The sequence below is a fragment of the Symphalangus syndactylus genome, chromosome 2, assembly GCF_028878055.3.
Source record: "Symphalangus syndactylus isolate Jambi chromosome 2, NHGRI_mSymSyn1-v2.1_pri, whole genome shotgun sequence".
Classification (NCBI taxonomy): domain Eukaryota; kingdom Metazoa; phylum Chordata; class Mammalia; order Primates; family Hylobatidae; genus Symphalangus; species Symphalangus syndactylus.
The window spans coordinates 112632591-112920948 of record NC_072424.2 but is presented as its reverse complement, the minus strand read 5'-3'; the positions used below and the strand labels follow the sequence as shown (position 1 = coordinate 112920948).

The window sequence follows — 288358 nt, the reverse complement described above, 5'->3', positions numbered from 1 at the left end:
ACCAACATGGTGAAACCCCGTCCTACTAAAAATACAAAACATTAGTCAGACATGGTGGTGAGCACCTGTAATCCCAGCTACTTGAGAGGCTGAGGCAGGAGAATAGCTTGAACCCGGGAGGTGGAGGTTGCAGTGAGGTGAGATCATGCCACTGCACTCCAGCCTGGGTGACAAGAGCAAAAAACTCCATCCCCCCTACCCTGCCCAGAAAAAAAAAAAAAGGAAAGGATCTTCTCCTATTAAATGATTAACAGTGTATTTAAAATGTATTACTAGCTAGGACTTTATCATTATCAGTAGAAATTCTACTCTCTACAAAAGCTGTCAAATGGTATTTATCATTGTAACTTCTCTCTCCATTTCTACCTCCAACTTAGTGCTGTATCTGTAAGAACAGAGGTAGATATCCATGCAGGTGGAGACTATTAATCACCTATGTGTGTTATAACTTCAGTTTCTAAACAAGAAGTTATGCTTGCAGTCTCAGAGTGATCTTCAGTTTGATCTTCCATTGGAATCTCAACTTGAGAACTAGACTTGTTGGACTGCTTTCTGTACAAAACAGAAAGTTGACTAAAGTTAGCAAAACCAGAGAGATTACAACCTAGGAAAAATACATCAAGTTTGCGGTTCTGAATAAAATTAAGAAAAATAAGAGGAGATTCTATTGATTAATATTTTTTCGTGATGAAACTATGGGCCTACACCTTTTAGTAGCGAACGAAGATTTTGAGGAGGAGCAAAGGAAGCATCATTGTCCTTCTATTAACTTGGTGACTTGTTGGCTCTCTTTCCTAGCAAGCCTTGATATTCAATCCAACTAGGAATCCTTGGGCCAGGTGCAGTGGCTCACGTCTGTAATCCCAGCACTTTCGGAGGCTGAGGTGGGCAGACTGCCTAAGGTCAGGAGTTCGAGACCAGCCTGGCCAACATGGTGAAAACTTGTGTCTACTAAAAATACAAAAATTGGCCCAATGTGGTGGGCTAAATATGTAATAAACGATGGGTGCCTGTAATCCCAGCTACTCGGGAAGTTGAGGCAGGAGAATCGCTTGAACCCAGGAGGCAGAGGTTGCAGTGAGCCGAGATCACGCCACGTCACTCAAGCCTGCATGACAGAGTGAGACTCCGTCTCAAAACTCCTTAGTTATTCCAGGCAGAGGGTAATTTTATCTTAATCCTGCATCTTGCAAACTACTAAAGAGAGTGCTGTCCCTCAAATATCTCCCTCTGCAAATCCTAGACAATAGTCTGACAAGGTCTCCTACCCTCACTGCTGCTCCTTTTACCCTCAACTCCACAACTTACTCCCTTCAATCTAAGCCTGGGAACGGCCCTGTGAGGTCCGCTGGCTTCCTGTTGTTAGATCCCAGCCAGGGCAGCTGCCGAGCATCCCAGACATGGCGTGACCACGAAGCTTTCTGGGGCTTCTCTTTTCCCCTTCACCAGAACTGCTGCCCCGAGGCCCATCTTTGCGATGGACAAAATTGCCCTTTGTCATTGTCACAATGGGTGCTCTTTTCCAGAGATGTAGAGATGACTCCTCTGCTTTCCTGCTTTTAGTCGGATGACAGAGAACAGAAAAGAAAAATCCATCTCAAGGTCACACACTTTAAACTTCTCTGCTGTCTTCTCACAGATGGAATAGAGAATTGAAGTCGGTTTTTTCTTTTATTCCACTCTGCACCACGAAAACTTAACGTTTTCAGGATGTAGCTCTCCTGGTGGAAATGCTTCTTGTTCTTCCTGGAACAAGGAATTGAATTGAAAAGGTGTCTATAGAACATTCTACAGATACCTTTCAATGCAATAGGGGGAAACCTCAACTCTGTCTCCTGATTCCTCGCCCCCATTTTCAACAAGCACAATAGTCCAACCTCCTAGCATAAGAGGAATAAACTTTCACCATGGTGATCCCTGGCCTATGGTCGTAGCCTCCCAGGGCACAAGTAAATCCCCTGTGTGATTGTTTGGTTTAACCTGTGTATCTTCTGCTGCTTATGTTAATGTGCATTTTATGTCATTACTGGTCTTTTTTTTAAAACCCTGCACCAGTTACATGCCATAAATTAACACAGATTTTAGGAGTTCATTAATATTTCTTGAACATTTTCTGTCTGTCAAGAACTATAGTGTCACCTTCTGATGTGAAGAACTATGTGTAGTTCTTTAAGGTAGAGATTCAAAGAAAAGAAATGAAAAGGAAAGAAAAAGAAAAAAAAAAGAAGAGTGGTGATCATTGGGTTGGCCAACATTGTTCATCTTTGTTTCTCATTCTGCCTGTGCTTCTTCATATGAGCTACCTCCCAGTTATTACCTCCCTACAGCAGCTTGTACCAGATGGCAGTAGCAGAAAGGGAGCCGGAATTACTCAACTCTGAAAGGCTTTCTCAATGTATGGATGAATGGATGGGTGATCATGTGTTTGCTTTACTATTTTTGGTGTTTTAGAGTGAAGAACAGAAACAATATGGCAATCACCAATTTTGACTGGCAACACCACAGATCAAATTGCTTCTCTGCTCAAAAGCCTCCACTTTCTTTCTATCTAGCAATATAAGATAACACCATAATACAATAAAACAATATGTTCTTACTGTGGTCTACAAAGCCCTACAGGATCTCACTGCTACCCAACATTCTGACTTCACCTGCTGCCATTTTTTTCTTTCTCCCTATAATCTAGCCAGTAACATTAGCCTCCTTACTCTTTTCTAAACATGCTGGGACACTCTTATCTGAGGACCTTTGAACTTACTCTTCCCTCTGCCTGGATCTCCCTGTCCCCAGATACTTACTAGGTTATCTCCCTCACCTACTCAGTTCTCTGCTCATGTATCGCCTTACAAAGAGCCTTTCCCCAGCCACGCCTTCTAAACTGGTTTCTTTCTTACCCCCATCACTCTCTATTCCCATAACCAGCTTTACTTTTTTATAGTACTTACCATATTTTGTTGTATGTTTGTTTATCATTTGTCTCCCCCAGCCAGAATATATAGACTTCATGAGCTTGGATTTTTGTCTATGGCCTATATCCTAACACTTCGAATAATACCTGGGACAAAGTAGGTATTCAAACATAGCAGATGCTGTCATATCCTCCTAGGTTCCTTGGATTCTATCATTCAAGTGTGCTCTGGCCAACTTCAAACTGCCTGTATCTGCATCTCCAAGCTCCAGGACGCTTTCTAGAAATGATATATAAGACCATTCTACCTATTCTATGCAACACGCTTGAGGATTTACAACCATCACTACCACAGAGCAGCCCTCAGTCAATGATTCTCATCATTTGATGCGTAAATACTACAGCTGCCTTGCTCTTCAACGGAGGAGAATGGGAGTAAGGAAAAGAGGGGAGGGGAATTGTTCTGAGACTTTGGTAGCCGTCTTAATAATACACCTTTGTTGGCTGCCTTCTTTCCCTGCATCATTTCCCCCTCCCCTGCTGGTTTTTACTTCTCAAGTAAATAATTCACTCTCAAATTCTTTTTTTTTTTTTTTTTTTGAGACGGAGTCTCGCTCTGTCGCCCAGGCTGGAGTGCAGTGGCGCAATCTCGGCTCACTGCAAGCTCCGCCTCCCGGGTTCACGCCATTCTCCTGCCTCAGCCTCTCCTAGTAGCTGGGACTACAGGCGCCCGCCACTACGCCCGGCTAATTTTTTTGTATTTTTAGTAGAGACGGGGTTTCACCGTGGTCTTGATCTCCTGACCTCGTGATCCGCCCACCTCGGCCTCCCAAAGTGCACTCTCAAATTCTTATCTCAAGGTCCATTTGGGGCAATTAGAAAATAAATATTTGTTATTGTTGAATGAAATATTCATAGCAGATCCTGGATACATGTGTAGCAAATAGCTGGATGGGGGCAGTTAGGGCGTAGTTTCACAGATGGCGGAAAGCTGGCTGAGCAGCAAGGGGAAGGAGCTATCACCAATCAGGAGGGGACAAGTTGGTTGCATTAATAGGACTTCCAAGATGATGTTGGAAGAAAACGGAAAAAAAAAAGATACATTAAGGTGAAAATGAAAATGAGTCCTTGGCAGCATCTGAGAATCAGTATCTGCAGTTGAGTCCTAGAAAGGGATGAACACAGAAACAAGCACACAAAATGCCAACTTCATGGGTGTGAAACCTGTGCAGCTGCACAGACTGCACGCTCAAAATGACCCTGTGTTTGCCTTAATGCTCTGCTGTTGCCATCTTGAAATTCTTAATAATTTTTGAACAAGGGGCCCCACATTTTCATTTTGTACTGGGCCTCACAGATTATGTAAGCAAGCCTAAGTTCATTCCATAGTTTCTCACTGCAGTTTAGGAAAAGTCAAGAACTATAGTTTAGGAAGAATAATAGAATATTAAGAATTTAGAATGAGATAAATAAGACTTAAAGAGCTGGCTCACTAAGTAATTCTCAGGGTCTTCCCACAGTCTACTTTAGTTAAGAGTGCTCATTTCCTGTCTCACATGCAGCCACATTGGAAACAGAAATAAGTTATTTAGTAATATTTCATGGTACTAATTATTTAGTACAAATATGAAAACATTTGATATATATGTGTATGTGTGTGTATACATATGTATAAACTATATAGTTTATAGTTTGTTTTGTTCAGAGGAAAAAATACAGTTGATGCTAACTAGAAAAACACTGATGAATGGCAGGGCGGGGTGGCTCCCACCTGTAATCCCAGCACTTTGGGGGGTTGAGGCGGGGGGAAAATCTGAGGTTAGGAGCTCGAGACCAGTCTGGCCAACATGGTGAAACCCCCTGTCTCTACTAGAAGTACAAAAATTAGACGGGCGTGGTGGTGTGCACCCGTAATCCCAGCTACTCGGGAGGCTGAGGCAAGAGAATCGCTAGAACCCAGGAGGTGGAGGTTGCAGTGAGCTGAGATTGCGCCACTGCACTCCAGCTTGGGCAATAAGAGTGAAACTCCATCTCAAAAAAAAAAAAAAGAACAAAAACAGAAAAACACTGATGGAATGCTAGCCAAAAAGTCATATTTGTCATCATAGTCGACCTGTAATGTTCTGTTTTTGTGGTATGTGCCCTGTTAGCTGCTAGTGGCTTTTTAATTGATCATTCATCTGGCTGTATAATTGGGAGGCTGCCAGGAATTTTTGATGTTTCCTGTCTGAAAAAATGGCATATAAAATGCTATTTTAAAATATACCATTCTATTTATTTCCACTTAAAATAGAGGAGATTGAAAACAGTACATGTAAATACCAAAAAGATGTCTTCTGATATTAAAAAATAAAAAAAAAGTATTTGAGAAAAAAATTAATGATCCCCCTTGTGGGAAATTTTGAAATTTGTGGATTTTTAAGCAGGGAGCAAATAAGTAAAGCATTGCAGCATTTTTCACTAACTAAAAACAGATGTCATGTGATAATGGGTGTTACATCTGCAGCTGACACCCACTTCAAAGAACAGGTGCCTCTAGTTTAAAAAAAAAGAGTGAGAGAGGGGGCAGCTCTTACAGCAGTCTACAGCAGCCTTCAGGAAGTGATGAGGGGGAGCCATGGAAAGACCAGCCCCTTGGACGCTCTGGGTCACTACGTCATGGTGGTACACCTGCGCACTTAGGTCCTCAGTGACATTTCTCCCAGGTAAGCCTTCAATGTCAGAGGTTAAACTGCCAGATGATTACATTTATTTAAAAGTTATTACTTTAAATGCAGTAGAATGAAGTGAGGGCCTTCCTTTACATCATATACAAAAATTAACTCAAAATGGATGAAAGATCTAAACACAAGAGCTAGAACTATAAAATTCTTAGATGCATTCATAGGGGGAAAAACTTCATGACATTGAATTTGGGAGTGGTTTTAAGATATGACACTAAAAGTACAGTCAAAAAAATAGATAAATTGGATTTCACCAAGATTAAAAATTTTTGTGCATCAATGAATACAATCAGCAGAGTGAAAAGGCAACCCACACAATGCAGGAAACATTTGCAAATCATATCTCATATAAGAGATTAACATCCAGAATATAAAAAAAAAACTACAACTCAACAACAACAACAAAACCAACTCGATTCAAAAATAGGCAAAGGACTTGAATAGATATGTCTAAAAGGAAGATATACAAAGGACAATAAACATATGAAAAGAGGCTCAATACTGCTAATCACCAGATAAATGCAAATCAAAACCACAATAAGATATTATGTCACACCTATTAGAATGCTCATTGTATATATTTTGTAAAGTGTTGGAGAAGAAGTGGAGGAATTGAAACTCTCGTGCATTGCTTATGGAAATGTAAAAGGGTGTAGCTGCTTTGGAAAAATGGTGTGACAATTTCTCAAAAAAATTAAATATAGAATTACCATATGATCCAGCAATTCCACTTCTAGATCTATATCCAAAAGAATTGAAAGCAGGAACTAGAACAGATATTTGTACACCAATATTCAGAGTAATCAAAAGGTGTAAATAAACCAAGTGTTCATTGACAAATGGATAAACATATGGATAAACAAAATGTATATACATACAGTGAAAAATTATTCCATCTTAAAAAGAAATAAAATTAATACATGCTACAACATGGACAAACCTTGAAAACATTGTGCTAAGTGAAATAAGCCAGATGCAAAAGGGCAAATATTGAATGATTCCATTTATATGAAGGATCTAGAACACGCAAATCCAGAGACAAAAAGAATAGCAGTTAATAAGGGCTACAGGAGGGGATCTGGGGAGTTACTGTTTAATAGATACAGAGTTTCATTTTGGGAAACTGATGAAAAAGTTCTGAGATAGATAATGATCATGGCTGCAAATTGTGAATGTACTTAATGCCACAGAAGTGTACACTTAATCGAGACCAGCCTGGCCAACATGGTGAAACCCCATCTCTACTAAAAATACAAAAATTAGCTGGGTGTGGTGGCGCATGCCTGTAGTCCCAGCTACTTGGGAGGCTGAGGCAGGAGAATCGCTTGAACCTGGGAGGCAGAGGTTTCAGTGAGCCGAGATCGCGCCACTGTACTCCAGCCTGGTGACAGAGTGAGACGCCATCTCAAAAAAACAAGGTTAAAAATGGTAAATTTAGTCTTTTCCTCTTGTTTATATTGAATTTAACTGGAAATTGAATTAAAGCTAGGTTCAAAATTCTGCCTTCTATAACACAGTGTGGCTTGTTCTCCCTAACTCTATTTTAACTTACCTCTGAGACATACTCGTTCTTTCCCTTATGAGCTAATGTTTGAGGATAGTTTCATTCTTTCAATCCACTTTTCTGTGGTGTAGTGACAAAGAAATTAAGGAAGAGAAAGAGAGTGAGCTTAATCTGGGCTGGTGCAGTCCTGGCTGAGAAATCTTGTTCTTCAGGGTCCTTTGGGGATGTTAAATGTCCTGTCCTATGGCCTACCCCAATCAGCCAGAGGTAGATCCCATCCATGGGCTCACACTGCGAGACAGCCTGGCAATCTGTGAGATGGCAAGTCCTTGCAGCCTTTTCTCTCAATCTGGGTTCTAAGATAATTTTAGGAGCTGCTACTCTTGAGGAATTTTTCATGACTTTTCCCACCGCTATCAAGAGACACCCTTGGCCCGGTGCGGTGGCTCACGCTTGTAATCCCAGCACTTTGGAAGGCCAAAGTGGGCGGATCACCTGAGGTCAGGAGCTCAAGACCAGCCTGGCCAACATGGTGAAACCCCACCTCTACTAATAATACAAAATTAGCCAGGTGTGGCAGCAGCCGCCTGTAATCATAGCTACTCAGGAGGCTGAGGCAGGAAAATCGCTTGAACCCGGGAGGTGGAGGTTGCAGTGAGCCAAGATCACCCCATTGCCCTCCAGCCTTGCCAAAAAGAGCAAAACTCTGTCTCAAAAAAACAAAACAAAACAAAAAACAAAAACCAAAGAGAGACACCTGTACTTAGCACACTCCACAAAATTTTTAGCTCATCTTTTTTTACTCCTCTCTGTTTATGTCTGGGAAGAATTAGAAGCTGTGCAATGCCATGCTGTGCCCCATTAAAATCTTTTTTTCTCTCCTATTCACCACTTAATCTAATTTTTATGGTCCAAATTTATCCACTCTTCCTAGTTTTGTTGCTTGGAAGGGAGATTCTGTGATCCTGCTTTATTCCACAAATTTTCCCCCAGAAGTCTTTTTAAAAAAATATCGCCACAGTAAAGATTCCTAGATGATCTATACCGACATGATTCAATCGGTCTTGATTAATTATAAAAGTGTTGATATTTTAAATTGAACAAGTGTTGCGATAATTAAAGACCGATGCCAGACTACAAAGAAATTATGACTACAGTTAAATAGGTAGCATAGGCTGGGCATGGTGGCTCACACCTGTAATCCCAGCACTTTTGGAGGCCGAGGCGGGTGGATCACTTGAGGTCAGGGATTCAAGACCAGCCTGGTCAATATGGTGAAACTCTGTCTCTACTAGAAATACAAAAATTAACCAGGCATGGTGGTGCACACCTGTAATCCCAGCTACTTGGGAGGCTGAGGCAGGAGAATCGCTTGAACTTGGCAGGCAGAGGTTGCAGTGAGCCGAGATCACGCCACTGTACTCCAGCCTGGGTGACAGAGGGAGACTCCATCTCCAAAAAAAAAAAGGTAGCATAATCTTGGAGGAAACAAAACAAAAACCTAGAATCACAGGATTGGAAATGACCATTTAAGGACATATGTTGATGATATACTGTCTCCAGGTGGACACTGGGCTGGTAGGTTGTTTATAATTTGCCCTTGAGAGATTGGATATATATATAACACCAAACACACACACACACACGCACGCACACACACACACACACAATCTCAACAATAAAAGCAATATATACCAAGGGACAGTCTAATCTCAGTTCTCAGTGAAAAAGAGAACTCCAATGTCTGAAGGGAATAGCCTTTCTGTCATGGAGGGAACGTTAGCAGCACCTTGAATGTTATCTGGACACAACTTGTATGTCTCTTTCATGATTTTTGAATTAAAAAAATTATTCTTGCTTCACTAACTGCACTATTTTAAATACAGCATGATTTGGGGACAACATAGGTCACACTTTCAGAAATATTGTGTGGGAAAATTAATGAAACTTTATGACTAACAAGGAATGCATCCAATGCCTTGTTTTCACGTCCTTCTTCATCTAAATGACTCTATCCTAGAATTAAAGACATGGAGAAAACAATCCCTGGCTGTCTCTAGTATCATGTTCTGTAATTTACAACCTTGTTTCCTTTTACCAGTCACAATTATTGCAAGTTTAAGCATCTTTATGGAAGAAGAATCTCTATTTAAGTTACTAATGGACAAACAGTGGATTTTAGCTATTAAAGTGTATGTCAAAATGACTGTTAAATTTACTTGGAAGAAAAACAGTGAAACTTGCTAAGAAAATGAAAAGCAATGGGAGACATTGTCCTATAAATTTTTAGAAAGGAATATAAAGCCATCATAATTAAAACACTGTGAAACTGGTACAAGTATGAACAGAGCAATAGTACAAAAAGCCCATAAACAGACATGACTAGAAAGAAGAATGAAGTATATGAACAAAATGGCATTTCTAATCAATGGGGAAAGGATAGTTATTCGATAGTGTTTTGATAAATGGCTAATCATTTGAGGGCAAAATATAAAATATATTATTTAATCCTATATAGGTGTCTCTCTAACTCTAACAATGCCCCAAAACAGATTCCAGAGATATCATGTTCTCAAATGTTAAAACTAAAACCTTTAAGTACCAGAGAATAATTGTTAATATTTTTACAACATTCAGGTAGAGTGAGAATTTCTAAGTTTGGTGCCAAAGGTAGCAGATTAGCTTACATAAAGCTTAAAACTTTGAAAGTTGTTTTATGTTAAAACATGAGAAATTAAGAATCGGCCCGGGCGTAGTAGCTCACACCTGTAATCCTGCTTTGGGAGACTGAGGCAGGTGGATTGCCTGAGCTCAGGAGTTCGAGAGCAGCCTGAGCAACATGGTGAAACATCGTATCTACTAAAACACAAAAAATTAGTCAGGTGTGGTTGCATGCGCCTGTAATCTCAGCTACCCAAGAGGCTGAGGCACGAGAATTGCTTGAACCCTGGAAGCGGAGGTTGCAGTGAGATGAGATTGTGCCACTGCACTCCAGCCTGGGTGACAGAGCAAGACTCTGTCTCCAAAAAAAAAAAAAAAAGCAAAAACAAACAAAAATAAATTAGTAAAAAATAAAAATCAAAAGAAAAAAGACTGATAAAGATATTGCTACATGTGTAACAAAGGAGTACTACATAACAAGTCCACAGAAATGAATAGTGAAAAATGCCCAGTATAAAAATGATGAAGTATATGAAAAAGCATTTCACAAAAGAAGGTAAAATAAAAGATAAATATATTTTAAAATTGAATACCATTAGTAACAAAAGAAATACAGAGTTTTAAAAACCTGGCAAGATACCCTTTAAAGCAAAACAATAACAAATGGACTAAGATTGTTTTTAGTAATACTATTTATTGTTACAAGGTTAATTCACTGCCAGAAGCACTTTGGCAAGCATTAAAAATATTTATTCAAGTGATTCCACTTTCAGAATTTATCCCAAGATTTTAACTATATCTGTGCACAGAAATACTCACAGCAGGGTTGCTTGTGAAAATACTGTAAATAACCATATGTTCAGTTAATTACATTATTGTATATCCATACAATACAGCCTTTTAAGTTGATGTTGTACAAAATATCTAATGACATGAAAAATGTCTATTGTAGAAGCAGAACACAAATTACAAATATTGCATATAATGCAATATAATTCCATTATTTCTTCTCCCATCCCAAACCCACCCCAGGCTTATGCTTTTCTCAGAGATGGTATTTCTGGAGACTTCTATTTTACTCTTTTTTTCTTTGTATTTTCTGAATTTTCTACCATAAACTCTTGTAAGAGAAAAATGTTAACTTTTTCAATAGTAAATGCCAGAAGTTTTTGCCAGTAAGTGTCTTCTGAGGGAACCGCCCTGATAACATTTTGTGGTTTTGATATAATAACATCTGCTGTCCAGAGTGAATTTAATCCTGATGTTGTGTCAGTAGAGTTTCTTAATCGGGAAAACCAAATTGCTTTGTTCTTCTGCAACATCACAAAATTATTTTCACAACTGGGCCTAAAACCAGAACTTAAAAATGATATGCACGGAAAATATGATGGTGCCATTAGATGGATGTAAAAGTTATTCAGTTTGCTCCGGTTACCATAGAGGAGAAGAATAACAATGAGTGTCTGGACGGGCTAGATTAGAAATCTGGAGAACTAGGTTGCAGTTCCATTTGTTCCATCAGTTAGAGGTGTGCTTTGGGGCTAATGAGAATCATCATCATAAAAATAATCGCATGCATTATTATTATTAATCGTGTGGTTACTATATATTACTTTCTGCAGTTCTTTGTTTTATTATCCCGAATCTTCACAACTTCTTTCTCAGGCTATTTAATATCCCTATTTTACTGACAAAGAACTGGGCTTCAGAGAGCTTGTTGACTTACTCAAGATTACCCAGCTTCTAAGTTGCAGAGCAAGGTGTGATGACATTTTCAGTTTGTATAGTTCACTAAAGCTCTGATTGCCCCAGTAAACATCAATGAAAGGCAGCGGCTTTTGTTTACTTTGGAAGCATTGGTCTAATGGTGTGGCTCACAAAGAAATGCTCACTATTCTGACCAAAAATTTTTCACTGCTGCCATAATTCTATTCAGGAAATAATTAATAAATGCCTCTAAATACAACATATTATGTTAGTTATGGCAAGATGCACCATTGTTGAAAATAGTCCACTCTTTAGAAGCTTAAAATCCAGAATTCTGGATATGAATCCTAAGTGCTTCACATACTAGCTGTGTGGACCTTGGCTTTAACTTCACTGCGCCCCAGCTTCCTCATCTGTAAAATGGGAAAAGGAATAATAACCATCTCAAAACTTACTACAAGGATTAAAAGAATTATATGTATGGTGCTGAGAAGACTGATATTTGATGTTCTTAAGTACTGATATGTGCTAATGAAACAATATATAAATATATAACCAATCTAGTGGCTAATTAGATAATGTTGACAGCATTCGCTGATAGAACTACTAGTCTACTTCAAAGTTTATACATGTATAATTTCTTTTAGCCACATTTCTCATAAGCAATGGCCCTGTGTATATATTGAACTAACTTATGCCTTTTATTACCTGGTCCTCCTCTTGGTTAGATTATCTGAAAAATGCAATCAGTAACATTTCTAAACTCACTACTTCATTGGCTAGGTTAAATGATACAAGACATTTAAAAGCATTTTATATGAAAAAATATATAAATATATGTATATTATTAGTAGTAAATCATTTAATTGTCTACTCAGTAGCTTTCTGTAGGCACAGAGATTGAAGAGGAAAGAAAAGGACTAAAATCATAATTAGGTTCAAATCTAGAATTAACTTTTAATAACACAATAGCATCCTCAGTGTGTGAGACACTGTTTCTTTTAAGTATGGTCCAGACACGCAAGATGGTGTGAATAGATGTTTTACTAAATTTTACAGAATTCTGAGTAATTATTGTTTTAGCACTTTCATATGCACGAACACTAGCCTTTCAATGACTTTGTAACATCACACAAAGTTCTGATTATGTGTCCCTGTCTAGGTTGGCAAATACAAAGAATATATTGAGACATTTGTAAAGGCAGAAAAGACAGTCCTATTTCATAAATAAAAAAGAGAATTATTAAACAAATATTAAAAAAAGAGAGGTAAGCCACTTGGTCAAGCACATGGTGTAAATTAGCAGCAATGCTAATTAAATAATGAAATTCTTGGCGAAGTACAGTTTTGTGCCAAGTCAGATGAGATTGTTAAAATATATATGCACAAACACATACTTAATCTCTTAATTTCACTCATTTTATGTGACTTCATTGTAATTTGAAAGTAGCTCATTGAACAGCAAGCTGTGTGTGCCAAGTACTGTGCTAGAAGCCTAGAATTACAAAAGAGCAAGGACCAGGCAAGGGAAGCAATCTGGTGTTTGGAGGCTATGCTTTTGCTATTCTTTAGAGTATATTACATTATTTCCTAATTCAGAAATTGTTAGGATTTTAAAACATAAACCCAATTATTTAATGGAGAGTTCAGTTGCATCCAACCTACCTATCACATGAATTCACTCATTAAAGAACAGGTATAGTAGTGAGAATAGCTGAAGTGGTTAGTGTCTCAGGAGATTCTCAGCCCCAGGCCAGGCCATTTTCACTTATATATAACCATAATCATGCACATGTCAAAACTCATTTACTGTAAAATTGATATTGGTTTTGAAATCAGTTAATACTCATTTAAGTAAAGGCAGTGAAAAAATCTCAAAGACTTTTCCCTCCCACCTTCTGCTTCTCTCTCTTCCTTTGCTTACCTTCACGGGCTCAGTGTTGGAAAAACATTGAAATAGCATTGTTTAGCAATATTTTTTACAATTCTACTTTGCAGTTGATGAGAAATTTAAAAAATCTTATTCTTTCAAAAAGTGATCTAGAATGGAAACTCAAAAGACATCCTGTATTACAAAAATGTAACCAAGTCTAATGTTAGACTTGAAAAGCTCAGAGTATTTAATCTTATTTAAACAATGGAATAAAAATCCAACAAAGCCTCAAGGGTTTTAAAAAATTGTTTTTGGAAATAAGAAAAGCTTAATTTAAGCAGTAAAGATAATTATCATGCTTAAAAAAAATAAGTAGCAGTGAATCACCAAGACCCATTTTACTATGAGTCATAATGATATGTGGTCAGAGTCTTCAGTAGGTATACCTTTTTTTCTTTCTTCTTCTTCTTCTTCTCCTTCTTTTTTTTTTTTTTTTTTTTTTAAGAATACCCTTTGGTGGTTTTCTTCTTCCTCCAGATTTTTCATAATTTGACATTGCTTTCTGGGGCTGAGACTTTTCATCTCTAGAAGATTCAGCACCCTATAAATAAAGTTCTTGTGGTTCACATGGTACAATAGGGCTGATCATATAGATGAGTTCCCTTCGGTGTCACCTACTCAGCTTCTTTCCCCACCCCATCCTGTCTCATGTGCAGACACATAAAATGTTCAGTTGATAAACAGGATGGCTTAAGGTAAAAGGTGAGAAGGAAAAAAAGGATAATATGAAGCGTTTTGAGGGTACAGGTATTATATCTGTTTTTTTTTTTTGAGAAAGGTGTCACTCTGTTGCTCAGGCTGGAGTGTAGTGGCACGATCATGGCTCGCTGCAGCCTTCAACTCCTAGGTTCAATCAATCCTCCCGCCTCAGCCTCCCAAAGTGTGGGATTACAGGCATGACCCACTGCACCCGGCTGAGATATTACATCTTCGTATGCCCCTCTTGTGACTAACACATTTACTCTGTCTCTTATAGGAGATCAGTAAAGATCTGTCAACAATGAGAATGAATGAATGAATGAATGAATGAATGAGGGGTCCTTGAGAATGGTTTGCAGCCTCTTTTATTGCATCTGGGAAAGCAACTGAATTGAAAGAAAGTTATATATAAGGACATTGGAATAATAATAACATCTGTTATAGTACTTTATAATAGCTATAAAACACTTTCACATGGTTTATCTCATTTGAACCTCACAAAACCCTTGTTAAGGAGGCAGATGTTATTATACATGGAAAAGATGACAATGTTTTCCTTCAATATATCACTTACAAAGCACCAGCCTGTGGGAGTGTTTGTCCCCTGGATAGCATATAATTAGTTGTGGTCATTGTGGTGAGTAACAAACCATTTTAAAGATTAGAACTGCACCAGTCTAAGGATGAAATAATTAATGCAATGAGTAGTCTTTATGTACACATGGACAGACTGGCGAGGAATGGGATGGGATAGAAGCTTATAAACTATTATGTAAATAACAAACATTTAATGAGAACTTACTATATGCCAGGCACTTTGATAGGTCTCTTTTTGTACATTTTCCCCATTTAACGAATGAGGAAATTGAGACTCTTAGAGATTGAGTGACTTTCCCAAGGCCACAGAGTAAGTATATGCCAGGGGTAGAATTCTAATATCCAAAAAGTATAATAAAAGTTCCTTTGTTGGCCAGGTGTGGTCACGCCTGTGATCCCAGCACTTTGAGAGGCTGAGGTGGGAGGATTGCTTGAGCCCAGGAGTTTGAGACCAGCCTGGGCAACAGAGTGAGACCTTGTCTCTAAAAAAAAAAAGTTCCTATCTTAAAGAGCTTGAAGGAAAAATCATGAATAACACACATCAGCAGATAAATATAGATGTGGCACAGAACAAACTCAATTGTTCAAATTAAAAATTTGAGCAGTACACACTGCATGAGCTAGTGGTTGTTAAGTTCTTGAGAGAGGTCAAAAACTTGAACTGACCCTTGAAAGGTGAATAGGATTTGGACAGGTTGCGTGGAAGGGGAAGGTGTTTCAGGTAAAGTGAAATGCATCAGCAATTTGCAATACAAGTATGAGCATAACATAGTCAAGGGAAAATATAAAGGCTGTTTCCATGGTCATTCACAACCACAATCTTGTATGATTTAGGGCATGGAGTTAGATATGTCAAAAAATTCAGAGAGATATTAGACATGTCCTACAGGGAGTTAGAGGGGGATCAGTGGGGGCCATTGAAAACTGAGTATGTTGATAAAAGTTCCATGGAGGATCTAAATCTAGAGCTCAATTCGAATGAAATTTTAGACCTTACATGTGCATAGAAGGGAAAGAGAGACTGGGAGAATGCTCTTGGTAAAGTACGCTGGGTTTATGGTGTGTTTTGTAGAAAACAACATTGCTATGGGCCTTGGATACCAGGCTAAGGAGTTTGTACTTTTTCACCCAAAATTTAGAAGCTTGGGGTTGCCTGTCATGGAGGACAGACATAGGTAAGTCTTTATTCTAGAAAAATTAGCCATGTGGCTCTCGATAAGGCTGACTGAAGGAGAGGACAAGCAGCAGCCAGAGTTAGAACCATCAGGAGGCTATTAAGATAATTGAGCATTAGCATGTGGAATGGGCTCTGGAAAAGAAAAAGAGAGACAGAAAAGTGTGGGCTGGGCGTGGTGGCTCATGCCTGTAATCCCAGCACTTTGGGAAGCTAAGGCAGGTGGATCACTTGAGGTCAGGTGTTCGAGACCAGCCTGGCCAACATGGTGAAACCCCATCTCTACTAAAAATACAAATACAAAAATTAGCCAGGCATGGTGGCACATGCCTATAATCCCAGCTACTCAGGAGGCTGAGGCAGGAGAATTGCTTGAACCCAGGAAGCAGAGGCTACAGTGAGCCAAGATCGTGCCACTGTACTCCAGCCTGGGCGACGGAGCAAGACTCCATCTCAAAAAATAAAAATATAAATATAAAAATAAAGGAAAGTGTGGGGACCTACTGATGTGGATTGAGGAGGAAAGAGCAAAGACAAAGAGGGCACCAAGGTTCTAGTCTGTTGACAAGATGCCTAAGGACAGCTGGGCCACCTGCCTAATACTCTGCAGTGTTCAAAGCTCTCTGTTTTTATGATACGATTTCACCCTTCACTCTTTTTTGCTTTTTTTTTTTGAGACGAGTCTTGCTCTGTCGCCCAGGCTGGAGTGCAGTGGCGCAATGTCGGCTCACTGCAAGCTCCGCCTCCCGGGTTCATGCCATTCTCCTGCCTCAGCCTCTCCAAGTAGCTGGGACTACAGGCACCTGCCACCACGCCCGGCTAATTTTTTGTATTTTTAGTAGAGACGGGGTTTCACCGTGGTCTCGATCTCCTGACCTCGTGATCCGCCCGCCTCAGCCTCCCAAAGTGCTGGGATTACAAGCGTGAGCCACCGCGCCCGGCCCCCTTCACTCTTATGATGATGGACCTGTAGGCTGGCTATCATTCCTCCTGTTGATGAAAGAAGAAACTGAGAGGTCAAGCCAGAGCTCCTAAACACCTGGCATGAAAAGGCAGTGAGCACAGGGAGTTGGTAGGGAGTGGTATGGGGATTGCTGTGAACTGGAGAGCCTAATTCTTATCTTCCATTTTTCATAGATTCTATTGTTCACGTTTTAATTAATTAATTAGAGATGTGGCCTCACTATGTTGTCCAGGCTGGTCTCGAATTCCTGGGCTCCAGTGATCCTCCTGCCTCAGCCTTTGTTCACATTTTAATTTTTTTGCAATTGGGGTGCATCTTATAATCCTATAGTCATTGCCAGTGAGGTGGCAGTCATAATGAAGTTATTATCATAGCTGTTTGTATTATGGTTGATTCAATTTAATGGCATGCATTATTGACACTACATGTGATGATTTACTTGCCATATAGGATGTCTTTTAAAAGAGTATGCATTGAAAGTAAAGGTAAGGGTGTACAAAGAAAGGCATGTAAACAAACCTGTGGGATATACATTTGATATTTAACCACATTCATTTTCTATCGCCTCTTTATAATAAATTTATACAAATGTAGTGGCTTAAAATAGCATAAATGTATTATCTTACAGTTTCATAGGTCAGAAGTCTGATGGAGGTTTCACTGGGCTAAAATAAAGATGTTGGTGGGCTGTGTTCCTTTCTGGAGGCCCTAGGGGAGCATATGTTTTCTTGCTGTTTTCAGCTTCTAGAGGCTGCCCACATTCCATGGCCCCTTTCCTCCATCTTCAAAGCCAGCAACAGCAGGTAGAAGACTCACATCGCATCTGTGTAACCCTTCTGCTGTCTACACATCTCCCTCTGACTCTGACCTGGGGAAGGTTCTCAAGTTTAATGACTCACGTGAGTGGGATGGGTCTACCTAGATAATCCAGGATAATCTTGCCATCTCCAGGTCCTTAACCTTAATTACATCTGCAAACTCCCTTTTCCCATGTAAATTAACACATTTCCAGGTTCCAGGGATTATGAATCGGTCACCTATTGAGGCTATTATTCTGCTCACCACAGTGTTAAAACAAAAATTCATCTTTTGAGCAAAGACCACAGCAAAGCAACAATTGATATTCTATGGGTCCCCAAAAAGGAGGTTATTACAGAGTAGGCATGAAATGTCTCACTGAGATGTATGTGGAGGATTTTACCAAAAACCAACCAGTGCAACTAAAGTGAAGGGGATTTTGCCCAGTCCCTCAGAATGGATATATTTCCAGTCAAAGAGGATTTACTGATGGAGACTTAGAATATGAGAGGGATAATGATTTTCTAGACTGCTTAAAATCCAAGCTACATAACTTCTATTTTATTGTCTGAATTAGTTCAGCCTAGTTAAGTACTGATGTTTTTCAACTTGGCTTTGTTAGAACTAGAATCTGTCCTCTTTTTGCCCCTTGACCTCTTTCTATGATAAAAGTGAAAGAATAAGACAAGCGTTACGAGTCAGAGTATGTGTTATTCCTGAGCAAGAGTATGTTAGTGACAATTTCCAGTGTGGGTGGATTTGAGGTTCTGGAGGACGAATGAATATTTTCCAGTTTGCTTTTCTATCAACATCAAAGACTCTATTGTCACATCTGCCCCATCTACTGCTTCAGTCTTGTGCCCGTTACATAGTATGTTCTCGACCTTAAGATTTTTTACAGAGGTTTTGTTTCATATATCTAAGTTTATAGTTAATTAAATGAAGGCTTTTTGAGTAACTACTTATGCCAAAACAGTGCTAGAGGCTTTAGTGTGTGTCAGCGCATGGAATTTAATCCTCAGAGTGCATCCAGAAGGCACATATCCCATTACTGGGAGCTGGGCCTCATTTGTTCCTGGCAGTGTCCCCCAGGCTAACACTCAGCTAGGCTTAGCTTCATATCCAACAACATCACCTCCTCTTCATGTTAGCCCAAGATTTGCTAACATGGAGGCTCTGGGAAGCCCCAAACGCTCTGGTGGATGTTTTTAGGTTGGTGCAAAAGTAATTGCCTCCCAAGGCAAATGCTTTTAAGAAAACAAGTCACGTAGATAACAGGTTTTTGGTACTTTTATTTAGCAAAAATCAATAATGTTAATTTTTAGTTATGTTTGCATGAAAGTTGTGACAAAAGCTAATCATCTTTTATATCTAAATCCCCAGCCCCTTTGGATTTTATCAGCAGTTGTAATTGTTCAATAAATATTAGAACAAATACATGACTTAAAAATAAAATACCAGGCATGGCAAAAAACCTAAAGAGAAGTGACTGGCTAGATTTGGCATAAATCAATAAATATCATGAAGCAGAACTTGTTTATGCAAATTTCCAATTCCCCTTCCAGTGCCTCTGCTCCCATCCACTGGGGCCCACCAAGCCTATTTCTGCTGGTTTTTATTCTCACTTATAGTGACAGTGTTAGCTATAAAAGATTAAAGTGGCAGCTGTCAATGGAGAATATTTACTTTCACAGTGGCTTTAATGTCCTGATAAGGTTTAGAAAAATCAAAGAATAGCACCCCTAATGGTAGAATCTCAGGAGTAGACACTAGGGCAAAAAAATTCCTATTTGAAGCCTTCAGGTCTTCATTTTGTGGTGACTTTTAGGCTGATTTTTTTTGCTACCCGTTCAGGTCAAGACAATAGTTTAGAGAGTAAACGTTATCATTTCACTTATCAATAAGATTCTAAAAGGAGAACCCATGTCCCCAGGTTACTTTTTCTCCAGAGTTCAAATGTGAAACCATGTTCCATCAAACAGGATCTTAACTGTAATTGCAATCTTATGCAGATTAAAAAATTAACATTCCATTCCCAATGATGTTGCCTTTTCCTTGTGAATCATTTGTATGTGACTTTATTTCATGGGGTTTCTAATTACATGCCACCAGAAGACAAAAGGTATCGTAGGCTGCTCTTGTGGCTACAGTTATGATAAATCATGGGAGTGATGCAATAGTTCAGAATATCTGTGGGTGTGAGGCAGTGTATGCTAGTGCTGCTTCGAATTGGCTCATGAGAGCTGATTGTGTGCATTTCTTCCCAGCTCAGGTCCAATAACTTCATACCGGTAGTCTGAAATTGGATATGGGGGGAGTATTTGCACCAAGGAATTTGGCAAACAATACTAGTCAGGGTTATTGATCGATTGACTGACTAATTTCAAGAGAGCTGGCTTACCAGTTCACCACGGGTGTGGGTAATCTATGTCTCCAAAGGAAAGAAATATGCACTTTATTCCCAATTAATATTTACTCATTTTATCCTAGCTGACCCTAAATCAGGTCAGCTGAACTATTACCTCAGGAGCATGTAAGATTGCAGACAACATAAAGACCTGCATTTGTTAATAAATACATGAGTGCCTTCTAGGTGCTGTGGATACAGTACTGACTTAAGTCAGACACAGTACTTGCCCTCATGGTGCTTACAGCTTGCTGGAGGAGACAAATGTTAATAAAAGAATGCCACAAATAATGTAAAATTCAGCCATGGTTAAGAGCCGTGAAAGACAGAGATGTCATATTACCAGAGTGTGTAAAAGGAGGATCTGATTCAGGGAAGGAAGGGAAGGCTTTTGTAAGAAAGTGATGTTTGCCTGAGATTTAAAGGAACAGCAGGACTAAAATAGACAAAGCTAGCAGGTGCCTAGTACCTGGCACACAGTAGGTGCTCATTAAAGATAAATGGTGGGTAAATTACGTTCTGCTCGTGCACTGGAATCTCTGTTGAACTTTGATAGCAATTTCCTGGGAAACATGGGTTTCTTTCTATTAAAGCATATCACTCTGGGATGACAGCTACGATCTCTTACAAACTGGTTTTCAGGGACCGTTAACACCTGCTCACTGGAAGAACTCCAGCGCTGTGTGAGATCATGTGATAGGAGAGCCGTGGCCTTTAGCTACACATCAACCACACAAGTAGCTGTGGTTTGCAGAGTTAAAAAAAAAAAAAAAGTTATTTTCCTTTTGAAGCCCAGAAACTGCCAGCCTCTGGAGTTGTTGTGACGCTGTCTGCCTTCATGTCTGGATGTTTGTTCCCTTGCGTACGGTGACTCATGTTCCATCTTGTCCCTTTGCCATATGGTTTACAGAGGTAACATTCCCTCAAGGAAACAAAAACACAACCACTTGATCATTTCTAAGATAGTGGAACTTAGGTTTTGAATGCAATTGTATGTAGAATATGAGAACATTTTGCTTAGAGAAATCAAACATATCTGTAATATACAGTAAAGGTGCTTCTTTGGGGGTGGTGAGAGTGCAGGCGGATGTGGAAAGGAAGGCGGGACACAAGTGTGATTTGGTGAGAGCCGTTGGTGGATATGCCAACTGGGACCTGTGGTGGGAGAACCTCACTGCCTCAAGCACAAATGCACAAAGCTCACACTAGGGGGCTCGGAGTTCTAGGATTTATGGGTTGGGAAGGGGAAGGGGAAGGGTGTCTGCCACCATCTGGCACTCTGTGGTCCAGCTGTGTTAATCCAACCATTACTGTCCTAATGTTTAGCCCACAGCCTCAACAGCTCTTTCTTTTTCATTGAATTTCATAAAGGGATATGAAAGTTTTTAATGTCAAAGTTTTGATTCTTGTAACCATGTCATCCCCATAGAAGCCAAAGTCTTTCCACATAGTCGTCATAAATACCCTGGCCTGGTACTTTTCCTCTGTCCACGTAATGAGCAGAAAGGGGTCCTCCTAATGTATATTGAATGTATACTATGTACCAAGTATTACAGTTCACCCATCATCCTGTAATCCTTCAGCAAAGCGATGAAGGAGGTGTCATCTCTATTTTATAAATAAGGAAACTGAATTGTAGTGATATTAAGTAGCTCAACAAAATCGTACTTACCCAGTAAGTGGAGAGCTTGGGGATTTGTGTCTATGTGTATCTGCTTTCTTTCTACTGTGCTGAAGTGTGTTTTTGTCTGAAGTGTGTTTTTGCCTCTCTGGGTTTTTTGTTTGTTTGTGTTTTATTTTTTTTCTTTTGTTTTCTTTCTTTCTTTCTTTCTTTTGCCATGGTCTAGTCATGGTGGATAAGAATTTGGAAAAAAAATTGTTTAGTTGCTTTTTTGAAATCTCAGACTAATTTTCCCTAGTTTCAACAATGAAGCAAACTCAGTAATAGTGAGTGATGGAGTTCAGAATAAACTTTCTTATCTTCTTCCAAATGTGACTGAAATTAAGTAAAAAGAGGTGGCATTGTTTTTAACACATCATTTAAATGTAAAGGATTCTGAGAGTCTGGAATGTTTAAGTGAAAGTTACCCCTGCTGAGTTTCTACTGATGGAATCTTCTAAACAGAGCTGCTAAAAATGACTTATGGTGATTATCATTGAGACTTTAAAATCCCGAGTGTATAACCACAACAGTAGTAACAGACACAAGGTGTGTAATATAGAAACACAAAGTTCAGAGGCTTTACCAAATTCATAATAAATTTAGAACCCAGTCAATCTAGAGGAAATTAGTATATAAACAAAAATAGAAAACACGCAAGAGAACAACCTTGTATGAAAGCAAAGTGAAAGCTGTTGAATTTGTCTTTCTATGGTATGCTTAAATACACAGAAACACTTTAATGCATCTGCCCAAATTAGTTGATCTTGATCTGTTCATCCCTAAAGTCAATCCATGGCAGCACATCAGTCTCTCTGTCAGCAGCCATGGGTAACTTTGGCAAGAGGTGTGCTGGGGATGTCAAGTGGCCATCCCAGACACCCTTGCCAAAGGGCTTTCCTGCTGACCTCAAGGAAAGATACAGTACATTTCCTGGAATTGGTTAGAGACCCCTAGGCCAAAGCCAAGAACTTAATTTTTAAAATATTCCAGACATTGAAATAAACACAAACCTACTGTTGTTGCTTTTTTTCCCCCAATATTTGACTGCAGATTTGGTTGGCGCATGTCTTGTTACGTAGATGATCTACCTAAAAAATTCTTCTAAGAGCTTACCTTCACAGGCAATTTGATTTAATTTTTACAGTAATTTTAAAGCCTAACTTGTCTAGGTGAGAGGGAGGGGGAGTTCCAAGCTTGACTCAGATATGCACCAATGTCGCTATTTTAATAAATGAGCTGTAATCACTATCCTCTGCCTGTTATTTATCCTGGATAGACTTTGCTTTGATAACCCGAAGTCAATCACATAAACTCTTTTCTTTCTTAGGATTTTCTTGGTGAATTATTTCCAATATATACAATTTTTAGGAAAAAAGTGCCTTTAAGGCACCCTGCATACACGATTTCATTCTCAACAAGGTTGGGTAAAGCCAAAGTTGAGTTTCAGAATCTATCCACTTATCTGTCAATCTATATTTATTTATTTTTGTTATTCTTCACTAAATTATGGTTTCCTATCTGTGACTAATACTGTAAATGCTACTTCTAATTTGATTGTTTTTATGGCTGTGATATCATACACAAAATATATTGACTTTTGGTAAATATTTGAGACTATTCTTTATGGATAAGGGTTGAGTTATAAATAAAACCTATAATGCAGGTTAAACAACATTAAGGAAATGTTCATTTTAAGTCTTCATACTTATTGAAATTATTTGGTTATACTAATCAAATGTATGAAAACACTCAATATAATTATTATCGTAGATTTCCTTCACAGCAGAAACAAGCTAATATCTTTGGTGATTAGACCGAAGGATTACTTTGAGAGAGTGAGGTGGGAGGATTGCTTGAGGCCAGGAGTTTGAGACCAGCTGGCCAACATGGTGAAACCTTGTTTCTACCAAAAATACAAAAATTACCTGGGTGTGGTGCCTCATGCCTGTAGTCCCAGCTACTCAGAAGACTGAGGTGGGAGGATGATTTGAGCCCAGGAGGTGGAGGTTGCAGTGAGCCAAGCTCCAGCCTGGGCAACAGAGCCAGACCCTGTCTCAAAAAAAAAAAAAAAAAAAAAAAGACATTTCAGGCAAGGGGATATTAGGAAAATAAATTAAAAAGGGTTTTACTATAATTATAGAGATTTTTTTAATAAAAAAGAACTAAATAATCAGCCTGTTTTCCCCATTACATGAGGTGAGTTCCCAAGTCTGCAATACAAGCTCAAAGGTCTCATTCAAAGACTTCTTACTGCTCTGCCTTCCCTCTTCATCTGATGCTTCAAACGATTCTTTGTAAGAGCATAAGTCATATAATCTGCAGTTAATGACTATGCAAAAGTGGCTTATGTTTTGAGTTCTTTTATGTCTTTGTATTTTTTTCTCTCTCCTAGGTCCTACAGATAGTAGTTGTTCCAAGAATTTGCTATAAATCGTTCCTCTCGTATGTCAAGTCATGCTTGGTTCACGGTATGCTGTTAATGGCCTTGCAGAAGATCTGACCATTATACCCCTTTACTTTATTTCTTTACTTTTACTACAAATGTATTTGTGCATTTCTCCAAAGGGCAATAAAGTCTTTATAGCAGTAAAATAGGTACTTACTGTGATACACAGTGATACAATGAAAAATTTCAGATCACATCCAATGTTAAAAGTATTTATGAAAATAATGTGGTACAAATAGGCAGAAATCATGGTAATCTCATGATTTGTCAGAATAATGTTTTCTTTGTGTTTGTTTTTTCAAAGAGATAACAATGGCAGAGACATAGCCATCAGAGTTTTAAAAAGATAAGTAGAAGGATAAATAAAAATTGCTGTATTTGAGTGAGTTCTATTGAATAAGTTATGGAAATCCTCTGGCAATTGAAGAAAAAAAATTGAGCAGCTGTAACTGCATGCACATTATGCAAATTTGAAAGGAGCAAAGGCTTGTTTTGCAGACTGTGCATACCTTTCTCACAGCAAGACAAAGCTTTAGAAGGAATAAAGAAAGTTCCACTGAACAGTAATAGATCTTTAAACCTTTTTAGTTTTCAGCAATACATAACCACATCTAAAAATGAAATATTATTTTTGTACTATATAGTCCTTTGTTGAAAAGGGTTATTTCTACTAGTCTGAGAAACCCATTCAGGCCAGCTGTAAACCAAGGGTGGCTGTACCACCACTTAAGCACTCACCTGTTGTTGATCATTCACTTCATTTCCAGGTTTCTGCTATTACAAATGAAGACTGCAATCAACATCTTTGCACAAAAATCCTTATGCTGGCTATAAAATAGATTCCCAGCAGTGAGATTGCTGAGCTGAAACTAAATGTATTTTTTCACTTAAATTTTAATAGATGCTATCAAAATGCTTTCTAAAAAGATTGTTGGCCGGGCGCGGTGGCTCATGCTTGTAATCCCAGCACTTTGGGAGGCCGAGGCGGGCGGATCACGAGGTCAGGAGATCGAGACCACAGTGAAACCCTGTCTCTACTAAAAAATACAAAAAATTAGCCAGGCTTGGTGGCGGGCGCCTGTAGTCCCAGCTACTCGGAGAGGCTGAGGCAGGAGCATGGCATGAACCCGGGAGGCGGAGCTTGCAGTGAGCAGAGATTGTGCCACTGCACTCCAGCCTGGGCGACAGAGCAAGACTCCATCTCCAAAAAAAAAAAAAAAGATTGTTAATATTTCACATTTCCAAATACTATGTCTCTGCCTCCCACCAGTAGAAGCATCCATACTTTCACATTTTCATCTTACCTGACAGGGTAAAATGAAATCTAGGGGAAAAAATGCTAGAATTAATAAGCAAATGTATCAAGGTTGCAGGATATAAGGTTAATATACAAAAATCAATTCTGTCTTTACATTAGCAATACACAAGTAGAAAATAAACCGATTATAATAGCATAAATAGTATGAGATATTTGGAGATAAACTTAACAGTATATATGTAAGGCCTGTATAATGAAATGAAAACTACAAAAAAATTTTCCTCAGATCAATCTATAGAACCAATACAATCCCAAACACAGTATTTACTTGATGATAGTGACCAGATTTAAATCGTTGAAAACAATTTCTCATAATCAGATTGTACCAGAATGTTAAAACATAGTGCTTAATTTGCCCTACAAGTTAGTAGCCAAATATGAATACTAAACAGTGTTTGATACAATGCAAAGTTGATTGTTCAAAATACCTAAACTTAAAAGTAGGGCAGTCTTATATCAAAGTTGGCCAGGGACAGTTTATGTCATCTGTCCTGATATAAATAATGTCCTCAAACTACTTTGATTTGAATGATGAACTATATGGTCACCTTAGCTAATAGGAACTCAGTGCTTAGTTTCATAACCTTAAACCAGAAAGTCAAATGGAATTTAATAACTACCTGCTTTTGTGTTTAATTGGTATATTCTTGTGTAACATTATAATCCTTCTGTTTTTTTTTGTTATATATTTTTATTTTCTTAATGGTTGCCTTGGGGATTATAATTAGCATATAAATTTAAATAATTTATTTAAATTACTAGTGATTTATTTAAATGGATACAAAAATTTTGCTCCAATATATCTTTGTTCCTCCCCCCTCCATTGTGCTATTATTGTCATACAAATTACATCTTTTTTTTTTTTTCTGTGATGGAGTCTCACTCTGTTGCCCAGGCAGGAGGGCAGTGGCATGATCTCGGCTCACTGTAAGCTCCACCTCCTGGGTTCAAGCCATTCTCCTGCCTCAGCCTCCCGAGTAGCTGGGATTACAGGCATGCGCCACCATGCCCAGCTAATTTTTGTATTTTCAGTAGAGATGGGGTTTTACCGTGTTGGCCAGGCTGGTCTTGAATTCCTGACCCCAGGTGATCCACCCACCTCGGCCTCTCAAAATGTTGGGATTACAGGCGTGAGTCACCCCGCGTGGCTACAAATTACATCTTTATAGATTATAAGAGCATCAGCACAGTATAAAATTGTTGCTTTATACAATTGTCTTTTAAATCCAATAGAAGAAAAGAGTTACCCTCAAAATGCATATATACTGTCTTTCATATTAATCTATGTAGTTTCCTTCTTGTGGATTTTCTTCATGTGGATTTGAGTTACTATCTAGTGTTCTTTCATTTCAATTTACATGTCTACCTTTAGTATTTTTTGTATTTTGTTTATGTTGTAATGTCTTCATTTCTTCATTTTTAAAGGATAGTTTGACTGGATATGAAATTCTTGGTTGACAATTTTTTTCTTTCAGTGTTTTGAATATGGCATCATACCATCCTCTGGTCTTCATGATTTCTGATGAGAAATCAAAATACTACTGTTTTTAGGGATCTCTTGTACATGTTGAGTCATTTGTCTCTTGTGTTTTCAAGACTGTGTCTTTGTCTTTTGACTTTATGACAGTGTATATGTAGGTGTTGATCTCTTTGAATTTATCCTAGAGCTTAAGCTTCTTGAATGTGCAGATTAATGTTTTTCACCAAATTTTGAAATTTTTTGACAATTATTTTTTCAAATATTTTTTCAGCTTCTTTCTGTCTCCTCTCCCACTGATATTTCCATTATGTTTACTTAGTATAATTGATACTCAGTTGTACTAAGTACAATTAAGGTTATTGGGGCTCTGTTGATTTTTCTTCATTCTTTTTTCTTTTTGTTTCTTAGGTTGGATACTCTCAATTGACCTATCTTTGAGTTTACTGATTCTTTTTTTGCCAGTTTAAATCTGCTAGAGCCCCTCTCATGAAATGTTCATTGTACTTATAGTACTTTATAACTCTAGAGTTTCTATTTGGTTCATTTAAAAATAATTTCTACCATTTAATTGATTTTTAAAAATTTGATGAAACATAATTCTCAGCCGGGAGCAGTGGCTCATGCCTATAATCCCAGCACTTTGGAAGGCTGAGGTGGGCAGATCACTTGAGCCCAGGAGTTTGAGACCAGCCTGGGCAACATAGTGAGACTGTCTCCACTAAAAATACAAAAATTAGCTGGACATGGTGGCATGCACCTGTAGTGCCAGCTACTCAGGAGACTGAGGTGGGAGGATTGTTTGAGCCTGGGAAGTGGAGGCTGCAGTGAGCCAAGATTGTTCCACTGCACTCCAGCCTTGGTGACAGAGCAAGACCTTGTCTCAAAAAAAACAAAGAAAGAGAGAGAGGGAGAGAGAGAAAGACAGAAAGAGAGAGAGAGAGAAAGAAAGAAAGAAATGGAAAGAAAGAAACATTATTCTCATATTTTCCCTTAATTTTTTACCTATGGTTTCCTTTAGTCCTTTGAACATATTTGAAATAGCTGATTTAAAGTCTTTATTTAGGTAGTCTACTGTCTGTGTTTCCTCAGAGATAGTTTTCATTGACTACTATTTTCCTGTGTATTAACCATGTTTTCCTGTTTGTGTGTCTTGCGATATTTTTTGGTCAAAACTGGGCATTTAAAATATTACATTGTGGCAACTCTGGTAATCAGAGTCCCTCCCTTCTAAGGGTTTGCTGTTGTTGCTGCTGTTTCTTTGTTTAATGACTTTCTAAACTAATTCTGTAAAGTCTTTTGTTGTTGTGTGTGGCCACTAAACTCTGCATGTTTAGCTTAGTGGTCAGCTAGTGATTAATCCAGGATTTCCTTAATGCCTTGAATAGTATATCTACTACACTTTGCTGAAAAGCTATGTGTGTGTGTGCAGGCATGTGTGTATGCACACATCTGTGTGTGTGTTGAGGCTCACTTTCGACTCTAATAGAGAATTTTTATTATGTAAAAAAGGAATTCTTTTTTTTATATACCACATATCTTCTGTTTCTTAAATTAAAAGCAATGTAAAAATCCCTAAAACATCTTTAAACAACAAAACCCAACACTGGTTCCCTCAAGTCTTTGCATTGTGTTTGTTTTCCAATTTTAAAAAATGACTATCTTGCTGTGCTCAGACATTCTAAGAACCATGTGGCAATGCTTACAAACAACTTCTTTTCACAGTAAAATACTGCTGTTCACAGAAATAAATGTGTTAAGCTTACATTGGATTTAGAGTGTAAATAATTGAGCAGGCAGAAGTCTTGAACAGACTGCTTAAATATCATTGTTATTATAAAAAGTGTTACAGTGAGTCCACACTTTCAACAATTCATTATAACACTGCAATGTGCACTCCAGCATATGGAGTGGCAGTGTCTCAGAACATTTTGAAATATTCTGTTGTTTTCTATGTCTTTTTGTGTATACCCCCCCAAAGCATGATTAAACATTTAATGATCTTTAGAATTAAACTTCTAAAGATACAAACTATGAAAAGCATTCATAAAGGAGTATTTAATCTAATTTAAGATTTTAAGGTTTTAAGGGGAATTCATGGTTAGAATTTGGTGGCATAGCTTCTATGTTTCTTTTCAGAGATCTTAGCACACCACTTTTCATAGCAGAACACATGATTAGTGTATGAAAGCTGCTGACTTTTGGGGTTCCCTAACTGAGAAAGTAAGTGGGAGAACAGCCTCCCAAAAAATAGGAGATATTGTGAATACAAGCACAATATTAAATTGAATATTAAATTAGTATTATTATATTAAATTAAATATTAAATTCATCTCAATACTTGTGACTTGTATTTCCCTTATTTCACATAATCTGCAATATTTTATTTAGCACATATTTTAGCAGAATCAAAATTTCGTCCTAGGATTATGTATTGTTATTATTATGTGTGTGGTTTTTGTTTGTTTGTTTGTTTGTTTGTTTTTTGAGATGGAGTCTCGCTCTGTCACCCAGGCTGGAGTGCAGTAGTGCAATCTCAGCTCACTGTGACCTCCACCACCCAGGTTCAAGTGATTCTTGTGCTTTGGCCTCCAGAGTAGCTGGGAAATACAGGTGTGTACCACCACACCCAGCTAATTTTTGTATTTTTAGTGGAGTCATAACTGAGACTGGTTAATTTACGAAGAAAAGAGGTTTCATTGACCCACAGTTCTGCATGGCTGGGGAAGCTCAGGAAACTCATAATCATGGGGGAAGGGGAAGCAAGCACCTTCTTCACAAGGCGGCAGGAGGGAGTGAGTGCGAGAGTGCAGGAAAAACTACCATTTATAAAACCATCAGATCTCGTGAGAACTCACTATCACGAGAACAGCATGGGGGAAACACCCCCATGATCCAATCACCTCCCACTAGGTTCCTCCCTCAACACGTGATGATTGCAGGGATTACAATTCAAGATGAGATTTGGGTGGGGACACAGCCAAACCATGTGGCACAGCATATCACATGCTATGCTCTTTATTCTCCAATCTTTCTCCCTATGCACTTGGTCACCTATTTCCTCCCCCTTGAGTCACTAAAATCTATTTCCTCATCTTTGAGCTGAAACAAAGAAACAAGCAGATAGATAACCAATCAAAATAGATAAATATATCAACTTATACAAATTGACTTCTCTTAGGCTCTCTTACAGCCTCAGTAAATGTGCTTAGATATTCCTGAACCACAGTAGTGGACATAGTCTAGGCTCACACAGACTTCCTGTATACATAGTGCACCAGTCAGGCAGCACGCCCACCTTAAGGTCTGAGTCTCAGGTCCATGAACCTCTCCCTCTGATCTTCCAGGCATCAGCACCAGCCCTGCGGTGGTTCTTCTTCAGAGGCCTGAATCCTGGCTATGCTTGGTCCTTCTTCTGGGCTTCTATGTTCTGACAAGACCCATGTCTTTCTTTTTGCCCTAGAGTGGTAGCTTCTTCCTGGGGTGACTTATCTCTGTGTTACCTTAGTGTTCCCTTTTTGCTTTAGTTCTCTAACACCTGATCAGTCTTTCATTCATTACATTAAATGGTCTCATTATATTAAATGATCAATCTTTCATTCATTATACTAAATTCATTGTATTTCATTCATTATATTAAACTAGTGTGGTTTCTATTTTCCTGACTGGGTCCTGGTGGTATCATTGTAGTGGCACCATGAGGATGCCTCTGGGAGTGCTGAGAAAGGCAGAAGACATGGCCTCTGCCAGGCTGAGACTTTTGCTGAAATAACACTGTGGAACAAACAGGAAGATGCAAATCCTTTCTTCAACCTGGCTTTCCTGCCTGCCTCCAGCATTTTTTTTTTTTTTTTTTTTTTTTAGAGACGGAGTCTCACTCTGTCGCTCACACTGGAGTGCAGTGGTGCTATCTCGGCTCACTGCAAGCTTCCCCTCCTGGGTTCACGCCCTTCTCCTGCCTCAGCCTCCTGAGTAGCTGGGACTACAGGCGCCTGCCACCATGCCTGGCTAATTTTTGTATTTTCAGTAGAGACGGGGTTTCGCAGTGTTAGACAGGGTGGTCTCAATCTCCTGACCTCGTGATCCGCCTGCCTCAGCCTCCCAAAGTGCTGGGATTACAGGTGTGAGCCACTGCACCTGGCACCTCCAGCATATTCTATTGGCCATGCCTAACAGGGAGTTGGAGGACAAAAGAGAAAAGCTCTTTACAGAGGCTCAGCCCCAGCATCACAAAACAGAGTAGAAAGGGTGGGTTTGGACACACACAGTCTTGATCACGGCTTTTAATTATTAGTGATCCCAACTGAACTTTTGACTAATCTTGAGGATTCAATGATATGATGTTAGGTGCTAGGAAGAGAGGCATTTCACAGTATCCAAAGTATGCATTGTTTTCGTCTTGAATATGTATATGGAGATGTACTTTGTTATTTCTTGACTAATAGTGAAAAAGAAAGTTTGAACATATGCCCATAGTTTTCAAATTAACTTGATGGTTATATAATCTGAAACTAGGAATCTAAAACTAGCTATCAGAAATTAATAAAGATGGAGTTATAGAACTTAGTTGTAAGATATAGTGGAAAGAGGCTTGAAAGTGCATATGGACTGTAAACAGCAGGCACAAAATTGTAACACTGGAGTCACAATACTACCATTTTTTTCCTTTGCTTTAATAAGTATATTCTTCTCCGGAGACTCAGGAATTAAAACACAAACAAACAAACAAACAAAGGATATTCTATTTTACTCTACCAATTTATTAAAGTATTTAATTTTTTCTTTGTATACTATATATTAAGACATAATATACTTATAGATATTAAACAACATATTTTCATTCATTTATTCACTCATTAAATATTGACTGATCATGTACTATGGGCCCAGGAATGTGCAAGGTATTCGAGTTATGGTAGCAAACAAAAGCAAGATGGTTCCTGTCTTTAAATCTCCAAAGATAGACATTAAGCAAGTAATGTACTGAAATTGTGGGTGCTATGATACGGAAAAATGGCCACTTTATAGCTAGTATATTTATCCAAGTCTACGGAGTTGGAAAATGCCTTCCTGAAGGAGTGAGGTTTCAGCTGAAACCTGAAGGAGGGATAGGAGTTAAGCAGGTGATGGAAAGCAAGATGGAGGAGTGATGAGGGACGTGGGACAGTTGTGAGTAAAGGAGGAGTTAGGAAAAGGAAGAGTGAAGAAGAGTATTCCAGGTACAGCATAGGCCATATTCAATGATAACATTATTTTCCCTAGACTGTAGGCTCCTTTTGCATTATTATATTTTTCCTTTCCATTATTTTTATATTATTTTTCCTTTTGCAGTTTTGTGTCTCTGGTTTCCAATGAAAGGCTTGTCACATAGCAGGTGTTCAATAAATATATAAAAACTGTATGAGTGAATGTGTTTTTCCTTTTCCTAAAATATTGAAACTCATTGATTTTCTTGGCAACAGTGATTCCATCTAGTAGGTATTCATACCAGTAGGTCTAGATATTTTGGTTTTAGGAAGCTCAGTTTAAAATCTAAAGATCTGGCCAGGCATAGTGGCTTACACCTGTAATCCCAGCACTTTAGGAGACCAAGGCTGGCAGATCACTTGAGGGCGGGAGTTTGAGACCAGCCTTGCTAACATAGTGAAACCCATCTCTACTAAAAATACAAAGAACTATTAGCTGGGTGTGGTGGCATGTGCCTGTAGTCCCAGCTACTGGGGAGGCTGAGGCAGGAAGATCCCTTGAACCTGGAGGCAGAGGCTACAGTAAGCTGAGATCTCACCACTGCACTCCAGCACTCCAGCCTGGGTGACAGAGCGAGACTCTGCCTCCAAAAAAAAAAAAAGCCAATAATATGCCTATAATCTCAGCACTTTGAGAGGCCATGGGAGGAGCCCAGGAGTTCAAGGTTACAGTGAGCCATGGTCATGCCACTGCACTCCAGCCTGGGTGACAGAGCAAGACCTCAGCTAAAAAAAAGAACAAAAGGCCAGGCGCAGTGGCTCATGCCTGTAATCCCAGCACTCTGGGAGGCTGAGGCAGGCAGACCACGAGGTCTGGATTCAAGACAAGCCTGGCCAACATGGCAAAACCCCGTCTCTACTAAAAACACAAAAATTAGCCAGGCATGGTGGCAGGTGCCTGTAATCCCAGCTACTCAGGAGGCTGAGGCAGGAGAATCGCTTGAATCCAGGAGGCGGAAGTTGCAGTGAGCCGAGATTGTGCCATTGCACTCCAGCCTGGGCAACAAGAGCAAGACTCTGACTCAAAAACAAACAAACAAACAAACGAAATGAACAACAACAAAAATACACCAAAGATTCTACCCCCAAAAAGAAATATTGCATAGAGTCATATTTAGTCAATAATAGAACATTTTGAGACAACACTAACATGTGAAGTTTCACCGAGCCAGGTCCAGGACTTCTAAAGGAGAAATCAGATGTTGTCATGTTTTAGCTTTGCCTAAAACACTCAAATATAAAATATCAATATTGTTTGCTCAGTTCTCTAAAATGGAAGTAGAAAGCACTCATTTAATTCATTTAATATTTTTATGTTCATATTTTAAGTGGCCATAAGGAAAGGAAAGCTATTTACTGATCTGTACATGAAGTTTTCTAACAAAATTCTTAAAAACATGAGATATGAAAGGTTATTCCATGAATATAATAATAAAATAGCATATGAGTTATTTCACTGTTCCATAGTCAAATTCCTAACTAAACAAATAAGCACAAACATGTAATAATCAATAATCAATGAAACAAAAAGCACTAAAAAGCAAAACAAAATAAGGGCTTTAGATAAATTCCTAACTTCTTAACTAGAGTACATAGTGCAAAGGAAGGAAGAAACGAAGGGAGGGAAGGCGGAGGTAAGGAAGAGAAAGGAGGAGGAAGGAAGGGAGGAAGGGAAGGAAGGAAACTTCTATTCCTGCCACCTAGTGTCACGAAAAAGTCATGCCAAGGTCAAGCACAAGTGAGAAAAGTCAGGTGAAGAGCAATTAATTATCCATTTACAAAGTAAGAATAGAGATCCTAATTTAGTATTCAGTAATTTTTTAAAAAATTAGGTCCTGGGAATAGTAGGAATACCCTAACCAATGTATAATTGAATACTCTTGTTTAATTATATATACATGGATCTGGTCTCTGAGATAAGGAGGAGCTGGTTAAGTTAATTAGGAAAATGTGGCCTTTTAGGGCCAGACTTTCAAATTTTTAAAAATGTTTCTACCTTAGAATTGTTTAATTAGATTTCAAAGGAACAGTTTCTCATGTTTGAAATTGAACATAGTTAAATTAAAATACCCTAATAAAGCATTAAAGAGTTTATAAAAATAAACCTTTACTTTCAATTACAGGCTATTGAACTTAGCCAGTGGTTTCTATAAGTAAAGCCATATTATAAATTTACTCACAAATAACTAAATATAGTCTCTGAGGCAAAAAAAAATAAGAGAAAACTAGGAAATGATGGGGAGCTAGAACACAACTTCTGTAAGTAAAGAGACAGCCCTCCCTTCTCACTGGTGTACAAAAATGCGTCTAATATTTAAAATAAATAAGGGGTATAGTCCCAATTTCAAGAGTTATATTCCCAATTTCATTTGAGAATGAGCCAGGATGATATGTATAATCTTAGTTTTAAAATAATGATAACAGCCAAAGTAAATACATTTTTTTAAAGATTTACTACTTTCTCAGGCAAATCGGCAGTTTGTCTCTTTGTACTCATGTCATAAAGTCTAAAAAAACTCATTAGACCTTTTTTTCCTGTAACTTAAAAAAAAAAGTTTCTTCTTTTCATTTTGTGGCTAATGTTGTCTGATTATCAAGACTTTGCATACTTTTAACACCCAGCAGCCCCATCATATTATTTTTCTCTGGCTGACGTCTGAGTGACAAGTACATTGATACAACTGAATCATCCTTCTGCAGGCATGTCTTTGTTATCAGATTAGTTTTCAAGTAGATTTATGCATTTAAAGTGTATGTCCGTTTGAACAAGATTAGTCTTTGCAAGATACGACATTTATCCTAGCAATAGGTGCTAGATTTCTATACTTTAGACATGTGAACCAAACTAGATAGTAAGCTGACATATTGCTAAGTAGTTCTTTTCTTCTTGGCTATCAGATCAAGTCACCAAAATGAAGCTGAAAGAGTGTTGTCATGAAAGTTTATTGGATTAGGGCCAAATTTCCACCCTCTTATGATGCCAGGTGATGCCAGGATTTTCCAACAACCATACCAAGTTAAGTCTTGCCTTAATATAAAGAGAATTCAGAAAAACTGACAAAGGAGAGGTGAAGTAAAGAAGCAAGCAAAAGTTGACATTTTCTTGGATTTCTGTGGTGAGCCTAAAAAGCACTCCAAAGAGAACCATGTAAAATACAAGAAAAGTTGAAAAGATGCGTCCCATCAATGTAATTTTAGAGAAGATGCTATATTGCTGTATAAAAATAATCCTATTATATTCCTTAATCATGATCTTTCATAAATATATATTAATAATATAATAAAGATCTAAAGTGTACCAAAAGTTAAAGAACCTTTTTTGAGGGATATAAAGAGTTTGTAGACATTTAAAAATCTAAGAATCACATTATACCACATAGTATAATAGTGTAAACAACTCCAGACATGTTTTATTAGTTTTTAAGGAAGTGGAGTGAAGTATGACTTCCTTCAATTAAACAGCAGAGGATTTAGGTAGGTAGAATGAAACTATTTGACTTGGAGTTTAACCAAAATGTAGGGATATTAGCACACCTTCCCACTGAAGTACTGTATGATCTTTTAAAGTACAGGTGTGTAAAGGGCCTCGGTTTTATTTTATTTTCCAGAAAAGGATTCCCTTTTTCTTGATGGAGAAGTAACATTGTACAAAAACATGATGTGTAAACTCTGCAGGGCTTTTTGTTTGTTTGTTTGTTTGTTTGTTTTTGAGACGGAGTCTCGCTGTTGCCCAGGCTGGAGTGCAGTGGCGCGATCTCGGCTCACTGCATGCTCCGCCCCCCGGAGTTCACGCCATTCTCCTGCCTCAGCCTCCCGAGTAGCTGGGACTACAGGCGCCCGTCACGTCGCCCGGCTAATTTTTGGTATTTTTAGTAGAGACGGGGTTTCACCGTGTTAGCCAGGATGGTCTCGATCTCCTGACCTCGTGATTTGGAAAGCTCTCCTTTACCTTCACAACAGCTTCTCACATCTCCCTTTCCACCCATTTTTCCCGACTTCTTGTCTTCCTCTCTCTCCCCCACCACATATCTCATTGGCATAAATTACACAGAAACAAACGGTCAGGGATTTAGCCCACATCCTTGTCATTTCCCACCTCAATTGCTTCAAAGTCATTGGATGCTGTCTACCGTTAGCAAGGGCACTTTTAACAGTCATGAACCACAATCCTCTAGGAGGACGTACCAACTTTCTATTTGTACTTTTCTGGTTAATCTGTCAACTTCCTGTTGCATTTTGGATCAAGCCCCTTGACTCAATATATGAAAAGGGAGAAATTTGGAGCATGGCTATGACCTCTTTTAGTGGTTGACATTTTTTTCTCACTTGGCTTACGGACATTCTTGAGAGACCTAACCCTCATCCTGAAGGTCAAAATGCTTTACTATGCCTGGCTAAATTTCTTTACTGATCTTGTCTTTTCCTATTTCATATTCTCTTTTCTGTTTAATTTCCTATTTATATCCTATTATTTTCCCAGAGCTGAGTTTTCTTTCACTCTCTGTTTTATGCTTAAGATATTTTCCTGCCTTAACTTACTATTTAATTAAAAATAGAATCACAGGCTAGAGATGAATGAGCTCTTAAAAGACCATCTGGTCCAATGTCTTTTCAAATAAAAAAAAATATTAAAATTTTCTCAACAGGATGTTTCTCATAATGGGAAATTCATTGAAACACTTCTTTCCATTGCTGAAAAGCTTTCTGTATGCCGGGCGTGGTGGCTCAGGCCTGTAATCCCAGCACTTTGGGAGGCCAAGGCAGGCAGATCACGAGGTGAGAAATTCGAGACCATCCTGGCTAACACGGTGAAACCCCATCTCTACTAAAAAATACAAAAAAATAGCCGGGCATGGTGGCGGGCGCCTGTAGTCCCAGCTACTTGGGAGCCTGAGGCAGGAGAATGGCGTGAACCTGGGAGGCAGAGCTTGCATTGAGCCGAGATCACGCCACTGCACTCCAGCCTGGGCAACAGAGCGAGACTCCGTCTCAAAAAAAAAAGCTTTGTGTGCATGTCCCTCTTATTCAACTGAGACTTTTGTCTTTATAAATCCCTCTCTTCTAGGACAACACAAAATAAAGTTATTCTAAAATCTATAGAACAGTTCTTAGAATTGCCATGTGATGGCTTAGACTGCTATTTGATGATAGCAGTCACGTCATCCTTTAGCCTTCTACTCTCTAATCTAATTAGCTCCAAGATATTCAATTTTTTTCTATAGTATGGTATTCATCATCTTACATCATCTTTGTCCTTAACTGTCAGTCTTCATGCCACTGTGTATAAGCATCTGATTCTCATGGTTCTCCGTCTTAGTCCATTTGGGTTGCTAAAAACAAAAATACCACAGACTGGATGACCTAAACAACAGGCATTTATTTCTCATAGTTGTGGAGGCTGAAGGAGTACAATATCATGATGCCAGCAGTTTGGTATCTCATGAGGGCTCACTTCCTAGTTCATCTCTCTGTGTCTTGATATGTCAGAAAGAGGGCCAGAGAGCTTTCTGGGATCTCTTTGGTAATGATATCAATCCCATTTATGAGGGCTCCAGACAAATGAATTAATTACTTTCCAAAGGCTCCACTTTCTAATGCCATCACTTTAGGGATTAGGATTTTAACATGAATTTTTGGGTGACAAACTCAATCTATAACATTTCCTTTCATCTATTTTCCAGTACACATTTATTTCACCTTTAACATTTATTTGGTTATGGCTATGGTTTGAATGTACCCCCCAAAAGTTCATGTGTTGGAAATCTAATTTCTCTCTTCATGAATGGATTAATGAATTAATGTCACTATCATGGGAGTGGGTTTCTTATACAAGTGAGCTCTCTGGCTCTCTTGCTCTTGCCCTCTTACCAAGCGTGTCCTCCATCATGTTATGATGCAGCAAGAAGGCCCTCACCAAATGCTGGTGCTATGCTCTTGGACTTCCTAGTCTCTAGAACCATGAGCTAAACAAACTTATTTTGTTTATAAATTACCCAGTCTATGGTATTCTGTTATAGCAACAGAAAGTGGACTAAGATAGTTATTTAAAGTAACTGTTGCATTTTATCTAATGTCCAAATTTGAACATATTGCTTATAAACAACTTTGAAATGGATACTGTGTTGTCATTTACATTTCGTTTGTATAACATATATTAAAAGACAGAGAAAAATGGGCAACATTTTCAATTCTAAAATAATTATTAAAATAAATATGAAGATAAGAAATGTTTCAAACACCTTTTTACACGTGGAAATCAGAATGTATGATATAGTTTATTATTTGCTGCAATCTATAAAAATTTCCTTATAAAGAGGTGATGCAAGCATTTTGTCGGCCTTGGAAGAATTATGTATCTTTAAGAATTAAAGCTAGAGGCTGGGTATAGTGGCTGACACCTGTAATCTCAGCACTTTGGTAGGCCTAAGCAGGTGGATCGCTTGAGTGCGGAAATTTGAGATCAGCCATGGGCACCATAGCAAAACCCCATCTCTACAAAACAAAAAACAAAAATTAGCTGGGTGTGGCGGTGTGTGCCTGTAGTCCTAGCTACTCAGGAGGCTGAGGTGGGAAGGTTGCTTGAGCCCAGGAGGTGGAGGTTGCAGTGAGCCAGGATTGCACCACCACACTCCAGCCTGGGAGACAGAGCAAGACCCTGTCTCAAAAAAAAAAAAAAGAAAAAAAAAGAAAACTAGAAATTTGCTCATATTTTCTGACTTTGTAAGAACCTAAGCACACCAAGACTTAGTGTGCTTTCTGCTTTTACATTAAAAAATGATAGATGCTATAAATGCTGTGATTCAAGTATCATTTACATTTTAAACTGGAGGCCAGGCATGGTGGCTCACGCCTATAATCCCAGCACTTTGGGAGGCCAAGGTGGGCAGATCACTTGAGGTCAGGAGTTCTAGACCAGCCTGGTCAACATAGTGAAACCCGTCTCTACTAAAAATACAAAAATTAGCCAGGCATGGTGGCACATGCCTGTAGTCCCTGCTACTTGGGAGACTGAGGCAGGAGAATCGCTTGAACCTGGGAGGCGGAGGTTGTAGTAAGTCAAGATCACACCACTGCATTCCAGCCTGGGCAACAAAGCAAGATTCCGTCTCAAAAAAAAAAAAAAAAAAAAAAATTAAACTGAAAGAAACTTAGAGGTCCTGTGGTAAAACCTGTTTAAAAGCAAACAAACAAACAAACAGAGGCTGGCAAAGTGAGTTGCCTTGACACAGTTAGTTGATTGCTAACCTGAAGCATTCCTAAATTATAGATAGATATTCTTTGCCTTGCACCAAGTTGCTTTTTGATAGGAGGCAAAACAAAGGAGCCTTTCTATGCATTTCTTCATGACAAAGTTTTCTGCAGCCACTGCTTATATTGGTAAATGAAGTACTCTTCTTAGGTTCTTTGGGACACATGCTAAATACTGGAAATTTGCCATGACATGAAGAATACCAGAAATCAGTCCTACTGATAGGCTTACCATGATACAGGTTATTTCCAAATTCCTGATTTACCCCTTATTCTAGAGTGCCTATGTTAAGGCACATAAAGAATTTAAAAATCTCTCTCCTTGTGGGAAACTCCCTCCCTAAATATCAGTGTGCCCCTGAAAGTTTCTTTTCCCTAAGTAGAATGAGTAAATCAGAAGGCAACAGCTCTATACAAGGAGTTCAGAATTCACCAAGCCAATACTCCTAGGTCCAGGGCTGAGAAGAAGAAAGAGGGGCCAATATAAAGGCCAGTCTATGTTTGGCTCTTCCTATTGGTCTCGTTAACCAAATTGTGATTTTAAAAAAATTTCTAGTATATTTTTCCTCTAAAGCTGTTTATTGTTTTTTCTTCTTTTTCATTGCCTGTCAATAGGCTATGACTAGTGGATAAAGCAATAATGACCTATATATTAAGACAGATTTATGTACACTAGTATGTCTGAGTATAGGAACAAAATTATCTCAGCTTTTGTCTGGCCTAAAACTCTTGGAATGGAATAATTAATTCTTAAGCATTTTACTGAAGGTTTGCAAACATCTTTATAGAGAATTTTCTATGTTTAATGGATTAGGACTATCCTAATAACATGACAGTGTACTTCACTGCACGCTGCTTAATTTCCTGTCCTCTTTTTCATTCACTAATAAAAGCACAACTTAAGGAATAAACTGTCCTTGGGACACATCTGAATCAATTATCAGTGCAAGTGAAATTTAATATCCCTGTAGTAATTTTTTTTTTTTGACAGAGTCTCGCACTGTCGCCTGGACTGGAGTACAATGGCACGATCTCGGCTCACTGCAACCTCCGCCTCCCGGGTTCAAGCGATTCTCCTGCCTCAACCTCCCAAGTAGCTGGGATTACAGGTGCCCTACACCTCACTCAGCTAATTTTTTGTATTTTTAGTAGAGACAGGGTTTCACTATGTTGGACAGGCTGGTCTCGAACTCTTGACCTCATGATCCGCCTGCCTCAGCCCCCCAGAGTGCTGGGATTACAGGTGTGAGCCACCACACCCAGCCGTAATTTTTTTTTTGAGACAGTTTCACCCTGTTGCCCAGGCTGGAGTGCAATGGTGCGATCTCAGTTCACGGCAACCTCCGCCTCCTGGGTTCAAGCAATTATCCTGCCTCAGCCTCCTGGGTAGCTGGGATTACAGGCACGTGCCACCATGCCAGGCTAATTTTTTGTATCTTTAGTAGACAGGGGGTTTCACCATGTTGGTCAGGCTGGTTTCGAACTCCTGAACTCATGATCCATCCACCTCAGCCTCCCAAAGTGCTGGGATTACAGGTGTGAGCCACCGCACCTGGCCAACCCTGTAGTAATTAAAAAAATAATAATAAATGACCCACATTAATATTACTTGGGAAGACGATATTTTATCAAAAGTTTCCTTGTTCAGCTGTCATTTTTTTAAAGGGCATCAACCTTTGAATAAAATATTTGTTCCTTAAAACTTCTCAGGCAATTAATATGTTGGGTAACAAGTGAAAGAATGGAGACTACAGAATTTCATAACATAAATTTTCCACACAGAAAATCAAGTCCTTGTTACACTAGCTTTCTTGATTCGTTTTAGTGTAACATTTCAATGGGGTAGAATAAAAAGATCTTTTATGATTATTTATGGTATAGCTGGGAGGCAGTTTTCAGAATTGTGACTAGTGACCAAAGAAAATCTCACTTAAAGCAGACTCTCTAAACTTGTATTCTTTGTCATATAAATAATCCAAATCAATAGTACTTATAATTAACTTTATATAACTACCATTAGCATTTTCATGAATTATGAGAGTCTATGGACATGTAACATGGCAGTATTTACTACTGTCTCTGTGAGATCTTTTTTGGGTTGATAATTATTCTCTGGTTATCTATTGCTAAACAACAACCCCAAAACTTAGTGGCTTAAAATAAACATTTATATTTGTTCACAATTCTGCAACTTGGGTAGAATCAGTGAGGACAGATGATCTCTATTCCACTCAGCATCTGCTGGAGTATCTGAAAGGCTGGATACTGGGATCATCTGAAGCCTCATTCACATACATGTCTGGTCATGAAGGCTGGTTGTCATCTGGAATCTCAGCAAAGGCACTACTGGGCACCTACATATGGCCTTTCCAAATGGCTGTTTGCCTTCCTCATAATATGGCGACTGGGTTCTGAGGGTGAGCATCCAAAGAGGACCAAGTGAAAGCTGTATCACCTTTTATGGCTCAGCTTTAGTAGGTACATAATGTGGCTTCCAATGTAGTCATAGGTCCACCCAGTTTTATGGGGAGGAAAGATCTCTCAATGGAAAAGTATGTCTTAAAGGCAGAGTCTCCCAATCTCTCAATGGAGAAGACTCAGTGTATTAGCCTGTTCTCACACTGCCATAAAGAACTGCCTGAGATTGGGTAATTTATGAAGAAAAGAGGTTTAATTGACTCACAATTTCACAGGCTGTACAGGCAGCATGGCTGGGAGGCCTCAGGAAATTTACAATCATGGTGGAGGGATGAAGGGGAAGCAAACATATCTTCAGGTGGCTGCAGGAGAGAGAAAGCAAAGAGTGAAGTGCTACACACTTTCAGACAACCAGATCTCATGAGAACTCACTCACTATCATGAGAACAGCAAGGGGGAAAGGGGGAAATCTGACCCTATGATCTAATCACCTCCCACCAGGCCCCTCCCCCAACATTGGGGATTACAATTCAACATGAGATTTGGGTGGGGACACATAGCCAAACCATATCAGTCAGTATTACATGGAAAGAAGATCATGTTAGATAGAATGTACTGGTGTGGACATCTTAGGAAAATATAATCTACCACAATACCACAGTCATAATGGGAAACCTAAACGACTAATTTTTGCCCAGTGTTCTACTTGAAAAGGATTAATAGCTATTCTGTTTATCTAAATGCAAACATGGCTTTAAAAACTTCTAATTATATCATTGTGATTATGTGTATCTCAACTACAGTCAAAAGCAACTCTTGCCTAATAAAACCATCACAAGTCAGGAAATAAGGAAATATGAACAAATATGAAGAAAATGACTAATCATATTGAACCATTTCCTGAGAGAAACAGAAATTAGGAACCAAAGTCTTCTAAATGACCCGTGGTAAAATTACACAGGCAATCAGTATCAAGTGGCCTCTTCTCAGTGTGAAAGTTTTTTGGAGCTTCTAATGAATTTTACGGGATAGTTTGCAAAATCTATGGCCCAATATACAGGAACACTGTTGTGTGACTGTCCCATATCCAAGTTTTTCAAGATGAGCAATGGCTCAACCCTATACACATATTGAGGTGAGAAGGAAAACAAGTGCTTCCCTTTGGCCTTTCCCATTTTCCAGCTTGTCTTTCTGAAGAAAATCTAGTAAGAACCATATCCAGTGGCTGAAAGGGTTTTGATTTAAATTATTTTACTCCTTTCTTCTCAGAGTTTTTCTAGATACAGGTTTCTAAATAACACATTGACACTATATCCCATTTTCTGCCTTTTCAAAGAAAACAGAGCATGACAGGGCAAGGAAGGGAAATTCCTCAAACAGTTCAGTGTTTTAAATGACTTTTAATGAGAGCCGCTTTTACCTTTTAAAACCCTACCTTTTATGTGTATGCTTTTTTTCTGGTTTAAATTTGATTTGCAAATTTTCTTTGCTTTGAATTTTCCCCTAGGATTTAAAGATGCTTCGTCCTTTGATTTGTCATTAACATTCCGTTGGTGCCTTGGAGCATTTTATACTGCGGACACACCTCTTTCCCATGGCTGAAAAGCTGTATGTGTCCCTACATCATACATACACTTGGAGCGCTAAGATGATACCCAGAGGTAGACAGTCTATAAATCCTGGAGGAAGTTGTGCATACACTAAGACGGTATATTGGCAAGTCTGGATTCAGACTAGGATGAATCTAGAAAATAAGTATTTCATCTTTGAAATTTTCCCACCCAACTTTCTTTCTTAAAGAATACTATACTCAAAAGGGACAGTTCTCTTCAACCTGTGTAGAAGCTGTTGTATTAAAGATTTCCAGATGTACTGGATATATCCAGCAATATTGGGAGCTATGCTAATTTCTTTTTTTTCTTTTGTTTTCTTTTTTTTTTGAGACAGTATTGCTCTGTTGCCCAGGTGCAATGGCACAATCTTTGCTCACTGCAACCTCCGCCTCATGGGTTCAAGCGATTTTCCTGCCTGAGACTCCCGAGTAGCTGGGATTACAGGCGCCCACCACCACACCCAGCTAATTTTTGTATTTTTAGTAGAGACAGGGTTTCACCCTGTTGGCCAGCTGGTCTCGCACTCCTGACCTCAGGTGATCCGCCCACCTCGGCCTCCTAAAGTGCTGGGATTACAGGCGTGAGACACCGTGCCCGGCCAAGCTGTGTTAATTTCTTGAGAACATAACCTGGAAAGGCTGAAAGTCCCTCAAAAAAACCTCCTACTTGGCATGGTGCAGTGTTGAGAGTTGGGCAGGAGGGTAGTGATATTACCTGGCTAGGAACTGAAAGGAGTGACCAAGGGCAGACTCACTGAGTGTTGCATGCCGCAGCATAGAGCTGAGAAAACACTTGACAATCATGAGCCCTACCAAGGGGCAAGAAAATGCTAAATGTTTTGTTGGACCAATAGGTGTGACATAAAGACAGGGAGGCCTCCTGAGGGCCTCATCACCGGATGCAGTGATAAAGTTCAAGGGCAACAGTAGTGATGTCAGCACCCAGACAACCAAACCAGACCAACCTCATCTCATAATTTTCAAGACCCAAATGGAATCTGTCCTGTGCAGTGGAAGTCAGTGGGGCCAAAGAAGAATACAAGCATTGTTGGAGTACTTTCTATGTGCCTAGAGTTGCTCTAGATGCTTTAATGAATTAAGCCATTCAAATCTTCATGACTGTTTAGAGTAGTTCAGTTTTTATCCTCTATCTTACAGTGTGACAACTAAGGCCCTGAGAGGAGAAGCATTTGGCCCAAGTTTATGCAGTGGCTCATGCCTGTAATCCCAGCACTTCGAGAGGCTAGGCAGGAGGATCCCTTGAGCCCAGGAGTATGAGGCCAGCCTGGGCAAGATAGCAAGACCTCGTCTCAACGAAACATAAAAAAAATTAGCAGGGTGTGATGGAGCGTGCCTGCAGTCCCAGCGTGAACCCAAAAGTATCTGAGACAAGTCTCAATTTAGAAAGTTTATTTTGCCAAGGTTAAGAATGCACTCGTAACACAGCCTCAGGAGGTACTGAAGACACGTGCCCAAGGTGTTCGGGGTACAGCTTGCTTTTATACGTTTTAGGGAGATATAACACATCAATTAATGCATGTAAGATTTACATTGCTTCTATCTGGAAGGGCGGGACAATGTGAAGTTGAGGGGGGGGCTTCCAGGTCATAGGTAGATTAAAAAATTTTCTAATTAGCAATTGGTTGAAAAAGTTATTGTCAGTAGTAAGGAATGTCTGGGTCACAATAAGGGATTGTGGAGACCAAGATTTTGTCATGCAGATGAAGCCTCCAGGGAGCAGGCTTCAAAGAGGGCAGACTATAAATATTTCTTGTCACACTTAAGGTCTGTGTTGATGTTAATGCTGGAGGAGTATAATGAGGCATATCCAACCCCCTCTTCCATCACGGCCTGAATTAGATTTTCATGTTAACTCTGTAATGCCATTGGCCAAGAGAAAGGTCCATTTAGATGACTGAGGGGCCTTAGAAATTTATATTTGGTTTATACCAGCTACGCTGAGAGGTTGAGGAAGGAGGAGCACTTGAGCCTGGGAGATTGAGGCTGCAGTGAGCTGAGACTGTGCCACTGCACTCCAGCCTGGGCATCAAGAGTGAGACCTTGTCTCAAAAAAAAAAATTACACATTTGGTAAATTGCAGAACAGAGCTTTTTGCCCAAGTGGCTTATAATCACTACAGAAATTGCCATTGTACCAGACCTTTCTCCTTCTCTGCCTCCAAGTTACGGAAGTTACGGAAGCTTCTCATTGCACCCATGTTTCTCAGGTGGCTCTCTGCTTTCAAATTGACTGAATACTGCACAGGTGCAGTGGCTCACACCTGTAATCCCAGCACTTTGGGAGGCAGAGGTGGGTGGATCACTTGAGGTCAAGAGTTTGAGACCACCCTGGCCAACATGGTGAAACCCCGTCTCTACTAAAACTACAAAAATTAGATGGGGGTGGTGGCATGCGCCTGTAGTCCCAGCTACTCTGGAGGCTGAGGCAGCAGAATTGCTTGAACCCGGGAGGCAGAGGTTGCAGTGAGCCGAGATCGGCCACTGCATTCCAGCCTGTGTGACAGAGTGAGACTCCATCTCAAAAAAAAAAAAAAAAAGATTGACCGAATATCTAAAACAGATTGTTTCACTGAAGGAAACTCTTTTAAAAAAAAATAGAGCTATACTGATATATAATTAACACCACAGAATTGAAGCAGCTACCTTGTCTGGGGTAAACACCTGGGGTTCATCATCTCGTGCCACGAAAATTTGGGACACGGACACACCTGAGGAGTTTAGGAGTGGAGGTTTAATAGGCAAAGGAAAGATAAAGGAAACCAGCTCTCTCTAGTGAGAGAGAGGGGACTTCTGAGAGGAAAGAACCAGCTGGTGGATGCACCAGATTTTATAGTCAGGCTGGAGGGAGTGGTGTCGGATGTACATAGGGCTCACAGATTGGTTGAATCAGGTACTAGGTTTACATAGCTCAGGAGAAGGCTGGCCGCCCCACCCTAATCTTATTATGCAAATGAACTTTCCCGTTGTAGTGCCATCCTGTTTGCTCCTTCCAGTACACCTGGCTGGCAGAGAAGGGAAGATGGAGTCGCCATTTTGAACACAATTGACACAACTGCCAGCATGTATGTCTGCAGCTTGATTTTACAGGCTGCTCTTTGTTAGTAAGCAAAATGACTTGGGGCTGCTTTTCATTTAAAGGAAAACCTTAGCGAGGTCTTCTATACCCTCACTATCTAAGTAATTTTTTTTTTTTTTTTTTTGAGAAGGAGTCTGGCTCTGTCACCCAGGCTGGAGTGCAGTGGCGTGATCTTGGTTCACTGCAATCCCCACCTCGCAGGTTCAAGCAATTCTCCTGCCTCAGTCTCCCGAGTAGCTGGGATTACAGACGCGTGCCACCATTCCCAGCTAATTTTTGTATTTTTAATAGAGACGGGGTTTCTCAAACTCCTGACCTAAGGTGATCTACTCTCCTCAGCCTCCCAAAGTGCTGGGACTTTACAGGCATGAGCCACTGCACCTGGCCCAGTAATTTCTTCTTAACTCCTATATCAGAATTTACCCATTTAGGCCGGGCACGGAGGCTCATGCCTGTAATCCCAGCACTTTGGGAGGCTGAGGCAGGTGGATTGCTTGAGCTCAGGTGTTTGAGACCAGTCTGGGCAACATGGCAAAACCCCATTACTACAAAAATAAAAAAAATTAGCCGGGCATGGCGGCATGACAGAGTGGGTGACAGAATGAAACCCTGTCTTAAAAAAAATTACCCATTTAAAGTGTACAGTTTTTTAAGTGTTTTTTTTTTGTATATTTACAGAGTTGTACAACCATCAATACCCCCAATCTTAGACCATTTTCATCACCCCATAAGGAAACGCCCCTGTCCACTAGCAGTCACTCCCCATTTCCCCCAACCTCCCCATCCCTAAGCAACTACTAACCTACTTTCTGACTCTATAGACTTGCCTGTGCTGGAAATTTCAAGTAAATAGAATCATGAAACGTGTATTTCTTTTGGTTGTGCATACATTAACAAGGTATATTTGGCAAGCCTGGATTCAGACCAGGATGAATCAAAAAAATAAATATCTCATTTTTCACTGAAGTATCCCCAGCCAACTCAGAAGAGGGGCTTCTTTCACTTCATGTAATGTTTTCAAGTTCATCTATGTTATAGTTTATTATCAGTACTTCACTTCTTTTTATTGTTGAATAATAGTGTACTCTGTGAATAGCCCACATTTTATTTTTCTATTCATCTGTTAATGGACATTTCAGTTGTTTCTACTTTTGACTCCTATGAATATGCTGTTGTGAAAATTCATGTACAAGTCTGTATGTGGACATAAGTTTTCATTTTTGGGGGGTATATACAACAGATACCTTTAAATCTAGAAATTTCTACTTACAGCCCTCACTGCCATATTACCCACTCTCTTGCACTCTCTCATTCCTTGCAGATGGTGTCCTTCTCCAGAATATTACTGACATTGGTCTCCAAAGTAATGAACTTCTTACAAATATATTTATTTTTCATGTTATAACTTTGTTCAACAATAATTCAATAACATTTGTTTTATTTATTCTAGTTTTGTACCAGCCACTATACTGGATGCTAGAGATACAAAACAAACTAGAGTGTCCCTGCCTTTAAGGAACTTACATCTAACTGGGGAAGTGGAGAAGGGTAGAAGCAAACATAAATTAGAATATTATTAATGTGTGTTGTAGCAGAAACAAATACTGTGCTTTAAGGCACACAGGAGGGACACTTATTCTGCAGCGTCAAGGAAGGTGTCACAGAATGTGTGATGGAAGCTGGGTTCTGCTGAGCAATAAAGAGGGAATGGGGATAGATGGGCATTCTAAGTAGAAGAATTAGTATGTGTGAATGTCCCGAGTCAGGAAGAGCATGGCTGGACCTGGAACCATAAAAGTAGGAGCTGAGACATAGAGTGCCCCACGTCTGGTGGTGGAGAGGTGGCAGGTGAGGTGGGAAACCAGGCAGCATTGACATCATACATCATAGTGGAACTCCTATGTTCTTCTAAGGATTTGGACTTAGTTTGTAAATAATGTGCTTCCACTGAAAGATGTTTAACCTGGAGAACTGATTATTATTAGAGAGTTTAGAACAATATGAACTTTTGAAAAAGTATCATAAGGAACTCCTGAAACATCTTTATTATTATATTTCATGATTAAGTGCTTGACAGCTGGAAAGCCTAGGGTTGGTGGTTGAAAGAAACTATCTGTGCAGGAAGAAGATTTCACCCAGGTGGTGTTAATTTGCTGGTATTCCCCATTTAGTGGTTCATGGCTCAGTGTAGAACTCTTTGACTTTTATTTTGTTGTTGCAGGGCATTACTCTGCCTTATGAAATGCATGACCCTATCATTACCTCTCCAAGGTTTTGGTATATTCTGCATTAAGCTTTATAATACCACAGGGAAATTAAAAATCACCCACTGAGCCTTCTTTGAAGATCCGTTTCAGCGTCCCTGAATACCTTCTTGTTTGCTTGGTTATGCTGTCAGCGCTTCTGTCAAACATGGAATTCCCAGAGGGCCTCAAGTCCTTTGGGGGCAAAGCTTTGTCTTGATCACAGGATCTTGTCACAGGATCTTGCCAATTTTTACTTAGCTGGATTTCTGTCAAGAAACAAAGGGGCAGGGAGTGGGGGGGAGAGAGAGAGAACGACAGAACAATATGTGAGGAAAGTAGTCAGGGGGAATTGCAAATAGGAAGGTAAGAATATCATTCGTCCAGACAGAGGGTTATAGAAGTAATTCGGGATATCAACAGAAAAATAATCTGTTTATAAATTTTACAGATATTCGGTAACAATAATCAAGATGAGCAGATTTACATTATTAACATATAATAACAAGTATAATTCACAAGTCCTCAAAACAATCGCAAAACTGCAAAGGACCCCAAAGCATCTTCCCACACGCCTATGACATTTTCTAGTTTGTAGCATAGGCCCTACTTTCCTAGACACTTAACTAGAAAATTCTAGAACTTTTCTTATATACCATGTCTAATGTCACAATTATAACTATCCTCCATCCCTCCCATTCTTTTTTTTTTTTTTTTTTTTTGAGATGATGTCTTGCTCTGTCACCTAAGCTGGAGTACAGTAGCACGATCTCGGCTCACTGCAACCCCTGCCTCCTAGGTTCAAGTGATTCTCCTGCCTCAGCCTCCTAAGTAGCTGGGATTACAGGCTCCCGGCACCACACCTGGCTAGTTTTTGTATTTTTAGTAGAGACATGGTTTCACCATGTTGGCCACGCTGGTCTTGAACTCCTGACCTCTAGTGATCTGCCCGCCTTAGCCTTCCCAAGTGCTGGGATTACAGGCGTGAGCCACCGAGCCTGGCCTCATTCTTCCTTTCTTAATGACTAAGATCAATTCCTTCATTTCTTTTTAATAGTTATGGAGTAGAAGCGTCACTATAATTTATTTACCAAACCTCATATGAGTATTTAAGTAGCTAACAAGGACAGTGTTATTTCAGGAACAACAGAAAATTTTAAGTGTAAATGGATCAGTAATTGTTTAGTTTCGAATACAGGGGGAAGAACAGACTATACTCTGAGAAATACTGATATATTGTTAAGTAAATTCTAACTCAGATGTATCACAGTGCTTAGTTTTTATTTGTATCTTTAAAATGGGACACTATATGCTGGGCATGGTGGCTCATGCTTGTAATCCCAGCACTTTGGGAGGTGGAGGTGGGAGGATGGCTTGAGCTCAGGAGTTTGAGACCAGCCTGGGGAACATAGTGAGAACTTGTCAATACAAATAAAATAAAATAAATAAATAAAACAACACTATGAGGCATAAAGGAAACATCTGACATATATGTATATATTAAAGATAGGAATGAAAATTCCATTTAATAAATTTTTGCATTTTTTAATTTGGTTTTTAAATTGAGGTATAACTTATTACTGGAAGGTGCATAAATTCTAAATGTACAGTACAATAAAATTGTACACATGTATAAAACCTTATAATCCTAACCCAGATCAATATATAGAACATCTCCAGTACCTCTGAAAGCTACCTTTAATTCTCTTTCCTGACTCCATTAATATCTACTTCAAAAGTAACTATCATTTTGACTTCTAAAATTTTTTTTTTTTTACACAGAGTTTTGCTCTGTCACCCAGGCTGGAGTGCAGTGGCAATCTTGGCTCACTGTAGCCTCCGCTGCCCAGGTTCAGGCAATTCTCCTGCCTTGGCCTCCTGAATAGCTGGGATTACAGGCACATGCCTGGCTAATTTTTGTGTTTTTAGTAGGGACAGGTTTTCGCCATGTTGACCAGGATGGTCTCGAATGCCTGACCTCAGGTGATCCACTCACCTCGGCCTCCCAAAGTACTGGGATTACAGGCATGAGCTATAGCACCCGGCCTAATTTTTCTTTTTCTGCACTGGTAAGTATGTAGAGCAATCATTTTGACTTCTATCACTATAGCATGGTTTTGTCTGTTCTAGAATTTCACATAAATAGAATCAAACAGCACATACTCTTTAGGTCTGGCTTCTTTTGGCTCGCTGCAGCCTTGACCTCTCAGGTTCAAGTGATCCTCCCACCTCAGACTCCCGAGTAGCCAAAACTACAGGCGCTGGAACTGCAGGCACGTGCCACCATGCCTGGCTAATTTTTTTACTTTTTGTAGAGACGATGTTTCGTCATATTGCCTAGGCTCGTCTTGAACTCCTGGGCTCAAACATTCCTCCTGCCTCAGCTTCCCAAAGTGCTGGGATCACAGGCAAGAGCCACTGTGCCCAGCCTTGGTGCCTTTATCAGATTATTTTAGCCATTCTAGGATCTTTGCATCTCCATTTAAATGACAGGATCTGACTGACAATTTCCACAAAAAAAAAAAACCTGCTAGGATTTTGTTGAGATAGCACTGAATATAGATTAATTTGGGAGGAATTGACATCTCTCCCATTTAACATAATAATAGTGACTTTTCCTATCTATGAACTTGGAATATCTCGCCATTTAATGTCATTTCCTTTATTTCTCTTAGCAAAGTCTTCTAGTTTCCCAAGATTAAAAAATTTATTTATTTATTTATTTTTTTGAAATAGGGTCTTACTCTGTTGCTCAGGCTGGAGTGCAATGGTGCAATCAGGGCTTAATGCAGCCTTGACCTCCCTGGCTCAAGCAATTCTCCCACCTCAGCCTCCCAAGTAGCTGAAATCGCAGGCATACACCACCATACCTGGATACTTTCTGTATTTTGTGTAGAGACAGGCTCTCCCTACATTGCCCAGGCTGGCCTCGAACTCCTGGGCTCAAGCTCTCCTCTAGGTTTGGCCTCCCAAAGTGTTGGGATTACAAGCATGAGCACTGCACCTGGATGGATGATATTTCTATGCTAATGTGGCTAATTAATTTTTAATTTTTATTTTTCTATTGTTTCTATTGTATATAAATAATAGTTTCATGATTATATATAAAATTTTATAATTTTATCCAATTATCTATCAATTATATACCTTCTATATAAATTATACATATAGTTGTATATATAATTTATACAACTATATTCACAATTGTAAACAAATTATACAGTGTATAAAATATACAATTTTGTGTATTGTAGTGCCAATTAATTTATTAATTTTAATAGTTTAATTGCACAACTTTACCTTGAAATTAAAAAAAAATTACATAACATCAAAAATATATGGACTACTTGGCCAGGTGTGGTGGCCCATGCCTGTAATCCTACCACTTTGGGAGGCTGAGGTGGGCGGATCACCTGAGGTCAGGACTTCAAGACCAGCCTGGCCAACATGGCAAAACCCTGTCTCTACTAAAAATTAGCCAGGCCTGGTGGCGCACGCCTGTAGTCCTAGCTACTCATGAAGCTAAGGCAGGAGAATTACTTGAACCTGGTAGATGGAGGTTGCAGTGAGCCGAGATTGCCACTGCACTCCAGCCTGGGCGACGGAGTGAGACTGTGTCTCAAGAAAAACAAAAAAAACAAAACAAAACAAAACACACGCACACACACACACACGCACACGCACACACAAACATGGAGTACTTAGAATTAAATCTTCAAAAATTGTGCAAGACCAGTCACTGAAAAACAAAAAGCATTATTGAGAGAAATCAAAGGAGACCTATATAAATGGAGAGACATACGTTGTTCCTGTGTTGAAAGACTTAATGCTAAAGTGTCAATTTCCCCCAAATTGATCTATCAAGTAAGAAAAATACAAGTTAAATTAAGAAGGAACACATGTAGTAATTGAAAAACCTCATTTTAACATGCCTATGGAAATATCAAGAACCTAATATAACTAAGAAAACTTTGAAAAAATAGAACAAAGTTGGAGGATTAACATTACTAGATTTTCAGATTTATGAAGCTGCATTATCATGACAGCATGGTAGTAGTGTTAAGGTAGATCAATAGATCAGTAGTATATCAATGGTCCAGAGATAGACTGACAGCAGCAACTGATTTTGCATAAAGATGTTGATGCAATTCAGTGGAGAAAGGACCTTCTTTTCAACAAATGGTGCCGGAACAACTGAATGTCCATAATAAGCAAGAAATAAATCTTTTTTTTTTTTTGAAGCAGGGTCTTGCTCTGTTGCCCGGCTCATTGCAACCTCTGTATCTCTGTCTCTTGGGTTCAAGTGATTCTCACACCTCAGCCTCCTGTAGCTGGGACTACAGGTGCTTGCTACTATGCCTGGGTACTTTTTGTATTTTTTAGTGGAGATGGGCTTTCACCACGTTTGCCAGGCTGGTCTCCAACTCCTGACCTCAAGTGATCTGCTCACCTCAGCCTCCCAAAGCACTGGGATTACAGACATGAGTCACCACATTCGGCCAAGAAATGAACTTTGATCCAAACCTTTCGTTATATACAAAAGTCAACTGAAAATCAACCATAAACCTACATGTAAAATCCCAAATTGTAAAACTTATTTTAAAACGGAGAAAATTTTGGCTGGGCACAGTGGCTCACGCCTGTAATCCCAGCACTTTGGGAGGCTGAGGTGGGTGGATCACGAGGTCAGGAGATTGAGACCATCCTGCCTAACACAGTGAAACCCCGTCTTTACTAAAAAAATACAAAAAAATTAGCTGGGTGTGGTGGTGGGCACCTGTAGTCCCAGCTACTTGGGAGGCTGAGGCAGGAGAATGGCGTGAACCTGGGAGGCGGAGCTTGCAGTGAGCTGAGATCAGGGGCCACTGCACTCCAGCCTGGGCGACAGAGTGAGACTCCGTCTCAAAAAAAAAAAAAAAAAAAAAAAAGGAGAAAATTTTTGTAAACTTAGATTAGGCAAAGATTTTCTTAGATACAAAATCAATAGCATACTCTATTAAAGAAAAATTTGATAAACTGGACTTTATAAAAATGAAAAACTTCTATTCAAAAGACACTGTTAACAGCATAAACAGATGAGCCATGTACTGGAAGAAATATTTCCAAATTTTATATCAGATAAAGAAATTGTATCCAGAATATAGAAAGAACTCTCTACTACAAATACCCTATTAAAAATTGACCAAAGATTCAAAGACTTCACCAAAGCTGATATACAGAACTGTCAAATAAGCTTAACATCTTTTTATTTTTTTTTCTCAAGACACAGTCTCATTCTGTCGCCCAGGCTGGAGTGCAGTGGCGTGATCTTGGCTCACTGAGACCTCCACCTCCTGGGTTCAAGCAATTCTCCTGCCTTAGCCTCCCAAGTAGCTGGGATTACAGGTGTGTGCCACCACACCCAGCTAATTTTTTGTACTTTTAATAGAGATGGGGTTTCACCATGTTGGCCAGGCTGGTGTCAAACTCCTAACCTTGTGCTCTGCCCATCTCGGCTTCCCAAAGTGCTGGGATTACATGCATGAGCCACTGTGCCTGGCCATAAGCTTAACATCTTTAGACCACATGAAGCGTTGGCAATGATGTGGAGAAAATAGAGAAAATGGAACTACATTGCTGGTGGAAACATAAAATGTTACAACTGTTTTGGAAAACAGTTTGACAGTTTCTTTAAAAAGCTAAAGATAACCTATTATATCATTCTGCTCCTAGGTATTTACCCAGGAAAAATGAGTTTATGTTTATATGAAGATTTGTACACAGATATTCACAGAAGCCTTATTTATAGTCGTCGAAATGGAAAACAAACCAAATATCTCTCAATGGGTGAATGGAAAAACAAATTGTGGTATATCCACACAGTGGAATCCTCCTCTAATAAAAAGGAATGAACTGGTGATTCAAGCAACTACACACGTGAGTCTCAAAATAATTATGCTGAGTGGATTAAGACAGATAAAAAAGAAAACATACTATATGATTTCACCTGTATACAATTTTTAAAAATGCAAACAACTCATAGTGACAGAAAGACGATCAGTTATTGTGAGGGGCCATGGTGAGGAGGCCTTGACGGGCAGGAAGTATCCTGGGATATTCTGGAATTTTTATGCTGGATATAAAGGTACTTTAGGAAACTTTTGAAAGTCTGGATATGTTCATTATCTTGATGGGGTTGATGGCTTCACTGGTGTATACATATGTCAAAATGTATCAAAATTACACATTATGTGCAGTTTATTGTCAATGATGTCTCAATTAACTTGTTAAAATTTTTTTCAGTAATGTAGTTTTACTTCTCTGATTCATAATTTTTTTCACAAATCAATATAAAATGATTTGTATTGTTGTTTATGACATTTAACAATTCCATAGCAAGAGAAATGTCATTTTATTTCTCTTCTTTTACTCATTAATTCATTCAGCAAACATTTAAAGTGCCAGACATTAGGGTGCCGGAGAAACAAAGATAAAGCTTTGAAATTAGTGGGGGTAGAGAACTGGCATTTATTGAGTAGCCACTCTGCAACACCTACTGTTTTTACATATATCATTTACTTTTCACAAAACAGAAGACATACATTTTCAGATATTCGATTTTACAGATGAAGAAATTAAATCCGAAGTGGTTAACAGCAACAAAACTGGGACTGAAATCCAGGTTCGTGGTACTCCGAAGTCATAGTACTTTCCGTCAAAACACAATACCAGAGTCTTTTATTTTTTATTTTTTTGAGTCGGAGTTTTGCCCTTGTTGGGCGCCCAGCCTGGAGTGCAGTGGCACGATCTTAGCTCACTGCAACTTCTGCCTCCTGGGTTCAAGCGATTCTCCTGCCTCAGCCTCCCGAGTAGCTGGGATTACAGTCACCCACTACCACGCACAGCTAATTTTTTTTTATTTTTAGTAGAAGATGGGGGTTTCACCATGGTGGCCAGGCTGGTCTGGAACTCTTGACCTCAGGTGATCCACCCGCCTCAGTGTCCCAAAGTGCTGGGATTACAGGCGTGAGCCACGGTGCCCTGTCCACACCTACAGAGTCCTGAGGGGAGTGGAACAATCCTAACTTTTTCTGAAGAAGTCAGTGAAGGCTTTGCCATCATTGAGGCTCTATTGTTTGAGATGCAGTAGATGCTGTGCAATATTCAGAATTTTAAAGGACTGCGTTATTGACGACCTAAGGGCAAATTATATATTATCTGACAGAAGTAACTTTTTCTTATTCATTGTTCCCGTAGTACTTTGCTTATGTGGTCTATAACTCATTCACTTCATACCTCAGTGAGTTGTAGTTAAGCTTGTAATTGACAATTACAGTGGAGTGGAAGCTGCCATTTGTATTTTAATAACATAATTTTTTTGGGGGCGGGGGCAGAGTATCGCTCTGTCGCCAGGCTGGAGTGCAGTGGCACAATCTTAGCTCACTGCAACCTCTGCCTCCCGGGTTCAAGCGATTCTCCTGCCTCAGCCTCCTGAGTAGCTAGGACTATAGGCACGTGCCACCACGCCCAGCTAATTTTTGTATTTTTAGGAGACAGGGAGTTTCACCATGTTGGCCGGAATGGTCTTGATCTCTTGACCTCATGATCCACCTGCTTCAGCCTCCCAAAGTGTTGGGATCACAGGAGTGAGCCACCATGCCCAGCCAATAACACAATATTTTTAAGCACCTACTATGATCTGTGATAAATCCTCTTACGTGGATAAATTATTCACAGTTTGTGAGTTAGTGTCTCTATCTCCATTTTACAAAGAAACAGGCTGCAAAATAAAAATTACCTAAGGGTGTAAAATAATAAAAACACTTAAGCCATGTAACATTAGCAACTATCTCTATTTTTCTGTAAAATTTTATCTTGGAGCTACATTAAACAACTATTTTTGTAGTCAAACACATTCAAATGCATGAATAAATTACGTTCCAAGCCACTTACAAATATAAACTAAATTTGGATTACTCTTGTTTCTATTGTGCATAGCAAAAAGCTGAGTAAGCTTTTAATTATCTCTAGAATTTGACATTTGCCTTTGATGTGAAGTATCATCATTTCAAAAACACAAGCTAAAACTGAAGTTGTTTGTTCAGTATAATGAGGTTGGTTTCTTATATAGCATTATTAACTTTATGTTCTAAGAAATGAGGACATTTAATAGTAGGTTATAGATTCATGCATCAACAACATTCAGCATTACCACCTAAGGCCAGTGCTATGTCTAAAAAGCTATATTTAATACTCGCAATGTTACACACAATTATGTGTTCAATGAATGTTCAGTGAATCCTTCTTTATGATACTGATAAATATCGTTTATATAGCTAAAATCGTTTACATAGCTAAGGGCAAATCCCTGTTTACTAGAGATAGTAATGCCAAACGGAGTGAATACATGAAGTCGTAAATTATATGAAAGCAGGGTGATCTATTATAGCCAGGGTCTCAATTTAATCATATATACCCGTTTAAAAATAGCCTTATTTCCTCCTCTAAAGCTTGGACTCTTTTTTTTTTTTTTTTTTTTGAGATAAAGTCTCACTTTGTCGCCCAGGCTGGAATGGAGAGGCCCGATCTCAGCTCACTGCAGCCTCGACCGCCCGGGCTCAGGGGATCCTCCCACCTCAGCCTCTTCAGTAGCTGGGACTACAGGTCTGCACCACGGGGCCGGCTAGTGTTTGTATTTTTTGTAGAGATGGAGCCTCGCTATGTTGCTCAGGCTGGTCTCGAACACCTGGGTTCAAGCGATCCGCCCTCCTGGGCTTCCCAAAGTGCTGGGATTACAGGCAGGAGCCACCGCACCGGCCTGGGCTAAATCTGATTCCAAGTTTACACAAGTTTGTTGAATGCCCACTGTGTGCCTAATGAAAGATCAAAGTTTGATAAAACAAGGTCCCTGCTCTTACTGAGCACATAGCTTTCTCAGATTATCAGAAACCAAATTTGGAAAATAATCCAGAACGCTGGTTTAGGTAGCTCAAGGTTCCCAGCTTGCAACATTTAGTCCAAACCAGTCAATTCTAGGCGGCGGGATTTCTCCATCCCCCTCCGTCGCCCAACCTTTGGGTGGGGCCATTCCCAAACCCTCCCCCCAATCGTCCCGCCATGCGCAGCAGTGCGCATGCGCCCTCAGGGAGGCGGCCAGCGACCCTGAGGCATTGCCGTCGCGCGGTGCACAGATAAGACGTCGCGTTTGCGCAGGCGCTCGGCGCAGAGGCCTGCGGGAAGCCAAAATGGCGTGTACGTGTTCTCCAGGCCGCAGTTGGCGCCTTATCAGTATCTAAGCGGAGTGTTTTGGAAGGAGTTAAAGGGCTGTGGCAAACGCCCTCTCCGCCGTCATGGCCCGGCATCGGAATGTTCGAGGCTATAACTACGATGAAGGTAGGTGGCAGGGTCATGCCGGGAAGTTCTTTTCCCGGTTACAGCTGGGATCCTAGCCCGTTGGCATCCACTTCAATCTGTGAGTTTCTCGTCAGTGTTGCCCTGTCGGGATTGGGAGAGCCCCAGTTGGGGAATATAACAGGCCTCCTAGTGCCGCCAAATGCCGTCGTTTTTAAGTCATGATTTCTGCGCTCTGGGGTTGATTTTATTTGGGGAGGGGGAGGTGCTGTATAGCGTCATATGGGTAGGACATTGGGGAGGTTGGGATCCGGTGATATATAGGCACGTAAGCATTATCACCTCTTCGATTGTTTCCTCCCATGTCGGGCACTCACGTGCCTGCTTCTAGCTTCTCTCTCCCAGATCCCCTTTGAGAAATGTCCATGAAACGTTGCTTATTTGTAAAACACAGATTGACTTAATACCTACATTCAACGGACCTGTACCTGTGTTAGATTTACATTATAAACCTTTTGTGTATGTCTATACATACTTAGTGCAGAACCAATTCGCGCTAATTTATTTTTCAACGAATTTCAAAGTGGAAACTTAGGAGACAGTAGAAAAGACACATGTTAAAAAGGCCCAAAGAATGAGTCGATCAGATGGATCGTGAAGTTTATACTTAGTTCTTGGCTGGTAATGCTTGATATAAATGTATTTTGAAATTAAATAAACGGCAGTACTAGAGGAAAGAGTGTATGGGAAAGGACTTTTTGATATTAAAAAATGAAATAAAAGAAAAATGTCTATATGAATGTTCTGTAGGAGTTAACAGGAGTTAGAATTATTTTTAGGAGGAGCACATCCCTCTTCATGCAGTAGATAACTATAGGCATCACCAAGCATCACATAAACTAAAAATATAAACAAAAATGAACTAATGCAGGAGAAGAATAAAGAACTATGCTTTGCGAAGTGCAGAACATGTAGTGCTTAATATGTTGGTGATTGTCATTGGCACCCCAGTAGATTATTATAGAACATCAGTATGCTTTAACTAGAGTGAGGGCAGCTAACACCCTGTTCTCCATTTGGAACCTGTGACCTCAGTCCGTCTAGAACATGTGAATTTTCTGGTGGTTACTTTAGAATGGAGGCCCTTTTAAATAAATGTTGCAATGGATGGTATTGCATGTGGACCATTGTCACCTAAGAAATGACTTTAGACTGAGAGATATTTTTGCAAATATAAAGTACATGAATAGGTCTAATTATTATTCATTAATTTCTTGGATAGTTGTTTATCATTTCCTCAACCACCATTAAGTTAGTGCTTAGAGTACTGTTCTAAGCTTTGAGGACTGACAGTAAGATATTTGAGGGTGGTCTAAAAGGAGAAGATTATACGAGTTACAGATTATTAGAGTATGAAAAATGCTACAAAAGGTACTGAGAAAACGCTATGGGAGGGATACACAGATGAGAACACTTAATTCAGAATGGATTGGGGGGAATTTAAGCAGGATTTCTATGTGAAGGAATGCTTCATGGAGGAGAGGTGGTTGGCCTCAGGGAGCACCTTGGCTTCTTGAGGTCAGGTTGTCATATTGTCATGTTTCTTTGGAACAATTGGTGACATCATAACTAAGCTGTTCCTGTAACATTAAGGAGGTTCATCCCCTTTTCTTGTTTATAAAAGTTGTGCTGATCAAGGTCCAGTTTATTTCTCTTCTTCCCGGTTAGGCTTTCTCTTGAATTCTCAGAATAATAATTTCAAAATTCTCTTAAGTAATATAACCTCATTAGAGAGAGTTTGTGTTCTAAAACCTACTGGTTCTGCTACTTAACTCCCACTTTGTTTTTCTCTGTAATTTATGTAATACTTTACATGACTGCCTCAGTCACTGTTTTAAAAGTCTCAGGAAGGCAAAATCCATACATTAAGTAGCTGGCACAATGTTCTTTACATGTAGTAAATATTCCATAATTTTGTTGATTGAGGAAACAAACTATGAAGATTGCAGGAAAGAATTCTCTTCATCTTTTTATGTTGTGGCACTTCAGGGTCAACTTCAGCATTGACAAACTGACCTAGTAAAAAAGAGTCTTACTTTTTTTTTTAAGAGACAGGATCTCACTTTGTTGGTTGGCCAAGCTGGAGTGTGAGTGCAGTGGCATGATCATAGCTCTCTGTAACCTCCAACTCCCGGGCTCAAGCAATCCTCCTGCCTCAGCCTCCCGAGTAGCTAGGTCTACAGGCATGTGCCCCCATGCCCAGTTAATTTTTTATTTTAGTAGAGACAGCATCTGGCTATGTTGCCCAGGCTGGACTCAAACTCCTGGGCCCAAGCGAGATCCTCTCTCCTCGTCTTCTCAAAGTGCTGGAATTACAAGTGTGAGCCACGATGCCTGGCCTGTTGTTGTCTTCAGTATCTAAAAATATTTTGTTTGTGACTGGCCCCTTGTTTATTTGCAAATGAATTTTTATTAACTCGGGATTGTGATCTAATAATTTATTTAATCATATACATTTTTGCCCAATAGTAGCACTTATCTAATTTTTCTTTGCTGTAAGCATTTGGTCTCAGCCTTTGAGCATGCTGTTCCTGCTGCATGAATACCCTCAGAAACTAGCTAACTCTATCCTTTGGAATTGGTTTGGATATTATATTCATGGGGATCTTTCCCTAGCTACCCCACTCCCAGTTCTAGTTTTGTCATTCATGTGTGTGTTCCCAAATTGCTCTGTGTTTCTCATGTCAGGTACTTGTCACATGGTTTTGTAATTGCCGATTATCTTGTGTGTATTCCTTGTCAGATTTTAGGTGCGGTGATAACTGGAAATGTGTTCACTGTTATACCACAGTTGTCTCAGCTACTCCCTGGCATGGTGTTAGTGTTTGTCAAATGAAATTTATGTAAATATATTTATGTTCTTTGTGGATTTTTAGTTGTAATTAGTTTGATTCATTAATTTATAATAAAACAAATATTAATCTAGTGCTCCATATGTGCCAAGTAGTTGGCTAAACCAAGTCTTGCCCAGAAGAAGCTGATAGTCTCATGTAGTGAACAGGCGTAGTGCTCTGTAAATTGGGTAAGCGTGCTGGAGGGTAACAGTAGCAGAGGGGCTTACTGCTTTACCCAGAGTGGTCAGGGAAGACTTGTGCAAAGAGGAGACATTTGAGCTGGAACCTTAACTAGCAGAAAGAAATGGCCTAGGAAAATCTAGGCAAAGAGCATATCCCAGGAAGCAGAAAAAAAGGCAGTTAGCAATCAGCGGGTGGGCATAGGGAGTTTAAGGTAAGTTGGTTTGTATAGATGTTACCTAGCTCTCCATAAAGAAATACTACTTTCATGATCTATTGTATACCCCCATGTTCTGTGGAAGAGAAGTGCTTTGGTTATAGAGGGAACTTGGTGAAAAAAATGGTTTATTTCAGATTTTTGTCAACACTGGAGAGACTAAGTTTTTTTTTTTCTTTTTTTCTTTTCTTTTTTTTTTTTTTTTGAGACAGAGTCTTGCTCTGTTGCCCCGGCTAAGTGCAGTGGCACGGTCTTGGCTCACTGAGACCTCGCCTCCTGAGTTCAAGTGATTCTCCTGCCTCAGCCTCCAGAGTAGCTGGGATTACAGGTGCATGCCACTATGCCCAGCTAATTTTTGTATTTTTAGTAGAGGCGGGGTTTCACCATAATTGGTCAGGCGAGTCTCAAACTCCTGACCTCATGATCCGCCTACCTCGGCCTCCCAAAGTGCTGAGATTACAGGCATGAGCCACCGTGCCTGGCCTCAAGTATATTTTTTATAGGATTATTATATTTGATCCTATGAGGTGAAAACTTGGGACCTGGGTAAACCCAATTAATTTAACAACCGAAGAACTCTGTATGTCTTTATAAATATAGAGTTAGTAAATAACCTATTTTGTGGGTGAAATTCTTAGAGTTTTTTTGAAAATAGACATTCTAGGTTCCTTAAATTTTGATAAAGTTTATTTTGGAGAGGATTCAGATGCTTCCTCACTAGTAACTAAGAATATAAAAAGAACTTTGTAAATGAATTTATCTCTTTTGTCTTTATTTTAGATTTTGAAGATGATGATCTCTATGGCCAGTCTGTAGAGGATGATTATTGTATTTCGCCATCAACAGGTGAATTTTTAAAAATAATTTGATTCCTTGGATTTGGTGTTTAAAAACATAAAGTAAATGTTAGTCGTTCAAGGACTGGAGTGTTCTGTGAGACTGTAATATATAACATTTAAGAAGTTAATTATATATTAATTTTTAAAGGCATATAAAATAATTTCTTTTCCTGTGAGTAGAATTTAAACTTGTGATTCTATTATTTAGTTTTAAGTAATATGAAAAAGACTGTGGCTTTTTTTCCAACCTACTTTGCATCATGCGGTTAATCTAAATATACTAAAATGGTAATTTAGTTAATAATGAAATTCTGAAGCCTCTGGAGGCAGGCAGCCATTACATCCTCGAAGATCTTTTGAGTATTAGAAACATGGAGGTGTTATGCCTAGACTTTCCTTTATACAGTACTTTATCTGTTCTTAAACAGTTTGGTAAATAAACCAATACATGTAGTTCAGACTTCTTTTGGAGCCACAGAGGAATTTGGCATTCATATTTCTGTATGATTCCACGTCAGAGCTGCATCTTCTAGATTATCAGCCCAAAGATTTCTTCTCTGCCACCATATAAGGAAAACATTCATATATTCTTCCCAGCAAAGGCTGAGTCATTAATCCTGATCCTCCTGTCACTTATTTCCCTAACACTACATTTGTCTCCAAATTTCAGCCTACTATCTACACAGGTTAAAATGCCCTGCCAAATTTTAGTATGGTATAGGCTGGGTACGATGGCTCACACCTGTAATCCCAGCACTCTGGGAGGCTGAGGCAAGTGGATCACCTGAGGTCAGGAGTTCGAGACCAGCCTGGCCAACATGGTGAAACCCCGCCTCTACTAAAAATACAAAAGGTAGCCAGGCATGATGGTGAGTGCCTGTAATCCCAGCTACTCAGGAGGCTGAGGCAGGAGAATCGCTTGAACCTGGGAGGCAGAGGTTGCAGTGAGCTGAGATCACGCCATTGTACTCTAGCCTGGGCAACAAAAGCTAAACTCCATCTCAAAAAATGGAAAAAAAAATTAGTATGGTATAAAAAGAGAGTATAATAGTATATTTACCTATAGTTGGGTATAGCATAAATATAATTTATAAAACTCATTTTTCACAAGTTTAAAGGTTTGATATAACTAACATTTCTTTCAGAGTCTTCTGCCATGGTCTGAATGTTTGTGTTTCCCCCAGATTCACATATTGAAATTCTAACCCCCAAAGTGATGGTATTAGGAGGTGGGGCCCTTGGGAGGGGAGGTGATTAGGCCATGAGGGTAGAGCCCTCATAAATGGGATTAGTGCCTTAATAAAAGAGGTCCCAAGGAGAACTCTTGCCCTTCTGTCATGTTAGGACATAGCAAGTAGGTGCTGTCTGTGAGCCAGAAAGCGGGTGTTCACCGCACACAGACTGCCTTGATCTTGGACTTCCTAGCCTTTGAACTGTCAGAAATTTCTGTTTATAAGCTACCTAGTTTATGGCATTTTGTTATAGCAGCCTGAATGGACTAATACATCCTTCTTGTCTTAATTACCCTCTAGCCTGCTGGGCTGTCTTATAAACTGTACCTGCCTTCATCCCATTTTTAGCCTCTGCAGACCAAATATGCCCCTTCTGACTTTTATAATTTCTTTTTCTTTATAAAGGCATAGATATGCTAGAAGTTGTCTTTATCATATCTACTCTGTCATCCTTTTCCTGTTAACTGGTTATTCTGAAATGCATCTAGCTCTTTATTTACAGGCCTGCTCTTCTGGTCAAGTACTTTTCTCATTTAGCTTAATTGTGGCTTTTCCTCTCATCTTTTAATGTTTCACTGTTATCAGTCCATATTCTGTTAGGAGATAAAAATTGCACCAGTTATTTTATCAGAGAACATTTAACATAAAAAGTTGTTAACCAGGTATTATAGAACAAATAATGCAAAAAGTGCAACCAGAATATCAAGAAGGTAGTAAATTCAGGAAGCACTTTACTGTCCCTAATTCTTAGGGGAACAAAAGGCAAGGTTGAAACCACCATTTAGAAGCTGGTGGAGGCTCCTTGGAGCTGTGACTTAGACCTTAAGGAGAGGGTTCTTTGCTGCTTTACCTCTGAAGTTCACAAGAGGGACTGTGGGGCCAGGACTTAGACCTCTGGGCAGGGAGACACTGCGTGGCTGATGCTGGTGCCTCAGAAGGTCCCTGAATCTTAGAGCTGGGATTCAGCCTTTTAAAGAGGGGATTCCAACCTACTGGCTGGTTGTGTTGTCTGAGGAGTGAAGAGGCAAATTGAAGTTGGTTCTGGGAGTTTTGGAAAAACTGAAAACAGATATTAATTGCAGTTACTGGAAGAAACTGCTTCTGGAAGGTGAAGTGAGTATTGCTGGGGTGATACTGGAACAAGAAGCAAAAGGAAAGGAACATGTGCCTGCCTTCTCTGGCTTTCCAGTGTCCCTTTAATATCTCCTTATTGGATGATCCTAAAAGGGAGCTGGGTATCAAAGAAGAAATGTGCTTTGCAGTGACTTCAATCCAGCATCACAGAGCTGAGTAAAGGATGGTAGGTTAGAAGCTGAGAGATGGCTTAATAAGCAGCATTCCTTTATAGCTCCTTATTCAGGGATTCAAAAGAGAAGACATTTTATAGTGACTTAGGAATAAAACAATTTCACATTTTTCTAGGACCCTCCTAGGCATTTGCCCTTGGGGGCTCCTATAATTCAGCATCACAGTTGACTAGGTAACTGAAATATTAGAGGTGACAAAGTGATGTCTGGTAGTGCTGTCCTCATCACTCACGTTCTAAGCATGTTAGAGAGCATGGCATATTCATAGAACTGAGAAGATGATATGGTTATATTAGATTTGAGTTAAAAAAATCTCTAATAAATAGATAATGGATTAAAGGTGGTATATGGGTGGATGTAAGTTGACTCGTTAGGAGACTGTTATATGTATTTATCTAGAGGAGATGAGGCTATTTTAGGACAGTGTTCTCAAAGTGAACCGTCAGCATCACTTGAGAGTTTGTTAGAAATGCAACGTTGGGGAATCCACCCAAGAGTCAGAAACTGGGAGTGAGGCATAGCAGATGTTTTAACAAGCCCACTGGGGTATGCTCTTGGTATGCATTGAGAACCATTTGTTTAGGGCAAGAGTGGTAGCATTGGATTTGGAAATACATTCAAGAGAAAATTTACAGGAGTTGAGGTCTACAGGACTTGGAAGTTGGTTGAATATGGCTTTGTATAAGCGTGGAATCTTTCAGGGGGGATTACTGAAAGACACCTTAATATTGCAGGTTAACACAGTCGTTGATCTAGGCTTCTCTGGATAAATGTTATGTTATCTTGAATAATAACGTAATAGTACACAAAGACCTTCAAAGGGTGTTTCTCTGAGATTTGCATTTATGGCCTAGCTTTCTTGAGGACAGAGTCAGAGTTTATCCATGTGTCTCTCATAGCTTTTGATGTGGCTCTTACCTGTGGTTTGTATTCAGGACAGTCTGACTCTGAGAGTTACTTTTCGAACACACCAAGAAGCCAGCTGATCTTAGCAAAGCAGGAGATAGTTAAATGTTTTTGGTTTCTTCTGTGACAAACTGATATTTTTAACAAAAGCATATGACTTTGGATTTTTAAATTTTTCAAAACATTTAAAAAATAGCAGTGACATCAGATAAGAAACTTACTTTCCTCTATAGTGGTATATTTTCCAAGTAATTTTCAATAAAAAATGAATGGTTTTAGAAGAATATTTTCTATTCTTAAGCAGCTAATGTCATTGAAAAGCTGATTGTATTCATGTTGTAATGAAGTCTGATAATTGAATGACTTTATCAATTAATTGGAATTTCTCTCTAAAATTCATCAGCACTTGTATATTTTTTTGAATTCTATTAAGCCCAATTTTCCTGGTCTCACTACCCTGTCCAGGCTTTTCTCAAATTCCTGAGCTCCAGTGATCCTCCTGCGTCGGCCTCCCAAAGTGCCAGGATTATAGGTGTGAACCACCATGCCCAGCCTAGGATGGTGATTTTTAAATGTTAACTTTTCTTTCTTTTAGAAAGATTGATACTGAGTATTGAACCTATGTCAAAGAGTGGGGGGTAGCAAAAGGAGTTTGTACATAAAACTTTATTTGAATGGTGATGTATTTTGTTTCAGCTAATATGATTAGAAGTAATCTTTATTTGCTCCATTCTAATTTCACACCTTTATTGTATATTCTTTTTTTTTTTGTAAGAAAAACGCTGTTCTAATACATTTATAAATTAGTTTGGTATAAGGAAGCTTGTTTAAAGTCTTGTTCAAATAACTTGCTACAACAGTATTGTGGGTAAAGAAAATAACCCTGACTGAAGGAGTCTGGGAAGGCTTCTAGAAGGAGGTGGGATTGAAGCTAGTAAATTTGGGAGTAAGAATGGCATCCCAGCTAGAGGAAACAACGTTCCTTAAGCAATGGCCTCTAAGTGAGGCTTGTTTCATCAGACTACCAGGATTAATGCAAGTGGCAGGAGGAAAGAGGGCTAGGAAAGAAAATAGGAATGAAATTGTGAAAGACAGTTTCTAATTTTGTGTTTTTAGTGTCAACTTATTGGAGTTTTTTGAGTAAGGGAGCTAGTATTTTGTGCAGATAACTGATCATGGTGCACAAAGTGGTGTATAGGTGGGCCAGAATAAAGGGGAGACTTGTAGGACACCAGTGTTTCTTAATCTTACCTTGTGATATGAATCTGCTGGGAGTAATTATTTTATTTTATTTTTTTTTTTGAGACGGAGTCTCATTCTGTAGCCTAGGCTGGAGTGCAGTGGCACGATCTCAGCTCACCTCAACCTCCACTTGGCTCCCAGGTTCAAGCAGTTCTCTAGCCTCAGCCTCTCAAGTAGCTGGGATTGCAGGTGCCCGCCACCGCGCCTAGCTAATTTTGTATTTTTAATAGGCATGGGGTTTTGCCATGTTGGCCAGGCTGGTCTTGAACTCCTGACCTCACGTGATCCACCTGCCTGGGCCTCCCAAAGTGCTGGGATTACAGGCATGAGCCACTGTGCCTGGCCAGAATAATTCTTAAGAATACAAATTTCCTGCTTCATTCCAGCACCACTGAATCATAATCTCCAGGGGAAGAAGCCTAGAAATCTGTATTTTTAATGAATGCCTCATGTGATTTTTATTTTAAGATGTTTAGGAAACCATTGTAGGAAATTTCAGGTGTTAGGTTTTGAATTCTTTGCACTTTTATGTTTGTCAAAATGCCTTAAATTTTAAAAATTATAGGTGTCCATTTTTTCAGAAAGCACTTCCATCAGAGTTTGTGATTTAAAATTTTAGAGAATAGCATTTTGTATTTACCATTTTCTCATCATTACTTTCTCTCACTCCTTTATTTGTTGTATTTGTTGCTTTTGGGGCTCTCAGTACAACTTCAGAGGTTTGGACCGCTTCCCGCCTCACCCACCCACCCTTTGAAAGTAATGGAAAGACCTGCGGTTACTTTTGCACCGACCCAATACTTCTCCTGGGGGAGTTTTCTTACTCTTCCCCCCACCCACCCTTTGCAAATCCAACCATTACTACTTCCAAAATAGTGGCCACAGTATAGGTTTTTGAATTGGAGTTATGTGTTGGGTGTGTGTGGTGGTATAGGACCACCCCCGACCCCACCGCAGAAAAAATAGCTCCTGGCAGGCAGAGGAGAAACCTGTACATTGAAAACTTCCTCTTCCCTGTCAGTATTTCCTGACTGAAACTTGTTGAGGGAAACATCTGATTTCATGCCTCACTTAATTTTTTAATTTGTCTTAGGTTTCTCCCTCCTAGTTCATGGGTAGGAGGAGAAGTTGGAGGAAGTATGTTTGTTACTTTTAGACGAAACTGAATACAGTTTATTAAAGCCGGGAAAGCACCAGGGACCAAAGGGCCTCATTTATACCACATTTTATTAAATCTAAAATGCCATGAATTGTAAGGTGTATCATTATTTTCAGGACCACTTTAAAACAAAAGGCTATCAGTCTAAGTATTATGTAATGCTAAGATGTCATTTGATTGAAAGACACATCTCTAATTCTGAGATTTGTAATGTGAAAAAAAGTTGTCCTCTTAAGAGAATTTATGAAATAGGATGTCTGTTCTCCTATTTAGCCATGCTGACCTTATACCAGTGTTGTTATCTACTTGCACGAGAGGGGGAAAATAGGGATATCTATATCCCTACACATACATACATACACAACATAACGTGCATTCTTAAAAAACTTTGTGGTCTTCAGAATTATATACTAAAATTAACAACTTACGGAAAAAAAAGATCAGGACAAACCACTCCATCTATAGAGTGCAAACAGAAATAATTATCTTAAAAAAAATGCTTGCACATTTGAAAAGATACATTAATTTCCTAATAAGTACTCCAGTAAATATAGGATTTTACACTTTTAAAAAAGGTGAAAGCTTGATAGGAGATGTAAGAAAGGGTTGAAACTAAAGGATAATATTGTAAAGGCACAATGCTCACAGACCTTGGAGAGCCAAGCAGTGAGGGCTCTCCAAACAGGGCACACGTCCAAACTGAGCCAAGGAGAAGAATGTGGAGCTATGTGGCATTACGATACAATTATCTTACAGCATAATATTTCTCTGTGGTTGGTGTTATCAGACTTTATATGTGTTGTTATTATGCAGTGATGCAAAACTTTGAAGTTTTGGGAGAAAAATTTCATAAACTAAAGCATCCTCAATGTTACACTTTCATAGCCCATTGACAAGAGGTAATTTGTTTTAAGGAAACATGCATTATAGTAGAACGGATTGAATTCTCTCAACTGCTCTTTATTAATATTTCTCTTACTCTGTTCTCCTTGTTCAGGATCTCTTCCACCTCTTCAATTTTCCCTATATTCCTACCTCCTTTATTATAATGCTCCAGTCTTCATTGGTTACTTCTGTGCTTCCACAGTGCTTGTTGTCTGGTATTACTCATTTGGCTTTTAAAATAAATCATTACGTTTTTCTTCTTTGCCCTCCCTCCTAATTTGTAAGGCCATTGACTTTTACAATGAATAGAGAGTGCTTATGCTTTAACCTTCTGAGTATAGGTGTTACACATACACTGCAGCTTTATGTTCTATGCATTATCTATACATTTTGATGTCTTTTTCTCTACCCCCAATGTGATTGTATATCTATAAATTTTGAATGTAGCTTCCCTTTAATAAATAATATCTTCCTGATAACCTATACACAAGTCAATGAACTTAACATGTTTTGTGCTCTTATAGAAAGCTAGATAATACCTCTAATAATACCTTGCCTTTTGAATATTATATCTATATTTCTGTCCTTCTTAACATATTTAATTTTGTTCCTTTACAGTTGAGCACAGTGTCCAGGATTCAGTTCAGTGGCCATCCAGTAGAGCTGGAAGCATTAGTACTGTGGATATGCCTGTGATTTTCTCCTTTGCTCACTTGTGTTTCATTTATGATACTCAGGCGTTTATTGGCATTTAGATAATCTGCCTTTCCTTTCCTTAATGAGATATATATGAATACCCAGTTATATATTGAGTGATGATGTTTGGCAGTATTGCAGAGTAGCACAGATGTCTGAAACTTAAAGTTAGGTATATGACACTAGTTTACAGTGTCAGTGTATGATTGAAAGTGTGTGATTGAAAGCATGAGTTGTTTAAAGATTAAAGTCTGTATTTTCCATGAACTCTTAGATTCAGGCAAACTTAGCACTTCTTGTGTTTTCCTTTCTGTTTTTTTTGAGACGGAATTTTGTTCTTGTCACCCCGGCTGGAGTGCAATGGCGTGATCCCGGCTCACTGCAACCTCTGCCTCCTGGGTTCAAACGGTTCCCCTGCCTCAGCCTCCTGAGTAGCTGGGATTACAGGTGCCTGCTACCATGCCCAGCTAATTTTTATATTTTTAGTAGAGATGGGGTTTCACTGTATTTGCTAGGCTGGTCTCGAACTCCTGACCTCAGGTGATCTACCTGCCTTGGTCTCCCAAAGTGCTGGGATTGCAGGGGTGAGCCACCGCGCTTGGCCACCTTGTGTTTTCTTAATTATGTAAATTAGAAGTTTGATATTTGGTTTGAAATATTTGTATAGAAGAGAAAATTTCAGGGAACACAGGATAGTATACAAAGAAGAGATATTAGGAAAGGTAGATTTTGGAAACCAGGGAGAAAGTAGGCTGAGTGGAATGGTTTCAGTGATTGGGGGAAAGAAGGAAGAATATTATAAGAGAATAATAAGTTGTAAGCACCTTCGAGTAGGATTTTAGATATATGTTTTGGTATGATATTGTTTTTGTTTTCATCCCTTATTATGAAATATGGGTAACTATAGGTGATTGATTAGAATTTTTAATTTTTACTTTAACTTTTGTAAAAAAAAGTTATAGGAAATGGCTGTACCATAGCATTCTTTGATCATTTTATATTCTAGCTGCTCAGTTTATTTATTCACGGCGTGACAAACCTTCCGTTGAGCCTGTGGAAGAATATGATTATGAAGATCTGAAAGAATCTTCCAATTCTGTTTCGAACCATCAGCTCAGTGGATTTGATCAAGGTATAGCAAAAAGTAGTGTATCTGTTATCTGAAAGTGATTAATAACCAAATACACCAGAATTTATCAGTTTTATTGTGTTTATAACAGTGACTATGAACAGTAATGATGTAAACTTATCTTTCATATTCAGGGACAGTTTATGTTTTATTAAGTATGTTTTGTGAGGAGTGTATTTAACTGTATGATTGAAAAATTGTATGGCTATTGTTTAGTAACTGGAATTTTAATTGAACTATCCCATTTAAAATTTTTTTCCGTGGGAGAGAAACTCCAGTGATTTGTTAAGAAGAACTTTTTCAGACGATTTAATTGTTTCATAAGCTGCATGTGGAGCTTATGATTAGAATACATAAACTCCTTTACTTACAAAGATGTTAAGTTCAAGAGGTTTGAAAAAAAACCAGTTGAAGTCTAAAGTGACACTGTATAAGTGTCCTCAGGATTTACATCTGTGTGAATTAAGTTTCGAGATAGAACTTGGTAATGACATCGGTTCTGAGTTTTTGCATATTTTCAACTCTCTTAAACATTTTAATGAAGATATTTATATTTTAGCTTTCTTCTTTTATAAATAAGTTCCAAACATGACATGGCTTCAAACATCACTCAAGCCATAGATTTGATAGCAGAACTGAAATGACCAGGTATAACAATAATGCCATTTGTTGATAGCACGAAGATTTGATCTTTCTCTGGAGTGTGGCTTTGTTCTATAATTTTTTTTTTTTTTTTTTTTTTTGAGACAGAGTTTCATTTTGTCACCCAGGCTGGAGTGCAGTGGCACAGTCTCGGCTCACTGCAGCCTCCGCTTCCCAGTTTAAAGGGATTCTCCTGCCTCAGCCTCCTGAGTAGCTGGGATTATGGGTGCCTGCCACCACAGATGGGTAATTTTTGTATTTTTAGTAGAGATGGGGTTTCACCATGTTGGCCTGGTCTCGGACTCCTGAGCTCAAGTGATCCACCCGCCTCAGCCTCCCAAAGGGCTGGGATTACAGGCGTGAGCCACCGTGTCCGACATAATTGTTTTTACGTTGAAAATTTGTAATAATTTTAAAACAAGAAATGTATGAATCTGGGAGTTGATCTTTGAATTAATAAATAAAATATATACTGGCTGCTAACCAACTCAAGAAAAATGGAGAGAAAGCATGAATATACAAAAGTAGAGAGCAGAAAGGGAAACAACAGATAAAGGAGAAATAAAAGGGATTTACCAACTCTGAAAATGCATTGGAAAATCTGGATAAAAGTCTAGCTGTAGTATGAACTCACTTTTTAATTGTATTTTTAAAGAGTATTATTGTTAAGATTGTAAGGAGAGAGGATAGGAATAGGATGGAAGTTCTGTCCTGCTATGCCTCAGTGAACAATGATTAAGGAGTTAGGAAATTCAGAGTTATTTTTGAGAAAAAGTTAATCATTCCAACCTGACTTATATGTAAGTGATAACAGTAATAATGATCATAGCTGATTTTTGCTAATGCTCTTTAGGTACTTTCTATGTACTGTTCAGGTGTTAGCATCTTTAATCTTTACAACAACCTTATGAAGTAGGACAGTTGCCCTCATTTTACAAGAGAGGAAAATGAGACACTGAGAAGTAACTTGCTTGAGGTTGTACCTGCTAGTAAGTGGCATTAGGATATGAACCAAGCTAGCCTAACTCTGTAACCTCTACTTTTAACCCTCTCACTATACTGTCTCTTTGGGTGGGTACAGAAAATAGTTTTTATAATTAGAAGAGGCCTGGCGGGTGTGGTGGCTCACGCCTGTAATCCCAGCACTTTGGGAGGCCGAGGCGGGCGGATCACCTGAGGTCAGGAGTTTGAGACCTGCTTGACCAACATGGAGAAACCCCGTTTCTACTAAATACAAATTTAGCTGGGTGTGGTGGCACATGCCTATAATCCCAGCTATTCTGGAGGCTGAGGCAGGAGAATCGCTTGAACCTGGGAGGTGGAGGGTGCTGTGAGCCGAGATCACGCCATTGCACTCCAGCCTGGGCAATAACAGCGAAACTCTGTCTCAAAAAAAAAAAAAAAAAAAAAAAAAAAAAAAAAAAAAAAAGAGGAGGCCCTGATGCTAGCTAGCTATACTAAGTATTTTGTTACAGTTTCAATAATTGATGTATTTATCAAAGAGATAATATTATCCCATAGCTTATTAGCCTTTAAAAGTTAATCTTAGATTGAAGCAAAGCAGAATTGCCCAAATATTTCAGGAATGTATTTTTAATAATTAATGGGCCAATGAAAGAAGTATCAAATACTTTTTTTTTTTTAAAGGAAGTGTATTGCCAGTAGATTACTTGTTCAGCATATAAGCATATACAATTAAATATAAATTGCATTCTGTGAAATGGTTTTGTGGAATAGGGAGTTTGAAAACATCTATTCTATTTTGATTATTGCTAACTTAGTAGTGCCATGATTTTCAATCTTATCTTTATTAAGTTAGAATTTGCTTGATATATCTAGCTCATAGACTTATTATGAGGATTACAAAAGAAATATACATAAAAGTATTGTGAAAATTGTCAAGTGCTATACAAAAATATGAAGGAATATATCATTCATTTTTATTCATTGGCCCCCTAGTTACCTGGTACTAGAGATGAAAAGGGTTCTAGGGATACAAAGCCTCTCTGCTCTTACGGATTTTACATCATTAATAAGTATTATTAATAATTACTTTTAATACTAATGTCATCAGAAAATTAAAATTCATAAACAGCTTAGATAATTCCAGATTTAAATTTTTTTCTTTTAAAAGTGAGTGCTGGCTGGGCGCAGTGGCTCATGCTTGTAATCCCAGCACTTAGGCAGGCCGAGGCAGGTGGAAACCTGAGGTCAGGAGTTTGAGGCCAGCCTGGCCAACATGGTGAAACCCATCTCTACTAAAAATAGAAAAATCAGCCAGGCATGGTGGCGGGCGTCCATAATCCCAGCTACTCAGGAGGCTGAGGTGGGAGAATTGCTTGAATCTGGGAGACGGAGGTTGCAGTGAGCTGAGATCATGCCACTGCATTCCAGCCTGGGCAACAGAGTGAGACTCTGTCTCAGAAAAAAAAAAAAGAATGCCTATCCTCCCCTTAATCTCCTGGACTTTCTTATTTTTATGGCATTTTTATATTATGTTATCTTGCTGTTTTTTAAAGAGTCATTAAGGATTGTTTTAGTTAGCTGGGAAGAACTGAAGTTAGCCAAAAAGGAAACTTAAGGTAGCAGCTTGAGAAATATAAGAAATATACTTCGTGAGTAACTGGGTTCACTAACAAATTAGAAATAGTTCCACACTCACCCCTTCCTTTCTGTACATGCAAAAAATGATCAATGCAGATACCATCATCATTGGTGACTGAAAATAGATATTAGTGTATACTGTGCAATGTACACTTTTTTGAAACATTAGTCACTGTTATTCAGGAGACATTTTATTATAGTGATTTTTAAATTAACGAAATCGTTCCCCTTATGAGGGAAGATAGGTATATTGTAGATAAAAATACGATCATTAGAAATAATTTTTGCCAAAGAGAAAGGAGAGTTGAATATTCTAATACAGCTGTAAATTTTAAAATCAGTTTTGAAGATTAAAAGTTCTTCCATTGCACCATTTAGTATAGCTTTTGACCATTGTTGTCTTTTCTAGCTCGTCTTTATTCATGCCTTGATCACATGAGAGAGGTACTTGGAGATTCTGTGCCAGATGAAATATTAATTGAAGCAGTTCTGAAGAACAAGTTTGATGTGCAGAAGGCCTTGTCAGGGGTTCTGGAACAAGATAGAGTGCAGAGTTTGAAGGACAAGAATGAGGGAACAGTATCTACAGGAAAGATAGCAAAAGGTATGCCTTTACTTGTTCTTTTTCACTTGTTTTTCATAGTTAATGCCTAAAGAGAGGCTTTCATTTGCTTGAGCTTTTAAGAAAATATTTAATTTGCTTGAGCTATTAAGAAAATCTTGCATGTTATTGTTAACTTTTGATTATCAGTTGATCTAGTTGTGAATTTTTAGGATGAGTACTGCGTTTCTTTTCTTCTGTTGTAGCCTGTTTTTGTGGTTATTTTACTGCTTGATTTTTTTTGTTTGTTTTTTGAGACAGAGTCTCACTCTGTCACCCAGGCTGGAGTGCAGTGGCATGATCTTGTTCACAGCAGCCTCCACCTCCTGGGTTCAAGTGATTGTCCTTCCTCAGCCTCCCAAGTAACTGGGATTACAGGTGCGTGCCACCATGCCTGGCTTTTTTTTTCTTTGTATTTTTAGTAGAGATAGCGTTTCACCATGTTGGTCAGGTTGTTCTCGAACTGCTGGCCTCAAGTGATCTGCCCGCCTTGGCGTCCCAAAGTTCTTGGATTACAGGCGTGAGCCACTGCACCCGGCCTTACTACTTGATTTTATAACAACATAGTGGAAATAAAATTAGATAAGACAAGACATCTTTTTCTTCTTGTTAGTAGCTTATAGAACTTTTTAATTGTTTTTTTTTTTTAACTCTAATGAGATAGGAAAAGGAAATTAACAGCCAGCTAATTAATGTTAAAAAAAATCCCTTTATGCTTTTATTATGTATAATTTTATTTTATTTAAAAATAATTAGGTATAAGTATCATAATTATACTACTTTGCATTTTATAGCCAGAGATTTAATTTTAAATTTGTAAAATTTGGGGTTAAATTTGGAATTCAGTGGACATAAGAGGGGAACTGAGGTGGTAGCATTATATTAATTGGCATGCTATCTCTCAGTATGAGTATGGTGATTTGTTTACTATGTCAGTGTTTATTGTAACCTCTGGGCTAAATTTTTTCTACAACAAAGCTGCGTACAGCCTGTTACCAAGAAATAAGAGTGTGTTTTCTGGGGATGCTGGGCACATAGATGGGCACTTTTAACTGGCTGTGATGGGAATGAGTCTGTAATATGTCATCTTGTATTGATAGTGTATCCCAGATTGTGGTAGAAATTACCGGGGGTTGTTTGCTTATTTGTTTCTAATACATTGAAATACAGAATAAAATGAACCTAGTTTTTTTCGTTTTTTTAAAGAAGTTTTTGAATTTGAGACAATCCTGACTATAATTTAATTATGGTTAAGACCTCACGTTTTTAAATTCATGAAAATTAGAACATTGACTGACTTACATTGTATGTATCAGTGAACAGAGTATAAAGGTTACTTTAAATTGGTAAAGGAAGGTAATACTCCCTTATTGTTTTGTAGAGTATTCATGTTAAGTAATGATCAAGTATCACTTTATTCATGTCATAATCAAAAGAAGCATTTAGTAATTAAATGCCTCATTTCATGTTTCCTTTTGGTTGCTGTGACTGTCTTCTGCGTATATCAACCTATTCATCTGAAAATTAATGGCTCTTGTAAGGTAAGGAGTCTTATTTTCTTCTTCTGAAGTTTCAGCTGATAATGTTCAAAGTTCTTATCCTCAGTCAGCAAATCATTTGGATTATAGTAGCAAACCCTTTGATTTTTCTAGCTCAGTAGGAAAATATGGATTATCTCATAATTCTTCAGTTCCAAGTCACTGTTTACTCCATAGAAAAAAGAAACTTGACACACTTAAAAGTGAAAAGAAACTAGAATCATGTAAGTTAACAAAAGAACTTTCACTAGCTGACCTAATTCATGATATGTCAAGAGATTCCTGTGAAAGTCAGCCATCAGTCAGATTATCATCTACAGACAGTCTGGAAAGTCTACTTTCAAAGAACCTAGATGCTGATTTGTTGAGACCTCATGCATCTGAATGCGTTTCCAAAGATGATTCTGCATTCAAAGAAATACCAGATTTAAAGACCATAATCATAAAGAGCACAACACCAAATAATTCTTTATATATTCAAAATAATTCACTGTCCGATTTTCAAAACATTCTAGTACAGGACAGTTTAGGAAGTTCAAATAATCCTTTGTACTTAACTAGCTCGTTGGAAAATATGACTGTTGATAATTTAAATGCTAGTAAAGAAACTGAAGTTGGAAGTGTTTCTTTAGTTGAACAAAGTGCCAAGAATCACACTTTTAAAAATGATAATTTGCAGTTTTCTCAGTGTGAAAGTCCATCCCTAACTGAACTGTTTCAGGAACACAAAGAAAACAATATAAGCCAGTGCTTTACTTTATCTGACCTTTGTAACCAGTCATCTGCCAGTTTCACAGATCTAAGTTTGGGATCCTTTCCCCTGTCACAATTAGCAAATCGCTGTCAGTCTTCACCCGGAATATCAGAATTAACAGGATCTCTGTCATCATTGGCATTTCATAAAGCTTCTCCCACAAGAGACCTTGAGAATTTGTCACTTTCTGAATTGATTGCAGAAACAATTGATGTAGACAACTCTCAGATTAAGAAAGAGTCCTTTGAGGTCAGTTTATCTGAAGCGAGGTCTCCTGGAATAGATTCAAATATTGATCTTAGTGTCCTTATAAAAAACCCAGATTTTGTTCCAAAGCCTATAGTAGACCAATCCATTGCCCCGTCATCACGAACTAAAGTTCTAAGTTCAAAGCTAGGGAAGAATTCCAATTTTGCTAAAGATGATAAGAAAAACAATAAAGGCTTTCTGACTAGGAAACCACCTTTTTCTCTGTCTTGGACCAAGGCCCTTGCTGCTAGACCTTCAGCTTTTGCCTCAACACTGTGTCTTCGTTACCCACTGAAAAGCTGCAAGCGACGCACCCTTGACCTCTATAAGACTTTTCTTTATAGTAGACAAGTTCAAGATGTAAATGACAAAGAAATAAGTCCACTTGTAGCGATAACACCATTTGACTTCAAATCGGCATCACCTGATGACATTGTAAAAGCTAATCAAAAAAAAGCATTTACTAGAGAATAGTAACAAAAGGAAAACTTGATTGCTGTTGTAGAGCTTTTTATTTTTAATTAGTCTTCAGAGGATCACTTTATATTATGGGATTCAAATTCTGATTTTTATGAAAATTGTCGTAGGTCAGGTGATTAGTTGATACGTATTTTTGCACTGAATTTTTTTTTTTAACTATGTCTTCTTTCAGTGATAACTGGCTTTATTTAAGTTGGTAACCTATACTGAGTATATGTTTACAAAGAGGATATGGAAACTTGATGTTGTGAAATCAGACCTCAGATATTTTTGTTTGAAGCATTCAACTTTCTATGTTTTTTATGATGAAATATTTTTTTCTATGAAATATTTTTGTGCTTTGTTCTTAAACGAAAATGCCAGCACTTGGGATTATTATAGTTTAGTGTGAAGACTATTCTTATGTGGCACAGCATAGCTGAGACAATATATTTTAAAATATGATATAATTCCTAGTTTCATTATTTTTCTGTAGATAAATACTAAAATTTTTCTATTAGAAAATCTTAAAATTCCTGACTTTTGAGAGTACTGTGGAGATTGTTGAAATACATTTTTGATAATAATAAAATGAAAATCTTTTAAGGGACCATGTAAATGTAGAAGTTGGATTAATATGTGAATTATTTTTATACATTTTTAAAAACCATTTGTCCTAAGTATACACTTTAAAATAAATATATAAAAAATGTTTTCAAGTATGGTTGCATGTTCTTTGAACGGAGAATTTTACCAGATCTCTTTAGCTTCTTCTTCTTCTTCTTCTTTTTTTTTTGAGATGGAGTCTCGCTCTGTTGCCCAGGCTGGAGTTCAGTGGCGTGATCTCGGCTCACTGCAACCTCCGCCTCCCGGGTTCACGCCATTCTCCTGCCTCAGTCTCCCGAGTAGCTGGGACTACTGGTGCCCACCACCACGTCCGGCTAATTTTTTTTTTTTTTTGCATTTTTTTTAGTAGAGATAGGGTTTCACCGTGTTGGCCAGGATGGTCTTGATCTCCTGACCTCATGATCCGCCTGCCTTGGCCTCCCAAAGTGCTGAGATTACAGGCGTGAGCCACTGCACCTGGCCTGTTCTTATTATTTTTTTTAAGACGGAGTCTCTCTGTTGCCAGGCTGGAGTGCAGTGACGCTCACTGCAGCCTCTGCCTCCCGGGTTCAAGTGATTCTCCTGACTCAGCCTCCTGAGTAGCTGGGACTACAGGTGCGTGTCACCACGCCCAGCTAATTTGTATTTTTAGTAGAGACAGGGTTTCACCATGTTGGCCAGGATAGTCTTGATCTCTTGACCTCTTGATCCACCGCCTAGGCCTCCCAAAGTGCAGGGATTATAGGCGTGAGCCACCATGCCTGGCCTAACTTGTTCTTTACAGTAAGTAATGGAATGTGGAGCTTTCCTTTTTGCTACTGACAGTTGTGTGCCCTACAGCGACAAAGTTTCAGCAATGGAGGATCAATAAAAGCTTTTCTAATCAGTAGAATAATTATGTAATTCATCCCTTAAAGCAGTGGTTCTCAACTAGCAATCAGAATCACTGGAGGAATTACTTCAGAACACAGATACTGTGGCTTCACTCCATATATGCTGAAGCAGTCTCTGAGGAATGGCACTTGGGAATGTGTATTTTCAAAATTATTCCCCAAAATGTATATTTCTGTTCGAGAACCATTGCCTTAAAGAGAGAAATCAGTAGAATGAGTTATCAATGCCAAGAATAACATCTGACCAACTCGAATGAATAATTTCTAGGAATCAGGAATACCAAGGAAAAATGCTACTTAGGAATTATGGCCTTTTGCATAAAATGATGGAGATATTATTAGTATTCCTTGCAAAAATATAATGCAGTAGAATCTAAAATGTTATTTTATTAGTTTTTTTGAGATGGAGTCTCACTCTGTTCCCCAGGCTGGAGTGCAGTGGCATGATCTTGGCTCACTGCAACCTCCACCTCTCGGGTTCAAGCGATTCTCATGTCTCAGCCCCCTGAGTAGCTGGGATTACAGGTGCGTGTCACCGCACCTGGCTAATTTTTGTATTTTTAGTAGAGACGGGGTTTCACCACATTGGCCAGGCTGGTCTCGAACTCCTGACCTCAGGTGATCCGCTCACCTCGGCTTCCCAAAGTGCTGGGATTATAAGCGTGAGCCACCACGCCTGGCCAAATATTTTTTTTTTAATGAAAATAAAAAGGCTGGTCTTTTCCCAGTAAATATTTTTTCTCTGGCAGCTACTTTACTGTGCATTTGATAATTTTTTGTATTACTTTTGTTTCTGTTTATTTTCAGAATGACATTCCAAAATTTTAATCTCTGTGTGATGTTTTTATATTCAGTATTTTGATGGTAAAAGTTAAGATGGCATTATGTCTTTTTTTTTTTTTAAACCAAACACTTCTTGATTTCTTGTGGTGTCTTCAGGTTTTTGTTTTTAATTGAATGTATCAGTGCACCATAATACTAATGCTTAGGAGATCATTTAGATCACAAGCTATATTTTGTGATTGATTTTAAAATTTGAATTATCCCAATGGTTGAGATTGTTTTCCTAGTCTCGAACCTTGATCAAACATTTTAGTAACTTTGAATTAGTATATGACTGAACTAGATGTATATATTGGCAGTCTCCAACTTAGGAGTGAATTAATTGAATTGTAAGAGTTTGTTTGTAACTGATGATAATTACTGATAGGTTAAGTGCTGCACAAGTGGTCCACATTGCACATGAATCCCCAAATACTTATGTAATCTACACTGTAGTTGAATATTGAATAGCAGCACTATTGTGTTACCTTCTTTTATAACAAAGTAATTTTCAAGTGGAAATGCAATACTTTTAAAGCCATGTAGTAGACCTTCTAGGGTGAACTAGGTCTCCATTTGTTGGCTGATTAGGGTTGTAACTACCAGGTATGAGATTCTTTTGGTGGGGAAAAAATTATATATTATAGGGTGGTAAGAGAAGGCAACAATATCTTAAATAGGTTTCCAGGCTTCCTATTTTCCTTGGCTTGGCTGCTGGTCTGTCAGGCATGTACATGACAAGTACTTGCCCTGTTGACTAAGGGAATGTCACAGTCTCTTTGAGACTGCGAAGGTGGAACTGAGCAGAGCTTTCCACCTTCCACCCTTGGCCATCGATCCTTGGTAAAAAGTCAAGTGTCTGCTTGTTCGTGAATACACTCCTTGTGATGACTGTTGGTACTAAGTGTATATTCTGTACCAGCTGCTGTTTATTGATTGCTGTCTTAGTAGCTCAGGTATGCTACGTGTTTTAGTTGACTTTATTTTCCAGTTCAGCTATAAATTTTAAGATGCAAAGCTGTTTTTATTTGCATTATGATCAAGGGCATTAATAATTTACTTTAGGAATAGAAATAATATTGTAATTATATTCTAAATGATATAAAATACATTATAAACAATTTTTGCTCTTCACTCTTTTTGGTTTCTTAAAAGATCTGATGTTGTTCATGGATGGATGTTTTGTCCTTTTGCATTCTAAAGTCTTTAGGTGGCTCTTTTGGATATGATTCTTTTTGCAATAAATTGCCAAGAACCAGGGTTTCATTTCTGTACAGAGCACTTTTAAAAACTTTTCCTTTTTAAAACCTTTCCTAGTTACTAAACTGGCATTGTAACCTCTTTTTCTCCTTTTAGCTTTGAATCTGTCTTTCTTAAACTTGTCTTTTACTCTTTTTCTTCTCATATGTATTAATAACCATAGTCAGTGTTTTATATTTAGTTTTTAGTACTCGGGGGGGGTCATGTAACTAATTGTCATACCAGGGATAAAACTAATAAGGTGCTCATTTTTTGTAAGTAAAAGGAACCACTGAAGATAAAATACGGTTATAGAGAAGAATAATGAGTTCTCATATGATTACTTACCTTTTTAAATTGACCCTGAATCTGTATGTGGAGCATTGCAAATAAACAAGTATACATTGTATGTTGAGTATCAACATGTTTTTTGTGTTCATGCAGGTATATATTTGGTTATAAAGTCAGTTTTATAATAGTTCAGAAATTGTTTTATATATAAACAGATTATATATAAAGTGGACTAGACAGGGAGGGATTAATATGAATTTCTATACTAGTTTTCCTTTACCTATATATTTATAATGACAAAGCTCAGCTTATGCAGTTATACAGTTTTAATTTTTAGATTGTCAAAAATTTGTCACATTTTGAATATATATATTTTGTAAAAGCTACATTGAAAGAAATTAAAATTCTGAGATTTTCCTAAATCAAATGTAAAAACATACAATCTATCCATTAGGATTTTCTATATAAACTTGATATTTCTGAATGGTCTTTTAATCATTTGTGCTGAAAGTACTGTTTTATTTCTATAAACAAAAAAACAAACTACCTGGTTGTGAAAATTTTAAGGTATTTAGCATTTAGAATTCTTGCCTTGCATGGGGTAAAATTTTATATATTCTTTTTACTTTTTAGGACTCACATAGAAACACTCTTTAAGTATAGGTTGTGATGAATATTGGTGATGTAATTGCAGAGATGACAGTGCAAGGCAAAGGAAATGATAAGCTGGGTATGGTGGCATGTACCTGTAGTCTGAGCTGTTTGGGAGGCTGAGGCAGGAGGATTACCACTTGAGCCCAGGAGTTCAGGTTCAGCCTGGGCAGTGTGGTGAGACCCCATCTCAAAAAAAAAAAAAAAAAAAAAGAACTGATAAAATGCATTTATTTCCGACATTGACATGCCTAATTTATATTGGATGAGAGAAGGAAAGCAGTTTAGATATAACCCAAGATGAACAAAGATATGATTCTTACATCAAAGGGGAGGGGGATAGATGCACACTTCAACACATGATTATCTTTATTACAGTGTGCTGTATTATACCCTTCAAAGCTGACACCTTTGTCTTCGTCATCCAAGGTGCCACCTTCTCTTCTGTTTCCCGTCTTTGTTACTACTATCACCATCTAGTTAACCAAAACCAGGAGCTTAGTATCATCCTTGGTTCATCTCTCTTCGCCTGCTACTCATAATTGATTACCATTCCTGTTATTCTCACCTTATAAATAAGTAAATATATGTGTGTGTGCACATAATATGCATACATATATAGTTGACTTTTGTTATTTGCAGTAGTTATGTTTTATAGTTGCTACGAACACTGAATTAATGAATACTGAACCATTGCTTCTACAAGAAATACAGAGGTAGGTTCCTGTGAGCCTCTCGTAACATTTTCATCAATCAATGAATACATAACATTGTTTTATATGTGTCTCTGTTTAAAGACACCTTATTTAATGGATGTGTGTAGCATGGATTCATTAACACCGAACTCATGGCCAACAGCACTGGAATTCATGCCTTATCTAACATCTTTTATTTGTTAGGCACATCCTAGCCTTCTTGTGTTTAGAATACTAAGCACTACACTTACAGGCCATTTTAAAAATTACCAACAAAAAGTACAAAACTGGAAAAAATGCAACACTAAGTAGACCATGAAAAGGACATTTGTTTACAGTATGAGAGCTGTATCAAAAAGGCCGACTGTCACCTTCCATGAAATTGCATGTTGGATGACTCAAACTTTTCGCTGCTCTGCACATGTCCACAAGTGAGTGCAAAAGTGAGTAGTGATTTTGGGATTACAAGTAAATTGTGATTAGGTGAATTCACAAATGTGGAACCTGTGAATAATGAGAATCAACTGTACATTTTTTGGCCCACTACTCTTTATTGTTATTTTTCCTCTTTATTATTTTCTTTATTGTTACTTTCCTCTTTATTGTTACATCTTTATTGTTACTTTTATTTTCATTATTTTATTTACTGTTACTTTTCCTCTTAAAGGCCATTAGCTTTTAGCAGAATTACCTAAACATCTGACTAGTTTCTTGACTTTTCAGTTTATTTCAGCCAGAAAAAGTTTTCTAAACTAAAGATCTAATTTTCTGTCTCCCTATCTAAATCCTTTTATTTCCTGAGCCCCTTTATGAACTCATTTCTGTTTTGTACCTGCTTACCCAAACCTACCCAAGAACACCTACCTGAGTTTCCTCTCCTTCTATAGTGCTTGCCTTTTTTCTCTCCCCCTTCCCTCCTGGCTAATTGCTGTTTGAATTGTAGTTTTGATATCACTTTACTCTCAATCATGGGGTAGGGGAACTTTCATATGCACCCATAGTTCACTGTTCTCCCTTTATTACCATCCCATGTGAAGTCATAATTCCTCTCCCACACATACATAGACTTCTGTTGTAACTCTGCTTTATTCTTCACAGCACTTGTATCCTCTGACACTGTGTTTGTTGTATATACACTTGTTTTTGTTATGTTTTCTCTCTCCTCTCCCTCCACCCCTCTTCCATGTAAGTTCTACAAATACAGGAATTTTCTGTATTCACTGCTGTATTCCCAACTCAGAATATGTCTGGCACATAAACGTAGGCAAGGGTTTTAAGTAAAAATTGAGCCTGTCTCCTAATATGGTCCCACAATCTTGTTCCTTAGAGGAATGCCACTGTAAATACACTGTTTCTTCTTTATTCTTCCAAAGGTTTCTCTAGCATGTTACACATATGTGAATGTACGTATACATTTTTATACAAATGGAGAATATACTCTAACACTTATATATGTATCACTTAATAAAGCATTTTGCAGAACTTCACTGCCATATACAGATCAATCTCATTCTTTCTTAACAGCTACCTAGAATTCTGTAATGTGATTGTACCATAATTTATTAAACAGCCTCTATTGATGAACATTTTAAGTGTTCCATTTGTTATTGCTAATAATAAATAAGCATCCTGCATTTCTAGAAATTGAGTTTATATACTTGAAAGTTTTGGATAGATATTGCCTAATTGCCCTTAATAGAATTGATTTCCCTCCCACTAGTTTATGAGCATTTCTGCCCAAATTCTTATAGATAGGGGTATTATTCCTTTTGGTATTATACCAACCTGATAATTGGAAAATTTTTTTTCATTTATTTATATTTCTTATATATAAAGCTGTATTTTTCTCCCTGTCTACTCTTAATCTGCCCATTTTACTGCTGGTTTATCTCATTTCATGATTTTTTTAAGGTGTGTGTGTCTGTGTATGTGTGTGTGTATGTGTATGTATATGTGTGGATCCATATACACACGTATGCGTATTTATATACTAAGGAAATTAGTCATAAAATTGTTATATGCATGGAAAACACTTTCTGATTTCTAGTGTGTCAGGTCATTTGTTAGAAGATAGATTTTGAAATTGTATATATTCAGATTTATCAGCCTTTTTTCTTAAGGGTTTTGGAAAATTATGCTCCACTACAATATATATATTTTTAAAAAATATTCATTGTTTTTTCTAATACCTTTGTCAGATTCATTATTTTACATTTGTATCTTTGATTTAGCTGATATTAAGGGCTAACATAGGAATCCCATTTCTCCACCATCTTTTCTCTATGGAAAGACGGATTTATCGTGGTACCTTTTTAAATTACTTAGCTTTTTAGTACCTATTTTTTTGGTGGGCTGTCTTATTTTTTTCACTCCTTTTTGTAGTTTTTCTGAGTTATCTCACATGCCTCTTTTTCCCATATGAGCTTTAGAAACAGCTTGTCTCGTTACTAAAAAAAGAAGAAATTCCAGCTATAATTTTTATTGTTGTATTTAATGCTAGCAAGAGATTTTTGAAGGAAAAAAATACTGTCTCCAGAGATGCCAAAGGCTTTAGATAACGTTAGACATTATTATTATCTTAGCAGATTTTCTAGTATTGTTCTAGTCTTATGATGAAGAACCATCTCCAGCTGGTCATGGTGGATTATTATTTTAATGTGATGGATTTTATTTGCTAACATTTTATTTAAGATGGTTTCATCTATTCATAAAATTACTTGCATTCGTGTGTGTGTATGCTCTTTGGATTTTGGTTTTTCTTGTGATGGTTTTACAAAAAATTTAGAATGATTTTATATTCAAATAATTCAGTAGCATTGAAATGATTTATAATAGGATTTATCTTTTTGAAGATTCTGGGGTCAAATTTGAAAGTTTTAATTTTCTTAGAAAAACGTCCATTTCATCCAAGGTGACAAATGTATTTGTTGTGCGTTGTACCAAACATTGTCTTATTCTTTTAGATTTTTCTGTGTCTGTAGTTACTTCTCCATTCTCATTTTCAGTATGGTTTTCTCTCCTCTAGTCTTCCCTTTCTCTCTGCCCCGCATTTTTTTTTTTTATTACCTTGCAATTTGTTTTTTTCTTCCCTAAATTTTGGTTCCAAGATCTGTAATTAGTTCTCCTGATTTAATTCATTACTTTAGGTATGACTTAATGTATTTTCCTTATGTTTTTTGCTTTTCATTTCCTACCCTTCTGAGTAGAATATTTAACATACATGCATTTTTAATTCATCTTAAAAGATTTTATGGCCAGGCGCAGTGGCTCATGCCTGTATTCCCAGCACTTAGGAGGCCGAGGCAGGTGGATTGCTTGAGCTCAGGAGTTTAAGACCAGACTGGGCAACATAGTGAAACCCCATCTCTACCAAAAATAAAAAAAAAATTAGTCAGGTATGGTGGCACGCATCTTTGATCCCAGCTACTTGGGAGGCTGAGGTGGGAAGATTGCTTGAGCATGGGGACAGGTTGCAGTGAGCCAACATTGTGCTAATGCACTCCAGCCCGGGCAACAGCGTGAGACTGTCTCAAAAAAAAAAAAAAAAAAATTAGTTTTTATTTATGGAATTTCCAACAGAAAAATGCAGAAAATAATGTAATTAACACTCATGGAACTAGCACTTGGTTTTAATAAGCTAACATTTTGCCATGTAAATTTCAGATCTCTGTTTAAATAAACTGTTAGATTGGAATCTGGCCTCATCCTTTGCTTGTTCCTTCCTAATATTTTAAAGTTGATATGCATCATTCCCACTTTCTTCTTAATTATATCTTATTTTCCTATGAATACTACTTTTGCGGTGGCTGATGGGTTCTTTTAGAATTACTGTTATTTTCTGGATAATCCACAATTTTAATTTTCATTTCGTTTTTAAGCCAAGAATCCAAGAGAGTTTTAGAATTTTGGTTGCTGGGGAGTTTTGTTATTTTTGTTATGATTACTGGTTTTATTATACTGTTTATCAGAGTATCTGGTCTGTACTCTGTTTATTGAGTTTGTGGCCCAATGTAGTTCTCTGTAGTTTCATAGGCATTTGTCAACAATACTGTTCTGTTTGCAGAATACAAAATACAATACTTTTATGTTAGCTATTTTTTTTTTTTTTTTTTTGAGATAGAGTCTCACTCTGTCGCCCAGGCTGGAGTGCAGTGGCGCAATCTCGGCTCACTGCAACCTCCGCCTCCTGGGTTCAAGCTGTTCTCTGGCCTCAGTCTCCGAATATCTGGAATTACAGGTGCTTGCAATCACACCTGGCTACTTTTTGTAATTTTAGTAGAGATGGGGTCTTGCCACGTTACCTATGCTGGTCTCGAACTCCTGGGCTCAAGCAATCTACCCGTCTTGGCCTCCCAAAGTGCTAGGATTATAGGTGTGAGCCACCGCACCCGACCTGTTCATTATTCTTATAATCTGTTTTTTTTTTTGTTTGTTTTTGATTGGCGATAGGCTGAGTGTGGTAAGTTAATATATAACACTCCTGCATTTTTATTTCATATTGCCTGGAGAGTTTACTCTCTAAAATTTGATATATTAAGATACATGATCTTTCTATGCATTTCAATTTTTCATTAAATTTCTCTTTTTGCTAGTTTTTCAATTTTTGCCTTAAATTCAGTTTAGCATTAATATCATGATTTCTGCTTTCTCTAAGTTTTATTCATCCCTTCTTTTGCTTTCAATGTTTTGAGTCACTTTGGTTTAGTTGTATTTCCTGTACTTGTATATACTTGGGTTTGGATAGAGAGTCTTTAATAGATGGGTTTTTCTCATTTATGTTATTAATAGACCAGATAATAATGTCTGTCATTTTTTAAAAAGTTGTCTTTTATATTTACATATTTTGATACGATTTGTGTTTGTTTTTATCTTTGTGTATTCTTTGATAACTTGGAAATTTTATAGTTTACTTTTATCATGTAATAACATACTTTAACTTTTTTAATTCACCGACTTTAAACAATGTATATTGATCTCTCACTGTTAAAAATGGAGATGTGTACATTTACAATTTACCCCTTTTCTATTTCTCATTAATTTTAATATTTTAAATTCTTAGGTAAGGTGTTCACCTTTACACCTTTGATAGTGTATTTAAACTTCTGTTAACTGAATTTATTAGCTTTTAAACAATTATTTTTTTAAACAATTTATTAAACAGTTTTTAAAAACAGTTTATTAGTTATTTTAAAAGTGATTTTGTGGCCTGTATTTGCATGACAAATTGAAAAGAATAGTTTAGCCTTACTCTTTCTTTCCTGGAGGACTTTGCAGCTGTTGCTCTACTGTTTTTTATTGTTGCGTGTTGCTAACTAGCTAACCTCGATTCTGCCACCTCCAGTGTGGCTTTTATTTCTACAGGAGTTTCCCACTCTCCCTCTGTTCTTCTCCTGAGCCCTGCTGGCTTACTTTTCAATTTTTCCTCCTATTTGTTTTTATCATCTTTATTTTATCCTCTGTCTTTCTTTTAAGCTCTTCTGTCGAGACTGTATTTTCTTTGCTATATTTGATATCATAAAACTTTAAAAACCCTGTCTCTTTCTTTTTACATTCAACTGTTACATATTCTTCATCTACCTTGTATTCCTCCATATTTATTCTTAGAGTATCTACCTGTAGATTCTATGTCATGCCCTCTTTGAATATTTGAAAAGGGAGGGATTTATTTTTTGACAGCATTTTATAAAGAATAATGGGAGGGGTGTGGTGACTGAGCTCGGACCACCTTGTACTCTTGAACTTGCTGTTTATCCTTAGGTCATGTTGCAGCAGTTTTCTCAGCATTGTCAATTTTGTCTCTTTGAGGCAAAACAGAAGCAGTGAAAGGCTAAGTGAAATTCTCTTTAGAAGGTTTTTATGATTTCCTTGCTTGGTGTGGATGGGTTCTGAGATTCTTCCTTAGCCTTCACTGTTGCTATTTTCTTGATGACTCTTTTGTTGGGTCCTTCAGAGGTCACGCTTCCAACTTTGGAGAACTCTGGCTTCTGGACAGAATCTGGAGTCCTATGTTTCTCATGTGCTCTCAGTTTGATCCACATTTCTGTTTGGTAAGATGTTCTTCGTAGTTTGTGCTTTGGTGTTATGACTGTTTCCTACTTTTTTGAAAGTACAGTTTTCTGTTTTTCTTGCTCTCGGGAAAATGGGATGGGTGTTGTTTGGAAGAAGAATGGGATAGAAACATCTTTGCTTTGGCTCTTAAACTGGATGTATTTTTCCAAGGGCACTTGTTAGATTAGATACCCCCTTTACAACTGTGAAACTAGACTGATCTAAGAGGCTTGTGATAATTTCTTTCTTAGTATGTGATACAGCAGGCCTTGTCCTAAAGATTTAGGAGCTTACGTATAATGGTTCCAGTATCATGTCAACTTGATACCACTAAACATTCCAGAAGATTTCTCTTTTTCCCCCATTCAGAGAAATTTTCAGTATTTTAATATATTTATAGTTTTAGAATGTGAACTTCTTAGTATTTACATAAAATTAGCCTCTTCTGGTAATAAATTAGAACTAACTTCTAAAATAATACATTAAATGTTAACATATCTTAATTTAGGCAACATTTTAGTTCATTCCTTTGTTAACAGCAAATACATATAACCTTAAAATGTTATTTTATAATTATGTTATACATTCCCATGAATGAACTGCTAAAAAGGCGCATATTTGGGGAATAAAATTGTGGAATAATCTTAGTTTTCTGATGTTATTTCCCTTGCCACCTTAAACCTACCAAGAAAAAAAAATCCCCAAGAATATAAAACTGAGTAACACATACTCTTCCACAGGAAAATTCAGAAATTAAAATTCATACATCGTTCTTGTTTTTTTGTTTGTTTGTTTGTTTTGAGACGGAGTCTCACTCTGTCACCGAGGCTTGACTGTAGTAGTGTGATCTCGGCTCACTGCAAGCTCTGCCTCCTGGGTTCACGCCATTCTCCTGCCTCAGCCTCCGGTGTAGCTGGGACTACAGGCACCTGCCACCACGCCTGGCTAATTTTTTGTATTTTTAGTAGAGACGGAGTTTCACCGTGTTAGCCAGGATGGTCTCGATCTCCTGACCTCGTGATCCGCCCGCCTCGGCCTCCCAAAGTGCTGGGATTACAGGCGTGAGCCACTGTGCCTGGCCCATCATTATTGTTTTAAGGGACCCTCTTCTCAGAAAAATATTATTTATGGATTAAAATTTTATAATTAGTCAACTGGAAGATAGCTTTCAACAGAGTATATATTATGTGGAGCGAGATTTCACTCTTATGATTCCTATTGAGGCATTTTCTACCACTGGATTAATTTTATTTCATTGAAAAAATAGTTAATGTTAAAAAAAAGCATTGAGAAAAATAGTTGGTCTAAAAATCTGGAAAAAGTATCATGTATAATTTAAATTGAACATTTTTTACAGTTTTCAAAATTGATATTTCCATTGCCTCACAAATAAAGTAGCTGATAAATGTTTATACTAATCAGATCATTAAGGGAATTGATTGTTTAAAAGTATTGCTTGGTTTGAAGAAGTAAATTTATAATTGAGCTCCTATTTTTGACAAGGTGTGCTTTAAGTAATAGTGGTCTACCTGTACTGGTTAGAAACCTATTATATATCATTTTCCTTTTCTTTTGAATTTTATCTAGTTTTCCCTTCAAGTAAAGCTTTTATTTAGAAAGTAAAGCCTAATTTTATATGATGAGGTAATATTCTTTCTAGCATTGTTTTGCCATTTCATAGTGTTAATCTGTTAAACTTTACGTAGTATATCTGTATGTGAATATCTAATATTATTTATAACTCAGGTGATGATTATCATACTTTTGGTTCTTTTTGTTGTTGTTGTTGTTGTTGTTGTTGTTGTTTTTGAGATGGAGTCTTGCTCTGTTGCCCAGGCTAGAGTGCAGTGGTGCGAAATCGGCTCACTGCAAGCTCCGCCTCTGGGGTTCATGCCATTCTCCTGCCTCAGCCTCCCGAGTAGCTGGGACTACAGGCGCCTGCCACCACGCCTGGCTAAGTTTTTGTGTTTTTAGAAGAGACGGGGTTTCACCATGTTAGCCAGGATAGTCTCGATCTCCTGACCTTGTAATCTGCCCGCCTCGGCCTCCCAAAGTGCTGGGATTACAGGTGTGAGCCAGTGTGCCTGGCCACTTTTGGTTCTTAATGGCAGGTTGTTCCCTATTCTTCAGTAGGGAACTTCAAGAAGTTTAAAAAAAAAAAAAGATAAAGAAGAGCCATAAACAATTTCCGTAAGATTTTTTTTTTTACTTGTTTATTTTGCTGTATTTGTCTTTCTCTTAGACATCATCACTATGTATCTCATCAGTAAATGGGAAACATAGTAACATTTGATTTTTATGAGGAGATGCAACCTCTTTTTTTTTTTTTTTCCTGCTTAGGTCAAATGTATTATGAGATTTTATCCTTATCCTGGAAATAAATCCTGTGATTAATTTGAAAAGTTTATGTTACAAAGAAATATGAGATATTATGAATACTACTAAATCTATATGAACTTTTCAATAATGCACTTAAAATGCATCTTTTATTTTAATCCTTTTTAATAGATTGTTAAGTCATATTTAATGCATCTTTTTTGGTTTTCCCTTTTAAATATATTTTTCATTGAAAATTTTTTTCACTAATTTATTCATCACTGAGTATTTTTATTTAGACAATTAGGAGAATTTTATACTTATACAGGTAACTTCAGAATTAATTGGCTTTCTGCTTAAAATTATGTGGGCTTTGTAAAGGAAGTGGTTTATTTCAGTGAAAAAACTGTAGTTCAGAATGTTCTCAGCTATGTTTTAAGATTCTCTTTGTATGTACACCTACACTGGAAAAACTGAAACACTAATTGCTTAATTTAAAAATAATTTGCTTTAGACTCTCAAAACAGTGTATCTTCATGAACAGCTGGTACCATCTATGAATTACATGAATGTTAAATATAGAGTTTTCTTTTGACATTAATTACCTTGCTTTTTTTTTAACCTTACAAATTCTCATCACATTATATATCTTCGTATGTACTTTCTTGTTTTATTCTAAGGCAATTATACATCTTTTAGTAAAAAATAATTTTTGAGTGCTTTTTATGTGCTAGGTATTACTAAGTACTTTAGCCAAAGAATAGAATGGAAGGAGAGGACAAATAAAATTCAGCTTAGCCAGCATTTATTGCACATTCCTTTTTTTAAATTAGAAAAACGTGCTAGGCATAGGGGACATAAAACTAAGGTACAAACTTTCCCCTCCAGTTTTAGAGTAGCTCGTAAGGGGCTAGGTCTCTGATTTAATAGAAGTACCTATATGGCCAACTGCTTTCAGTCTGAATATGGTATCTGCTGCTTTTTCTTGGTTGTCTGTAAAGCTTTCTGTTCTGGGAGCTACCTCTCAAGGGGAGATAGGGAGGTGAATTAACATTTTGAATATCAGCTATGTGTCAGGCTTTGTATATGTTTTATTTGTTCATTATAAGAACCTTTAAGGTGAGGCTCATATAAAATAAATAAATTGCCTAATTTTACGTGGGTGTTAAGAGGCGAATTGTAATTTGAACAGAGTTCTTTGAATCTCTAGTGCCCTTTTCATTGTTATACATTACTTTTCTTGCAACAAACTTCTATTCTGTAACAGTTTAATCTTGTTAAGTGATAAGTATCTTAGGGATAAAATTGAATCCATTGTCAAGGAAACCAGCTTTATCATTAGTAGGGTATTTAAAAATTAGGTTTTTTTTCCTGCTAGTATTATTTAACCAAGAGACTTGTCATTCATGTATAGAGAATTGGTATCAGTTTCTAAATCCTGCAAATTAGCAGTCCTAAGAAATGAAGTCATTTGCTAGTCTGTTTAAATTTCAGATGACTTTGTGGTCTTTGGATTGTAAAACAACAATTCTGTTTGATTTAAAATACTGTATAGTTTAGTTTATTAATATTTGCCAGCTTGGTGCCATTGTAAGTACCAGCTTAAATAATATTGTTTATTGAGAACCAATTTAAGAGAAAGCGCGTGCTTAATCCTATGGAATCTAGAATTATGTGGCATTTTGATGCATTTAAGCAGTAATTGTAGGCAATATTAATGAGTACTTTACACCAAATGTACTAAATTCTTTATATCTGCTAACATTTAATATTCATAATAATCATATAGAGTAGGGATTATTTTTATCCTAGTTTTATAGTTGGAGGATCTGAAGCTCCAGAATGTGTAAACATCTTCCCCAAGACCACAAAACCAGTAAATGATAGAACCAGCATTCACAGCAATATGTTTCTAATACTGAAGTCTTCATTTTTATACTCTGTGTGTGTTTCTACATATTAGAGTATATTAGTCCTTTTTTTTTAAGTGGTCATCTGCCTTTTTGAAAAAGCCCATTTTAACTTAATCATGTGCAACATTAAACAACTCTTCATTTTGCCTTCCCTCTAGTTTCTGACAACCACACATAGACCCTTTCTTAATACTGATAAATTTAGATTTCATAGTATTCCATTGTCTAGCTGTCTGGTTATTATAGGAACTTAAGTCTTTCAATTTATTATATAAAAGATATGATTTTAGAGTGAATTGCTGGATGAAAAGGGATGGGCATTTTTAAGACTTTGAGTACATAGTGTACATATAGTACTTTTAGCCCACTTCTTCAGAAAGATTATATTAATTCTTAAATTTAATTATTACTCATAATAGCATTGATAGTGTTATTTCATAAAGGATAATTATACTCCACTGAAGGATTTTGTATTTGTATTGAAGTTTTCATTCATTGACAGTGGATAAAAGATAAATTATGCAGTTTTTGTTGGGCCTGTTTATGGCAATTACCTTGTGTCCCTGAAAATTGTGTCCCTAGTGCATTGAAAATGCTGTTATAGGTTGGCATTGCCAAAAATACCATTTATCCATGAGAAAATAATGTCTACCTTACAAGTTTCTGAGAAGTAAAATAACCCATGTGATGCAGTTGTCATAAGGTCTTGCTCATGGAAAATGCCCAGGAAATGATCATTGAACCTAGTTCAAAGAAATAGTGTTCTTTTATTACCACTTAAAGAGCAAATGCTGTTAAAAAGTGGATTATTGTGAGGGTTTTTTTTAATCATTCATAATGTTTTTATGTAGGCCCTTTTACCTGTTGCCCATTTCTCCATTTAGCCATTTTAACAATCTGATGTATATTCTTTCACATAACCATTTATAAAAATAGACACATACATACAGGGATTTTTGATTATGCTTTTGTAAATAAAAGGCATATTTTTCATTTTCCTTTTCCCCCAATAATACACTGTCAAGTTAGATCAGGCTACAATAGTTATACATCTACATAGCAGTCCCTAAATAATATTAATTTCCTTTTCCTTTACTGATTGCTTTAAAATTCATTATATTTGTTACTATGGAGTTATTTCTGGATATTGGTGCCATTACTAAGTCTTCTTAAGCCATCTTGCTCACACACATGAATTCAAAATGGTGTTTGGAAATAATGTATTATATCTGGAGATATACAATGATCTTATTGTATATCTTTTTTAAAACTAGAATTTTTTTTAGGATTATTCAAATGGAGTAACCTCTCCCTGTCTTTAAGGTCATGTTTCTGAAAATCCCAAAGGTAAAATGTGTTAAAGAAGTTGAAGACTAGGTTGAAATAAGGATTATGCTGAATCTACGAAGGCCTGTGTACGTGTATTTTATTGTCACTGAAAACAGTGTGTAGCACCTAAATATACAGAATATTAATAAATTTTGATGCCTTTTAAATTTGATTAATACAGTTTAATTTTCATTTATCGTCTCTGTTTCTAGAACCCTTGAAGTTTTCAGTAAGGTCCTTACAAACCTTTTTTTCCTTATTTCAGCTCATGCATACTATGAAGTTTTTTTCTCCTGAACTTTTTCTTGTCTCCAAATGTGCACTATTTTTCTGATTTTTATGACTAGAGTTGATTCTCACTGCTAGTTTCCACATTAATTTAGAAGAGCACTGGTACTTGTGTTAGACTGCTTGGATTTAGATTTCAACTGAACCAACTACTAGCTGTGTGGCCTTTAGCAAATTACTTAACACTATGCCACAGTTTCCTCATTTGCAAAAGTAGGGTTATAGTTCTTATTTTTTCTGGTGGTTGCAATGCTAAATGAGCTGTTATAGCATATATTAAGTCATTGTAGCATTTCTTGGTGCGTGGTTGGTACTTACTCAATTTAGATTATTCTGCATTGCTGAGGAGGTATTTCTCAAATATACATTCTTAGCTTTGCTTATAAATAATATGCCTAAGCTTAGGACAGAAGAATTAATGTGATTTATTAGGGAGGGACTCAAGGGTAGGTAGTTCCAGGGATGGGGATATAAATGAGATCTCTCAGAGAGAGTTTGGGATAAATGAAAGAGAAATCCTAGGGCAGAATGGTAAAAAATACCAATGTATTTGTGTAGTGTGGGTTTTTTTCCTTGTTATTTTTTAAAGGTTGTATACTGTTTTCATTCTATAAAGTAAAAAGGCCTTGTTTTGTAGGCTATCCTATTTCTAGTCCAACAGAGTTTTCAGTCACAGTAATAATATTTTTGAATAAAATATAAATCTCCTTTTTAAAGGAAAATTATCAGTAACAAGAATTTTTAGTGCTATAGGATGGTCATAATATGATAATTTAAATTCATTGCATGTATTAGATTATAAATTTTGCATATACTACCTCAAGGTATATAATCCAATGTAATATGTAGGTTGAATTTGTTTATTTAAATGTCTTTGTTTTAAAAAATTGCTGGTTCAGTGTTATTTACATAAAATTGAAATCTGGTCTCAGTGAATCTTTTAGGTTGTTTTCTTCTAGTGTGATAGGAGGATGGATGCTTTATAATGGATTTGATGAGGCAAGTTATGCTATAAAGCTGCTTTAAAGTGAGAAAATAATTCATAACAAATAAATCACAGTCAGTGCAACAGTGCTATTGAAGGAAGTGGTTTATTCTCCATAGCCTAGGTGGTGTACTTTCTGAATGTACATCTGGTAACTAGAATTTAAATGTTTAGTCAGATTCAGTGAAATGATTTCATATTTTAAGTAGTGTTTTTTTATTGGAAATTTAGCACTGATTTCTTTGAAATTTTGAAAGTCTTAATTTTGTGTGTGTGTGTGTGTACATGTATCTATATGTACTGGCATATTGAAACATTTATAGGAAAAATATCGATTGATGGCAAAAGTGTACGCACCTGGAAAACCCCTGTTTTTCTTTTTTTTTGTTTGTTTTTAAGTAAGCTTGAATGTTATTTTCACCAAGGCATTTTGATCTGAATGACTTTAAATTGTGAATTTGTCTCACATTAAAAGTCTGTTGTGAATTTGTTTTGAATGTTTCTAAGCCATATAAATATAAAAAAATTCCCCGTTTTGAAATCTTTCAAATCACCTTTTCACAATGTCAAAGTAATATATTAATGTAATAAAAGGGAAAAAAGTCACTCATGATTTTCTTACCTTGAGATAACATAATTTATCTTTGCCTTATTTTTTCAGTTTTTGTCTATGCATTTCTATTCTTTATGTTGTTAAGATTATATTATACATACATTTCTGTATCCTATATTTTCCTTTTCTTTATATATTTTTAAATGTGGAATAAATTTTTAGATCTCAATTTGATTCAGAATACTTCCAAAATATTGATTAAAAGTTATAAAGGCATTTTTAATTTAAAACAAAAACTAGTGTTCTACATTAGTGTTTCACATCTTTATAGATACTAATTAAAATTGAAATTACTTAATGCCACAAGTTTACTTTTAAAAATTCTCCCTTGCAATATTTCTCACATTCAGTTGAGGATTTTATGTGAAGAAAGAAACCGAACTTGATGGTTTGGATTGCATTTAAGAACATTATCCCTAGGCAACAGTTTTCATTAATTGGTACCCTATTTTATGTCAATGATAGTATTAAAATGTTCAAACATCTTGCATTTGATGTCATTTAGAGATAAATGATCTATCTGTATGGGAGAGCGATTAGGATTATGAGGACATAAACCTTAAAAGGCCATCTGGTTTTCTGATTTCAGGCAGGTCTTCAAACATCTTTTTAGTTAGGAACCTGAAACCAGTCAACACTAGGTAGGTGATTATAATTTGCAAATAATGTTAAACAGGTGTGAACAAATTGTTTAATTTACGTGAACCTGACTTCTTTATCTGTAAAATTAGTTTTATACCAGATAAATAGTTCTAAATCTTTTTTTCTGTCCCAGGACACATGAGAGAACACTTGTCAGCATCAGTGTCTCCTAGTGACAGTGTTTTTTAAAAGGGGAAGAAGCAAGGATGTTCCTGTTGTTTTAATCTACCTGTTCCAAGCTGAGAATCAGTGGGTTAGAGAGTATGTTCCTTTTTTTCATAAATAAATAATTTTATTAAATATTTGAGTGCCTAGTATGTACCAGGCACTGGACTGGATATTGTAAAATATATCATAAAATAAACTTCTGGAGCCCTTAGTTTAGTTGAAGAGGTAAGGCACTAATATATTTTACAATATAGACAGAAAACAGTATATGCTACATGAGAATATGCAATAAAGGCTTGATATGCCAGTTACATCATTTTGGTCTGGAGCTATTATTTTTAGCAATTTGAGATTATCATGTGTGACTTAAAGTTGATAGCATCATGTTGTGATGTATGCTTTAGAGCCTGAATATACCTTTCTCACCTCCCCAAATCGGCATTCACGGAATGTTAAGAGGACAGTATCCAGGTGTTTATTATTAAAGGAAGACTAGCCTAGCCTTCAGGTTTCCCATTGGAAGTAAAAATTGTAGTAAACAGAAACTTTCTCTTTGTTAAGCAGAAAATGAACTAACTGCTAGGCTTTAACTATGTATATTAGGACATTCTGAAATGCAAACATTAAACCTAATCAGAATAATTGGTTTTAACATTAACTCTTATTCAGAAGTATCTGAGTAGATGTTAATGATGGTTAACCTCACTTAAACTCGAAAAATCGTGATCTGGACAAGGCATTAATATTTTTAGAGGGGCTGGGCATGGTGACTCAGGCCTGTAATCCCAGCACTTTGGGAGGCCAAGGTGGGCGGATCACCTGAGGTTGGGAGTTCGAGACCAGCCTGGCCAACATGGTGAAACCGCAGCTCTTCTAAAAATACAAAAATTAGCCGGGCATGGTGGCAGGCACTTGTAATTCCCAGGTACTTGGGAGGCTGAGGCAGGAGAATCTCTTGAACCCAGGAGGCGGAGGTTGCAGTGAGCTGAGATCATGCCACTGCACTCCAGCCTGGGCAACAGAACAAGACTCCGTCTGGGAAAAAAAAAAAAAAAAAAGGCTGGGCACGGTAGCTCATGCCTGTAATCCCAGCACTTTGGGAGGCCGAGGTGGGTGGATTGCTTGAGCTCAGGAGTTCAAGACCAGCCTGGGTAACACGGTGAAACCCCGTGTCTACTAAAATGCAAAACAATTAGCCGGGCATGATGGTGTGTGCCTGTAGTCCCAGCTGCTGGGGATGCTGAGGCAGGAGAATTGCTTGAACCCGGGAGGCAGAGGTTGCAGTGAGCCAAGATCACGCTACTGCACTCCAGCCTGGGCAACAGAACGAGACTCTGTCCCCCAAGAAAAATAAACAAATAAATATGTGTGTGTGTATATTTATATTTAGAGGCACTTTATTGGCAGTTTTTGTGTACATTCAACTTCAAAATCACCCTGCTTTAGTTACCTTGGGAATACCACTTCCATGAGGTCCTGAGAAGATTTAGAGGACAGAGAGTGGAAAGGGGAGAGTGCCGTGGAAGCAACCTAGAGAACACCAGAGCGAAAACTCCACTAATCAGCCATGTGAACTTTGGAATCTCACTTAAATTTTCATCTGTAAAATGATGGACAAGACCAAATGACCTCTAACATATGGCTGTCAAATTGTATGATATGTGAATCTCAATTCTATGTAAGGATTCTATGAGGAAGGTAAATACTTGTTTTCAGCCTCCCTCTCAATTGAGTATTAAGAGTTCCTTCATTGGCTGCCTTCTCATTCTTCATTTTCGATAAGCGATCTAGGTCTTGAATCACTTCATGTGTTTTAATGTTGGTAAACATTCCTGTAAACCTGATTATCCAACTGTTTTCTGTGGATTTCTATCTGTATGTCTGGGTTGTTTTTTGTTTGTTTGATTTTTTGAGACAGGGTCTTGCTCTGCCGCTCAGGCTGGAGTACAGTGGCATGATCTTGGCTCACTGCAACCTCCGCCTCCCGGGCTCAAGCAATCCATCTTCCTCAGCCCCCTGAGTACCTAGGACTACAGGCGTGTACCACTATGCCTAGCTAATTTTTGTGTGTTTTTTTTTTTTGTAGAAACGATTTCTCCATGTTGCCCAGGCTGGTCTTGAACTCCTGGGCTCAGGTGATCTGCCCACCTCAGTCTCCCAAGATGGTGGGATTACAGGCGTGAGCCACTGTACCCAGCCTCTATCTGTATGTCTTAAAGGAATCTCTGACCAAATGTGTCTATATTCATGAACAGTGTCTAGGTTAGAGTCATAGCACTCATTCAGGTTCCTATGTTTTGCCTTCCTAAGATTTAATTAATCTCCATGTTCTATTAATGTGTTGACTCTCACGTCTGTTCCTTCTTACTCATTTCTGGTGCTATAGTACTTGCTCAGCTGCAGTCACAGTGGTTGTGGTCTCCTAGAAACTTAATTTCTCTGTCTCTTTTTTTCATTTCATCTTATCGTACTGTTCATCACATCTGTTAGAATGAAAGCTATCTGAAAACAGTCTGTCACTCATCTTTGTGTCCTCAGTGCCAAGAACATGCTGTAATTTGACCTGAAAAACTCTGAAGATCCAAGATCGTATCTAGGCAGTCTTTAATAAAATAAAATTTTTGGTGACAGTTTCTACTTAGGAGGAGGAAGCAGAGTTCCTCTATGGACTGTTGTAATTTTGTACTGAATGAAAGGAGTAAGAGAAATAAGATTCTGACCAGCAGACTTCTCTTAGTTTCCTGGAAAGTATTTCCTGTTTGTTCATGGCATCACCATCTACCCTTTCTTTCTTGGCAGAAAATCTGAGGACTGTCCTTTCTCTCATCTCCTCCGTTCATTCAGATATCAAGGATTCATGATTTTACCTTGTACACTTGTCCCTCGTTTCCTTGGGTTTCGGCTCTGGTACCGCCCTCCGTCAAGCATCTGCTGATGCTTAAATCCCTGATATAAAATGTCATTGTATTTGCATATAATCTATGCATATCTTCCTGTATACTTTTAAATCATCTCTAGATTACTTTTTTTAATTACCATTACATGAAAAGGAATCTAGATTGTAAGTAATCTAGATACCAAATACTATGTAAATAGTAGTTAAATACTGTATTTTTAATTTTTTTCAAATATTTTCAATTTGTGTTTGGTTGAATCCATGGATGCATAACCCAAGGATATGAAGGTCTGACTGTAATATCTTTTTTTTTTTTTTTTTTTTGAGACGGAGTCTCGCTCTGTCGCCCAGGCTGGAGTGCAGTGGCGCAATCTCGGCTCACTGCAAGCTCCCCCTCCCAGGTTCACGCCATTCTCCTGACTCAGCCTCTCCGAGTAGCTGGGACTACAGGCGCCCGCCACCACGCCCGGCTAATTTTTTCTATTTTTTAGTAGAGACGGGGTTTCACCATGGTCTCGATCTCCTGACCTCATGATCCGCCCGCCTCGGCCTCCCAAAGTGCTGGGATTACAAGCGTGAGCCACCGCGCCCGGCTGTAATATCTTTTAATGTTTTTTAAATATTCCTTTCTCTATCTCCATTGCCCTTAGATCACTGTAGAATTTCTTACATGTATTTGTACTACAGTCTTCTAACTGCTTTCCTTTCAATCTTGCCTCCACAATCCATTTTCTGTTCTGGGGTCAGAGTAAGTTTTAAAAGTATGATATGTTTCTCCAATGCTTAAATTCCTTCAGTGGCTCTTATATTTCAAGATCAAGTGAAATGTTAGACATGGTTCTAAATGAGTTACCTGCTTTTCTAACCTTATGTCTCACCACATTCTTGAGTCTGTTTATTTCAGTACCTAGCTTAGTGTCACACAGTTGGCATTTCTCGCCTTCCTTTCATGAATGAATATGTGATAGCTAGAGAGTAATTTGTGTTTGTAAATGTCCTGGTATCACATGAGAAAAAGAAGTTGGCATTTTAGTGACTGTCAGAGACCCACGGACTGTGTGCTTTCATATGTGCCAGTCATTACATGTACCTTATGTGTATTGGCTCATTTAATTCTTAGTTCTCCTAACATCCTTGTTAGGCAGATACTATTATTTTATGGATGAGGAAACTAGGCATAGAGAGAAGTTGAGTGATTCACTTGAGGTTATGCAGTGGCAAGGCCTGGCTTCAAACTCAGATTGTGTTGCAGGAGAGTCCATGTCTTATCTACTAACCTAACTGGCTGGTGAATTGGAGGCATTTGGTGTGGAAAGCTTGTGGGATTCTCCGGTGAGGGCATGAAAAGTATGCATGTAACTTTATATGTGCTTTATTCTGTTGGTAATTACCTCAGAGGCTCTCAGTAAATCTTTGTGAAATGAATCTAAGAGTCTTTCATCATACATTGCTGGAGTTGGCCTCTGTGATTCATGCATTACCAAGAAGCCATGGCTTCCTTCTGTTAATAATCATAAATCTTAGCGCAATAAATTAAAGTGTAATTTTCATGAAAGTAGTGGCTTTTGCATGAAACATGGAACTAGATGAGCCATGGCCATGCATGTGAGAAAACAAGAGTGTTTATGTCAGGGATTCTCAGTCTGTTTATGGGAGTTTGCAAGGAAGAGGTGGATCTTGAAGGGTAAATTGCCGTCATGTTAAGGACTAAATATACAAGTAGATTTTTTCTGTACAGAGCTACTACATTGTATATTTTAGCAGGTGAGATGATGAAAACCCTAGTGGACAGAAGTAGAACATGGTTTGAGGAGCCAGAGGTAGAAAGCAGAGACACCATATCAGATACTACAGGCACAAGTCATTTTTATTATAAAAATAATATACAGTCATTGTAGCATAGAAGTATATAAAGTTTGAATTGAAAAGTCAACTTCTCTCTTTCCTACTATCACTCCCTAGAAGTAATCACTTTAAAAAGCATGCACTTTTTAATGCCAGTCGCATAGTGATACGATATAGGACCATTGCTATATTATATTTTAGTTGTTTTTTTCTATTTCATGTGTCATAGTTATCTTTTCATACATGTAGGTCTTCTAATTCTGTATCTGTAGCATACTATTCCATTGTTTGGATACATCATAACCATTCCCTTATGTACATCTACAATTTTTTGTCATTACATACGGTAACACACTGAACAATCTCATTCATATATTGTTGCACATTAGTGTTAATGTTTCTATAGGCCATATTCTCAGAAGTATGGTGTACATAGCAACATTTTTTTTCCCCCTTTCCTCCACCACACCTTTGACTTGTGTTTATTGACCTGGCCCATTTATTGCTTACTTTCTTTTTCTTTTTTTTTTGAGACGGAGTCTTGCTCTGTCACCCAGGCTGGAGTGCAGTGGCGCAATCTCGGCTCACTGCAAGCTCCGCCTCCCGGGTTCCCGCCATTCTCCTGCCTCAGCCTCTCCAAGTAGCTGGGACTACAGGCGCCCGCCACCACGTCCGGCTAATTTTTTGTATTTTTAGTAGAGACGGGGTTTCACCGTGGTCTCGATCTCCTGACCTCGTGATCTGCCCGCCTTGGCCTCCCAAAGTGCTGGGATTAACAGGCGTGAGCCACCGCGCCCAGCCCGCTCACTTTCTTTTTCTGAGGAGTTTTTTTCTCACTAGTTTGTAGGAACTCCTTTTTTTTTTTTTTTAAGACAAGTTTTGCTCTTGTCACCCAGGCTGGAGTGCAATGGCACAATCTTGGCTCACTTCAACCTCCGCCTCCTGGGTTCAAGTGGTTCTCCTGCCTCAGCCTCCCGAGTAGCTGAGATTACAGGTGCGTGCCACCACATCTGGCTAATTTTTGTATTTTTTAGAAGAGATGGGGTTTCATAATATTGGCTAGACTGGTCTTGAACTCCTGACTTCAGGTGATCCACCCACCTTGGCCTTCCAAAATTCTAGGATTACAGGCGTAAGCCACCACGCCTGGCCAGGAACTCTTTATTGTATATATTAACTAACCCCTTGCATATATTTTCCTCACATATTTTATGCTCATTTGTGGTATATTTAATCAGGGAGAACCTTTTTTAAAGAGACAATGCCTCGCTCTGTTGTTCAGGCTAGAGTTCATTGGCACAATCATAGCTCACAGCAGCCTCAAACTTCTGGGCTCAGTTGATCCTCCCATCTCAACCTCCTGAGTAGCTAGGACTACAGGTGCATGTTACTGTGCCCAGCTAATTGAAAATTTTTTGTGTGTATGTGGAGACAGGGTCTTGCTTTTTGCACAGGCTGGTTTTGAACTCCTGGCCTTAAGCGATCCTCCCACCTTGGCCTCCCAAAGTGCTGGGATTTGTAGGCATGAGCCACTGCGCCTAGTCAGGCAGAAATTTTTGTAACAGATTTGTACATCTGTCTTACCCGAAGTCCCTATATTTTTATGTTTTTCTCTTTGCTTTACGTTCATATCATTAATCAATAAGGAATTTATATATGATATGCTGTATATATGATAGAGCCTTTTCTCCAAATGAATTGCCAGTGTTTCCAGTATAATGTGTTGAATAACCCATCCTTTTCCCATTGATTTGAAACACTTCTGCATATACTGAATTTCTATTTATAACCACATATAATGTATAAATTCCTATATATTTTTCCATATACTTAATTCCTGTTAATTCCTATATATAACATTCATGTAAATATAGTTCTACTGATTGGATTGTTTGCAGATGTCCTATTCTAATTCATTGAATTAGATATCTGGTATCTTGATATCTGGTAGTTCAACTCCCCCATTATTATTCTTAGTTTATTTTATTGGTCATTCTTTCACATTTACTCTTCCAGATGAGCTTCAACATCAACTTGGCATTTTCCCCCCCAAAATAGTCCCATTGGATTTGTTCTACCAGATCATTCTTAATTTGTTACGTACTCTTGAAACTTATCTGCATGGCACTTAAGCAAATAAAAAACACTGAGTTCAAGCCAAGGTAAGGTACTTTGTGATACTATGTATCTATGGCTAGATACATATTTATCGTAGTACTTCTTGATCCTATTATCACCTAAAGTCATTTTAAAACTAAAAGAGGTTAATAGGTACAGAAATAGCCAGTAAAACCAAAAATTATCAGTAAACATATAGTGATAACAAACTTCAGCCATTAAGAGTTTTCTTCCAAGGATATTTTTATAGAAACAATAAAATAATTTTATAGAATAAAGGTCTGATTTTTTAGTTTTGTATGAGAATTTCTTAAATGCTTTTATGTATATGATATGTATTATATCATTGTGAGGTAGGTGGTAACATTTTTCAGATGGAGTAAACTCAGTCTCTGAAATATCCGATGACTAGGTCAAGGCTCAAGTTCTGTGAATTGTCTGGTGGCCAAGCCTTAGATTTCTAGCGATAGTAGACTATTAGGATTGGTTGCCCTTGTGTATAGAAGATATCTGTAGAATGTAAATAGGATCCTAGGGCCAAAGCTTAGGGAATGCCTTATTAATAATTTGGAAAAGGTATGGAATTATAGAATGATGAGACACAGCAGCATATTTTATGGAGAAATCATCATCACATATAAATTTCTATGGTTTTTCTCTTCCATAATCTTAATTTGGCTTTCCTCATTTCTAAGCAGTTTTACTAATTATCCTTCCAAAGAATATTTAGGCCGGGCACGGTGGTTCATGCCTGTAATCCCAGCACTTTGGGAGGCCGAGGTGGGCGGATCACGAGGTCAGGAGATTGAGACCATGGTGAAACCCCATCTCTACTAAAAATACAAAAAAAAAAAAAAAAAATTAGCCGGGCGCAGTGGCAGGCACCGTGGCGGGCACCTGTGGTCCCAGCTACTCGGGAGGCTGAGGCCGGAGAATGGCGTGAACCCAGGAGGCGGAGCTTGCAGTGAGCCCAGATCGCGCCACTGCATTCCAGCCTGGGCAACAGAGCAAGACTCTGTCTCAAAAAAAAAAAAAAAAAAAAAAAAAAAAAAAAGAATATTTAATACTACTTCTGTTTTACTTTCTACTTATTAAATGAGAAAAGGAGTCCATGAACATAAATCTACAAAAGATATTTTTTTTTTGAAAAAAGCCATTTTTTAAAACTTTAGTTATATAGTCTTTAAAAGTATATTGATGAGTGCCCACATTTAGATTTTTTGCCCCACTGACCCCTGCATATGCCTTTTCTCATATTATTTTTGCCTCCTCTTTATTACTTTTCAGTCAAGTCAAATCTCATTTCATTTGTTAAGCCTTCTACAATTACTCAGGTACATATTTTGAATTTCTCTTGCATATTGCCTCTACAGCTCAGCTCAACAACTTTTATAACTTGTCTCTCAGAATAATGTAGAATACACTTTTTGATAGTAGCACCATGTAATTCATATCTTTTTTTTTTTTTTAATTTAGCTATGTCACAGGCCACAGTTGTATGGCCTCTGGCAGATCAGCCTGTCTGAACCACAGTTTCTCTAAAGAAATATAGAAGTAATTATACCTATTCTGCGTGGTTGTGTAAAGGTAAAAGACCATGTAAAGCACCTGGCTGAAGAGCATATGAGAGTGCCACGTTGGCTTTCTAGAATTTATATCTCAACTTTGGGAGGTAGCTGGTATTAAATGCAAGGAGTGAGTGAGTAAAGAGAGTAAATTGAGGAGGTTGTTGCCATCTAAGGTAACTTATAAAGACAATAGAGGTCACCGTGTAATTTCACAATTTAAACCCTTAGGGATTAATCATTAAACTATGTATTGGGGGCTTATTATAGGCAGAGCACTGTGTCATGTGCTGTGGACTGTGTGAACGTGTGTAAGGCACTTCCTGACCCCTGACAGCTAGTATTCTGATAATGAGTGTGCTTAAAGACCAAAGGAATGAATCAGAAGAGCATAAATTGGGGATATGCAAGCAGAGGGTTTCATTAAGTTCAGCGAGTCTGTATCAGTTTTGTGATGTGAGATCTACCTTTGCGTCCTTCACAAATGAATATACATTGAAAAAAAAATCTTCAGGACAAGAGACCTACATCATTTCATGTTCAAGAGAAAACCTAGAATGTATTTAGATCTTAGCCGCAGGAAGGAACCAGGAGAGCCCTGGGGAAAGCAGCTTCTCAAGGGGTAACCACTGGGGACAGAGTTTCTAATTATGTTCCTAATTATGGGGACGGAGGCAGTTTCTAATTGTGTTTTGCTGCAGAGGTAGCTGGAGTATGAGAAAGGTCAACTGGACAGGCAGCGAGGTAATTTGGTTTAAGTGCAAGCTCTGCCATTAAGGTGAAGTCACTTATTTGTCCCTTGTTTCTTTGTCTATAAAATAAGATTAGACTTGATCAGTTGGGTAGCCCTTCAGCTGGGTGGCTGTTATTTCTGCCCGAATGAAAACTTTACCTAACAGATGATTAGTTCTTCTCTATTCTAGGGACTGAACACTAATTATGAATATATGAGTTTTCAGAATATGTATCTTTTGGGTGATCATGATTTGGTGGGTGGGTTTTGTGAGGCCTAGGGGAGGACATTAATAATCTTTCTTTGGAATGGTGCATTTTACTTTTATCTCATAGTGGGCTAGTTGATTTAAAGGACATCTTAGTGGTTTAATTCACCTCATTATAGAAAGTGGAAATTTTACATACTTCATGGAAAAGTTTAGAGGAAACTGAAGCTAGTCAAATTAAATGAACTGCTTAAGCCGTAAGGTGACAGCTCATCAGTGGTAGGGCAGGGACCAGAATCAAAGCTTCCTTCTTTTTCATCCAGTACTTATTTCTTACTGTCATATTTTGGGACTTACTGAAAATTTAGTGTTCAATTTCTTGGGATTGTTAAATGGTGAATGAATTTCCAGTTGTTTGGGGAAGATGGGAGAACACAGTAAACATTTTACATTTTAAAAAATATGGATTTGATTAATTATATATATGTATCTCTTATTGATCTATGACTGGCTATTTTAGTTATGAGTTCCTTTCTGACTTATGTCAGTAGAGTTTGCCTGCCTTCCCGAATGGTGCTAGTCATGAGGGGGACTTTGTAATGTATTGAGTAAGTGGAAGTAAATCACGTTGCTGTTAAGAACAGCTCAATGGATAATTTACTGAATGTATGTTTTTATCCTTGACTGTGGATAACATCATTAATTTAAATTAATGTATTTCCAAAATAGCCTTAGCCATGGTTATCTCTCAAAAGGTCTAGAGTTGGACTTACTGATGTCCTTGAAATAGCATGCAAAATTTTATATGTATGGTACATTTTTCTGTGAAGAATGCCCCATGGTTTTTGTTAGTTTTTAAAAGGGGTACCTGACTGAAAATAAAGATTTAAGAACCACTGCTTTAATGGGGTGGTATTCAAATCCATACTAGACTTTCCCCCTCTACTTTCACTTAAATAACCACATTTTTGAAATGTTACATCATGAGTTTGATGTTCTATAGAAAAAAAAAATCGAAAAGTATTATGATATTCATTGCATCCCCAGAAATATTACAGGATCACATTGTAATTTTTTTGTGTGCTTAGACCTTTTATGCCATTGTATGACCCACCTACTTTTTTAAAAGCCAAAATTTCAGTATTTCAGTATACTAAATGTGTTAAGTGGGACAATAAATTTTTTACGTGCAAAATGGTTGGAAGATACTAAGATGAACTATGACAGGAAGTTGGAATTAGCGTCATAAAGGCTGGATTGAGACATTTTCATGCTCTATGGTTTTTTTTTTTCCCTCTTCTTTTGACAGAGGCCAGAATCCCCCATGCCACTTTTCCTTGTTTTAATCAGTCAGGATGTCTCCTTGTTCCTAACACATATGCATGCACATACGCACACCCCATCATCGTCATCATCATCATCATGCTCTTAAGTATCCTCCTTCCTTATCTCCTCACTCACCTCTCACTCCCCTCCACTTTTGCTGTAACTTCAGGAACTGCTTTTTCACGCAAAGCCAATCCTTCTATAATTCTCAATCTATTTTCCTAGTGTTTTTTCTACTCCTTGCTTTACTTCATTTACAGTCTCCTAAACCTGAGGCTCTGGAAGATAACTGTTCTCTGTCCTTCCTTTCCATCATTATTCTTTCATCATTTTTCCCCCTTGATTTCTATTCTTTTGAAGTTATTGTCTTTAGCTGAGCCAGCCTTCTGTCAGTCCTTCCTGCTGTCATCTAGTGAACAGCCTCACAGTCACTTCTCCTTACTCATGGGAGACTTTGGCAGCTGGCTTACTCTTTTCTTCTCCCCCTAAGCTCTTCATGATCACAGCTCATGACCTATCTGTATGGAAAAACACCACCAAGTCCAACACTGGATTTTCAGTTCTTTGACTACCTTATTTCCAGTGAGCTTCACCTCTCATCAGAAGTTTACTAAGATTTCTTCTCTTTCTTTCCTTACAGATCCCTCTGCTTTCTCCTAGTGCATCAGGACTCTTCCTTTGTCATTTTATTTTTTAAAATCAGCTTAGATTTCATTATTTGTAATTTCAGTGCCATATAATTTCTTCTTATACCTGTTGGGTAGATCCTTAACTCCTAATGAAGCAGTTAATGTCTTCTCTGTGCCTTTTTCATGAATGGCTGAACATTGCTAGAGGAAGTCACACAAAGGCAGATAGGTTCCACTATAAATTCATTATCACAAATTTTAAATGGGCCCTCAATACTATCCAACAATTCTTCTAATTTTTGAAATGTTCAACTTACTCTCTTTTTGTGCAGCAGTTACTGAAAACGTTATTCACTTTGCAAATCTTTTTACTTTCCTTGGGTAATCCCAGAGCATAACTAGGTGCTGTATTATGGAGAAAAGAGAAATCATCCATTAGGAATTTTCATTTTGCAGTTCCTAAACATGCAAAGCTGCCTTCTATTGCAATAAAAGAGCGTTTCTCCTGTCTCAGCTCAGTTTCTACCTGTACTTTGGTGATCTCTTTGTAATTTATTCAACTAAATCTTCTCCATTTAATCTTTTCTATCAGCTTGATGCCATATCCCCTTTCTACTGCTATTCTGCCATATTATTCGCTTTTCAGACAAACTTTTTAAAAGAATCATTTTCATACAAGTGCAGTCCCTATCTAAAGCCCTTAGGGCCAGATTTGATTCAGAATTTGGAATATTTTGGATTTAGAAAAACATTAACATGTATATACCATCTGTAGTATAATAGCCCCAGTGAATTGTGGAGCAGTTGCCTGTAATCAGACACATTGCCATGTCTGCCCTGAAGTGTGTGGCTATCACTTTCAGTAGGAGCAATAAGTGCTATCGATAAATAGCCTCATATCAGTCCATGTCAGATTTTGCTTCCAAATGAGTTATTAAAATAACAAAACCCAAAACTTTAATATTTCAATGCTTTTGGATTTTGAAATTATAGCTGAGAGGTAGTGAACTTGCCTTCATTTCTCACCTTATATTTTTTAACCTAGTTTGCCTTTTACTTTTCTCACTTTTTTCAAATGACTCTTGCTAACTCTACCAATGACTTTTATCTAAAGTGATCATGTCACCAGTGAATGTTTTCAGTCTTCATTCAGTTGACTGGCCCAGAGCCCCAGATCCTGGCGATGCCAACTCCATAACACTCTCCTCCCTTAGCTTCGTTGGCACCACCCTCCCTGGCTCTCCTTCACCTTTTTGTAGGCGTATTGTCCATTATCTTGGCATTAAATGCTAGAGTTCTTCCAAGGCCTCTTAGGACCACTTCTCTTCTTGCTCTGTGCTCTCTCCCTTGGTGGCCTCGCCTGTATCTATGTCTTCAATTACCAATTATGTGCTGATGCAGCTCAGACCTCTCCTTTGAGGTCAACCAACATGTTCAACTGCCTATTTAATGTTCATTGTCCTTTGGAACTCTCAAATATTGGGTCCAAATTCCTCATATGTCTCAATCTCAAAATTTTCCCTAAACTGTTTGTTTTCAGATGTCCCTTTACTTCATCCTCTCCTCTCCCTTCCCCTTTCCCTTCTCTTTTGCTTACCTCATTTTGGTAACTTCTGCCTCTGTTAGAGCAAGCATTAGGATCTTTGGTATGAGTTAAAGGTCATGCACTGTCTGGTCCTGCCCATCTCTCCAGCTTCATGTAGCTTCCCTTCTGCTCTCACTCCCTCTGAAGAACTGTGCTTCCTCCTACAGAAGGACCATTATACAAGCTTCTCTTTCTGCTTGGAATGCTCTTTCTTTCTGTGCTAGTTATTATAATTCATATTCACTTTCCCCATCATAGCTCCAATTCTCACTTTCCTAGAGAAGCTCTCTAAGTCATGTGCCCTATCATCAAATTTTATGGCACCATATATGGATTCTTTATTACACTAATAATAATTTTAATTGTGCTTCTTTTTTTTTATCATTTAGTATGTTTTCCCCGCTAGGATGTAATCGCTCTTAGAGCAAGTGTTACGTCTGTTCTTCACCATCACATTTCCAGCATAGTGCCTGGTGTATAGTAGGCAAATAGCAAACATTTTAAATGAATTTTACACATTAAATTATCTTTTCTTATATTGTTAGTGGTTTCTGTATATGTATTTACCAATGTAGCACATGCAGTTTCCATAGTTTTATGTGGATCCAATCCTGGTGGTACTTTTTCTGAAAATTATAGACACATTTTTAAAAGTTCAATGAAGTATGTGGGGATCAAATGCAAAAAAAAAGTCTTACTTTGATCTAGCTCATAATTTATTCTCCGCCATCCCTCCATTTTTAATTATTTTTATTTATTTATTCATTTATTTATTTTTGGAGACAGAGTCTCACTCTGTCACTTAGGCTGGAGTGCAGTGGCGCAATCTTGGCTCACTGCAACCTCCACCTTCCGGGTTCAAGCGATTCTCCTGCCTCAGCCTTCTGAGTAGCTGGGATTACAGGCGTGTACCACCATGCCCAGCTTATTTTTGTATTTTTAGCAGACAGGGGTTTGACCATGTTGGTCAGGCTCGCCTCGAACTCCTGACCTCGTGATCCACCCGCCTTGGCTTCCCAAAGTGCTGGGATTACAGGCGTGAGCCATCGCGCCTGGCTTTTTTTTCTTTTTTTTAAGAGACGGGGTCTTGCTTTGTCACTCAGGCTGAAGTGCAGTGGTATTATCATAGCTCACTACAACCTTAAACTCCTGGGCTCAAGCCATTCTCTCACCTTAGCCTCTTGAGTAGCTGGGACTATAGGCATGTGCCACCATGCCTGACTAATTCCCCCATGTTCTTAATTCAGTTTTTCTACATTAACCTCTTTCCCTAGATTCTTTATAGATATCAGTATTTTAGTAAGTCTACTGTTGTGTGCAAGTAAAATATATACTATATTCCAGCACAATTCAGCAGACTCTCAACTTGTTCATCAGTTCATAAACCTCACAGGATTAAAAATAGTTTAGCCATCTGCTAACTGACCAAACAATTTTAGTATTGTGAAAGGGTGTGGTAGGAAAGGGAGGTATAGGGTCTAGGTATAATGTCAGAACAAGGCTCAGTGCAGAAACTACTTTGTGACCTCTTAATACTGAAACTTAACAGTCAGTTCAAAATTAGGAAGAGATTTGGTGGAGGTTAAGCATAGGAGAGTCCTGACAATAGGGGATTTCCTAGATTAAAGTGACAGAATTTCTTTCAGCATTAATATCTTACTAAATTTTTTTAGAGATAAGATAATGTGTTTATAAAGACATTCTGTGAAAGTTATCATAATCTATAATTTAAAATACTATGTAATAGATTTCTTTATATCACTAAAGAAATTAATTGGCCTTTTATATTTTATTCCTTAACTAGGAAAACCAGTAGATTCCCAGACATCGCGAAGTGAATCTGAAATTGTGCCAAAAGTTGCTAAAATGACCGTATCTGGAAAGAAGCAAACTATGGGATTTGAAGTGCCTGGGTAAGACTTTGAGTACCTCCCTCATCCCCACCCCCACCCCCATGTTTTTGAAATCAGTATTGCCTCCTATTAGTCTGTAAGAAAGAGACTGTTTCAATTTTGCATAATATATCATTAGCACTGAAGTATCATATATCCTCAGTATAACATAGTACAAAGAGACAAAATGAGAAATTAGGCTTGATTCTGGCCTTATCTTGTGTGTATTACTTACTCTACCTCACTGTCAGTTTTCTTACATAAATATTTTATAGCTACTTTAACATAAAAAACCCTGTGATTTTGTGAAACCTAGCACTGTGAGATAGGGAATTCTTATACCACTAGGTGGCGGAGGTAACCAGATTTTGGAGTGAGTCCCCGAATCATGGAATCATTAATTACATTTTTTAATAACTAAAATATTTTTAAACTCTTTTGGATTTTCATATTGAATAAATTGGACCATTGTAGCAAAGACGTAAATTGGACCATTGTAGCAAAGACATATGATATGAAACATACGTAGAATTTCAAATATGTAGTGAAAAATGGAAATAAACCATACCATGGTAGCACTTGTTTGTTCTTATCACAGTCTCTAGAATCCTTCCAGGAGTTTTTATAGACAAGGGAAGTGAGTTGCTTTAAAGCCATTAATTTTTAAACTCTAAAATTTTTCAGAATTTTCGATTGTTCAATAAATCTGTTACTTATAAATTATATGTATTTTGTCTGCCAAAACGATAAACATTGTTATCAAATATAAACAATAGGTTTTTACTATAAACAGTAGATTTTTATATATATACTTTTTTCCTTTTTTTCCTCTCTTTTCTCAAGTTATATTTTTAAAAAGATGTAAACCCAGGAGCCTTATTTTTTTTTTTTTCCTTACAATATTCTTTTGTCTAAACTAGTGAGGTATCATGAGTTTTGGTTGGGAATAATGTTTATCACCTAGTTCAATTTTTGGATTTTATAGAAACAAGACTTTATTCACTAGATTTCAAAGTCAGTGAAGGAAAGGACTTCTTATCTAGGACATAGTAGGCATTCAGTATACATTAATTGAATGATTGGATGAGTGAAAATGTTAATTTTTATCATGAGTAACTTTAGCCTGTTAAAATAATTTAGAATTCTGATTCAGTCTCAAAAAGTTTCATGTATGCCTTTTTTTCCTTCTGAATTGGGATTGAGTTGTCAGAATTATCATTGCCCTTTTTGTCCTTATTCTTGAGTGCCATTTAATTCTATTATGGGATTTTTGCATAGAGAGAGAGAGAGAGAGAGAGGAAATAAATAGAATACAGAATTTATTGTTCTAAGGATTTTATAATCTTAGTGCAAAAGAGTTATCAGAATTCTTAACATGCAAATGAACCCAAATTAATGTATTATATTAGAAGTAAATGCATAGGTATCTAAATGAATAATTATAAATATAATGGGTAATAAATATATCAATAAGTAATGTGCATAATTTTTGAAAACTCTGTAAGTACAATGCAGGCCTTTCAGAATTTTATGACTATATTCTTTGCGAGGCCAGAGACTGTTAATGTTCATCACTGTATTCCTTTTACAGAATAGTTACTAAATATTTATTGCTCAGAATCCTTGGGGAAATACGTATTATTTTAAAAATAAACTTGCAAATAATGTAAAGGTAAAATATCCACCCATGAGGCAACATTTTGATGTGGCTCTATGGGAGAAGTCATTAGAATGTGAAAGGTCTTGTAGTTATAGATCGAAATACTCAGAAATGCTTAATAGTGCTCAAGGCCAACCAAGTTGTACTATTACACGATTTTTTTGAGATTTATAATAGGGATAGCACTTAGCCTATTCTGGGTTAGTCTTAAGAAAGCATATAGAAACACAGTGAAATACTTTTGAGTCAAGATTTCAGCATCATAGGTTTCTACGTAGTGTGATTCTCAGTGGTGTCTTATTTTAAGAAGGATATGGCTGGGTGCAGTGGCTCATGCTTGTGATACCAACACATTGGAAGGCTGAGGCGGGAGGATTGCTTGAGCCCAGGAGTTTGAGGGAGCTGTGATCCTGCCATTGCATTCCAGCCTGGTCGACAGAGTGAGATCCTGTCTCTATTTGGAAGAAAAAAAATAGGATAATGCATAATGCATTGCTTGGAAGGAACTGAACAGCAAACTTTCTTTTTCTTTAATAATATTAAAAATAGTAGATGCAAGTAAGTGCATGTAAGTAGAAATGAACATTGCATATAGAAGAAATATTCTTTTAACCTCTTAAATCTCAGTTATTCGCTTCTAAGTATTTAACTCAAGAAGAAAGATTAAACCTCTAGATTCATGTATAGTTTACTTTTAGAAAGGTAGTTTAGAGAAAAAAAAGACTAGTCAATTTATAATATTAGATAAGTGTACAGGGTGGGCATTGTGGTTCGTGACTGTAATTCCAGCACTTTAGGAGGCTGAGGTGGGAGCATCACTTGAGCCTAAGAGTTCAAGACCAGCTCGGGCAATATATTGAGATTCCCCCATCTCTACCAAAAAAAAAAAAACATTAGCTGGGTATGGTGGTGCATGCATGTGGTCCCAGCTACTTAAGAGGCTGAGGTGGGATCACTTGAACCTGGGAGGCCAAGACTGCAGTGAGCCAATATTGTACCACTGCGCTCCAGCCTGGGCAACACAGCGAAAGCAAGACCATCTCAAAAAAACAGAAAGAAAGAAAGAAAAAAAGCTTACAAAATGATACCAGAAAGCACTTGAAAAAAATTCAACCAACTTATTCTTTCATTCATACCAGTCAGTAATTAATTATAGGCCTGAAATCCAAATGGTCATTTTTAGACCTTAGATATTTTTCAAATCTTAAAACATTGACTTTTATTTCATAATATGCAGAAGTTTTTTTTTTACTAAGGGCAGCCTTACCTAGGATACTTTTCTAATTACTTTGGTCATTTCCCACTAACACTATAGAATTTTAGTGAATTAATTTACAGTTTACCTAAGATTTACTTAAAAGGGGCCGGGTACAGTGGCTCATGCCTGTAATCCCAGCACTTTGGGAGGCCGAGGCAGGTGGATTACTTGGGGTCAGGAGTTTGATACCAGCCCGGCCAACATGGTGAAACCCTGTCTCTACTAAAAATACAAAAATTAGCCGGGTGTGGTGGCCAGCGCCTGTAATCCCAGCTACTCGGTAGGCTGAGGCAGGAGAATCGCTGGAACCTGGGAGGCAGAGGTTACAGTGAGCTGAGATTGCACCATTGTGAGCTGAGATCGCACCATTGCACTCCAGCCTGGGTGATAGAGCGAGACTCCATCTCAAAAAAAAAAAAAAAAAAGATTTACTTAAATGGAAATGCTATCCTGAAAGCCAGAGGAAAACAAACCTTTCATGTTATTGAATTGCAAATGAAATGATCAAGTCAGCCCTGTTTTGTGAAGCCCTTCCTATTCTGGCAACCCCTCTGAGGGCTGCCTGGATTGGTGGGGGAGCTGAGCTTCAAGCCCCTGCCCACTCTGTCCACCATAGCTGTCTGCTTTGATCTGTTTTCCGTATTGAATTTAATGTAAGCTTGCCTCTGAAGAAAATGTTTTGCAGCTAAAAACAAAAAGATCTGGGGCCCGAGGTTGTGATTTCTCCCAGGTCTGATCCAAACTAGAGCCTGTGTCTAGTCACAGTAGATCACTTGTATTATAATTTGTGGGGCTTTTAAAATTCTTCTAAGTACAGAATTGTCAAGTTTTGGTTTTAGAACTAGCTGTGGTCATTCAAACAAATATTTGCAAATTATGGTCTGTTTGATTTCACTTAATTTAGCCTGTTAGAATCCTTTAAAAGCATGGGAACATTTTCCGCATATTACTGTTTTTACCTACTAGTTTAAGATGAAGTGCATCTGTCTAAGCAGTGCTCAAAAATGAACACCTAAATTGGTTAGTGGAGATCTGAAAAAGCAAAATAAAATGAGAATGGATATGTGGCTTTTAATAAAGTTGCAAATATAACTATTGTGACTCTTTTCCTGAGGCATATTGTGAGGGGCTAATGTTGGGCATATAAAAATGCCCTGACAGGGAAAAAACAATGTATTTTTTGTTATAATAGGCAAGAAGAAAATAGATGTGCTTACACATATCCATCATGCTACAATCTTAAATTATTATTATAAACTGCTTTCTATATGTAGTTTTTCTCTGCCAGCTCCACATTGAGTTGGATATAATTGGTTTCATTCTTAATAACTTCCAATTTAACCTGCTCTTTGTCCTAATTCTGTTTATCCATAGTTGTTAAAGGAAAGTGAGGCATATCATACATAGTCTGATTATTAGGTTACATTCCTTATAGCTTATTCACAGAGTTGCACCGGTACTAGTTTCTATGTGGAGTGTCAACGAGCTCATGAAGAACTAAGATCAGTGTTTACTTTTGTCAAGGAAAGAATAAGTTAAGCTGGGCAGTCTTGTTTCTCCTTTATATATCTGAGTTCCTCACTAGATTGTAATCTTTTGAGAGTGGTAGTTAACTTTTTAATTTCTGTGTTATTTTCTTTTTGACATCAGTCCCTAGTATATGTTGTAGTTTTTAATAAATCAAGTGTTTGTTGGAATTAAACAGTGGAATTAAAGCTCCACTGTCAAAAATGTTTATGAACTGTAGTCATTTACAGATAACTCCCCTCAGGGTAGTGTTTGAGTAAAAAAGATCCTAAGTCTATCATGTTGGAAGGATGAGTTGAAGTAAAACTATATTTTAGTACTAATTCATCTCCAGTAATATATTTGGTGCCATTTTTACAAAATATCTCCTTTATACCATTGATTTTGATAGGATGGATTTTATGGCCAAGGCTGTGGGCTTGATTTTGAATTTCAGTTATTTTTCAACATATTTTCTTCTTATCTTCATTTTTGGTACACTGTTTTTCTCATGGGATCTTCCATGGTTGTATTTGTGTGGTTTGAGTCTAGCTACTTATCATTTCCACCTTAACAGACTTTAGCTACTTAGCAGAGATTATTTTTGGTCTGGAGCATAAAGGATTATGAAGAAACAGCTTCTCTGCCCTTCTGACATTGTAGGACATCAATAGAGTTGGTTTAAAATACTTTTTTCCTGTCTGCCTTCTGTAGAGTATCTTCTGAAGAAAATGGTCATAGTTTCCACACACCTCAAAAAGGACCACCCATTGAAGATGCCATTGCTTCTTCTGATGTTCTTGAGATTGCTTCTAAATCTGCTAATCTACCCCACACGATTCAAGCATCAGAAGAGCAGAGTTCAACCCCAGCACCGGTGAAAAAGTCTAGCAAGCTGAGGCAGCAAATAGATGTGAAGGCGGAACTGGAGAAGCGGCAAGGAGGGAAGCAGCTCCTCAACTTAGTGGTCATTGGTAATGCTCTTTGTCCCTCTGGATCGTCAGCCAGCCATGCCTTAGCCTGCCCACTGTCTGGTGGCAGCATGGAAACTCTGAGTTTCTCCATGGGTGGAATGGACAGAGAGGAAGGAGGCACAGCCTCATAATGCTTTCTAGTCACCTGGGGAGAGATAATGCCAAGTTACCAAAGAGGTCATTACACTTGATTGTGGGGTTTTTCATTTTGTGAACATTTTGAAATTGGCGTGTCTTGTTGACAATTTTAATTTCCAAAAATCTGAGAAATTCCCCCCCTCTGTAAAGAGACATGCTCTTTTTTTCTATTAGATGTTTTAACTGTCAGTTTATAAATATTGGTATTACTGTAAACCACTGACATGAAATATTGAATTACACATTTATGCAATGCCTCAATGTGAACATCTGGAAATGTACCTGGTATTAATCATGAATCAATTTTCTTTAGGTCATGTTGATGCTGGGAAAAGTACTCTGATGGGCCATATGCTTTATCTTCTGGGTAATATAAACAAAAGAACTATGCATAAGTATGAACAGGAGTCTAAAAAGGCTGGCAAAGCTTCGTTTGCATATGCATGGGTCTTGGATGAAACTGGCGAAGAAAGGGAAAGGTAGTCACTATATTTCAAAATTTTCAGTTTGAAATCATACAGTCTTCTAAAATAAGTGTGTAATATGTGTTGAATTTGTAAAACATATGAAATACTTTAGAGATTGTTTTTAGAAAATAGCTTTTAAATATCAGGGAAATATTTTGACTTTTTTGTTGTAATCTACATACTGTTTTTACTCTTCTGAATTTTATGGAAATAGATTAAAAGAATGTTTAAAAGAAACAAAAGAAAAGCCATGCAGAAAAAAAAAACAGTAAAAATCATAAGCTAATTATTCTATGGGATAAGTTTCAGTTGTCACTTCCCTAAGTATTTGTCAAATTGCCTTGATTTTGAATTAAAATTATGAGTAAGACTTTTAATTTCATGTCAGCTTACAAAGGAAAGGTAACTGTAGTAAAACCTCTTCTGTCTAGAATCTAAATAACCAGCAAATTCAAATTACCAAACAATTCATTTTTATACTTTACATATTATGTTTTTATGAGACAGTCAGCAAACAAGTAATTCTGTATCTATAATGCAGTCAGTTACTCCTCTGTCTCTGTTACTGTGTTGGGTGCTAATTTTGGGGGGATTCTAGTAGGAATATGCAGCTACTCATACTCTGGCCAAAGAATAGTATTTCTTTTGAAGTCTTTTTAGAGTGTCAGTATAGATCATGTTAGGGTTGTTAGGGTGGGAGAGCCAAAGGACACCTTAATAATTAGTGAAATGGCAGATATATCAACTGTGTCAAAATAATGACTCTTTACAAACCTATAAAGTCCTGTGGAAGTCCTAAATTAACAAGGAGATTAAACTGTGTTCCCTGATGTCTTCAATCTGATTATTGGAGAATATATCTGGATTTTCATGCCTTTTTAATGTGTATTTTCTTGCAGTCTTGGATAGTCTCCATTATAAACATATAAGGTAGCGCTCTGTAAAGCAGGTCACGGTATTCGTTAGCTCTTCTGATAAACTGGAATTTGTATCATAATGGTTTCTCTTTCTTTGTGGGTGTCTTTAGTTCTTTATAGTATCACAGACCTGTTTTCTATCCTAGTAAGAAAAATTAGCTGGACAGTTGCCAATTTTGGAAAACAATATAATTGTATATGATGCAATATTGGAAGCCTAAATAATTTTCACCTCTCAGTTTAACATGCACATTATTAAAGTATGTGGCTTTTTGGTTTTCTTTGCATTATCTAGTAAGCAGGTAAAGACATTGAGAACAGTATAAGTTAAGTTAGAATGGTTTACTTGAATTTACCTGGTATCTTAGTTGAGCTGGCAAGCGAACTAATAATCTATTTGATTCCTATAATGGTCAGTCATTTTAGCTTTTTTGATAATATATCTATTGATTGGCTTTCATATTTTTGCTGCTGCGTTTTGCTGCTGCTAGTTTTTTATTGCTCAGCATGATATAAGTTCTAGAATATTTCTTCATTCCATAGATAGCAGATGCTTCCAGGTAGACGATGGGAGTTTTAGCTCACCACCGTATGTTCCTTAATAGCATTTACAAAATGTAATCTGTTGCTTATCCCACCATGTTAAGTATTTGTAAATCCCCTGGTCTTCTCAGATACTGAAGAGCAGAAATTAGTAAATTGAGTGACATTTCATATCCTTAGGGTTACAAATTGAAATCAGAGCCGGGTCAGCAGAGTATACCCAGGTCAGTCTAGGGAGGATCTCAGAATAAGTCTTAGTTCACCATTATTCTGAAGGTGTCTGTGGTCCCTAGAGTATTTGGGAATTATTAAAGAGAATTAAGCGTCACTTTAGCAAACTAGGAGGCCCATGCTTTCAGATTAAACTAAAATGGCTTGACTAAGGAGACCTATAGTTACTTTATTGCTAGGGCAAACCTATAGTTCATTATTCTAATTGTTGTACTCTTTTGGTAGTAAAAGGGAGTATTATTATTCCTTACTTTGGGTGATTCTGGGGCAAACCTAGTTTATTGCCATATGATTTCCCTGTCTAAATTCCTGAGGCCTAGAATGACTGAGTGCCCTTGTAGACTTTCCTGGGGCCTTCTTATACAGGTTAAGCATCCCTAATATGAAAATATGAAATTTGAAATGCTCCAAAATCTGAAACTTTTTGAGTGCTGACATAACATCACAAGTGAAACATTCTACATCTGATCTCATGTGACAGGTCACACAAAACGACTGAAAATGTTGCATAAGATTCCCTTCAGGCTATGTGTATAATGTGTATATGAAACAAAGGAATTTTGTGTTTAGACGTGGGTCCCATCCCCAAGATATCTCATTTTGTATATGCAAATATTCCAAATCCGAAAAAGTCTGTAATTTGAAAAGCTTCTAGTCGCCAGCATTTCACTAATCTGAATCTACATTTTTGTGGCTGAAAAAAGGCACTATGTTGGTCTCCAAGAAGAATTAAATAGGATACAAAGCAATCTGCTGTTCATCTATCTCTGTTTTTTAAAAATTAGGCATCTGCTTTGATATCTTATGTTTTCTAAATATGTAGCATACTAACCAGCCTTGCAAATTAAGTTTTATAAGCTCATTTCTATAATTAGTGAAGCATAAGCATAGAACGTGAAGAAAAGTACCTCTCGGTCGTGGTAATTTTTCATTTATCTTTTCTCATATGCAGTATTTTCCCCCCATTTAGAGTTGTCCCCATGTATCTTTCTTTCTTCACAATTTACACTATTTCTTACAAAACAAATAAGATAATAGGGCATAACTATCATTTTTATTGAGCTCTTTGTCCTCCATTTTGTGTTAAAACTGTATGGATGCACTTCTATTATAGCAGAAATTCTAGCCCCGATTGATAATTTAATTATTCAAAAATAATGGTCTATAAAAACAATTTCCATTTTTACCTAAGAATGTAGATGGTCATGTAGACTATTATTAATTTACTCTATAGCACTATTTACATAGTACATGCTAACCATGTTATGTTTTGTTTAAGGGGAGTAACCATGGATGTTGGTATGACAAAGTTTGAAACCACAACCAAAGTTATTACATTAATGGATGCTCCAGGCCATAAGGACTTCATTCCAAATATGATTACAGGAGCAGCCCAGGTAACTGCTGTTTTCCTCAGTGTAGTGTACTGATTCTACTTTACATAAAATTTCCTGATGCTGAGGTTACAATTCTAGGATTTTGACTTTTAAAATATTTTAAAATTAAACATTTTAACCTTTATAAAGCTTGAACAAAAAAAGAGCAATATTGTATTTTTCATGATCTTTTTACCTGTACTTTGTAAAACCTTTTAAAATTTCTTACAAAGAAACAAAATGTATAAAAGCTATGAGTTTCTTTATCGTAAAAGTAATGGTAAAGGACTTGATGAGTATAGCTTCGTATTTCCTTTATTGATAAGTTGGCCTGAGTATTTCAAAATCTGCCTTATGTCTTTCAATATATTCAAGTCCTATATCTTTTTAAAGAGCTTGTTTATGCAGAAATACTGAAGCTTGGGTATTTTCGCCCAGTGGTTTATTTACTTTCTTTATAATATTAAAAAAGCATTGCAATTTCTAAATTACATGATTCTTAATAAGAATACTGCAAAAACTCAAATATAATTTGCATCCATACATCACTTAATGATAAAGAAATATTCTGAGAAGTGAGTTGTTAGGCAGTTTCATCATTTGTGAACATATTAGAGTTTACTTACACAAATCTGGATGGTAACATCTTTTATACACCTAGGCTACATGGAACCTATAGTTCCAAGGCAACAAACATGTGCAACATATTACTGTATTGAATACTGTAAGCAGTTGTAGCACAGTGGTAAATATTTGTGTATCTAAACTGATCTAAGCATATTATAGAAAAGGTACAGTAAAAATAGGGCATAAAAGATAAAAAATGGTACACCTGTATAGGGCACTTGCCATGAATGGAGCTCGCAGGACTGGAAGTTGCTCTGGGTGATTCGGTGAGTGAATGGTGAGTGAATGTGAAGGCCTAGGACACGACTGTATACTTTACAAACACTGTACACTCAGGTGACACTAAATTTATTTAAAAATATGTTTTTCTTTAATAGTAAATTAAGCTTAGCTTACTGTAGCTTTTTTTACTTTATAAACATTTAAATTTTTTTTAACTTTCTGACTCTCTTATAATAACACTTAGCTTAAAGCACAAACATGTTGTACAGCTGTACAAAAATATTTTCTTTCTGTATAGTCTTATTCCATAAGCTTTTTTTAATATATGTTTTTTACTTTTTAAACTTTTTTTGGTGAAAAAGACACAAATACGCACATTAGCCTAGGCCTACACAGGATCAGGATCATCAGAAGTGAAAAATAGTAAGTACATAAACCACTATCATAGTTATCATTATAAAGTACTATACATAATTGCATATGCTATATTCTTTTTTTTTTTTTTGAGACAGCGTCTCGCTCTGTCGCCCAGGCAGGAGTGCAGTGGCGTGATCTCGGCTCACTGCAAGCTCCGCCTCCCGGGTTCACGCCATTCTCCTGCCTCAACCTCCCGCATAGCTGGGACTACAGGCACCCGCCATCACGCCCAGCTAATTTTTTTGTATTTTTAGTAGAGACGGGGTTTCACTGTGTTAGCCAGGATGGTCTCGATCTCCTGACCTCATGATCTGCCCGCCTAGGCCTCCCAAAGTGCTGGGATTACAGGCGTGAGCCACTGCGCCTGGCCTGCATATGCTATATTCTTTTATACAATTGGCAGTGCAGTAGATTTGTTTATACCAGTATCACCACAGATACGTGAGTAATGCATGGTGCTATGACATTATGGCGACTACGACATCACCAGGCAGTGGGAGTTTTTCAGCTCTATTATAATCTTATGGGACCACCATTGTTTATGCGGTCCATGGTTGACCAAAATATCATTATGCTGTGCATCACCGTAACTTCAAATGATTAAAGCAATGAAAATAGCACTGCATATATAGGACATTGATTTCTTTCATAATGGATGATTACTGGAAAACATGAAGAATTAAAATAACTTGACTCTGTTACATGGCAAAAACATGACTTCAAGCAATTAACCATTTTCTGGGATCTACTCATTAAAAGATTAATTTTTTGAGACAGAATCTCACTCTGTAGCCCATCCTGGAGTGCAGTGGCACAGTCACCAGTCACTGCATCCACAACCTCCCGGGCTCAAGGGATCCTCTCACCCCAGCCCCCTGAGTAGCTGGGACTGCAGGCATGTGCTACCATGCCTGGCTAATTTTTTAATTTTTTGTAAAGATGGGATCTCACTGTATTGCCCATGCTGGTCTTAAAATCTTGGGCTCAGGCACTCCCCACCTCAGCCTCCCAAAGTGTTGGGATTGCAGGCGTGAGCCACTGTGCCCAGCCAAAAAGAGAATTTTAATATGAACATTTGTCAACCAAAAAGGATATTGTATGAATACATTATAATATATTTGAAGATAAACAAGAATTTTTTGATACAGTTTTAGAAAGTTGACATGTAATTTTAGAATATTAATTCAAGATTCATGGACTGAATGTGATAAAAGATTGAAATAAAGTAATTATCGCTATTAATTGAGTACCTAATATGGACCAGATACTGTATTAGATGTTATATGCATTTAGTTTAATATAATCTTTATAACAACTCTAGGAAGTGTATATTATCACCATTTTAAATTAGTATACAATCATCCCTCCATGTGCATGGATTTTGCATTTATGGATTCAGTCAACTGTGGATTGGAAATATTTGGGGGGGAAAAATTCCACAAAGTTCCAAAAAGCAAAATTTGAATTTGCCACACACTGAGTACTGTGTTGAATCCATGCAAATGAAGTGATATGTAGGCATTGTATTAGGTGTTACACATAATCTAGAGATAAAGTGTGTGAGAGGAAGTGTGTAGGCTATATGCAAAGGCTACCCTGTTTTGTATAAGGGACTTAAGCATTCATAGATTTTGGTATCCACGGGTGTTGGGAGGTCTGGAACCAATCCCTCACTGATACTTAGGGAAACTGTACTTCTCATTGCATTTACCAAAGAATGCAATATAGTTTTGATTTCTCCTTATATATGTATATGTATATGTATGTGTGTGTGTATGTCTGTGAGTCTTTTTCTTTTATTTTCATTGATTACTTATTCAATACTGGCTGTGTAGCAAGCACTGGGGTAGCAGTGTGGGAATGCAATACCTACAAAGCACTGATAGTTTAATGGGCGAGACAAACACCAGAAGAAGCAGTTGTAGTAAAAAATGCTTTTGAATTCTAGAACCTTAGAGTCCACAGTTATTATAAAGATCATTTATTCCAGGCCAAGGTGTGGAGGTTCACGCCTGTAATCCCAGCACTTTGGGAGGCTGAGGTGGGCTGATCGCTTCAACCCGATCTGGGCAACATGGCAAAACCCTGCCCCTACTAACAATACAAAAAATTAGCTGAGTGTGGTGGCAGGTGCTTGTGGCCTCACTTACTCAGAAAACTGAAGTGGGAGAATCACCTGAGCTCAGGAAGTTGAGGCTGCAGTGAGGGAAGAGTGAGACCCTGCCTCAAAAAACAAAAATCATTTATTTCAAACTCTTTATGGAATTATGGTGGGAAAGGATTTTAGAGATCATCTAATTGAATTCCATTATGTAACAAAGAAATAAAGAGACTCAAAGATGTTAAGTAACTTGTCGAGTGTGCAAAATATTGCAGTGGGCTTTGGGGACACAAAGAAGCATACAAGGCATGCTGCCTCACCTCAGGGAAATCACAGTGTGGAAGACAAGACGTGAAGATGAAAGGCTAACAGTTGCACTCCAGGAACAGAGAAGATACACGTTGTGGAGAGAGATCACTTTATTCTGCTTGATCATCAGAGGCTTCCTTGAGAATGCATAGTAGGCATTTGGACTCCCAAAGACAAGAGCTATTGCCTAGAAATAATATTAATAGAGAAATTGCCCAGTAATTTTTTGGAGATAGTAATAGGAAGATTAGGTAGAACATTTGTGGCCGTAGGTATCTTTTTTTTTTTTTTTTGAGACGGAGTATCGCTCTGTCACCCAGGCTGGAGTACAGTGGCCCAATCTTGGCTCACTGCAACCTCCGCCTCCCAGGTTAACGCCATTCTCCTGCCTCAGCCTCCTGAGTAGCTGGGACTACAGGCGCCCGCCACCATGCCCAGGTAATTTTTTGTATTTTTGGTAGAGACGGGGTTTCACTGTGTTAGCCAGGATGATCTCGATCTCCTGACCTCGTGATCCGCCCGCCTCGGCCTCCCAAAGTGCTGGGATTACAGGCGTGAGCCACCGCGCCCGGCCGGCCTTAGGCATCTTAATACCAATTCAATGAATTTCACATTTTAACCTAAGAAGGTAAATATAATTTTACAGTTATTATGAAAACCTAATGAGAAAAAGATTTTCAATTACTGTGCCTAGGACTTGGTCAGGTCTGGATGTTTTATATAAACTATATTTACTCCCTAGTGTTTCTGTGAAGTAAGTAAGTTGGTAACACAGAGAGGTTAGACAACTTGCCTGAGGTGTGGAGAACAGTTATTGACTACAAGTATGCGTGAAAAAGCCGATTTTCAAATTGATTGCTTCAGTTTGTATGCTTATTCTTATCTAAGAATCCTTGATCAAAAGAGCTGGATCTCATTGAGGAAATTAATGTTCAGTTTTATAAAATATGAAGGATTGGAAGTGAAGATGGCACTTAAGAGTAGAGACAAAGCAGGAGTATTTAGGTACGAGTAAAAGGAAACAGGAATAGTGTAAATTATCCCACCAGACAAAGTATATGGATAGTACTTCAATTTAAATTGTAATGTTCTGTTGTAAGAAAGTATCTGAGACATTCTTGACATATTTTATGACCATTTATTTTCCATTATGGTGAGGATTATATATTATATCTGAAATTCTTTAAAAACTGGAGAGCACAGAAATAAAGGGTCATTGGGGAAGCAACAAAGAAACAAGCTGTTGTGGACTCTATTCTGACCAGAAAGCAGGAGAACTTAATGATGTGGATGGAATATAAGAGGACCCTAGAGAGAAAGTGATTATCATGTAACAGTCCGAGATAGCTAAAGAGGGGAATGCCAGGTGTAGTCTTTGTTTCCTGGATTTCAGAAAAGTGGATTTCTATGACAAACAGGTATGCATACAAAGCAAAAGCTGTAAAAGAGAAAATAAAAGTGTTCTTTAAAAAATGCCCCTACAGTGCATTGACAGAAATAATTGATAAGAATGAAAAGGAGGAACTTCTATGCTTGCACAAACTGTCTATTGCACATTTTAAAAGGCTGCATCCACATGATGCAAGTGGCATCAACACAAAAGAATAGTGGGAACCTGTAAAGTTAGTTTCAATAAGGCTAACAAACTGAGCTAAGCTGAGGTTAGCTTTCTTCTTTTGTGGGGTGTGTAATTTGAGTCTGAAAGGAATGTCTTTCCATCTGATTCACAAGATGGTCCACACAGGTTAGAAAACTTTGTTATACAAGGCTTTTTTTTCAATAGCTATAGAGGATGAATATGCTGCTTTTTGATAATTCATATATTTGCTTTTTTCTTCATTATAAACAATACTCTGATGAATATCTTTGTAGAGGTATACTTATTTCTCTGGGGTAAATTCCTAGAGGTGGAATTGATGGGAAGTAAAATATGTATAATTTTTAAGTTCTTGATACTTTTTGTGAAAATACCCCCTGGAAGGTGGTGCACCTACAGTCCCATGAACAATATTTGAGGATGCGCTTCTCAACGCATCCTTGCCTACAGCAAATAATTTTGTCTTTTAAATCTTTAACAATGTGATTTATAAAAATGGGAGAGGGGGAATATGTCAATGTGTTTTTATTTTACTTTTAAAAAATTTTAGTTTCTACTAAAGTTGAATTTTTTTCATGTCTGTTGACCATTTATATTCCTTTAGCAAATAGCTTGCTTGTATCCTTTAAAGCTATGTCTTCTTGCTTTGTTTTGGGTTTTTTTTTGTTTTGTTTTTTTGGTAAAGATTCTGTAGAGATTATAACTTTTACTTTATATGTTACAAATGTTTGTCCCTCCCTGTCTACTGTTTTTTGTTTTTTTTGAGACAGAGTCTTGTTCTGTCACCTGGGCTGGAGTGCAGTGGGGTGGCCTTGACTCACTGCATCCTCTGCCTCTCAGGTTCTAGTGATCCTCATACCTTAGCCTCCCAAGTAGCTGGGACTACAGGTGTGCACCACCACACCCAGCTAATTTTTGTATTTTTTGCAGAGATGGGGTTTCACCATCTTGGCCAGGCTGGTCTCGAACTCCTGACCTCAGGTGATCTGCTTGCCTTGACCTCCCAAAGTGCTGGGATTGCAGGCGTGAGCCACTGTGCCTGGTTGCTGTTTATTTATGTTTTAATTTTGTTTATATTTTTCCTCCTTTGCTTATATATTTTAATTGTTATATAATAAAGTGTGGACTTTTTTCTTGTTCTTTGTGTCATTATTTTTGGTGACTTTATTTTAAAATTTTAATCCATCTTTGGGAGTCTTTTGTTTAATTTGCTTTGGTGGGGGTAGTTAGGGTCTTCATTTAAAAATTTGACTAACATAATTAATTGAATAATCTGTCCTTTGAATTAAAATGCTGAAACATTATTTCTGGCTTTGATTATTTTTCTTCTTTAGGCGGATGTAGCTGTTTTAGTTGTAGATGCCAGCAGGGGAGAGTTTGAAGCTGGATTTGAGACTGGAGGACAAACACGAGAGCATGGACTCTTGGTCCGTTCTCTGGGAGTGACGCAGCTTGCTGTTGCAGTTAATAAAATGGATCAGGTATTTAAGGGCTTTGTGGAGATTTGTTTAAGATGCTAATTAAGATGTTATTCTGCTCATATAGATGACCTTAGATGTGACTAGTGTACATTTTATTAGTCGGTTGCCATGTTTGTAAAAATAAATTCTCTGTTCTCATCTTAAATAAATGAGGTGTTAGTAATTTTTAAGTAAGAAAATGTCTTCTTCTTTTCAAAATTAATTTTTAAAACCTAAAAATTGTTTTAAATTATAAAATAATACATGTTTATTATAGGGGAATGAAAGTATAAAAATCAGAAATAAACCTGTATTTCCAATTCTCCTTCCCACCCAGAAACTTATAACATTTCATTTTGTATATTCATCCAATTTATTTTTATAGATAAGACTCTTTATTTACAAAATTGGGTTATCTGTTTTATCATCTGCTTTTTAAAAAATAATTTTCTTGTCTTATGCATGTTTCCAAGTAATTGATAATCCTTAGATAAAGAGGCTATTGTATTTATGGCTGTATTCTAGTCTATTTTAAAGATGGAATTTATTAAACATTTACTTTTGAACATTTCCTACATATGTATTTAGAAATGGTTCATTCCATGGAAATTTCTGGGCGTAAGGGAATATACGTTTTAAGACTTGCTGAACCTGATTAAAATGCCTTTGAGCAAAATTCTAGTTATTTACTTCTGGCACATATGGTGTATTTACTTTCCTAAACTCTTATCAATACTGCTGTTATTACAAAATTGTTTTCCCAATTTATGTATGAAACATGATTCTTCTTTTTAAAAAAATTTACTCTTCTGTGAATGTTCATATTTAAATATGTTTTATATATTCACAATTTGTTTTTTCTTTTGGGAATTATTTATATAATTTCCTCGTTTATGTAACTGTATTTTTTTCTTATTGGTTTGTAAACATACTTTATTTGTTAAAGATACTACCCCTCTATCCTCTCTTAGATATCTTTCCAATTTGTTAGTTTACTTTCTGTTTATGGTATGTTTTGGATATATACTCAGATTCATAAATAGTTCCTTTTGACTTCTGTCTTTATGCCTAGGTATTTTCTTTCTTTCTTTTTTTTTTTTTTGAGTTGGGGGTCTCACTCTGTTGCCCAGGCTAGAGTGCTGTGGTGCCATCATAGCTTACTGCAGCCTCAAGTCCTGGGCTCAAGCAGTCCTCCCATGCCAGTCTCCCTAGTAGCTGGGGCTACAGGTGTGTGCCACCGTGCCCTGCTAATTTTTAATTTTTTGGAGCGATAGTGTCTCACTGTGTTGCCCAGGCTGGACTGGAACTCCTGGCTTCAAGCTATCCTCCTGCCTCAGCCTTTCAGAGTGCTAGGATTACAGGTGTGGGTCACTGCACCCAGCCTGCTTAGGTATTTTCTTACCCTGGGATCTGATTCACCTACATTTCCTATTAGTTCCTTTATGGTATCATTATTACATGCACTTTTAATTTTTTCCCAGCATTTGACCGTGAAAAATTTCAATATAAAGAAAAGCTGAAAAAATTTTACAGTAAACATCCATATTATACTCACTTATTAAGATTCTACCTCTTACTTGATCACTTGTTGGTTTCTCTGTCTACTTCTTTATCCATCCATTAATCCATTCCTTTGGCATGCATTTCCATGTAAGTTGCAGACCCCTAAATACTGCAGTGGCATGTCATTATCCAGAGTTCATATTATGTATTTTTTTTTAGTCTATTTAGCTTGAGGGGAGTGCTGATAATTTTATTTTATTCTAACAGTTGGTCCAAGCAAAAGTGAGTAAAATATTCACTTTTTCCCCCCAAATTTGAAATCACTTTTAGCATATATAAAAAATTCTAAATGTACTAGAGACTATTTCTAGGCTTTCTGTTTTAGGAACAATTACTTTTAGATCATATTATTAGCAAGGTCTGATATTCTGTGTTTTGATTTTAATAGATTTTATATTTATATTTTATATAGTCTTGATTATATTTCATTGCAGAAATTTAAATTTTATGTATCATGTTCTGAAGCATAGTTTTAAAAATAAATTGGATCTTTATCAGGTTAATTGGCAACAAGAAAGATTTCAAGAGATTACTGGAAAACTTGGGCACTTTCTTAAGCAAGCAGGTTTTAAGGTAAGATCATTTTAGATTTATTTGTTATTACTTTCCTTAAGTCATCTTACTGGTATGAGAGGAAAAACTAATACTTTGATATTCTTATTAAATTTGTTTAATTCTCTTTGCTTTATTTTCTCTTGAGTATCATGTATATAATCTTTGGATTATTTCAACTTAGAAAATTGCATATGTTTAATATTTGGGTTGGTTTTTATGTAAGCAAAATACTTTTTTACCCTACCTATTAAATTAGATGGTATAGGTTTAGAGAGGTCATAGAGAAGTGTGGAAACTGATAGGGAAGTATTTGTCCAGCAAGCATCTGTAATATGCCTTTGTTACCAAATGCTTGAATGTTTTGGAATAAATTTGCAAGTTTCCCACAATAAAAAAAGTTGAAAATTATCGGATCAGATAACTTTGGGGCTGTAGTTCTATGATTTCTATTACGTTTTAAAAAGTACACTGTTGCTTTTGCAAACTTGGTGCAGTTATAGTAATGGTGAATCTTTTAATGTTTTAAAAAATGTTGTATTAAGTTTCATAAGTCAATCTTTTTAATAGGAGAGTGATGTAGCTTTTATTCCTACAAGTGGTCTCAGTGGTGAAAATCTAATCACAAGATCTCAGTCAAGTGAACTCACAAAATGGTATAAAGGACTATGTTTATTAGAACAAATTGGTAAGTATACTGCCATTCTAGCTTTAAAGCATTATAAACTTGGTATTAATTATTATTTAGAGTTCTTTATGGGAGATAGTCACATGTATGAAAAAGCATAGGATTTGTAGTCGGAGGAACTAAGTTGCCTGTTTTGTCATCATGTGCAATACTTAACCTGTCTAGTGCTCTGTTTACCTCAGTTAATGAGGCTAGTGCCTGGTTTACGTATCTTATAGACTGTTGTTAAAATTAAATGAGATTAACATTCATTTTATAAACTGCAAACTATTACTTGGTTGAATGTCCCTTATCCGAAATGCTTGGGACCCAAAGTGTTTGGGGTCTAAAATTTTTTTTTTTTTTTTTTTTTGGAATATTTCCATTATACTTATTAGTTGAGCAGCCCAAATTCAAAAATCTGAAATCCAAAATGCTCCAATGAGCATTTCCTTTGAGCATTATATCAGTGCTCAAAAAGTTTCAGATTTTGGAGCATTTCAGATTTCAGAATTTTGGATTTGGGATGCTCAGTGTGTATATTAGTGACAGTTAATTTGCTATTAGTAATTATAAAAAGTAGTTATTTTCTAGGAGAAGTGGGATTATAATGAGTTTGTTGAAGTGAGTCAAAAATTTAATTTTAAATTAAACCTTGCCTTTTGCAATTTTTTTTTCCAGATTCCTTTAAGCCTCCCCAGCGATCCATTGACAAGCCTTTTAGATTATGTGTGTCCGATGTTTTCAAAGGTAAGTGCTACCTTTGCAGTGTTTCTTCAGTATAGCCCCTTTTTCCCCATTCCCTCCTAACCTCCTTTCCTGGACTAAGTTATGACAGTATATTGCCTTCAGAGTCCCTTCTCTTCATGCCCAAGTAAGGATCACTGTCAGATTAATCTTAAAATGCACAGTTTTAGTCACTTAGCTTCCCTGTCCAGGAAAACCTTCAGTTTACTCACCGTTTCTCATCTTTCAAGCATAAGAAAAACTTGCCTTTTGTCTTTCTAACTTTATAGTTTTTTTTTCTCCCATTAGATTCCTTTAGTTTTCAAATCCTTCAACCAAACTGGATTGTTTATTGTTTCTTAACCACACAGGATGTGTTTATTGCCACATGTCTACCCGTGCTTCCCTGTTGTATTGTTCTTTCTCTTAACTTGTCCATTTCCTCCCCATCTGTAGCAGTCTGGGTCCAGTTAAGAGTTAGATACCACACATAGGTGAAATGGGAAATGTAATATAAAGAATTATTAACTATGATAAAAATGCAACTAAAAGATATACAGAAACTTTATAGGTAGGCCTGAGGAAGGACCAACATAGAAGAGGTTCAGAGCTTGCTGGAAGAGTTGATATATTAAATACCTAAGAATATATCTAACTTAATATGGGAAAGATCCTATATAGAAGACTATAAAATGGAAATACAATTTAAAAACTCAATAAATAAAAGGATATAAGATTTATTATTACAATAATAAAAACTGTAAGGATGTCATTTGTCCTCTAAATCTCCATTGTCACAGAGCCAGCAATGCAGAGTGAATCTGGAACTGAGCAGCAGTAAATTGATAACTGGCATGCTTACCTGCGCACGTGCCCTGACGCATCCCTCTGTATTCTCTGTACCCTCTGTCATTGTGCTTTCATGCAGCATTATAATTTTTTCTATGCTGTCTGTTTATCCTACTTAGATTATGAACTCCTTGAAGGCGAGTACTATCTCTTCTTTATCTATATCTGTGGCCCTAGCCCAGTGCCTGGCACATAATACATTTAATACATGAATAAAAAAATGAATGAATGAAGGTGCTTTGAAAAAATCATGCGATGAAATCAAAATTTATCATTATCATATTAGCTTCCAGTGTTCTAGTAATAGAGGAAATATGGTAATAGTTTCCAAGATCCCCATTGTTTATCAGGAATATGAGAGGTGGTTACTTTTCTTTGATTAACAGTGTTTGCTGACTGTACTTTCTCACCTCCTGTTCCCCTTTCAGGCTGCTTCCTGGTTTCCGCCTATGCTGCTCTCCTGAGTGTGTTCCTTCTGAGGTCATGAAATGACCTTTTGGTTGCCAAAGTCAATATACACTTTCAATTCTATCTTACTTGAATTTGGCATTGGTTCTGATGCTGGTAGCCACATCCACCTTGAAACTCCTCCCTTGGTTTCTGTGACCTGCTTTCTCCAGTTAACCTGTCTATTTCTCTGACCTCTCTATCTCTGACCTCTCTATATCTTCTCTATGGGCTCCTCAGTCTCTGTCTTTTAAACAGTGTTCTGCTGCCTCAGTCCTCTTCTTAGTCTTCAAGCTCCTTTTGAACTGACATCCATGAATGTCTCTACCTTCTGCATCTTGATGCTTGCCAAATCTGTATCTCCAACCCAAACCTTTTCACTCATTCTCTACACACTTGTCTAAGCACTACTGGACATCTCTCCTGGGAGAGTGTTCTTTTAGGGGTACCATTCTTATGGAATGTGGTGTGATTGGTCCCCCCTGGAATGCAACTTCTGCATGTGTGTGTCTCATAGACACTTCAGATTTACCAAGCCTAGAATGGATCTTGTCGTTAGTTTCATATCTCACAGTTAATGCATCATCATCTCAGATTTTCCCCTTTCTGTCATTAGTCTTCACTTTCCTTACCACTCCAAACTTGTTATTCCTTATTCCCGAATTCTTGAGTTTATTCCCTTTCTGTAGTAAGTTTGTGCATTTGTATCAGCCTCTACTCTAAGACAGAAATACCATCACCTTACTTCTCTGGTCACAATATTTACTGGCTTCCTATTACTTAACTGCAGGATGAAATTTAAACCCTAAGCATGATTTATGAGACCCCTTTATTATTTCTCCCTTGCCTATCTCTGTTGCCTCCTGTCTTGCCTTTTCTTCATTATTCTATATGGTCCCCTCCCCATGGCCCCCACAAGTGACACATGACTCTTGGCCCATCCCACATTTGGTTATGCCTTTGCACACACAGTTTCCTGGGGCAGCAATGTCTTCCCTTTTCTCCCTACCCATGCATACAAGCTACCTAATAAACACTTATTCCTTCTTCAGAGTGCCCAGATGTCTATTGTCACCATCATGGATTCTTTGGTGCACCTTTCTGTTTCTGTTGTATATTTTAAATATTATTTGTCTCAGGACAATGTAATTGTTTCCATGTTTCTCTTCACTAGTATAATATCTTTATGGGCAGGGACTTAAATTTTTTTGTTTTTTTATCCCCAGAGTTTAGTATAATATCTGGTACTCACGTATTTATTATTTCTCAATAAATACTTGAGAAAGGAATGAACCTTTTTTTGGTAATATGAGTATTTTTATTTGCAAAAAAAAAAAGTAAAGTGTGGTATGCCATATTTAGTAGAGATGTTAATTCTGAAATGATTATTATTTAATGTCCATTGAACTACTAGTTTTATATGACTACTTGAGAACTAAGTATAGTTAACAGTATTAATCATCAGATAACACTGCTGTATGAACCGTAAGATTTTGGTATGTTTTTCAGATCAAGGATCTGGATTTTGCATAACTGGTAAAATAGAAGCTGGTTATATCCAAACTGGTGACCGACTACTGGCAATGCCTCCTAATGAAACTTGTACCATAAAAGGTATTTATCTGCAAGATGCTTTTGCTAAACAAGCCTTAAGTTGAGACAGCAGATTTTTAAAAAGTGGTTTAGTTACGACTCCAAAGTAAGTAACCTCTTACTGAAATTGTAACTGACTGTCAAAATGATACTGACTGTTGAAGATTAAAATGTGAAAACATTAAACGATTTTTTTCTGTTGTGACTGTGTCTGTATATATATGTACATATAACATTCTAACTGTAGTAGCATTCTATTTTTGACACTGATTTGAGAAGACTGGTTAGGATTTAATCAGATATGTATAGATATCTCACAGATGTATTTGGAATAATATTCTGTAGCAGAAATTAAATCTAGTCCCAGCCTGACCCTAACTAGTCAGTGGCAAAGCAGCCTTCTACAGTCTGTTACTTTGAAATATATGTTTCAGAATAACTATAAATTAACAGCTTTGATCATGTTTATGCCAAAAATGTAGGTATATTTTATAGGAGGATATAAGTAAGATTCAAATGGAGAAAAACCCAGTGTTGAAAAGAGAAATTGAACTAGTTTAAATTGCCAGTCACTGTTTCTGCATATAGATCTAATATTTTTTTCATAATGACTGATAATTGTTTCTATCTTCTAATACATACACACATATATATTTATGTATATGTATACATGTTATATGTTACATGTATATGTATACATGTTATATGTTACATGTACATGTATATTATTTTCCAAATTTTGACTAAAACTTTCTAATTCTATATCTCTTTTATTCTGGCTTCCAACTAAGCCTCTGACTTCTGAAGATCTGTTTTATACTATAAAATAATCTTATTTGTAACCATTTTAAGCTGAAGTATAACCTATTGGAAATGTAAAAATTTTTTAGATTTTAGTATTTTTCCCTCTGTTACTCTTAATTTATAGTTTATATCTAGAGTTGTACGTGACTAGTTTATCAATTTGAATGTATATTTTTCTTGAATTAATATGCTCTCTTTAAAAGATTTCTTGAAAAGTTTAAGAAATTAATATCTATTGAAGTTACATGGTTTAACCTATATTTAAAGATGAATAAGGGAATGAAAATCAGTTATTTCCATTTGACCTTTTTATTTGTGCCCACTAGAGATTATGAAATTTTTGTTTGATAAAAAGTAATATGCACTTTAAAAATAGTGTCATTTTCTATAGATCTGTTCATTGTGTGCAAGTACAGGTCTCTGCTTTTGTTTTTTAAAGTGACAAGAGCTATAATACTTTTGAAACACGATATTTTTGGTATGTTAATGATCTTTTTTGAGAACAAGAATTTTTTTATGATTAAGAGCCATAAATTAAAACCACGATCCTAAAGTTATCACAGACCTTGAGATTGGCTCCCTTGTAACCTCTAAAATCCTTAGTCATCTCTGAAGGTCTCACATTCTTTACCCTCCTCTTCTCTCTACTTTCCACACAGAGAAACTCTAAAGTATTATCTTTAATTGGTGTTTGTTAAGAGAGAAGTCTTATCAGAAGCCCCAGGGAAGAACCACCCTACTTCTTGAGAGCCAGTCTTTTAACTTAACAGAGAGGTTCTCCTTCTTCAATTCTGACCTTACTGCTTTTGCTTGGTTTTCTTGATTCTTGAATGCACTGTTCTGTCTGAACATTTTTAGGTACTACTGTGGCTCTCTAACCAGTACTGTCCTAAAAGAAAGACTTGACTGAATCTACTACCAACAAATAGAAATTCTAAATTACTTTTTTTTACTTTATCGATATAGCAAGCTCATAGAATATTTAAAAAGAGCCTCTTTTTGTAATGTTTGTCCAATGAGAAAAGTTTTTTGATAAATGTCACATGTGGAACAGTGTAACATGATTGAGGGGAAGAAGAATCAGATAATATAATTACCTTTGGAAAATTTTAATACTGTTAATTGAACTTGTAGTATGAAACCTCTACAAATGTTTAAGCCAAAGGCAATCTCTATTGTATGTAAATACCTAGCTTCTGTTTTTAATTCCATATTTCATAGCAAAATTCAGATATGATCATTCTAAATTTACATTTTAAAACTAAATCTAGTAAGTTGATATTTAACAAACATTCCTTAATATGATAATTGCTAACATGTTTGGGAGGAAGAATCTCTGATACCTGAAGAAAGTTATACCTTCTTTTCTCAGATTAATGCAGATGTGTACATATATGATATTTTGCATAAAACTCCAGATTGTCTCAGAGCTCTTCAAGTTAAATCCTTGAGCTCCCTAAAAGTCAGAAACTCTCCCTGCTGCATAGGAAATGAGTATTTTCAGAAAGATATGGGTGGATTATAATTTACTAAGAACATGTCAATGTGTCAATCAAGAACTATCCACAGTGGTTGGCCTACACATTCTTTGTCAGAAGGCCTACATTTCTATGGAAAGGAACTTAATCCATAAATGTATTCCATAAAATCAGAAAATATGGGATATATTTTAAAAGCCTTTGAATAAGGTAGCTGAGTATTGCCCTTGGGAACTGCTCTCTCCGACTACCTTCAGGACTATGTCTAGGTAAATAGATGTATATCTCCAGATATATAGCAACACCTAGGATCATTTTTAAATTAAATTTTCATATCACTATTTCCTTAATATTTTTCTTTTCATATAACTAGTCATTAGTATGCAGATCTCTCTCTGGAAAGAAGTTCTTTTGAGCCAGGAGTAGTTAAGGGGCCTGCTGAGAGGACCGTTTGAAATTTTGACTGAGTGTACATGTCCCATGGGTTACTTGGAAAACAAGGGTTACTTGTTTAGGTGGTTGTCTAATTAAAAGCAAAACTCAAGAAAATACTGCTAGACATCTTCTCCAGCCCCATCTTTTATGTCATTATGAATAATTTGAATTGTGTTTTATTTTGTCTGTATCTATTAATATAATAGAAATATTTGAATGGGAACTGTTTAATGAATATACCAATTGTGTCAATTAGTTTAAAAATCTTGATTAAATAAGCTGAAGTCAGCCTTTTATGAGCAAATACAAGTCACTTTATGTTTAGGGTGGTATTCTAGAAGAGTCAGTTCTAGAGGAAGTGTGTTTTCCTCAACGCTCACAGGTACACTTCTTACTCTCAATCCATTCATATTGAAAATGATGAGTAGTGACTGATGAAGCACAAATCAGCCAAACTCTGTTGGTTGTTATGGTTTGATATCGAGGTGTTTCACTGTATGCTTTGGTTCTTACTCATTTCCAGGAATCACTCTGCATGATGAACCTGTCGATTGGGCGGCAGCAGGCGATCATGTTAGTCTTACTTTGGTTGGGATGGATATCATCAAAATCAAGTGAGTGAGAAAATGAGTTTAAGCAACCATTGTCTTCATATAGGACCTCACCTCTAAACATATGTATTTTGCAACCTACTAGTTCCATTTTGAATTTCATTTGACCAAAAATAGACACCTATGGAAATGTAAGCAAACTTACTTAAAATTTGAATTAATACATGTCAGCACACATACTTGGCATGTGCTTTGAATGAAAGCTCTAATGTATAAAAATGATGTAAGGTTAATAATGGTTTAAAGTCATGCTTTAGCTCAGAAGAGAATATTTAGAAAAAGTCCCTAATTTACTTAATTGTTTTACTTTCCTTATAAATGTTTTTGAGGTCTTTCTATTTGATGTAAATTTGTCCCCCAATTACCTTTCCTCTTTTTTTGTTGTTCTTACAGTGTTGGCTGCATATTTTGTGGCCCCAAAGTACCCATTAAAGCTTGCACTCGTTTCAGAGCCCGAATCCTCATCTTTAATATTGAAATTCCTATCACTAAAGGATTTCCTGTAAGTTCCAAAATGTTTTATTATTCCTGTTTTTATAAATTCAAAGTAACTTTATCCTAAAAGTGGTAACTTTCTTTACAAGTGGTGATACTATATTTTTTTCAATTAACATCTTATTACTGTAATCCAGAAAAACTTATAATTAGAAAGTTGTTTTTATTTTGTTTTTTTATTTTGATCTTTGAGCCTGAGGACTTTTTAAAAGGCATTGAGAAGATATTTAATAATAAATAGGATACAAAGTAATGATAATAAAATTTATCCAGGGAAAAATGATAGACATATTTTCACTGTGTTCTAAAGTTTACCTAAGTTTTTTAGGTTGAATCATTCTAGGTTTCCATTTTGTTTAATATGTCGATTTGCAGTTTTTCTGATAATAAAAGTAATAGATTGCTTAGAAAATTTTGGAAAACATAAAAATATGGAAAATAAAAATGCCATATACTTGCATAATCCATAGATATATATCTTTACATGTCAGTGTGTTTTTATGTGAGCATATTATCCACCCGGTATGTGTACATACTGGTATGTATTGGGTGTATTCTGGGGATCCTAGACATATAGTAAACTTCAGTTGTGCTGAAGCAACACATTCAGACCCTGCATGTTGTAAGGTTGGTTTGCCAGCATCATTTGAACATATACATTTTATGGGAAGAGGGAGATTTTATACAATAATGTTACTTATCCTGAAAAGCTGTTACTTGTGAATAGTCTGGATTTTTTGTTTTATGTGTAATTGTTTTGAGATATTTGGGACCGTACTCTTATAGTTTTTGTACCTTGCTTTTGTCATGTGACAGATGACCGTTTTTCCCATTAGACTTTTTTTCCAATTAGCTCATATAGTACAGATTCTGCATGACAATAAATGTTTCTCAGTGATGTTTCTACCATTTGATGCATCTTTGAAATAAAAGTAAGACTTTTTAAAGTTAGTGATAGTGGTTTAGAGGTTGGCAATACATTTATTCTGATACACCTATATTTGAGATAACCTGTACTTTATAATTCTTTGTAATTATTTCTATATTAATTTGATCATGTAAAATTATATTTTAAGGTGCTATTTAGGTACTTTACTTACATAATTATATTCCGTTTCTTCCATACACTAAAAAAGAAAAGCTTCTTTTAAAAAAATTGCTATAATTGAAGATACTTAAATATTCAGAATTCATGTATTGATCATCAAGTAACAACAAGTTAATTGTTGTGAGCGAATGGAACTCATTCATAGAAAGCAGTATGTCCTATGGGGCAAAGGAGAGGTTGGTTACTGCATGTTTTTACTCATGCAGTAATAATAGCAGTAATAATATTTGCCAATGGAGAGGTAGAGAGGTCAAGAGGTCAGAAGTGACTTTGAATAGTAATACTGTCTCCCTGACTACTGTAGTTTCTTAAAAATAAGCACGAATTGCAAGTTTTTCACTGTTGCTTTAGGAGATTCTGCCAGCATATATTGATTCAGAAATACCAGGATCAAATTTGTTTCAGAAAAAAATGGCCATATTTTGTCAGTCTACTCCCTATGGGAGAAAAACTTCAAAAAAATTTTTTTAAGCTAACAAAGGTTTCCTAAGCTATTAAAATTTTACTAATTAGGGACTAATGCCATAATACTACATAAATATATTTAAATTTCCCCTATGTGTATGGGAGACTATTTCAGTAGCTTTTGGGTACAAGTAACTTTTTCCTTTGTTTTTTATTTATTTGTCAATTTTCTTTTTACTTCTTTTTACCAACTAGTGGTTTTTGATTACATGGATAAATTGTATAATGGTGAAATCTAAGATTTTAGTGCACCCATCACCCAAGTAGTGTACATTGTATCCAAGATGTAGTTTCTTATCCCTCACTCCCTTCAAGCCCTACCTGCTACTGAGTCTCCAGTGTCCCCTATACTGTTCTGTAGGTCTTTGTGTACCCATAGCTTAGCTCCCACTTTTAAGTAAGCACATATGCTATTTGGTTTTTCATTCCTGAGTTACTTCACTTAGAATAATATCCTCCAGCTCTATCCAAGTTGCTGCAAAACACACAATCTCTACCCTTTGTTTGGCTGAGTAATATTCCATGGTGCACATATACGTTTTCTCTATCCACTCATTGGTTGATGGGCACTTAGGTTGGTTCCACATTCTTGCAACTGTAAATTGTGCTGTGGTAAACATGCCTTCAGGTATCTTTTTGATATAATGACTTATTTTCCTTTGGGTAGATACCCAGTAGTGAGACTGCTGGATCAAATGGTAGATCTACTTTTAGTTCTTTGAGAAATCTCTATTCTGTTTTCCTCAGAGGCTGTACCAATCCACATTCCTACCAGCAGTGCACAAGTGTTTCCTTCTTCATCGCATACATGGCAACATCTATTGTTTTTTGACTTTTTAATAATGGCCATTCTGGCTGGAGTAAGGTGGTATCCCATTGTGGCTTTGATTTGTACTTCCTCGATGATTAATGATGTTGAGCGTTTTTGCATATGTTTCTTGGCCATTTGTATGTCTTCTTTTGAGAAGTGTCTGCTCATGTCACTTGCCCATTTCCTGATGGAATTGTTTGTTTTTTTTTTCTTGCTGATTTGAGTCTTTTGTAGATTCTGGATACTAGTCCTGTCAGATGCATAGTTTGCAAATATTTTCTTTCATTCTGTGGATTGTCTGTTTACTATGTTCAGGATTTCTTTGCTGTGCACTAGCTCTTTAGCTTAATTAGGTCTTATCTATTTATTTTTATTTCCGTTGAATCTGCTTTTGGGGTCTTAGTCATAAATTCTTTACCTAGGCCAATGTCCAGAAGAACCTCTCCCAGGTTTTCGTCCAGAATTTCCATGGTTTCAGTTCCTAGATCCAAGTCCCTCTTGAGTTGACTCTTGCATGTGATGAGAGATAGGAATCCGGTTTTCATTCTTCCATATGTAGCTATCCAGTTTTCCCAGCACCATCCATTGAACAGGGTGTCCTTTCCCCAATTTATGTTTTTGCATGCCTTGTCAAAGATCAGTTGGTTGTTAAGTATTTGGCTTTGTTTCTGGGTTCCCTATTCTGTTCCATTGGTCTATGAATCTACCTTTATACCAATATCATGCTATTTTGGTTATTATAGCCTGTAGTATAATTTGAAGTAGGGTAATGTGATGCCTCCAGATGTGCTCTTTTTGTTTAGGATTGCTTTGGCTAATTGCGCCCTTTTTTGGTTCTATATGAATTTTATGATTGTGTTTTCTAATCTTGTGGAAAATGATGTTAGTATTTTGACAGGAATTGCACAAATCTGTAGATTGCTTTGGGCAATGTGGTCTCTTCCATGATATTGATTCTTCTAATTCATGAGCATGGGATGTATCTCTGTTCATTTGTCATCCATGATTTCTCTCAGCAGTGTTTTTTAGTTCTTGTAAGAGATCTTTCACCTCCTTGGCTAAGTACATTCCTAGGTGGGTTGGTTGGTTGGTTTTGTAGCTATTGTAAAGGATTAAGTTCTTGTTCTTGATTTGATTCTCAGCTTGATCGTTGTTGGTGCTACTGATTTGTGTACATTGATTTTGTAACCTGAGACTTTACTGAATTCATTTATCAAATCTAGGTGTTGTTTGGGAGGAGTCTTTACGATCTTCTAGGTATGTAATTATATCATTGGCAAACAGAGATAGTTTGACTTACTCTTTTCCAATTTGGATGCCCTTTATTTCTTTCTCTTGCCTAATTGCTCTGGCTAGGACTTCCTGTACTGTGTTTAATAGGAGTGATGAGAGTGAACATCCTTGTCTTGTTTCAGTTCTTAAGGGGAATGCTTTCAACTTTTCCCCATTTAGTATGATGTTGGCTGTGGGTTTGTCATATGTGGCTTTCATTATTTTAAGGTATGTTTCCTCTTTGCCTAATTTATTGAAGGTTTTATCATTAAGGGATCCTGGATTTTATCTAGTGCTTTTTCTGCATCTATTGAGATGATTGTCTGTTTTTTTTTTTTTGCTTTTAATTGTTTCAGTGGTGAATCACATTTATTGACTTGCATATGCTGAACCATTCCTGCATCCTTGGGAGGAAACCTCCTTGATCATGATAAAATATCTTTTGGATATGCTGTTGGATTTGGTTTGCTAGTATTTTGTTAGGGATTTTTGCATCTATGTTTTTCAGGGGTGTTGGTCTGTAGCTTTCTTTTTTTGTTATGTCCTTTCCTGGTTTTGTTATCAGGGTGATCATACTGGCTTTATGGAATGAGTTAGAGAAGATTCTCTCTTTCTCAGTCTTTTAATAGTTTCAGTAGGAGTGGTATTATTTCTTTGAATGTCTGGTAGAATTTGGCTGTGGATACATCTGGCCTTGGGCTTTTTTGTTGTTATTGGCAATTTTTTTTATTACTGATTTATTCTCACTGCTTGATGTTGGTCTGTTTATGATTTCTTATTTCTTCCTGATTCAAGCTTAGAGGGTTGTATGTTTCCAGGATTTATCCATTTCTTCTAGATTTTCTAGTTTATGTGCACGGGGGTGTTTATAGTAGTCTAAAATGATCTTTTGTATTTCTGTGGTGTTGTTTATAATGTCTCCATTTTCATTTTGAATTGAGCTTATTTGAATCTTCTCTCTTGTTACTCTGTATTTTTTAAGAGGAAATAATAGAAGAATGGATTAGACTTTAAGTGAATTTATATTTGATTCTTATTATTTTATATATATGTGCGTGTATATATATATATATAGATAGGTAGATAGATAGATAGATAGATAGATAAAACATAGAATTTACCATTTTTAAGTGTACAATCAGTGGCATTAAGTACCTCCACAATGTTGTGCAGTCATTACTACTATTCATTTTTTTTTTTTTTCTTGAGATGGAGTCTTGCTTTGGGGTCCAGGCTAGAGTGCAGTGGTGCAGTCTTGGCTCACTGCAACCTCCGCCTCCTGGGCTCAAGCAATTCTCCTGCCTCAGCCTCCCGGAACTGCCTCAGCCTCCCGAGTAGCTGGGACTACAGGTGTGCGCCACCACGCCTGTCTAATTTTTTTTATTTTTAGTGGAGACGGGGTTTCACCATGTTGGCCAGGCTGGTCCTGAACTCCTGACCTCAGGTGATCCACCCACCTTGGCCTCCCAAAGTGCTGGAATTATAGGCGTTGAGCCACTGCGCCCGGCCAGTCATCACTACTATTCATCTGCAGAACTTCTTCAACATCCCAAACTGAAAATCTGTACCCATTACACAGTATCTTCCCATTATTCCCTCTTGGTATCCCCTGATAACCATTCTTCTACTTACTTTCTCTGTGAATTTGCCTGTTCTGGGTTCCTTATGTAAGTGGAATCATACAATATTTGTCCTTTTGTGTCTGGCTTATTTCACTTAGCAAATTGTTTTCATGGTTTGTCCATGTTGTAGTATGTATCAGAATTTCATCCCTTTTAAGCCTGAATAACATTCCATTGCATATATATACCACCTTTTAAAAATCCATTTATCTGTTGATGCACATTTGGGTTATTTCCATCTTTTGGCCATTACGAATAACGCTTCTGTGAACACAGGTGTACAAGTATCTATTGAGATTCCTGCTTTCCATTCTTTTGGGCATATGCCTAGGAGTGGAATTGCTAGATCATATGGTAATTCTATGTTTAACTTTTTGAGGAACTGCTAAACCATTTTCCATAGGGGCTTTACCATTTTACATTCCCACCAGCAGTGCATAAGGGTTCTATTTTCTCTACTTTCTTGTCAACACATTAAATAACAAGTTTTCTAGGAGTGGGGTGTGGGAGAGGGATTTTTAAAATATAATAGGCAAACTAATAGTTAAGTGGTGTCTCATGGTGGTTTTGATTTGCATTTCTCTAATTAGATGCTGAACATCTTTTCATGTGCTTATTGGCCATTTGTATATCTTTGAGAAATGTCTTAAATCCTTTGTGCATTTTGAATTAGGTTGTGTTGTTATTAATAAAGTTCTTGATATCATCCCTTATTACATACATGATTTGCAGATATTTTCTCCTATTCTCTAGGCTGCCTTTTCATTTTCTTGATAGTGTCCCTTGCTGCACAAAAGTTTTTAATTTGGTTGAAGTACAGTTTATTTTTTCCTTTGTTGCCTATGTTTTTGGTGTATTATCCAAGAAATCATTGCCAAATCTAATGTCATAAAGCTTTTGTGCTATGTTCTCTTCTAAGAGTTTTGTTGTTTTTGCTTTTATACTTAGGTCTTTGATCCATTTTCAGTTAATTTTTGTACATATGTAAGGTAGAGCTTCATTGTTTTGCATATGGATTTCCAATTTTCCCAGCACCATGAGTTGAAAAGACTGTTCTTTCCCTATTGAATGGTCCTGGTACCCTTGTTGAAAACCAATTCACTATGTATTTGTTAATATTTTTAAAATACAGGTTATCTAGAAAATTAAGGAAAACAATTTATTTGGCCACCTAACAGATTATGTAGCCCATTTGAGTTTATAAAACATTAGATAATTGATTCTCATAACCCTACATGAAGAATAGAATCTCAGCCTTTACCTGAAACCCTTTAGGCCAATGGTTTTAGAATTCAGAAATGTTAGAACTTTAGAAAGGTACATAATGCATGTAAGTTACATAACAGAAGGGAACAACACTCTCAAATCAAAATATTAATGTTTCTGCACCAGAACTTATTAACACTAACTAAGATAAATAAGATCTATACATTGCCTCACTTCAAGTCTGGTTTTGCACTTAAGTGGGCTTGTTACAGACTTAGGAAAAAACTTCAGACTTTCAGTCTTTGGGCACTTGGGAATTGCAGGCAAGTGATTGTGGACCTTTATTAGTATGGTTCCCATTTACAGATAAGGAATTGAACCCTCCGAGAGGTTGTGCTATATAAATAATAAGTGATTAAGCCAGGACTCCTTATTCATTTCCTTTTCTCTGAAATCCAGTACTTTTTTTTCCTATTACACTATGCTGCACATTGCTTTGAATTGTAGATGACTTTGGTTATATATAATATGAATTAAAATGTTGAGATAGTGTACAGTCACTTCTCTCTGTTATTTTCGTGTGATAATTTGTTTGAGCTACTATTTGCAAGATACTGAGGAGATAAAAAGACATATAAGACCTAACTTCATGCTGCCACAACCCATCCTTTGTCCACCCTGATTTTACCTGGAATCCACACATAGCTCACCAAGGGTAGAAAGAACTTAATTAGGTTTGTATGCTTCTGTTCTTTCCAATTTGGCTATGGAGACTGGTTCCAGTTCCTTAGTCACACCTTGGCTAAGCGAAGTGAATCCTACTTGTTTACCTAAGTTTTTGTTACAAAAGAAATGTTTCTTAGATATTTAGACTTATATTTATGTTATATTGGTACTGATTAAGACCTGAATCCTTTGAATGCATACATGTGTTTCTCACCACTTTACCATGCACTGTGGCAAGTTTTTCACCCCCAATAGTCAGTTTTTAATTCTTTTGGAATCTTTCCAGTTCTGACTCCTCAAGTGCCGTTGAAAAATAAAACCACTTTTGTCTTTTTGGAGTAATGCAGGCTCAGCTGTGCCCTTTTTCTTTTTTAATTGAATGAGTTGGTTTAGAAAGTTTCCAAAGTCTAAGATTGTGCATCTACAGCCCCCCTTGCATTTCTGTTTTTTGAATGTGCAAACTATTTTGGCTAGGAAATTCCAGAGTAGAAGTGCCAATGTTTCTACAAACAGCATTAAATGGTACTTATAAACCAATGAAACTTTCATAGCTCTGATATGTCCTGGGCATTGATCTTTCCAATATCTTCAAACTATAGACATATTACACACTTAATGCTTATTGCACACTTATTATTTGAGTGAGGATAGTCAATCTGCCTTTGTTCTGGTTTGGATTAGGGTGTATCCAAACCTTAGCTTCATCTTCATAAAGTGAAAGTTTCCATTTATATGATTTCTATAGGCCTCCTTGTAAACTCAAGTGGGAAGAGCTTTGAATTTGTAGTTTCAACTGACATAAGCCTAAAATTCAGCTCTACACACAGCATCATAGCCACATTAAATTGCTTAACCTTTTTGATTTTAATTTTCCTTACATATAAAACATGGAAATAATAGCTAATATATAAGGCCATCAGTTAACTGAATGCTTGCCATGTGCCAGGCACCACTTTAAAATAACATCTGATTTTCCTCATTTCAGTGATAAGGAACCAGAGGCTGGGGATTTTAGGGGTGGGAGATTGTTAAAGAAATTGCCCTAGGCCAGGCGCAATGGGTCATGCCTGTAATCCCAGCACTTTGGGAGGCCGAGGCAGGCGGATCACCTGAGGTCAGGAGTTCGAGACCAGCCTGGCCAAGACTGTGAGATCCTGTCTCTACTAAAAGTACAAAAACTAGCTGGGCATGGTGGCATGCACCTGTAATCCCAGCTGCTCTAAGGGCTGAGGCAGGCGAATTGCCCGAACCTGGGAGGTGGAGGTTGCAGTGAGCTGAGATCCCACCACTGCACTCCAGCCTGGGCAGCAGAGCAAGACTTCGCTTCCAAAAAAAAAAAAGAAAAATAACTTGCCCCAAAGTTCACACAGCTAGAGGTAATTTGAACCCAGGTCTGTCTGACTTCAGGGCCTACTAAGCTGCTGCATAAATTAAATAGTGCATATAAATTATAAATCATATCATACAATGCTTGTACCCAGTATAGTTAAAAATGTTGTTTTCCTTCCTCTTTACCTCTATATTTATTATAATATTTTATTCTTATTCAACAATGAATACATTAATTACTGTGAATATGATATTATCCCCTTCTCTAATTTGTATGAGACAATTCATATTGGTTGAACATCTACCATGGCAGGCACTGTGTCTGATCCTATTTAATTTTCATCACAACGGTATAAAAGCCTACTTATTTTACACTTGAGGAAACTGAGGTACAGACAGAAGAGAAAGAGTTGAGATTCAATCCCAGGTTCTTTCTCTACTACTACTAATAATAAAAATGACAACAACAATATTTGTTCTAAATGACGAATTCTCTTACTTAATCTTTACAACAACCGTAAGATGTTGTTATCCTCCATCTTTACAGAGGAAAAAGCTGACAGGTTATGCACTGAACTAAAGTTGATGCAGTAATTGGTGGGGTAGAAATTTGAAATGCCTCTCATGACTTTTTTCCCCTTGGTGAGTTAAGTAACCACCTGATTAGAGTGGTGGGACTTAGAGGAAGCAACTGGAGATCCTGAAAGACTCCAAGCAGTAGCGCTGAATTGAAGATAAATAAGTGTAAGTGCCAAAAGAAAAGGCCAGAGATGCTATGGTAGCAGATTTTTAGTGTTATAATTTTTTGTTTTAGGTGCTGTTACACTACCAAACTGTCAGTGAACCCGCCGTTATTAAACGATTGATTAGTGTCTTAAACAAAAGCACGGGTGAAGTCACAAAGAAAAAGCCTAAGTGAGTGTTTTAATGCAGAAATGATAAACAAGCAATTTAAGCCAATTTTTTAAAGATTAACTCATTTGTGTAGTATTTCTCTTTGTGGTAAGTGAAACCCATTTTTACTTGTTCCGGAAATTATTTTTTTCAAGGACTAGATTAAAACAAACATAAAAACAAGCAAGTATTTAAGCTCTTGTTTAGATATGAATGCTAGATATAATTTCTGTTATGTGTGGTGGTGGAGGACATGAATTATAAATAAATGTAAATATAAACTTATATATGTATGTACATTTCAAGCCATAGATACTGATGATGTGAAAATAAGGGCATTTTTAAAAATATGTCTAGACACCGGTTCCAAATTTCTACTGCGTGTTTAACTTTCTTGTCACCTCCTTAATAAGATCATTCCCTATGCTAAGCTAAGAAGAAAATAATCTACACACTCTGTAAGTGCCTGCTTTTTTCCCATCTGGAAAGGTTTTTTTTTTTTTTTTTTGCTCAAAGTCCACCTGGAGCCTTAAGTTGAGGTGATCAGCATCCTGTTGGGCCTGCTGATTAGCATTAATGTCCAGGTCTAGGTGTGACACTTCCCCTTTGGCTACGACAAGATTGGGATTTTTTAAGTACTTCCTCAGAAACTAAGTACGTAAATAAAAACAAAATAGAAGACTAGAGATGAATGTTACAAAATAGATTTCTTGGCCAGGCACAGTGGCTCATGCCTGTAATCCTAGCACTTTGGGAGGCCAAGGTGGGTGGATCACCTGAGGTCTGGAGTTCGAGACCAGCTTGGCCAACATGGTGAAACCCCCGTCTCTACTAAAAATACAAAAATTAGCTGGGTGTGGTGGCTCACATCTGTAATCCCAGCTACTCAGGAGGCGGAGGCAGGAGAATCCCTTGAACCCAGTGAGTGGAGGTTGCAGTGAGCAGTGATCACGCCACTGTACTCCAGCCTGGGTGACAGAGTGAAACTCCCTCTCAAAAAAAAAAAAAAGATTTCTTACCCAAATCCAAGTTAAGGCTAATTGCAGTTTGGCTTGGCTGCTTTAGCTTTGGGGTTTTCCTTCCAACTTCTTTTCCAATAACATCCCAAATCCCCTTTTTTCTGTCCTTGGTGTTCATCATCTTTTACATCTGCAGAAGAGGCCAAACGTGGTTAGTGGGTTAATAGGCTGACTGCAAGTGGAAGAGAAAATCTCACATTGCTCTAGACCCTTGCCTGTTTCTCCGTTAGGAGGAAGGGCTACTTTACCTCTCTCCTAAAGGTAGATCTTTATATTTAACCTGAGTCTTTAGCTTCTGGCGTGAGTGTTTGCCATAATGTTCTGAGAAACACGACATAACTATGACTAACCTTTCTTGAGGACCACTATTTTTTAGGCTGTATTGTGAATGCTTTCACATGATGTATATTCTTAGCAATCCTGTGAAGCATCTAGCAAGTGACACAAAGCTCAAGTGGTAGAGGCAGGATTCTAACCTAGTCAATTGGTTTACATAAATTATATTCTTTTGTTCAGGAGCCAGGTTGTTTGACCCAGACAATTGATACAGAATTTTCAGTCTGAAATTGGCTCATCATATATAATCCTGAGTCTTCCCCTCCATGCTCCTGCTACAAAATCCTAGCTCACTGATGGTAGAGTTTAACGTATTCTCGTGTTTGTGTTCCCCGTCACCTTATTTGTGGCTTTATCCTTTTATTTTGCACAACCGTTTGGCCTTTCCCTTTCATTCCTGTTCAGGCACGTTGTAGGCTCTTGATTGCTTTATGCAGAATGGAATTTAATATTCTAGAAACTAAATTAGGAACAAGCCATGTATGTATTAGATGCTCTCCTTCCTAAGGAATGAACTTAAGCCTGAAATTGTCCAAAACCAATATTTGGAATTTTTGGTGTATTTTTTTAGAACCTTCTTTTAGTCTGTCTGCCTCTGAACTAATCTTTCAAAAGGAGAGTTTATGATTTCTGTCCACTATACTTCTAGAGTACATCAAAATTAAATTAGAAAACAACTCCAAAATGTCCCTTTTTAGGTTCTGCCTCTCTCACTAAGTCTGAGCAGGGCCTAGCCTAGAGATTTTTGTTTACTTATTTTTATGAAACCATTTACAGTCTGGTCCATGCCCTGTCTCCCTTCATATTTTACAAGTATCATATTGTGGAAAAGCTACTTATGTGATTTTTGTCCTGAACTCCTGCTGAGGAACTATTATTCCTGTGTGGGGAAAGAGAGAGATTGCTTGATTGATTGAGGGGAATCTTAGCAACAACAGATTGATTGTCCTCTTTACAGATAACTTCCTAATACCCATTCCATAAATTACAGTTTTACTAGGAAAGACATAGGACATTATATTCCTCTTGGCCAATACTTTTTTATAGAAATAAGCATTAGTATAACTTTCTTTATTAGATAATTGAACTCACTTTCTTGAGGGAATGAAAGAAAAAGCATTTCTTTCATGACGAGGGGCCTTAAGCATTTTAGGCTATAGTGGTCCCGTAAGGGATAGAGTTATATTTGGAAGATTGGTAAAAATGAACTACCTAATGTTTCTTAAATCTAGAATTACTCCTCATTTCTTTCAACTAAAGCAGAAAGTCCAAAGACATATATTTTCATTCAAAAAAATATTTTTCTTGTTTTTGAAAGACTCAGTTGATATGTTGGTTAAATGTGAACTATTTGTTTTTCAAGTTGTTATTATTACATTTACTCACCTCTATCACATATTCATTTGTTCTTTTTTTTTCTTAATAGGTTTTTGACTAAAGGCCAGAATGCATTGGTAGAGCTACAGACACAAAGACCAATAGCTCTTGAGCTATATAAAGACTTTAAAGAGCTGGGGAGGTTCATGCTACGTTACGGTGGTTCTACAATAGCTGCTGGTGTTGTCACTGAGGTATTTTATTTTAAAGTGACTCATTATACATCCATAGTTATGATGCCTTTTCTTTTTTACCTTTTAGGAATGAAAGAGAAAGCATTGATGAGGAGAAGCCTTACGCATTTTAGGTTGTAGTGGTCCTTTAAGGGATAGAGTTATATTTGGAAGATTGGTAAAATCTTCAGTGAGATTTTATGCCTTAAAGGAAACACAGTTATGCTACTAGAACAAGAAATTAGAATTTATATTAAATTCTAATTGCTGGAGAAAATAGCCAGAAACGAACCAGAAAATTTCAGTGATTTAATTTCTTCTACACTATCATAATTAATATGAATCTTATGAATATTGTATTTTAAAGGTACTTCATTACCCCGCATGATTGTTTTCTGCCTAAAACTAGTTCATTTAATTGGATATAACATAAACTTTAAGTTGCATCAAAAGTGAGTTACACATATCATGAAAAATCTTTAAGTTGCTGAAGCACCAAGAAACTCTATATACATAATTTAAGTAAAATACATATGGAAGGCGGTGTGGGGTGGAGGTGAAGAGAACAGCTTTCAGAGTTACACTGCCCATTCGTGTTCTTGCTCCACCAGCTTTTAGCGGCATGAATGCATTTCTCCTTCAATTTACCTCCTTCAGTATAAAAATAGGATAATAGAATCTACCTCCTAGAGTTGTGTTGAAATGAAATGATAACGTGCAAAGCACTCGGCACAGTAGTCGGCACATACAAAGCATCCAATATTAGTAGCTGATATCATCGTTGTCATCAACATCACATGTAATCTATCAAGGCATTCTTTCTAAAAGAGCATTCTAAAAATAAGATAGAGTTGTTTGTGGAGAATAATGGAGAGATTATAGTAAATTGCAGAAATAGCACGACTGGGAAAGGAAGAAAGTTGCAGGACAAAGAGAAAGATTTTCTCTTGATATAATAATTCTTTCACTGTAATTTTCCCTTTGTTGTTCTTATAATGTGATTGATTAAATTATAGCAAATATCTTTTTTTTTTTGTTTTAACAGATAAAAGAATGATGGGTCAGAATTTCTACCATGTTTCCGGATCCAGTGAAATAGCTAACCTCTGTTTCAAGAATCCAGTTATTAGGTCAAAGGAACAATGTGCAGTTGGTATTTTTTTAGATGAGAGAGAAAAATTAAAGCTAAAATTAGCTGCAAAGAAGTATTAATAATCACCTCTGCAAAAATTCTAAGTTGCCAACTGGCAAAGAAAGGCTAATGTTAAAAACAACTTTGCCTTTGAAATGTTAGTAAATGGATTTACTTTGCTGAGATTTATGGCAAGTGTCAAAAATAGTATCCGAAGATACTGAATCATCATGAAATGAACTCTGCTTCTGGCCAAAGCACAATGTATTTGCAGTTTTCTCTTTTGATTCAATTATACTGCACATGTTTTAAGGAAAAGTAACTTAATTGGGTTTTTCAGGCAGTTAATATTTGACCTAAGCTTTTTTTTTTTTTTTTTCTTCAGTTAACGCTAAGAAAAGATTTGGGGAAGGTTATAATAAAGGTATTTTTTTTTTTTTTTTTTTTTTTTTGAGACGGAGTCTCGCTCTGTCGCCCAGGCTGGAGTGCAGTGGCGCCCTCTCGGCTCACTGCAAGCTCCGCCTCCCGGGTTCACGCCATTCTCCTGCCTCAGCCTCTCCGAGTAGCTGGGACTACAGGCGCCCGCCACTACGCCCGGCTAATTTTTTTGTTTTTTTTTTTTTAGTAGAGATGGGGTTTCACCGTGGTCTCGATCTCCTGACCTCGTGATCCGCCCGCCTCGGCCTCCCAAAGTGCTGGGATTACAAGCGTGAGCCACCGCGCCCGGCCTATAATAAAGGTATTTTGTGGTGACCACAAGAATGTCCCTCCCCAAACAGGTAAACTTGTGAAAGTTTAATTTGGAATTAGTGGAAGCTGTTCCTTTGAAAGCCAAGATATTATTTAAGTTGTAAAGCCAGCTAATAAAATGCCTTAGTTTGAGCATAATACAAACTGTGTTTTGTTCTTTAGACATTCATGAGATCCTCTAGACATTTATGATATTCTCTGCCACTAACACTAAATATGATTTAGGGGTTTTGTGGGATCTTTTTCACCTAAGAGTTTCCTAGCTCTGTCACATGAATTCTTTTTTATCCTAATGGCAGATCCAATTTCATCTCATCCATTATTTTAACCATAGCTTGCTTTTCCCATTCTCCTTTTAGAATTACACCTATGATGGCCCTTTCTTTATCTTGCTTACCTTATAGATTATAAGTCCCCTGTGAGTAAGTAAGAGTCATGTTTTTCTTTAAAGTTTCAACAACAAACCCCAAGGTTTATTTATTTAAAAACAGGTATTCGTTGAGGTGCCTTCTGGGTGCAAGGAGCTTTAGAGTAGATTTTGACCTCAGCTGAACCTGGAACTCTGATCTGATAGACTGTTTATGATAAGCTTTTTTTTTTATTAGAAAGCAGCGTGATTTGTATATCGACGGCTTAACATATACAACAGCATTTCTTCTTGCACCTTTTCATGAACCTGACATTTTGAACATAAGCAATAACATCCATATGGTAAAGTAGGCAGATAGTACATGTGTTGCTTAGTGAATGATTACCAAGTGAACACACTTGGTATATTTCTTTACCAAAATACATGTGTAGTTGTCACTTCAGATTCACTGAGTTAAGAAAGTTTTATTTATATATTAATATTAATCAGGAATTTAACAGATATATGTGACAGAAATCTAACTTCAAGTGACTTAAGCAGAGAGAAAAATTTTTGAATGACATAACTGAGAACATTAGAGGTAGCTCTAGCTTTGATTCCGTTTAGATCGAGCAGCTCACACAATGTTAGCAAGGACTCATCTCCACTCTGCCTTCCCTGGTGCTAGTTTTGCTCTCAAACTCTGTATAGAACTCTTGGCTGGGCACGGTGCTCACACCTGTAATCAAAACACTTTGGGAGGCTGAGTCAGGAGGATAGCTTGAGCCCAGGAGTTTGAGACCAGCTGAGGCAATATAGTGAGACCTTGTCTCTATGGAAAAAATTTAAAAACAGATTAGCTGGGTGTGGTGCCACATGCCTGTAGTCCCAGCTACTCAGGAGGCTGGGGTGGGAAGATCACTTGAGCCCAGGAGGTCAAGGCTGCAGTGAGCCATGATCACATCACTGCAGTCCAGCCTGGGCAACAGAGCAAGACCTTGTCTTAAAACAAATAAAAAACCTCTTCTGTAATGCCAGGTTCTTGACAAGATGTGATAATTCCACACTTATATCCTCAGATCTCCCATCCAGGGCAAGGACAGACTAAAAGAGCGTATCTTCTCCAGAAGTCCTAGAAACATCTCATCATTGACTATGATTGAGTTTTATTTATTAATACTTCCCTAGGATATCCTGTGTTTGAGTGTGAAGTAAATATCACACAAAGCGTATAGCTAACAGTTGTGGGAGGGTTGGAAATTCAGGGTGCTGTTAGGAAAGGGAAATGGATTGGGGTTTAAGGTAGGGGGAGTAAAAACAAGAAACCATCCACTCTGTATATTATATAAGACCATGATCGAATTAAGAATTTTAGTTTACAATTTAGCATAAACAAATAGTAGTAGTAGAAATGAATGCATTTATTCCTTCTCTAAGTGTTTAAGCACAATCTTTTTATTTGCATTTTATTGATGATTGATTGTGGTTGAAAGGAGTGGTGATATGGTTTCAAGGATCCACTGTGTGAGAAGACTGTTGGCAGTGGAAGGCTCGAGTTAATTAAGTGACAAAGAGGTAGAGCAGGCATGCCCAAGCTTGGTTATGCTCTGATTTCCTCACCCTGTTACTTTCATCCATAATTTATAGTACATCCATTTTGTGTCATTTTGCTTCAGGTATTTCTTGTCCTGACTCTCTTCTTTTTTATGATTTTACTCTTTCTTCACACTAATGACTTTGTCCTCTGACTTTGACTCTTTGTGAGATTCTTCTGAACAGTTAACCTCTAGGATAATGTGGCTTGAACACATCACAGAACCGTGTTTTGACTTGTCAGTATTATTCACACATTCATGACATTTGAGCCTCTCTACTGTGAGAAATGTTTTAGAGACCAGTTTCTAGGCATAGCTATTTTTTTCCCATGAGTATGCAAATCAATAGTTTTAACTATTGTTAAAATGCAATCATAGTGACTTCAGAAAATTTGGAAAATACAGAAAATATAGGGAAGAGTAAAATTAACCCACAGTTCTGTCACCTAAAGGTAACTGCTGCCAGTGTTTTCATGTATTTCTTTTCTGTCTCTCCAATGCATTTTTTTACATAGTTGTGAGCGTTAGCCAAGTTATTTTCATTTTATTATGTAATCAATATTTTTCAATAGAAGTTTTAGAGGTATTTTTTATTGATATAAAAATAACAATTACAGATCCTGATGTACAGAAATTAGTCAAAATTATACAGTTTTCAAAAAATCAAGACAAGTAGGCCCAATACAAACTACTGAATCATCTTCTAGTTTCCCTGTAAAATATTTATAGAAATATGTAAGCAGAAAAAACATTCATTCTTTCCTCATCTAATTATGAGCCTGCCATATTCCAGGCACAAGAGAAAGCTCTGGGGCTTGAGTCTTAATAGGGCTGATAGTCCAACCAGGGGACAGGGTATCATAAAGAGATAATTCAAAACTTTAAGACTGGGGGGTAGGTGATGGTAGAAAATTCTGCGGCAAACATTTGTTAATGCTCATCATTTGTTGATGTCATCAAAGATCGCCAGGGCATAATTGTAATCAAAATTAGTTTCATTGATGCTTGCTGCAGCAAGAGAGACTGCACACCACTGGGGTCTATAGGTGCTTCTCAGTGGGAAGATGTAAGGAGGGGCTTGCTAAGAATTTGAGCACAGGTAGCTAATTTTAAGGAGGGCTCAAGTGAGCAAGGGTTTCTTCTGGATTGAGCGCTGTCAGAAAGTGGGAGTGATTTTGCAATTGGGTATCTTAATTTTTATGTTGTGGGTGGGAGGAAAGGAAAGAAGCAACTAGTCACTCATGTTAGCCACAAGGTTGGCTATTTATGGTTTGCACAGTGACTTTGTTTTTGTCTGTGCTCAGGCATGATTACAGTATCTCATTTTATCCGAATTACAGTGACCTCATCTGATGTTAGAGATTTGAGAATTGTTAATTGTTCAGCAGGAGAACGCCACCGCCTAGTGTGAATGCTAGGTCAGAAGCTGCTTTTTCACACTGAAACCAAGTAAGTTAATAGTGTAAATGTAGGTGTAAAATACAATGCACAACAAAATAATGAAGTAAGTGAATTAAATTATTGCACCAATTATGGGGATATGAAATAGGGAAAGAAAAGCATTAAGTTACTTATAGTCCATAAAGGGACTATGTTATTTTGTTTTTCTGATAATCCCATAAAACAAAGTTTTAACAATGTTTACAGTAACCACGAATGGAATTAGTGAAACTATTCATATCAATGCAAAAAAAAAAAAAAAAAAAAAAGCAGAGAAACTAAGTCTGTACAGCAAAAGATGGAAAGGAAACAAGAAAATTAAATGAAGATAAAGGTTGTGATTATTACAGTAAATGAAAATAGGTTTTTATCTTTAAAATGTAGACTCAAACTGCAAAGCTAATGATATGCTATCTACAAAATATTCCTATTTTATAAATAAATAAAACCATAGATTTAAAGAAGAAAGGGCACAGATGTACTGGGGAGACAAAAATAACTGTGATCTGTTGGGTGTCTACCATGTGCCAAGCAATTTTCATATACTCATTTAACATGATGTATCTATAATTATATGAGGCAGGTATTATTAACCTCAGTCTATAGATGAGAAGACTAAAGCTCAGAGGGATTACTAAAAACTAGTAAATAAATTATGGAACCATGATTTGAATTTAGATTTAAGTCTGACTGAGGCATGTTCAAAGACACTACACTGCCTCTCCAGAAATCAGGAATAGCAATATTAACACTGGACTAAGAATTTAAAGCAAGTAAAAAAAAATTAAGGTAAGAGAATTTCATATTAATAACAAGTATAATGCACAATAAAACTGTACCAAATGACATAAAAATGCATAATGAAATTTAATAGAAATTAAAAATTAAAGGGCATAGTTACAATTATTGAGGAATTCTCATAGCTCTGCCTTATAGATCATGTAAACAAACAAGGTCATAGAGGGCTTAAATAGCAAAGCAGAAAAAAATGAATATATGTAAAAAGAATATACTGTTACAAGTTTCCTTCAAGAATTTGATAATCAGCAGTTAACACTGCTCTTGAAGAGTTACGTTATAAAGTGAACTCAGTGGATCAGACTATAGATATGGGAGTTATCTTTCAGGTTTGGAATAATTTAAACGGACTACAGATACTGGAATTACTGGTTACAGAACATAAAATAGCTGGCCAAAATATTTAAATATTTAATATTTCCTTATAAGAGGTGGAAATGTGAGTAAATAAGAGACTATAAAATGACCATGTGTTTTAAAATCAAACATAACGTTTAAGTGTGAAATATATAATTGAAACTAAAAACTATTTAGATTAAACAGATTAGATACAGCCAAAGGAAGAAGTAGTAGCTGGAAGCATAGATCAGAGAATTTACCCACAATACAGCACAATAAGATAAAGATATGAATAAGTTCATGTGGAATGGAGACTAGAATGAGAAGGTATATATTACATAAAATTAAAGTTTTAGAAAGTGGGAATACAGAGAATGGATGTACAATATCAAAAAATAAAATAGCTGTAAACTTTTCCAGAACTGATGAAAGACATGAATTCACAAATAGAAGCAATACAACATATTTCAAGGATGGTAAATAAAAAGAAATCCACTTCTAAGTACATTTTAGTGAAACTGCAGAATACCAAAGACAAAGATTCTAAAATTGATCAGAGAGAAAAGTCAAATCTACAAAGGAACAGGAATTAACAACAAAATGGAAAACAAAAATAGCAAGATATCTGCAAAGATTTAAAGAAGGTTTGTGCCATTCATAAGAGGGCTTAGTTATCCATGGAATCTTGAGAAAGGTTCACAGCAACAAATGCTACTCATTCAAAGCCCTGTCTCTCAGTCTGTTCGAGCTGCTATAGCAAAATACCCTAAACTGGGTAATTTATAATAACAGCCATTTATGTCTTAACATTCTAGAGCCTGGAAATTCCAAGATCAAGACACCAACAGATGTGGTGTCTGGTGAGGGCTCTCTGCTTTAAACATGACGTCTCTTGCTGTGTCCTTACATGGCAGAAGGGACAAACACTGTGTTCGCACGAGGCAGAAGAGCTGAAGGGACAAACTTGCTCCCTCAAGTGCTTTTATAAGGACATTAATCTCCTGCATGAGGATGGAGCCCTCATGGCCCAATCTTGTAATTAAAAGGTCTCAACTCTTAATACTGTTATATTGGGAATGAAATTTCATCATGAATTTTGCAAGGACATAAATATTCAAATGATTGCACTCTGTCCAGAAAGGAAAGACTTCCTGGCTCCCTTGGCCAGGCCAGGCCCAATTAGAGGATAAATACATAACTCTGAGATAGATTCAAATGCTGTTGAATTTTGATTTGTCTAATGTCTCTTCTGGTTCCTTGTTGGTCCTTTAACTTTTACTGAACTGCATAAGTGCTGCTGAAGGTAAGAATAAATGTGCTGAAGTTTGATTATTTGGCAATTCAAGTAGTTTAATTAGAGGAAGGGAATGTGCCAAGAATGAGGACACAAGAATCTTTGGGTTTTCTGATATACTTCTCATAGTATATAAATAAATTGGAATTTGAGTGTTAAATATCAACTTCTTGAGTTTAGTTAAATGAGCCTATTCTCAGTATATTGACAAATTCAGATCCCAAAGCCTATAAGCCAGATATTGAACCATGGTAATTTCAGCAAAATACTGTTGATGCCCCAGAGAGCCTCCTGTGTGACAGCATACTGACATTTTCATCTGAGGAGTTTTACCTTGGCTAGGCTTATTTCCTTAAACACCTTCTAAAATGTTGATTTACAAAAATTGAGTGTATTCTTAGTGATGAAGAAAACCCCAGGTTATCAAAAGCATAATACTCAAAAGTTCTATATATTAAAATGAGTTTTTAGAAATACCTTAGTCATGGGACATATAAAAGACACTCTTCTAAATAACCTAATGAAGAAAATTTAAGATTATTTTCAAAAATGAAAATGAGACTGCTTATTAAAGCTTCAGATAGCTTTATACTCATGATGGTTTTTTCTTTGTTTTGGCTACCAGGAAGCTGACAGCCAAATTTGAGGCCCCAAAGTGTACAGGATCTTAGGCATTTTGTAAACTACCTATATACCTGGCTTTATCTTGTTTGCAAGCACTTATTTTTCATTCTTCCTAATATTTTCTCTCCCACAACCTATTATAATGTATGTATTTTTATTTCTGTAAGTCATCTCAAGTCATTTGTGGAATACAAAGTAATAGAAATAAATCAGCAAAGGAAAAATTTTTTAAAATGTGTGTAATACATATACCTGTGTATTACATGTGTATACAACAAATATATTTTACATATATGCATGTGTATATGTGTATATATTTGTATGTAATGGAAAGAAATCAGTATATCCTTAAATATTTTTTACTATAAGCCTGTGGGAAAACTAACTAAATAAACATTTAACTAAAAAACCTAGAAAAGAAACAGAATGACTGTCCTTAGGAAATACACCTTTGAGTCCATACCAGTATGAATAAATGATTGAATAAATAAAGGGAGGTTGAATAAATAAGAAAGGGGAAATGAAGAGACAAATCTCTTTTGTAAAAGCATTTCAAATAATTTATGTAGATACTTTGCCTTCATGGAGGTAGAACATAACACTCCCCTCCTCATGTGTGGGGCTGAGCATAGTGACTTCTTTCCAAAGAGTACGGTATGGAAAAGGAGTGAAAAGAATTTTATAATGGAAAAACCTGACAAGTACTACTTCAGCCAGGTGATCAAGGTTAACATCAAGAGTGACGTCATGTTGATTATATATAATGATATATACCTATGTATAATAATGTGGTGAAGATGGCACTTTTTCTCTTTGATCTTCCTCTTAAAAACTCACAACACCACTCTAATCATGAGAAAAACATCAGGCAAATTTTAACAGAGGAGCATCCTACAAAATTCTTGGCCAAGACTCATTAAAACTGTGAAGGTCATCAAACAAAAGAAAAATCTGAGAAACTCATTGCCATGAGGACCTAAGGAGACATAAGGAAATGTAATGTGGTGTCATGAGTGGGATCCTGTACCAAAGACATTAGGTAAAAACTAAGGAAATATCAATAAATTACGGAGTTTAGTTAAGAATGTATCACTACTGGTTCCTTAATTGTGGCAAATGTACTGTTCTAGAATAAGATGTTCATATGGGGGAAACTGGCTGCAGTATTTCTATAAATATAAAACTGTTCTAAATAATAGTCTTTAAATTTTTTGTTATATAGTATTTAATACAAGCAAAAGCACATTTGTATTTAATATGTAGATTAAAAACAATTAAGAAAACCCCATAAACTGTTCCCTCTACTAATGATTAGAACATTAGCAATAAGTGCCATTGAAGCTATCCTAATCTATCATAGCCTTTCCCCAGCCCTGACTGGGGATTTTAACATTTCCCTTCTTTAAAAAAATTTTTTTTGTTAATTGTTTATGTGGTATGAGTAATATGTTCATGATATGAGTTAAGAGTCCACTTCCTTTTCTGTTATGAATATTTTGGAAAATATTTCAAATAAATGAAAAGTTCTAAGTCCAATAGAAACAATTTTTTTCCTAAACCATGTTGCCACATGATGTCCCATCACTACTGAATTGAATATCAGTTTCCTACAAAGTATTCTCCACAGGTCGGGTGCAGTGGCTCACACCTGTATTCCCAGCACTTTGGGAGTTCAAGACCAGGAGAATGCTTGAGTCCAGGAGTTAAGACCAGCCTGGGCAACATAGTGAAACCCCGTCGCTACAAAAAATAATAAAAAAAATAGCCAGTCATGGTAGTGCATGACTGTAATTCCAGCTACTTGGGAGGCTGAGGTGGGAGAATTGCCTGACACCAAGAGATGGAGGCTGTAGTGAGCCATGTTTGTGCCACTGCATTCCAGCCTGGGTGACAGAGTGAGACTATCTATCTATCTATCTATCTATCTATCTATCTATCTATCATCATCTGTCTTCTGCACAACCACAATAATCAAAATCAAGAAATTAATATGTATAGATCACAGCTATTCAACCAGCCTCTATTAACATTTCATCAATTGAAGCAAAAATGTCTCTAACCCCACTTTGTTCCTGCTATTGGGAGGACGAGGCTATTCTCTGACTCGTCTTGGAGCCCTGCTGTCTAGGGGTTGGGGAAATCCCACGCTCAGCCCCACTCCCACTACCTTAGTTCTTCAGTGGATGGAGAGTTGTTGAGAACATTACCTTAACTTTTCTGGCTCAGCATCCAGCAGAGGGTCTCACTGTCACCCAGGCTGGAGTGCAGTGAGCAATGATTGTGCCACTGCACGATCACAGTTCACAGCAGCCTTGACCGCCCGGAGCTCAAGTGATCCACCTTAGCCTCCCAAGTAGCTGGGACTACAAGCATGCACCACCACACCCGGCTAATTTTTTTCTATTTTTTTTATAGAGATAGGGGTCTCACTTTGTTGCCCGGGCTGGTCTCAAACTCCTGGGCTCAAGTGATCCTTCCACCTCAGGCCTCCCAAAGTTCTAGGGTTACAGACGTGAGCCACCATGCCTGGCATTAAACAATCCACTTCAAGATACAGAGTCTTTTTCTGAAAGACTCCTGTTTGTGTTGCCCCTGAATCCCACATGCCATAGAGAAATTTTATCTCCACTTTGTTGTTCCTGGCACCTTAACAGAGTGTTAATGTAGATTTCTGGGTACCTATTCTGCCTAATGCTGATCCATGTTCAGCTATATACTGGGCAAGTCTTTGCATCTGTCCTTTGTTCTTGATCCCAGAATGAAAGTCTAGGCAACCAGGGCTTCCTCCCAGGGTAAACAAATAAGCAGTGAGATCCCTGGCCTCATTCCTGGTCAATTGTATACATGGCCCAAGAAGCCCATGTTATAAGCCCGGCACCTCTTCTATTCTAGATATGCCTGAAAACATCTTGTTAAATCTCTTGGATGATAAGAAGTGGTCCCTGGCCAAGTAAAACCCTTCCTGTGAAAATCAGTTCCTAAAAATCTTTCCCTTGGTCAAACTGGATCTGACCACAGAGTTAGGAAGCCTGGAGGATCTGCTGCTGCATGGGAGTTGAGAGTGAGGGAGTCTCATACCTTTGTACGTTTTGAAAAGAAAAACAATGCCAGTTACACCCATTATAAGATATTGTGAGTCAGAATCATTTCTGTAGTCCACTTTGCTGAGCAATTTTTTCCACTTAGTATATTTGGTGTAAGGTATTATTTTCTCTGATTATCCTTGGCCATTTGGCCCAGAACAACTGCATCTTAATTGATCCTAATGTCTGATCCTCCACAAGTGTCCAGTCACAAATATCAATCAAGGGACCGTGGAGTCAGATGGTAGCTGCTTCCACAGTTCGTGGCCTTTGTAATACCAATTCGATACCCCTTAACTGGGTTTAAGTTTTGTCATCTTAGCACTGTTTCCATACTGGAGGAGGTGTACGCCTTCACCCTGGAGGCTCTTACCTTCCTCCACTGACCACAGCTTTAAGTCTTGCCTCTGAGCTGGGCACTGGACTTTCACCTCCTTGGTTAGGGAAGTAGGCTAGGATTGCATCATTAACATGGTATGTCGCACCCGTCAGGCCCCACGCATTTGGCCATGCCCTTTTCTTGGAGGAAAAGAGCCATGTCTCCTCACAGAGGGCTCTATTCCTGTCTAGATATGGGATCAGTGCCCAGGGACTGGTATCTGCAAGATAGCATCCATGAGAAATTTTGAAATTTTAGCCAACTAAAGTTATATGCCTGCTAAGAAGGGTAGGCTTGTTTATGCTGTGATTGGTTAGAAATTGACCCCCAAAGTGGCATAGGAAAACACATGGTTATTTCATGCTAATTATCACCACATAATAAAACTGTACTCCATAGAGTGACTCAGCAGTCCAGGCTGACAGAGGTTCTCCATCCTGTACCTGCCACCTGGAACACACAGCCTTCTTGGTCTACATGGACGTGGGAGAGACAGTGGACAGTTCCCAGCAGGCTTGGCTTTTACTCAAAGACCCCGACCAGAACTATCCAAACAGCCCCACCTCATTGCAAAGGGGCTGAGGAGTACTCAGGAGGAGAACTGTATGTTAGAGAACATTAGGGGTGGCCACCACAGGGGGCACCTAGCATTTTCTCCAAAATGGCTGAATTTAATATAAGCATACGTGTTAAGGTCTTATCTGTTCACACTTGAAACAGAATCCCATATACATACTTCTTGAATTTCTCTCTTATACATTGTTCCTCTCCTCACCCAGTTTTTCTAGCCTTCAGCTCTATCTCTTGGGGGATCCTGCAACCATCCATCATCCCAAGACAGTGGTCCCATTCTGAGTGCTAACCTTGGAGAGCAAGGGCATGTCCCCAGATTCCTCAGAGTGGAGCACATGCAACCAAAGAAACCTCTGGTGTTTCATATTGATAACCTTGCACAGGATAATTCTGATGTGTGATTGTGCACAGTACTTCCTCCTAGGAGTGGGGCTAAGAAGACTGGGGTTTGAGGGGGTGGCAGATGGGCAAGAGAACAACATTCTGCCACATATAAGTGAGGGTATTTATTCCTATAACAACAGCACTTTCATTTTCATTCATTCTGTGTAACATTTTCAGTAGGAGAGAAGGATTATAGAGGAGAGGACAGAGGCCAGAGAGCCAGAGAAGGTTCTTTTAAATTTTTGTTTATTATATTATTTTGTTTATATGATGTTATATTGGAGAAAGGAGTTCATTTAAAGGCTGAAAGTGCCAGGAGAGGGGAGAAGAATGAATAGATGATAATCCAGTGAGCAAGTTTCTTGTGGAGACAGAAGGAAAATGACGCCCCAGAACAGGTATTTATTTGGCCTGGAATTATCATCTTGTCTGTCTTTTAACTTCCTCTCCATGCTTCTGTATCCATCCTCCCCTATCCTTCGCCAAATGAATGAACTCTGATGGCTTCATTTCACTCATAGGGAACTCTCTGTTCTTCATCCTGTGTTTCTCCTGAGTCTAGCGTACCCCTCCCAGCTGCCTCATGCTACCGTGCTGTGATTTTTGTTTACCACTGTGGGTAGTTCAGAACTCCAGTACACCTGGGGCACCCTAAATCAGGATTGCCTCTCCTCTTTTAAAGAGAGTAACTTTTGCTCTATTAGATAAAAACACCCTATTCTCTTTTGTAATATTCTAGAGCAACTAGTTCTCTTAGAATATTAGTATACTTAATACCTCCAATTTATAATTTTTTCTCAGTTGCACTCAAGGTCTTGAGTCCCCTGTCCTCACCGTGCAGGACCTGGCAGTGAATCCACCCCTTGGGATGTGGTGGGGGGTAGATTCTGTTACCGCAAATGGGAGTATGCTTCACCCATGGGTCAGAGTGGTGTTACAGGTATGTGGTAAGAACAGATCTGCATTCAGCAGGACACACTGGCAAGCAGATGGAGCCAGCCAGAAGAATTCAGGAGCAGGTGATACCCACACATCCAGTGAAGCAGGTAGAACTACCTGGAAGTAGGTTCTCAGCCACTAGGCCCAGATACAGGATTTTGTGTCTCTTCAAGGGAAACCAACAGGAGAAACATTGGTGCCAAGCTTAGAGAAAAGGCCTTGAGGGCATGTCAGAGCTCCGGTATCAGGACTGGGGTCAACAGACATGGCCAGACTCTGAGTGAGGCCCATGCTCTGTCCTCCAGGGTGAAAGTCTCTCCCAGCTCAGCTGAGCTCTGGTTGCAGAGTCATCTCTGTGGTTGACCTGCAGGTGGGGATCAAATGGTTGCTTTGTGGACAGAAAAGGGCTGACAGGACAGAGCGGGAAGGGAGGGAAGGCCCAGTACATTGTGAAAAACCAGCGAGGCTGGACGCAGTGGCTCATGCCTGTAATCCCAGCACTTTGGTAGGCCAAGGAGGGCAGATCACTTGAGGTTAGGAGTTTGAGACCAGCCTAACATGGTGAAACCCCATCTCTACTAAAAATACAAAATTAGCCGGGCGTGGTGGCATGCGCCTGTAATCCCAGCTACTCGGGAAGCTGAGGCAGGAGAATCACTTGAACCCAGGAAGCGGAGGTTGCTGTGAGCTGAGATCGTGCCATTGCACTCCAGCCTGGGCAACAAGAGCAAAACTCTGTCTCAAAAAAAAAAAAAAAAAGAAAAGAAAAACCAGCGAAGGCTCAGCTTGAGTAGCCAATGGCACAAGGAAGCCACTGTAACTGACAGACACGCCTACTCTGCCACTGGGCCTGATCTTGTGTGGGGAGTTCTGATCAGCACCAGGCACTCTTTAGAAGCGCTGTGTCCAGTTTCTGTCCTCTTCTGCTGTCACGTGGCAGAAAATTCCTCTCTCATGCCATCTGGGAAAAGTCCTTTCTTCAAAAAGATCTCCCTTCCATAGTCCTCCCATTAGAATCCTTTGCATTCTGTACAGAAAGACAAACACTCTGATGAGTCCATCAACATTAGGCAGAGTTGTTGGAGACCCAGGGAGATGGGCTACAGAAGTCTTTATGCACATACCGGATGGTACTCACTGTCTGTCAGCACCAAGCTCACTTCTTGGTACTTTGCTCTGTGGTGCCAGGACTAGGACCTGCATATTTCTCACATTCTGTCTCCAGCTGACCTTCTGACCCTGGGCAGCACCAGAAAGAGGCTGAGACTACCTTCTGTCTCCAGTCCCTGTCAGCGACTCTCCAGCGACAGGCAACGGCACAAGCTCCAGACTCCAGCTGCTCTGGGCCTCCCAGCATCAGCCACACCATGCCCTTCAGAAGTCCCAGCACCGGCCGGGCACGGTGGCTCAGACCTGTAATCCTAGCACTTTGGGAGTCCGAGGTGGGTGGATTGCCCGAGCTCAGGAGTTCGAGACCAGCCTGGGCAACATGGTGAAATCCCATCTGTACTAAAATACAAACAATTAGCTGGGCATGGCAGTGTGCGCCTGTAATCCCAGCTACTCGGGAGGCTGAGACAGGAGAGTCGCTTGAACCTGGGAGGCGGAGGTTGTAGTGAGCTGAGATGGAGCCACTGCATTCCAGCCTGGGCGACAGAGTGAGACTCTATCTCAAAAAAAAAAAAGTCCCAGCACCAGCTGGGGCAGAGGGAGGGGGCTCCCCTGAAAGTTTCTGGTTTCTCGTAGCCCACCTCTTCCTTTTTGTCCTCCAGTTTAAAGAATGGCAGCTGCTTTTTGTGGTTGCTAATCTCTGGGTTATCTCAGCAGCCCTTACATGCTGTTTCAGCTTCATCTGGGTAAACATTTCCTGGTATTAAACCTTGACAAACCTGCCATGCTTTCTGTTTTCTGAATGGATGCTGACTGTATATGTGATTGTATTTATTTACCCATATATGTATTTAATAGTTATGCCTTGCTTCATGTTGGGAATACATTCTGAGAAATGTGACATTAATTGATTTTATGGTTGTGCAAAAATTTTAGTGTGTACTTACACCAAGATGGTGCAGCCTACTACACACTAGGCTAGATGGGATAGCCTGTTGCTTCTAGGCTACAAACTTGCACAGCACGTTACTGTCCTGAATACCATTGTAACACAATGGTAAGTATTTGTGTATCTAAACAGAAAAATACATAAAAAATAAAGTATAAAAGATAAAAAATGGTACACCTATATAGGGCACTTATCCATGGAATTTGTTCTGGGTGAGTCAGTGTGTGAATGGTGAGTGAATGTGAAGGCCTAGGAGAGTACTGGACACTATACTGTACACTTAGGCTGCACTAAAGTTATGAGCAAATACTTTTCTTCGATAATAAATTAACCTTAGCTCACTGTAACTTTCCTACTATATGAACTTTTCTATTTGTAAAATACTTTTTGACTTTTTGTAATTTTGTAATAGCTTAAAACACATACATTGTACAGCTGTACAAATATATTTTCTATATATCCCTTTTTCCATAAGCTTTTTTCTGTTTTTACATTTTTTACTTTAAATTTTTTTACTTTTCAATTTTTTTGTTAAAAATGAAGACACAAACACTCACATTATCCTAGGTCTACACAGGGTCCGGATAATCAATACTTTCCACCTCCTCATCTTGTCCCACTGGAGGGTCTTCAGGGGCAGTCACATGCATGAAGCTGCCATCTCCTCAGATAGCAATACATTCTTCTGGAAAATCTCCTAAAGCACCTGTCTGAGGTTTTTTTACAGTTAACTTTTTTTTTAATAAGTAGAAAGAGTATACCCTAAAATAATGATAAAAGTACAGATAGTAAATACATAAACCACTAACAGTCATTTATTATCACTATCGAGTATTAGGTACTGTACATAACTGTATGTGCTAGACTTTTATACAAGTGGCAGTGCAGTGGGTTTGTTTGCATCAGCATCACCACAAACGTGAGTATTGCCTCTCACTATGACATTACGATGGCTATGATGTCACTAGACAATAGGAACTTTTTAGCTCCATTATAATTTTATGGGACCTTCGTTGTATATGGAGTCTGTCATTCACTGAAATGTTGTTATGTGGTGATAACTGTATTTATATATATGTGACCAGTGTTTAAAAAAATCAGAAGAGATTTTCAACAAAAGCATAGTAATATGACCGAAAATCATTAACACAAAATAAAAGGAAAAAAAAGTTTGTGACCAGCCTGGGCAATGTAGGCAAGACCCTGTTTCTACAAAATAGCAATAATAGTAACAATAATAAATTAGCCAGACATGGTGTGGCATGCCTGTAGTCCTAATTACTCAGGAGCCTGAGGCAGGAGGATTATTTGAGCCCAGGAGTTCAAGGCTGCAGTAAGCTATGATCACACCACTGCACTGCAGCCTGAGTAACAGGGAAACTTGTATCCAAAAATAAAAATAAAAAAAATGGATTCAAAAATATTTTTTGTATATGGTGCAAGGAATAAATAAAAGTTCATTTAAAAACAAAAAAGTAACATAGAAAAGGAATGTTAAAAATTTTAAGCTGAGAAAAAATGTACATCTTTAAACATCTTTATACTGCTTTCCTACTTTTTACTGGGTGAGGAGATTGAGCTCTTACTAAGAATGTGGTTATGGCTGGGCACAGTGGCTTATGCCTATAATCTCAGCATTTTGGGAAGCTGAGGCAAGAGGATCACTGGAGCCCAGGAGTTCAAGATCAGCCTGGCCAACATAGCGAGACCTCGTCTCTACAAAAAATACAAAAATTAGCCAGGCGTGGTGGCACACACCTGTAGTCCCAGTGACTTGGAAGGCTGAGGCAGGAGAATCACTTGGACCCAGGAGTTCAAGGCTGCAGTGAGCTAAGGTCACACCACAGCACCCCAGCCTGGGCGACAAAGTGAGACTCTGTCAAAAAAAAAAAAAGAAAAGAATGTAGTTAAAGATAATGAGTTATATTTCCAAAGCTTCTGCAGAACTTTTGAGCTGCAAAAAAAAAAAAAGACCAAGAAGTTGGTCCTTTGTTTAGCAGAGTGTCATAGATAGTCTTCAGATAGGCTGAGAGGGGCCTGGAGCTTAGTTCCACAGGGAATGGGTTGCCTGTTGCTTTGCATCAGAGATTAGCAAGAATTTTGGAGAATATCTAGGGACCAATAAAGATGGAAGCAGAGAGGGCCTAAGGAGGTGCACGGCCAGCAAGTGCCCTCATGTGATCAATGAATTTTAGAATATTGGTACCTAATGTTCAACTGAATTATAACTATAAATCATAATTATAAAAGTAATATAGGCTTGCCATAAAATATCCAAGCAGTTAAAAAGTATTTAGAGTAAAAATGGCTTCCCATCAACCATGTAAATAGCCAAAGAAACTATACTGTATATATTATTCACTAGTTTTCTTTTTTCACTTAACAATACATCCTTCTAATGTCTAAGTAGTATTCCCTGTTATGAATATAACTATTATACTCTAATATTCTCCAATTGATGGACATTTAGGTTGTTTTGATTTTTAAGTTATGATAAAAAACGATGTCCTATGACTTATGTACTTGTTCATGAGCACGTAATCGTGTAGGAGAGATTCCTAGAAGAGAAATTGACCAGACCCTGACAAATTGCCCCAAGCAATGTTCTGCGAACCCTCCCACCTATGGACTAGGGATGATTCTCCACATCCTCACAGGGTGGATGTTCTCAATCTTTAAAAATGCTCTCCAGTATGATTGGCAAATCAGGCCACCTCTGTATTTCACATTGCTTGCTTAATAACAAGGCTGAGCATTGTGAATATATTCATTAGCCAATTGTGTTCCTTTTCCTATGGATCGCTTTTTTGTATCTTTGCTTGTCTTTTCTGTTGGGGTGCTCATTTCTCTTACCAATTTGTAGAAATTCTCAGCCACGTCGGGGATCTGAACCCCTTGCTATATGTGTCACACATGTTTTTGGCTTGTCTTTATCTCCATGGCACATCTAGGAAGATGTGAGCAGCCACTGTGGCCCCGGTTTTGGCATGGAGAGACAGCTCTTCCGAGAGAGGGCAGCCAAGGTAAAGAAACACAGATGAGCCATGGAAAGAGGGCATCTGTCTTCAGTTACCTCTGCAGGGTGAGCAGTGATGCGTTGAGGGAAAAGTGTATGATTTGGAGATTAAAGGGCTACAGTTCATCCCCTGCTAACTATGTGACCGTGGAAAAATGGTCTAATCTCTCCAAGGCTCAGTTTCTTCTATAAAAGAGAGGAAGTAATGGTTACTTCATATAGGATTGTGTGGAATAAATGAGTAAATTCATGTAAAGGACTTGCTTCGGGGCCTGGCATCCAATCAGTGTTTGAGCAATGAACAGTTTACAGTGTGAACCCAATAAAATCACATGCACAGATGCCTTTTGACGATTTTAAAGGGCTATGAACACATAAGTAAGTAGCTGTTACTTTTACACACAATTATCCATGTCAGGTAATGTACTAGAAGTCTGTGAAACATTCAGCCACTCTCTTAGTTCTGAGTTTGGAGACAGGAATGCTCTCTGAGAGCGTCAGGTGCCCTCCCACACTCACTGATTGGTAAAGGGGAAGATGGGGGCTGGGAAGGGGGAGGCTCACTCAGGAGTCCAGACAGTGGTGGGGACAACCTGAGTGCTCAGTCGTAAAGAGGAAAGGCAGAATTTTTCCTTGCTATGGCTGGAACAAAGGCACTTTTGATGCTGGAAAACTTCATAGATGGAAAATTTTTACCTTGTAGCTCATATATAGATTCTTACGACCCATCAACGGGGGAAGTGTATTGCAAAGTGCCAAATAGTGGAAAAGACGAGGTGAGTATATGCACTTAAAGAAGACTGAAGTGTGTTTAATATGTTGGCCAATTATGGGTAACAATTTTCTAAAAGCAGAGGGAGTTGGGGGAAGATGTAGGATTGTTAAAGATGACAGAAGGAAGATTCTAGTTCTAAGAAGATGTATCTTGTAACTGGACTGTATGATACATAGAACAAATCTCTTACTATATGCAGAAAGTAAGTCATTTTTCTAGCCAAGCTAACACAGCCCTGTGTGCAGTTTTTTTTGTAATTCTCAAACATTTCCTAATCAGTATCTAGTACAAAGTATTATTTGTAAGAGCTATCACTTTGTTAAATATTCCCTTTTCTCCACCAAGCACTGCTTAAATTTACCAGTATATCCATGGAATTAAAAAAAAAGTATAGCTCTACTGAAACAAACAAACAAGCAGAAAACTGTGTGGGCTTCTCATAATTTGTCATGTCTTCAAAATACCTAGTAAAATAAAATCAATCATTTGAATGATGAAACTCAAAATCAAATTCCCATATATTTTTGAAGTTAGATTTAACAGCATCTTTTTTCTTATCCAAAGTGTTTAATGACATATGCATTACATTTTTTTAGTGATGTAGAATTAATTTTACTTGGAGAATTTTGTAAAATATTTGAGATATATTTGATTAGCTATCAATTATTGTACTGAGAATGTAAATATATCTGAAGTGGTAAATGTAGCTGATGTATATATAGTCATCTAATGCCTTATGAATTATAATTTATTCTTTTTAAGGCACAAAGAACTAGATTATTTAAAATATAATTATAGCCTTCATATAAAAATATATATTCTATGCAAAGTTTTTTTTTTAAGAACATTGCTATTTTTTATCTTTTTTGTTAATACTTCAAATCTGTCTTGCATTTAAAATAAACCTTTAGACTTAGGGATTAATGTTTGCAAATGTTGGTTAATGCATTGGTTAAATTATAATCTGCAATTTTGTTTGCTTCAAATGACCTAACACAGCTCTGGGAAATCCAGCTTTGTGTTTTCCACTCTTCCTTGTTTGCCAAAGTGAAGTTAAAAATGACAAAACATGCCAAATTCAGCTGAAATATTTCCTGCAGCTAATGGCTCATACCGTTTTAGAAAATAGAATGAGGTTTGGATGCACTAGCTAGTAGAGTAATAGATATGTTCAATTTCTCAGCAATCCAACTTCCAAATATCCTATCTGATCCCATAAGTCATAATTTTTTTCTGGCTTGAAAAATATGGTTACCATACAAACCACATGTCCAATTTCCCAAAACATCACTCAGGAAAATGTTGCTGGTGCTGCTAACAGTGGCTCCCGTTTATTCAGCTTTTGCTTTGTGCTTTGCAGTCATTAAGCCCTTTTTTAACAAAAAAAATTAAAAAATTGATACATAATTTTACATCTTTATGGGCATATGTCACATTTTGATACATGCATACAGTGTGTCATGATCAAATCAGGGTAATTAGGATCTCCATCACATTAAACATTTATCATTTCTTGGTGTTGGGAACATTCCAAATCTTTTCTTCTAACTATTGTGAAATATACAATAAATTATTGTTAACTATTGTCACTCTACTAGAACTTATTCCTTTTAACCATATTTTTGTATTAATTAGCCAACCTCGGCCAGGCGTGGTGGCTCACGCTTGTAATCCCAGCACTTTGGGAGGCTGAGGCGGGCGGATCACGAGGTCAGGAGATCGAGAACACGGTGAAACCCTGTCTCTACTAAAAAATACAAAAAATTAGCCGGGCGTGGTGGCGGGCGCCTGTAGTCCCAGCTACTCAGAGAGGCTGAGGCAGGAGAATGGCGTGAACCCGGGAGGCGGAGCTTGCAGTGAGCCGAGATTGTGCCACTGCACTCCAGCCTGGGCGACAGAGCGAGACTCCGTCTCAAAAAAAAAAAAAAAAAAAAAATTAGCCAACCTCTATCCTCTCCTCTACCCTTCCCAGCCTCTGGTAACCATAATTCTACTCTCTACCTCCATGAGATCAGCTTTTTTAAGCTTCCACATATGAGTGAGAACACGTAATATTTGTATTTTTGTGCCTGGCTTACTTCACTTAACATAATATCCTCCAGCTCAAATTGTGTTGCTGCAAATGACAGGATTTTATTCCTTTTTATGGCTGAATAATATTCCATTGTGTATATATACCATATTTTCTTTATCCATTCATCTGTTGATAGACATTAGGTTGAGTCCATATCTTGACTATTGTAAATAGTGCTGCAACAAATATGGGGGTACAGTTATCTCTTCAGTATACTGATTTCCTTTTCTTTGGATAATTTCCAGTAGTGGGATTGCTGGATCACATTGTTGTTCTATTTTTAGTTTTTTTTTGAGAAACCTTCATACATTTTCCATAATGGCTGCAGTAATTTACTTTCCCACCAACAGTGTATGTGTCTTGTCTTTTTTTCTGCAGCTTCACCAGCCCTTTTTATTTCTTGTTTTTTGATAATGGCCATTTTAACTGGGATGAGGTGATAACTCGTTGTGGTTTTGACTTGCATTTCCCTAATAATTAGTGATGTTAAGCATTTTTTATATACCTGTTGGCCATTTGTACATCTTTTGTGGAATATCTATTTAGATCATTTGCCTATTTTTAAATTGGATTTTTTTTGGGGGGGGGCTATTGAGTCGTATATGAATATATACAAGCTCAAGCTCCTTATATATTCTGGTTATTAATCCCTTGTCAGATGGATAGTTTGCAAATATTTTCTCCCATTCTGTAGGTTGCCTCTTAACTCTGTTGATTGTTTCCTCTGTTGTGCAGCAGCTTTTTAGCTTGATGTTATTTTATTTATTTATTTATTTATTTATTTATTTATTTATTTATTTTATTTTATTTTGTTGCCTGTGCTTTTGAGGTCGTATCCAAAAAAATCTTTGCCCAAATCAATGTCCTGAAGTATTTACCCTATGTTTTCTTATAGTAGTTTCACAGTTTTGGGTCTTACATCTATCTAAGTCTTTAATCTGTTTTGATTTGATTTGGTGAGAGATAGGGGTCTAGTTTCATTCTTCTGCATTTGGTTATCCAGTTTTCCCAGCACCATTTATTGGAGAGACTGTCTTTCACCAATGCATATTTTTGGCAGCTTTGTAAAAAACGAGTTGGCTGTAAATGCATGGATTTATTTCTAGATTCTCTATTCTATTTCATTGGTCTATGTGTCTGTTTTTACCCCAGTGCCATGCTATTTAGGTTACTATAGCTTTGTAGTATATTTTAAAGTCTGGTAGTGTACATTCAGTAAGCCCTTTAACATGGATTATCCAAAGAAGCAAATGGTAACAACCTAGAAGTCTCTATTATGATCCTTATTTTACAGAGGACAGTGCTAACACTCTCATCTCTGATGCTTAGATCCATGGGCATGTGCACATGTGTGCACACACACATGTACATAGCACATTTGCATTATAGCATTGCAGTTACAAGCACATACTAGAGTCAGACTGCCTGGTTCAAAGACAAGCTGCACCACTTGGTATCTATGGCCTTGGCTTAGAGCTGAACTTCTGCATGCCTCAGTCTCCTCATCTATAAAATGAGGATAATAATGATATCTACTTTATAGTGTCATTCTGAGGATTAAACAGACTAATATGTGTAAAGCCCTTAATGCTTGGCATATAGTAAATGCTTTCTATGTATTAGCTTATGCTAATATTATTGTATGTAGTACATTAATATATATTCTATATTACATGGACATAAGATGTGCCATAAGGCAACTTAGAGAATATGAGTGGACTTGAATTTTCTGAATAGCAAAAAGATCAGATTTTTACATTGACTGTAGGAATTCATGCTCCTCTTGCTGGCTGGCAGTGGGGCTTCCTTATGGCTGCAGCTAGTGGTGGAGGTCACCAAAGCCATCTCTTCCCCCATCCTGTCTGCAGGTCCACATTCGAGATTTAGTTTTTGAGGTGAAGCCACCATATTTCTAGAAATTTCTAATTAAGATGAGAATCATTTTATACCTTACTTCAGCTCAGCTAAAAGTGACTATATTAGTTCGTTCTCACACTGCTATAAAGATGCTACCTGAGACTGGATAATTTATTAAGGAAAGAGGTTTAATTGACTCATAGCTCTGCATGGCTGGGGAGGCCTCAGGAAACTTACAATCATGGCCGAAGGGGAAGCAGGCATGTCTGGCGGCAGGCGAGACAGCATGTGAAGCCCAAGAAAAACTACCATTTATAAAACCATTAGATCTCACGAGAATTCACTCACTATCATGAAAATAGCCCCCACAAACCAATCATTTTCCTCCCTCGACACACGGGGATTACAATTCAAGATGAGATTTGGGTTGAGACACAAAGCCTAGCCATATCAGTTACTTTGCATGAGGAAAATGAAGGAGGGGTGTGGGTCAGGTTTGGCATGAGGGCTAGCACAGGCTCAGGCGGCTAGATTGCTTCAGGTCAAGTGCTCCAAGAAAGATGCTCACGGCTGCCAGAAGCCTATGGAAAAGGATTCTGAGTCTGAGCCAGGGCCCAGTGGTGCAAGACGGCTGTGATTATAATTTTTCATGCACGTGAGAAAGGAGAGGAGTGAGACACGGGTTAGGGATTTGTCATCTCTGGAGAAGGCACTACTTAGACATTGCCGGAGAGAAGAGATAGGCAGAAGAGGACTTGAAAATTATTTTGCCTACGTCACATTTTGGCCATGAGTTGACCCTGCCTATACCTTCCCATATATACATTGTTTCCATTTGTATGTAACTCTAAAACCAGGTATCCAAGCCACAAATCTCCGCTTCCCCAGTAAGGCCTCTTCCACTGGGCAGAATCAGGCAGCAGACAGAGCAACCTGTGGTTCTGGGAACCACCAAAATCTGGGTTTGAGTCCTGATTCTGCCACTTATTAGCTGTGTGACCTATGGCAAGTTACTTGAGTTTCTGTGTCTCAGTTTTCTCATCTGTAAAATGGGCGTAGCAATACTTATGTTATAGAATTTTAAAAGGACTTAAATAAAATAATTTGTTTATACTATTTAGCATATTCCCTTATATAAAAATTAGTCAATAAATTATGAATATAATTAGTCATTTCAAGTGAAAATGACAATCTGAGGATGTGATTTCATGCAAAATTTCAGACCTTATAAGATATGTCAGAGCTGAGTTAGAAGCTTTAGAGATTCCACATATCTAGATTAATTTTATTCCTTTACTATATATAATATATATATACACACTATATATATTATATATGTATAACATATACATTTTTTTGAGACAAGGTCTCACTCTGTCACCTAGGCTGGAGTGCAGTGGCACAATTACGGCTCACTACAGCTTCTACCTCCTGGGCTCAAGTAATCCTCCCACCTCAGCCCCCTGAGTAGCTAGGACTACAGGCATGCACCACCATGCCCAACTAATTTTTTTAAAAAAACTTTGTGTAGAGATAGGGTCTCACTGTGTTGACCAGGCTGGTCTCAAACTCCTGGGCTCAAGCGATCCTCCCAATCCAGCCTCCCAAAGTGCTAAGATTACAGGCATGAGCCACCACTCCTGGCCCACAATATTTTTAAAAATTCCAGTTTCTGAAGTGATTGAAAATATACATCTTTTAAAATTCAGATAGCTTCTTTCTAATGATCTGATTACCACATTCGGGATGCACTGGTTGAAATGGAGCGTGTTTCTTTGTTTCTATGGTTCCCCTCCTTTGCTGGTCATGTAAACACCTGTGTCATCTACTTTGTGAGTGGCTCAGCACTGGGACATGTTGAATATTCAAAATTAGGGTGGGCCAGGCACAGTGGGTCACACCTGTAATCCCAACACTTTGGGAGGCCAAGGCAAGTGGTTCACTTGCATTCAGGAGCTCGAGACCGGCCTGGTCAGCATGGTGAAATCCCCTTTCTACTAAAAATACAAAAATTAGCTGGGCATGGTGGCACATGCCTGTAATCCCAGCTGTTCGGGAGGCTGAGGTGGGAGAATCACTCGAACCCCGGAGGCAGACTTTGCAGTGAGCCAAAATTGCGCCACTGCCCTCCAGGCTGGGCTACAGAGTGAGAATCCATCTAAAAAACAAAACAAAACAAAAATTAGGTGTGTGGAGACCTGAGGATTCTTGTTTCATCCATCCCGTAAGGAGTAACAGCTTTAAGGTGACCCTTTCTCCCATTTGCTCCTCAAAGATCGAAGCTGCGGTCAAGGCCGCCAGAGAAGCCTTTCCTGGCTGGTCATCCCGCAGCCCCCAGGAGCGCTCGCGGGTCCTGAACCAGGTGGCGGATTTGCTGGAGCAGTCCCTGGAGGAGTTTGCCCAGGCTGAGTCTAAAGACCAAGGTGAGAGTTGCCTCTTAACTGTAACATGGGACTCAGGGCATCTCTGATTCTTCATGTTACCCCTCCTGGGGTCATCGGGCCAGCCCGTGTGCCTGCTCCTCTGGCAATAGTAGAAGTGGAGAGCAAACCCTGCTCCAGGCCTGGGAAGGCCAGGACTTGTGGCTGGCCCGTCCCTGTCTCATTCAGATGGCCAGAGAAAGTCACATGGCTGGATCCAAAAGCTGAGGGGCAAAGAAATATACTCTGTCCATTGGATGAAAGGAAGTGCAAATATACACAGCAAAGGGCATGGATATAGGGAGAGATGAAGAACTAGGGCTGATCATGCAGTCTCCTACGCATTCTAAGCAGAGAATTTCAAAGCAAAGATAATTTGAAAAGCAGTTATGCAGTCAGATTATTTAGGATGTTTTCTGATATGTCAGTCACCATTCCACTCCCGACACTTCTCATTTTTTTTTCCCACTCTTTCCGAGAGGTCAGAGTAATGGAGTAAATATCTGTAAATTTTTGCAAGAATATCTGTTAGGATAAGCCAAGAGTTTTAAAAATTACATGTGTGCCATAAACCAACCAAAAATTAGAAAGCAGCCTGAGTCCAAGCCCTTAAAAAGAAAATAGTTCTCTGCTGGTGTTCCTGGCCAGTCTCCCTGCATCGCTAAAGAGAACTCAGTAGCAGTCCAGGTAAGCTTCTGTTTCTCTTTCTGTTCCATCCAGGAGCTAGGACGTGCAGGGCATGTGATGGGCAAGCAGGTGCCACACAGCATCCTGTGCCAGGGCGTTCCCAGCCGCTCTTCTGATGACTCTACCATGTGTTGGGAGGGCATGAAATACACATTACATGTGTATAAAAGTGTTTCGTTTTGTGCTGTGCAAATACAACTGTCCTAACACCCATATTTCAGTGCCTTTGTCACAGGTACAAAGCCTGGTGATTTTGAATTGCAAGAGTTTGTGTGGGTGAAGTGGTAGCACCTGGCAAATTGATGATGAGAATGATGTATTCAGTCCTCAGAACAAAGATTATTGACTCAATTTTAACCCCCCACCTCAGTTTCCAACCTTATACCTAAATATTGTATGGTTTTATCAAACCGTGATCAAGTCTTTGTGAGGTCAAGGAATGCCTGCCCCAGGCTAGAAGGAATCCAGGCTGTTTCAGTGTGAGTTGGGACATGTGGGCAGTGGAAGCTGACGGATGGAGCGTCCCCATTAGCTGATAGTGCTTTATGTTGTTTGCTTCTTACAGGGAAAACCTTAGCACTGGCAAGAACCATGGACATTCCCCGGTCTGTGCAGAACTTCAGGTTCTTCGCTTCCTCCATCCTGCACCACACATCAGAGTGCACGCAGATGGACCACCTGGGCTGCATGCACTACACGGTGCGGGCCCCGGTGGGAGTCGGTAAGTGCTGTTCAGTGAGAGCCCACCTCCCGGTTATGCTTGCAGATGCTCACAACATTCTATGGCATTGTCCTCAAGGAACAGGTTAAAGAAAAGGAAGAGCTGATATTTTTCTTTTACCTAAAATCCATTGGCCTCAAAGATCTAATTCTAGTTCACTTTCTTTGTGTCAAATTCCCTGCTTTTCTTTTTAGACAGAGTCTTGCTCTGTCGCCCAGGCTGGAGTGCAGTGGCATGATCTCGGCTCACTGCAACCTCTGCTTCCCAGATTCAAGTGATTCTCCAGTCTCAGCCTCCTGAGTATCTGGGACCACAGGTGCGAGCTACCACACCGGCTAATTTTTGTACTTTTAGTAGAAACAGGGTTTCACCCATGTTGGCCAGGCTGGTCTCAAACTCCTGACCTCAAGTTATCCTCCCACCTCGGCCTCCCCAAGTGCTGGGATTACAGGCGTGAGCCACCACGCCAGGCCTCATGTTCACGACTTATTCCTGGAACATTATCTTGGAAAATCATAGGGAAAAGAATGATGCTAAGAGCAAATATATAAATTCACATGCCAGCATTTTTTTTTTCTACTTATATTTAAAAAAGGAAAAATCAGGCTGGGCGCAGTGGCTCACGCCTGTAATCCCAGCACTTTGAGAGGCGGAGGCGGGCGGATCATCTGAGGTCAGGAATTCGATCAACCTGGCCAACATGGTGAAACCCTGTCTCTACTAAAAATACAAAAATTCGTCGGGCACAGTGGCTCATGCCTGTAATACCAGCACTTTGGGAGGCCAAGGTGGGTGGATCGCCTGTCAGGAGTTCGAGACCAGCCTGGCCAACATGGTGAAACCCCGTCTCTACTAAAAATACAAAAAATTAGCTGGATGTGGTGGCAGGCACTTGTAATCCCAGCTACTTGGGACGCTGAGGCAGGGAGAATTGCTTGAACCCAGGAGGCCGAGGTTGCAGTGAGCTGAGATTGCGCCATTGCACTCCAGCGTGGGCGACAAGAGTGAGATTCGGTCTCAAAAAAAAAAAAAAAAAAAATCAGCCGGGCGTGGTGGCATGCACCTGTAGTCCCAGCTACTTGGGAGGCTGAGGCAGGAGAATCGCTTGAACTCGGGAGTCGGAGGTTGCAGTGAGCTGAGATGGTGCCACTGCACTCCAGCCTGTGTGATAGAGCGAGAGACTGTCTCAAAAGAAAAAAAAAAAGGAAGAACTATTTATGTACATTAAATAGGGCATGTAGTATCGTGCCAGGTGTGTGATAAATAAGCCCCTACTGAGAATTATCTTATTTCATGCATTCCTTTGCCTCTTGACCTTTGGAAGAACGTATAAATAAATGTCTGCAATGACTAAAACTTTCCACTAGATGTCACTGTTTCCTCGGAGAAAAAAATCATCTTTTTAGCTTGTTATATTTTATGAATATAAGTTAAAAGGAAAACAATTGGGACATCTCATTGCTTTAGTTCCTTGAAACCTTCAGAAGTTATGTTTTCAAGGCATTGTGGAAAGCTCTACCTCCTCCTAAGAAGTGTGCTAATATATTTTGCTGCAAAAATATTTTTATCCCCTAAAGAATGGATTTTTCAATGGGAAATTTAATAATATAAAAGATGTATTTACTTTCATAGCACAGGCTTGAGAGAAGAGTATAAAATAAGGTGAATCAATTTCCTTGCTGAAGGTAGATTTTTATATTTGTGTGTTTTGTGGCTGGAAACCTGGATAGTTTCGGAATATTGCATGGAGACGTATTCTAGCTGCTGGTTACGTTACTCATCCAGCAAATCTATCTGGTCAGGATACAAGTGACAATCTAGAGAGAATTTTTATTTAAAAATATTCTAAATAGCCAAAACGGATGTCACAGTCCATGCACCAAAGGTTATTGGCTTTACTGATAGGAGGGCCCTCACGAGGAACACTCAGAACCCATAGGCCCCTATTTTATGAATAATTATATAAAGCTTGAGATTTTATGTCTCAACCCACGACAGATTTGAAATAAAGGTAAAGAAACATGTTAGAAGAAATAACAGCCGGACAGTTAAAATAATGGGGAAGGAGACGTTTTTGAAAAAGTAAAGCTCAGTCTATAAATCTCAAAATGCATCACATTCTGGAACTGTTTAGTGACAGGTGACAACTGTCTTTTTTATTTTTTATTTTTTGAAGTTCCAGGGTACATGTGCAGGATGTACAGGTTTGTTACACAGGTAAATGTGTGCCATGGTGGTTTGCTGCACCTATTAACCCATCACCTAGGTATTAAGCCCACCAAGCATTTGCTCTTCATCCTAATGCTCTTCCCCCCGACTCTCCCCTGACAGGCCCTGGTGTGTGTTGTTCCTTTCCCTGTGTCCATGTGTTCTCATTGTTCAGCTCCCACTTATAAGTGAGAACATGCAGGTGTTTGGTTTTCTGTTCCTGTGTTAGTTTGCTAAGGATAATGGCTTCTACCTTCATCCATGTGCCTGCAAAGGACATGATCTTGTTCCTTTTTATGACTGCATAGTATTCCATGGTGTATATGTACCACATATTCTTTATCCAATCTATTATTGATGAGCATTTGAGTTGATTCCATGTCTTTGCTATTGCTATTGTGAATAGCAAAGTGCTGCGATGAACATACACATGCATGTATCTTTATAATAGAATGATTTAGATTCCTTTGTGTATATGATAGGTGACAACTCTTTAGCTCTGGAGTTTATATTGCTGTTGTTCATAATCATGAACCACCAAGAAATGGGTAAATCATATTGACTTTACTCTGTTTTAAAAGGCACAGTTGCTTGGAATATATTTTAGAATTATTTCCCTGAAGGTGGCTACAAATAAGCAAAGCTTGGGAAGAAATTAGAAGAGTAAGCTAAGTTTCCTGCAGCATGAAGGAGTTTTACGTTAATAACCCCACTCGGCCAGTCCGCCTCAGAGGGGTATGCCGTCACAGGCAGTGCTTCTGCTCTCATCTCTTAGCTGGTCTAATCAGCCCCTGGAATTTGCCACTCTACTTGCTGACCTGGAAGATAGCTCCAGCGATGGCTGCAGGGAACACTGTCATAGCCAAGCCCAGTGAGCTGACTTCAGTGACTGCGTGGATGTTGTGCAAACTCCTGGATAAAGCAGGTAATTAGGTGTTGGGGTTGGGGGGCAGGCACAGAGTTGGAGCAAAGCTATAGTTTATAGAAATCTTCCACTCAGCAGCACAATCGATTCCGGTGACGTCGTGGGCTTTGTCTTTCTGATCCTTGTCTGGGAAATCCCCTGCACCCACAGGCTTCCCTCACCCTGCTTCCCGTCTTCAACACCAGAATGGTGCTACTGCAGGCGAGTCCCACTCCCCAGGGTGGGCGACTGGCAGCACAATAGTGACACAGACTTAAACAGCCCCATCAAATCAAAGACACCTGCCTGCTCCAGAGAGTCAATTAAAATCTTAAGTTGGGGCCAGGCGTGGTGGTTCACGCCTGTAATCCCAGCACTTTGGGAGGCCGAGGCGGGTGGATCACGAGGTCAGGAGATCGAGACCATCCTGGCTAATACGGTGAAACCTGTCTTTACTAAAAATACAAAAAAATTATCCAGGCATGGTGGCGGGCGCCTGTAGTCCCAGCTACTTGGGAGGCTGAGGCAGGAGAATGGCATGAACCCAGGAGGCGGAGCTTGCAGTGAGCCGAGATCGCACCACTGCACTCCAGCCTCGGCGACAGAGCGAGACTCTGTTTCAAAAAAATAAGTAAAATAATAATAATAATAAAATAAAATCTTAAGTTGAATCACAAGTTAATCTTGATGACAATAAGAATATTGCTAGGTACACCTATAGTTTGCTTGGCTGTAGAATACCTGGTAGAAGTAGCCTGATTTCAAGAGATCTAAATATACATCCTTCAGTTTTCCCTGCCTTTGGGACTGCTACTGGAAAGCTAATACAATATGGCCTCTTCCTAGCATATCAAGGTTCACACATTTGCTCCTTGTTCTTTTTCTGCTAATAGTTAATTGGCCGCATTCAGGATGCGCTCCTGGTTTTGTTCTGGGCTGTAGCTCCGCACAGGCACAGGCTGGCACTGTTTCAAGAGAGCAGGCAGGAGACCCCAGCAGCCCTCCTGTGAGAAGTCCTCTTAATGTGAGGTCTTTTTGCTATGTCACCCCACAGCCAGGGCAGGAGTGCTGGGTGGTGGGGACAGACTCACTGTCTTTCTAGCTGAGTCTTTCCTTGCTGCCTTTCAGCCCATAGAGAGGCACTGCTGGGCTCTCCTATATCCATAGAATGCCCGGTGGGTAAGAGTCCATCCCTCTCTCCCGCTTCGGAACACCTTTCTTAGAAGCACAGACATACACATTAACTTCCAGTAAACCCTAGCCAGTTCTTTACTCCATGAGGAAGATGATGGCTCACAACTGAGGCTGTTTAGGGAACGGCACTGGGCCTTAGGATCCCAGGGTCCTCCAGAGGAATGAGGCCTCCCAGCCTAGGACTCTGAGTTGTCATCTATGGAGATCCCAGGCTTCGAGGTGGAGGGGGTGGGGCGGGGTATATCATTTAAATGTGCCGGCCCTTCCCATGTTCCTCGCCTACAAAAGACCTCACAGTGTAATCTCATTCTTTGTAAAATGAAGTCTGTGGTGTCTGCAAAGGCGCGACATATTTCTTCCCTGCCTGGTGACTGCAGGTTCTCCAGAGTGGACTAGGCCTGGGGCTTGCCCTCTACTGGGACTTGGAGGCAGGGGTGGTGTGCAGAGCCGTGTTCCCTTAACCACTCTCTCCTGAGACCAAGCACTTCTGGATGATGATGAGTTATCTTTCCCAACCAGTCTGCCCTGAACCTGGCCTGCACCAGAGTTTCTGTTTCCATCTCTGCACAGCATTGATCTTATTTCTTGGGAACTAATAAGCCCATTAAACTAAGATAGCCCTTCTCCTCTTTCCTCCATGGGCTGAAACTTTCTCCCCTGACAAATATAGAGTGTCATGTTCACTTTGCTCCTCTCTTGAGCCCTCAGTTTCTCCACTGGGATTGGAAGGAATGTGAACCACATCTGTGTCATCTGCTTTAGAGCAATGTGAGAGAAGCTTTTAGTAGGGGAGGGAAAAGCGAAAATAACGAATTCATTCTGGATGTTTAAAGAGTTAGCTCCTCTCGTCCTGGGCATTTAAACAGACTTGACAGATAACCTTCCTTTAAAATAAACTCATTTTTAAGATGACACAGTGAATACTTTTGTGGGATTCCTAGAATAGTCATTTTCTTCTTGGGGTCACCAAATATTTGCCCTCATTCCTGGAGTGCCCACTGACTGCATTTTCCTGGCCCGTCCCATTAGGTGTGTGTGTGGGGAGCAGGAGATGTATCTGTGTAGGTGGGTGTGTGTGTGCTCTATTTAAGCCTAAAATTCTTCTTGTTGCCACCCTGCCAAGCGCCTGCATTTGAGGGGTTTCCTTCTAGTCTGTTCTCGTCTGTTCCTAACTTGTCTGTTAGCCACCTCCCCTGAGTTTTGCTAAATTGCTATTTGTCAGTTAAACTGCTTTCCTTCTCTTATCACCAGAATCTCTTCAAGGTTAGAGGGCAGACATCTCAAGAAAAATTCCATTAATTTCTGGATAAAACGTCAAAATGGTACTGAGAGGTAATGGCCAGCCGACATTAGCATCGAAGCCCAAGGGAATGTAGTCAAAATGATAATACTGTCATGGGGAAAGCAATCCGCTGCCGCAGTGAGCTCATTTTACTGTGGGGATAAATATGCAGTGCTTCTGCGTTCTCTCTCACCCTCAGTTAAAATGCTACTGTGAACATTAGCAGTGATTCCATTCATTTTTTGCCTTCAGGATTGATAAAGCCTAACAGTCCACCCCCTCCTGCCCCACACCCCGTCCACCCACATGCACGCCCCATCACTGGTGGAGATGCAGGGCCCTACCCAGGAAACTGTGGGAGACTTGTCCTTGTTTTGTCCCATCACCTACTGAGAGGGGGCCTCTCCTTCCACACTTGCTTTTGCCCCAATCCAGAGCTGGGGTGCTCTCACATGGTGCCAGCCACTCCTCTGACAGTGACCTACAATCCAGGACTGACCTAAACTAGATTTCAACAAATGTACATGTTGGGTAAAGAGATGCAACACTTAGAAGTGCGGCTCTGGCCAGGCACGGTGGCTCATGCCTGTAATCCCAGCACTTTGGGAGGCCAAGGTGTGTGGATCACCTGAGGTCAGGAGTTCAAGACCAACCTGGCTAACATGGTGAAATCCCATCTCTACAAAAATACAAAAACTAGCCGGGGATGATGGCAAGTGCCGGTAATCACAGCTACTTAGGAGGCTGAGGTGGGAGACTCGCTTGAACCTGAGAGGCGGACGTTGCAGTGAGCAGAGATCACGCCATTACACTCCAGCCTGGGCGACAGAGCGAGACTCCATCCCCCAAAAAAAAAGAAGTGGGGCTCTGCTAGGCACCATCATGACTTATGGAATCTTCCTACCCGTCTCCTGAGGACTCACTGGGATGGGACCTTCACTGTAGCTTCAAGGTGATTGGGCCAAGGCTGTGGCTTTATGGGAGAATGTTCTGGATGATAATGGATCATCAGTGTGAAATTAGTATTTGTATTATTTATAATTTAAACGTAGATTCTGGAAGAAATGGGTTGTATCCACAGGAGTATGTTTCTAATGAGGAGATACTGTCTAACCTGGAGCAAAGGGAAGGAAACCAGAAACAAGGAAGCAGGTCACAAAGCCGAGATGCTGCAAGATTTCTGCACCTACCGTAGGTCAGGCCTGAGGAAATAGAGGGAATAAATTCTGCTACCTCCAGGCAAACCCTAAGAACTGCTTAAGAACTGCCTAGACACAGCATGATTATATAGATGACTTTCTTTTTGGACATTATAAAGATGATTTTCTTTTTAAAGCTTTCCCATTCATGAACCATTTCTAATTTGAATAATGTACACTAAGCATTCATTCACTCATTCATTTACTTAACAGTCATTAACCTGTCAGTTTTGCTACTTACTGGTTGTTATTCAGTCTCACTTTGCCTCAAATTTCTTCCTGGTGAACTAAGTGTAATAAAACTACCTACATCCTAAGGTTGTTGTGAGGACTGAAGGGTGTGAGTCACGGATAGTAGCGGTGAGTACACAGTAAGCACTCTATCTAACGTTTGCATTTACTGGTTTGAGTTCCATGTGCTATCAACTGAAGAATCATAAGGTTCATGCATTTGGAAAGGAGGGTTTTATTTCTTATAAAGGGTTGCAGCCTGCAGGCTGGCCATCTTGCAGGCTGGGAAGCGTAGCCTCTGCCCAAAGCGGAGAACAAGTACTTGGAGTAGGGGCAAAGGGAACAGAAATTTATCCTGAGCAGAGTGGCTGAATATTCACATTCAGTAGGATATCGGAGGAGTCATGAATATTTATGAAAGGGGAAACAGGTGCATGCACAGATGAGCTTAATGTGTCTTCACTGGACCACGTGCTCAAAAAATGGTAGCCTTAGCATGTTCCAAGGGTGGAGTTTTTGGCCATCTGACATCAAAAGGTGAAGCAGAGGACATGAAAACCCTCACTACGTATCCTCGGCAAGTCAGCCAAAACCAGTCCAGAGATGGTGGTCAGTTTTTAGGAAGGGATGTGTTGTGAGACTGGTGAGCTGTCACATCCAAATTGCAAAGAGGGAGGAAAATTTGGTTGCAGTTTCAGATGGTTAGCTGAAGGCGACAAAGGAATAGGTTATCCATTTCTTGTTTTTAGAGCTGGTTTCTGCTTACACTCAGGAAAGAATTCTGGTTAAAGATTAATAAGGAAGAGTCATACTATGGCGTGTTTGACCTCTCATCCCATAATGGCTGGGAACTCAGTTTTTAAGGTTTCTCTGGGATCCCTTTGGCCAAGAGAGGCTCCATTCAGTCAACTGGGGAAGCTTAGGATTTTATTTTTATTTCTCAATGCCAAACTAGGCTGTGGCACAGAGTAAACATTGGAGAGCAAAGAACAGATACTGTTTCTGCCTTAGCTAGCGTGCCTTCTAGTTGTGTGCAGGCAATGAACAAGTAAGTCCAGAAAACATCATGGATAGGCCGGTTGTGGTGGCTCATGCCTGTAATCCTAGTACTTCGGCAGGCCGAGGTGGGCAGATCATTTGAGGTCAGGAGTTTGAGACCAGCCTGGCCAACATGATGAAATCCCCTCTCTACTAAAAATACAAAATTTAGCCAGGCGTGATGGTGCACGCCTGTAACCCCAGCTACTTGGGAGGCTGAGGCAGGAGAGTCTCTTGAACCCAGGAGGCAGAGGTTGCAGTGAGCTGAGATGGTGCCACTGCACTCCAGCCTTGGCAATAGAGCCAGACTGCATCTCAAAAATAAATAAATAAATAAATAAATAAATAAATAAATAAAATAATAAAACAAGAAAACACATGCATAAATGCACAAAGATACAGGGTAGCAGAGTCTTGTGATACAAAAGATTGGGGCACCCATTTTTGGTTGTTGTAGTACTTGTAAGTTGGCCCTACAGTGTTATGATGCTGTTTATAGGCATGGTGGACATGACTTCCAACCTGAAACCCACCCTCCCTGGGGAGTCTTGCCCTGCTTCCCTGGGCCAAGATAGTCAATCTCTTCTTTACACCTCTGCAGCATGTATACATCTCTCTACTTAACGTTTTCACGCTGCATTGTGACTGCTGGACACCAAGATGGAGCAGGGTGCTGCTCCTCTAGTGGGCTTGACCTGCCTGAGACTATCTCTGCATCCTCAACCCCTAAGGCCTAGCCAGTATTATGGAATGAATCACCTAAAATATGTTCCACCCTGCATCTCTCTAGGGCAAAGCATCCAGTGGAATCCCACCTGGTGTGTACTGTGGGCAGAGGTGGCTCTGTCGTTTTTGCTTTGCTATTAAACCAGAGGCAGCCATAGAAGTTCCAAGTGTTGTAAAACCCAAGTGCTTCCTCCATCCCCACCCACTCCGATTCAAGCGATTGGACTTTAAAGGAGAATTTCCGTGTAACTTGAACTCTTCAACATACTGAGAATTACTATAACTGATACTGTTTCCTATACAGGTGTTCCACCAGGTGTGGTCAATATTGTGTTTGGAACCGGGCCCAGGGTGGGTGAGGCCCTGGTGTCCCATCCAGAGGTGCCCCTGATCTCCTTCACTGGGAGCCAGCCCACCGCCGAGCGGATCACCCAGCTGAGCGCTCCCCACTGCAAGAAGCTCTCCCTGGAGCTGGGGGGCAAGAATCCTGCCATCATCTTTGAGGATGCCAACCTGGATGAGTGCATTCCGGCAACTGTCAGGTCCAGCTTTGCCAACCAGGTATGTCCCCAGGGGTTCTTCTCCCTCCCCTCCGTGGCCCTGTCAAGCTGGATCTGTTTCATCACAGTGCAATGCCTGGGAGCAAGCAGGTCAATCCGGTGCCATTTCTGAGAAAGCAGGATCAGTACATTGTGTGATTCCCTTAACTCTCTGCTCAATTTTAACATTAATTAGTGGCCTTGCAGAGTCACAGCTTCTGTTCAGCAAACTCCTCTTCCTGAGTTGCACAGCTTTTATCAGGTACCAGCCATGGGTGGAATGATTGATTTTGCTGCTCCAAGCATCTCCATTTCTTTATTCACACAGTTGCCCTGTCTTGTCTTTTATTCTTTTCTTAAACCCTGTCTTTGCTTGTGGTTCAAATGTCCTATTCCCAGGAAACCTTACTCTCATTTCAAAAGTATTCCAAATGCATTCATACACTGAGTTCCAAATACCTGAAACTGACTAGAGAAGATTTCTCGGCGTGGATTCATGGATCAGCTTCAGGGCATCGTTGTAGCTCCTGAAATTACATAACAGATATTTCTCTGGGCTCTGTAGTTTTTGTCAGATTCTTTAAGGCTATGGCATTCCAAAGAGTTAAGAACACTAGACCAGATCAACTAAAGAGTAGGCTGCAAGAAGATGGAAACGCTGCCTGCTTTTGTGTGCTATTTTCAATGTCAATGCTTAGAATACTGCCCAGGATATAGCAGATGTACATAAACACTGGATGATTTTCTTCAAAGGATATTTTTATTTTAACAGAGAATAAAGACATAGGCCAAAGACTTAGAACTTCATAGAAGGAAACAGCAGTGAAATGAGAGATGTCTGTATTGAGCTAACTCAGGTAACATTGAATATTGCACAAACTTTTGAACCTGTATTGCTTCACTAATAAAATCATGTGAACAATAATGATGTCTTCTAACAGGGTTTTCGTGAGTATAGAGTGAAAAATGTTACTTTCAATTATTATCTTCGTGATAATCATAAATGTAATTATATCTCTCACTGTAACTCTTGAAGTGGCTAGAAATATAATTTCTGGATCGAAAGACAATACACTTTTACAATACAACTAATTTAATCATTAAGCAAGTTTCGGGTGAACATTTAAACCAAGTGTTTTCATGGCTTAGAGACAACAACAGAGGGACAAATTTTGTGGACTGAGAAACTAAGATGAGAGAAAGGTAAACTCTGTATTAAATTCTGAGGGGCCAGGCACGGTGGCTCACACCTGTCATCCCAGCACTTTGGGGGGCCGAGGTGGGTGGATCACCTGAGGTCAGGAGCTCGAGACCAGCCTGGCCAACATGGCAAAACTCCATCTCTACTAAAAATATAAAAATTAGCTGGGCATAGTGGTGGGCACCTGTAATCTCAGCTACTCGGGAGGCTGAGGCAGGAGAATCTCTTAAATCCGGGAGGTGGAGGTTGCAGTGTGCCGAGTTAGCACCAATGCACTCCAGCCTGGGAGATAAGAGCAAGAATCCATCTCAAAAACAAACAAACAAACAAAACAAATTCTGAACATGGAGATAAGAAGTGTAATCTTCTCTCCTACCAGAATTGTGCTAGGATTTGAGTTTGCCCAGAGAACCTTCCTTTTGGGGTTGTTTTGAAAAGGAAATAGGGAAAGAGACATACACCTAACTAATTGGCTAATCCAAGGTCACAAATGGATTTTAGGCAAAATAAATAAAGCAGCTTGATTTAGCTGAGCGATGAATTCCGTGTCGTGCATATTTCTTCCTTAATTGAATGTAATTGGCTTTTTTGAGGCATCTCTGTGTGACCTTGGACATGTACTAAGTCAAAACTTTTTCTCCTAACTGTAAACTGGAAAAGTTAACAGGCTACAGAATTATTTATAATGAGGAAAGCACCCTGCGCAGTGTCTGGCTTGACGATAGGCACTCAACGAACGATACTGTCCTTTTCTTACTCTCTCCAAAGTCTTTCTTGTGGGCATCTTGGTATGCTTACCTACGCTTTCTAGGCACTGAGCAACAGGGAACTGGGTAAACCCCTCTAGCCTCTTTGTCATGCTCTCCTTCCCTGATGTCACAGGGCACTTGTGCAAATGAAACTATCAAGTGTTTAGACATTTCCCAAGCTAGATATGGAGATGATCCTAACAGTGATCCTGGTTGCAAAAAAAATGTATTATTTCAAAACATTAACAGTTTAATCTGGACAATGAACCTTTGTACAAATACCAAGACAATCAGGAACCTTCTATTTCCTAGGATTGTTGTGAAGTCAAACACAAACATGGTGAAAATATTTATGCATTTTTGTACTTGTCATGCATAAATAATGCTTTGAAAGTCTAGAATGTGGTTACATGCTAAGTCTAAGTCTAAACTGTTACATGCTATGTTCAAATGATAGGGTTATTTTTCACTGAGAAATCTGTTATAACCCCTCCCCTGCACACTCAGCATCTCTATTTGGTGTTTGTGAGGCATCTGAAACCCAGCATGTCCAAATCAGAGCTCTCGTTTCCCTCCCTCTCCCTTCCTTACAATACCAATCCTCTTTCCACCTCGTGTCTGCCCTTCCAGGGAACAGCACCACCATCCACTCTGCGGCCTACTCTTGTTCTTGCCCTCTCTTTCCATTGACGGGTCCTGTTGGTTCTGTCTTTAAGATATATCCTGAATCTCATCACTTCTCCAGTGCATCTATGCCAACTTCATCACACTTTGGAGGTCCCGTGCCCCTGGAAGAATCTGTTGAACTCAGTGAGTCCTTTTCACTCCTCTGCATCTCCATGGATGCCTCCCTGGTCCCAGCTACCTACATGCATCTGGACTTCTGGAATATTCTCTTAACTCCTCTGCTCTGTTCCCACACTTATTTCCTTCCATCCTATTTCCCCATGGCTGCCAGAATGATCATTTTAAAATGTAAATCTGATCATATCATTCTGATGCTTAAAACCTTCCCTTATTTTTTCATGATACTGAGAATAAAACATAATCTCTTTATGAACCTATAAGACTGCACGATAGAGCCTTGCTAGCCTCCTGACCTCCTCTCCTACCACGCGCCTCCTGTCCTTGCCTCCTCTTCCAGCCTCAGCCCCACCCACCTTCTTGCTTTTCCTCATGCACACGAGTTCATTCCTGCTGCAGGTCCTCTGTACTTTGAAGAATTTGCCACCTCCAGATCTTTTCCCGTATCATGCCTTCACATCAGTCAAGATTCCATGCAAATATCCCCTCTTTGCAAGTGCCCTCCAAGACTCCCTTTTGTAAAATAGCTGCCTCTGCCCATGCAATCAGTTTCCATTCCCATCCTCTGCTTAATTTTCTTTTATGGCTTTGATCACAACCTGAAGTTATATTATTTATCGAGTTTATTTACTTGTGTTTTTGTTTGTCTTTCCCACAAGACTATGTGTTCCACATGGTGGGGACTTTGTCTTATTTACCATTGTACACTATTGCCTAGACCAGTGCCTGATACATGGCAGGTACTCAAAAGTGCAGGGTGCTCTATCCATGAAGGAGAGTGTCCGCAGCCTTATCCCTGTTCTCATTCTTGGCAGGGTGAAATCTGTCTCTGTACCAGCAGGATCTTTGTCCAGAAGAGCATCTATAGTGAATTTTTAAAGAGATTTGTAGAAGCTACCAGAAAGTGGAAAGTCGGCATTCCCTCTGATCCATTGGTGAGCATGGGTGCTCTGATAAATAAAGCACATTTGGAGAAAGTAAGTAAATTTCTGCCATGTAAGTTACAGAATAAGTTCTTATTTGAAGAGACGCTCAGTACGAGCATAGCACACATCAGACTCTGAAATATTGTTAGTTTACTACCCCATTTTTGAAAAATTATAACCTGGGAGAAATTGTGGACACAGAGTCTAAACATTGTGGATATGAATATGCAAATGCAGTCCCAGTGAAAGTGCACCACGTGAAATTAATGAACTTGAGAAGTCAGCATAGAGATACCACCAGTAGAGAGGGGAAGCCAAATTTCAAAACATAAAGATCAGCTAATAAGGGTGATATGGAAGAGTGCCAGTGATTTCCATAGGCAAACATTCTCTTTGGAAAAGCCCTGCCTCTGGTTTATAGCCAGAAGTGCCAACACAAACAGTCTAAATTGTGTCGTCCTTAGTCAGTGGGGGACCAGGGGTAGCCCATCTGGAAGAAACCACTGATAGTCTCTGAGTGATTGATGAAACTCAGATCTTTAGGGTCATTTTTTAAAAAAGAGCAAATCTGGCCCTTGACTGCAATTTAGGGTTATTTTAATTTATTACCAGATGTGACTCCCAAAATAAGTCATACATTTTGGAGTCAGAAGGACTCTGCTTTCAGCTCAGTGCCACTGAGGGAAACTTGTCCCCATCAGCCAGCCAATGAGAGACAGAGCATTTACGTAAGTTTGTAGAAATCCCTGACACTGCACAGTGCACTCCCACTTTGTCTATATTTAACTTTGACTTTCAGGACACTGCCACACAGTTGCCTGCAGATGGAAAGATGAAGTAGCTTGAAGGCCTGTCCTTATTTCTTCTGTTTTCTCAGTGAAATAGGCATCAGGGTGAGGAGGGGAAAAGGTGTTGAAGGTTTCAGGAGGGAGGAGAGGGTACGAAATAATCTCGCGGTAGGTCAGGAGAGAGAAAGGACTGGGAAATGACCAAGTTATTAGCAGAGCAGCTCAAAGGGCTCACTTGAGGCTTGTGGTCATTTATTTAAATTGAGGATGACCAGCATGGCATGTTTTTCTCCAGCTAAATTTACCTACAAGATTGCTGGTACATAGGCAGTGGTCCCCAGAATGTCCGGGGAGACCAACAGTTGTGGACGGTCCTTCATGGAATGAAGACTTTCCAGGTGCAAGAGACTCCCTTGTTCTCTCTCCTTCTGGCTCTTTTGGACACTAGGGCTCCCTGCCTGCCTGCCCACACTTGCAAATGACTGGTGAAAAACAATGTTAGTATGCCCCGGACTGCTTCCTGGGAAACAGGAAGGAGTGGAACAAAAGTTAACCTCCTAGAGTACCTTTCAGCAGGCTCAGGCAATACTTCAGTGTGAGGTTCCCTGTGCAATTCACTCGCTCAGAATTTCAAAGTTCTTTCTGTATCAACTCAACAGCACACCATTTCTTTTCTATTTTAGTCGCTGCCATAATAACTATTTTAGTTACCCAGTGAGAGAATATATATTAGTGAAACAAAAGTATTGACTTTTCTGTATCAGTTGAATGATCTCTGTGTGTGTGTGTGTGTGTGTGTGTGAGAGAGAGAGAAAGGGAGAGAGAGAAATTGATGCCACACTTTGACTCACATTGGTGGCTATGGCTTTTCTCTGTGATACTCTAAATATTTGTCTTCAATGTGTTGTGATTCCTGTGGACTTCCATACAATATTTTTGATGCCCAGTATGTTCTTGTTTGGCTACAGGAGGCTTCTTCTTCTTCTTCTTTTTTAACATGTACTAAACTGAAATGGGCCACTGCTGGAGAATTAAATATTTAATATTGTGATGACTTATACAAGACGCTAATGAGTTCCAGTAATTAGCATAGATTGCAGATTCTATGTGTTTATGAAATGCAATACTAGATGGGCAACATGCCCTCACCTTTAAAACTACTCCAGGGGCCCTCTCTTTAACCTGCTCTCCTGTCCTTCTGAGCCCACTGGAGGCCCACCTGTAGGCATCTCTGTCCTCTGACAACAGGCGGCCTCAGGTGGTCTCAATTGCCCTGCTGCACATGGACAACAAGACCTCTCTCTACTGAGCCTTGGTTCTTTTCAGTGGAGAATTGTAATCAAGACAAGCATTTGAGCTTAAGGGTGCCCATTAAGGGATTTCCTATTACGTGACAAGTGGCCCAATGACATCCAAGAAGAGGTGGCTTAAAACCTTGTGGTGCTTCACACACACTGCCTTTTTTTTTTTTTGAGATAGAGTCTTACTCTGTCACCCAGGCTGGAGTGCAATGGCGTGGTCTTGGCTCACTGCAACCTCCACCTCCTGGGTTCAAGCAGTTCTCCTGCCTCAGCCTCCCAAGTAGCTGGGACTACAGGTGTGTGCCACCACACTCAGTTAATTTTTGTGTTTTTAGTAGAGACAGGGTTTCACCATGTTGGCCAGGGTGATCTTGATATCTTGACCTCAGGTGATCCGCCCACCTTGGCCTCCCAAAGTGCTGGGATTACAGGTGTGAGCCACCATGCCTGGCCACACTGCCTTTTTTAAGAAGGGTCCTGGCCGGGTGCAGTGGCTTATGCCTGTAATCCCAGCAGTTTGGAAGGCTGAGGCGGGCAGATCATTTGAGGTCAGGAGTTTAAGACCAGCCTGGCCAACATGGTGAAACCCTGTCTCTACTAAAAATACAAAAATTAGCCGGCGGTAGTGGCACATGCCTGTAATCCCAGCTACTTGGGAGGCAGAAGCAGGAGAATTGCTTGAGCCTGGGAGGTGGAGGTTGCAGATTCCACCACTGCCCTCCAGTCTGGGTCACAGAATGAGACCCTGTCTCAAAAAAAAAAAAAAAAAAAGAGTCTTGAATCTATGCTGATATTTCTAATGTAGCTACATTACCTTTTAAACCTTGCTCAATATCATAGTTATTTCATCACTGGTGATGATGTGTCATGCTATGTATAGTCATAACCCATGTTACTCACAGCCAATGCCTAAGTCTTTAGAATAACCTAAGAAACTGGCTATGATCTGTCCCATTACCTCTGTGACCTTCCCTTTCCTCATTCCACTCCTGCACACTGGCCTCCTGTTTTTCCTGGAAAATACCAGGCACCCTCCTCCTTCTTGGCCCTTGCTCTTGTTGCTCACGCTGCCTGGAATGCTCTTCCTTCAGATGTACGCATGGCTCTCTCCTTCCCCTTCTGAGAGTAGATGTCACCTGAATGAGGGCTTTCCTGCCTATCCTATATACAGTGGTACCTTTTAAAACTTTGACTTCTTTGGAGCTTTATTTTTCTCCACGGTTCTTACTGTCATCTGACATGCAATATATATATCTTATCCCTTTACTGATTGTCTTCTCTGGACTAGAATGTCAGCTTCTTGGTCAGTTTTATTCATTGCTGTATCTTTAGACTCTAGAAAGCTCCTGGAACATAGTAGGTGCATAGTATTTGTTGGGTGAATGACTGAATTAACACCACATGATGTGTTCCAGTTACAATATATCCCCCAAATTTAAGGTATCCATTTTCCTTGAATTGTTTTTGATCCTTAGCTTAAACTACCTGGAATGGGTCCAAAATGCACAGGTCCTGGCTGTCTCTGGCCAGCATGACTCAGCATCAAGACTCTGAAAGGAAAACAAAATAAACACAGAAACTAAAATCCAGCCTTTCTCCAAGAAAACACTTGAAACCATCCGAGCCTGGAGCCTCTAGTATCACTGATCATTAAGTCATAACAATGATAAAGGGGCCATATAGACACATACATGCCTTTGAGGTTTGGCTTGAAATTCCTCTTTAACTCTTCATCATTGGTACAAGTATTGGTGATTCCAGCTTAGGTCACAAGTAGTTTTGGTATCTAGTTTTCTGAAAACATTTGGTTAAATATGGATCTTTAATACCTCAGTAGTATACAAATCTGACTTTTTAAATGCCAATTTAGGAATCTAAAAAATTACATCTAGATTATTATCAAAACTAATTTCAGATTTCTACAGCATTACTACAAATATACAAGTGAAAAAATTTCTGCAGGTTCATATTTCTCCACTGTTTTTGTGTTTCTCAAGAATCAACTTATTAAAAAGGTACCAAGATATTTCTATGATAATATTTAGTTAAAGACACCATTCACATTTGGAATGCCTCCCAAATTCTCAAACTTTAGTTTTGTGTTTTGGTGATTCCTAGTAGTTTTCATCACCCATAAAATAAACACAGAATTTAGTGAGTTTAGGTGTCAGAATATTTCAGCATAAAATATCCATATATTTCCCTAGAGTAAAATATATACCCTGAACATTGTGTCTGTGAGTGACTCCACAGAGAAGACCTAGATTACCTTTTCTTTAGTAGGTTTGTGGTTAGAACCTTTCAACCTAAAATAACAACATAGAGAAGGACTCTCTAAAGAAAATAAAGAATGAATTTTATTTGGGAATGAATGCCAGAAGATTATGAACTGGGATATGCGTGTTGTGATGGATTCTGGGCATAGCCAGGGAGGTAAAGGAAGACGAGGGTTTTTAAAGGTAAAATGAGGAAGGTGACAGAATGTTGTTTTGAAACAATTATTGTTGGCTACAAGGATCAATAATAAGGGTGATTTATTATTAAATGGGGGCACCAGTCCAAGGTTGAGTGGACAGTTACTGTCCTTGTAGAAGTAGTTTTTGGGCAAGGTTGCGGTGACCTTTGTGCAAGGCTGTGGTTTTGGTAGAGTCTCTTGTGATAGTTTTTGTTATCAGGCAAGTATGTATGAGGACTCTGTCCATGGCAGATGGTAGCAGAGGACTCAGTTTGCAAGTGCATGTCCCAGTAGCACCAGCATACAGGTGGGAGGGACACCCTACTCTGAGTTTCTGAAGATGTGTCCCTCTCTGGCTGGCCCTCCTTCTGCCTCAGCCCAGCTCCCTATTTGGATTATGTCAAGCAAGTTCTTATCTGAATCCAGACTAAGACATGCAGGGAGAGCTTGGTTTCCCTCGGGCTCCCCTTGTCCTGGCCAGGTCCAAGCTGTGCATGCAGGGAATCAGGGGACCTACAGTACTTTGCCAGGCTTGACCACAATGACTCCCAGAAAGAAGATTCTTGTGTCAGAGCTCCTAATATTTTTACAGCTAATTTTCATCCCTTGCACCTCCCTAATAATAAATTTGCCTTAACGTAGTGCTTACATCACCCCATCTTATACACCATGTTTTTACCAACCCCATCTTCCCCTAAAGGAAGGAGAAATGAGAAGGCCACTATTCCTCATTCCTCATTATTTCTAGTATCACAGCTGCAGAAGCGGTGGACAAAACCCAAGATTTCTAATAGATCTAAACCACTTATTATATTCAATATTTTTAAAACCAAGATTTCTAATAGATCTAAACCACTTATTATATTCAATATTTTTAAAACTTGAAATATTGCCAAAGCCCTAGACATGGTGCCAGCTTCTCCTGGACGTATCTAAGTCCAGAAATGCCATCTTCTACTAAACCAAATTATGCCTGAAAATCAAGCATCTGTTTCACATGTTAGTTGTATTATCTTAATATCATTTCAATTTAGTATACTTAGGTGCCATGGATCACTTTGGAAATGATGAATCTTAGCAGTTATCAAATTTTTCTGACCACATTAAAATATAAGGCCATAAACTCAAATTTGTCTTTTAAAAAAAACTTTTGAAAGCCCCTAGATATTTTTACCATTGAATGATTTCTCTCTCAGTCAATTTTTCTTTTCTTTTTTTTTTTTTTTTAATAAACCTTTGCTGGGCATGGTGGCTCATGCCTGTAATCCTAGCACTTTGGGGGGACAAGGCAGGAAGATCACTTGAGCCCAGGTGTTCCAGAGCAGCCTGGGCAACATGGCAAAACCCTGTCTCTACAAATTATACAAAAAAATTTAGCCAGGTGTGGTAGTGCATGCCTGTAGTCTCAGCTACTCAGGAGGCTGAGGCAGGAGGATCACCTGAACCCCAGGAGGTCAAGGTTGCAGTGAGCTGAGATCATGCCACTGGATTCCAGCCTGGGTGACAGTGAGATGCTGTCTCAAAAAATAAAATAATCCTTCTACTTTGTAATAATTTAAGATTTATAGAACGTTTCAAAGATAAGGCAGAGAGTTTTTATATCCACTCACCCAGTTTTTCCTGTTGTTGGCATCTTACAGTCCTAAGGTACATCTGTTCATGCTAACAAACCAGCACGTTACTATTAACGCAACTGAAGACTTTTCAATCAACTACTTTTGATTTTCTGCTTGATCCTTATAGAAAATAATTTTTCAGCAACTATTCTTATTTAAACTAAGTATAGCTAAATAGTTTGCACTCATCTCAGAAAGCTCCAAAATTCCACTGCTTCAAAGGGGAAAGATTTTGGACATGGTTAAAAAGTTACTCACTGTTAGATCGGGTGCAGTGGCTCATGCCTGTAATCCCAGCACTTTGGGAGGCTGAGGCAGGTGGATCACTTGAGGTCAGGAGTTTGAGACCAGCCTGGCCAACATGGTGAAACCCCATCTCTACTAAAAATACAAAAATTAGCCAGGTGTGGTGGCTTGCACCTGTAGCCCCAGCTACTCAGGAGACTGAGGCAGGAGAATCGCTTGCACCCGGGAGGCAGAGGTTGTAGTGAGCCGAGATCGCACCATTGCACTCCAGCCTGGGTGACAGAGTGAGATTCTGTCTCTCAAAAAAAGAAAAAAAAAAAGTTATTCACTGTTGAAAACTTGAAAATGGTACTTAGCAGCAGCCAAGTTTTTCAAGGGAAAAACAATAAGGATGGTATTTCCATAACCACAGCACATCTAAAACGCTGGTATCTATGTGGCTTGCCTTGTTTTGTTGTCCTGTCTGATCCCTCCCACATAGAGTAGAACTCCTCTCAGCTCTGCCCGCAATACCTCCTCTGTATAAAGCCTCAGGAGGATCTACCTTCTGCTGGGAAGCAGGCTGCTGACTGCATCTTCCTGTGGCTTAGAGGATCACTGAGCATCTGCCATCCTCACTGCTCCACTCTGAGTGTGTGCACAGATGAAATGAAATATGGCTTTACATAGAGTGAGCCTCCCACCAGCTGGATTCCTCATGAGGCTTTCAGCTCAGTTCTAGCGAGAAAGCCCTGCTGTCTCTGCCTTTTGGAAGACAGCTAATAGAAACACCTAGGGAAACGTTAAGTACGGCCTCTTCAGATTGTGACTCTTCAGTTCCGTGTGCCAAAGCATCTGGGCTGGAGGAGGCAGTGGATGCCCTCTGCTGATGGTCATCTTTCCTCATGTTACCCCAGAAAGCTTTGGGGCTGAGTGCCCAGGAAGACCGGGCTGCCATCTGCATTCCAGCACTCTCTGCCCCTGCGATGTGTTTTTGTCTTCTCCAAATCAAATTGGCCATGTGGAGTCTGGAGTTTTCGTGTCCGTCCTACATCTGCGTGATTGCCACAATAGGTGGCGATGCCGTTGGTGAAAGACTCCAATTAGAATATGTAAAAGTAGTTTTGTAATGGCCAAGGGCTCAAGGACTTATGGAGATACAGCATGCTCCTAGATGGAGGCATGATTTCCCAGGGTCCCAGTGACTCCATGGGAATGCTCAGTAACCTGCAGGGGATTCTATCCTTGTGGATTGAAGATAAGTCTCTATTTGCCTTTTCGCAGGATTGCTTGTTTTCTTTCTACCTCCTGAATCCTTCCCTACTTGACACTCTGGAGGATCTGGCTGTGTACCTGCCTACCCAAAGATGCAGGCAACTATATAGAGGGAATTCTGGAGGGTTTACAATGAGGCTGGAGGAAGCACAGAAGAAGCTGACGGGTGCATCCCTTGCTAGGGCCAGGCTTCAGACCTAAGCAAGGCCCACTGTTGCAGTTTTCTGTCCGCTTTTGTCAGATAAAAAACCTGACCTACAGAATGAGGGGCATCTCTGAGGTCTCTGAGCTAGTAAGTGTCGGGTCAGTCATTTCATCATCATCACCAATCATCAATAACCACAGAGGCTGACAGTCGAGAAGGCTTACTATGTGCCACGCGTCATGCTAAATCTTTTGTATATATTATTTTATTTAATCCTCTCAAGAGCCCTGTGAATTAGTGACCATGTTAATTCTATGTTTCAGATAAGGAAACTGAGGCACAGGACATCTAAAAGCCCTCAGCTAGTAAATGGGTGAACTGGGATTTGAATACAACTTGGCTCTCCGGTTACTCTTCTAACCCCTGTGCCCTGATTTTATGTCTAAAGCTACTGAATACTAACTATTCTCTTTCCTGAAGAAAAAATTTTATAATAATTTCTTACATTTATAGCATATTACTAGTCATGGTTTTTTTCTCCACCCCCCACCCTCCCCCCAGAATTTATTGAAAATCTCTGTTCCCGAGCTGCTGGGGTAGATATTATCTAGTCATACTTTTTCTAGGAAATGAATTCAATTAGTGTGAGTCACCTTATATATTAAATGTTTTGATAAGTTCACAGTTTGAAGACTGACACTTCTCTTTATCTTTTATGATTCCAAGAGCTTCTGAGAGATAAACCATGTGTGATCTCATTCGACATAATGGTCTAAAGCCAGGTACTCCTCGTGCCGTGCTGAATCATTGATGAAGTTCAGCCACTGCATCCCAGCAGGGCCTCTGGACAGCTGCACCTCCATTCCCCTATTCACACAGGACACTCACCTTTGGAAACTTTTAATTAGTGTGGATGAGTTATTTTCAAAAAAAGAAAGAGAGTAGGGATCAAGAGAGGTACAAACTTATTTTAGTTTCTACCCACAAACTAGAATAGCATATGTTCTGGGAAAGCTTTGAGGTCACTATGGATGTTGGGAGTGGAAGTTAACGGAAGGGAATATAAATCTGTACCAAATGTTCTATTTTTTAAAAAAGTCTTGAGCTGGGTGTGGTGGCTCATTCCTGTAATCCCAGCACTTTGGGCAGATCCCTTGAGACCAGGAATTGAAGACCAGCCTGGGCAACATAGCAAGACCCCATCTCTATAGGAAATTAAACAAAATGAATTAGACATGATGACTTGTGTCTATAGTCTCAGCTACTCAAGAGGCTGAGGTGGGAGGATCTCTTCAGTCCAGGAGTCTTCAAGGCTGCGGCAAGCCATGGTCGTGCCACTGCATTGCAGCCCGGGTGACAGAGTGAGACACTGTCTGTAAAAAAAGTCTTTAACTTCATGGCTTATTAATTCTACAAACTTGGAGCAAATTTAATAATAGAATAACATTACCTCTATTTTACATAGAAAATATACATATATTTCTACACTGAATATAGTTCTACAGTGGAGTTCTAATGTAATCCTGGGGTAGAATGCTCGATAGATAAGTAAAAATCCAAAACATTATTGCAAAATTTACCCTGTCTTTGGTTTACTTCTTTACTGCTGTTCTACATTTTTAATTTTTAGGACTACTTTTATACTTCTCTTTTGCTTATAATACCCCTTGGAGTAGAAAAACATATAATTGTGACTTCAACAATGTTTATATATGTATAATTATTATGAGCTATTTCTACAACCATTGTTAATATACATCTGTCATTATCTCTGAGTCACTGAGTTAACTTGCTACATAATTTATTTCCCATTATAGTTAGCTAAAATATATTACCTAGATATATTTTCAGAGTATATTCAGTAATGAGACTAGAAATTAGAAATGATTTGTTCTGGAAGCTCATCTATTAAAGGGCATTCTGGCCTTTAACTAAATCTTACACATCTTTCTCTTCCCATTTTCTGCAATGGACATAGCTCCCAAAAAGGAAGAAAATATTCTTTCGGGTATTTAGCTACAGAATATACCTGAGTGTGAATTCTAACTTTACTGTTTATTAGCTCTATGAACCATTCATATTTTTTACACTCAATTATACTATCAGCAAATAGAAGATAATAATAGATTAACAACAGTTAATAATGTTTTGAGACAATCAAGTGAGGTTGTATGAAAAGCACTTATCTGAGTTCCTGGCACTTAGACATTAAATAATTACTTCCCTCCCTTATGTATGAAAGGTGAATGCCCAAATGATGCTTGGAGTGCCTCTGCCCTCCAGCTTAGCAGCTGAGTGATAAGATAATCGACCATAGATTTCTTAGGAATGACCTTATCCCTCCTTCCGAGATGATTAGAAAACATTGAATTTTCTGCTGATTTGTGTGAAGCCACATGGTAAGACATTGCTAATTATGATTTTTACCCACGCAGGTCAGAAGTTACGTCAAGAGAGCTCTTGCTGAAGGTGCCCAAATTTGGTGCGGTGAGGGAGTGGATAAGTTGAGCCTCCCTGCCAGGAACCAGGCAGGCTACTTTATGCTTCCCACGGTGATAACAGACATTAAGGATGAATCCTGCTGCATGACGGAAGAGATATTTGGTCCAGTGACGTGTGTCGTCCCCTTTGATAGTGAAGAGGAGGTGATTGAAAGAGCCAACAACGTTAAGTATGGGCTGGCGGCTACCGTGTGGTCCAGCAACGTGGGGCGCATCCACCGGGTGGCTAAGAAGCTGCAGTCCGGCTTGGTCTGGACCAACTGCTGGCTCATCAGGGAGCTGAACCTTCCTTTCGGGGGGATGAAGAGTTCTGGAATAGGTAGAGAAGGAGCCAAGGACTCTTACGACTTCTTCACTGAGATCAAAACCATCACCGTTAAACACTGATCTTGCTAATGGTGGAGCCACTATGGCCAATGCCTGGCTGCAGGCATCAGTTGTTCAGTGTGGTGGATGAAAATCATGGCATGAATTCCAGCTATGCCTTGACTTGGCAGAAGGTTATCTCTAGCTTGTCCTCAGTTCTTAGTAATTTTACCCGCTAGTGAAGAGATACTGTCTATTTTCAATGTGGACTCGGAAGAAAAGACTTCTAAGTAGGAAGATAGAGCAATGATGCCAAACAGTTGTCAAGCTCCTCCCAGGTTATGTTTTCATAGTGTTTCTTTCATCATCTTCATTGAACTCTTTGGAATCTCCAGATAATCAGATTATTTCATTTGAAAGTATATGGTAAATTTTAAAAAAATCTACAATCAGGCACAGTGCCTCATGCCTATAATCCCAGCACTTTGGGAGGCCAAGGTGGGTGGATCACTTGAGTTCAGGAGTTTGAGATCAGCCTAGGCAACACAATGAAATCCTGTCTTTACCAAAAATTTAAAAATTAGCTGGGTGTGGTGCCCTCTGCCTATAGCCCCAGCTACTTGGGAGGCTGAGGTGGGAGGATCGCTTGAGCCCAGGCGGTTGAGGCTGCAGTGAGCCATGATCATGCCATTGCGTATCAGCCTGGGGGACAGAGTGAGACCTTGTCTTTAAAAAAAAATGCTGCAAAACCAAAAAGAAACAAATAGCCATAATTTGCCATCTTTGGAGAGATTATGGAGATAATCTCCTTGTCTATTAGCCACTAGCATGGCTAATTGATCGTTGATTGTACCTCATTACATAAGGGGGCAGTGGACGTCTTTGGAATTTGTTAGGGGAAGGCTATGTGGTAAGCTCTACTAAATGTATCTGTACAAGGATGAAGAAAAACAAAATACTACTTTTGGAGGAAACTTGGAACAAGAAGAGGACATAGTTTGATCTATTCCTACGGTCAAGTCTAATCAATTCCATTTCTTAGTGTATGCATCTAATGAGGCTTACAACTTGCTAACCCCAAAAGAAGCAATAAATGTTAAGCAATTTTAGTAACCAGTATGGCATGTATCTTATTTTTGAGTGCATTCCTCCTTATCCCCATCCTCTTAGGAACATGGACGTTTTACTAAGTAATAAAGATTTCAAATGCTTTTTTTTTTCTTGGATCCCCAAATGATCACAGGAGAAAACTGAGGTTTACAGGGGTCGAGCAACATACCCGAGGTCACACACATGATATGGGTAGAGGTAGGGTTTGAACCCAGGACTTTCAGGTTCCAAAACCCATGATCTCTCACCCCCTTCCACTTGCCTTAGCTGGTGCTCAGGAAGCAGTGAAGTACCTGTGGTTCCTGGCACACATGGTGTTTCGTCTCCCCTCCACGTCTCCTTCTTATTTTGCCTCCTCCATCCTCTCTCCTACCCACCTCCACTTCAAGGCCCTTCCTCAGTGGCCATGCAACTCAGGAACACCTCCAGCACGGGCCTTCCTACACTGATGGGAGTGATCTGTTTGCATGTCTGTCTCCATAACTGGACAGGAGTGTCGAAGGCCAAGGCTGCTGGTACTGCACTCTGAAGAGTCTCAGTTCATAGCATAGTGCCTGGCATACAGAAGGTGCTCTAAGCAAGTTCTGGGAAGGGAACAAAGTCTTCCTGGTGCTCTGGGGTATTTGTTCCATGGTTTGTGTGTGTGTGGTTGAGGGTGATGAGAGGGGAAGACCAAGCTTTATAATTTTGCTTAGGATTTCAGATATATTGGCTTGCTTGCAAATGCTGAGAAATAAAAGCCAGCCCCTTTCAGATCAAGTGACGTTGGATTATACCCGGCTCTAGATTCTACCTTCCCTTCTCCTTTCCTCACCTCTTCTCTTCCTCAGCTGAGTCCCCTTGACCTTAATCACTTTAGTGAAGAACCAATTTGAACATCAGCAAGAGGAATTTCAGCAACTCCAGTCTCTAGGAATTTGCATCTTCACTTTTGTAAATGGGCTGGCTGAAGCTCATCTTTATTCCTGAGACCCAAGCCATATCTTGAATCCAAATTCTAGCAACTGACTCCTTGCTCCCTGTGCCTGGACAACCACCTTCCACCAGCTTGTCTTTGCCCAGGAGACTGTTCTCTCCAGGGCTCAGAGTCAGCCCTGCTCTTGTTGGTTCCTGTCTTGGCCCTGAGTCCTGCCTGCGGAGGGGCCTGCTTCCAGCTGACAGACATCCTGGATGCCATTTCCCTACTTCTGGGTCTTTTGGATCTCTAAAACTCCTCCTGGGCTCACAAGGCAGCCTCATTAATGCCTATTTGAACAAATGCTTTTCCTCCAGCCAACACTATTCCATCTCTCAGTTGTTATAACATTGTCTGAGTCATAGCAGTCGAGCTAGAACTTTCCCAGTTTTGTTCCAGCCCCTTCAAGTGAGTGAGTACGGACCCAAGACTGAACTCCTCCCAGGCCATCCATGTGATCTCAGGTCCCCACAGCAGCTGAGGCGCCACTGCATTCTGTGCCTACACTGCAGCAGAGTCCCACGGGACCAGTGTATCCTGGCTTGGGGCTTCCACACCCCTGCCGTACTGTGCTCAGAACTGACGATAGAATTGGGGTGAGGGTGTCCACAAGGGCTTTATTTTTAAGCCAGTTGATGGGCACATAAGTGATCACTATATTATTTCATAAGTCAGAATTATTTATATACCAAAAAAGGAAAGTGGATCATATTGAAGGGACAGCCAGGAACAGGCTGAGAGGAGAAGCTGAGAAAAGGTGGGAGAGACACTTCCTGGCAGAGCCCAGAGGTCCCAAGCCAGCTCAAGGATGGACAGCAGCTGAGGAGTAGTGCTTCTTGGACTCGGAAGTGCTCCTGAAACACCAGGGACTCTGTTAAAATACAGATTTGGATTCAGTAGTTCTGTGGTGGGACCTGAGATCGCACTTGGAGTGTTGAGGAATTAGAAGACACTGATTAGAAGACAGGTGCCTCCTCCCCTCTTCCTAGGTTTCAGGAGAAGCCGGCTACATTTGCTCCCTGCTGGAGACACTAGAGTAGAAGAACTTCCCAGGAATGCCTCTAATGGAGCTCCAGGCACAAAGCCTGAGATAGCTCAGGACCTTCCATGCAGTGCTGGGGAGGAGGAAGGGAAAGGCAGCCCCATCTTGGAGTGAGATGCACTGCCAAATTTCACCACCCAAGGCAAAGTCCTCCTCCCTGGTAGTTAATGAGGGTGCAAGATGAACTCTCCACACGTCTTAAAAAGAAGCTTCTTGTTTGAGTTCTGGGTATATACCCAAAGGACTATAAATCATGCTGCTATAAAGACACATGCACACGTATGTTTATTGTGGCATTCTTCACAATAGCAAAGGGTTGGAACCAACCCAAATGTCCAACAACGATAGACTGGATTAAGAAAATGTGGCACATATACACCATGGAATACTATGCAGCCATAAAAAATGATGAGTTCATATCCTTTGTAGGGACATGAATGAAACTGGAAAACATCATTCTCAGTAAACTATCGCAAGGACAAAAAACCAAACACCGCATGTTCTCACTCATAGGTGGGAATTGAACAATGAGAACTCATGGACACAGGAAGGGGAACATCACACTCCAGGGATTGTTGTGGGGTGGGGGGAGGGGGAGGGACAGCATTAGGAGATATACCTAATGCTAAATGACGAGTTAATGGGTGCAGCAAAACAACATGGCACATGGATACATATGTAACAAACCTGCACATTGTGCACATGTACCCTAAAACCTAAAGTATAATAATAAAAAAAAAATTTAAAAAAAAAAAGAAGCTTCTTTTCCTCAGAAAATGGGGATTTAGTCCCCCATTCACCAATGGGTCTTATGGGTAAACTGTTTTTCCAAATTGCAAAAAATAACTTTGTCAATTACCCATGCCAATCAACAATATCATTTTTTTTGTCCCTTTTTTTTTTTGAGTCAGACTCTTGCTCTGTCACTCAGGCTGGAGTGCAGTGGCACAATCTCGGCTCACTACAATCTCCACCTCTTGGCTTAAAGCCATTCTTGAGCCTCAGCCTCCCGGGTATCTGGGATTACAGGCAACCACCATCACGCCTGGCTAATTATTGTATTTTTAGTAGAGATGGGGTTTCCCCATGTTGGCCAGGCTGATCTCAGACTCCTGACCTCAAATGATCCACCTGCCTCGGTTTCCCAAAGTGTTGGGATTACAGGCATGAGCCACTGCGCCCAGTCAACAATACTGTTTTTATTTAAAAAATTACTGGCCAGGCATGGTGGCTCATGCCTGTAATCCCAGCACTTTGGGAGGCTGAGGTGGGTGGATCACCTGAGGTCAGGAGTTTGAGACCAGCCTGGCCAACACAGTGAAACCCCATCTCTACTAAAAATACAAAAAATTAGCTGGGTGTGGTGGCACACACCCAGCTAATTGGGAGGCCAATTACTTGGGAGGCCAAGGCAGGAGGAGTGCTTGAACCTGGGAGGTGGAGGTTGCAGTGAGTTGAGATTGCACTGCTGCACTCCAGCCTGAGTGACAGAGCGAGACTCTGTCTCAAAAAAAAAAAAAAAATTTACCAAGCAACCAAGGATTATTAAATTTTTGGTAAAAGAAAAATATCGAGGTGTGTGAAAGAGCAACTGACTGTGGTAAAAACAGATACAAGAAGGAGCAGAGACACTAAAAAGTTGAATGAGTCCCCTCAGAAAGATGTGAGGGGATACCACATTTATAAATAAGAACAGGCTTCTATGAAAAAGGAGCAAGCAAACAACATAAAAGAGGTCTTGAGAAATTAAACATTGATTCTCCAATTAAATTTTTAAAATTTATAGAATTGAATCATTGATATGGCTGAAAAATTAGTAGTCTGGAAGATAAAGTTGAGAAAATAGCTCAGGATGTAGAGAATGACAGAAAGGAAAAATATAAGAGAGTTGGTGAGATGCAGGATAGATCCAGCGAGCTATTAATATGTAACTAATTCAAAATGTAAAAACAAAGACAAAAATATGGAATCAGCCTAAATGCCCATTAACCAACAAGTGGATAAAGAAAATGTGGTATGTATATGTGTGTATGTGTGTATATATGTATGTGTGTGTATGTATATCTATTATATATGTATATATATACATATACCATGGAATACTACTCAGCCATAAAAAGGAATGAAATAACAGCATTTGCAGCAACCTGGATGGAGTTGGAGACCATTATTCTAAGTGAAGTAACTCAGGAATGGAAAACCAAACATCATTATGTTCTCACTTATAAGTGGGAGCAAAGCTATGCTATGAGGACACAAAGGCATAAGAATGATATAATGGACTCTGAGTTCCCCGGGGGGCAGGGTGGGAGGGGCATGAGGGATGAAAGACATTGGGTACAGTGTACACTGCTCAGGTGATGGGTGCACCAAAATCTCAGAAATCACCACTAAAGAACTTATCCATGTAACCAAACACCACCTGTTCCCCCCAAAAGTATTGAGAAAAAAAAAGAAAAAGGGGGAAAAAATCAAATAAATAGAAAAAGAAAATTTCTCTGAACTAACTAAAGACACTCTTTTTAGATGGAAAATACCATGTTTCAAGAAATACTCTGCTGAAAATTTGAAATTCCTAGTGTGGGCTGGGTGCAGTGGCTCACACCTGTAATCCCAGCACTTTGGGAGGCCGAGGCAGGAGGATATCTTGAGGCAAGAAGTTCGAGACCAGCCTGGCCGATGTAGTGAGACCCTGTCTCAAAATATCAAAAATAAAAATAAAAATTCCCAGTGTAAAGCTTACAGAGTGAATCAACAGGATACTTACCACAAAAAAGCATATAAGATTGTCATCACTATTTTCATTAATAACATTGATGCTAAAAGACAGACGAGCAAAACTTCAGAGTTCTCACGGAAAATTATTTTGAACCTAAATTTATAGGCAGCGAAACTCTTATTCACAAATGAAGGCACAATAAGATATTTAATGACTCGAAAAGTTTCTCCCTATCTGGAAAGTTTCATCCTTTCTGGTATGACTTGGGGATGTAATGCAGCAAAAAGAAAGAAGAATTCAAATAAACAGAAGAACTGCCTGAAAAATGAAATGAAAATTAATTTCAAGTTGTTAGATATTTAAAAAGAGGCCTAGAAAGCTATTGGCTCAAGTTAGGACAGGGAAGACAGGACATGGTGATTGAAGAACAGCTTTAAAAAGAACATGGATTTAAAAATACGGTTGAATAATCTGGAAGGTCTTAGATATGTAAAAAAGCTAAAGGGGAACAGAATATGCCATCCCAAAATATGCTACTTTGATACATTGATTGTTTTGAGCTGAGGGTAATTGAGAAAAAGCAGACACAGGAAAAGCTATTTTCCTCCCGTTTGCCTAAAAGGAGGGCATAACATTCCCTTATGATAGTGTTCTCTCTTGTACCAGGACAGAAACAATAACCTTTATTTCTGGAGATGGAGATGGTGCCGAGATGTCTGCATAAACAAATCTCACTAAATAACTTTTACCTTCATTGGATTTTCCCCCAGATATTTACCTTTCTACAATTTACTGGCCCTAAAAACCCAAACTCCTTCTTCTTTGTTAGTCATTTCTCAATAATCTTTCACCTTTGGTTAAAATGGTACTTACAGCCCCAAGGCTAGCCACTTATTTGGGTTTTTACTTCTTTTCTATGGCGCTCCCATGCACATAAAATTTAAAATAAAATTCGTATGCCCTTTTCCCCTGTCAATTTGACTTTTGCCAGTTTAATTCACAAGGCCCAACTGAAGAGGGTAGAGGAAAAGTTTTCCTCTCCTACAGAAATAAGATAAAAAACATGTTCATCTACTTTGTGTTTGTCAAACATGGATCAAATTCAAAACTTTACATTTGCCATGATTCTAGAACTAGCACAGAAATAACATTTTTTAAAAAGGGGAAAAAGATGGCTTCAGAGTTTTTAGGAGCTAAAATTAGAGGTTGTGGATGACATGATTAAGTACTGGCCCCAGGGTGTTCTCTCCTCATTAAATGGTCTGATCATCCTCCTAGAAGGCTTCATTTTATAAGAGAAGAATTCATTGCTTTAATAAGTTTAATCCAAAACACTTGAGTCAGTAAATTCCTGATTTAAAATTCCTACAAAATATTACTCCATACTCCCAAGTTGACTTTTTTCTTGTTAGATTGATTTATTAGTACCTACTCTCCTTCCTAAGTTTTCAACTACAAAGTATTGTTTTCTCTTTTGAAGCCAAAGCACATACTTTGGAGAACATTATAGAAATGCTGTGATTCACCCTATGAGTTATAACCACAGTCTCTCAATCACATGATGGAGAGTAGAGCACTGGAGAGGCTATTCAAGGGGTTACGTGTAATGAACCCTCTAAATACAATTCACCTGAACAGTGGGCTGGGCCAGGCCATACCTGTCTGGGTGGTGGTTGGAGGGCCCTGGCTCCATTCCCCCACTGGTTGGGCCACAATCCTTGCCAGGCAACAGGCACCTATTAGCAGATTTTTACACTGTCTGATGAGTCAGGGTACTTGGCTTCCATATTCTCACTTATGGGATGTGTGATTGCTACTCAGAAATCAATAAAATCTAAAATAATTATAATTTGGTTTCTGCCTCATTGTAAACAGATGTGTCATTTTGTGTCCGGAATTGGTGGGTTCTTGGTCTCACTGACTTCAAGAATGAAGCCGCGGACCCTTGCGGTGAGTGTTACAGTTCTTAAAGACGGCGTGTCCGGAGTTTATTCCTTCTGATGTTCGGATGTGTTCGGAGTTTCTTCCTCCTGGTGGGTTCGTGGTCTCGCTGGCTCAGGAGTGAAGCTGCAGACCTTCGTGGTGAGTGTTACAGCTCTTAAGGCGGTGCATCTGGAGTTGTTCGTTCCTCCCGGTGAGCTCGTGGTCTTGCTGGCTTCAGGAGTGAAGCTGCAGACCTTCGCAGTGAGTGTTACAGCTCATAAAAGCAGTGTGGACCCAAAGAGTGAGCAGTAGCAAGATTTATTGCAAAGAGCAAAAGAACAAAGCTTCCACAGTGCTGAGAGGGACCCGCGGGTTGCCACTGCTGGCCCCAGCAGCCGGCTTTTATTCTCTTATCTGGCCCCACCCACGTCCTGCTGATTGGTAGAGCCGAGTGGTCTGTTTTGACAGGGTGCTGATTGGTGCGTTTACAATCCCTGAGCTAGACACAAAGGTTCTCCACTTCCCCACCAGATTAGTTAGATACAGAGTACGGACACAAAGGTTCTCCAAGACCCCACCAGAGCAGCTACATACAGAGTGTTAATTGGTGCATTCCCAAACCCTGAGCTAGACACAGGGTGCTGATTGGTGTGTTTACAAACCTTGAGCTAAATGCAGAGTGCCGATTGGTGTGTTTACAATCCCCGAGCTAGACATAAAGGTTCTCCACGTCCCCACCAGACTCAGGAGCCCAGCTGGCTTCACCCAGTGGATCCTGCACTGGGGCTGCAGGTGGAGCTGCCTGCCAGTCCCGTGCTGTGCGCCCGCACTCCTCAGCCCTTGGATGATCGATGGGACTGGGCGCCATGGAGCAGGGGGTGGCGCTCGTTGGGGAGGCTTGGGCCGCACAGGAGCCCATGGAGGGGGTGGGAGGCTCAGGCATGGCGGGCTGCAGGTCCCGAGCCCTGCCCCACGAGCTACAGGCCTGGTGAGAAATCGAGCGCAGCCGCGGTGGGCTGGCACTGCTGGGGGACCCAGTACACCCTCGGCAGCCGCTGGCCCGGTTGCTAAGCCCCTCATTGCCCGGGGCCGGTAGGGCCGGCTGGCTGCTCCGAGTGCGGGCCCGCCAAGCCCACGCCTACCCGGAACTCCAGCTGGCCCGCAAGCGCCACACGCAGCCCTGGTTCCCGCTGGCGCCTCTCCCTCCACACCTCCCTGCAAGCTGAGGGAGCCGGCTCTGGCCTTGGCCAGTCCGGAAAGGGGCTTCCATGGTGCAGCGGTGGGCTGAAGGGCTCCTCAAGTGCCACCGAAGTGGGAGCCCAGACAGAGGTGGCGCAGAGAGTGAGCGAGGGCTGTGAGGACTGCCAGCAACGCTGTCACCTCTCAATTTCTCCAGGACATGGGACAATTACTATAGTGATTTTGATTTTTATTACATTCAGTGCAGCAGATTTTTGTGGAGTCTCTATGCTGTCCATGGCATTGATCTTGAATCTATAGGAATAAAATAAATCCTGGCATACATCTAATATGAAAATTAATCTCTACCTTCAAGGAGTTTGCACTCTATGGAGAATGGAAGAGTGTTGGAATGCATTTTCAGAGCACTGCATGTGAAGCATAGAGATAATGCTTATGTGTATTTAAAACTACATAAATAATAAAAGAAAAAGAAAAAACGGAACTGGGATGCCTTAAAATTCTTCAGAACATGGAAATGAAATGTTGCTTTCTGGCTGGCTAACCTCTAAGGCAATCAAAATAGAATACAATTAGCTATCTATTGCTGCCAGGGCTTAAATCATTTTTCCAAATTGTGTTTGCCAAGACAAAAGGAGGTATTTTCTGTAGTACGGGAGAGGTGAATGAGAGGATGAGTGGGTTGAACAGTCCTGAATAATTATTGCATTTATTTAGGTTTCTGCAGCTATCTGTCAGGCCCTTGGCTTATGATAGCAAATGATAATGAACAGTCAAAAGGCAGAAATAGCAACATTCACCCTATCATGACACAGGGACATTATATTCTTTTTATACACAATACAGTGCAAAGGTTCAGGGAGAGCGAGAAGTCTGACCTGAAGCCATTTTTCCACTACTCATCATTTTTGACAGTTACAAGAAATCCAGAGAAGGGATTTTCTTGTTTAATTATTTCTAACCTTCAAGTTCAGGGAGTCAGTCTTTCTCGAGATTAGGACGCACTAAATACATCCTGAGGAAAGGGTGCAGTACATGTTCTATGAATACTGTCCAGGAGCTGTGAACTCTCTCCATTTATTTAGGATATCAGAGGAAGGGGCAGGAGAGGAGAGTTCAGTCATCTCAGCTTGAAGCAAGTGCTCGGTAAGCACTTTGGTATCGCTCCCAAGGGGGACTGTATCACTTCTATCCCAATGACTGAACTCAACCTGAATGCAGACCACTAACTGAGTCCAAGTCCCAAGCCTCAGGACCACAGGAGTTACTAGAAAGAAACACTCAGAGCTGCTTTCTGGTAGATTATTAGTGGGAGAATACATTTCCCCTAAGATACCTAAAATCAATGCAAAGAGGACCTCAGAAGCATGTATTTTGCTGAACTTGAAACATCAGAGAAATTGTTCAAAAATCCCCTGAAGAGATAAATATGCTGATATTCAAATTTTTACCTATCTTGATGATTCTCACATGCTTTGATTTCTCAAGGATGTTGCATGAAAATCAGATTTCCTCTATTAGAAATTCATGAGCACCTGCCGCTTACTTCTCAGCGGCAGTCCTTGGGACCTGATATGTGGGCACTTTAAAAAGATGCTTCAGGAGGGCATTTTATGCTCTATGCAGGGACCTGTGCATTTTATGCTCTGTGCAGGCAATTGACACCTGTAGTCACAGAGCCCGAAGCTCAGGGGTTGTCACATAAATTGCACAGAATCAGAGGCTGCTCCCCACACAGCAGCCCAACCACCCCAGATAGCCCCACTCTACCTTCAGTCCCCCAGGGAAGGGGTTTCCACCCTCTCCCGCCATTCGCTATGTCTGAGCTTGAAATATTAAAATAGAGGACTTGTTTCACATATAACTCAATTCCAACAGCTGTAATTAAGAACACATAGAGGCCAGCTGCTTATTATATGTAGGCAGGAGCTCCAAAATACTTAATCAGAATTTGCAATTAGTTGTCATTGTCCTCAGAATACCTCTACTTCTTTGATGCTTGTATATTTCTATAGGTTCTGTATATTCTGTATTCTAGTTCTGTTTAGGAGTTGTTTGCTGTAAGATCCTTGGCAAGCCAATAAGCTTCTCCATGCCTCGGTTGTCCATCTGGCAGTGGGGAGAGAGCTACACAAGGTAATTTCAACATCCCTGGCAATTAACCTTGTTATGATTCAGTGACTCCATGAATCCTTAATATTCCAGGAGTATTTTTCAAGGCTTTGTTGGAAATTGTTGAGTCACACTGGAATGAATTGCCATTATGAGATGAGGTTGGAATGTTCTGATCGCTCCAAGGGTAAGACTGGACTGAGGAATGTGGAGGAGGGCTGCGACGAGGTGTGGGATGGGAAAGTCATCATCAGATGCGTGGAGCTGGCATATCCTAGGCCAACAGACAAGATTAGGCAGATTCCCAGCACCTGATGAATGGCCAGCTGCAATCAGAATTACGATTCTTCCCCAAAGAGCAGCCTATATTTGTTTGGCAGAAGCCTCAGAGTCGTGATGACGATGATTTGCACTGGCCTTTGGGTGAGTCAGCGCTGACCCGAGGCACTGACAAGCTTGGCAGCAGAGACTGACAGTGACTGTTCTGGACTGTTACACGCATTTCAGAAGGCTTGCTGTAGATACTCAGGAACAAAATATCTTCCCCACACTACAAACTGAAACCCTCATGAACAAAGCCTGAAGTGAGAGGCTTGGCCCTGGGATATCTCAGGGGTGAATCCACCCTATATTAATGGAGTCATAGTCAGCTGCAGGCAACCCCAAGCAAAGGACACTGGACATTCCCAGAAGATAAGCAGATCTGAAGCAAGGACCAAGGGCTTTGAAATTGTCTCTTTCTTTCTTTCTTTCTTTCTTTCTTTCTTTCTTTCTTTCTTTCTTTCTTTCTTCTTTCTTTTCCTTCCTTCCTTCCTTCCTTCCTTCCTTCCTTCCTTCCTTCCTCCCTTCCTTCCTTCCTTCCTCCTTTCCTTCCTTCCTTCCTTTCCTTCCTTCCTTCCTTCCTTCCTTCTTTCTTTCAAGACGGAGTTTTGCTCTTGTCACCCAGGCTACAGTGCAATGGTGCCACCTCGGCTCACTGCAACCACCATCTCCTGGGTTCAAGCAATTCTCCTGCCTCAGCCTCTCAAGTAGCTGGGATTACAGGCATGCACTGCCACGCCTGGCTAATGTTTGTATTTTTAGTAGAGACAAGGTTTCACCACTTTGGCCAGGCTGGTCTCGAACTCCTGACCTCAGGTTATCTGCCTGCCTCGGCCTCCCAAAGTGCTGGGATTATAGGTGTGAGCCACAGCACCTGGCTGAAATTGTCTTTCAAAAGTCTGAGCTCAGTGGCTTATGGGAATATCTAACATGGATGGCCTGAAGGCAGGTGGATCATCCTAGACCAGCCCTCGGCACTCCCTGTGCCAGGCAGAAGGGAAAGAGCAGCGCAGTGGGAAGTTGGTTCCCAGGGGGTCTGCCTCTCCAGGTCTTCCTGCTGAGCAGCCAGCAGCACTTGGGGCACGAGAGGACATTGTCCTCCTTTGACCTCACCTGGAGCAGGCTTTCCAGGTTGTCTCTGGGGAAGGTGTTCTCTCCAGTGTCCCTGGGTGTCCCACGACACCAACTAATCTCAGAATCCTTAAAGCAGCTGGGGATAAGAGGGCTAGAGACCTGGGATACCCTTGGAGAACGTGGAGCTCAATCTTCCTGGTTCCCACTCCCAAAGAAGCAACAGGAGTTTGTAAATACATACATTATTATTTACAAAAGGCTGATTGCGATGTGTAAAAAAAAATGAAAATAACTTTAAGAGTGCCTAATGATGCAAATGAAAGTAAAAGAATTTTGCTCCGTGTTAAGCTAAGCACTTCCCTCTCCATCCTTAATTGTTCTTCCCAGAATGTAACCATTTAGAAATAGTTCTGGATTTAGGTCTTCTATGTCTTCTATACAACAGAACTAACCCATATGTGGCCCCACATTTCTGGCCACATCAGCTTCAAATAATACACAGTTTTTCAGTTTCCTACAATGAAAGGTGTGAAATTCAATACATGTACCCTACCTCATCCCATCTGCAACTCCCCTTCCAATTTTTATTAGTTACATTAATATTTTAAGACATTTGGCCAGGCATGGTGGCTCATGCCTGTAATCCTAGCACTTTAGGAGGCCGAGACGGGTGGATCACTTGAGGTCAGGAGTTTGAGACCAGCCTGGCTAACATGGTGGAACCCTGTCTCTACTAAAAATACAAAAATTAGCTGAGCATAGTCCCAGCTACTTGGGAGGTTGGGACAGGAGAATTGCTTGAACAGGAGGCAGAGGTTGCAGTGAGCGCCACAGCATTCCAGCCTCAGCAACGAAGTGAGACTCCATCTCAAAAAAATAAATAAATAAATATATATTTATATTTATATATATATAAATATAAAAATATATATTTTATATTTGTATATAATAGATATTCTCTATATATTATATAAAAATATATATTTATATATAAATATATATTATTTAAAAATGTATATTTATATATAATATATATTATATAAAAATATATATTTATATATTATATATTATATAAAAATATATATTTATATATTATATATTATATAAAAACATATATTTATATATTATATATTATATAAAAACATATATTTATATATTATATATTATATAAAAACATATATTTATATATTATATATTATATAAAAATATATATAATATATAATATACATTATATAAAAATATATATTATATATAAATATATATTATATGAAAATATACATTTATATATAAATATATATTATATATGAAAATATACATTTATATATAAATATATTTATATATTTTATATTTATATGTAAACATATATTTTATATTTATATATAAACATATATATTAAGATATTTAATGGTTCCATGGATCACTTTAATATGTATAAATTTTAATCTGTTCATTTATCGAGTTTTGACATTATCTACCTTCTCCCTATTCTGTAAGATGAGGAAAGTAGATGGTGACCACCATCCCAGGCCTCTATCCTTTCCCCTCTCAACTCTCCTGCTGATTAATTCCATTATCTAGGCTAGTAACTTCTGCACTCTGTTCTGTAATTTTAAGTTAGCTTTCTGTACTTTATCTATAGCTTGACTTTAAATAAAAAAGGCTAAAAACCAATAAGAAACATTCCTAATATTAAGATACTATACAGGCTGAGTGTGGTAGCTCATGCTTGTACTCCCAGCACTTTGGGAGGCTGAGGTGGGAAGATTGCTTGAGGCCAGTTCAAGACCATTCTGGGCAACATGGTGAGACCTAATCTCTACAAAAAATGAACAAAATTAGCCAGGTGTGGTGGCATGCACCTGTAGTCCCATCTCCTTGGGAGGCTGAGGTGGGAGGATTGCTAGAGCCCGGGGGATCGAGGCTGCAGTGATCTGTGATGGTGCCACTGCACTCCAGCCTGGGTGACAAAGTAAGACCCTGTCTCAAACAAAACATAACATAAATATTAATTACAGAATCAAATAGTATGTAAGGTCCATAAAGATGGAAAGGTAATTTAATGTTGCCAAAAATATCCACCCCAAAATGTGAAAATATGGATTCCTTTTACTTTTACCCTTCTATTTATCCAAGTCATGTCACATTTCATTTTGCTCTTCTTGTAACTTCTGAATAGCTTTTTCTTTCTGTTTCCTTCAATGGATAGAATAGACATATACCTTGGAAGGGAGGGAAAAAAACTTTCCTTTATCCCCATAGGTTTTGTGTCTGGGACCTGCAAATTAGACTGACAAAAGACAGATTAACAGAAAACAAAAGACAAACAGGCCGGGCACAGTGGCTTATGCCTGTAATCCCAGCACTTTGGGAGGCCAAGGCGGGTGGATCACTTGAGGCCAGGAGTTTGAGACCAGCCTGGCCAACATAGTAAAATCCCATATCTACTAAAAATACAAAAGCTAGCCAGGCATGGTAGTGCACAGCTGTAATCCCAGCTACTCGGGAGGCTGAGGTATGAGAATTGCTTGAGCCCGGGAGGTAGAGGTTGCAGTGAGCTGAGATCGTGCCACTGCACTCCAGCCTGGGCAACAGAGCAAGACTCTGTCTCAAAAAAAAAAATACCAATTTTATTTAATATTTACATGCACAAAGGTCTTCATAGAAAAGAAGATCCAAGGAAATGGTTAAATTTGGGGGGCTTTATACTATCTTAACAAAAGGTAATAAATCATGGGGAAGTGATAAGAGGAGGAGTGTGGGCATCTAGGGGTAGTAAGTTTGCTTACCAAAGTTGAGGAGGTAGGGGCTGGTCATTTACAGAACATTAAACTCTCTCTATGGAACCAGGTGGAGGGGCTACAGGAATAAGTGTCTGTTGTGGTGTGTGCTTGTGTGGACGCTTAATCTGGGTGTGGGGATTTGGGAGGCCTCCTTACCTTCCCTCACTTTGCATTACTTTCTCTCCTCCTCTTCCATTTTCTTTTCCTCCTTCTCCTTATTTTTATTTTTTGGTATGTTATACATTGTAACTTCATTTATCTACAGATCTCTGGGTTTTTAAAAATATCTGCACCAGGCCAGACACGGTGGCTCACGCCTGTAATCCCAGCACTTTGGGAGGCCGAGGTGGGTGGATCACAAGGTCAAGAGATCGAGATCATCCTGGCTAACATGGTGAAACGCCATCTCTACTAAAAATACAAAAAATCAGCCAGGCGTGGTGGTGGGTGCCTGTAGTCCCAGCTACTCGGGAGGCTGAGGCAGGAGAATGACGTGAACCCAGGAGGCGGAGCTTGCAGTGAGCCAAGATGATGCCACTGCACTCCAGCCTGGGTGAGAGTGCGAGACTCCATCTCAAAAAAAAAAAAAAGAAAAAAAAATCTGCACCATCAAACATTTTTCACCCTCCCCCCTCTGTCTTACCCTTAGGTATTTCTTCAATACTGTGGGAACAGCCTGTGCCCAGAGCTTGGATCACGGGCTCCTCAGCAATCTGTACATGCATTTGTGTCACTGAGTAGTGCTAAATAAGATGAAGTGTTAAGATTATAGAGATCTGTATTAGGTTACAGATCCCGAGACATCATGTGAGGTGGTGTGACGACTAATGTTCCCTGGCACATTTTCCTAGCTTGGCCTTTCTGCAACCTGTGCAGTTTTCAAGGAAATGGCTGAGTGGTTCTGTTCTGGTTGAGTGTCAGGGAATGGGGACATGTTGGGAGACACCTATCTTATCTTCTTTTCAAATTGTGCCGAAGATCAGAAACAGGAAAAAAAAGAAGTCCAGCCTGGCTGATTGTTACCGTTGACATGGCATGTGAGCTAACTCGTGCTGAAATGCCCTCCTAGGTACAGTGATTGCTAAGATAGCTGGGCAAATATAGGCTCCTTTTTAGCTAAGTGTTTCCTTATATGGGGCTGCTCAATACTGAAAAGAATTGATGTTTTTACTTTTCTAGTGCCTTGAGTGCCCTGGTGTGGGAAAGCCCTGGGCTGGGAGCGTGATGCTGCTGAGACATCAGCAGAGAAACTCGGTGGCTCTCTGCAGCCTGTCCCTGCAGAAATCCTGGCCGACTTCAGGGAGGGGAAGTGGGTGAGATCTCTTTGTATATCCTGACCTAATCATTATAGCCCTTGGCCCCTCGGTCTATGGCTCATGGTCTCTGTCCCTCTGTAGACAGTATGAGTTTCATCAGGCTGAAGATGGCTGATCAAAATAGCATTCTGCAATGAAGCCAAGGAAATATACTGAGTACAACGACACTCCTTTATTTTCAGTACAATGAAAATAAAATCCTTCTCTAATCATGAATTATTTTTGACGTCTGAATCGGAGCTCACGAATCCCAGTTTGCAGAGCTAGTTTTATTTACTTGGATGGAGTGTGAAAGAGTCCTAGACCAGAGGTTTAGAAGAGATGGCTCTGCTGTGTTTCAGGCTGGGGCCTGGTGGTGCGACTGGGCTATGGCCTGGTTAGTTGTAGGAGACTAGTAAGGGGCAGGGCGCTGCATCTGATGTTCCCAAAGGACTGAGGCAAGTGCTGAAGGGCAGGACACCCAGCAGAGCTCTGATAGGAATTGAGAGCATGACTATGGCAATGACCATGAGGGGTGGCTGCTGCAAGCAGGGGAAGCAGAAGGGCACCTCCTGTCCTAGCAGGGCCAGGGCATTACAGTGGGAAGCAGGAGAGGTTCCCAAATTCTCGCAAGCAGAGTGTGGCATCAGGAAACCTGGTTTTAGACAGCAGGGCTCTGCTGGAATTCAGGGGTGGGGCTCTGATTCCCAGCAGGGAGATAGGAAAAAAGCCAGGCAGAACCCCAGTGCTAGACAGTGATGGGAGCACCGGCAGGGTTATCCAGACAGGGAGTTTTTGTCAAGTTTTCAGGGAACTTAGAGAGTCTTATCTTAGTGACCTATTATCAGAACTGAGGCACCGTGTCAGGGATAAGCTAGCCACCACATTGACTTGAACCTGGAGTCCTTGAATCACTCCTTTCTCAGCCCAGGAAGGCTCAGCTGGGCTGAACCGGGAGGTGAAGGTCAAGTGGATGATGTGTGTGCAGAGGAAGCGAAAGAGGTGGGGCAAAAATGAGCTACAGATGCTAGGACCTTGCCTAAACCTGATAATTCTTAGTCTAACAGGGCTGTTGTGAGTTCAGCATTAGGTATGGCATATTAAAGCAATTTCAGAAAGAAAATTCATGTGAAAACTCAGGTCACATAAGAATGGAGGTTTCTCCATAGAAATTTTATAAGACAGAGATGCTAGGGTGTCTTCAAGCATAGAACTTTTGCCTTGGCTGTCTGTTTTTCTGCAAAAGCCCTTTCTTCCTCCTCTAGGCCTCTGTAACCCCTGCTTAGTCTACTGGTCTTTTATTATTATTATTATTTAGAGATGGGGTCTTGCCATGTTGCTCAGGCTGGTCTTGAACTTCTGGGATCAAGCAATTCACCGGCCTTGGCCTCCCAAAGTGCTGGGATTACAGATGTGACCCACTGCACCCAGCCATACTAAGCTTTAAAAACTCATTTCGGGCTGGGTGCGGTGGCTCACGCCTGTAATCTCAGCACTTGGGGAGGCTGAGGTGGGTGGATCACCTGAGGTTGGGAGTTTGAGACCAGCCTGACCAACAAGGAGAAACCCCATCTCTACGAAAAATACAAAATTAGCTGGGTGTGGTGGTGCATGGCTGTAACCCCAGCTACTGGGGAGCCTGAGGCAGGAGAATTGCTTGAACCAGGGGTCGGTGGGGCAGAGGTTGCGGTGAGCCGAGATCGTGCTATTGTACTCCAGCCTGGGCAACAAGAGTGAAACTCCTTCTCAAAACAAAACAACACAGAAAACCTAATTTCAGTAACCCTTTTCTGGAGAAGCCTTTTCTGCATCCCTGACCAGGTGGCATCCTGCTGCAAAGTTCTCAGCTAGCTGAGTTGGAATTTTGTGTATTTTTGCCCTATCATTTAATTACTACCGACCTCTCCCACTGAAAAGCACATTTCCTGAGGATAGAGGGCATGTCTGTCCTTTTGTTTCTGTGTCCATAGACTTAGCCCAGTGCCTGGTATATTTTAAGTGTTCAGTTAATATTTGTTGACTGATTGAATGAATATTTTGAGGGGAAATAGAATTCTTTTTTTGTAGGAGAAAGCAGGAGTATTACTGATGGTATTTGGTATTGCAGAACACTTAGGAAAATAGACCATCCTAGAAACATATTTCAAAGACCCCCAAGATATCTGAGGAGACCAGACTGGAAGGAATTGTAAAGGCTGGAAATACTGGTAGCTATGTCCTTATATCTTTGGCCCAGATTTGACATAAAAATAAGCAAAGGTGAATCTAAATAAGTTTTTAAAGGAAATTCAAGTTCATCTGCAGGACAAATAGAGGGTACCACAGTCCTATCCTGTTTTCCCCTCTCCTTACCCCCTACATTCTGCATTCTGCATCCTGTCCCCACAAATCTATGTAAGTTGATACAAAAATAAACACTGGATGCATTCTTTTTTTTTTTTTTTTTGAGGAGTCTTGCTCTGTTGCCCAGACTGGAGTGCAGTAGTGCAATCTCGGTTCACTGCAACCTCTCCCTCCTGGGTTCAAGTGATTTTCCTGCCTCAGCCTCCCGAGTAGCTGGGATTACAGGTGCCCACCGTCACACCCAGCTAATTTTTGTATTTTTAGTAGAGACAGGGTTTTGCCATGTTGGCTAGGGTGGTCTCAAACTCCTGACCTCAAGTGATCCTTCCACCTCGGCCTCCCAAAGTGCTGGGATTACAGGCGTGAGACACTGTACCCGGCCTAGATGCATCCTTTAAGGAGGAAATAAGTCATGCCCGTAGCTAGAATGGAGGCTGTAGAGCGGGGTACCCCTTATTTAGTTTTGATGAATGTGATAATTCTTTGGTTTCCAGCAGCAGAATCTAACATTGGCCATGGTGTAAATTGCATAATCCAAGGGGAGGGTGGAAAGCCAGGCTTGGAAATGAATTAGAATGGGAACATCTCTATGTAGCCAAAACTACAATTCGGCCTTGCCTGGGTAGAGCTGTGTATGTATTTTCTAAAGGCCTATTTCATTTTTATTCTATTTATCAGGTTGCTTGGGTTTCAAGTTCTAAGAGAAAGCAGCTGTTTGGGTTGTTTTCTGCCCAGAAAATCTTAATACTTCCACCAGACTTTACCCAATGGGGAAGATAATTTCTTAAAAAAAAAAAAAAAAAATGGGCCGGGTGCAGTGGCTCACACCTATAATCCCAGCACTTTGGGAGGCAGAGGCGGGTGGATCACGAGGTCAGGAGGTCGAGACCATCCTGGCTAACACGGTGAAACGCCATCTCTACGAAAAATAAAAAAAAATTAGCCGGGCGTGGTGGTGGGCGCCTGTAGTCCCAGCTACTCAGGAGGCTGAGGCAGGAGAATGGCATGAACCCAGGAGGCGGAGCTTGCAGTGAGCCGAGATCGCGCCACTGCACTCCAGCCTGGGCGACAGAGTGAGACTCCGTTTCAAAAAAAAAAAAAAAAAAAAGGACGTGCTTTTTCCTAAAAAAGGAAGTAGGAGTGCAGGGCACCATCACCAAATGAATGGGTGAACAAAAGGTTGTATATAGAGATGAAATAGGATATTATTCAGCCTTAAAAAGAATTGAAATTCTGACACACGCTACAATATGGATGATCCTTGCAAACATTATGCCAAGTGAAAAAAGCCAGAAACAGAACCAATACTGTATGATTCCATTTATATGAGGTTCCCAGAGTAGTCAAATTCAGAGAACAGAAAGTAGAATTGTGGTTCCCAGAGTTAGGGGAAGAGGGGAATGGGAAGTTACTGTTTAATGGGAACAGAGTTTCAGTTTGGGATGAGGAGGAAGTTCTGGAGATGGTTGATGATAATGGTTGCATAACAATGTGAATTAATTAATTAATTTATTTATTTTGAATTGTGTAGCCCTTTGTTAGCAACTAAAATAGAAGGTATCTGTTGTACAACATGGGTAGTAATTGACTATAACTGGAGATTTATTATAATACAGATCATTTATAAATGCAATTTCTTTATTGAAAAGCTTCCACCTTTTTGTTTGTTTGTGTACAATTTGCAAAACTATTCTGAAAGCAGAATATATGTGCACAAGTCTGCAAAGAGTGCAAATTTAGGATACGGTAAATGCTTTTCAAGTTACTTTCAAAAAGCTGTCTGCCACAACTGAGCCTTTACATTGTTATGTTTTTTGATCAAAATATTTTGATGCCAGCCTTCCTTCCACTGCCCTAAACTATAAAGCATTTTTTAATGAGTTGAAATTAAGGAAGGACTATGCCTACTAGAAAAAAAGAGAAGAAAGTTCTATTAGTTTGAGGTTTCAGAATCCCCCCAAACCAGGACCAGTATCTTGGTAAAGGCTAGGCTGGGACCCTGGACAGAGTATGAGAATGTGCAGGTGGCCTCCCCGAGGATTCAGAGCTTCAGTGGACCGTGAGTGCTCCAGCTGCGTAACTCACTGAACAGTCTTGTCAGTTTCTACACTGGCTTGACTGGGCATAATTCAAAAAGGAAAAGCTCATATTCTTCCATTCTTCTGGAGCTCCGTGATAGCATTTAACACCCTAAAGGGATGTCTTCCACATATAGTATTATGGTGTTTCCTCAAGTAATTGCTAAAAGATACAGGGTCTAATTGTTCTATAATACTCATACCCATTTTATCTAGATATTCAACGGATCTATAAGTCTCCCCCTGGGATTCATCATAGTAACTGTAACGGAATGTTCGACCCCAATGGCAAAAATCAGAAGAAACCACAAAGAAATTACTAGGATCTGCTAGATATTTACTGAAGAGTTTTCTGAATTCCTGTTCTTTTGACTCACTAAGAGCTCCAACCAGTACAGAAACAATGGTAAACTCATCCTTATGGATTTCCATGGCTTTAGCTGTATAAGGCAAATGCATTTCAATACTGTGTTCATCTTTGTCTGCAGAGACATGCGTTCAAACATTCCTTTCTTCCACAGTTCTCTGTAAATCTTTTGGTCAATACGAAGGTCATACAGAGGTGTCCTACCTATATCCACACTGGAAAGTGCACACTGAGAGAGGGACACATGATGAGAAGTCCCAAGGATGAAAATTCCCTGGGTAATAGACAGATCCACTTGTTTATAAGCATGGGTGGCACAAGACCCACAGTACGTATATCCTGCACGGGGTGCAATAATGGCTCCAGCAGGTCTTTTTGTAGACTGTACTTGTGAAAGCCAACCTTCTAGCTGTGTGTTCAGCTGTGGTCCTGAGGCAGAGTACCAGCTCCCAGAGTGTCTGGCTTCCCAGCGGACCACTCGGTTGGACATCTTGATGCCTGTGCCGCCTATGGTGCACAAGGATGAATCAACAATGTGAGTATATTTAATGCCACTGAACTGTACGCTTAAAAATTGTACATTTTATGTTACGTATATTTTACCACAATAAAAATAAAGAGCCAGAGTTAATCAATGTCAAGACAAGGAGAATGGAAGGTCATGATCATTGGAAGAAAAGGCCACCTGGACACCTGGTAGAGTGGACTGGACACCTGCAAGCTCCAGCTTTTCTGTGTATCTTTGGGCAAGTCCCAAAACCTCCCTGACACTCTTTTTCTCAAGAATAATAACACCGGCCCTATTACCTACATGATAGGAACTGGATGGTACTGTGAAAGTATTTGGTAAATGTTAAACATTCTGTACAAAGGGAAGGCATTAGCATCTGAGGGAGTGGAAAAACTCTTTGTAAATCCATATGGCAGTGGCCTGGATAAGTGGAGACCACCTTCCTTAGGTTAGTATTCTGGAGGTGACTATCCCACGTGGATGGAAAGGGTTTGAACAAAAAAATCAGAGCAGGACAGGAAACAGTCATTTATGTACATGCTACAAAACCTAAACTGGCCTGAATTGCCCTACCGTGCTGCCACTCCATTAAGGCTTTACAACCCTTGGGGAAGGCTCAGCCGTATTCATAACTTTGGTGAAGCAGCTGGTGTTTCCAGCTGAGTGTCTCTAAAGGGCCTGGCCAACAAAGGAGCTGTTAATGAACATCCATAAAAACCCAATAAGGGGTGCCTGTTGGATGCATATGACCTATGTCTGGTATAGGATTTGGGCAAATAAAGTAATGATTGGTTCCAGGCAAAATTCCAAAGTTTCAGCTTTGGAAACCAAGGGTCTATTTCTATGCTAACTGCTTATTTGCTAACATGAGACCCAAGGTACAGGGTTGGAAGAGATTTCATTGCAAAGATTCTTTTTTTTCCTTTTTTTTTTTGAGATGGAGTCTCACTCTGTTGCCCAGGCTGGAGTGCAGTGGCACAATCTTGGTTCACTGCAACCTCCGCCTCCTGGGTTCAAGTGATTCTCCTGTCTCAGCCTCCTGAGTAGCTGTGATTACAGGCACACCACCACCCAAGGCTAATTTTTGTATTTTTAGTAGAGACAGGGTTTCATCATGTTGGTCAGGCTGGTCTTGAACTCCTGACCTCGTGATCTGCCTGCCTTGGCCTCCCAAAGTGCTGGGACTACAGGTGTGAGCCACCATGCTCGGCTCATTGCAAAGATTCTTCTGGTCCTGATTTCTGCCTAGATAAAAGTCTTCAGAGAGGGACCATTGTTAGAGCTATGGTTTAATCAGCCTCTAGAGTTATTGGAAGAAATGCTAGTATGTTTATAACCTTTGGGTAGAGTTTTCTGGTCATCCTTCAGTGATAGCATTTGGCTTTTTCACTGTTAATGCATAGAACACAGTTCCAACACCTGCTGAGCAGGTGCTTGGGGCTTCAACCCTAGTTCTGAATTACATATTTCTTCTTAACTCACTGAGGGCTACCTGGATTTAACACCTTCTCACTCTTGTGTCCTTAAAGGTGCTATTCTCAAATTTTCATTTCTTGCTTTTGAATTTGACTATGTTACATAACTTTTATCTATCTCTATCTCTGTCCACACGCACACCCTCAGGTGGCCTCTCCTTCCAATGACTATAACCTCATATTCTTCCTATCTTTGCACTGACTGACTCTGGCTGTCCTTGTTATTTTTATCGTGGCAAAATATACATGACATTTACCATTTTAATCGTTGTACAGTTTAGTGGCATTTAGTATATTCACACACACACACACACACACTCATATATTTCTACCCATTCTTTATGTTGGGAGTGGAAAGAGAGCTTCCTATACATGCTCAGTTTTCCATTCTGGTGATTTTGATGTTTGGCCATTCGGAGAACCTGAGAACCAAGATGGCACTGCCTTATGGAGCTTGGTGTATCCTCCTGGGGCTGATGATTCCATGGTGGCCAGCCCATGACCATTTGGAGTCACTGCACCCTATTAGGAGGAGAGGATTGGCCCTACTCATTACCATACGACTAGCCTTTTCATGGCATTGGAATTATTGATTTTTATTGGTTGAAAGTGACTTCATTTCTGTCTGTCCAGGAATAGACAGACCAGAGTTGGGGTTGGGTATTAGGGAGAAGAGACATGGTCAAGAGGAAGATATGAAAGAGAGAGAAAGAGGACAGAGAGGGGAGAGTAAGATTGAAGATAAAGAAAAGAGAAAGGAAGCTCAGGGGAAATCTGGATGGTCCAAGACAGAGAAAAGAGAAAGAGGAGTTAGGATGGGTGGGTGGGTGGAGGGTAGGAGATGCTGCTTTCTTCTCTGCCTGGGAAGGCTCAGCTTCCAGCAGCAGCCGGCCTTGGTCTGTGATTACCTCTGGATGTGGCTGGTGGCAGGGGAACACCTCTCTCGTCCTCTCTCTTCATTTGTCAGACACATTCAAAGTCTAGCTCAGACCCTGGAGCCTGCCTCCATGTGGCCTGAGGGAAGCTCATTTTCAATGAACAGATCAGCTGGGGAAGCGACTGGTTGCTATTTTTCACAATTTCTGTCTGGATATCCACTTTAGAGCAAAGCTGCTGCAACCACATTTGTTTTCCTTTTTGAGCTGGGGTGGGGGCATTCAGCGGCAAGTTTTCAAGCCGCCCCATTTCTTTATAGCAGGAAACATTATTGAAAATCCAACATGCAAATGTTTGTAACAGAAAGGTTTTGACAGTGTTCTTGAATGTTCTTGAAGATCTAAAGAAGCAATCTATCTGACTGACCTCCTGCATTCAAATGATCTGCCATACAGGTCTTGCTCCAGTGCACAGAATTAATATGTGGCCTCTGAATTGTGATGAATTCCAATTAGTTGCTCTCTTTAAACAGCAGTTTTTGGTGTCTGGTGGTATTTAGAAACTTCTAGCACCCCATTCTATTTATAAATTGCTTTTATAACCAGAGGATTTAAAGACTGAAAAAGACCTTAGAAATGCTTTAATGAAAAGAGCACTTTTCAATTCCAACTTCAAAACCCATTTGTCTGTGACCTTGAATACACCACTTAACTTCTGCATGTCTGATATTGCTCCTCTGTAAAGTAAAATGCCTGAACTAACTATGGGGTTACTTTGGTTCTCACCTTCCTTTATGCATTGCTCCACTGTTACTTCCCAGTGAGTGGTTTCCAGGGAGAGGCTCTGAGTCGTTAAGTGCCCAGGCCAGATCACACCCCAAGTTAGAGGCAGGTCCCCCGAGACCCTGCCTCATGGCTCATCTCTTAGGATGTCTCCACGATGCTCTGAGGAGCAGTGCTGTCCAGCTCATGGGGAAGCCCAGAGGCCAGAGCGGACCCACACCAGCTCTAAAGAGTCAGCGAGGATGGGGATCCTTGTTCAGCGGGAAAGGGACCTAGATCCCAGAACTCATCATGCTTGTTGTGGGTGCGTTTCTGCTAAGAGGTGCATATCTCTGCCATGGAGTAGGGTCTTTCTCACCTTAGAGAGAACGAAGGTGAAGGTTTTCCAATCTGAATGCTAACACGATTCAAACTGAATTTGACATCTCTTTAGACCCATTCCCCATAGTCCAGGCTATCTTGACCTCTCTGCTCAGCTTAGCTGACTGGACATGTCCACACAGGTGGGCCCTGGGCCATGACTTACCACATCAGACAGTAAATTCCTTACTCACGTCCTGCCCCAACCCAGCTGCTCCCCATTCTATGTTTTCTACATCTATCAGCACAGTTCATGGGACTAGTGTGGACACAGTGGCCCAAGCCAGACTCATCTGAAGTCATCTTTGATTTTCTCTCTTCCTGGCCACTTTTGCCAGTTGGCCTCTGTGTTCGTTTCCCAGGGCTGCTGTAACAGAACACAGTAGTTCCCCCTTATCTGTGGGGGATATGTTCTGAGACTCCATTGGATGCCTGAAGTCACTGATAGTATCAAACCCTATAAATACTGTGCCTTTTTTTTTTTTTATCTGATAACCAAGCCAGGTCCTAAGTGATTTGCAGGTGGTCAGTGTCTACAGCGTGGATCCACTGGACAAAGGGATGATTCATGTCCCAGTGGCATGGAGTGGACAGTGTGAGATCATATCACACTACTCAGAATGGTGCACAATTGAAAACTATGAATTGTTTACTTCTGGAGTTTTCCATTTAATATTTCCAAATTGTAGTTGACCACACGTAACTAAAATTGTGGAACATGAAACAGTGGATAAAGTGGAGCACTGTGCCACAAACTGGGTAGCTGAAAACAACAGAAATGACAGAAATGTGTGCTCTCATAAATCTGGAGTCTAGAAGTCCAAATCCAAGTTGTCAGCAAGGTCGTCCTCTTCCTGAAGGTTGCAGGGGAGAATCCGTTCTATGCCTTTCTGGTAATCCTGGCAATCCTTGACATTCCTTGGCTTGTGGAGGCATCGCTCCTTTCTCTACCTCCATCATCATGTGACATTCTCCTTGTATGTCTGTATCTCTTCTCTTTTTATAAAGGCATCAGTCATATTGGACTAGGACCCCCCTAATGTGTGAATATGACCTCATCTTAACTTGATTACATTAGCAAAGACCCCATTTCCAAATAAGGTCACATTCATGCGTACTGGGGATTAGGAATTCAATATACATTTTTGAGGGACACAGTTCAATCCATGAGAGCCTCTAAGTCCTGTTAATTCAACCTGTTAACTATCTCTAGTCACTCTCCTCTTCTTCAACCTCACAGTCATTCTCTTTGTTCCCTATGTGAACTTGTTCAAAGCCTCCCACCAGTTCTGCTCTTCCTACCTCCACACTGATGGGATAGAAATCATCTCTCAAAAAGTTTGGAAGATTATTATTATTTTTTTAAATAGAGTGCTGGAAGTGGAATTGTTGGCTGAAAAGGCATCTGTCTTTAACATTTTGTTAGACACTGACAATTGTCATCCAAAGAAGGTATTTATATTTGTAGTTAGCTATGCCTTGTATATGGTTTGTCCCCATCAAAACTCATGTTGAGGCTAGTCCTCAATGTAAAGGTGTTGACAGGTGGTGGCACCTTTAAGAGGCCCTTGGATCATGAGGGATCCACTCTCTTGAAGGGATTAGTGCTGGCTAGAGAAAGTGAGTGATTTCTTGCTGTCTTGGGACTGGATTAGTTACTGTCACAGTGGGTTGTTATATTTGGCTTTCTTGCTTTCCTCTTGCTTCCTCTCTTGCCCTGTGGTACTTTCCACCATGTTATGAGGCAGCACAAAGCCTTCACCAGATGCTGGTGCCATGCCCTTTAACTTCTCAGCCTCTAGAACTGTGAGTTAAATAAACCTCTATTCTTTACACATTGATCTGTGGTATTCAGTTATAGCAACAGAAAAAAGACCAAGACATAGTCTTATATATAATGTGTGAGTGCCTTTCTCCACACACTTTTTCCAACACAGGATTTTTATCAATCTTTTACATTTTTGCCAACCTGTCAGATAATGGTGTTTCAATATTTACATTTGTGTTTTCCTAATTACCAGGGACTCAGACCACACACCATTGCCAAGCTGAATGGTGAGTGTGGCACCTTATCCTGCTGCTGTTCTCTCTTCTCTGCAGCTCCAGTCAGCCTTAGTGCCCTCAGGGGAATGGGGACATTAGTGCCTTCAGAATCTCCAGGTGAAAAGCAGGTGCCAGTTTCTAGGTGTTCGCGTGTGAAGGGACACATTGCAGGCTCATTCACAAAGTCCCACAGCTGAGTAAGCATGCAGTTGCATACAGATGCCAGTCTCCTTTTGGTGCTGACACCCTCCTTCTCTGTGATTGGCACTCTTGGTGCCCTTTTTGGTTGGATTGGGCTGAGGGATTGGAGGGGGACATTCCTGGTTCTGCCAAAGCACTTTTTCCCTGGGCGTGCACCTCACTACCTGGATGATTCCCTTTCTCCTTCAGGAGACTGACCTTCTGCTTCTAGATGCTAGATGGGGTGGAGGGGCAAGGTAGAAGGGCCAGCTTAGCCAACTCTTTATAAGGCCAAAGGATGATTTGGGCAACTCTTTGGCACTGTGTTTAGAATGTGTGGCTTTGTTGAAATGACTGGCTTCAGCTTTGAAGATTTAGCCAAGATTTCAAGACAAAAGGAAAGAACTCAAGCAGCATTTTGTTACATATATGTTCCATATGTGTATGAACATGGGAAAGTGTCTGCAAAGTACTACTCATGCCTTTGTTTTGGGGATTATAACATTTGTGACTTCATTTCCATGTAAAAGTGCATGCATTGGGGCACTTTTACTCTGGGCTTTATAGTTTTATATTGCTTAAATTTTTTAAATGAACTTTTGCTATTTTTGTATATAAAAAATTTTAAATATCAATAATTCACCTTTTGGAATCTCTCTTTTACTAGGTTGTAGAAAGCAAAAGCATCAACACATCATTTTTCAAAAGGAAAGGGGTAATTTTAAAATTATTGTCTGAATGTTTGTTCTATGCACACCTCTGGGACAGAGTTTGTTACACTACATTTCTGTTGCTGTTGAAATCCCACAATGTCTTGTATAGGTATTGTCAAATAGGAGGCACTAAAAGCAGAAAAAAAAGAAAGGAAAGCCAGAAAGAAGGAAGGAAAGAAAGCAAGCAGGCAGGTGAGACTGACTAAGCAATGACAATGCGAATCCCAAGGACTTCTCAAAGGTGAGCTAGGTTATCACATTCTCTCTCTCTCTCTCTCTTTTTTTTTTTTTTCTTGAGACAGAGTCTTGCTCTGTTGCCCAGGCTGGAGTACAGTGGTGTGATCTCAGCTCACTGCAACCAACCTCTGCCTCTGGGTTCAAGTGATTCTCCTGCCTCAGCCTCCCAACTAGCTGTGATTACAGGTGCCTGCCACCACACCCAGCTAATTTTTAGTAGAGACAGGCTTTCACCATGTTGGCCAGGCTGGTCCCAAACTCCTGACCTCAAGTGATCTGCCCACCTCTGCCTCCCAAAGTGCTGGAATTACAAGCGTGAGCTACTGTGCTCAGCTGGACTGTCACATTCTCAAGACTCCTCTTTAACTTTACACAAAAGCATTAATTGCTATTTAAATTTATTTTTCGCAAAGATTCTCTGGCAAGGTGCTTATCTGATTGCTGCCTCCAAGACCTCTGAGCTTGTCTTTCTCCTCAAAGATGACACAAAAAACTCTTTGAGGTTTTTAAATTAAATTAGGTGCCCAAGAAATTTGTGCTTCAAGATATGGTCATGCACTTGAAAGTGGTAGAGAGTGATCCAGAACTGCACAGATTCCAACCTGAAATGCAACTTGAAGTCTGTCTTGCTGGCTAGTACTTGAAACATACACTTGAGTCTGGACTCAAGGATAGCTGAAGATGAGCCAATGTTTTCCTCCCAGGAAATGTAACTGAATTGCCAATTAAAAAGCAAAGTGCTAGGCCAGGTGCGGTGGCTCACACCTGTAATCCCAGCACTTTGGGAGGCCGAGGCAGGCAGATCACCTGAGGTTGGGAGTTCGAGACCAGCCTGACCAACATGGAGAAACGCCATCTCTACTAAAAGTACAAAATTAGCAAGGCGTGGTGGCAGGTGCCTGTAATCCCAGCTACTCAGGAGGCTGAGGCAGGAGAATCGCTTGAACCCAGGAGGCGGAGGTTGCGGTGAGCAAAGATCATGCCATTGCACTCCAGTCTGGGCAAAAAGAGCAAAACTCCGTCTCAAAAAAGAAAAAAATGCTAATGAGAGCAGAATAACATAACAGCATAAAAAGCGAATCAAAATAGAAAAAATATCGAACCTCATTAGTATTCAAAGAATTGTAAATTTACATAATGAACACAATTTTTTACCTATCAACTTGGCAGGGATTTAAAAAAGAGGACACTGTTCAGTTACTAAGGCGTCAAACACTCATGCACTGCTGCCAGAGGTTAATCGGAAAAAAATTTTTAGACTGTCCTTTTTCAACTTGTATACAGATGTGCAGAAATTTGAACCCCAGTAACACTTTTAGAAGTTTCAGAAAATATCCTGAATATGCAAAATGATTTAGCTACATGCTGCTTACTACAATCTTATGTTTAAAAACCTGGACATAAACTGTATAGCCAACAAAGGGATATGTTTAGAAAATTATGGTTCATCCATAAATAAAATGCTACTCAACCATTAAAGTGGACGCTGCCAATCATTCCATTCAAACTGTGTTCCACAGAGCCCTGGGGGTCTCCCGTGATGATCTTGGGAAGGCTGAGTGTGGGAGAGTCCAAGCTTCTCACATCCACTCCAGCCAGAACAACAAAATGCTGTGAATACTACATGGGAGAGCTACCACCAGAACAAAACACGAATTTTAATATATGGAAAGGTGTTGACGGTATAGCGTGAAAAAAGAAAAAGGCAGCAAGGGGTAGGAATACTCTAAGCTTAGTGTTTAGGTGGCATGATGGTTTTGCTTTTTTCCCCTCAGTTTTCACATCCTGAGGCCTTTCTACCTCCTCTGTGAGGCAGTGCACGTACAAAGAGTAACAGAAGGGAGGAGGAACACAAAGTGGGAAATGGAAAAAGGAGAGAGACTTTTAAAGCATACTTATAACAAACAAATAAGAGATACACTAAGAAGTAGTCATGTTTGACACAGTAAAAGATCTCTTTTTATTGTTGTTTTTGTTTGTATAGACATTGCACTTATCTTCAATCAAAATTAGTCAGAATTACACGTCTCATTCCTTTGGGACCCACAGCATTAACTAGCACATCTGACACTTGAATCCAGTTGCAGCGCTGATGTGAAGGTCTGTCGTGGGGAAGGGCACATAAACCCAGGGAGCATCTCCTGTGGGTCTTGTGGAGAAGATGCCTTTATAGTTTTGCCAGTGCCGATGTTGGAAACTTTAATCTCGGTGTATTGGAGGCTCCATTAAAGACTTATCTGGGGGGAAATGGGCATGGTGGTCCACACCTGTAGTCCCAGCTACCTGGGAGACTAAGGCACAAGTGATATGACCACTTGAGCGCAGGAGTTTGAGGCCAGCCTGGGCAATATAGTGAGACCCTATCTCAAACAAAAATTTATCTAGGGGGTAATATGCTCCTCGAATGCCTCTGTGCTCTCGCATTTGAAAACTGCCCTCCTGTGAGGGATGCTCATGTCTACTCGGAACGTTATGCAGATAGGTGCTGGTCTTTCTTAAGAATGCCAGAAAACTTCCAGAGTCCTAAACTGATTTTAAAACTGTTATCAGAGCATATTTTGCACATCACTCTTTTCAAGTGATTTTTTTTAGTAAATTTACCAAGTTATGCAACCATCACCATAGATCTGTTTTAGCACATTTTCATCATGCCAATTCCATCCCTCATGCACATTTACTGCTAACTTCCATTATCCCCTGTCCCTAGAAACCACAAATCTACTTTCTATCTTTATAGCTTGCCTTTTGTGGATATTTCATATAAATAGAGTCCTAGCACATGTAGCCTTTTCTGCCTGGCATCTTTCACTGAGTATAATGCTTTTGGGATTCATCCACATCATGGTGCATATCTGTAGTTTGTTCCTTTATCTTGCCGAGTCACATTTCATTGTATAGATATACAAGTGTATTGACTCTTAAGTATGCATTGCATGTATAGATTCCATAGTAGATATACACAAGAAGAAAACCAACTTGCTGAAATGTTAGTAGCACCAAAAAATGTATTTCCAAGACAGTCTTTCGAATGAGAATAGAACATTCATGTTATAATACTATCTAATCCATCAATAACTTGGACTTTATTTTAAAAATAAATATTCATTGAGCTCATGCTCACTGTTGTGCTAGGAGTTGGTGATGTCTGGACACGGATAAGACAGAATCATTACCCTAAACAAACTCAGATTCTTTTTTTTTTTGAGACGAGTCTCACTCTGTCACCCAGGCTGGAGTGCAGTGGCAGGATCTCAGCTCACTGCAACCTCTGCCTCCTGGGTTCAAGTGATTCTCCTGCCTCAGCCTCCCGAGTAGCTGGGATTACAGGCATGTGCCACCATGCCCGGCAAATTATTTGTATTTTTAGTAGAGACAGGGTTTCACCATGTTAGCCAGGATGGTCTTGATCTCCTGACCTCGTGATCTGCCTGCCTTGGCCTCCCAGAGTGTTGGGATTACAGGTGTGAGCCACTGCACCCAGCCAACAAACTCAGATTCTTATGGTAGACAGACACAGAGCATAAGGTGAAGAAATGAAGTGTTGGGTGTTGGTAGAATATCCAAGTAGCTGATATGGTTTGACTGTGTCCCCACCCATATCTCACCTTGAATTGTGATAATCCCCACGTGCCATAGGAAGGACCTGGTGGGAGGTAACTGAATCATGGGGATGGGTCTTTCCCATGCTGTTCTCATGATAGTGAGTAAATCTCAGGAGATGGGATGGTTTTATAAAGGGCAGTTCCCCTGCATACGTGCTCTTTGCCTCCCACCATGTAAGATGTCCCTTTGCTCTTCATTTGTCTTCTGCCATGACTGTGAAGCCTTCTCAGCCATGTGGAACTATCAGTCCATTAAACCTCTTTCCTTTATAAATTACCCAGTCTCAGGTAGGTCTTTATTAGCAGCATGAGAACGGACTAATACAGTAGCCAGGCCTAAAATTCTAAATTGGAACACTTGTGCACATTTTAAGGTTTTTAAAAGTTCCTATTCTAGGTTCATGGTGGATAATTAATAACCTCAATGGGGAGGAAAACAAGTCATTTCTAGGGTCTTCTATTAAATTCTGTACTAGTAACATGATTTTGATGACCTTGAATGAAATCACACAAAGACTTGCTTATCTAAATATACATTGTGGAAGGCATGCGTGCTAGGTACTTGTCTTTATTGACCCAATATTCATATTCCCCCTTTCCTGCTAACAGAACTCAAATTTATTTGGGTAGTAGCAGAAGTCCTTTGGTTTCAGGGAGGAAGGGCCCACCCTTAGTTCCTGGGAATTAATAGTAATTCTAAGCCAGTTATTCCTCTTGGCCAGTCATTGGTCTAAGGATGACTGCGTGATCCAGTGCTGGCTGATAATATGCAAAAGAAAGTATGGTTAGTGACACTTCTGGGAAAGTGCTTACTTTTCTGATACAAAGGGGACAGACCCAGCTGGCATGGAATTTGTCCCTTTGCCCTTTCCCTTGGTTCTTGCCCGAAATGTGCACGTGATGTCTGTAGGTGAGATAGGCATCTTGAGACTGAGAGACAAAAAGCATGAGGATGAAAGTAAGCTTGCTAAGGATAATGAATCTGAAAAGATGAAAGGAAATGTGGTCCTGGTGTCACTGGCAACATGAGCCCAGGGCTGCCTACTCTCAGATTTATTGTTATGTGAGAAAAATTAAACTCGTGTGTTTAGGTTTTTGTGCACAAATTTTTCTGTTACTTGCTGCCAAAAGCATCCCTAACTGATATAGTATGCTTGTCAGATTTTCAAATGTTTAAAAATTGAGATGAAATGTAAACATATGTGCTGACAGAATTGAAATTTAAAAAGTATATTTTTTGATTTATGTATCCACTAAATATTAAATACTTTCCACGTACAAGATGTAGTGCTAGTTCTGGGCTGAAATGGTGTCAAAAAAATAAAACACTAAAGGGAGTAACAAAAACATGCCACATTTAGGTTCAGCACAGTTAAGTGCACAAGTGTAGGACTGAATTAACCTTGTTTACTTGAGTATCTAATAAAAAGATCCTCCTCCTAGTCCTGCACAGACACAGACTGAGCACACTTATAGGCTCTGCTCTGTGAACCAAAGCAGGGAGATGTTATCATCCTCTTCAATACTCTGATTTTTAGGACACTTTTAAAGCAATGTGCTCAGTAGTGCTGGCCCCCATATGTAGAAGGACATTGACAAAATGGACAATCTGGAATGGCTGTGGTGATCTAACCTTTGGAGGAAAAATGGGTGTTGAGATATGTGTAATCATATGTTATATGTGTAATCATATCTGATACCTACCTCTGGGGGTTTGCAAGTCTTTGGATAGTCCACTTAGCACAGGAGTGACCTCACATTATTGAAGCCAACACTGAAGTTGGAAGGCTATTTAAAAGGTTGTTGCACAAATTGTTACTGTCCTGAGAGGAAGATGATTTCTAAGTCTCCTTCCTGCCCAAACCTTTATAATGAAAGAAAATTAATTAGTAATCAATTAATTAATTCATTATTTATGCATTATTTACAATGTGAAACAATGTCTAACCAATTCTTTTCTCAATTCTTATTCTTCTAGATGTCTCTGGGATCTTTAAAACACTGTCAATGCTTCTGTTAGGCTTTGGGTCAGAATCCTTCTCTTTAGCTTTTTTTTTTTCTTCCTTTTCATTTTCTTTCCTTCTATGTGACCATTCCCTTTGTTAATATAATTATTATTTTTTTGTATTTTTTATTGACATATCACAATTGTATATATTTTGGGGGTATATGTAATATTTTGATACATGCATACAATGTGTAATGATCAAATCAGGATAATTGGAATATCAATCACCTCAAACACTTATCATTTCTTTGTGTTGAGAACATCCAAAATCTCCTCTATTTTGAAATATACAATAAATTATTGTAACTATAGTCGTCCTACTGTGCTATTGAACAGTAGAACTTATTCCTTCTATCTAATTGTATGTTTATACGCATTAACCCCCCTGTCTCTATCTCCCCTCCTCTACACGCTTTCCAGCCTCTGGTAACCATCATTCTGTTCTCTACCTCCATGAAATCAACTTTGTAAGCTCCCATATATGAGTGAAAACATGTGATATTTGTTTTTCTGTGCCTGGCTTATTTCACTTAACATAATGACTTGCAGTTCCATCTGTGATGCTGTAAATGACAGGATTTCATTCTTCTTTATGGCTGAATAATATTCCATTATGTACATGTACCACATTTTCTTTATCCATGCATTCATTGATGGGCATTTTAGTTGATTCCATATCTTGGCTATTGTGAATAGTGCTGCAATAAACATGGGAATGCAGAGATTTCTTTGATTACTGATTTCCTTTCTTTTGAATATATACCCAGCAGTGGGATTGCTGGCTAATGTGGTAGTTCTATTTTTAGTTCTTTTAGGAACCTCCATACTGTTTCCAATAATGGCAGTACTACTTTACATCCCTACCAGCAGTGTCAGAGCATTGCCCTTTCTCAACCTCAACGGCATTTGTTAATTTTTGTCTTTTTGACAACAGTCATTATAACTGGGGTAAGATGTTCTCTTCTTGTGGTTTTTGATTTGCAGTTACCTGGTGATTAGTAGTTTGAGCATTTTCTCATATACCTGTTGGCCACTTACATGTCTTCTTTTGAGAAATGTCTATTCAGATCTTTTGCTTATTTTTTTAATTGGATCATTTTGGGTTTTTTTTGTTGTTTTGTATGTTTGTTTTTTGCTATTGACTTGTTTGAGTTTCTTGTATTTTCTGGTTATTTATCCTTGTTGAATGGACAGCTTGCAAATATTTTCTCCCATTCTGTAGGTTGTCTCTTCACTTTTTTTAATGGTTTCCTTTGCTGTGCAGAAGCTTTTTAGCTTGAGGTAATCCCATCTGCCTATTTTTACTTTGTTGCCTGAGCTTTTGAGGTCTTACCCAAAAACCCTTTGCCCAGATCAATGTCCTGAAGTGTTTCCCCAAAGTTTTCCTCTAGCAGTTTCATAGTTTTAGCTCTTACATTCATGTCTAGAATTATTTTAAGTTGGCCGGGCGTGGTGGCTCACGCCTGTAATCCCAGCACTTTGGGAGGCTGAGGTGGGCGGATCACGAGGTCAGGAGATCGAGACCATCCTGGCTAACACGGTGAAACCCTGTCTCTACGAAGAATACAAAAAATTAGCCAGGCGGGGTGGCAGGCGCCTGTAGTCCCAGCTACTCAGGAGGCTGAGGCAGGAGAATGGCGTGAACCTGGGAGGCAGAGGTTGCAGTGAGCTGAGATCGCTCCACTGCACTCCAGCCTGGGCGACAGAGAGAGACTCCGTCTCACAAAACAAAACAAAAAAAAAGAATTATTTTAAGTTACAGTATATTGTTTGATACAAAAAAAGTATCAAAGAGCCAGATTCCTCTTCTGCTTTTACATACACATTTGTGACCTTAAAATCCTCTTTCTACCACTCTGCCTTTTACACATTCAGGGCATCTTTTCACATCTTAGAATCATTCCTTCCTGCATGTGATTGCCAGGTGAGTCTTCTTAAGACACAGTTCTTATCACTTTATTTTCCTTCCCAGAAATCTGCAATGCTTTTCAATTGCTTGAAATAATAAGCTCAAACTTCCTTATCCTTGTATTTACAGAATCATCATGTCTCAGCTTCCTTTTCCTGCCTTATCTCAAACTATTCTCCTAAAAATTCCTACTCAGGTTAAATTGATTTTCCTGGTGTTTCTCAAGCACATTTCATTTTTTCTTATCCAAAACGTTTAACATGTTCTTGGTCTCCATTTTTTGGTGCTTACTTCAGTTTTTCTCATTATTCATGAATTTCATCAAAATTCTTGTTATTTTTTCACATGTGGCTCAAGAAACCCTTAAATTCTCTCTGCCCTCAGCCAGAAATACTGGCTCTCAGAGTAGCCATTGGTCTATACCACTCTTGAACATACTTTATTTGTTGAATGGCATGATTATTAACTTTTATAATCGCTATTTATCTTTGTATACTTTAATGCCAAGTCTCCAAAACAAGAGATCGGGAACATATCTTACATTTCTCCATACATCTTTCAGTATACAAAATGTCCCACGTTTAACAGAACTCAGTAAATACATGTGGTTAAATTCTAGAGCTGGAAGGAGACTTGGAGGTCTGGGAAGCTGATAAGTTGGGTGGCTGTTTAATGAAGTGTGAACTAAGGGAGACTTCAGACCTGTGATCCTAGCTGTGTCCTCTAAATAACAGATTTTGACTAACTGGCTTTTACTAGCACATATCATCGAGTCTGATTTATAAAGAAAGATGTATAGCATGGGTGGATAGTTTGAAGCAAAAATAAATCTAAAACATGGCTAAAATTAACCTGTGGCGAAATCTTTCCACGGTTTGGTGGTCTTGAAAACTCAGCTTTTGATTAAGATTAATGCTCCTGGTTTCATATTCAGTAGAAACCCAGGCTGGCGATTCATTTCACTTATCACATGCAACACCACGGCACCCCAGCAGGTGACGCTGCTTCTCTGCAGAATATTTTTCCTGGCGCTCAACAGCCTTTCCAACTCTCACAAGCTCTGCTCCTGCAAAGGCCTGACCCAGAAAAGCAATTTTAATCTTTTACTTCAGTAGAAATAGGAATCGCTTATATTTAGTACATATTCCTTGCTAGACACGCGTTTCAAAGAGCCAGTTTTGGTTTCGTTTTCCTTCTGTTTTCATTTGAATATTTCTGACCTTGGAAGACTTCGCTCTTCCCTGAGCCCTTCCCACATCAAGGAGGTCTTTCAGGTACTGTGATGGGCTGAGACTGAGAGGGCTTGAGCAGGTATCGAATCCCACCTCTTCTTTCTACATGCGAGCATCTTGAAGCCCAGATCCCCTGTCAAGGTCATTCATAAAGTCAAAGGCAGAGCCAGGGGTCAAACTCCTCTCAGTCGTCATCACTGTCCCACCCTGTCCTGGCCCTTACCCCACTCAACAGAACGGGGCATGTTGCACCATTAACTGTAATGTGACAAAAGCCAACACTGGTCTCAGTCCAAGAAGCCACTGTCCGAAAACAAGAGAGCTTTGGTAACATCATTGTGTGTGGTGTGTGTGTGGTGTGTGTGGTGTGTGTGGTGTGTGTGGTGTGTGTGTGTGTGGTGTGTGTGGTGTGTGTGTGGTGTGTGTGTGGTGTGTGTGGTGTGTGTGTGGTGTGTGTGTGGTGTGTGTGGTGTGTGTGTGTGTGGTGTGTGTGGTGTGTGTGTGGTGTGTGTGTGTGGTGTGTGTGTGTGATGTGTGTGTGGTGTGTGTGTGGTGTGTGTGTGTGGTGTGTGTGTGGTGTGTGTGTGTGGTGTGTGTGTGGTGTGTGTGTGTGTGTGGTGTGTGTGGTGTGTGTGGTGTGTGTGTGGTGTGTGTGTGTGGTGTGTGTGTGGTGTGTGTGTGTGGTGTGTGTGTGGTGTGTGTGTGTGATGTGTGTGTGGTGTGTGTGTGGTGTGTGTGGTGTGTGTGGTGTGTGTGTGTGGTGTGTGTGTGGTGTGTGTGTGGTGTGTGTGGTGTGTGTGGTGTGTGTGTGTGTGGTGTGTGTGGTGTGTGTGTGGTGTGTGTGGTGTGTGTGTGGTGTGTGTGTGGTGTGTGTGTGTGGTGTGTGTGTGTGATGTGTGTGTGGTGTGTGTGTGGTGTGTGTGTGTGGTGTGTGTGTGGTGTGTGTGTGTGATGTGTGTGTGGTGTGTGTGTGGTGTGTGTGTGTGGTGTGTGTGTGGTGTGTGTGTGTGATGTGTGTGTGGTGTGTGTGTGGTGTGTGTGTGGTGTGGTGTGTGTGGTGTGTGTGTGTGGTGTGTGTGTGTGGTGTGTGTGTGTGTGGTGTGTGTGTGGTGTGTGTGTGGTGTGTGTGTGGTGTGTGTGTGGTGTGTGTGTGGTGTGTGTGTGGTGTGGTGTGTGTGGTGTGTGTGTGTGGTGTGGTGTGTGTGGTGTGGTGTGTGTGGTGTGTGTGTGTGGTGTGTGTGTGTGTGGTGTGTGTGTGGTGTGTGTGTGGTGTGTGTGTGGTGTGTGTGTGGTGTGTGTGTGTGTGTGTGGTGTGTGGTGTGTGTGTGTGTGTGTGTGTGAGATAGGGATTGTGTGGAATTCTCTTTGTCTCATTCCTCTCTGTAGCATCTGGCCTGTGATAAGCCCTCAACAAGGAAGGAAAGGAAGAAGGGGGAGTGTGTTATGGGCTGAACTGTGCCCCCCACAAATTCACAGGTTGAAGTCAGTCCCTGTATCTCAGAATGTGACCTTTAAAGAGGTGATTAAGTTAAAATGGGGCTTTTAAGGTGGGTCCTCATCCAATCTGACTGGTGTCCTAATGAGAGAGGAGATCAGGACATGAGGAGAGACACAGGTTTTCACAGAGGCAAGACCCTGTGCAGTTAGCAAGAGGGCTGCCATGTGCAAGCCGAGGAAAGAGGCCTCAGAGGAAGCCAACCCTGCTGGCACCTTGATTGTGGACTTCCAGCCTCTAGAACTGTCAGAAAATACATTTGTGTTGTTTTAGCCACTCAGTCTGTGGTATTTTATTTTATTTTATTTCCTGAGACGGATTCTTACTCTGTTGCCCAGGCTGGAGTGCAGTGGTGTGATCTCAGCTCACGGCAGCCTCTGCCTCCTGGGTTCAAGCAATTCTTCTGCCTCAGCTTCCCAAGTAGCTGGGATTACAGGCATGCGCCACCATGCCCAGCTAATTTTTGTACTTTTAGTAGAGACAGGGTTTCACCATGTTGGCCAGGATGGTCTCAAACTCCTGACCTCAAGTGATTCATCCGTCTTGGCCTCCCAAAGTACTGGGATTACAGGCGTGAGCCACTGTGCCTGGCCTGTGGTATTTTTTTATGGCAGCCCCAGAGAACTAATATAGGAGAGAGGGAAGAAAGGAAAGAAGAGAGGAGAGGAAAGGAGGGGAGGAAGGGAGGGCAAAGGAGGGGAGGGAGGGAGGAAGGAAGGAAGGAAGGAAGGAAGGAAGGAAGGAAGGAAGGAAGGAAGGAAGAAAGGAAGGAAGGAAGGAAGGAAGGAAAAAGAAGGGAGGAAAATAAGGAAGAAAGAATAGGAGAACAACAGCAAAAGAGGGAGGGAGGAGCTTGGTGACTTGTAGCAACTCCTAATAACCAGTGACATCTGGTAGATCTGGAGATGATTCAACTTGGTTTAGAGCACTCTTATAAATAAGATATAAAACACTTTCTGACCAATTGAATTATTTCATTAGCTCTTATTTCATCCTATTTCCACTCAGACAATAAATTAAAAAATGAATTCAGTGGCTTGTGTATCTGGGTGTGAATAAATCTTCACCTGCCACTTGGATGAGATCTGGCAGCAGCGGGCAGACATCATGGCAGCTCCCAGCATTTCCTCTGCTGACATCATGGAAACTGCCCATTTAGGAGGGCAGATGGAATGTGGAGGTTTTTGGGAACAAGTCTATATTCACAGTCAGAAAAATTCCAGGAAATCCAAACACATGGTTTTATTAGATTCATGTCTAGTGAGAATTATCACTCTAAGTGGAAGCAGAGCCTAAGAGGCTGTGGCCCCAGACAGGAAGTATAGCCTCTCCTATTTCTGACTCAAACATGAATTACTGGCTTTTCTTTCTTATGATACATCAAATTTTACAGGCAAAGCCTAATGCCCAGAGTTTTAGTTCTGTAATTTTCCTTCAGACCCAGTTCCTCCATGGAGCAATGTCTTATGCTGTGGATCTCACTTGACCTCATTAGCTCTCCAAACTCACCTGTCCTATGTCCCATTCCCTCTGGATCTCGAGAGCTGGTGAAATACATTGATCTGAACTGATTTGATAATTCTTATCTTAGAGAACCTGTTTGATTATTACCACAGATCTCCCGGAAATATAACACTTTAGCTCGGGAGTTAAATCCATTCCACCAGTGGAGATTTCTAAGGGAGGTCCCTTTGTATCACTTCTGTATTCCATTTGGTTTCCTGCCAGTCATACCACCTGGGCACCCATATGGTTTCGCAAATGAAGGAAGAGATTGCATAAGAAAAATCATTCATTTAGTAAGCACAATTGAGAACTTACTAGGTGCCAGGCACTGTGTTGTCAGGAGCTGAGGCACAAAGACTAAGCAAAAATAGGTCTACTCCTTGAGGGAAGAGACAGACTTTTTACTGCAGAGTGTTGAGTGGTGGGCGGCTGTCTTAGGGGGAGAAAAGGACGGACATCAGGGTTTTTGAAGAGGTAGATTGCAGCAAATGATGGCTGCCCAGTGCCAGTGGAGAGGGAGAGGACAGAATCAAAGATGGCTTCCAGCTTTATTTGGGAAACCAGGTGGGTAGAATAATTGTAGCTATAGGGAAAATCATAGTTACACAAAAGTAAGTGTGTGTGCGTGTGTGTGCATGTCTATGCTTGTGTGAGAAAATGTGAATATGTTGGGGAATGGGATGGTAGATTTTCAGTTTAGAAGACTAATAACTTTTTTTTTTTTTTGAGATGGAGTCTTGCTCAGTTGCCCAGGCTGGAGTTCAGTGGCACGATCTCGGCTCACTGCAAGCTCCACCTGCCGGGTTCATGCCATTCTCCTGCCTCAGCCTCCGGAGTAGCTGGGACCACAGGTGCCCGCCACCACGCCCGGCTACTTTTTTTTTTTTTTGTATTTTTAGTAGAGACAGGGTTTCACCGTAATAGCCAGGATTGTCTCTATCTCCTGACCTCGTGATCCGCCCACCTCGGCCTCCCAGAGTGCTGGGATTACAGGCGTGAGCCACCGCGCCCGGCCAGAAGACTAATACGTTTAAGCCTAAAAAAATGTAAGCCTCAAGAGACCTCATTGGTACCAACCAAGAATACAGTACGTATCACGCTCTTTAATGTAGTCTTACAATTTTAATCATTAAAAGACTAGGCTTATTTTTTTTGTCCACTCTATATGAGGTCAAATGTGCACAGTTCTTTGATTTCAAGCTCTTATAACTACGAAAAACTATTCAGACAAGGACTGTGAGGACAACTGTGCACACACGTAATTTGAATTTCATGCAATTTTCAGGTCATAAAACTTTTTTTTAAACCATTAAATAATGGAATATTCATTCTTGGGTCATGGGTTGTACAGAAACAGTCAGTGGGCCAGATCTGGCTCAGGGGCTGTAGTTTGCTCACCTCTGCTATAAGACCATGGTTAGAAGTAACATGTTTTCTAACAGCAATAGAAATTTGTTAAATGGGTTTAAGGAGGTCTTGGGGGAGATTTGTGACATAATTTCTATTCATTTGTAAAATGAATGAAATTTAAGAATATTTATGAAATTCTTTTTTTTTTTAAAGTAATTTCAACTTTTATTTTAGATTCAGGGGTTACATGTGCAGGTTTGTTACCTGGGTATATCACATGATGCTGAGGTTTGGGGTATAATTGATCCCACCACCCTATAAAATTGTTTTCCAAAATGACTTTGAAGACTGTATGGAGGAGGAATGTGAGGGGCTATGTGTGAAAACAGAGAGGCACCTTAGGAGTTTGGAGCTGTGGTCTGAGCAGCTGGGTGAGGGTGTGGTGGGATCTATGGAGCGGAAGCAGGGCAGCTGCTTCCCTGCAGAAAGAGCTAACAAGGGCTCAAATCCCACCCTGCGTCAGATCCGGGCCGGGTCTTTCTACACATCTCTTTACTTGAGGCCAACTGCAAATCTCCACATTTCCTCGAACATTCCTATTTTCAGCTTTCTAGATGCCTGAAATTCTTGCCTTGCTAGTCCCATATTTCTGTAACGAGCATTGTCCCCAGAAAGCTCTTGTCACCTAGGAGATTGATATACTCACAAACTGAAAGAAGCAAATTGTTTGCCACCTATAATTTGTCAGATAATTTGGCTTTAATACTTGAGAGTAGATATCATGGCCTGAAAGGAAAGAAGGAATGATGCATTTTGAGTGGGTGAACAAAGGGAAGATCAGAGCAAAAATGTCCTCTTTTGGGGAAGCTATGGCATGGGTGGTACAGGAGAAAAGAAATAAACATTGACTGTTACAGGTTGAATTGTGTTCCCTCAAAATTCATCTGTTGAAGTCTGAACTTCCAGTACCTCAGAAAGTAATTATTTGGAGATAAGATCGTCAAAGAAATTATTAAGTTAAAATCAAATCTTTAGGGTAGGCCTTAATCCCATGTGACTGCTGTCCTTATAAGAGGGGATTAGCAGCCAGGCATGGTGGCTCACGCCTGTAATCCTAGCACTTTGGGAGGCTGAGGTGGGTGGATCACCTAAGGTCAGGAGTTTGAGACCAGCCTGGCCAACATGATGAAACCCTGTCTCTACTAAAAAATACAAAAATTAGCTGGCATGATGGCACATGCCTGTAATCCCAGCTACTCAGGAGGCTGAGGCAGGAGAATCGCTTGAACCCAGGAGGCAGATGTTGCAGTGAGCCAAGATCGTGCCATGGCACTCCAGCCTGGGTGACAGAGCAAGACTCCGTCTCAAATAATAATAGTACAAATTTTTTTAAAAAGAGGAGATCAGGACACAGACATGCACAGAGGGAAGCCCATGTGAACACACAGGGAGAAGGCAGCCATCTTCCAGCCAAATAGGCAGATTTTAGGAAAAGCCGATACCTTATCTTGGACTTCTGGCCTCCAGAACTTTGAGGAAGTACATTTCTGTTGTTTAAGCCACCCAGTCTGTGATATTTTCTTATGGCAACCCAAGCACACTAGTACATGACCCAAGGGCATGCGTAGAGATGCTGCTTACTATTATGTAGAGATTCTTTGAGCCAGAGTCGGTTGTTTGGTTTGTTTGTTTTTTGAGACAGGGTCTCGTTCTGTTGCCCAGGCTGGAGTGCAGTGGTACAATCACAGCACCTCACTACACTGCAACCTCAACCTCCCAGGCTCAAGAGATCCTCCTACCTCAGCCTCTTGAGTAGCACATGCTACAAGCATGTGCCACCATGCCTAGCTGATTTCTTTTCTTTTCTTTCTTTTTTTTTTAGTACAGATGAAGTCTCACTGCGTTGCCCAGGCTCGTCCTAAACTCCTGAACTCAAGTGATTCTTCTGCCTCAACCTCCCAATTGGGATTACAGGCATGAGCCACCATGCCTGGCCCAGAATTGATTATTAGGATTTTTCTAAGTATATTAGGGCTAGGACATTGCAACAACATTTACGGTTTTTTGTTTTGTTTTGTTTTGTTTTGAGAGGGAATTTTCGCTCTTGTTGCCCAGGCTGGAGTGCAATGGCATGATCTTGGCTCACTGCAACCTCTGCCTCCTGGGTTCAAGTGATTCTCCTGTCTCAGCCCCGAGTAGCTGGGATTATAGGCGCATGCCACCATGCCCAGCTAATTTTTGTATTTTTTTAGTAGAGATGGTGTTTCATCATATTGGTCAGGCTGGTCTTGAACTCCTGACCTCAGGTGATCTGCCTGCCTTGGCCTTAACATTTATGATCTTAAAATGCATTTTCTTTATCCCTATGCCTGTAAGGGGAAAGTGGAGGCTGGAGTTTCTCTTTAGTGTGTGCTACAGAGTACCAAACTAAAGAATATATTCTTAACACATTCAAGCTAAGTGATTCAGAATTAAATGATATAATTGTCCATTTGTCAGGCTTTACAAAATTGGAGTGACACCACTGTTCTGTGTCAAAAGCAAGGTATGTCTTTGCTTCATTTTACTGGTTGAAGATTATTCCAGAGTGCATTTACACCATTCTTTTACTCTGTAACATTTTAAAATCTGTATGATCTTCCTCAGTAAAATATGAAAAATACTTTGCAGTTTGAGCTGTGCTTGAAATGATAGCCATAGGAGGCTAACTTCCTCCAAATCCCTTCTTTCTCTCTCACACTCCTCCTTTTCATCAGATTTTTTTTTTTAACTTTTTTTTTTCAAAACATGAGACTGCATGGCTAAAGGACTCAGTTTTCTACCTGTTCTTGGTAGAAGAGGCTACATGGAGGTAGAAGGAATGCAGAATAAAGAGAAAGAAAAGAACACAAGCCTGGGTGGGTTATTCTCCTTTACCTTGGTTCCCCAGCTCTGTCTTGCACCCTGTGTGTCCTGCTCTGCACCCTGGTAGGGGACCTCAAGTTCTTGCCCTCTGCTTTCTGGTTGGTTTGGCCAAAGGGAGGTATTAGCAGAGGAGGGAGGTAGGCATGGAGAGAGGTCTGGATATTTTTCTCCCCTGTCCTTGCACACCTTGCCACAGTTTTGGAAAATCCTCTCCCTGTGGCTAGCACTCCCATTGGTTGGTTCCAAGAACAGCATCCTTTCCCTTTGACCCTGAAGGCCTGGGGGCCACAATGGTTCCTATCTCCTCTGTTGCTAGTTCCTGGACGCTTCACCATTCCTTGTAGTTTCCCTCAACTCTGCCCACAGCTCTGCAAATAGTCTTCATTAAACTCTTTTCAGTTAAAGCTTTGAGTGTGCCAATGTGGGGATTCTGATTGTAAGGAAAATGGATGTGCTGTGGTCAAGAATAGGCCGAGGCAAACATATGGTCCAGCATGACTCAGCAAGTTTGGAGCACAGGCGCACAACCCCGCATATTATGTAACCACACCATGTGAGGCACATTAGGTGATCACCTATGTGAGCTCTTGCTTGGCTCGGAGCCACTATTGTCTGTAAAAGGTATAATTACCTTGCTGATGCTGTACGTATGGCTTGCACCCAGAGAGGGAGTAAAGCCATGTCAAAACTGTCTACGATTCCTTGAGTGTTTTTTCAGCTACCAGCCACTCACCTACCGACTCCCCTCAGACCTCAGTTAGAACCTGACAATTGGCGTTATGAACGGGATCCTGAGCTGTGCTGCTGGAATGGACTCTGATGGAAATCTGGATGGTGGTGGATGGGTCCCTCATGAGCACGGAGAAGGCGATGAAGCAACTGGAAGTGCAGAGAACTGAGAAGGAGTGAGCTTTTGCCTGCAGATTTCAATGGGCATTTTTGACTGTGCTACAAGAAGTACAGTTCTTGAAGACCCAGTTCCTGAAGGATGCAGTGCAGGTAAGGGCCCTCCAGGTACAGGTGGAGCACCCAGGGGCCCAGCTACACAGCTCAGAAAAGGAGTTAGAAGGCCAGGTATGGTGGCTCATGCCTGTAATCCCAGGACTTTGGGAGGCTGAGGTGGGTGGATCACAAGATCAGGAGTTGAGACCAACCTGACCAACATGGTGAAACCCTGTCTCTACTAAAAATACAAAAATTAGCTGGGCATGGTGGCGCATGCCTGTAATCCCAGCTACTTGGGAGGCTGAGGTAGGAGAATAGCTTGAAGCTGGGAGGTGGGGTTTGCAGTGAGCCGAGATTGCACCATTGCACTTCAGCCTGGGTGACAGAGCAAGACTCCGTCTCAAAAACAACACCCCCTCCAAAAAAAAAAAAAAAAAACAAAGAAAAGGAGTTAGAAGCTGCTCTGAATGGGGACCTCCAGGTGCTGGCAGGGTGCTTGGAGGCCTGGCTACAGAGCTTGGAAAGGAATTAGAGGCTGCTGTGAATGCAGGCCTGGGTCCATCACGCTCACAGATGTGGATAGATTTCATTTTGGTTGGGGTTGACCAAGAGAAAATTGATAAGCAGCCCAATGAAGTACTCTTAACTTTGTGGAGATAGTTGTTTTCAGAGCAGCAATTCCAGAAATGTCCAAGGGGGAGAAGGACATTGCTGTGCAACCCAGTCCCACCTGGGCGCTGCAGCTCAAAGACTACTTGCTACAGCCAGGTGGAGGTATAAAGCCTTTTCTGTTTGATTAGGGAAATGGCCGAGGTGCCTGGCTTGGGGGGATACTGGATGACCAGAGGCCATATACGGACTTGGCAATCCACTGGTCCCTGCATCTGGATAAGTTTCCAGGCAAGGCTGCATAGATGACTATAGAGACCGGTGCGTGAAAGTGAAACCTGTATCTCTGCACTTTGGCATTGGCTGCTTGGCTTCCCACTTATGCACTATGTCTATCTCTCCCATACCTGAATATATTCTGGGGGGTGGAAGTTTTACACGAGTTGGCAGCTGTGCCGTCTATCATGGGTTTGGTGGACCACTTGACAACAGAACTGGGACAGTACCCCTATGTAGTGGACTTGGCCATGCATTCTTCTCAACTGACATTACTCTAGAGAGCCAGGAACAGTTTGCCTTCATGGGAGGGCAACAGTGGATTTTCACAGTGCTGCCACAGGGCTACATGCATAGCCCCACCTTATGTCATGGTCTCATTGATATTATGTTAACCTCTGACTCTCTTGCAGATTTAGAAGCAGCAACACCTCTCTTGCCTGGGATTGAGATAGTGCGGCTGAAACTGCCTTCCTGGCAGCCAACTGGGCTAATCAGCAGATGCAGACTCTATAAGTGATTGACCGGGGTGCCCATTTGAATTTGATATGCATGTGACCACAGATGGGTTTGGCTGGGGCCGGTGGCTGTGCATGGAGCACTTTAGAACACCAGTAAGCTTTTGGTCCTAACTTTAGAAGGGAGCTGAGCTCTGGTATTCATTGATAGAGAAGCCGTTAGTAGCTACATATACTGCCCCTCAGGCTCATGAGAGTGTGGCAAGTTGAGCTATAGTCATCATGCTGATAACTTACTCAATAGCAACATGGGTACATTTATGGCTATGGATCCCCCAGCTTGGGACAGGGCAGACATCCCTTTAGCAAAGGGGAGCACCTACTTAGAGCAGCAGAGTACACTGAGTACAATCCCCTTAACAGCAGAGTTGCAAGAGGTCTTGGGACCTGTAGTCTTTTTTTTTTTTTTGAGAAGGAATCTCGCTCTGTTGCCCAGGCTGGAGTGCAGTGGCACGATCTCGGCTCACTACAAGCTCCGCCTCCTGGGTTCATGCCATTCTCCTGCCTCAGCCTCCCAAGTAGCTGGGATTACAGGTGCCCGCCACCGTGCCTGGCTAATTTTTTTTGTATTTTTAGTAGAGACGGGGTTTCACCGTGTTAGCCAGGATGGTTTTGATCTCCTGACCTTGTGATCTGCCCGCCTTGGCCTCCCAAAGTACTGGGATTACAGGCGTGAGCCACTGCTCCCAGCCGGGACCTGTAATCTTAACGCAAGAGAAGGCCATGGGACCTGAGGCACCCCTAGTCATGGGTCTAGCCAAGGACTGCTGTTGCAGTCCAACCTAGTACTGGCACCATATGGTTTGAAACCGGGTATGGACAAAGTAGCCAATGGGCTGAACTCAGGGCAATGTGAATGGTGATCACCAAGGTGGTGACACCTATGGTAATCTGCACCAATAGCTGGGCCGTTTATTGAGGCTTAACCTTGTGGTTAACAACCTGCAAGTTACAGAAGAAGCTAGTTAGTCACCAGCCTATGTGGGGCCAAGCCATGTGGAAAGGCCTGAAGGAGGAAGGATGACCTTCTTCCACCACGTATGGGAACAAAAGGTAACCTGTTGTCGCCTGCCCCAATGCCTCTAAAGGTAGGAAAATAAAAACCTGGCTTAATGTATAAAGCAGCATTGGGGTAATGTCACCATGGGGTGGTTGCCTGCCATAACCTGGAGTTGTTGCTCCCTGTAGTACTGCTGTGGCCTCTGGATCCAGGGTTCTGCCCTGCAGGCGTGTCTCTCCCTAGAACTCCCTTGGCCTACAGGGTGGAATGTAAGGCCTATGTGTCAGACCTGTGTGTCGAAGGCCTATGTCTCCCTCAGCCTAGGGGGTGGGGTGTAAGGAAAATGGATTTGCTTCAGTCAAGAATAGGCCAAGGTAGATATCTAGTCCAGCATGACTCAGCGAGTTTGGAGCACAGGTGCACAACTCCACACATATGTAATCATGCCATGTGAAGTGCATTAGGTGATCACCCACATGAGCTTGTGCTTGGCTTGGACCCACTATTGTCTGTACAAGGTATAATTACCCTGCTGATGCTGTACATACAGCTTGCGCCTGGGCTCACTCATGTCCAGAGAGAGAGTAAAGCCATGTCGAAACTGTCTACGATTCCTAGAACGTTTTTCCAGCTACACGCCACTCACCCACTGACTCCCCTCAGACCTCAGTTAGAACCTGATGCTGACCAAGACACAGTCATAGCTCAGAGGATGTTTGATTTCTTATCCTGGACACTGAAAGCAGTTACATGGATTCTAGCATACTTTGGCATAATTTCTCCTTCTGCATATTTTATGGGGTGAGGATATAGAATATGTCCCTGTTGCTAATCTCTAAGTGAACTCTGTACCCTTTAAATCTTCATGGACAAGCATCCTTGTGGTTTTCACCAGCGTGCACTCAATTTAGAACAGGAAGGAGTGTGGATGAAGTTGCTTGTGTTAAGCAATAACAGATGTATATATCCAGTGCTGTGCTGGTCAATGTTTAAAGCTCAGCTCTGGTGCAGGTGGGGTCTAGGAAGCCCCAATTTGTAGCATTTGCCATTTTCTGTGGTATAAATATTTTTACCATGCTGATTTTAAACCATAAGTGTAACATCATTGAACATACTTTGGGAAGAGATGCTACCCAGCTCTTGCAAGCTGATGCAAGCTGGTCCCAGCACCTCCCGGTTTACACCCAGTTATAGATAGAGTGGGATAAACACATTTATGTTACAGTGGGAATTTCAAAGGTTAAAACATTACAATAAAGAAGTTTGACGGGAAAGTCATTGTGGGGGTATTATTAGTCAGCAGGTGAATATAAATAGGAAGCACAGGTGTGTTTGTGTTCTCAGTGGAGGGCCTGGCTGCTGTTCAGTCACTCCGGGATTCAAATGCAAAGTGAAGGCAACCTTGTGATCCTAGAATCCTGATACATTGTCACAGCTTCTGAACTATTGGATATGTTGGCTTATTATTTGCAAATAAAGCTTCAGTTATAGCTTGAAGCTTATTTTATCCTTTCTCAAATTAGTTTTATGTCGAATTAGCAACATAAGGTGAGAATGAAAAAATTAACTAAAAATGACAGAATAACTAATGTGGTTTCTTGTTTTCTTTCTTTTGTTTTCTTCTTCTTTTTTTTTTTTTTTTTTTTTTTGAGAGAGTCTCGCTCTGTCTCCCAGGCTGGAATGCAGTGGTTTGATCTTGGCTTACTGCAACCTCTGCCTCCAGGTTCAAGTGATTCTCCTGCCTCACCCTCCTGAGTACCTGGGATTACAGGCTTGCACCACCAAGCCCCGCTAATTTTTTTTTGAAACAGGATCTCCTTCTATTGCCCAGGCTGGAGTACAGTGGCACGATTGTGGCTCACTGCAACCTCCACCTCCTGGGCTCAAACGATTCTCATGCCTCAGCCTCACGAGTAGCTGGTACTACAGGTGTGTGCCACCATGCCTGGCTAATTTTTTGTATTTTTAGTTGAGATGGGTTTTCACCATGTTGCCCAGGCTAGTCTTGAACTCCTGAGCTCAGGCAGTCTGCCAACCTCGGCATTCCAAAGTGCTAGGGCTACAGGCATGAGCCACCATGCCTGGCCATAATTTTTGCATTTTTAGTAGAGATGGGATTTCACCATGTGGGGCAGGCTGGTCTTGAGCTCCTCACCTCAAGTGATCCACCCGCCTCAGCCTCCCAAAATGCTAGGATTACAGGCATGAGCCACACCCCCTGGCCAACTAACATGGTTTCACTGAAGTTCTCTGAATATACTCCTGAAATTTGACCAAAATCATATAACCAAATCTTGGCATCTAGAACCCAGGAGCTGGCCCTTAATACTTGAAAGAACAAAGTTTGAAGACAGAAATATATATAGATAATAAACAGCAGCTATTAAAGTTGTAGTACTTATAAGCCCCTAATGTGGGCTCTGATGAAAATATTAATAGTTTCTAAAAGTGGTTAGAGAAATTATGGAATGAAAGAAGTATCATAAATAAGTTATTACGGAAAACTAGTTGAATTGCAAATTAGTACCAAACTTCTTAAAATGGAATAAGTGCCAATCAAGATCCCTTATATATCTTTATTTTTCATTTAAAATTTTTATTTTATTTTTAAAAATTTTTGAGGTAGGGTCTCACTCTGTTGCCCAGGCTGGAGTACAGTGGTGGGATCATAGCTCACTGCAGCCTTGACTTCCTGGGCTCAAGCGATCCTCCCGCCTCAGCCTCCCAGGTAGCTGGGACTACAGCTACCTGGGAGGCTGGTGATGCTCAGCTAATATATATATTTTATTTTGTGGAGATGGGGGTCTTGCCATGTTGTGTAGGCTGTTCTGGAACTCCTGGCCTCAAATGACTATCTTCCCACCTAGGCCTCTTGAAGGCTGCGATTGCAGGCATGAGACACCATTCCTGATCTTAAAAAATTTTTTGAACAATTATAAATTTTTAAACAAAGAATTTCAAAACACAGACATTATGTAGAATAGCACACTATATATTTTATAATGTATGTTCCCCATTTATGTTCCTTTTTTCAAATTATGTAATATATTAATGTATATTAATAGATACTGTATATATAATGTATAGTAATATATAATGTATTTATTAATGCGTATATATATTAATGTAATATATTCTCAATGTAACAATTCAAGCAATAGAGACATTTATAGAACAAAATGTCGACATTCTTCATTCACCCCACCCCCACAGGTGGTGGTAATCTCTAAGTTGACAAGCATCATCTATTTATATGATAATGCACATATACACACACCTTTTTAAAGTTTTTTACACGGATGAGATGAAAGTCTACATAATTTGTTTTTTATAAAATATAATTTATTTTCCCTTCACAATATAACTTGCAGAGATTTCTATGTAAATATATATATCTCAATCTTATCTTTTAATTGGCTGTATAGAATAGTTACACATTATTTAACATTTCCTCTATTGACAGTTATTTAGGTCATTTAAAAAATTCTTTATAATTAAAGATATGATACAATCTTTTTGTGGGGGATGGAGTCTCACTCTGTCACCCAGGCTGGAGTGCAGTGGCATGATCTCGGCTCACTGAGACCTCTGCCTCCTGGGTTCAAGCAATTCTCCTGCCTTAGCCTCCTAAGTAGCTGGGATTACAGGCATGCACCACCACGCCTGGCTGATTTTTTGTTTTTAGTAGAGTTGGGGTTTTGCTATGTTGGTCAGGCTGGTCTGGAACTCCTGACCCCAGGTGATCCACCCACCTTGGCCTCCCAAAGTGCTGGGATTACAGGTGTGAGCCACTGTGCCTGGCCGTACCATCTTTTAAAAACACATCTGTAAAGTAGAATTTTAGTATTGGACTTGTTGGGTTAATCCTAATACATTATATCTTTAAATGAAACTGTCTAAAGTCCAGTGGAGACCTGGATAGACCATTGAGAATCTATTCTATTTTAAAACTTGCATGCAAATTTAGTTTCTGCAACCTTCTATTGCATTAAATCCATCAGTAGAACTTAGTGGTGTACCAGCAGTGAGCTAGGAGCGGTCAGCCCTCTGTGCAGCAATACAGAGATGCATTGTCTATAAAGGATTGAAAAACCATAAGAAAACTGACTGCAAGTCAGCCGCTTTTTATTATTACCATGAACTAGCATTTCTAAAAAATGTCCATAAAATATTCCTTAAAGAAAACCTGTTGTTGGTTTAAGTTCCAAACAATTTTAATGGCCACTACTAAGTTTTAATAATATGCATGTTAGCTCCAAATTTACATATATTTATTGCTTGTCGTTTAATAAACATTGTATTCTCCAAAAATTAGCCGGGCATGATGGCAGGTGCCTGTAATCGCACCTACTTGGGAGGCTGAGGCAGGAGAATTGCTTGAACCCGGGAGGCAGAGGTTGCAGTGAGCCGAGATCGTGGCATTGCACTCCAGCCTGGGGGACAAGAGTGAGACTTTGTCTCAAAAAAAAAAACAAACAACCAAACAAACAAAAAAACAAAATTGTATTCTCACTGGTAGTTAATTCACAAAATTCTCAATTATCCAGTTAGCCCCCAACACATGAGAATTTAGCTATATGTTTGTTTCTAGCGTAAGCTCATAACAGTGTAGAGTTCAAGCTCCCTTCTGACAAATTGAGTGTCTCCAATCCCTGGGAAACTACATATACCACATTTAAATTCTAGATTTGAAATAAACATGATAGTGTAGAGATAATAACGATGAAGAAACAGAACTTGAGTTAATGTCTATTCTTCATTTTATTGTGACCACTTTGCTTTTGTGTTTAGATTAAAAACAGTGAAACTGTGCTAGCTGCAAGGTGCAATATTCAAGAAAAGAAAACACTATAACATTGGTGGTATTATTTAGAAGTCACTGAAATTTTAACTTTTGTAGATGTTTTGGCTTTATTAAAATCACTTCTTTTTAATTTTTACTGGCATATAGATATAAAATTCAGTAAAAGTCTAACTGTCTGCATTCATTTTGCCTATTACTATTTGTTTCATTTTATATTTTTACTAAAAGCAATTTTGTCATACAGAGAGGGTGAAAAAATGCTGTGGGTGTGTGCGCTAGGTAAATGCTTTAAGGAAAATGTAGTATGTACTGGTTATTTTAGGGATCTAAGATGAATGCTTTTATATAATCACCCGCTAACATGCGTGTTTTGTAACTATAATGTTTTACAAATTCTTTAACAGAAAATCATTAAAATCCTACTCTACAGGATGCCAGGTATAAACAGACTCAGTGACACAGAAATAGAAATGATATATGTCCACAGCAGCCTGTGAGGAAGAAGCGCATGCACATCTGAGTGACCGCTTCCTCACGCAGTGGGCACTGCAGGCTCAGAGGCTGGAAAACTGCAAACCAATGCTAAATAGTCAAAGGCCAAGAGACCAAGAAGTACAGGAAAATATCCTTCTAGGCTGGCTGCTGAAGAGCACACAGACACACACGCACACACGCACACACACACGCACACACACATACACACACACTCTAGTAAGACAGCATCATCCTTTGGCAATATTGTCACCTATGTGAACTCTGCCCATCTGTAACTCACATATGAGTGATATGAACAATCAGACTGTTTCATCACCAAAAATAATGATCACAACCCCCTCTATTGTTTCCTGCAAAATATACCTGGAGATGGAACTCGTTCTTGGACTGACTTCCTTCCTTCCTTCCTTCCTTCCTTCTTTCCTTCTTTCCTTCCCTCCCTCTCTCCCTCCTTCCCTCCTTCCATCCGTCCCTCCTTCCCTCCTTTCCTTCCTTCCTTCCTTCCTTCCTTCCTTCCTTCCTTCCTTCCTTCCTTCCTTCCTCCCTCCCTTCCCTTCCCTTCCCTTCCCTTCCCTTCCCTTCCCTTCCCTTCCCTTCCCTTCCCTTCCCCTTCCTTCCCTTCCCTTCTCCTTCCTTCCTTCCTTCCTTCCTTCCTTCCTTCCTTCCTTCCTTCCTTCCTCCTTCCTCCCTCCCTCCCTTCCTTCCTGAGTCTCACTCTGTCACCCATGTTGCAGTTCAGTGGCACAATCTCGGCTCACTGCAAGCTCCGCCTCCTGCGTTCATGCCATTCTCCTGCCTCAGCCTCCCAAGTAGCTGGGACTACAGGCGCCCGCCACCTCGCCTAGCTACTTTTTTGTGTTTTTAGTAGAGACAGCATTTCACCGTGTTAGCCAGGATGGTCTCGATCTCCTGACCTCGTGATCCACCCACCTCAGCCTCCCAAAGTGCTGAGATTACAGGCGTGAGCCACCGCGCCGGGCCAGTTCTTGGAGTTTCTTACCAGTAACCAATAAAATAAAAATGTTGCTACTATTATGTTTCGAATTTCAAATTTCCTACTCAATCTTCTATCTTATATTTTGAATGAAAATCACTTTTTATGTCCTAGGTGAGGGCAGGCAATTATGCAACTGTGTTCAGTTACTGGAAGTTAGTTGTGCTCAAAAGAAGTGTGCATAGCTGATAAGAAATTGCATGTTCAGAAAAGTTTACAATTGGGACTTAATTTAAAAAATTTTATTTGTCCTTTCTTTTGAAGAATATGTGTGGTGAGGGCACTATGTTGAACTTAGTTACTAGTGAAGGTAGGCTCTCTGAGCTCCTTCTTAATGTGCTTTAATTTAATCACATATAGAATCCATATTATGTCTTTCTACAAACTAAATCTATCAGAGTTTGGCAGCATCTCTTGGATGATGAAGCTTAAGAAAAAAGTTGCTGGGCACGGTGGCTCAGGCCTGTAATCCCAGCACTTTGGGAGGCTGAGGCAGGAGGATCACGAGGTCAGGAGATCGAGACCATCCTGGCTAACACGGTGAAACCCCATCTCTACTAAAAAAAAATACATATAAAAAATTAGCCGGGCGTGGTGGCGGGCACCTGTAGTTCCAGCTACTTGGGAGGCTGAGGCAGGAGAATGGCGTGAACTCGGGAGGTGGAGCTTGCAGTGAGCTGAGATCATGCCACTGCACTCCAGCCTGGGCGACAGAGGAAGACTCCATCTCAAAAAAAAAAAGTTAACTCCTTGATGGTTCAGATTTAGAAGTTCAGGACTAAATTAAGTAATTTTTTTTTAAAAGAGGTATACTGTACACCAGGGCATGAGAGATGTGCCCATTTTGTAAGCCAAAGCCAAAGTATATTAATCTTGTTGATCTGATGAAATCTACTTTTTGTTTTGAGACAGGGTCTCATTTTATCACCCAGGCTGGAGTACAGTACGATCTCAGCTCATCTCAACCTCCGCTTTCCCAGGCTCAAGTGATTCTCTATGTGGGACTACAGGTGTGCGCCTGTATGCCCGGCTAATTTTTGTATTTTTGTAGAGACGTGGTTTTGCCATGTTGCCCAGGCTGGTCTTGAACTCCTGAGCTCAAAGCGATCACCCACCTCCGTCTCCCCAAGTGCTGGGATTACAGGCGTAAGCCACTGTGCCCAGCCCAAATCTACCTTTTTAGCTTCAAGTTAGTTACTTCCTTATATCCTTTAGGCTGCTAGTCATAAGGGGATAGAAAACTGTTCAGGTATTGGAACAACCTGATATACTACTTCAAGTAAGACTGGTTACTAACCTGAATGTTTAAAGAAGCATTGGCTCTACAAGTTGATGTCTGTGGTGGTGTCATAAATTTGAGATATCAACCTGCATGTTTTTTTCTTCTTCGTTTGACTATGCCTCAAATCGGGTGGGAGATTTGGGGAAGTTATCAGAACTGTACTTGGGGACAAAGATAGCAAGTTCTTAATAGTCCAAGCTTAAGAGCTATAGGTCCAAGTGCAAGAGAGAAAGCCTTCCAAAGTGTGTCTACTTCTGGAGTTGTTTCATTCTCTGGGGTGGGAGTGAGAAGAGAATTTGGCAATGAAAGGGTGAGATCGAGATTGACATATTGTAGAATACCTTTTTCTATTTGAGGAATGAAAAAACAGTAGACCTGTGCATTACTTCCTGGTCAGGGCCTGAGCACTGCGGGCTTTGTGGAGACTCACCCTCGCCATCCCCAGTTCCTCACAAATTGGCTGCTGTATGTACAGCTGATAGCAAAGGGAACTTAAGCTGGAGAAGCTACCCAAGGTTCGGAGCTCCAGAGTAGGTGGGATGGTATCTGGAAATTTCTGGGGCACTTGGGCAGCTCCATAGAAGTGAGTGGGAGCACAGTTGAAGCCCAAGTTCTTTATCCTTGTGATATACAGTTTACATAATAAGTAATCAATGACATTGTGATAAATCTGATCATGAGACAGTCTTGTCTTCGGATTCATTCTCCAGGGCTCATAGGGTACACGTAAACATTTACTGCCTCTGAGAGAACTAACTAACACCAATGATAGAGAAGCAGTCAGAAAAACGGAGTATGTTTGTTTTTGATGTGTAATGAACCCTCACTGAGCACACAGTGTCAGGAGATTGCTGTTTATTTGTCATGTCTGAGGACCTTGTGGAAAGTTCATGGTGTTTCCGGACTGTTGCTGTCCATATTGCTGGTGGGCGGGAAGTGGTGAGCTTGAAATTCCCCTTTTCAAGTGTGTAACGTAAAACCTAAAATAGTCCGTGTAATTTATAGTTTTAATAATTCCCAATGGGAAATATTTTGGTGCTTATGATTGTTTCCTAATGGGTTTTCACACATACAAATTATAGAATTTCAATCAGTACTGTCCAATAGAACTTTCTGGGTTGATGGAAATATATCTACACAGCCCAATACAGTGACCACCAGCCACATGTCACTATGAAGCACTTGAAATGTGACTAGTGGAACTGAACTTTTAGTTTAATTCATTTTAATTTTATTTTTTTGTTTGTTTGTTTATAGACAGGGTCTTGCTCTTGTGTGCAGGCTGGAGTGCAGTGGTACAATCATCGCTTACTGCAGTCTCACACTCCTGGGCTCAAGGGATCCTCCTACCTTGGTTATGGTTATAGAAGTGAGCCACGGAGCCAGGCTTTAATTTTAATAGCCACAGGTGGCTAATGTCTATCACAATTGGACAGTGCAGATCTAAATTCTCTTTTGTCCTTCCAAAGTCTATGTAAAACAATTCATGAAATAGCTATAATGGGAGTAAACTGTAACTTCTACAAAACTGTAACTTTTGGGCCGGGCGCGGTGGCTCACGCTTGTAATCCCAGCACTTTGGGAGGCCGAGGCGGGCGGATCACGAGGTCAGGAGATCGAGACCATGGTGAAACCCCGTCTCTAGTAAAAATACAAAAAATTAGCTGGGCATGGTGGCGGGTGCCTGTAGTCCCAGCTACTCGGAGAGGCTGAGGCAGGAGAATGGCGTGAACCCGGGAGGCGGAGCTTGCAGTGAGCCGAGATCGCGCCACTGCACTCCAGCCTGGGCGACAGCGCGAGACTCCGTCTCAAAAAAAAAAAAAAAAAAAACTGTAACTTTTGGCAGGACACGGTGGCTTGCACCTGTAATCCTAGGATTTTGGGAGGTCGAGTCTGGAAGACCACCTGAGATCAGGGGTTCGAAACCAGCCTGGCCAACATGGTGAAACCCTGTCTCCACTAAAAATACAAAAATTGGCCGTGTGTGGTGGTGCATGCCTGTAATTCCAGCTATTTGGGAGGCTGAGGCAGGAGAATCACTTGAACCCAGGAGGCGGAGGTTGCAGTGAGCCGAGATCATGCCACTGCACTCTGGCCTGGGCAACAGGGTGAGACTCAGTCTCAAAAAAATAAAATGAAATGAAATAAAATAAAAATAAAATAAAACTGTAAGTTTTAAGAACTTTTATAAAACTTTTACTGTATAAAACTGTACTTTTGTATAAAACATACGTTATCTTCATCAATCTAGTCGATGTTAGCTTTCTCCTGGCTTTACTTGTTATCATTTCATACAAATGCTTTGAACCCCTGATAATCTATGCATTCCTTGAGGAAAGCTATTGTGAATTCTATTTTTTGTACACTTTAAGCATCTATCATAGAACCCTGCATCCAATAGTGGGCATCCAAAAATATGGATTGAATCATAATGTGACTATCAAGTGATGACACTGATTTTATATATTTATATATATGTAGTTGATACTCACAATTTGCAATACTGTAACTGTGTACTTGCCTACTCACAGAAATTTATCTGGAGGTCTTTCTAACCTCCAAATCAACACTTGCAGGCTTTTGTTGTCCTTCACGGACATGTGCAGAGCAGTAACGGATTTGAGATGCTCATTGTGCCTGTTCCCAGCTGAAGTCAAACAAGGTGACACTCTGTCTTCTTGCTTTAGGTCTCATATGTAAACACATGTCTATTTTGTGCGACATTTTCCACATTTTTGTGCTTTTTGGTGACTTCAGTGTTTAAAATAGCCCCAAGCATAGTGCTAAAGAGCTGCCTAGTGTTACAAAGCCCACAAAGGCTGTGAGGTACCTTATAGAGAAATTACACGTGTTAACGTCAATCAGTTAGGAGGTATAGTGCTGCCGGCTGTGAGTTCAATGGTAATGCATCAGCAATATATATTACATAAAGTGTCTTTAAACAGACACACACATAAAACAAGGTTATATGTTGATTGGTTAACAGACATTGTGACCAGAGACTTGCAGGAACTTAGGAGCAATGCTTTAGTATTCCCTAATTCAGTGTTTGCAGAGACTTTGTAGAGCATAAATGCTATAAATGACAATTTATAGCTTATACACACACACACTCTCTCTCTCACACACACACACACATCAAATCTGGGGCGCGTTGAACAAGTGCATTACTTTACAAGCCCACCATGCACATTATTCCAAGGCTGCAGAAAGACTGATTGTAGTAGATAATTTTTTTTTCCTTTGAGATGGAGTCTCTCTCTGTCACCCAGGCTGGAGTGCAGTGGCGCAATCTCAGCTCACTGCAACCTCTGCCTCTCGGGTTCAAGTGATTCTCTTGCCTCAGCCTCCTGAGTAGCTGGAATTCCAGGCACCTGCCACTACGCCTGGCTAATTTTTGTATTTTTATTAGAGAAAGGGTTTCACCATGCTGGCCAGGCTGGTGTTGAATTCCTGACCTCAGGTGATCCACCCACCTTGGCCTCCCAGTGTTGGGATTATAGGCATGAGCCACCACGCCCAGCCTGTAGTAGGTGATTTGTAATTATAATGACACTGATGAGAGGAGAGGTTCTTTTTTTTTTTTTTTTTGAGACAGAGTCTCGCTCTGTTGCCCAGGCTGGAGTGCAGCGGCGCCATCTCGGCTCACTGCAAGCTCCGCCTCCCAGGTTCACGCCATTCTCCTACCTCAGCCTCCCGAGTAGCTGGAACTACAGGTGCCCACCACCACGCCCGGCTAATTTTTCATATTTTTAGTAGAGACGGGGTTTCACCGTGTTAGCCAGGATGGTCTCGATCTCCTGACCTCGTGATCTGCCCACCTCAGCCTCCCAAAGTGCTGGAATTACAGTCGTGAATCACCGCGCCCAGCTGAGAGGGGAGGTTCTAATGGAAGCCAGGGTTCCTATTTCTGGTGGCCTGTGATCACTGTCATAATTTTCATTTGTATCTTCCTTCTCATTCCTTGGACTCCAGTTCTGCATGTTGTTTCACCTAGGCTCTGCAATGCAATGGGGAATCAACTGAAAGAACGCCTCATAGTGGGTACTGAATACAGAAGCAAGGCCAGCCTTCCATAGTTTACGTTCATCCTAATAAGGTGTATAACAAAGGGAAAAATGTCACTCTTCAATGGTATCACTTTTCCCAATATAATGCTTATTCTTTGCCGAGGGGGAGGGAGCAGGACTTACTTGTGCTTTTTTTTTTTTTTTTTGCGGGGACAGGGTCTTGCTCCATCACCCAGGCTGGAGTGCAATGGCATGATCACAGCATGGCTCACTGCAGCCTCGATCTCCTGGGCTCAAGCCATCCTCCTGCCTCACCTTCCCAAGTAGCTAGGACCACAGGCACACACTATCACACCTAGCTAATTTTTAAAAATTTATTTATTTATTTTTTGTAGAGACAGGGCCTCACCATCTTGCTCAGGCTGGTCTCACACACCTGGGCTCAAGTGATCCTCCCACCTTGGCCTCACAAAGTGCTGGGATTACAGGTGTGAGCCACCACACCCGGCCTTACTTGCTCTTATTTCAATAATTATAGTTGTGCTGATCAATAGCAGATGAAATAAGGGTCCTGTAACCTTCAGTCTGTGCTAGTTTAGCAGCATAGGCAGGGACACTGGGTCCCCTTGAATAAGTCATGTTGTCATTTTTATCTGCCCCAGAATACCTCATCTTTGAAAGGAATAGGGGTAAGAGCCATGAGTGGCTTTAGTAGTTGTGAATCCTTCAGCCATAAGTTAAGATTTCAAGGATCAAAATGAAGAAATGGAATCTCTAAGAAGCTCTAGGGCTGTAGCAGAAAACAAAATAGCTATTCTCCCACCTCAGTGTTAGGTAACCTGTGTGACACCCAAAAGAAATTTGGACATAAGCTTGCTGCTTCTTGAGGAAGTACAATCAGTTTTAACCAAAATTAACTCTCAGTCCCAGGTAAACCAAACTTTAAATCTTTTATTTATATAAACATAAAATGTATTAGCCAGGAGACTTTCTGGAAACGTAACACATTCTCTTGGTTGCAAGCATTAAAAACAAGACACCCTCATTCTCTACCCCACGGCCTGCATTTATCAACACCCACCTGGTGTGAATGGTTATATTTGCTTGAGCAACTTTGAAGGCAGCTAATTTAGTGCCCTTCTCCAGTGTTAGATGCAGTCATGTTATGTATCTTCAGCTTTCATTTGACTGGAAATTGACAATGTGCCAGGATTGTAAGCAGCTGCCATTTTATTTGTATCTACTTAACCATATTTTATTTACTGAGGACATTTTTGTGTCTTTGTAAAAATGCATGTATCTTTTTAACTTGTGACTTGTTTTTATTTTAGAAGGGCATCTGCTACTTCATTTAAGTCTGGAAATAATTTCAAAAGTTAGTCGTCAAAATTTGTCAGCATCCCTCACTCTCCCTTCTGTTTCTCTCCCTCCCCCAACACTCTTAAAGGTAGATAAGCATTGAACCAGAATTTTGTAATTTCATATTCTTTTTCTTAAAAAGTATCCCCCCACTCTCCTGCCCCTCCACAATGGTCTAAGCCTCAGGCCCCTCAAAACCTGGGTCCACCTCTGTCCCCGTGGCTATGTGGGTGAGAGGTCCCCAGACCTGTCTGTCCTTCTCCCCCATAATATAGGCAACATCTCCTGGCTTTGGAAGTTAAGCCTGTCTCAAGTCAAACCTGAAGTCTGCAGGATGTTGCAGACGCAGGAAGAGCAGGTGTTCCAGTTTACAGGCCTGTCAGGCAGAGGAATGCTCTCCTACTCGGGGGAGGGTCTGCTTTTTGTGCTATTCAGATTTTTGACTGAATATAACCCCCACATTATGGATGGCAATTTACTTTACTCAGTGTACTGATTTATTTATTTAATTTAATTTAATTTTTGAGATGGAGTCTCGCTCTGTTGCCCAGGCTGGTGTTCAGTGGCACGATCTTGGCTCACTGCAACCTCTGCCTCCCAGGTTCAAGTGATTCTCCATCCTCGGCCTCCCAAGTAGCTGGGACTATAGGCGTGCACCACCACACCTAATTTTTGTTTTAGTAGAGATGGGGTTTCACCATGTTGGCCAGGCTGGTCTTAACTTCTGCCCTCAGGTGATCCACCTGCCTAGGCCTCCCAAAATGCTAGGATTACAGGTGTGAGCCACCACACCTGGCCTCAGTGTACTGATTTAAATGTTAATCTCATCCAAAATAGCCTTACAGAAACACCCAAATATCTGGCACGCTGTGGCCCTGTCAGGTTGACACAATGATATGGTTTGTCTGTGTCCGCACCCAAATCTCATCTTGAATTGTAGTTCCCATAATCCCCACGTGTTGTGGGAGGGACCTGGTGGGAGGTAATTGAAGCATGGGGGCGGTTACTTCCATGCTGCTCTCGCGATAGTGAGTTCTCATGAGATCTGATGGTTTTATAAGGGGCTTCCCCCCGCCTCCCCCCACCTTTGCTCTGCACTTCTCCTTGCTGCTACCACGTGAAGAAGGATACGTTTGCTTCTCCTTCTGCCATGATTATAGATTTCTTGAGGCCTCCCAGCCCTGCGGAACTGTGAGTCAATTAAACCTCTTTCCTTTATAAACCACCCAGTCCTGGGTATTTCTTCATAGCAGCGTGAGAATGGACTAATACACACATAATATTAATCATCACACTCTACCAACTGAATTAGCTGTTATTTCCGTGACTGGCCTACTTATATCTGGATTCATAATAACCTACTGTTATTTTAAGATATATACACGCAATTCTATTTTAGCAAGCGTTATTTGAAAAGTTATTGTGTATCTTATGAACAAAATGTAGGGAATAAAGGGGAAAATAGGGTTTTGAGAAATTTGTCATCTAGGTATAATCCTGTAATTAAACTACTCACTGAAACACCTCGAAGAGAATTCAAAGGCAAGGCAATGATTTAGGTCAACTCAGTATATAGATTCTAAGGGGTCTTAAAGCAGGGCAGTAAGAAATCCTCAGGAAAAACTTCAGGTAAGTTTTGAGGCTACATTAAAAAATAAACCCCGTAACAAGTGACTTGATGGGGACCAGGAGGTGGGAATTCCTGTCAGACATGAGCAATATCTGTAGAGATGTCCAAAGCACAGTGTGGAGGTCTGGTTGATGGAACAGGTGGGGCTGTCTTGGGGGAGAAGCTGCTGAGAAACAGGCAAGGTAGGCGATGAGCCAGCAACATGGGAATTCAATGTAGTTGCAGAGAGGTTTTAAATTGAGAGGTAGCTTCTCACAGAGAATTGACATTCACTGTGGACTTCTAATTGAACTAAAGGGAAAAGCAGCTGTGTCCAATAAACAGCATTCTTACTGCAAGAGTTTTTCTTCTTTTAAAGCTCTGAGAGCTGTTCTTCCTTATAATGTTAGCCTATGTCTGTCTTCGAAAACTATAAATTTTTTTTCTGAGGCTAATCGAGAATCTGCTATATATAAAGGTAAGCATTTTAACCTTAAAATGTTTATATCTTTATGCCTCATGTTGTCTATAGTAACGTGCTTAATTCCCTTTCCTATGTCAGTGGCTCCAAACTGCTTCAAGAATACCTCTGGGGGTGGGGAAGAATCCTGTTTCACAAGTTGGGCTTCTATCTAAAACAGGGCTTCTATCAAAAAGCAAAAATTGGACCAGCTTTAACATTATTTAGTCTGAAATTTAGATTTGATTATTATTTAGTTGATGGTTTAGTCTAGAAGACAGTGTACCTTAAAAAGAAGAATTTATTTCATTATTTCACATAAGTCAACATAAAACATTGTTTGAAGAAAGAGATTCCTGATTTTAAAAAATGACCATAGGTTAAAATTAATAGTTATAGAGAAAATAAAAACCAGCTTAATAAAGCTCAGAAAATTTGTGCATGCATGTGTTGAGTGGTGAGGAGAGAGGGGAGGAGAGAAAAGTGATAGAGATGTTTGATTTACCAGAGCATTTGGCTAGATAATCTTATCTATTATATCTATAAAACACGAAAGGAAACACAGCTGTACATTTTTACAAGTGGTATATACTCAGAAAGGCACAAACTAGCCATCAACTTTGAGGGGTTAGAGGGAAAACCTAAGAAGTTAATGTTTTAATTTCTCTGATTTCTTTTTTTTTTTTTTTTGAGACAGTCCTGCTCTGTTGCCCAGGCTGGAGTGCAATGGCACAATCTCAGCTCACTATAACCTCCGCCTCCCAGGTTCAAGCGATTCTTCTGCCTCAGGCTCCCAAGTAGCTGAGACTACAGGCACGCACCACCATACCTGGCTAATTTTTGTATTTTTTTTTTAGTGGAGACGGGGTTTCACAGTATTGGCCAGGCTGGTCTCGAACTCCTGACCTTGTCATCCACCTGCCTCGACCTGCCAAAGCGCTGGGATTACAGGCATGAGCCACAGTGCCCGGCCAATTCTTCTGATTTCTATCAGTAATATGTTCAAAAAGCAAAACTTGGACCAGCTTTAACATTATTTAGTCTGAAATTTAGTTTTGATTATTATTTAGTTGGTGGTTTAATCTAGAAGACATTGTATCTTAAAAAGAATAATTTATTTCATTATTTCACATAAGTCAGTTACTCCTTTGGGAGCTTGCAAAATAAGTTTGTGATGCGTTAACAGAGACCCTAGGTTGGAAACTCCTAATTTTCTAGCCAAATCTCACTATCTTTTTGTTCCTATACTTTAAAATGTTATTTTAATGACTAGAAATCCATTGCAGATACTTTAGCTGATTGTATTTTTTTTTTTTTTTCCAGACAGAGTTCTCACTCTGTCGCCAGGCTGGAGTGCAATGACATGATCTTGGCTCACTGCACCATCTGCCTCCTGGGTTCAAGCAATTCTCCCGCCTCAGCTTCCTGAGTAGCTGGGACTACAGGTGTGCACCACCACGCCCAGCTAATTTTTGTATTTTTAGTAGAGACGGGTTTCCACCGTGTTGGTCAGGATGGTCTTGATTTCTTGACCTCGTGATCCACCCGCCTTGGCATCCCAAAGTGCTGGGATTACAGGTGTGAGCCTCCGCCCAAGCCAGCTGAGAGTATTTCTAACCCCTCTTCTCTTCCAAAAACTTTAGTTAGTGGTTGTCAATCAGGGGTGGTTTTGCCCCCTAGAAGATATTTGGCATCTGGGAGCATTTTTGCTTGTTACAGTCAAGGGAGTTAATATGGTTTGGCTCTGTCCCCCCACCGCCCCAAATCTCATCTGGAATTGTAATCCCTATGTGTCGAGGGAGGGACCTAGTGGGAGGTGATTGGATCATGATTGCTGTTCTCATGATAGTGAGTTCTCATGGGATCCAATGGTTTAAAAGTGTTTAGCAATTCCTGCCTCACTTGCTCTCTCCGTTGACACCATGTAAGACATGCCTTTCTTCCCCTTTGGCTTTCGCCATGGTTGTAAATTTCCTGAGGCTTCTCCAGCCATACGGGGCTGTGAGTCAATTTAACCTCTTTTGTTTATAAGTTACCCAGTCTCAGGTAGTATCTTTATAGCAGTGTGAGAATGGACTAATACAGGAGTGCTACTGGGATCTAGTGGGAAGAGGCAGGGAAGCTGCTAAATAGCCTACAATGCACAGAAGAGCCCCCGACAAAGAATTATCCAGCTGAGTTCTAAGGATGGGAAATTCTGGTCTAAATAGATCTATCAGGTCCCATTTTGTATTAGGTGTCTGATTGGTTGTCCATTTTTCAATGCATTCTTTGCTGTAAAAAAAACAAAAGGCAGCATCTGTGATCACAGCAGGAAAAAAAAAAAAAAAGAACATGCATGCAAGTATTTAGCCTACTTTCAAGTTATAAATGCCATGCTTCTTTTAAATAGTCTTAAAATAAATCATTCCTGTGATTGCAAGTAACATTAACAGAGGCCGCCTTTCCCCCAAGAGAGAAAATGCTGATTAAGGAATTTCTAAGTAGGGAGAATAGCAGATTCATGAATTCCACATTAAAAGGCACTTTGGGGCTTAATACATTTCCTCTACTGAACTTTGGTGTGGGATTGTTGACAATTCTTATCTGATACTCAGTAAAAAATGATCCCTCTAATTCTTTGAAAAGCGGAGAGCAGTTTATATAAAACTCCCCCACCTGCTCTTAGTATCACCAGTGCAAATGATAATAACCCACCCATAAACCTCGTCCTTACTGGATTCAAGGAGAACCTTTGTGTTTTGGCCTCCAAGTGGCAGCAACAGCCTCCCTGAAGGCAGCAAATTGAGTGTCAGAGTGTCAGTGGGTGCCCGATGACATCTGACCTGGATGAATTGCTTCCCTAACTCTCAGTATGCCAGAGGGACACCTGCACCCCCATGTTTATTGCAGCACTATTCACAATAGCCGTGATATAGAATCAACCTAAGTGTCCGTCAATGGATACACAAATAAGGAAGATGTGGTACCTATTCACAATAGAATAGCACTCAGCCATAGAAAAGAATGCAGTCCTGTCATTTGCAGCAACATGGATGGAACTGCAGGTCATTATGTTAAGCCAGGCATAGAAAGGCAAGCATTACATGTTTTCACTCATGTGGGAGCTAAAAAATGTTAATCGCATAGTGTAGAGAGTAGAATGATTATTACCAGAGGCTGGGAAGGGTGTGTGTGGGGCGGATGATGGGAGAGATGGGAATGAAGAAAGGTTGGTTAATGGGTACAAACATACAGTTAGATAGAAGGAATAAGTTCTAGTGGTCTATAGTACAATAGAGTGACTATAGTTAACAACAATATATTGTATATTTCAAAATAACTAGAAGATTTGGAATGTTCCCAATACAAAGAAATCATAAATGTTTGAGGTGATAGCTATCCTGATTACCCTGATTTGATCATTATACATTGTACACATACCTCAAAATATCACATGTACCCCATAAACATGTACAAATTATGTATCAATAAAATTTTTAAAAGTTTCCTTTATTGTAGCAGTGATCAGCATTTTCTCCTGGTCCACCTGGGATGCTCCAACTGATATAAGCTCATGAACGTAAGCGAAGGCAGTGAGATTTTCATCTCTGAGCATTTGCAGTAAGAGCATGCTTAAGAAATTAAAAGTTACATTTCTTACAAGAGAAGGGATGTCCAAAACAGCCCACTGAGAGCTGTTTGCTTAACTTCAAGTTTGCTTGACCTTGTTTTGACATCATCTGTGTGCTCTTATCTGCCTCATGATGAGAATTTTTTCGTCAGCTCCTGCAAAATATTTTGACTACAATGAAAGCTGACCTATCTTGTTTTGTTCAAATGGATTGGGAAACAAAACCATTAGGAAATCTCGGGGATAGAAATGAAGCGAAATGGATTAACATTTGTTTTTAATTCATGAGTTCTATCGGTCTGGGTCACTGTGTATAAACTGGAAATGCAAGCTACATTTATTTAATCCCAAAGGTAGTTTAAACGTGTTTATATGTATATTCTGTGATTCACAGAGCTGTTTCTGAGCTTTTACAGTGTGCTTGGAAGTTTCAGTGCTTGAGAGGTGATAAAACGAGGTGACACCCAGCTTTAGGAGGTACAGTATGTACAGTAGGCCTCTTGTCCCTTTCAAATTGTGCTGGGGTGGAACGTGACCTCACTGCTATCAGTAGCCTCAGTACCATAAAAGAATGAATGTCCAGAGATCATCACTGGGTCCTTTGATAAAGAGGGCTGATTTAGAATAAAGAAATCCCAGTCAGCCTGAGTAATCATGTAATCAGAGAAACCATATGGGCAAGGAGAGGGAACTCTTAGCTACTGGCATGAGAGGCAAAGTCCACTCGGGTGACAACAACCTTTTCTAGACCCTCAAATACGGAAGTGCAGCAAGTGACCCATAAAAGTGGAACCTAACACTAGGTCCATTTTATAATTAGCTTGCTCTTACTCAGGTACCAGTCACACAGCTTATGTTTCATGCTCTGCCTTCTCCTTCCTGTGGCTTGACTGTTGGTCAGCTTGAAGCTTAATGCCTTCAGAAGCATGGTGGATTTCCTGGAGAGACGATAGAATGTTCTGCCCCTGTGACAATTAAAAAGGAAGGGGCCAGGCACGGTGGCTCACGCCTCTAATCCCAGCACTTTGGGAAAGGGAAGCGGAGGCGGGTGGATTGCCTGAGGTCAGGAGTTCAAGACCAGTCCGCCCAACATGGTGAAACTTCACCTGTAATCCCAGCTACTTGGGAGGTTGAGGCAGGAGAATCGCTTGAACCCGGGAGAAGGAGGTTGCAGTGAGCCGAGATCGTGCCATTGTACTCTAGTCTGGGTGACAAGAGCAAAACTCTGTCTCAAAAAAAAAAAAAAAAGGTGATAAGTACACCTTTGCTCTTTAATTTGCTACATAAAAGAATACTTTCATATGTATTTGTATTCATTTAGAGACAGAGTCTCGCTCTGTTGCCCAGGCTGAAGTGCAGTGGCACAATCTTGGCTCACTGCAACCTCTGCCTCCCTGGTTCAAGGGATTCCCCTACCTCAGCCTCCTGAGTAGCTGGGACTACAGGTAAGTGCCACCACACCCAGCTAATTTTTTGTATCTTTAGTGGAGATGGGGTTTCACTCTGTTGGCCAGGCTGGTCTTGAACTCTTGACCTCAAGTGATCTGCCCACCTTGGCCTCTCAAAGTGCTGGGATTACAGGTGTGAGCCACTGCACCCAACCTTTACTTTTCATATTTAATCCTATCGCTGCTTGACTGAAGACCAGTGGCTTTCTGGAATTTTTACTCAATTCTCAGACCACTTATTGATGAACGGAAGCTCAGTGGGCCAGAAGTCACCACTTGCTTTTCCCTTCCTGGACCTCAGTCTGAGTGTGGGAGCTTATCCCAGAGAGGCTTGATTTTGATGCTACATTCTCACATAAATTCATTAGTCAGAGAAATTCTGGTAAATTCTTAGGGCTGGAGGAGTCTGGGGGATCGTCGTTGTTTTACATTTGAAGAAGTTCAGGACAAATAAAAGTAGTTGTCTAAAGTCACAAGGACATTGAATGAATGAGTCAAGATTTGCTTGAGGTGTTTTGGGTCCCAGTGTATCAGTCTTTTTACTACACTGCCTGAACAAAATGATGTAGTCTCATGTTTGAGCAATGCAAAAAAAACATCATAGTGAAACAAATATTCACAGTGAATTATACTCAGGTGCCCAGAAGACTCAGCTACAAAATAAAAATTTATTTTAGCATGGTTTCCATGAACATATATCTTCAATAGGCTTTCCTGAAACTAGACCCCTAATTCTGCCACCAAGATGGGCGGGCTGTTCCCCATTAGTACACCGTGGGTCATTGGCTACTTGTGGAAAGTGTCCTGAAGGTCCAGAGGTTGACACTGCCTGCCTTCTGTTAACTCAAGGCTGGTCATGTTACCCTACTTCTGGCTATAACCTCCTCCCTTCCATGCTGCGATTCTCCACAAGATCTCAGGGATTTGAGAAACCAATACAACATACTTTTGTTTTCTTCCAAATTGAGAATGAGTTTGAGATGTCTTTTATTCTGCATTATTTGTTTCTAAGAGCAATATTGAGGTTTACCCACTTATAAGCAATTAAATAGCATCTCTCAGGCTAACAGATGACGCCGGGATATTTTAAAGCAAGAACCACTGGCGAGGCACGGTTGCTCACGACTGTAATCCCAGCAATTTGGGAGGCCAAGGTCGGTGGATCACTTGGGGCCAGGAGTTGAAGACCAGCCTGGCCAACTTGATGAAACCGTGTATCTACTAAAAATACAAAATAATTAAAGAACCACTGCTCATGTGATTTAAGCCCACGAGGATTCTTTTTTTTTTTTTTTTTTTTTTTTGAGACGGAGTCTCGCTCTGTCACCCAGGCTGGAGTGCAGTGGCGCAATCTCGGCTCACTGCAAGCTCCGCCTCCCGGGTTCACGCCATTCTCCTGCCTCAGCCTCTCCGAGTAGCCGGGACTACAGGCGCCCGCCACCACGCCCGGCTTATTTTTTGTATTTTTAGTAGAGACGGGGTTTCACCGTGGTCTTGATCTCCTGACCTCGTGATCCACCTGCCTCGGCCTCCCAAAGTGCTGGGATTACAAGCGTGAGCCACCGCGCCCAGCCGCCCATGAGGATTCTTAACCTGGGCCTGTCATGAGTTTTGCAAAGGGTTCATCATTTCATGAAGCTTCTACCGTAAGTCTCCTTCTATAGGTCAGGTCTGAAGGAGCGCGTCTTCTAGCAGGGGAGATTCGTAGTCAGTAATGAGACTTAGTCGTCAGGGGTACTCTGCCGACCTTTGTGGAAAATGCGGAAGGGGGAGGCTGGAACAATAGGCCTGCTGCTCTGCATCTCTGTTGTGTTACGTGGGATGGAAAATGAACTTCAAAGCCTAACATGTTTCAAAACCCGAATCAAGCTGAGCCTCCTCCTGTCAGCCCACTGAGAGGCTGTTACCACAAGCAGATGCAGCTGATGCTTTATTATTTTGCGGGGAAGGGGTGGAGGGATCCTGTTATTTTGCTTCCAAAGTGTGAAGCTTTCTTTTGTGGTTGTGTCATCCTCACAAAAGGCCACATATTTGTATGATTCCATGTGTATGAAATGTCCCAAATAGGCAAATCCACAGGGACAGAAAGCAGACTCGTGGGTGAGAAGGGATGGAGGAAGTGGTAGGGAGTGACTCCTATCGGGTAGGGCTTCTTTTTGGGGTCATAAGAAACATCCTGAATTAGATAGTGGTGGGGGTTGCACAATATAGAAAATATGCTAAAAACAATGAGCTGTTTACTTTTAGATGGTGAATTTCATGCTTTGTGAATTATATCTCAATAAAAAAATTAATATATAGTTGTGCCATCTTAAGATGAGAAGGGGTGGAAAGTGACGGCTCTGCAACGCTCTGGATGACAATCGTGGCAGCTCATGCTTGTTGTGCACCAATCACTGTTCTAAGAGCCTGACCTGTGCTCACCCATTTAACCCTCACAGCAGCCCCTGAGGTGGATACTATCACTACTCCCATTTTACAGATGAGGGGACCGAGGCACAGAACAGTCCTGTGACTCATTCAATGTGACACAAAGGGGCATGGCAGAGTCAGGCTCCTCACCCGGCAATCTGGCTCCCAGGTCCGCCTCTGGCCTACGGTGCAGCACCCCTTCTGGATTCCAGCGAGGTCACTGCAGGCAGAATACTGAAAAGACCACCAGAGTTCACATGAATGTGGGAGCTTAAGGTGACCCAGTCTTGAGTGTTGGCATGGGCATCTTCTGCAGCAAAGGTTATTTGCACAAACAGATTAGCCCACCTAACTGTTGTGCCATCGCAGTGGCTGACGTCAATGTCAATTCACCCTATTTGTTCAGAGCTGGGGTACACAGGTGTTTCTCACTGCAGATTGGTCTGTACCCATAAGCCTCTACCTCTCCTGGAGACCTTCCAGTGGGCGGGAGGGACGAACAAGCTTGGCACTCACTTCTGATGCAATATTGGCAGCTGTCTCAATGCATGCTGACCTTGAAGATTATTATGAGCACAAAATGCCATCCAATTTAGGTCCTCTGTAAGAAATAGACTGTAAAGCAATTTTGCAAATTGTTTTATGCTTTAAAATCAGACATCTGATCTCTGGGTGCAAGAAAAATGAGTCACTTTAAAGATCTTACAATGACCTTCACTTTAAGTCAACAATGCATAGAAATAATGATCTAGCTACTTTCTATTTTGTTGAATACTTCAAAATTTATAACATCAAGTCTTCTAATTTATCCTTAGATTTCCCTTCTTTCTTTCCTCCCTCCCCCCTCTCCTCCCCCCCAACAAGTGAAACATAGGTACATGCTTGGCACCTGGTGCTCTAAGCCATGTGAACTGAGAGGTGAGACAGGGTACTGGGTAAGAGTACAAGGACTAGCACAAACCCATTGCGTGGATTTGAAGCCCTGCGTGACTACTCATCACCTGTGTACCCTTGGGCAGGTTTATTTAGACTCTCCCTGCTTCCATTAGGAAATGGAAGTGTGGTCTGGGAGTGGTGGCTCATGCCTGCTGTAATCCCAGCACTTTGGGAGGCCGAGGCAGGTGGATCACTTGAAGGTCAGGAGTTCAAGACCAGCCTGGCTAACATGGTGAAACCCTGTCTGTACTAAAAATACAAAAATTAGTGGGGCATGCTGGCATATACCTGTAATCCCAGCTACTTGGGAGGCTGAGGCAGGAGAATTGCTTGAACCTGAAGGCGGAGGTAGCAGTGAGCCGAGATTACACCATTGCATTGCATTCCAGCCTAGGCAACAGAGAGAGACGCCGTCTCAAAAAAAAAAAAAAAAAGGAAGTGTCAAATGGTGACACCTACCTCAGAGTGTTGTTGTGAAGTTTAAATGGCCCAGCAAGTACAAAACACTTAAGGGTGGGCATTAAGGCCTTCATTATACCTGCGATTTATCTTAAATCTAGATACTTCAGTGTGATAAATGAACAATTAAAATGGCAACAGTAAGTCAGACATTTATTTGTGCCAGTCCTTGTACTCTTCAGAGTGTGTTCCATTCATGACGTCATTTGATTATAATATAGTTCCCCATTTGACCCATGGGGAAATCGGAAGAGTGAGAGGGGTTTGTTCGATATCACACAAGGAATTCATGTCTTAGCTGCTCCAGAACTCAATTTTCCTTCTTCCTCAGCCAGTTTTATTTATTCTCAAAAATATTTTCATACAATTTTCATTAATTTCTTAGTGAGAAATTTACAAGAAAAAGAGAGTGTGTTTCAGGATTCAAAAATATTTGAAGATCAAACAACAGAGGCACATTGCTGGAGGGACAGAACTCAAGTCCAGAGCTCCAGCTTCTCTGAGTCCACAGCTGCTAGAGAAAGCCCCTGTTGGGCCCTGTTTGTTCACGGATTACAGATTGTTGGAGCTTGTAGAGGTATCAGGTATAGTCAATCTTAACTTTTCACTTTTTGGATTCAGAAACATTTCCAGGGAGCTGGAATGACTTTATTGAGGTTGCTAAACAGGTCAATATAAAACTTGAGAATCCAACTTATTGGTCTACTTCCAAGTCTATTTCCTTTCCATCTGAACGCATTCCCTCTCACGGAGAAGGGAGCATACTCAGTGCTCCCGGCATGGCATCAGAACCAGGAAACGGCCTCCCTCTCAGCCTCCTTGTGCGTTCCTCTCCTGCTTCCTTACATACTGCACTGTGAGGCCCCGTCTCGATGGAGAAGCAGGGATCTGCCTGCCATGCTTTATAATGTCTGATGTTCATGTACACATAGCAAGTTCACTGCAGTCCTCTGTTCCTGGGTTACAGCAAAGCCCGCTCTTCTGCCTCCAGTTCTCTCATAGCATCTTTCCTTCCATCTAACCGTCAGACTTGACAAATCATTTAATGTTTCTGTGAATCAGTTTTCCTAGTAGTAAAATAGGTACAATTCCACACATTTCATAAAGTTTATTGAGAGGATAAAATGAACTAATGTACATGCCGTGGCAGAGTGTCTGGTGTAGAGTTAATGTTGTTTCAGTATTATTCAGGACTGTTCTTCGGATTCATCTTACTAAGAATGGATACTCTCTTGGTGGGAGTGGAGACAAGTGATTTGCTGTGGGCTCCATATCACACAGTCTTGTATCTCTGGCTTCTGGTTTATCCAACTTCCTAGTATTCTCAAGGGAAGCTTTACTAACCCTTTTTTGATGAACCCCTAAAGGTACTGGCTAGATTTCTTTTCTGATTAGAAGGTATGATCAGAGACATAATTTATATTCATCCAGAATGCTAAAGAGAATTGTGCATGCCTTCTGTCGAAAAGAAACATGCACACATGACATTGAGAAGTCTCCAGGAATAGTGGCGGGGTAGGTTCCATTTTTCCTGGCTTCACCCAGGCAGTGTGCTGCCCCTCTGGACTGAGAGCCCAGCGTCAGAAGAGCGTGTGCTGATGTCTTTTCTCAGGAATAATGCACAGGTCTTTGCTGAACTCTCTGCATTCTCTTGGCTGGCATCTCTATCAATAACAGCACACAATTTAGCGCTGGGGGCTTAGCCTAGCACAGACTTTTCATACCCAATTGAAGACTGACTTGCTTGCCCTCATCTCCTGCTCAACTGTGCACCCCTTAACAGTAGAGATTATCTTGTTCATCCATCCATTTCAGATAAATCACTGAATGGACAAACTTCAAAGCAAGGGAAATATCCATGAACAGGGAACAAAAGGTGTAACTTACTGAACTCTCCAGGCTTAGAAGATGAGACTTGGCATGAGCTGGCCTTACCTTATCTTGCACTGCTCTCTCCTTTGCCCTCAGAGTGACGATCACTCTGGCCTCCTTTCATTTCCCTGTGCTTGTCATGTCCAGCCCTGCCATGCAGGGTGTGTGGTATTGTCTGGCAGGCTGTGCAGCACCCAAGGCTGCCCTATCAAAGGGTGCACTGATGCTGTTGAATACAAATATCATTCAAAACACAAACCACGAATGGAATTTTAAATTAAATTTTCTTGTAGCATTTTTAAAAAAGTAAAAATAAAACTAACCAAAAACCAAGTGTAATTAGGAATATGTTTTATTTAACCTAATATATCAAAATAGTATAATTTCAACATACAATCAATATAAAAATAATTGAGATAGTTTATATTTTTTACACTAAATATTTAAAATCTAATGTGTATTTTGTAGCATAGCACATCTCAATTAGTCACATTTTAAGAGCTCAGTAGCCACAGGCGTCTGATCACTATGCTATCAGATGGCATAGGGTTCTGCCATGAACACTCCAGATGATGTATTATAGAATTGTCTAAACAGTTTTCTGGAAGCTTGCAGTAAAAAGTCTTGCTCTAACACAAAATTAGTAAATTAAGACAATTTTCCAGTAGAGGCAAAGGGATTGAGGAGTTGGTAACTGTTTTCTAATCTGCACACAGATGCTGTCTGGACTAGTGGCCCTGCTACCATGAGGCTTTTGTACATGCTGTTCCCTCTGCCTGGAAGCCACCCCCGCCCCTTACCCTTTGGTTAATGTCTGCTGATGTTTCTGTTAAATTGTCACTTCTGCAAGGTCTTTATTCTATCTTGTCGCCGAACTCTATTTCTTTGCTTATAGCACTTATGAGGATTTGTAATGATATATTCATGCGTGAGATGATTTGATTACATTCTGTCTCCAACACAAAATGGTCTGCTCTAAGAGGGCAATTTCACATCTGGTTTTGCTCATTGTGAATCTCCAACTTGGATCATAGCACTTGGTGCAGAGAAGCTCAGCAAAGATGCCCTAAGCAACTGCTTGGCTGGACACACAAGTTAATGGCAACCAGCCTGAGCCTTCTGAGACACTCATCTCCTATGACTTGACATAGACGCCTTCTTCTCTGCCACCAGGAAAAGGCACAGATGAGGATGTCATCCAGGCCTTCTCAAGGGAAGAGAACTGTCCTCTCTCTCATGGCTCATAGGTGTTTCTCATTTGATGTGTGTTGAATGCATCTGGCTGGTTTCATCTGAAGCTATTGCCTCTTCTCAGGTGCCCTATGTCTCTTTAGAGCTGAATAACCTTGAGTTTCATCTTTGACTCATTCAGGAGATTAAATCTTTAATGGCCACTTAAACACATTTTTAAAGTAGGTCAGTTGGTTATAGGGAAAGCCAGCAAGTCAGCCGACAAAACACTCTAAATCTTGACATCTACAGGATTGTGTAAGTACTTATTTGAAATCTGGGAGATGGCAAGCTGGAAAATGTACTTCATTGCTTCATATACTATCTTCTCCCTTCCCATCCTCCTAGGATTCCCATCAACAAGTAAAATCCAGGCCGGTCGTGGTGGCTCATGCCTGTAATCCCAGTACTTTGGGAGGCTGAGGCAGGCCAATTGCTTGAACCCAGGAGTTTGAGACCAGCCTGGGCAACATGGTGAAATCCTGCCTTAAAAAAAAAAAAAAAAAACCCTCAAAAATTACCTGGATGCACACCTGTAGTCCCAGCTACTTTGGAGGCTAAGGTGGGAGGATCACTTGAGCCTCGGAGGCAGAGGTTGCAGTGAGCCGAGATCTCGAATCTGCACTCCAAGCCTGAGTGACAGGGTGAAATTCTGTCTCAAATAAATAAATAAAATCCACACACAGGTCAGTTACAAATAAAAGCTATAAAATATGGACACTAGGCAAATTCTTGTTAATTAATTAGAATTAATTATGTGTTTATAGTGTTTAATGGTTAAGATTTGGAGCTCTAATGTCATCAGACTACCTGGGTTCAAATTCACTAGCTGTGTGACCTTGGGCAAGTTACTTAACTTCTCTGGTGCTCAGTTCCCCATCTGTAAAAATGAGAATTTACCTCCTAAGTATGTTCTAAGACTTGCATAATGTGTGATACACAGGTGATCCATCCCAGAAGTTATATTTAACTTTTCAAGAAGTTTGTGTCTATATGACATAATAGAGCTGGTTAAAAACGGAAACTTCGGCCGAGTGCGGTGGCTCATGCCTGTAATCCCAGCACTTTGGGAGGCCGAGGCAGGCAGATCACGAGGTCAAGAGATTGAGACCGTCTTGGCCAACACGGTGATACCCCGTCTCTACTAAAAATACAAAAATTAGCTGGGCGTGGTGGCACATGCCTGTAGTCCCAGCTACTCAGGAGGCTGAGGCAGGAGAATCGCTTGAACCCGGGAGGCAGAGGTTGCAGTGAGCCGAGATCATGCCACTGCACTCCAGCCTGGGTGACAGAGTAAGACTCCGTCTCAAAACAAACAAAACAAACAAAAATGGACGCTTCAGGTAATTATTGTGCAGAAACAGCCTCAATTTGAGGGGAAGCAAACCAGGTCAAGAACCCACTAATATTTTTCTTTTTTTCTCTTTTTGAGACAGAGTCTTGCTCTGTCACCCAGGCTGGAGTGCAGTGGTGCGACCTTGGCCCATGGCAACCTCCGCCTCCCGGGTTCAAGCGATTCTCATGCCTCAGCCTCCTGAGTAGCTGGGATTACAGGCATGTGCCACTACGCCTGCCGAATTTTTGTATTTTTTAAAGAGAAGGGGGTTTCACCATGTTGGCCAGTCTGATCTCAAACTCCTGGTCCAAGTGCTGGGATTATAGGTGAGCCAGTGTGCCTGGCCTAAGAATCCGCTAATATTTCTATTGTTCCTTGAGTTCTTGATAAGGACTTACTAGGAAAAAAAAAGTTTCAACCAAAAAATGCCTTCCATTACTAAAGTGAAAATAGAACTGGTGACTTTAGGGTGTTGGGCCAGATCTCATTGAGGCCTCTAAATTTCAGGCTTGTCTCTGAAATTTAAAATTCTATATCTTATGGCTAAAATAGTTAAGTAGGAAAAAATAGTTAAGACATATAAATGGCAATAGAAGTATTTCATAAGTTAGGAAATGCTTAGTGCTCATATTAGTCAGTTTATTCCAACCGGGCTCTAATGATCTTGGAGGATAATTTGGCTCAGCTGGGGAGGTAAAGCAACACATCATTAATTAAACACTTTCTGCTCTAATTTCTACCAGGCTTGGCAACACGCATGCAAGGTGGTTTCTTATATAGTAAGATTAAAAGGAAGATGCCTTGAAGTGTCTTGATCAAGACTGTGTCTTGCACAAATCTGCCTAAGTGCCCATAAGCCCCACAATTGAGATATACTCCTTTGTATTGAAGTATTAAGTCTCAGGCAATATCATGTTAAAATGGAAATTTTCCTCCCCAAGCCTCTCCCTTACCCTAAGAGAAAGTGTACACTCAGCTATTCTTAGCAGCAGCCTCCTTGGGTTGTCTTTGACGGGTCCTCAACACCAGGCCACCGGTCCATGGCCTGTTAGGAGCTGGGCCACACAGCAGGCAGGTGAGCCAGCATTACCGCCTGAGCTTCGCCTCCTGTCAGATCAGTGGGGGATTAGATTTTCACAGGAGCACGAACCCTATTGTGAACCGAGCATGCGAGGGATCTAGGTTGCCTGCTCCTTATGAGAACCTAATTCCTAATGATCTGAAGTGGATCAGTCTCATCCCAAAACCATCCCCTCCCCTGACCCCACTTCCATGGAAAAATTGTCTTCCATGAAACCAGTCCTTAGTGCCAAAAAGGTTGGGGACTGCTGGTCTTTGACATTTGGCAATGGTAATTGTGGGAAGGACACACCGCTTTTTAGATCAGAGCCATGATGCAGGAAAAACTCTCTCAAAGCATGTTTTCCTGCTACTCTTATATCACCACCTCAATCATCAACACAGAAGACTTCTGTGAACAAATGTGTGGGGGTTTTTCCTCACACACCAAGCAGTGGACAACAGTGGGGTGTCTTCCAGTTCAATTCCGACACCATCTACCTGGAGATATGTCAGATCCCACAGGCTGGGGGTTCAGTCCTATAAGACTGCTTCCCATAACCCCAGACACCAGAGGTAGCAAGTCCAGGCTTCCTGAACTTCTAACCTACTGGCTTCGAGTTAGGGTTCCCACAGCCACCTCTTCAGGTTCTATTAATTTGCTGGAGCAGCTCACAGAACCCAGGGAAACACTTATGTTTACTGGTTTATTATGAAGGATATTGCAAAGGATACAGATGAAGAAACGCACAGGGCAAAGTATGGAGGAAGGGGTGAGGAGCTTCCATGCTCACCTTGGGGCACCACCCTCCAGGAACCTCTACATGTTCACTATCTGAAGCTTATTGACCCCTGTCCTCTTGGGTTTTTATGGAAGCTTTGTGATGACAACATTCCTTCCTCCAGTGTATAAGGCAGGACCCTCTTTTGGGAGGGTCTTAGGACCTACAATCAGAAAGGTGGGGGAAGATTAGAGTCCTGCCTTGGGGCCAGTGGAAGGAGGACAGGAGAGAGATTCTATATCCTGAGGCCTGCCCGTGAGGCCCAACACACCCAACATAACAAAAGATGGTAACAAGGGCTATGGGAGTTATGAACCAGGAACCGTGGATGAAAAGCAATATATAACACAAACATCAAAGCTTAAAACTGGACCTTTATAAACAAAACTGTATTTTTTTGTTTTTTTGAGATGAAGTCTCGCTCTTGTCACCCAGGCTGGAGTGCAATGGTGTGATCTAAGCTCACTGCAACCTGAGCCTCCCAGGTTCAAGTGATTCTCCTGCCTCAGCCTTCCAAGTAGCTGGGATTACAGGCACCTGCCACCACACCTGGCTAATTTTTGTATTTTTAGTAGAGATGGAGTTTCACCGTGTTGGCCAGGCTGGTCTTGAACTCCTGACCTCAGGTGATCCGCCCACCTCGGCCTCTCAAAAGTGCTGGAATTACAGGCGTGAGCCACCACGCCCGGCCACAAGATTGTATTATCTTTACAAGTTCAAGTTTAGTGTTTGTTTTCTTGCTTATAATGAGGGGTAGTATTAATAGACTACTCATTAGGGCTGTTATGAAGATTGAATTATGTGATGGCTGTAATGCAGGGAGTACATAGTTACTCAAAATAGTTGTCAATACCCAGAGAAGTGGAGAGATAAATTATGATAGCGAAAGACAGAAGTTCAGATTAGGGGCCCAGCCTGGATCTGCTGATCTAGAAGACTGGAGAGAGCATGAGGCCGTGAGTTCGTGAGTGTTTGGGGGAGAGGCCTGGGGAAGAAGAGGGGAGGGAAAAGTAGAGCATCTGGCAAGGGAGAAAGATGCCAGCACAAATATCACCGACTTGAAGCTTCACACTTATCACAGCACCTGGGTGATGTATGTGAACTAGAATTAATAGAACGATGATGTCAATATATCAATCACAATTAAGGCAGAAAAAAATAGTGTACTGCATATAAGGAAAATAACTGTAACATGTAATCCAAATTTTAATGTAGATCCAGTGATTTATGCAACCTGCTTTACTGCCCAGCATTGAGCTTGCTAGGTACTGTTCTAAGTGCCAGGGAGGGGTACAGCAGTGAAAATAACAGCCTGTGGTCACGGAGCTCACATGCTTATGGGGCAGATAGACAGAAACCAATAAATACAGAATCTATCAGGTAGTGATGAATGTTAAGAAGAAAAAAGAGGGTAAAGATACAGGAAGTGTTGAGGGATGGTATTTTAGATAGGGTGATCAGAGAAGTCCTCTCTAATATGGTAAAACTTATTAAAAAAAACTCTCTTCATTTGTTCAACTTATTGAACACACCCGTTTGGAGTACCAACTATGTGCTAGGTTCTGTGCTAAGAGATGGTAACACAGTCATGGAGAAGAGTCACAAATTCCTTCCCTTTCATGGAGCTTTCATTCTTATGGAGAGGAGGAGAAATGTATAAACAAATAACTTCATACAGTATAAATGTGTAAAGGCAGTAGATGATAACATTGGGGGATATGATAGAATTGTTCTTTGGAGGTAGGGGCAGGGATAGGGGAAATGGGTGAGCAGTTGTAAGGCAGAATTGACAACTCTAGGCTGGGTGCAGTGGCTCATGCCTTGAGCTCAGGAGTTTGAGACCAGCCTGAGCAACATAGGGAGACCTTGTCTTTATTCAAAAGATAAAAAGAAATATAAAAATTAGCATCTCTAGAGGACTTTAACAAATGCGCGATAAAAATTATAATTTAGACTGGGCAGGGTGGCTCATGCTTGTAATTCTAGCATTTTGGGAGGCTGAGGTAGGCAGATAGCTTGAGCTCAGGAGTTCAAGACTGGTCTGGGGAATATAGTGAAACCCGTCTCTACAAAAAAATACAAAAATTAGCCAGGCGTGGTGGTGCAGGCTTGTAGTCCCAGCTACTCGAGAGGCTGAGGTGGAAAGATCACCTGAGCCCAGGAAGTGGAGTTTGCAGTGAGCCAAGATTGTGCCACTGCACTCCAGCCTGGATGACAGAGCCAGACCCTGTCTCAAAAAAATTATAACTTTTTTTTTTTAACATGTAATATGCATATTCGTAGTCCTAGAGCATCTTTAATACATCAGAATATGTTAATAAGAATTTGGTCACAATTAATTTCTATGTATGGGAGTATGAAAAAAATTGCTGGGATATTGTATATATCCCCCCACATTTTTTAAAACCATCTCCCTATTGATGGACCCGATTTCCCCTCTTTATGGTCCCCCATGACTTGAGTATTTTAAAGGAGAGGCTAACATTCTCCATACACTTACTTGGACATCTCAGCATAGCCACCATGTGCTGACATCTCTAGCTAAATGAAGTATGCTTAATATTGAAGTTTAAGGTGCTCTGGTTATTTCTAGAATAATCCTGAGATCTTTACACAGCCCAGTATGGCTACCCTTACTCTCCCAAAGTGAAGGCTTAAAGTCGGCGTTTTCACAGCTACTCTCTGTTACTGAGACAATGTTTAAACAATTTGTAAATGATCCCAGATACAAAAAGCCTTATGAGGTCTTTTTTCAATGGTTCCGGCTGGAGAACTGCAGGATGGATTCCTTCCAGCCATTTTGAAATTGAGTCAAAGTCTCTTTAGAGAGTTCATTCTTGAGATATTTTGTCCCTATGACTTAGTTACCTACAAATGTAGTAATCTGCTCTCCTCAGATTTTAAACTGCTTTTCCAGGTAAACACTTCTATTTCTATAGCTTGAAGTGATGATAAATAATATGCTATTGCTTTCCTTTCTGTAAGTCCAGGCCGCACCACATTCACTTATCAATAACTCACTGGCAGCTCTGCCTAGATATCCCATAGGCTGAGAAACTTACCATCTAAAATGAAACTCTTATTTCCCCTCCAGTTGGTTCTACCTCCTGTGTTTCTTCTCTTGGTTAACGATTTCCCACTTCAGTCACTTCAGCCAGAAATCTAAAGGTCATTGTCTTTCTTTTACCCATCCCTCTCACCAACTGCTGGTGGGTGAGTCCTATTGTTTCTACTCCTTAACGTCTACAAGATCTGGCCTCTTGGCCAGGCGCAGTGGTTCACGCCTGTAATCCCAGCACTTTGGGAGCCCAAGGCAGGTGGATCACCTGAAGTTAGGAGTTCGAGACCGGCCTGACCAATATGGTAAAACCCCATCTCTACTAAAAATACAAAAAAAATTAGCCAGGAGTGGTGGTGTGCACCTGTAGTCCCAGCAACTTGGGAGGCTGAGACAGGAGAATCACTTGAACCCAGGAGGTGGAGGTTGCAGTGAGCAGAGATTGCACGACTGCAATCCAGCCTGGATGACAGCAGGACTCTGTCTCAAACAAAAAAAAAAAATCATCTCCTCACAATGCCCCAGCTGTTGTCTCAGTTCAGCCCTCATTTATCCTCTCATGCTAGTTTTAAATTCATCCTTCACACAGTTAACTGAGAGATGTTAAGATGCAAATCTGATTATTTAGCACTGTGTTACTTAAAATTCCTCCTAGGTTTTCAGTCAGTGATTACAGATTAAAACTCCTTGGCATGGTGCAGAAGACCCTCCTTCACTGGGGTCATGCCAGTCTCATTTAGACTCATCTTGTTCTGTTCTTTGTTGCTGTAGTTCCAGCAACCATCCTCATGATCATTGTGCCACACATATTGTGCCAAGGGCCTCCCGGGTAGGATTTCACTTACTTTGCAATTAATTTTCACAACATTCTTATCAGGTAGGTACTATTCTTACCTCCATTTTACAGCAGGTATAACATTCCCAAGGTTACACAAGTGGAGAATTGAATTTTCAATACAGGTCTGCTTTCTCAAGTCTGGGCTTGTGACAATTTTGCCTTACATTATGTCCATTTCTCTTACTTGTGGCACACTTCTTTAGCCCCATGGCATTTGCACCTACCATCTCCCTTGGTCAACGTGCCTTCTGCCACACTCACCTCCAAGGACACTCTTTAGACAGTACTTCCATAGGGCAGTGGGATACACCACACTCTCCTTCAACTTCCATCATGCCCCCTCCTCTCTTGTGGCTCCCACAGTTCTGTATGGCACTTATGTTTTGCATGTCTAGTATGGTTTGGCTGTGTCCCCACCTAAATCTCATCTTGAATTGTAATCCCCATAATCCCTACATGTTGTGGGAGGGACCAGATGGGATATAACTGAATCATGGGGACAATTTCTCCCCATACTGTTTTTGTGGCAGTAACTGAGTTCTCATAAGATCTGATGGTTTTAGAAGTGTCTGGCATTTCCTCTGCTTGCACTCATTCTCTCTCCTGCTGCCCTGTGAAGAGGTGTCTTCTGCCATGATTGTAAGTTTCCTGAGGCCTCCCCAGGGATGTGGAACTGTGGGTCAATTAAACCTCTTTTCTTTATAAATTACCCAGTCTCAGGTATTTCTTCATAGCAGCATGAGAACGGACTAATACAAGTTCTGACCCCCACCTCTGGGCTATGTATTCCTTGAGAGCAGAAAGAGTATTTTATTATTTGTAGAACTCTAGTGCCTAGTACAGTACCTGAAACATGGCAGGCTAAATGCTCATCAGTGATAGACTGGATAAAGAAAATGTGGTGTGTGTGTGTGTGTGTGTGTATATATATATATATATATATATAAGTATGGCAGACACTCAGCAAATATTTGTTAAATAAGTGAGTGAGTATATGAATGAATAATTAAGTCTGGGAACAGGATCAAGGCTGACCTTATCCATCGTCTTTACTAAAGTGAGTCGATAGAAGTCTTTACCTTTTATCTGTTAAACTCCCTCCCTGAATTTTCCCAGCATCTGTATTCTAGGTTGAATACACATGCATTTATTCCCTCATTCATTAATTCCTTACGTATGTATTGAGTGCTATTAAGTTCCAGCTCAACTCGATGACACAAAGATGAATAACAAGAATCTCTGTCCTCTCAAAAAACCAAACACCGCATGTTCTCACTCATAGGTGGGAATTGAACAGTGAGAACTCATGGACACAGGAAGGGGAACATCATACTCCGGGGACTGTTGTGGGGTGGGGGGAGGGGGGAGGGACAGCATTAGGAGATATACCTAATGCTAAATGACGAGTTAATGGGTGCAGCAAAACAACATGGCACATGGATACATATGTAACAAACCTGCACATTGTGCACATGTACCCTAAAACCCTAAAGTATAATAAAAATAATAATAAAAAAAGAATCTCTGTCCTCAAAGAGCTCACAATGTAAAAAATGAAAACTAGTCAGTAAATGATTATAATACAAAGAGGCACGCTTAAAAGAATTGTGTAATATATTCAGATTGCATAAAGAAGAAAGTTTCTACTTCATTTAAGGAAAGAAGAAGGGATTAAAAGATGACATAGGAGCTGAGTCTTTTTTTTTTTTTTTTTTTTTTCCTGAGACAGAGTCTTTCTCTGTTGCCCAGGCTGGAGTGGTGCAGTGGTGCAATCTTGGGTTCAATTGATTCTCCTGCCTCAGCCTCCCGAGTAGCTGGGATTACAGATATGTGCCACTACGCCCGGCTAATTTTTGTATTTTTAGTAGAGATTCAGTCTCACCATGTTGGCCAGACTGGGCTCGAACTCCTGACTGCAAATGATCCACCTGCCTTGGCCTCCCAGAGTGCTGAGATTACAGGCATGAGTCACAGTGCCCAGCCTAGGAGCTGAGTCTTAAATGATGTGTAGAGGTCAAATGGAAAAGGTAGGAGGCAAAATGATTTCAGGGTTGTGGAAAGGCTTAAAATGAAGGGCATTGGAAGCAGCAAGAAAAGTACAAAGACATAGAGGCAAATGGGTTCATGGGATGATGAGGGTGGTCTCCCTGTATGGCAACGTGAAATTGACAGGTAGCTGAGATCCAGGTCCACACAGATTTTGGGTGCCCCAGGAAGGAGTGCAGACTTGATTGTAAACACAGGAGCACCAGTGGAGGAGTTCAAGCATGCAAGTGAAGCAATCTATATTTTTGGCTTTTAGAATGATCACCCTGGGATCTACATGGAAAATTGATAAGGTCCTAAGTTAGGAAAGCTGCTGTGGGAATGAAGAAGGAGGGATGGAATTGAGAGGTGTTTGAGATCTAGAACAAACAGAACTTGACAACTGAAGAAATGTGGGTAAGCCCTATAGAGAGATGTGGAAGAAGGGGAGTGAAGGTTGGTGCCACTAAGTGAACTTGGAATGTATGGTTCTATCTCTTTAAGAGTAAAAATGATCCAGATACAATAGGAGGCTAAAGGATTTTTTAAAATATTCATTTAATTGAATAAAAATATTCTCTTAAAAATTTTGTTTTTTTGGATGGAGGGCCATATGCTGCCTTTAAATATTTAAGTACTTTTGTGTCAGGGATATGTCCCAAAAATCCATTGGTAGTTAATCTCTCTGAATTAGTGGCTCTTCAACTTAGATTCTTTAGGCCCCTGGGAACAAGAAGGACCTGGGCAGGCAGAGCTCAGGGCCACTTCCAGGCTGCAGCAACCACAGCACCACCCTTATTTGTTGTCACAGTGAGCTTACATGTGGAATTTCAGAAATGGCTCTGGGGCTGTAAAATCTTCAAAATCACTAGTCTAAATATCAGTTACTTATACAATATGTTTTATTAAAGTGTGTGGCTGTAGTTCTGTGTTATGGGGTGTTTCTTTGTTTTGTTTGTGTTTATTGTTTGTTTCTATCTTGGAAAATGGGGCTCACATCAGGGGAGCTATATTCACAAATCTGGTATATTGTGTCTGATTGTCTTTAATGGCAGAGAAAGGTTGTCTTGCCACATTTTCTGTTTCCTAATAAATATACAGCCATCTCAGGCCACGACGGTCCATGATTCTCTTAACAATGGCATTAGAATAAAACATCTGTCACCAGAGCAGGCCACAGGGCCCTTGGTGTTTTTCCCCCATCAGTCCTACTGAGGTGAAAAGTGAAAGCTAGCCACAAATCAGCTGAGAATTAGCATAAGCTGTTGTTTTTTGAGTTTTCCAAATATTTTCCAACTCCCATTGTGTGTTTTTGTGTTTTGCACTCAAAACCCTTGCCAAAACCTCCTCCAACAGCATTCCTTCCTGGATTCCTAATCGTTTGGAGAGCAAACAAAACTCCTCATAGGTCATTAATTTCATGGATATATTTATATTTCTTAAAAATGAGATGACTAGAATACGTATTTTTGTTACATTTGGATCCACAAATTCATTTTTTAAGACCTTTGCAAACTGAATTTATATAATCTATGTTTGATTTGCATTTGGGGGATAGTTTTCAACTGAGTGAATACTTAAAATGTATTTAAAATGAAAATCACACTCTCGTGGAGTAAGTAGGCATAGAAATTGAAGAAAGGACAGATAGAACAAGAAAAGACAGAAAGCTGGGTGACTTACCTACAAAGCACAAGCACATCCACGTTTTTCTTTTTCTGATATATGTATTTTACTGCCCATGGACGGACTATTCTTGGAAGAAATCTTCTGCTTATATCTTTTTTGTTAGATACTTTGCATTTTCAATATGACCTTTCCCCTGCAACCATCATTAAATTCTCTAAATAATAACGAAGACAGTTTTCCCTTTTTCTACCTATATTTATGGGAACTGTATTAAAATTGATTAAACTAAATCATGTGTGTTAAGTACTAATCTCATTTTCTTTCTTTTATTCCCATGGCCAATGTTATAGTGTCAATACGGATGTCTTTGTGCCCTAGGGAGACAGAAAACATAGATTATCCATCTTTGCCAAGGAGATTGATGTCTTAGTCAATATGATTGTGGGACACCTGGAAAAACTGGTCTCTCTTCTCCCTACAACTCCTTCCTGATTTTCAGCTCACCAGGGGTCCTGCTCTCGTTCCTCCCATTATTATAGCCAGAGAATGTCAAGCTTTAGTAACTCCCTATACAAAATGCCCTTGAAGAAAGATAAGAAAGTGTCAGAAAAGAATAGATCCTCATTATAATTCCTCCACCTCCTTGGAAAGTGTTATTTGACTCAGTTTCCCTCTCACTTGGGGATAGTGGGTGTTACAGGCATCCTAGGTCTATTGCTTTTGATTCTTACTGCAGTCAATACAACAGTAAGGTCTTTTCTATGATGTTCCTTTTGCATTTTATATTGTCTCACTAAGTTTCAAAACATCTAATAATGACTATTTCCTTACATTATAATTTAAAATCAGCTCTCTGCTTTGTAACAAGCCAATTAGTTCCACCTTGCAACAAATAGGGGGAGAAGCTGTTGTTCTAAATGTTAGGCCATTTTTTTCATATTATTTTAAATCAGTGTTCCATTTTTCCCTGTTGATTTTTAAACTCAAAATCTGTTGTGTGATTTTGAAGACTATGAAAATGTTTGGGAGGAAAATGAAAACCATCTCCAAACACACTAATATTTTAAACGCCTTTGGTACGCACACACAGAATCTATTGTAGTTTGCATGTGGGATCTTGATTGTGTAGCTATGAATTATTTAAACACAGCTTATGCAACATAGAGAACTATTGTCTAAAACTATGAATAATCATTTCCTTACTTTTGAGGTCGTGTGTTTATTGGTTCTGCCAACGTCATCAAGGGATATTTTATTCTCTACCGGCCCAGCTTTCAGACTTGCTTCTGGCTTTGACTGCTAGTCTATTAACAGGTTTTTCTAAATTCAACCTGTTGTGTGTGGAAACCGTGTCACATGTGACAAAACAATGACCCACATACCACAAACTTCAGGTTGGCATCTATGACGTTCAGGCTGACTCCTGTTTCCAAAAATGTCTAAAATTATAGCATCTATTTGATTGCTTTTCCACAAGGGAAACAGTCTAGGAAAATCTCCCCAGGCTCTGAAAGTTGTTAGAGCTTTAGCTTTGG

At 39.7% G+C, this 288358-nt stretch overlaps 2 protein-coding genes and 1 pseudogene across 14 annotated transcripts; 2 read left to right on the top strand and 1 right to left on the bottom strand.

Moving 5' to 3' along the window:
- The first annotated feature begins 57947 nt into the window (after positions 1 to 57947).
- On the top strand, positions 57948 to 152388 carry HBS1L (HBS1 like translational GTPase). 10 transcript variants are annotated; one of them, XR_010118830.1, is made up of 19 exons: positions 57970 to 58214; positions 62244 to 62309; positions 70736 to 70861; positions 74514 to 74708; positions 111914 to 112022; positions 117140 to 117399; positions 117851 to 118016; positions 120975 to 121092; positions 127679 to 127825; positions 129866 to 129940; positions 130490 to 130607; positions 131268 to 131336; positions 134118 to 134222; positions 137442 to 137532; positions 137923 to 138031; positions 147378 to 147478; positions 150239 to 150383; positions 151408 to 151918; positions 152234 to 152388. XR_010118830.1 is itself a non-coding variant. In XM_055264651.2 (18 exons), the coding sequence occupies exons 1-18, from the start codon at positions 58172 to 58174 to the stop codon at positions 151417 to 151419; spliced, it is 2055 nt and encodes a 684-aa protein (XP_055120626.1). In that variant the 5' UTR covers positions 57948 to 58171; the 3' UTR covers positions 151420 to 152388. The 10 variants fall into 10 exon arrangements, 9 of the variants coding, with proteins under 9 accessions (XP_055120626.1, XP_055120632.2, XP_063487361.1 ...); XM_055264651.2 differs by having other exon boundaries at positions 57948 to 58214; positions 151408 to 152388; XM_063631283.1 differs by lacking the exon at positions 70736 to 70861 and having other exon boundaries at positions 151408 to 152388.
- Positions 152389 to 152507: 119 nt separating this feature from the next.
- ALDH8A1 (aldehyde dehydrogenase 8 family member A1) lies at positions 152508 to 202372 on the top strand. 4 transcript variants are annotated; one of them, XM_063631439.1, is made up of 8 exons: positions 165415 to 166208; positions 169052 to 169123; positions 176098 to 176245; positions 177495 to 177650; positions 180634 to 180783; positions 186737 to 186993; positions 190541 to 190702; positions 200892 to 202372. In XM_063631439.1, exons 1-8 carry the CDS (start codon positions 166206 to 166208, stop codon positions 201342 to 201344), a joined length of 1401 nt encoding a protein of 466 aa, XP_063487509.1. In that variant the 5' UTR covers positions 165415 to 166205; the 3' UTR covers positions 201345 to 202372. The 4 variants fall into 4 exon arrangements, with proteins under 4 accessions (XP_055120686.1, XP_055120693.1, XP_055120698.1 ...); XM_055264711.2 differs by having other exon boundaries at positions 152508 to 169892; XM_055264718.2 differs by lacking the exon at positions 180634 to 180783 and having other exon boundaries at positions 152508 to 169892.
- A 19425-nt stretch (positions 202373 to 221797) lies between these two features.
- On the bottom strand, positions 221798 to 223104 carry LOC129473802 (protein MEMO1-like; annotated as a pseudogene).
- Positions 223105 to 288358: the final 65254 nt, after the last annotated feature.

Coding starts and splice junctions, on each gene's coding strand:
- HBS1L (XM_055264651.2), top strand. CDS start 58,172: ATGGCCCGGCATCGGAATGTTCGAGGCTATAACTACGATGAAG. Junction 58,215..62,243: donor AGGCTATAACTACGATGAAG/GTAGGTGGCAGG, acceptor TCTTTATTTTAG/ATTTTGAAGATGATGATCTC. Junction 137,533..137,922: donor ATGGATATCATCAAAATCAA/GTGAGTGAGAAA, acceptor TTGTTCTTACAG/TGTTGGCTGCATATTTTGTG.
- ALDH8A1 (XM_055264711.2), top strand. CDS start 169,755: ATGGCTGGAACAAAGGCACTTTTGATGCTGGAAAACTTCATAGATGGA. Junction 177,651..180,633: donor GCGGGCCCCGGTGGGAGTCG/GTAAGTGCTGTT, acceptor CTCATCTCTTAG/CTGGTCTAATCAGCCCCTGG. Junction 186,994..190,540: donor GGTCCAGCTTTGCCAACCAG/GTATGTCCCCAG, acceptor CATTCTTGGCAG/GGTGAAATCTGTCTCTGTAC.